The 284948-nt window shown below is 50.2% G+C and overlaps 4 protein-coding genes across 10 annotated transcripts; 1 reads left to right on the forward strand and 3 right to left on the reverse strand.

Annotated features, from left to right (window-relative positions):
* Positions 1–2616: 2616 nt before the first annotated feature.
* On the reverse strand, positions 2617–45955 carry TOM1 (target of myb1 membrane trafficking protein). 5 transcript variants are annotated; one of them, XM_086712385.1, is made up of 18 exons: positions 45737–45955; positions 39085–39321; positions 38062–38212; positions 25918–26002; positions 22556–22634; positions 21538–21687; positions 21081–21215; positions 20814–20960; positions 17860–17976; positions 15740–15873; positions 14147–14180; positions 13744–13837; positions 12751–12871; positions 8480–8555; positions 5801–5854; positions 4629–4688; positions 3594–3633; positions 2617–3512 (listed from the first exon to the last, which is right to left on the reverse strand). In XM_086712385.1, exons 3-18 carry the CDS (start codon positions 38105–38107, stop codon positions 3358–3360), a joined length of 1527 nt encoding a protein of 508 aa, XP_086568511.1. In that variant the 5' UTR covers positions 38108–38212; positions 39085–39321; positions 45737–45955; the 3' UTR covers positions 2617–3357. The 5 variants fall into 5 exon arrangements, with proteins under 5 accessions (XP_086568511.1, XP_086568513.1, XP_086568510.1 ...); XM_086712387.1 differs by lacking the exon at positions 38062–38212; XM_086712384.1 differs by lacking the exons at positions 38062–38212; positions 39085–39321 and having other exon boundaries at positions 45737–45954.
* Positions 45956–49544: 3589 nt separating this feature from the next.
* Positions 49545–80068, reverse strand: HMGXB4 (HMG-box containing 4). Of its 3 annotated transcripts, XM_086712388.1 has the most exons (11): positions 79959–80068; positions 75408–75506; positions 74611–74759; positions 74318–74396; positions 72592–73547; positions 60775–60856; positions 59720–59784; positions 57904–58009; positions 57287–57456; positions 52162–52284; positions 49545–51684 (listed from the first exon to the last, which is right to left on the reverse strand). In XM_086712388.1, exons 2-11 carry the CDS (start codon positions 75436–75438, stop codon positions 51640–51642), a joined length of 1806 nt encoding a protein of 601 aa, XP_086568514.1. In that variant the 5' UTR covers positions 75439–75506; positions 79959–80068; the 3' UTR covers positions 49545–51639. The 3 variants fall into 3 exon arrangements, with proteins under 3 accessions (XP_086568514.1, XP_025782735.2, XP_086568516.1); XM_025926950.2 differs by lacking the exon at positions 75408–75506 and having other exon boundaries at positions 79959–80051; XM_086712390.1 differs by lacking the exons at positions 75408–75506; positions 79959–80068 and adding an exon at positions 74097–74211 and having other exon boundaries at positions 74611–74669.
* LOC147578917 (uncharacterized) lies at positions 77749–203177 on the forward strand. Its single transcript, XM_086715099.1, has 4 exons — positions 77749–77753; positions 79224–80242; positions 200171–200269; positions 201738–203177. Exons 1-2 carry the CDS (start codon positions 77749–77751, stop codon positions 80140–80142), a joined length of 924 nt encoding a protein of 307 aa, XP_086571225.1. The 3' UTR covers positions 80143–80242; positions 200171–200269; positions 201738–203177.
* Positions 203178–221058: 17881 nt separating this feature from the next.
* On the reverse strand, positions 221059–241379 carry ISX (intestine specific homeobox). The gene is made up of 4 exons (XM_025926446.2): positions 241187–241379; positions 224450–224601; positions 222440–222553; positions 221059–221298 (listed from the first exon to the last, which is right to left on the reverse strand). The coding sequence occupies exons 1-4, from the start codon at positions 241377–241379 to the stop codon at positions 221059–221061; spliced, it is 699 nt and encodes a 232-aa protein (XP_025782231.2).
* Positions 241380–284948: the final 43569 nt, after the last annotated feature.

Genomic DNA, 284948 nt, shown 5'->3' on the forward strand with positions numbered 1-284948 from the left:
GGGGACGCCCAGAGCCCTTCCTGCCTGGCCCCCGCCGCTGCTCCACCCCACCGCTCTAGCCCTGGGCCCTGTCACAGCCCCACCGAGCCATAAGTTTCCTTCATTCCAGAGCAGGTGGCACTTCTTGCATTTCTGTCTTGGCTGCTCCCCTTCCCTGCTGAGCTGAGTGACCCCCTCCCCCTCCCCGGACTGGCACTTGGCCACCTTCAGCTCTGTACTCTCAGCACTTAGAGCCACGCCTGCTACACAGCTGGCGCTCAGGGGACGCCACACGCGGGAAGGAATAAACAACTTGGCCACTCTAGTTCACAGGGCCACGAGCCCCTGGAGACTTCCACAGAAGGTTCCCTGGGCTTGGGTCTTTGTAAGATCACCATTCCCCGCAGCAGACTGGGTCCCACTCTTCCGTTATGGTGTGCCTAGGCGAGTCTTTGCTTCTCTGGGCCTCAGTTTCCCTACCTGTAAGCAGGGATCAAAACCTTTGACCGCACAGGGCCCCTGTGACTGTGGAGAGGCCCAGGCCAGGGGCTCCTCCGAATGAGGTGGGGAGGGGCTGCAGGGGAAGGGGAGGGAGTTCGCCTCGGGCTCCCAGGTCGGGCCTGGGGACAGAAGCCTATAGCTTCACTGTGAGTAGGTGGTACACCTGTCAGCTCACCCGGACAGCGTGCCCCACCACGTGAGCCAGTATGCGCATGTGTGTGCGCGCGCGAGCGCGTCAGCAGTCCGGCCACGCCAGGAGTGGGGGGCGGACGTTCTCCTGTTGCCACGGTCGTCCTGTCTGACCATCGGATGCTGCCAACCTCAGCCAGGCAGGGACCAGCAGAAGGTTCACAGTATGAAAAAGATGGTCCCAAGCCCCAGGCACTTTACCCAACTTCATCCGTCATGTGGAACCGAGCACAAAATCCAGCCGCTCCGGACCCTGCAGGGCCGCTGTGTTGTTCCTGGCAGCAACAGCAAGAAATAGCCCAGGAAGGGACCCCTGGAAGCCGTGTGCTGGCAGGAGCGCTTGACCCAAGGAGGCAGCAGGCCCAGCAAGAGAAAGCAGTCTGGGGCCCCTCAGAGGGAGACCAAAGTCCTCAACACTTGGGCCACCTCCGTGTGATAAGGCCGGTAAGATGGAGGGGGTGCTAATGCCCGAGCGGAGGCAGGGAGCAGAAGCGGCCGAGTGACAGTGTGGTACCCGGACGCTGGCCTCTTCCCAGTTCTGAGGAGGAGCAGCCTGGGCAAGGTGGCAGGGCTCCACACCTTGGCCTGGGGGCCACCTGCCAAGGGACGAGAGCAGGCGCAGGCGACACCTCTCACTGGTTAAAACCCCGGCCTTGGCATCACCTGGGCTAATGCGCCGCTCACACGCGCAGGAGGCAGGCGGGGAGCTGGGGTTTGGACCACTGAGGCTGTATGAGCAGAGGGCGAGGGCCCAGGGAGCCTCTGTCTCACCAAAGCGACTCCACCGGAGAGCCGGGCCCGTGGGGTAGCCGCGCCCCTCTCCCCTGTGAGAAGAGGTTGTTAGGGTTGGAGAAATAGGCCAGAGGTGAGCTGCAGCCGCCACCTTCCTCCAGGCTTGGCTCATCTCCAAGTTCTGAAGCCTGGCCTGGGCCATGCGCTCCCCCCCCTCCCCTGCTTGGGGGGACGGGCAAGCCTAGAGCTGTCCCTGGAGTTCCTGGCCCCGAATCCACCCGGAGCGCTGGCGGGGTCTGGTCTCCTGCATGCCAAGATCACGGCACTGCGTGCCAACATCTCCTGCCTGTCACCGATGGGAGCCGGTGGCTGCTCCCAGACCCAGGCCACACTTCAGCAGTCCAGGCTCCCCTGGACCCACGCGTTCGGACTTCTTCCCTCCTCTGTAGGTAGACCTTTCAGGCAGGTCAATCGCTCCCGCCACAGAGCAGCCCCCTCCCTTCCACCGCTGAGGGCTGGGCTGCCCCTCGGGGAGCCTGGTGTTGAGATTCCAGGCTGGGAAATGTGGTTCCCCAAGACCTGGGGCTCTCGGGTTGCCACGGAGTAAGAACTTACTAAGACCCCGTGCCTACACCCTGTGGCTCAGCTCCCCGAGCTGTGTGCCAAGGCATCCAAACTGGGCCTCAGTGTTGTCATCTGAAAAATGGGGACAATGCACTGATGCATGAGGAAGCACCTGGCCCATGGTAAGCATCTATGCCACTTCTTCTGGGCTGGGGCAGCTCACGTGACCCACCGAGTCACAGGCTCAGCATCTGTGACAGGAGACAGTCACTTTACTTTGCCCGAGCCCGCGTGTAGCCCTAATGCGGTGCCTGGCACCCGGGCCTCAGATGGGACGCCCGTACCGTCTGCAGCCGCTCCTCTATGATCACTGTTGCAGGACAGGAGCTGGCCCGAGGGGGGGACAGCGAGTGTGGAGGTGCCCTCGGGATGGAGGGCGGTCGCTCAGGAGAGCGATGGGGCGAGTCGAGGCTGCAGCCCGTGTTGTGAGGCGTGAGGGGGCTGCACCTACCTGCACGCGGTGCTGCCCAGTGCCGCCACCCTGCTTGTAGAGGGCCCTCTCCTGGATGCCCCTAGCCCGGCCCGGCCCGGCCCAGAGCAGTCCTGGTCTCTGGTGATGCCAGAAAGACACTTCCCACCTGGAGACTCAACAGCGTTGCCAGCAGGGTGCTTTCCTACCTTTAATTGGGGCTACAAAAGGCACCTCTCCCAGTACAAGAAGGTCAATCAACAGGTGGGTGGGCCCAGTGCCCGGTGGAGCCCTGACCGGGAGGAACAGGAGGAGGATGATGGAGGAAAAGGCAGTGGAGGTCGTGGGGGGCCACAGGTGCTCCAGGAGCCTCTCCTTGCGGCCTGGGGCTGCTGGGGTCTCGCCCCCACCACACGCAGCTTCGTACGTGGACAGCGTGCGGCTGGGCAGAGGCCCCCACAGCTGGCCCTCGACAGCTAGCCAAAGCCTTTGGGGTCCACGAGGCAGGGGCCGGGGAATGGACCGGAGGCTGCAACAGAAGCTTCTGCTGCCTCTGGCCTCCAGCCAGGCCTCGACTGGCAGTGTGGAAAGGGTCCAGGGAGGGGATCCCCTAGGACAAGGGGTCACATCCGGGCAACCAAGCGGCCGGCCTGTCTCAGCAAAGTAGTGGTCGGTTGGGGTGGGGAAGGAGGCAGGAGTGGCCAAGATCCCAATGTAGAGCTGACTCGTTACCCCGGTTCATCCAGCTGTCTCTCCACGGCCCAGGCGGCGCGGCCACAGCAGGGTCAGCCTATCCTCGAGGCGAAGAGGAGGGGGTAACAAGCCATCCTCAAAGCAGCCTTAACACCGAAGGAGGGAAACAGGCCCCCGTCGGGGACTGTGGGAGCAGCGGGGGCTCAGGCTGCAGGTGCCAGGCCCCACGCTCATAAGGCAAACAGCATGTCCTCATCTTTCTCCTGGGTCTTCTTTCGAGGGGCAGCGCCACGAGGGGGACCCAGGGGCCCCTCGGCCGAGGGGCTGGAGAGGTTGGGCAACCGATCGGCTGCTTTGGCCCGTTCTTCCAGGAACTTGTCAAATTCTAGAGGAACGAGACAGAGGGGTTGGGGGGCGGGTTCCGAGGCCAGGGCGGGGGAAGGGGCGGGCGGGCAGGGCCTACTACCTTCGCTGGTGACGCCCTTGGGCTCCTCCGTGTCATTCCCCTGAGAAAGCAGAAGGAGGAGGAGGTTAGCCACAGTCGTCTGGGGGCAGGCGGAGTGGGCCCAGGACCTGAACCTTGTCCCCACTCTTCCCCGAGCTGCAGCCCTGGGTGTCACCTGACTGCTCTGAGCCTCAGTTTCCCGCTTGGTAGAACTGGTTGTCGGGAAGCTAAAATGGAATATCAGACTGCCAAGCCCAGGCTGTGGGGCCCAGCGGGTCCACAATAAACACCAGTTCCTTTTCTTCCGGTGTGTAGATGGTGAACCCACTTGCCCTTGTGGCGGGAAGGGCCCCAGAGATGGAGGCCACGTGTGCTAAAGTTGGGAGTGGGGGGGTGCCTCCTGCTACCACCAGGCACGGACCCCCGCGTGACCTCGGGCGGAAACACCGTCTTGGCCGCTGGCAGAAGGCAGCCTCTGGGCCTGGGAGCGTCCAGGCCCTTGGTCCTTGGTGCCCAAAGGTGAGGTGGCAGGTGCAGGGGGAGGGGCCCTGGACAGGAGAGCCGAGGCTGGCCGCCCTTGCCGCTCCCTGGGGGCCGCGGGGCTCTGCAGACGGTCTGGGCCCCTGCCTCCTCCTAGGCTCGGCACCCCTCAGGGCTGCTCATCAGCTTCCTGGTCTGGAAGATGGCGCCGCTGGTGGAGCTTCTCAGAGGCACCGGAGGGAGGGCCCCCCGAGCTGGTGCAGGCGCAGGGCTCACCACTGTGACGGCTTCCCTCAGCCCATCCTGCCTTTCCTGTCTCGGGTTGAGGCTCCTGGGGCCCGCGGTGACAGCACTCTCAGGAAAGGCTTGGCCCCAGCAGCTGTGAGGCGGAGGCCTCTGAGGAGAGTGCCTGGGAGAGGGCGGGCGGCTGGCAGGAGGTGTCCCACATTGGCGCTCCCCTCCTCACCAGCTGCTCACCTGCCCCTGTGACCAGTCACTTCCTCATGAGCCCGCTGTTGGTGGGTGGGGAGGAATGTGTCCCAGCCTCTGCTTCTGGGCGGGGCGAGGCCAACTTACCACGTCAGTGGACAGCCACTGCTCGATGTCCTCCATGAGGCAGGCCTGGGTGACGGGGATCTGGAAGGAAGGGCAGGGGTGGGGTGGTGAGGGCAGTGCATGGGGTGTGAAGGTGGAAGGCCCCATCAGCTGGGGGTCTGCTGGCTGGGCGGCCTGTGGCTGTCACCCTCACCCCTGAGTCTCTTCATTTACGAAGTGGGGCCAGTTGGACATGCCCCACCCCCTTCTGGGGGGTTGAGATCCTGGTATATCCCCTTCAAGATGGCTCCTGCCCGTCTGCTTAGGACCCACAATTCTGCCCACTGTGCCAGGCTGTGCGCAAGGGGATGCGGGGCCGGGCGCTAGGCAGGGGGTCAGGGAGGGGGCTCCTAACAGCTGGAACCTGAGGAAGAACGGATCTCCCCACTACTCACAGGGACTTTCGTTTTGGGCCACAAAGACATGGGCTCTGCCACAAGGGTCCTGCACTGGGGCTGGGGGCTTCCTTCTACAGTGTGAGGACCCAGTTGGAGGCTTTGGGGACAGAGTCCGAGACTGCCCTTTCATACAGCGTGGCTTGGGCAGGTCACTTGTCTGACCTCGCTTCTCTCACCTTTAGAGGAGGGAGCACACGGTCCCTACCGTCCAGGCTGCTGTGAGGGGACAGGAGGTGATGGGTAGGAGTCTGGCACAGAGCAGACGCTCAAGAAAGGCTAGTGACCGCTTTGTTACTTTGGGAAAGAGAGTGAGAGTGACAGTCCTTCTCCAACCCAGCCAGTTCGGTCCCCAAGCTCTGTCCCCAGCACCTGAGAACCCCGGTGGCGGCAGAAGCGCCCAGAGCAGAGAGAGCAGGTGCCTACTTCCCGGAAGCAACAGCAAGGGCTCTGGGCAGCGTGCACCTGTCCCTCTCTACCCAGCCCAGAACCAGCGAGCCCCGGTCACCTCCCAGCTGCCAGAGGGGCCACCCCTCTGTCAGACGTTTAACCCAATGAGCCACCCAGGCTCCCCGAGCAGCTTCCATTTTGTAAGGTAATTCTTGATTTCAGCTCAGGTCAGGATTGTCACAGTCACGGTCTGTCACAGTCTGGCAGCTGGGGCTCATTCGGTTAAACTGTCCTGTGACAGTCCCACCCCGGGCGGGACTCCTGCCAGTGGCAGCCTCCGCTCTCTGGGCCAGCCTGGCCTCTCCTCACCATGCCTTGTCTCATCATCCAGTCACTGAGGCTCTTCTCAAGGCTGCCTCCCATCTGGGTGAGAAAGGGTCAGGCTGAGGGTGGCGGGAAGGCCAGGGCCACTGGTATGCTGGCAGCTTTCTCCAATGTGGACGCCCCTTTCAGGTCGGGAGTCCCGTTACCACCTTAGGAGGCTGTGTGTGTGTGTGTGTGTGTGTGTGTGTGTGTGTGTGTGTGCGCGTGGCTGTGGAGGCTGGTGCTGTGGGGGCAGGTGAGGGGGGACAGGAAGCAGTGGAGGGTGTCTCACTGGGATGAACCACAACAGCCCTGGGACCCCAGGGTCCTGAATGCACCGGGCAAGTCTCCTCCTTTTCCACAACGAGCCTGGGAGCGGCCCGGGCAATCCCGGAAGGGCTGAGAAGGCAGCCATTAACCAGTGTGCTGGCCGCTAGGGGCTCTGATGGGTACCCCAGGATTAGAACGTTGGTTTGCCCAGTCCCCTCATGTTTACTGATGGGACAATCAGTGTTCCCTAGGGCCCCAGAGATGAGGAGACTAGAGTCCCGGCTCCCAGCTCGCCGGCCCCCAACTGCCTCCCCCACCCTGGACAGACCCGGCACAGGGCCCGGGGCACGCTGTCCGGCAGCCGCAGTCACGGGACTTGTGAACCCCGGGGGCAAACACCGGCTGCCAGGACAGCTGGCACTTCCCGTCCCGACAGCTTAACGGGAGGAAGCCTCCCCACCACCCGGCCAGACTCATGCACCTCGGGAGCAGGTGTTTACGGACAGTTGTAAGAACATCACACCCTGACGCGGGCAGAAGCTGCTTCAATCTCTCAAGTGATCAGAGAGGAATAAACAATGATTTACCAACTTCCTCTTTCCTGCAAGTAGAGGTGTGTGTGTATTTCCTCCCTGTGGCTGACTGAAGGTGGTGTAGGAGCCGGGAGACCTGGGTTCTAGTTCCTGTCATGCCCGGGGTTGCTCCGAGCCCCGGGGCGGGGACACCTGTCTCTGGGCTGCAGTCCTTCATCTGCAACCGGAAGGGGTGCCCGTGCAGTTCGCCTCTGCCCACGAGGGGTCAGGTGGCCTGAGAGGGAAGTGCTTCCGGACGGCTCCCAGAGCCTTCGGATGCATCTGGAATCTGGAAGCCAGATTTTCTGGAGTGTCCACCTCCGTTCCTTAGAGCTGTGCAGGCCATCTGGGGCTCCCGCTCCCGGCACTGGCTATGGAGCCAGGACTGAGGACTGTGAGGTGTCGAGCAAACTACCTCACAATGCTGAGCCTGGGCTTTCTCGTCCGTAAGTGGGGAAAGCCACACAGCAGCACCAGGGAGACTGAACGCTTCACTCTGTGCCAGGCATCACGCTAAGGATGTTAACCTCTGCTGCCTCACTTGCCCGGCCTCTCGATCTCAGTTTTCTCATCTGTAAATGGGGATAACAACATGACCTAAGGGTTTGTGTGATGGCTCAGAAAGGCGGGCTGTAGGGTGCCTGGCACAGGGCACGGCTGTGACAGATGGCCACTTACAAAGGAAAGTAGCCGGAGGCCCTGAGACGCAGGTGCAAATGTGCTGTGCTTGGTGCTGGGTCACATGGCACACACGGGAGACGTCTGACTCTCTAGCTGGTCTTGCCTCCACGGTGTTCCAGGTCTGGTTCCGCTCTGACTTGGGAATGACTCCTGAGACGCTGGGGATGCCTTTGGGGAGTCGCCAGGACCCCCCCACCCACTTGTATACTGGGCAACTTCCACTCCCTCCTAGCTGCTCTCCCAGCTTCCATGCTGGTTCCTTCTAAAATGGACAGAGAAACGTGCCCCTCTGCTCAAGCCTGGCCGTGGCCTCCACCTCACACGGTCCTCCTGGCTACCCGAGGCCCTCTGGTCCCTGCCGCCCCTCAGGCTTTGTCTCCTGTCGCCCAGTCCCACCTGGCCTCAGAAGCCTGTGCTGTCACCGGCCATCTCCCTTCATTGCCCCCTGCCTCTCCGACTCCTGGGCCCAGCCGTTTCTAATCACCTCCCGAGGAGCTACTCTGTCCATTTACTGAAACAGAAACTCCCCCCACCCCAAGGGCATCTAGAACAAATCCAAAGGGGTGAGAATTGTGCTTGGAGTTCCTGCCAAGGGGGAGGGGTCACCCACAGAGCGTGTGCAGTGCCGGACATGTGGCTATCACTCCATACGCCGTCAGCCAATTGGATGGAATGAAAATGGCACCCCTGGAGGCCTCCCTGAAGTTTCAGGGTATGTCCTCTTGTCCCCCCTGTCCCCACTCCTGCAAATAACAGGTCTCCAGGGAGGCGGGGAGGTACAATGCTGATGGAGCTCTAACTCTGCCGAGCCCCTTAACATGCCCTCTCGCACACCCCACTGTAAACCGTGCTACGGGTCAGCAGTCTGTCCGCGGACACGCAGCTGGGAAGCCAGGCTGCGGGACTCTGGGCTTTCTGAGTCCTTGCTCTAGCCCTTCCTTGCTGTGTGAACTTGGGCAGGTGACTTAACCTCTCGGACTGCTTCCTCAGCTGTGAAACGGGAGGTGTCACATTAGCTACAAGGGGCCAGTGACGGAACCAGATGAGGAGAGGGATGTGTCACGTTGGGGCCCAGCACATGGTGGGTGGGGGTGTGGGACCGGGGGGCAAGCATCCTCTGGCCCTCCTTCCGGACAAGGTAGCAGCAGGACCCTCTGCTTACCGCTCCAGTGTTCTGCTGCCGGGCATCCAGGGCTCCAGCCAGGCCGTCTGTTGCTTGGGGGGCTTCGTATTTCACCCTGAAATGTAGAGGCCACGACCATGAGTTCTGCCCTGTGGCACCAGGCGTGCTGACCGAGGGCGGGATGCACGGGTGGGCAGGGGCGAGCTGGACTCACATCCTGTGTGGCCCCGGGTGGTGCCTGGACAGGGGGCAGCGCAGGCCTCAGGACGGGCTCCAATTCTGCAGGCCCACCCGCCCGCCGGCCCGCCTGCCTGCAGACGGTAGACCCGGGCTTAGACGTGTGACCATGACAGGCAGCCAAGGCTGGAGAAGTGAGGGAAGGTGGCGCTGGCCAAAGGCCACGAGCAAGCTCACCAATGGCTCTCATCGGATCCGGCCAAACTCGAGGGATGAGAAACCATGCCAGTGCCCCATCCCCATGGAGAATTCCCACCTCCAGACCCTTCTTTGAACAGCTTCCTCTTTTTTTAAAATGTTCATTTTGAGAGACAGAGAGAGCGGGTGCAGGGGAGAGGCAGAGAGGGGAGGAGAGATTCCCAAGCAGGCTTCACGCTCAGCACGGAGCCCGACGTGGGGGTAGATCTCACGACTGTGACAATCCTGACCTGAGCTAAAATCAAGAATCAGACGTTTAACCGAATGAGCCACCCAGGCTCCCCGAGCAGCTTCCATTTTGTAAGGTAATAAATCGTGGTTCTGTACGAGGCTGCCTTTGGATGGAGAGTTCCATTCGCTGTCGTAGACACACGTGCAGATGGCTGGGCGGGGCGCCATCCCACATGGTGCCATCCTGCGTGGCGCCCCAGCAGGAAGCTCTCCCCTGCCCCGTCTTGGCTGTGCTGGGGGATGGGGCGCCTGGATGGCTGTTGGTTAAGCATCTGACTTTGGCTCGGGTCATGATCTCATGGCTCGTGAGTTCAAGCCCTTGCATGGGGCTCTCTGCTGTCAGTGCAGAACCCGCTTCAGATCCTCTGCCTCTCCTCTCTCTGTCCCTTTCTCTACTCTTGCACTCTCTCTCTCTCAAAAATAAAAAAAAGAAAGAAACACTAAATGTCCTGGGGGATGCCACCAGCTGGGCGGGGCAGAGAGGGCAGGGGCTGAGCACAGGGAAGGTGTTTGCTGTGTGTGAGGTGAGTCACGGGGAGTGAGAGAATAAGGCAGGAGTCAGGGGAAAGCTGTGTGGCAAAGGACTGGGGTGAGAGGGGGGTCTCTCCTGCCTGCTACAGGGGGACGTCAGAGGCGGCCTTGGGCACTCAGCCCTGATTCTTGGAAGGAGCCGCTCTTCTCAATCTGGAGCGTCAGCTGAAGGAGGTGGGGCCTCGGCACCAGCTCAGTCCAGTTCTGAGGGGAAGAAGTGAGCTGCAGAATCCCCATCACAAATGGAAAGCCCTGAAGGTCCGGTGTGGGGGGGCGGGGGGTGGTGTCGGGCAGCTCGAGGCTTCAGGAACCCGAACCCTATCGACCGAAACCCTTGCGATGCCAAATGGCCTTCCTGGGAATGGGGGAGACTGGCACTTCAAAGGGCCTCTGGGGAGAAGACCCCCAAATTCCCAGGCAGCCATTCTGAGGGCACTGGAGTCCACTCCCTCCTGTGGAGGCGGCCGCAAGAGTGCCATCATGAGCTCAACCCCCAGTTCCGCAGCTCCTGCCCATCCCTGGGCTAGGGATGATCTGCAGGGCTGGGCTGGAGCCAACCCGAAAGCCAGGGTGGCGGGCGGTGTGCTCACGCCCTCCTGGAGCTTGGTATCCCCGGCTGAGTCCGGGCCCTGAGAGCTGGTGAGGAGGAAGTGATGTCTAAGACTGAGCCATGCATCCTGCCCACTCCCGGTATGGAAGTAGCCCCCTTGCTGTCCCTCCTTCTAAGACATGGCAGGTGCATTGTGGAAAAAGGCAGAATAAGGCATGTTCAGACCTAGGAATATACAGAAATCAATGCTTTTCTTCACTCAGAAGAACAATACATTCTTTCCTAGTTACGCCCTCGCCCCCACCTCTGCTTTTCCGTCTCTCCTGCCCCCACAGCCCTCAGGCCGAAGCTTGGCCGTCCCCCCGGGGCCATGCCTGCAGCAGTGGAGGCGAAGACACCCGGGATGGAGGAAGCTCCCGCAAGGCCCACGCCCAGGCCCAGCCGCAGATGCTGGGCCGGGTGTCTCCGAAGGTTGTGGTGAAGCTGGTGGGCAGGGACTGGCCCGGGGGCCACTTGGATGACAGCGGCACTGGGGAGGAAGCGCAGTGTGTCCCCAGGATGACAATACACAAGAGCATCCTACTTCCAGCAAAGCCTGGCTAGGGTGCGTCTGGCTCAGAGAGATGCTCCCTGTCGCTGTCCTTGGCCTGGTCGGCTGGAGAGGCCACGACTGTGCCACCTGGGGCTGGGGTGTGGCTGGCAAGGAGCTGGTTTCCTGGTGAGCAGAGGCAGAGCTGGCGCAGGCTGGAGGGAAGCAGGAGCCGGGAAGGCAGAAGGAGGTGTGGGCCAGACTCCAGGTGGGCAGAAAAGGCCTCAGAGGATTCAAGAGGCTCCCCCCCCCCGGGGGGGGGGGGCAGGGCAGTCAGGCGGGCCCGGGGCGAGAAGACCCAGCAGAAGCCTAGGGGAGGGACCACCAAGCGGAACAAAGGAAAGAGGAACTTGACACCAGGGCATTCTGGTCCCTGCCACGTGCTTTCTGCTGAGGTGGAAACCAGTCCCCAGGGACCCAGGGAGGGCCTGCAGGGGACCCCATGACGTGAGAAGGCCCAAGATGTCCCCTCCCCTCCCTCCACCCCAGCATCTCACGCTCTCCCTGCCTCTGAGCCTTTGCACACGCTGCTCCTATGGCCGGAAACGGCCTTCCCGACTCCTTATCCCCGAGGTCCAGGCCTGAGCACCCTCTGCAGAGCCACCTGCCACCACGTGTGTGTCCACAGTGCCCGGCACCCCCATCCAGGGCGGCCATAAGCACCGCATGGCGGTGGTGTGTGCACCTTCCTCCCCATGAGACTGCGGGAGCCGGGGACGCCTTCCTCTGCCCCCCAGGGCCTGCTCCTCAAGGGAGTAACAGAGCAACAGCAAGCCGAGCCGGGCTGGTGAGCCGGGCCGACTGCCAGGGGCTCTCCGGCATGGCCAGCATGCTGCCTGCTGGGGCCTAGCGGGCGGGCGGGCGGGCGGCCCTCCCGGCTGCACATCCCAGTGGACCCATTAGCTTCCACCCGCACAGTGGCTTCTCCGTGCCCCAAACTCCATGGCAACTGTGAGCTGCTGGTCCGTGAGCACTGGGCCTCGTGAGCGCAGACTGCCCAGACTAAAAACGCTGCTCGCAGCCCAGGGTTTGGTCCGGGCGGCAGGCAGGGCCAGCTGCAGCCTATCAGATTTGACCTGGATGTGTGGTGTGGACAGGGCATGGCTGGGCCCTCAGAGGCCCACTGACAGTTCCCAAAGACAGGGCAAGGAGGGAAGGCCAAAGGCCATTCAAGTGACCAGAATGACCACCGGGGAGGCTGGGGCATCTGCTGAGGGAGCCCCTTAATCCAGAGCTTTCCTTGGCTGTAAATCCTGGCTGCCTGTGGCGCAGTCCAGGGTCCTGAGCAAAGGGCTGAGAGTACCAAGCAAACTGCTTCCCCTGCCAAGCCTGTGTGGGGCCAGTCCCGAGACGTCGAGGCAAAGGGCCTGCCGTGGCTGCCGAAAGCACCTCCCTGAAAACACCAGCTCAGCAAAGGACAGAACCCCAGCCCTGGGGCAGAGGGAGCAGACCCAGGTGGGGCAACAGGGACTTCTTGGGGCATTAAGGGTGGCTAGGCAGCAACAGAAATGACTAGACAAGTCCCTGAGGTTTTATCAGGGATCTTCTCTGCCTGCCCTGGGGGGTGTGGTGGGGAGAGGCCGGGCAGGACACTGTTTGGGGACAAGCAGCCCTGGGCTCCCATCCTAGTGCTGCCACATATCAATGGTCTGACTCGGAGCAAATGACTTGGCCTCTCAGTGCCTCAGTTTCCTCATCTGATCAGATTATGTGAGATTCTGGCACACAGTTGTTCATCAAACCACAGGCGTCCCTTCTTCCCCCCAGGCCTGCTCGTGGGGCACGAAGTCTGCCTCTGGGGCCACTAGGGACTGACCTAGGGGGTGGGAGCTCTGCCATCCCGAGGGGCTGCAGACAGCAGACTGTGTGTCCCTCCACACGGCGTGCCACGCAGCTGGGTTCAGGGGCCCGGAGAGGCTCTGCCCTGATGGGGAGCCCGCAATGCAGGGGACAGGGTGGGGCTGGGCCACTCACTCTTTTCGTTGGTCAGCCAGAGAGCTGCCGCGGGTCAGCGCAAACATGTCAAACTCGCCTTCCAGTTGGCCCGAGGCCTCCAGAGACTGCAGGCCAGCCCTCACGCTGCTGGAGCCCAGGTCTGCAGAGACAGAAGGGGACATGAAGGGCCCTGCACACTGGGCAGCGGCTGAGCTGCTAGGCCCAGGGACGGTTCTGGAGAAGCAGGGGGGCGGCGGGGGTGGGTGCGGGGCGGGACAGCGCAGGTATCCGGATGGGGCAGCCAGGTCCCTGCTGGCTGAGGGGCCGTGGGTACGTGACTTCCTCTCCCTGAGGTGGAGTCACAGTCCCCCTCCCCGGGGCAGCTGTGAGAATGAGTAAAACGCTGCCCACCGCATCTGGCACAGGACATGGCTGTGCGGTGGGCTGGCGATCACACGCGCAGCTGGGTTTTCCAGCAGCCTCACATTAGTGATTCAGAACGGGCTCTGACATACTTCCTGGGCTCAGCACAAGCAGGCAGCCAGCGGCGTGAAAACCAATCACAGTGACGATGATGGCACCTGCTAGCGTGTCCCGGGAGCGCACCCCGGGCCTTGTGCGACCTGGGGCCCTTTCATGTGTGAGCTTACTCAGTCCTCGCGACGGCCCACGAGGAAGGGCCCATTCCTGCCCTTTACACAGGAGAGGGGGCGGAGGGCGTTCAAGCGACTAGGCCAAGCTCGCCTCGATGGCTCAGGCCACGGAGAATTCAGTGTCGAGGGGCGACCACAGAACAGGGGGCCCCTGAGGCCCGGGGAGCTCAGGAGCTGTGGGCTGTGAGGGGAAGAGCCCCACGTGTTTGGTCCTGGGTGCCCGACCTCGCAGTGGGGTTCAGCCCAGCGAGGCGGGGTCTGGGCCAACGCTCTGCTGTTGGCGCTCTGGCCCCAAACTGGGAGGAGGGCACCCCCAAAAGTGAGGGGTGCCCGCAGCACCGTCATGTGCCCTCAGCCAGAACCCCCACCCTGAACTTACTCATTCCCGCCAGCTGGGATGAGAGGCTGCTGGTGGCCGCCTGGTCAGGGCCCATGTCAATCAAGTCTGCCGCTGCCTCGGCCTCCTGCGGGGCCTGGGGAGAAGGGAGTTGCCGCCGTTGCTGGGGGACATGCCACCAGGGCCCTGGCAGCTCTGTCTGGGAATGAGGGAGTCTTCCCTGCTCTGTCCCTAGCTCAGTTGCACCCCCTGAGGGGTTGGGAAGCCGGCATTAGCTGGTGGCGGGGCCTTAGTTACCTTAAAGGGACAGTGACATAAAAAGTTAGAAGGGGACTTCTCTAGGAGTCTGGACAAGAGGGCACATCCCGTGCAGGTTGTCTGGGGAGGGAGCCCTCCTCTCCCACATCAGCACGGGCATGATCTGGTCATAGAAAAGCGCCTTTACCTTGCCGGTCTGGCCCGTGCGGAACCGTTCAAACCTACGAAGACAGAAACGAGCCGAGTCAGAGAGACAGAGAGGCCCCTGAGCACAGCCCAGCCCGGGCAGGGTTCCTCACACTGCAGGCCTCCCAATCCCCCTGGCGGGTCACAATTAGGGTGACAGACCCAGTTTACGCCCGGGATGCGTATCCCTGCCGGTGTATCCCTGGGGGACGGGTAACAGTGCCCCTCGTTCACTGGCAAGAGTGTCCCAACTGGAATTTTTGACTGCCTGCCCACTCCGGTCGTGACCGGCACACACACAGGGACGGGCCAGGACAGACAGGAAAATGCGGACGCACGGCACACGGCAAAGATGAGTTCTGTTCCCTGAAACGTTCCCGACATGCCAAGGGGCTGCTGAGGTGGGCGGAGAAGGCCGTGGTCTGCTGAGTGCTGGCCCTGTCACTTACTGAGTGACGGTGGGTACATTAACGTCCCTTCTGGAGCTCGGCCTCGTCTTTTACAAGGGGACGACGGTGGAACCTGCCTCCCAGACGCGAAGCCCCGGCGAAGACTGAGTATGACCATGGACTAGGAGGCAGCAGGCATAGGATATCAGGCCGGGCCTGATGCCTGTGGGTGTCAGGGGGTCCCAGTCATCCCCAGATTGGGTCCTTGGGCCACCTCAGCCCACACCCCAAAATGGCAGAAAGGGACACTTCTATTCCACTGAGACAACGAGCAGGAGAGGCCGCGTAGACGTGGCCCACGGCAGCCCCGCCCCACTCTCAAGGGACTCAATCACCTGTGTGTTGATGGACAAAGATGTGAGATGAACAAGGGCTGGAGAAGGCTGGAATAACTGTGTTGTGACCCAGGGACCCCTGGTTGCTAAGTGCATCACCCCATAGGGCAGGTACCGCCGTGGACCTCGTTTTCAGATACAGAGAGCCTCACACCCCTTCTCTGTATTAGCACCTGAGTGCCCTCTGGGGAACTGCTCCTCCCCCATCTCCTTGTGACCCTTCAAGGGCCCCTTTTCCCTTCTCCACCCAGTGGGAATGACAAAGCTGAGCCAATCAGCTTCTCTTGAACAGAATGACACAAAGTGGGCAACTGTGCGGGGCCCATTTACTGATGGCAGCACCCTGGGGACGTGGCCTGGGAGTTTCTGCCCCCAGTCCCCAGGGCCGCCCTGGGATCTTTCTTTCCTACTCTGCTGGGAGGCCTCACTGTTTCGCTCTTTTCTGGATTCTGAAAGCTTCCCATTTCATAAAGGCTATTCTTTTAATAAATTATTTTCCTGCCTAAGTGAGCTGCTTGCAGTGTGAAGTCAAAGAGTCAAAGGGCCGTAATTAAGTCAAGTAACTGGTCCACAGCCCCAGAGCCAGGCAGTGGCAGAGTGAGCAAGGACAGACCAGGCCCACACGCAGGGACACGGCAGCAGGGTAGACCCTGGCAGGGAGAGGAGAGGTGGCTGGAAGGCTGGGCGGACTTCATGCCCCCCGGGGAAGGAGACAGCTGAGGACATGCCGGGGAAGGGGGGAGACCACAGGAGGTCAGACGGTGCGAACAGGGAGCCAGGGGAGGGAGAGGGCGGGGGCGGCCGGCCTACCGTTCGTGGCGCAGGAACACGTTGTTGAGGTTGTCGTTGACGATGAGCAGCTCCTCCGTGAGCTGCTCATTGGCGATTCGGGGAATGAGCTCCAGGACCCGCAGCTGCATGGCTCGGCACGTCCTATTGAGCTCCTGAGGAGGCAGGAAGGGAGATGGCCATAGTCCCTGGGCCCAGAGTGAGGCCATCGCCAGGGGCCGGGCCCCAGCCTTTGTGCCGCCTTGGAGGATGGAGGGGTTTCCAAACCGGACTCCAAGCTCCCAGGACAGCTTTCGGGGTTCCGCAAACAAGCCTCTGGCTCCCACGTCCAGTGTTCTACACCAATACTGAACATGCAGGAGACAAGTAACATGTGAGGCGGGGCTGCTGGCTTAACCTGGCTGCATGCAGACTTGGTATTATGGTTCCAGCCGCCACTTTTGCTCAGTTGAAAAACCAAGACCCCCAAGGGGCCGGTGAAACAAATCGCCATTTCTCTGGGTGACGGGGATCTTTCTGTCACCAAAACCTAAATAAATGAACTAGAGGACTCCAGCTGTTACCTGCGAACCCCGATTTTGAATTTCTGCCTCATTGTTTCCACTAATTTCTTTTTAAAGACTTCTTTACTTTGGAATAATTTCAGATCTGCAGAAATGTTGCCAAGGTAGTCGAGTTCCCGTAACCCCTTCACCCGGCTTCTCAGTTTGGCATTTGTCAAAGATGTGAACGCCAGCCCAGCCCTATGAGCTCAACTCCAGACTTTCTTCCAGTGTCGCTGTTTTCCCACTAATGTCCTCCTGTTCCAGGACCCCCCATGGCACTGAGTCGCCATGTCTGTGACCGATCTGTAATCAGCAAGTTACATGTTGAAACTCCTTTGGGAAAGAAAGAAAAAAAAAAAAAAGCCACAGCATTCGAAGTTCTTCCTTTGTAAGACTGACTTCTTCTTTCTTCAGGTACCTGTCACAAGGTGGACAGGCGCCTGGGTCGAGGTCTTGAGGTTCAAATGGTCGTCAGCACTGCTGACTGTGGCCACGTGCTGGCACATTCCTCCTAGAGGCCCCATGAAGACCAGACACTGCCCCGACATTGACCTGGGTTCTCTTTCAGACCCTGTTACCCACCCCCTCTGAGGATTTCCTCATCTGCCTTTACTGTGGGGCAGGGAGGGGCCGGAGCCACTTTCAACACCCTGTGGGCCTCCCCTCTCTTCCTCCTGTGACCAAGCACACTTGTGGCTTTGTTCCCACTTCCGTACCCACCCCTCTCAGCAGCCGAAAAGCAGCAGCTGGAGCCAGGCTCCTGGGCTCGAGTTCTGCTGCTTACCAGCCACATGACCCTGGGCACATTCCATGACCTCTCTTTGCCTCAGTTGACTGATCTAGAAAATGGGGATAATGAGAGAACCCGTCTGCTGCTGGGTGCGGTGAGGACGGAGTGAAGAATGAATGCGTATCAAGTGTTAACATCAGAGCCTGGTGTGCAGGAAGTGCTCATTGCTTGTGAGCTGTCCCCATGTCAACCCAGCACTCACACCTGGTGATTCCTGGGCCTTGGTCGCTGCACCCCCCCATCCCCCTCCCCCCCCCCCCCCCCACTGCCTGCTTTCTTGGCACCTCTGTGAACTGACCTCCACGGCTGGGGTGGTGCCTTCAGTGGCTCCCAGCTGGGGATGGGACTGCGGGAATACATGTGACATATGGAGAGAAAGCCGGTGGCTTGCACCTGCCCCAGGGCCCGAGACCACCTGCTCTTTACTCTCAACGCCGGCGCTGCTCCCATACCTGCCTGCAAGCTTCAAATTCTGGAAGGGGGGAAATCCCACCTCCAAGCTTCTCCTCAATACCATTGACTGGGGGCCTACTCGGAACCAGGCCCAGGGCTGGTGTTTTACATGCAAAGCCTTATTTAATTCTCATGTCACACTCAGACCTTAAAAGCTCTTATGAGAACAATCTTACAGATGAGGAAGCTGGGGCAGGAGGGGCCATTTTGTTCCCACTAGAAAATGGCAGTGCTGGGGTCCAGAGTCCCTGGTTTTAACCCCTCCCACTGTGACCAAGGAGTTCAGAGGAAGTCACGAAAGCTGCAGTGTGGGTGGGGGAGAAATGTACGTGGACCGCTGGGCGCTCGCTCACCTGTAGCAGCTCCACGTCTGCAGGCTCTGCCTGGGTGGGGACCAGCTCCGTCAGCATCTCTGACATCACCCTCACGTTCCCACTCACCATCTCGAGCTCGCTGCGTAGCTTCCCAATCTGAAACACACCGTTGGCCCTGGTGAGAGAGGCCAGGGGGCCAGGGCCGCTGCTCACGAGGAGAGGCTGGCGCCATTAGCCCAGGGGAGCTGACCCGCCAGGACCCTTTTGGCTCCTGGGCCACAGCGCGGCACGAAGAGGCCTGTGGTGGGACTGCCCCACCCCCCCAGAGACCCCCTCACAGAGGTCTACCGACCGTTACCATCTCCAAACTGGGGAGCCTGGTTCAGGGAAGGCCAAAAGGAAAGAAGCTGAAGGTAAATGCACCACAGAGTGCGGCTGCAGGGCTCCAGCATCTCCTGGGGCCAAGATGGCAGCTAACGAGGCCCTGGAGGGCAGTTCCCCGCCCAGGGGAGAGGAGGGAATCAGCAGGCCGGCTTCCTGCCTAGGATGACAGCTTACTCCCCTCTCCTCTCCTGTGAGGACAGGACTTGCTCCTGGTCTGCTCCTCCTGGTCTGTTCTGGTGTCCTGGGCTCTTTCAAGCATGAGTGCCACGCCCCACCTTGAGTGTGAAACTCAGATTTAGCACTTGTTAAAACCATGTTAGCAGGTTTTCAGTGATCAAAGGGTTCCAGGGTGTCAGCTTGGGGAATCAGCATAAATCAGGCTGCACAGTCTCCACATGGGTGAGGTGGCGAAGGGCCACTGGTCCAGTGTCTTATGCTGTGGGGCTCTGTGGGGTGCTTGGTCTCAGGAACTCTGCGGACACTGCGAATGTCTAGTAAGGCATCAATATGAAAATCCTTTTTTTTTTTTTTTAAACTTAAAAGATTTTTGAGAGAGCGAGCGAGCAAGCATGGGTGGGGGAGGGGCAGAGAGAGAGGGAGACAAGAGGACCTCAAGTGGGCTCCATGCTGCTGACACGGAGAGAACCCAATGCGGGCCTTTAACTCACAAGCTGTGATACCATGATCCGTGCTGAAGTTGGACGCTCAACTGACTAAGCCATCCAGGCGCCCTGGTATGGAGGTTCTAAAATTAATCTGGACGAAGAACCTTGGCCATGGAATACCTTATGGGTCCAGTTATTAAGTGGCTTACGTTCTGAGAACTGCATGTGACCTAGCTGATTTCAGATTACGAGAGTCAGTATATAAATTTACGATGCCTGTGACAGCAGCCACCATTTATTAACCACCTACCAAATGCCAAACATTTAACTTTTGTTGCTCATTAAACTTCACCACAATCTTACGAGGCACGTATCATTATCCCAGCCTTTACAGATGAAGAAATGCGGGTGCAGACACAGGTAGTAACTACGGGTCACAGACACCTTCCAAACCCCAGGACATGTTTGGTACATTTGGCCGATTTAATGAACACTCTTGGTATAAATGAGTGGAAAGACTACTGACCACAAGCCCAGTGTGTCCGGGTCCGATGGGACCTAATTACAACAGAGTCTGGGAGTGATACCACTGGATGCCTGGAAGCTTTAACATGCCCCAGGAGACAAGCGGGGAGCTGGAAACTAAACACCGCCTACTCAGTTTTGTTTAACGAGAACCTTCTTACCCTGGATGTCATCAGGCTTAATCCACGCCGACGTAAGACTTCAGGCAGAAAGGTTAAAAGCATAACTAGGCTGCGTGAAATTTGGATCACAGGGTGATTTTACAGGTTTTATACCACTTTAATTGTATGTCCAGTTAGGAAAACTTTTCTAGTAATATTTGTGACTCTGGGAGGTGATTTTATAACTTATTGTGAGATACCCAGTACAGAAGCTTCTCTTCAGATAGGTTGGGGTGTGAAGGGCTGCTGGCAGGTTTGTTCATAAGTCCAGATGAGACAGTACAGGAGATTAGTGGGTCCACTCTGGAAGGTCAAGTTTCACTTTGTTTCCATCACAGACCTGTGTCTCTCTTGCCAGTATCTTTAACAGCTAAGCTTTCACGTGTAGCTGGTACGATGGGTCTAAAGTTCATAACACACCTCAAAAGTGGGCATGCCGACAACACAAGGCCTCAGCTCACACCCCAACAGCCACGTCTAAAATGGGGGCACACTGGGGCGCCCGGCTGGCTCAGCCAGTAGAGCATGTAGCTCTTAATCCCAGGGTCGTAGGTTCAAGCCCCATGCTGAGTGCAGAGATTACTTAAATAAATAAACAAACTTAAAAATAAATAAATGAAATGAGCATGTATCCAGCTTATTTTGGTGACGGCTGCAGATATCCCTTGGGGGGCAGGCGGCTTTGCCAGGTGGCCTTGCCCCCCACTCCAGGAGGAAGAAACTGAGGGACAGAAGCTAAGTCAGTGTGTCGTGAGTCTGGTTACCCACCAACACTACTCACAGTGCTATTCAATCCTGCAGCGCTACTCAAGGAGCCCCGGCCCCTGGAATCTTAACACTGCACCCCAAACCTTCTTCTTGGAGCTCTGTGGGAAGCATCATGGGTGCAGAGCAAGGGTTTAAAACATTTTTTTGTGCAGATGTGTTAGAACTGTTTTTAGCCAGAACCTCTGTTCAGATGAAATCGTATTTGAGCACATAAACAAACCACCCAAAGACGACGAAGACGCTGTTGCCGAAGGGGCCACCTACTGGGCACTTACTCTCCCCGGTGCTGCCTGAGGGGCTCCGTGGGGCACACACTTTGGAGAACAGCCGAGGTGCAGGACCGAGTCTGCTGGGAGTCAGACAGACTTGAGCTTGAATCCCACCACCATCTCTGACGAGCTGTGCGGCTCTGGGCAAGTGAGTTTATCTAAGTCTCGTCTTTGAAACAGGAAGAATGATACATACCCAGTGGGGCCACTGTGAGGATAGAAATTTCCATAACGAGAGGGGCCCTCCCTGCCCCGCGTGGCTCTGACTCAGGCTTGTTTACCTGCTCAGGGGTTGGCGTGATGGGTGTGTCACTGGGGAGTGCGGCCGGGACGGGCAGGGGGGCGGTGTGCTGGGTGGAGTCTCCTCCGTGGCTGGCATCAGTGCCCACAGAATTCTGCCCTGATGGCGCCTCTGAGCTGAACACGGTCTAGAGGGCAAAAACCGGGATCAGCGAGGTGGGCAAGGGCGTCAGAGAGCAGCTGGGGAAACTGCTTGGTAATTCCCCCACCTGCCCTCCCCGCTGCTCCCGCGGGATGAGTCTCCTCACCCTCTGGGGTGTGTGGATGGGCGACAGCATGTCCAGGTCGGTCATCGGGAAGTCCAGGCCCTTCCTCCGCAGGTCCTCGTAGACGGCGACCACACCCGTCAAGTCGGGCGAGCTGCGGAACGCGTCAGCCCAGGACTGAGAGGGGACAGGGGGACACGGCCGGTAACTACTGCTCGCCATCTCCCCCGCGAGCCCACCTATCCGCCCCCAGAGAGCAGAGATGCCCTGACTCGCTGGTCCTCGGACCGCCACGCCCACGTAGCCCCCGCCAAGCCCCCTCCCCGCACTCAGAACCTCTAGTCAGCGGACACCAAGACGGCCCCACGTGAGAAGGAGCTGGAAGCAGATGGAAGAGCAGCGATGGTGGGGGCGCCTTGCTGCCCGGCCAGGCCCGAAGCTCTCTCCCCACCCCGGAAGGCGGCTGGCACGGAGCTTGGCCCGGCCTGCCTGCGCTCACCTGGATGAGGTTTAGCACCTTGTCGTGCACGATGGTGGGTGGGTTGTTCTTGGGCAGGATCGTCCTCACCAGCACGCCCTCCACAAAGTCCTGGCTGGCCACCAGCACGTGGAAGCGGTGCCCGCAGTTCTTGACGCAGGTTTCCAAGACCTGGAGGCCGTGAGGGGCCCGTGAGCAGGAGTGCCCAGGACCCTTGCACTCGGCCTCCATCCCGGAGGAGAGGCTGAGTACGGGAGGGGCCCCCTCAAGTGAGACCCTGGAACACGGAGAAGTGGGGACAGTGCCCCGGCTCGGGGGCTGGTGTGCCCACTAGTGGCCCCTCACCGAGTGGCCTCAGCACCCACAGAAGCCTGTCCTGAAGCTGCTTCTGAGCCGAATACAGTCTGGAGGGAGGGTGGCTCTCCAAATGGAAACCACAGTGAACTTCCATAATCCCATGGTGACCCTGCAGCCCCAGGACCAGGCGCTGAACTTCCCTCCTCGTTTCTTGTTCTGCCTTCCTGGCTGGAAGTGCCCTGCTCTTTAGCTGGATTCACCTGACATAAGTGCTGCTGGGGACCCCGGGACAGAGTGCTGTCTCCACTCGCAGCCAAACCCCTCCGACAGCCAGGATGCCCCCTCTCGCCTGGCCCGTCCTTGGCCACCGGCATTTGTTTTATGCACACTTTCCAGGGCATCCAAGTGCCCAATTTGCCCGGCCAGGCTTTCTGCCCTGCTGAGCTCTGGGTTCACCGAGCTTCTGTGTCACTTGGCAGGTCCTCTGGCACGAGCTGTCCGTGACTGGGTCTGGAGGGATGTGGGCCTCAGGGTGTCTGCTCCCCATGCCAGGAAGTTGGAGAGAACTTTGCCAAATGGCCACTCTGTGTCTGCCAACACTGTAGACAGGACAGCGCTTTGCCCACAGACCTTTCCTTCTCAACCCCTGGAAGAGGAGCCCCAGGGTGGCTGGGAGTCCTGCTAGGCCTGGGGGAGGTGTGGCTCTACCATGGAGGGACAGACGGATGGATGGGGCACTCACCGTGAGAGCCAGCATCACCTCGTGGAAGTTCTTATTCCCTACAATTCTTTTCTTCACTGCTCGGAAGGCATCTTTGGGACTGGGCACAAGAAGGACAAAAGGAAGGATGCGCTGAGGAATGGAACCTTCTTATTCAACACATGGGGCCACCTACCTAAGATCAGGAAGCCCTGGAAAATGGGGCTGGTTCTGTCTGTCCATCCGTCCGTCTGTCCATCCATCCATCCATCCATCCATCCCATCCATTCATCCCATCCCATCCCATCCCATCCAAGCCAGCCACTCATCCATCTTTCCTGTGTCCTGTTTCCTGCTGAACACACAGGTTCTAATCACAATACAAACTGCCTGCCCTGCCAAAGTCCTCAGTAGGGCATGAATACTTGGCAGAGATTCTCCAGATCCCTTGCACCAGAATCCTCTTGGGGGGAGGTATGAGGGTTTGTTAAAAACGCAAAACTGGGGCGCCTGGGTGGTGCAGTCGGTTAAGCGTCCGACTTCAGCCAGGTCACGATCTCGCGGTCCGTGAGTTCAAGCCCCGCGTCAGGCTCTGGGCTGATGGCTCGGAGCCTGGAGTCTGTTTCCGATTCTGTGTCTCCCTCTCTCTCTGCCCTTCCCCCATTCATGCTCTGTCTCTCTCTGTCCCCCCAAAAATAAATAAACGTTGGAAAAAAAAATTAAAAAAAAAAACCCGCAAAACCCAGGGCTCCCACCCTAGGTCCCTGAACCAAGCTCTCCCGGGATCTGTATACTCATCACACCCTCAAGGATTCCTGATACACACTGGGGTTTATAAACGAATAACGTGTGGGCAGAGTCCTGGGGCCTCATCCTGGCCACCTCCTCTCTCCACCCACACTTCCACTCAGGTCTTATTAAGTAGTCACACATGCTGGCACCATGCTGGGTGCTGGGGACACACTGGTGAACGTGCGGGTCTGCTCTCAAGGACCACATGACCAGGGAGACCCACATCACTGTGGGAAAGAAGGGGGGCCCGCAGTAAGAGTGAGTGGGTGTCAGGGGAGTCCTCTCTGGGGTGACATCACGGCTGGGCGTGAAGGATGAGATGGAACCAGCTGAGGGGAGGAGGGAAGTGGTTCAGGCAGAGGCGGGAGGGACTGGATGGAGGCCGTGCGGGGAGGCGGAGGGAGAGGCTGAAGAGGCCCAGGCCATCCCGGTAGGGAGGGTGGACATACCTTGTGCAGGGGGAGCCCTGAAGGCTCTGCTGGCAGCCTGCCCTCCCTGCCCCATCTGTCGCCCAGCCCACGCACGCCGGTGGCCTCACCCCTACGTCCTGTCCTTCAGCTCTGTGCAGGTGAAATCAATGTTGCCCCGATGCTCTGGCCTAAAAGCCTTTGTGGCCCCCAACTTCCACGTCTAAAATCTGCCTCGCCCACGACTCCCAGTCCCCCATCTCCCTGGTGCGCACTGTCACACGACACCCACCTGGGGCTCCCTGGCTGAGAAGATGCCCCCCAAAGAGGGGGCACCGTGTCCTCTCTTGACACTTGGCCTCCCAGAGCCCCGTACGCTACAGGAGCATGAGCAACATTTCCTAGGCTGGGGAGTGGCCCCTGGGCCTGTCCTGCTGTCTGCCAGACATCTGTCTGTTCAGTGATGAGCCCGTCAAGAGCGGGTCAGGAAAGTCAGGAACCCCGACACGGGTCCCGCCACACGAGCGAAGGCGGCAGGCAAGGTGGAGGAGAGAGGCCTGTCAAGGGTGTGATGGACACACAGGACACGTGGGGTGAGGGACCATGGTCCCTGACAGGGTGGGCCCCTGTCCCAGAAGGGTGGGGGTAGTTTTCAACCAATGCCCTGGGGCAGGCCGTCACCCTCGAAAGGGACTTGTTTCCACGTTTCAGAGCGGCCCAGAGAGAGGGCACAGCACTGGGAATCAGAAGTCCAGGCTTGTGTGCCATTGCTGTGGGCCTGTTGCGCTCAGTACCCGGCTAGGAGCCCAGACTGGACGGCAGGGAGGCCACAACCCACTGGGGGGTAGACCTAGACCAGAGATTCAAGGCCAAGGGTCACATCTGCTCTGCCCGCTGCTGGGTCCCTAAGGCCTCGTGCAGTGCCTGGAACACAGGAAGTGCTCAAGTCAACAGCATATGCGCTTGAACCCAAGTACGCACGAGCCCCAGTTCTGCCAACGCTTATAAGGGAGATGGGGACTTGCCTCTCCAGGGGGTTTGTGCAGCCCCAGGCCCTCTCAGGGGCTCCTTGAGCCTGTCCGCCCCCCATCTTTTATCTCGGTGGCCCTGCCGTTGCGGTCTGCCCCCTGCTGGGGATGCTGGAAGGTGCCGGTAGCCACTGTGTGCTGCCCTCGGTGCTCCCTGCCTGCTGCCCGCTTCCAGCTGCCTGGGCTCACTTTCCCCACAAAGGGACCATTTGGGTGAGAAGGACCCCGAAGACCAGCTGGATTATGCCAGTGAGAAATGGAGAGCGAAATGAGGTCCCCGCTCCAGCTGTTGATTCTGATTTCTCAGATCGTTCCGTACTTCCCGATGACTGTGGTCCCACCTCTTCCCACCCTTCCTGGGTTCTCCTGAGGACAGTGACCCTGCTTTCCCTCTCTGCTCCCCTCGGGACTTTGGGCTTACTGCTGGAAGAATCTAAAGAGATATTTGCCTCTGATGACAAAGACCTAGGGGGGTACAGTGACTTGCCCAAGGTCACACAGCTGGTCAGAGAGTGCTAGTCAGAGACCAAGAGCCCAGACCACGATGCCTCCTCCACAGCATGTGTCCTGGGGTGACCTGTGTACCAGAAATGCTTGGCAGAAGCTAATGCCGATGGGCTCTCAGTTCTGCTTCATTGTCACTGCCTTCTCCACGTCCCCTGACCCCCTCAGGCCCCCTCCCCTGCTGGTTCCAAATCTTAAGGAAATGAAAGTCTGTTCTCGCTCACAGAGAAAGCTGGGAGTCTCCCTGCCCCTTCTAGCCCATGTGGTGCGGAACAGTGCTTGGGGCCATGTCCCAGTGCTGGGAGCCACCAGCTGGCCGCGTCCCATGAGGATGTGGCCCAGGTGATGTCCTAAGAGGTCCAGTTGGCCAGGCTGTGACCTGAGAGAGGCCGTGTGGGCTGGTAGCCCCCCAAGGGCATCTCTGGGTCCCCTGTCCATCTCATGACAGCATTGGATGGAATCTTTGTTCCAAAATGTCTAAGATGTCACACTCCTGCCTGGGGTGGGACTCAGAGGACCTCTGCAGCCCTCGTGGCACGGAGGACCACAGGAGGGTCTCCCCTTGCACTCCAGGAGGGGTGGGAATGGGGAGGGGCTATGTGGCAAGAGGCAGGCTGCACTGCGGCTGGCTGGCCGACCGTCCCCCACCCCCCGCCTCGCCTGCGGGCCTCACCCTTCCTCAGTCTCGTTGATGATGTCACAGATCTCCATGTTGAGGGCCCAGTCCTCGCTCTGCAGGGAGCCATCTGTAGCCTTCTCTGCGGAGGAGAAACCACAAGTTACACGGTGTGGGGGGTCCTGGACAGGCAGACTCAGCCGTGTGCAGGTGTGTGGTGTGGGACGCGGCGGGAAGGGCCAGAGAGGAGAAGGACGATGGGTACTTTTTGGGGCCTCAAGAAGGACCAAGTGGCGTGCAAACTGTTACCTACCTTGTTCCGTTTTGTCATTTAATTGTTTTGGTTTTTGGCTGCATTTTATAGTCTTCTTTTTTTTTTTAAGTTTTATTTATTTATTTTGAGAGTGAGTCATGGCGGGGGGGAGGCAGAGAGAGAAAGAGAAAGAGAGAGAGAGAGAGAGAGAGAGAGAGAGAGAGAGAGAGAGAGAATCCCAAGCAGGCTCTGCGCTGTCAGTGCAGAGCCCAATGCGGGGCTTGAGCCCACAAACGATGAGATCATGACCTGAGCCGAAACCAAGAGTTGGCTGCTTAACCGATTGAGCCGCTCAGGCGCCCTGTATTATTTTTTCGTTTTAAAAATGTGTTAAAATACACATAACATTTGCCATCTTAACCGTTTTTAAGTGTATAGTTCAGCAGCATCAAATACACTCACGATGTGGTACAGCCGGCCCCACCACCCTTTCCATCCTGCAAATCTGAAACTCTAACTCCCCATTCCCCCCTCCAGCAGCCCCTGGCCGCCACTGCACTGTCCTTACGATTCTGATGCACTGTCCTTACGATTCAGCAGCCGCCACTGCACTGTCCTTACGATCCCGACGACCTAACACATCATTTAAGTGGTCTCATACAGTATTTATCCTTTTGTGATGTCACTTAATTCTTACAGCAGCCACGTGAGGCCAGGAGCGTCACCGTCCTATGATCACCGAGGAGGCCTCGCGGCTCAGTCTACCAACCGGATGAGTGGGGACAGCAATCCGGCGGGCTGGTTTCTGACATGAAACTACGGAGGCAGTGTTTTATTTTCGCAAATAAAATGCTCCTTCTTGACTTTCTATTATCTTTTGAGTTGGTATCTTTTGATCATTCACGTGGTTCAAAACTTAAAAGGTTCCCAAGCGGCACACAACACAGAGTAAATCTACCTGCCTCCCCGGCCCCAGCCCCACTTCCCAGTGGCCCTACTGGGAACCAGTTTCCTCTCAAACCTCCCAGAGAATTTTTTTTTTTAAAGCTTACTTATTTTGAGAGAGAGGGAGAGGGAGCCGGGGCGGGGCGGGGGGCGGCACAGAGAGGGAGACAAACAGAATCCCAAGCAGGCTCCATGCTGTTGGCACAGAGCCCGACGTGGGGCTCGAACCCACGAACCATGAGATCGTGACCCGAGAGGAAGTCGGATGCTTAACCGACTGAGCCACCGGGGCGCGCCTCCCGGAGACATTCTTAACCTATGAAGCAAAGGACCCAGGGTAGTTTAAATCTCGACTCCCATTACGAACAGGCGGTCTGGCCTTCCCCTCTGAGCCGGTTTCTGTCTGAAGGCTGGGTGGATGCCAGCCACCCCACAGAGCACAAAAGGAGTAGTGATAACTCAAACAGGGCATCTGTACGGTTCTTGCCACAGAACAGGTGCTCAGTAAGTGGTAGCAGTTCTGTTATTTTTTATTTTTATTTTTTTTTTAAGGTTTATTTTATTTTTAGAGAGAGAGAGAGAGAGAGAGAGGAGAGAGGAACAGAGAATCTTTTTTTTTTAATTTTCTTAAAAAATGTATGATTTTTTTAGTATAATTTCTTAAAACGTTTATTTTTGAGAGAGAGAGAGAGAGAGAGATGGAGAGTGAGCGGGGAGGGGCAGAGAGAGACGGAGACACAGAATCTGAAGCAGGTTCCAGGCTCTGAGCTGTCAGCACAGAGCCCGATGCGGGGCTTGAACCCACAAACTGCCAGGTCATGACCTGACCTGAAGTTGGATGCTTAACCGACTGAGCCACTCCAGGCACCCCTAATTTTCTTTCTTTTTTTTAGTTTTTATTTTTTAGAGAGAGAGCGAGCGAGCAGGGGAGGGGCAGAGAGAGAGGGGGACAGAGGATCCGAAGCCGGCTCTGTGCTGACAGCGGACAGGCGGATGTGGGGCTCGAACTCACGAACTGTGAGACCATGCCCTGAGCTGAAGTCAGATGCTTAACCAACTGAGCCACCCAAATGCCCTGAGAGCGAGAGAGAATCTGAAGTAGGCTCCATGCTTGATCCCACGACCCTGGGATCATGACCAAAGCTGCAATCAAGAGCTCAACCAACTAAGCCACCCAGGTACCCCCAGCTCTTTTATTTTTAAATCGAGGCGAAGACTGCATAACAAAAAATCAGCCGCTTTAACGTGTACAGTCCAGGGGCATTTCCTGTCTCCACAATGCTGTGCAACCATCACTTCTACCTAGCTGAGGTTGTGCGGACTCCGAGGGCTTACCAGAGCCAAGGTCACTCCCCTCTGTACCCTTCTAGGATCCATCCTTGCAGGCCAGGTCTTAAATCAGCTCCACCACAGTGCACAGAGACAGTCTGGTCCCCTGCTTTTTCGGGCCAGTGTTTGATCACACAAATCACCCCCTGTTTTGGCAAGTGTCGTACCCTAGGTAGGGCTGTGGGGCAAGACAGGACCGGTTGACGTTTTAAGGTTAGGGAGTAAGACCCTTGGTGTTCTGACCCTGGGCACTATCCCACGTCCCCCTCTGTCACAGCCCTTTCCTCTGGCTCCAGGCCTGGCCCCTGCCGGCACCGGGCACCTGAGAGCACAGGGTCATAGGGCACCTGTCAGACCAACAGCACCCAAGGGACTGGGTGCGTGCAGCTTGTGATCCCAGCGACTGTTCCGCAGTCCTGAACAGCAGGCTCAGTCTCTCTGTTCACACAGAGCTGAGGCCCAGGGGGGCCAAGTGACCCTTCACAGGCTGCACGGTCATGTGCCAGGCACTGGGGATGGACACAATGGTGGACGAGACAGATGTGGCCCCCGCCCCCCGGTGCCCAAAGGGGCTGAGGCGCACTCTGAGCCCCGGCCCTGTGACCGGGCAGGGCCCTCATCTGGCCAGGCAGGCGGGCCCACCCTGCAGGACAATGCCTGGGCTGGGCTGGCAGTCAGCTCCCTATAACTGTGGCTTTCATGACGTTGGTTTCGAAATTGGCCTGACCTCAGTTCCATCCCGGGTCCCGCCTTGAGTCCTGTGGCCAGATGGACGCTGGGGTAGCTGCTCGGGACACAAGCCAGGCAGCAGGGGCATCAGGGTAGGGACACGGCAGCAGGACGGGGTGTTTTTCTCCCCGGGCTATGGCTGTGGGGATGGGGCTGGGGGCGTGAGGACGGCTTCCTTTCAAAGTGTTGAAGGGTGGGCTCATTCGTCCCACAATGAAGTCCCGAGTGTGGCTTCTTTGCGGCACACTCCCTGCCCTCGGGGACTCATATGCTTGCTAAAGAGAGCTGAGCGGAGGAAGCCAGGCTCTACTCTGGAGGGTTCGGTGGGGGGGTGGGGCAGTGGCTAAACACACTAGTGTGCTACTCCTCCAGAAACCGCACCTCAGCGGTCCCCAGCCACACGGGCCAGAGGACGAGTCATCTCTGACTCTGGTCACGGTGTTCTGCCAACTCCAGCTCTGGATTCTCTGTCCTACCTGAGCCCCTGTCACCTTGCCCTCTGCCTCTGCCTGACAGGCCACTGCCCCGGCCCCTCCTGCCTGGCTCCCCCACCCACCCCTCCCCCAACCCTCCCCCACCCCATGCCCTTCCTGCCTCAGAGTGAGCTTTCTGAAACCTGGAAGGGACCGTGTCCATCCTGTGCCCCAAAGACTCCAAGGCTCCCCAGCCCTCAACCTGGCCCGCGTGCCCTTCCTCGGCAACAACCCTCTCCAGTTACAGCCCCTGACACACCAAGTGCCGTTAGCTGTTTACACAAAGCAGGCAGCTGAATCCTCCCAAGCCTGTGACGTGTGTGTCACTGCCCTCGTCTAACTGATGAGGACACTGAGGTGCCAGGAGGTCACACAGTGGTCACCAGGGGCCGGGGAGCTCAGCCTTCCCGGAAGCGCCCCCCTGCCCCCTCCTCCCCATCCCTCGCTCCACCAGCAGGCCTGTCAGCGCTGCCTCAACTAGGCCCCCCGGGGGACGCCTGAACATGAGGGGCGCCTCTCTTCTGGGGGAGGGGCAGCGCGGTTTTAGAAGGGATCAAGGTCATCTTGGACAGGCAAGTGGCCGTTAAGGGGTGGCGGGGCACTCAGAAGCCGGAGGAGGTGCCAGGCCAGGGAATCGGGGGGTGCGGGAGCCGGAGCACGGGTCTGAGGTCCCCCCGAGCACAGCTCTCTAGTCCCGACGCCAGCAGCGGGCAGAGCCAGGCGGACGCTGGAGTCTTCTGGGGGGCTGGGGTTTCAGTCAGCCTCAACAGGGGGAGGAAGAGGAGGAAGGAGGAAGAGGAGGGAGGGGAGGAGGTGCGAGGTCCACCCGGGCAAACTCAGGAGGAGACAGGTGTGTCCAGAGCAGGATGGGCCCAGCCTGGGGCCTCGCGGCCACCTCCCCGTAGGCCGGGGAGCAGATGGCCCGACCGGGGGGTTTTCACACATCCTCAGTGAGACTTTCCGGGGCGGTAGGCGTACTCCATCAAGGGCAGAAATGGAAACCCACAGGAACCTGGGGATATTTGTTTTGTTTTTGCTTTTTGACCACAGAAGTGGCTCAGCTTGCTATTTCAGGAAGGGGGAGTATGAACACTGACAGTGGTTACTGGTTCCAGGAGAATGCTCGCTGGCCTCTGGGCTGTGGGTGGCAGTCGTCAAAGGTCCCGGGAGCTGTTCTGCTCTTGTCCCAGCTCCCGAGGACGCCAGGCCCTGCCAGCCTCCCCGGCTGCCGTCGGGGGCCGGCAGTCCTGTGGCCGTGGGCCGCTGGGCCCGTGCGTGCCTGTCCCCTCTCCCCGCGTCATGCCTGCTGCAGACGCCACCTTCTGGGAAGGCTCCGGAGAGTCGGCCTGGTGGGATGGCAGGCAGAGTCAGGCTAGGCAGTGGCACAGGCCTTGGAGTGCGGCGAGTCTAGCTTCGTGTCCTAACTTGGGGACGGCAGGCCCTCTCCGGTCTGCTTTCTCCTCTGGGAAACCGAGATAAGGCTGCCTGCCTCACACTGAGACTTTGTAGCCAGACAATGCGTGCATGACATCAGGTAAGAGCAGTAATGAGTCATGACTCATTAAGTACCATGACTGTGACCTGGGCTGAGAGCGGGCAAGAGTGGCCACCGAGGACACGCCAGCTCCCCGCCCCTGCTCCCTGCCTGCTCTCTCTTGGGGGGACCCCAAACAGCTGGAAGACAGTCGCCTTCTTGGCTCCTTCCACTGCTTTTGGAGAAGTCCGCGTCTGCGGGTGCTCGGTGGAATCATGGCCAGGACCACCTGCTGCCAAAGTCAGCCCTGGGGGTGGGGGAGCAGCCTAGAGCCTTCTCCTCACCACCCTGCACATTCCAACGGCCGGCCACTACATCTGGGAATTCCCACTACTCAACACATCTGCGAGTTGCCCCCGGCTCCATTATCAGCTCTCATTCAGGCCCTGTCACCTATCCGAGGCCTAGACCATCACCTCCACCCTCTTCTCTTCAAACACAAATCCAACCAGTACCTTCTTCTGTCTGAAAATTATCCAGGATCCCCCCCCCCCCCGCCCCCACCTCCGCACTTCCAACCGCCCTCAGCTGCCTGAGGGTCAAAATCCTGAAATCTTCAGGGGCCGAGAGGGACATTTGGGACTGACCTCAGCCAAGACTGGCTGTGTTCTGCTCCTGCTGGGGCCTTGTTCTTGCATGCCCCTGGGCTTCTGCCTGGCACGCCTTTCTACCATTCGGTCACGCATCTGGGCCACAGAGGACGATGACAACCATCACCACCAGCACGCTCACTGGACGCTCAGTAAGCACCAATCATGGGACTCGGGCCTTCACACGAACCTCTCACCATAATCCTTAAGACAGAGGATGAATAAACTGAGGAGCACAGAGAGGTCAGTGTCTTGCCCATGGTCACACAGCTTCCACATTGCAGAGCAGAGGTTCAGACTCAGAGAGGTCTGGTTACTGCATCCTTACCCTTTAAATTTTTTTTTACACTTACTTATTTTTGAGAGACAGAGAGAGAGAAAGAGAGAGAGAGGGTGAGAGCTAGCACAAGTGGGGGAGGGGCAGAGATAGCTGGAGACACAGAATCGGAAGCAGGCTCCAGGCTCCGAGCTGTCAGCACAGAGCCCGATGCGGGGCTCGAACCCACAGACTGTGAGATCATGACCTGAGCCGAAGTCACCCGGGCGCCCCTACCACATCCATACTCTTAACCACGACCTTATGTGCCTCTTGAACGAACTCATTGCTTGTTGCCATCCGGGTGCTGGGAGAGATTCTGGTGAGCAAAACCAACCAGGTCCTGCCCACAGCAAGTTGACGGTCCAGTGGGAGGCCACAATGGCCCTCACAAAGGTGAGAGTGGCATGACAGAAAAGACTGGGCACTGAGATAGGACACGGTGTGAGATCCGGATGTGCTGGCACAGAGGAGGAAACGGACCGGCTGATCCCTGCTCGTCTTTTAAGGCCCTACCCTGGTGACAGCTCCTCAGTGTATTTGCCAACTGAGGGGACTGTGTCACTGTGACCTGTATGGTCATCCTGCGTTGTGACGGTAACATCATGAAGAACAGTGACAAAAATGACTGGCATTCACTGAGCCTGTGTAACCTGCTCAGTGTACCTCGTCTCGGGTCACCTCCCCACGGTCCCTACCATGCATGGGGGCAGCTGAGGTCCAACGCCCGGAAGTGGGGGAGCAGGGACGCAGAGCTGGGCCTGTGTGGGGTCTAAACCCACTGTGTATCTCACGCTGCTTGGCTATTCAAGGACGTCTCTACCAAACTAGGGTGGACCCAGAGCTCTTGGGGACCTATCCCTCTCCCTCTTTCTCTCTCTCTCTCTCTCTCTCTCGCCGGGGTCTACCCTCCGGTGGGACAAAGAGGAGAGGCTTGTTGAGTGTTTGTCCAAGGCCAACAGCCCCCAGACTGCCTCGCCGCTCCGGTACAAGGCTGAGTCCCCACCCTACCTGCCCCGATATCGCACACTGTGTTTCTCTGTGAGCTCCCCTCCCCCTTCCCACTTTGAACCCTTCTGATATTGGGGTGGCTCTTACAAATAATGACCTGCCAGCGCTCGGCTGGCATTTTTTTCTTTTCACACACCCCACAGTGTCTTCGATTCAACAAAGTGTGGCTTGTGAGCAGTGAGGATGGTCTTCAAGGCCGGTGACGACCCGCAGACCTGGTTCTGTCTCAGGCCATGGTCCAGGCCCAGGGGAGAAGGATCCAACGCAAGTCGGCGGACCGTGAGAAAGACAACGATGACACGGCCTGTCAGCTCCGAGTGGCCCCCACAGGCCTTCTTTTGAGGCCCTCACCCTAGCAAGGGCGTGCACAGCCACCTTCCTTTTAGATCACATTTACAGAACGCCAGCTCTCCGGCAGAAACACCACCCACTCACGTCACTCAAGGGAACCAGAGATCCTTTTGGGGACTTCCTTTCAGTGTTTACTGTCGCTCCGTTTGTATACTTTTTTTTCAAGTGTATAATGGTACTGGGGCTGCAGCTTGTTTGTCTGTTTTTAAGTAAGAATCCTATTCCTTACCTGTTAGAGATGTACTGAAATATTCATGAGAGAAGTGATACGATGTTTGAAATTTGCTGTTGGTAATACCCGCCCTCTGTCCGCCTCCTCGCTCCCTCCCTACCGGCCCTCTGCCTCCACCCCCTGCTAGTTGTCCTGCCCCACAACTGCTTTCTGTGCACCTGCTTCCCACCATCTCCCGCTCGTCCACCTCTCTGCCCTCCATGACATTTTCTGAGTGGCTATTATCTGTCCAGCCCTGCGGCAGGTGCTCCAGAGGCAAAGGAAAGGACAGAATCCCTGCCCTTCAGGAGGTCCCAAAGTGGTCAGGGATGACAGGTGGACAAACATTTTCAGAGCAGGGTGGCATGGCTGAGGCCAGTTCAGGGCTGCTGTGAGAGCCAGGAGACGGGGCGGGGGGCAGTGAGCACCCGCAGAGGGAACAGGGAAGGTGTCAGCGAGGAGGTGCCGTCTGAGCGGAGCCCAGAGCACAAGGTGCCGGGCTGGGCAGGTGGAAAGGGAGGTTCTTGGGAGAGGAACGGCATTGGCCTTGCCGAATGAACTCATCAACGATGAGTCATCGAGGATGTCGGGAAGAAGACAGAAGAGGGGCTGGAGGGTGACTCTCAGGCACTGGGGAGAAGTGGCCCGAGGGAGGGAGAAAGTCCCAGGGGCAGTGAGGCAACTGGAGGGGAGAGGCGAGGCTGCTGAGGCAGAGGGAGCTCTGCTATCCTCAAAGCTGGCACCGGCCTGCACCAGGACCCACCCAGCAGCCATTCCTCCCTTCCCTGCCCAGAGTGGCCACCCTGCTCCCCTCTGCAGCACCTGCTCCAGAAGTGGGCAAGCGGCCTTGTTTTGGTTTCGGGGAGAAGAGGGGTGTCTGCTGGGCAGTGGCGGGGGAGACGTCCTTTCTGGGACACAGAGACACAGCTCGGGGAGGAGAAAACCCTTCCTCCCTCTTCTTCCTTCCTTTCTCTCTCCTGGGAATGGGGTACCTGCAGCTTGGGCCCAGGAGGTGACAAGCTCAGGACAAAAAGCCTGGGTGTTTAAAGACATTTGTTGGGTCGCCTGGGTGGCTCCATTGCTTAAGTGTTTGAGCTTCGGCTCGGGTCACGATCTCGCGGTTCAGGGGTTTGAGCCCCGTGTCGGGCTCTGTGCTGACGGCTTGGAGCCTGGGGCCCGCTTCCGATTCTGTGTCTCCCTCTCTCTGCCCCTCCCCTGCTCGCACTCTCTCTCCATCTCTCAGAAATAGAATAAACATTAAAGAAAAAAAATTGTTGATCAAACCAACCCCGCAACTTCAGATCAAACAAGGCTGTGGGACTGGAACTCCCAGGCTTCCCGGGGCTTGGTGGGCAGGGCTCAGGGTGGAGACGGCCCTGGCCTTCTGCCTGTGCCCCGGCGGGGCCTGCTTGTCCTCCTGCCCTCCTGCCCACCCTAAATCTTGCTCCTACGCCCAGATCAAAGTCAGGTCACCACGCGGAGCCTGCCCTGACCCCCTAGAGGACCTGCTCCTTCCCTCACTGGGCCAGCAGCATTTCACACAGGCCACAGCTACAAGTTCTGCTCAGCAGGGCTGTTAAAATAACTCTACGGAATTGATTTCTTTGTTTCTGTCTGCCTCTCCCATTAGGCTGTGAGCGGCTGTCTGTCTCTCCCATTAGGTCGTGAGCTCCTGGGTGGAGATTACACAGCTCAGGAATTCATACATCAGATGGGACCTGGCCCCCCGATAAACCTGCGGGGTGCGTGTTTGCTGAGTAACTAACTGAATGAAGGATGAGGTCATACCTACCAGGACAATAAACCTCTGTAACACTTAAATTAAAAAAAAAATTTTTTTTTAAATCTTTTTTTTTTTTAATGTTTATTTTTGAGAGAGAGAGAGAGAGAGAGAGAGAGAGAGAGACAGAGCGCAAACAGGGGAGGCACAGAGAGAGAGGGAGACACAGATTCCCAAGCAGGCTCCAGGCCCTGAGCTGTCAGCACAGAGCCCGACGCGGGGCTGGAACCCACGAACTGTGAGATCATGACCTGAGCCGAAGTCAGATGCTTAACTGACTGAGCCACCCAGGCGCACCCCCCCAAAAAAATTTTTTTAATGTTTATTTATTTTTATTTTTATTTTTTTTAATTTTTTTTTTTTTCAACGTTTATTTATTTTTGGGACAGAGAGAGACAGAGCATGAACGGGGGAGGAGCAGAGAGAGAGGGAGACACAGAATCAGAAACAGGCTCCAGGCTCTGAGCCATCAGCCCAGAGCCTGATGCGGGGCTCGAACTCACGGACCGTGAGATCGTGACCTGGCTGAAGTCGGACGCTTAACCGACTGCGCCACCCAGGCGCCCCAAATGTTTATTTATTTTTGAGAGAGAGAGAGAGAGAGACAGAGACAGAGAGAGGCAGAGGGTGAGTGGGGGAGGGGCAGAGGAAGGGAGGGGGTTATACAGAATCTGAAGCAGGCTCCAGGCTCTGAGCTGTCAGCCCAGAGCCCAAGGCGGGTCTCGAACCCACGAACTGGGAGATCACGGCCTGAGCTGAAGTCAGATGCTTAACCGACTGAGCCGCCCAGGGGCCCCTGTAATACTTGAAATACTCCCATCCTTTGTCCTCTATTGATCCCTTGGTAGCTGTTGTGCAGGTAATCTTCCTCCCACTTGGCAGTCCTTTGAATATTTTTAGAAAGTACCATGTTCCCCCCCCTTAATCTGTCCTCCACACTAACCCTCAATTCCTGTGGCTGCTCTGGACGTGATCTCTAGAGCCTCTGCCATTCTGATTGATCCTCTTGGGGCGCGGGCCAGCTGGGCACTCCTTCTGGAAAGGCAGCGTGGGAACTCACCCACCTGGCCGCGCCGGAGCCTGTATGTGTGTTAATGCGCTCTGCGATGACGTCAGTAGACACTTATTAACTCCACCTCGTGAAGCCGACTGCTGCAGAATTTGTCCTTGTCAAAGGCGCTCACTCTCCACTGGCCACAGAACTTAGCTCTTCTGGTCTCCCCTGCCGCTAGAAGTGGCCATGTGACCCAGTTCTGGCTGGAGACACAGGTTGAATGTCGGGCGGCTCTGGAAGCTTCTCCCGTCCCCCCTCTCCCTGCCCCCTGTCCCCCACCAAGAGAGGCAGGGCAGTGGTGGCACCTCCACCTGCACTTCCTGCCACGTGGGGACACGCACAAGGATGAAACAATACGCTAACAGTGCGGGTGGGAAACTGTAGGAAGAACCATTACAAACAAAATCATTCCAGATGCATCTGGATATTTTTCACTCGAGAGGAAACCCAGCACACTCCTTTCAGTTCTAAGGGGGAGCAGTGAGGTGAAGAAGTTAGGAGCGTGGGATCTGGACATAGACAAATCCCACATCAAGTCCTGACTTGAGCACTCATTAGCTGTGTGACCCTGGATGAATTGGTTAAAAAAATTTTTTTTATTGTTTCCAGGAGCCTGGATGGCTCAGTGGGTTAAGTATCTGATTTCAGCTCAGGTCATGATCTCACGGTTCGTGAGTTCAAGCCCCGCGTCAGGCTCTGTGTTGACCTCACGAAGCCTGCTTGGGATTCTCTCTCTCCCACCCCCTCTCTGCCCCGCCCCACTCGCGTGCACGCTCCAGCTCTCTTTCTCTCTCTCAAAATAAATAAATAAAAATCCTCCTTCCTTCTTTCCTATGTATGTATGTATATAATGTGAGGCTTGAACTCACAACCCCAAGATCAAGAGTTGCATTGCTCCACCGACCGAGCCAGGCAGGTGCCCCCATCCTGAATGAATTTTCTTGAAACTCTCTGTGCCTTAGTTTCTCCCCTGCATAAAGAGGGATAAAGAGGACATTCAGCTTCCAGGGCTGTGTGAGGAGCCAATGAGAGAATGCATTTCCATTGCTTTTATCTTACTTAGCACACAGCAATCACAAAAACGAACATTTCCCACTACAAAAATATCAATCCCCAAATTAAATGTTTGAAAATTTCAAGCAGCCCACAAAATAGATTTTTAAATCCCACACATGCAGAAGCCATTTTCTCCCCCAGCCAGCAAACTGTCTTGAGGCCTGTGTTCCAGATGAGCAAGTCTCTGAGGACCCAGCGTGGAAAGTTCCACCAGTTTCCTAAGTTGCTGAGCCATCCTTACTCAAAACTCTGGCTGCCTCTCCCCCCGCCATTCTGTAACCACAGGCCATAGAGGAACTCAAAGATACCTTACAGTGGGGGCATGACTTCTGCAACCCACAATTTTAAAGTTGGTGTAACCAATTATAGTACCTAACTGAAGAAAATTTCAGCCTCATGAAGGAGGGTTTGGTAAAACTGTCCGGGTAAGAGGGAGCAAGGCTGTGAAAGCAGAGAGGTGACGTGGCTGGCCAAAGTGCCTGTGACATGCTCTTCCTTCCCCCTTGTGAGTACAGAAGATGCTACTGATCCCGCCCTCCCCCCTCCCTCGGTCCCTCTCCTTCTCTCACCTCTCTCCATCTGTTGAGAGAAATTTATTTTATTGGATTGGCTCATGTGAATGTGGGCAGGCCAGCAGGCAGGAGACCTAGGGAACAGATGCGGCTCGAGTCCAGAGTCTGTCTGCTGGCGAATTCCCTCGTCCAAGAGGCCAGTCTTCTACTGAAACCATAACTTAATTAGACGAGGCCCACCCACACTATGGAGAGTAACCTGCTTTACTCAAAGTCTACCCATCTCATTTAAAAAATACCTTCACAGAAACATCTAGAATAATTTTTTTTAGTAATGTTTTTTAAAGGTTTACTTATTTTTGGGGCGCCTGGGTGGCGCAGTTGGTTAAGCGTCCGACTTCAGCCAGGTCACGATCTCGCGGTCCGTGAGTTCGAGCCCCGCGTCGGGCTCTGGGCTGATGGTTCAGAGCCTGGAGCCTGTTTCCGATTCTGTGTCTCCCTCTCTCTCTGCCCCTCCCCCGTTCATGCTCTGTCTCTCTCTGTCCCAAAAATAAATAAATGTTGAAAAAAAATTAAAAAAAAAAAAAGGTTTACTTATTTTTGAGACAGAGAGAGAGAGAGAGAGAGAGAGAGAGAGAACATGCAGGGGAGGGGCAGAGAGAGAGGGGGGCAGAGAGAGAGGGGGACAGAGGATCCAAAGCAGGCTCCACACTGTCAGCACAGAGCCTGATGCGGGGCTCAAACTCATGAACCGCAAGATCATGAGCTGAGCTAAAGTCAGACGCTCAACTGACTGAGCCACCCAGGAGCCCCTAAAATAATGTTTGACCAAATATCTGGACACCATGGCCCAGTCAAGTTGATACATAAAGTTAACCATCCGGGGTTTTTACTGCCTCAATGCAAACAAGTTCCAGTCGAACAGGGGACACCTCTGTCTGTTCTTAAATGCTGCTGGGCTCAGCCTCACACAGTCTGGTGGGTTCTGTTCTCTCCTCCTCTCCCTCTCACCCCGGGCTCTCCCCTTCCCTCCTCTGCCTTCCCCATCAGGAACAAAGCCCAGTTCTCTATGAATCTTACACGGCAGTTTGGTTCTCCACAGCACTTTTCAGTGGCCTTTGCCATGTTCATGGAGGCAGGCGTCCCCCAGAGGCTCCGTCACTTGCCCGGGGGACACAGGAAGTGCCGGGAAGGGGCAGAGCTGGCACATGAACCCAGATCTTCTGATGCAAGATCCAAGCTCTGACCCCATACTGCTGTCATTGGAGTCACCGGAAGGTGCTACGCAGGGTCACATCAGGTGGGTTCACGGACAAACTTAAAGACATGTTGAGAGATGCACATTAACTTCAACGAAGGAGAGAAAAACAAACATGAATTACTTCATGATTTCATGAATGTAATCACACAGGATGAGGTCATACTAAAAATGGCGAGCCAATAAAAAGAAAATACTATGAAAGTAAAGGAGAGGTGGCACAGGGCGGATAGAAATCAAGAAGGTGGCGCATGAAGGACAGAAGTCTGCAGAATGCCAGCCTTGACAGAGACCTTCTTGGTAAGGAGGTAGAGAGTTAACTTGTCCTGATTCTCTGTTTCTCTATGGGGTGACAGCCCCAAGCTAATTAGAAGACACTGAGGGTTTTGTGTGTGTGTGTGTGTGTGTGTGTGTGTGTGTGTGTCTTTTTTTTTTTCTTCTAAAACCAGAAGAGCGGAAATCCGGCACTTTACTCTTATTTCTTTGAGCTCAGTGAGGGAACAAAACCTATTCACCGCTTCTATCCGTAGGGTCAGGCAAAGGCTTTAGCTCCCAAGGAAGAATCGGATCTACCCCACAGCCTGCAACCTGACCTATGAATGTGGCTGCCACCAGCCAGTGACTGCTCATTGCCCGGTGACACCAAGACCAACCAGAGGCTGCACTGGAGCCAGAGCTCCTTAGCTCTGTCACTCACTTAGACTATGCCCCAGCGACGATGATGACACCGGTAAAAAACCACCGAGGCTAACAGCTCTGGACGCTTCCTCTCTGGCAGGCACTGGGCTGAGGGCTTCCCAAAACAGCAACCCCAACTGATACACGTGCTATCACTGTTCTTATCTGACAGATGTGAAACTCAACAACAGAGAGGTTATGTAACTTGCCCCAGGTAACAAAGCCAGCGGAGGCTGACCAGGACTCAGACCATCTGGTGGGATTCGAGAGCTCAACCTGGATGCCTTATGGCATGTGCCACAGCCGTTTGGCACAAGGTCCTTTCTAGACATCATTCCCTGTTACCCTTAAGACAGAGACTTGGGTCCCAAGCTAGCATTTCCACATCAGGGAACCAGAGCTTCAAGACCTGAGGGCTCCCCAGGGCACACTGGGGGAAGTCATAGGGATTCTGCCCCGGGAGGCCCAGGGCTGGAGCATCCTTAGGCATCTGAGACGTGGGGTTCTCTGGGATTCCACCCTGAAGAACGCTGCCTTCCATCATTCTGCCTCTGGCCAGCTGGCCCGACCCAGAGGTCAGCAAACAATGAACCCACGTGCCTGTTCAGTCTGCTTTCGCGTGGCCCACAAGCTAAGAACGGTTTGCACATTTTTAAATGGTTGAAAACAAATCCAAAGAAGAATACTCTTTCATGACATGTGAAAAGTACATGAAATTTACGTTTTGGTGCCCATAAACGAAGTCTGATTGGAACACCGTTTGGTCCATTCACCTACACATGGTCTATGCTGCTTTTATGCTACAATGGCAGAGATGAGCTGCTGTGAAACGGGCCACAGGCCCACAAAAGTGGAAACATTAACTTTCTAGCCCCTTCCAGAAAGTCTGCAAATCCTGCCCTAATCTACCCTGGTGGCCAGTGTGGGGAATCCTCCTTATAGCCTCCCTCCCCTGCGGCCTCTGCCTTCACCCCTCCAGCGGTGGGGAGCAAGCGACACCTATGCAAGGTGTCAGGCCGCATGTGCTGACACTGAGCTCGGCTCGGCTGACGTCCTCGCTCTCTGCCCTCTGGGCCCACGGAGCTGATCCATCACTCTCTTGAGGCTGTCCGTCAGCTCCTTCCTTCCCTCTGGTGTCCAGCCTTCCCTGCCCTCACGCGTGACCTCCGCTGTTCCTCAGCAGTGCTCTGGGAAGCAGAGGGAGGACGGCAGTGCATCACAGACATGCCACGGGCAGCGGAGAGGGAATGTGACGTAGCGAGGAGCTGGGCCCAGGTCTCCTGCGTCCAGGCTTGCTGTTCCCTCGACAACATCGCTCGGGTGGCCAGTTCGGTTCCCAGTTCCTCACTCCCAAAATGGCACTCCGGGGGGCTTCAAGTGTCCTCTCTACTAACTAACACTTGGGGAGTCTCTCCTCTACGATTCCTTCCTGTGGCTCCCCTGGCTTGGCCTTTGTGGCTCCAAGGCAGCTCTGCCTGACTTCTCCCCCTCTCCCATCCACCGCAGGGATCGGCTGCAGGCTCTGAGCTCCCACGTCATATCCAGTTACCGGCACCTCCACCCCGACTACGGGGGGCTGGTCCTCAGGGACAGCCCACATTCACAGCGTCTGCTGTCTGCAGCTTGCTTTCTGAGCAGTTGGGTCTCCAACTCAGTGTGCCAGGGGTAAGATGACAGTCAGAAATGGACAATGGGCTTCTTGGGTTGCCTTCTGACGTTCCGTCTATAAGACAACCCCCAAGATCTGTCCACAGAGGATTCTGGAAAGGGTTTTGAAATCCTTGCTAGGAGAGGGCTGTGTCAACACCGCCCAGTGCTAAGTATCTGGGATCCTTTCAGCCACAGCTGCTGCCCTTGGGAAGCTCTCCCACTGAAAGATATAAGGCTGAGGGACCTGCAAATGTACACGTACATCATAACCAGCCAGGCTAATCTGTGGGTAGAGCAATGAACTATGGATCCTGGAGGGGTGGACAGTGTAAGTTCCAAATAAGCACTGGTCAGCCAGATACAGTGGGGTGAGGGCCAGGGGAGGACGTGGGCTCTCAGCCAGAGAAACCTGGGTCTGGATCCCCACCCTGATTAGCTGTGAAACCTTGGGAAATGATACGCTCCCTCACACTTACTTTTGGTAAAACTAGAAAAAATAGCAAAACCTTGTAGGGTCGCTGTGAATATTAATAACCAGGATACTAGCATGGTCCCTGACACATGGTATTTGCTCCTCACCAAATGTTACCTTCTTTTTTTCTTCCCTCCTACGATGGGCCAGGGACCATGCCAGGTGCCGAGGGTCCCGACAAGTGAGGTACAGTCCCCGCTCTCAGGAAGCCTAGTCTAGCTGGGGAGATGCACATGTACAGCTACTAACAGAATGGGACAGGGGTCGATTAGTGTGCAATGGTGGAAATAATAGAAACAATGATGAGGACAGCAAGGGCTGATGATTTCTGATGTTTCCCGCACACACGACTCCCGGGGAGTGTCTCGCTTCACTCTCGTGACCACCCAGACAGGTGGATGCTGTTGTAGCTACCGTCCTACCCAGGAGGAAGCGGAGGCTCAGAGCCCCAAGGCCGAGAGCGAAGAAGCCTGAGGAGCGAGGGTGATGCGAGAGCACAAGAGCAATGGCTGGATCTGCAGGGCTCAGAGAGGGCCTCAGGGAGGAGGTGACAATGGCTGAGCTTTGAAGGATGCAGGCTGGAGCGGGCATTCCAGGCAGAGGAGGCAGCCAGTACAAGGGTGTGCGGGTGGATGAGCTGATTGACCCTCACCCCTGACGAGCACCCCTGGAGCTCACTGCGCTCAGGGATGCCGGTGCCACGATTCTACAGGGCTTCTCTTGCCGCCAGGGGGCGGAGTCAGCAGCCTTGACACTATTTTACTCCTGCAGTTTCCAGAAATCCTAGGTCATCGATAATCCCAGCCAATCAGCAGTACCTTTCATCTCTTCACCTACAAGAAACCTCTGGAAGACTAAAGGCATCTACTCAAATGGCAGCTTAGCCTTCATTTCATTCCACTTTTAGAGCCTCCGCAGCTTTGGTTCAAGTTTCACTGGTTCTGGGGAGCTCATCATAGCTTCACTACCAACTCTCTGGGGGCCTGGGTGAGTCAGTCTCCACCTTCTCTCTGGCCTCTGTCTCCTTCTGTGGAAAATGAAGGAGATGGGCTAGAATGGAGATTTTCAATATGTGGTTTCCAATCCAGTGGCATCAGTGTCACCTGGGAATTTGTTAGAACTGCATAGCCTTTGGCTCACCCCAGACCTACAGAGTCAGAGACTCTGGGATGGAGCCCAGCCATCTGTCTTTTTTTTTTTTTTTTTTCTTCAATGTTTATTTATTTTTGAGGGTGGGGGAAGAGAGAGAGGGAGACACAGAATCCGAAGCAGGCTCCAGGCTCTGAGCTGTCACCACAGAGCCCGACGCGGGGCTCGAACTCACAAACAAAAACTCACAAAAAAAAAGGCGAGATCATGACCTGAGCCGAAGTCAGACGCTTAACCAACTGAGCCACCCAGGCGCCCCCAACCATCTGTCTTTAATAAGTCTTCCAGGGAATCCTGATGAGAACCTTGAGTTAGAAGGCGGCCAGGGTAAGGACCCTTCTTCCAGTAGCCAAATTTGGTTCTGGCTCCAAGATATTATGAGTTTGTAGTATTCTCTTTGGACAGAGTATTTCTTGCCACAGGCTTTCTTTGACCAGCTAAAGGCCAGAGCCCAGGTGAGCTTTTCTAGAAAGCTTCAGGAAAATGTGGCCAACTTTGAAGGTCAGACTTTTTTTGTTTTTATTTATTTATTTTTAAAAATTTTTATTTTTGGGGCGCCTGGGTGGCGCAGTCGGTTAAGTGCCCGACTTCAGCCAGGTCACGATCTCGCGGTCTGTGAGTTCGAGCCCCGCGTCAGGCTCTGGGCTGATGGCTCAGAGCCTGGAGCCTGTTTCCGATTCTGTGTCTCCCTCTCTCTCTGCCCCTCCCCCGTTCATGCTCTGTCTCTCTCTGTCCCAAAAATAAATAAACGTTGAAAAAAAAATTAAAAAAAAATTTTTTTATTTTTGACAGAGAAAGAGAGAGAGAGAGACAGACAGAGACAGAGCATGAACGGGGGAGGGGCAGAGAGAGAGGGGGACAGAGAGTCGGAAGCAGCCTCCAGTCTCCCGAGCTGTCAGCACAGAGCCCAAGGTGGGGCTCGAACTCACAAACCGCAAGATCATGACCTGAGCTGAAGTCGGACGCTCAACCGACTGAGCCACCCAGGCACCCCTCCGACTTTTTTTTAGGTAGGAAGTCTCAAACTTGGCATGTGACGAAAGTGGTGGTATCTGTTGCTGGAGAAATTAAGATGAGAGGAGAGCTTTTCAGCTCCAGAACAATGACTCATTGGGAGGTGTGGGTGGCAGGGAGCCGGGAGGGTGTTCCTGGGAGGACAGCTTCCTCTCTCTGGTCCAGGAGCTCTCTGGTGTATAAATAAATCCCGGACCGCCAGCCTCCTCTTGGGAGAAATTTGATTACAAAACCTCAGAAGAGCCACACACCGCCATGGCGCCTATTATACTGCTGAGCCGGGTTGACGGACTTACTGAGGTTTGGCTTCCAGGACAGCCAGAATGGAAAGCCTGTCTAAAAGATCCAATTTTCCCAGACTAGACTTCATGCTAAAGACCATCAAGAAGATGAAGACGTTCACAGTACTGGCCAGTTACCTGATGCAAGAAGGCACATCCAGACAGTCCCTGGAGAAGTGTTAGCTGTTTGGGCCACGGCCTGGGGTTCCTCCCAGTATTGGGAGCAAGAAGTACCTACAGAACCCGCCATTTCCAGGGATTCCCCACCCTCAGTTGGTGGTATCTCAGTAACAAGGATGATAAATATCACCACGTTCTTTTATATAGCAGTGGCCATATGCCAGGCACGGTTCTAAGTACTTTACAATTATTAACGAGTTTGGCCTTCACAACAACCCCACGGAAGCAGGGACCATTAATACACCCCTAATCACAGGCAAGGAAACGGGAGGCAACGTCACGGAGCTAGTAAGTCAGTCTCCCGTCAACAGGGCGCAGGAGAGTCAGGAGACCTGGGCCGAGTAAGCCTGTGCCTCCGGCCAGGGTGCCCGGCCCAGCCGAGTACTGAGAAATGAGGGAGGCGGAATCAGGTGGCTCCTGAGATCGCTTCCAGCTCGGGGAGTCTGCGACTGTGCGGTCGCCTTGCTGCTGGTCTCGCGGGTTCGCCAGCATCTGGCCGGGCCCCGGGCGCAGCAGGGCTGCCTGGCCGCGTCCCCGCAAGTTGCTCGCCCAGACGCCAAGCCCCAGTCTCCTGATCCTGGGAGAATGGACTTCTAACCCTTCTCCGGTATCCGTGTCCGGAGAGTCGGGCGAACCAGGAAAGAGACGGCAAGAGCCCAGGCGGCGCGACCCGGGGTAGGGGAGCGATGAGGGAGACAGGCGAGGGGCTCAAGGACTGCAAAACCACGCAGACCCTTCAACCCCCAAAACTTTCTCCCGGGATTCGGGACCCCATCAGCCTCACATTGGCTGAGCCGCGGCCGCCCGGACCCGCCCTCTCTCTCTAGCTATTGGCTGCCGTAGGCATCCATCACAAGCCGAGGCTTCCCGATAGACCACGGCTTTTGTCAATCAAGGTGGGCGGGAGACTGGGCGGGGACAGGTCCGGGAGAGACACGCCAGCCTCGTTCCCCTCCCAGCGTCCCTCCGGAGGGTGACTTGGGACCTGGAAGCGCCCGGGGGGGACCCAGGCCGTGCTGAGGGCCCTGCGGCGGGGCTCCGGGGACTCACCGATGCGCTGTCCCACCGGAGAGCTGAACGGGTTCCCCAGGAGAAAGTCCATCGCCGCGGCTGCCCCAGCCACCAACCGGGGGAATCAGCTGACAGCAACCGCCAGCGCCGCCGACTCGTCACGTGACGCGCCCGACGGTCCGTGAGGAGGCGCCCGTGGAGGCGGGGCGTAGGGAGTAGAGCTTGGGACACAGGCCCCGCCCCTGACGTGGAGGGTCGGGCTCCCCGAGGCGGAGGGCGACGACCACATTGCAGCTCTCCTGGCGCCTGTGGACGTCACGCACGACGTAGGGTTGGGGCAAATGAGGAGGCTTTGTGTGGCCTGTGCAGGCCACGCCCCCAATGCCTTTTAAAGGTGTGACCTAAAGCTCTACGCTTGTCAAGCAAGGTCTCGGAGCAGGGAAATGACTTGGGTAAGGTTACACTGCAAGCTCAGACCAGTTCTCACTCTAGTGTCTTCGCTGTTAGGACCTCACTATGACTACGCCCCCAACGCTGGGGTTGACAGCATCTCTGGCCTGTTGTCTCTCCGCCCTGGCAGAGCTCCTCCTATCTGATGTCAGGGCCTCCCTGTTGCAAGATGCACCTTGCTTGCAGTCCGCATTCGCTTACCTCACATTGGAGGCCAGCACCAGGGGATTGCGATCCCTTGACACAGAACCAACTCCATGAATTGTAGCGAGGAACGGGCTAGAGCCCAGAGTGGCAGAATGCACCCAGATGTACTCACAAGAGGAGCCTGGGACCCATTTCTGCCACTTATTTACTCTGTGATTCAAACAGCGAGCTTTCATTTTTGCTGGATGCTAGAATTAGATCAAGGACTGTATAAACTTTGTTGTAGGTCACAGGCTCTTTTGAGAATTTGGAGAAAACCACAAGCCTTTATGCAGCAAAAATACAGAGATACAATTTAACTTCAGGGAGTTTCTGGGGTCCCTGAAACACAGAAGTGGACCCCAAGTTAAAAATTTTAAGCATTTCAAAGGCCTTTCCTCGTTCTAAGATTCTCTTTTCAACCCTCCTGTGTACCATGTTTTAGATACTGCTCTTACACATTAGATCAGATCTGATCTATTGGTTTTTTCTTCTCATCACATGCACTCCAAAAGACACAATAACCACAGCTTTGGTAGTTTGGGCTACTGCAGGGTGCTTTAATATTTAATTGGTCACTGTGTTTGTGATTTTTAAATTGGGAAGGCTAGTAAATGGATTGTACCGATATGGGATGATGAAAGACCTAAATTAGGACTTAATCACTTCCTTACGTTAACCTGTTTGTGCAGACACAGTGGCTGAACATCTTTACTGTACAGTATAAAAACTTTATGGAAGTCATGTGCTGCTGTGCTTTGAAGTGTTTTAATAATGCCCAGGAGACCTATTCACAAATGCCCTTCCCCTCTACTCTGTGAGGGGCTGGGATACTATGTCACCACTTTGCTCACCATTGTTGTCTAGTACAGTGACTAAAACATTAAAATTTAAACCAATCTACCTTAGATCAAATACCTTTGGCATTTGGACCATAAAGGGCAGGATATACATTTAAGGTGACTTCCATGCCAGGCACCTTCCATGTTTTTCTTCATTTGAGCATATTGCTTGGTCGCATACATGGTATTTAGCATTTTTGGATTCTTCCATTGGCAGCCTTTCACATGCCCATGTTGGGTGGTGATTTATCTGAAGTTTTTGCCTCCTTGCCCCACTCTGGTTTAAAGTGGTTGTGGGCAGAAGATCTTGGGCTTTATTGACAAGAATGAAACAGCCATAAGTTGTATCCTTCACGGTAAAAAAGCTGAAACAGCCCCCATACTCCAAAACAGGGAGCGGAATCATATCAATTCCATGCAAACAGAATACTACATAGCTCTTAAATTAGAAGTATGTGGATTTGTCGACCCAACAGAGAGGAATACAAATGGCAAACATTAAACGTAGTACAAAACTGATTAAAACTATGTTTTAAAAGTGTTTGCTGGGGCGCCTGGGTGGCGCAGTCGGTTGGGCGTCCGACTTCAGCCAGGTCACGATCTCACGGTCCGTGAGTTCGAGCCCCGCATCAGGCTCTGGGCTGATGGCTCAGGGCCTGGAGCCTGTTTCCGATTCTGTGTCTCCCTCTCTCTCTGCCCCTCCCCCGTTCATGCTCTGTCTCTCTCTGTCCGAAAAATAAATAAAAAACGTTGAAAAAAAAAAAATAAAAGTGTTTGCTAAAAAAACCAAAAAGTGTTTGCTAAGGGGCGCCTGGCTGGCTCAGTCAGTAGAGCATGTGACTCTTGTTCTCCGGGTCCTGAATTCAAGCTCCGTGTTGGGCGTAGAGCTCATTAAAAAAAATAAATAAAATAAAAGCGTTTGCTAGCAAGGAGCAAATTCATTTAGTAAACAATACGTTTTAATTTTTTAAACGTTTTAGTAATATTGGTATCAAACGCCTGCTTGTGGGTAAAAATGGTTAAGTCCCCTAAGACTGACATACTGCATAAATGTAACGTAATCTATTACATCCTTCAAGTACTTTTGTTATTTTTATTTTTTAAATTGTTTATTTATTTTGAGAGAGAGCGAGTGTGCGGGGCAGAGAGAGAGAAACCCAAGCAGGCTCTGCACCGTTAGCAGAGAGCCTGAGGCAGGGCTCGAACTCATGAACCACGAGATCATGACCTGAGCAGAAATCAAAGAATTGGACGCTTAACCGACTGAGTCACCCAGGTGCCCCTCAAGTACTTTTAGATGAAAGTCAAGATCCTCTGCCTTCAAAGTGGTAAGACAGTAGTACGACAAGAAAGGTGAGGCCTGTGTAGTAAACGCCAGCCAGGACGAGAGAACATCTGAATAATGAAAGAGTTTCAGGTAGTTTTTGTACAATCCCATTTGCTCAGGACCGTAGGTAACAGAGAAGGATTCTGAGGCCTTCCATACACGATCCAACTTTTCAAGTGGCTTGGGGCCCAGTTCAGCTGTACCAGTGTGCTGCTATGGCCTTGCCCTTTACTAGCTGTACCACCTCAGGCGAAGTACTTTCCTCATTGGTCTCATTTGTAAAAGGGGAGAATACTCAGAAGGCTTGTGGGAGGACTGAATGTGAGAAAACATGCAAACCACTCCTTAAGGGTTATTCAGTGTCTTTCTTGCAGTCTCTTCGTAAGAGGTCAGTCTTCCCATTGACCGAATATTTCACTGTTTAGTAGGACTAGTCACACCTTGTCTTTACATTGAAATTTTTACCTAGAGAGGTCAAATCTCCACATATTAAAATGTTCACAGTATTTTTAATCATTCATGTCAGGCTGGCTGGCTGCAGGCCTGGAGGCAGGAGTGACCTTAACACTATTTTACTGGTGGGACTTTGGACACCCACAAAGACTAAGTGACCTATCCAACATCATTCATTAGGTCAAGACAGGACTGAAACGGCAATGAAATGTATCATGGTTAAGCAGAGGATTTAGATGTGACCCTTAATACACGACTGATATTTTCTTGAGTTAGACTAACACTGTAGTGTACACACAATTTCATTTACCAGTGAATAGAGCTTCTCTTACAGAGTCACTGGTCTTTAGTTTGCAAGGGAGAGAACACGAGAGACTGTACAATGTAAAAGTTAATAGAGACAGAGCAAGATGTAAGTTAGAAAAATGGCTAAGATCAGAAACTTGGCCTCTATTCCAGATAGAGATTTTTCTTAAAAAAAAAAAAAAAAAATCATGGTACAATATAGGTGAAAAATGACAGGTTTTAGAATTTCATAGCAACTTGCTCAGCAACAGGGAAAAGATAACCTGAGACCGGACTACAAATATTAAAAATGTGATTTTTAATAATATAAGTACAAAATTTTATTTCTTTATACAACTGTAATGGGATTTGGATCAAACCACTAGAATTTATTTAAAAAACAAAATAAAACAATGATATAAAAACTGCAAGAAGGTCTGAATCCAAAGTTTTTCCTCTAATAGTACCAAATACCACAAGGTACAGATTATCATACAAATGTGTACAAATTTAAATACAAATACAATAGGGTTGGGTTTTAAAGGAAAACAAACCAACAAAAAGCAGGTCCTCATCAGGATTTCATTCATGTGCACAAATGACAATGGTAGGACTGACTGACTTCTTTCCTACTAATCCTTGTCTTCAAGGCCCCTCCTTGATACCCTGTGTCAAACAGGAAGCTTCCACGGTACAGATGAGGCGTGGCACAGGGTCTGACACAAGAAATCAAACCCAGATCTGCTCTTCTTGATTTTGGTTCCCAAACACACCCATTTCCTTCCGTCTCCCCAATTAAACTTCCCCACGGCTCTGAGCTGAGGGCCAATCAGCAGCTAGAGCACCTTCAGGAAACAAAGCCCTGCGACCCCTCGGGTGGGGAGAAGGGAAGGGATTAATAAGTAGGATGCAGGCTGGCTGAAGGGTCCTCGAAGATCTACTTAGATGCTGTAGTGCTGTGCCTCGGCCAGGGGAAGAAAGCGCAGTTCCCCCGGAGCTTAGTTTTGGCAGGGAACCTCACACCCAGTTGGAAAACAACCCTCAAGCGTTCAGCTGTCTTCTTCGGAACTGGGAAGCAGAAGTCTGGTTCTTTGGAAAAGTGGGCAGCTGGGAATGGTAACATTCCTTTTAATTTTACTTTCTTGACATTATTGAATTATAAAGAATTAGAATCCTGACATAATGATTCCTTTTTGAGGCATGATACCTTAAAATGTAAATGACTTGGGAGTTTTCAGTGGAGATCAGAAGAAAGAAGGAGGGAAGAAATGACAAATCTGTGTCTTCCACGTGCTGTTGCTGGTGGAGGCTTTTGTTATTAAATTATATATACAGAAATTTACAGGATAAATTAAAATCTAAGAGATTTTAAAGAGTTAAATACACATAATTAAAACACACATTCACACGCGCACATAAATAAACCTACATGAGAATCGAGTACTTTTTTGCAATTCACTTATGTGTGGAATGCAGAACACTGGGTATCTGCCCACCAGGGGAGCCAATTGGATGAACCCAAGAATCACGCTGGGCCAAGTTCATCTTCCACAACCATCAAGCAACTAAGCAGCAAAACCTGTGAGGACTCGGCGGCTAAGCAAATGCTGCCAATGGAAGATACCAGCAATTAGTTCTGCAGATGGAATATTCTGGGTCAGCTCACAATGTATGTTCAACTTGTGCAGTCACAGCTTTACCCTCTCCAAGGTGTTTCACGCTGCTGGGGCTCACGTAACTCCTCGGCCCCTACTGAGGCTGCTAATGGTACCAATGATTACAATAAATTTTGAGACACAGACACCGGTAGAGCAGGAAACGGAATGAACCCCCTATGAAGTTCACCTAAGCCACTGCAGTGACTGGAAGATGGGAACGATTTTATCACCTCCTGCCTAGGTCACTTCAAGTTGAAAGGCTTTGTACGCTCTCAGTCAACTGGCATCTTCCCATAATCTTCCCTATTATACTTCAGACTGTGAGACAGGTAAGGCAAGTGGTCAGTGATGGGTCTGGAGGTACAGCTGAGTTTGGAAAAAAATCACATTTTTAGCTGTCCATAAAGAGATGCCCTTGGCACCCAGAACAAGCCCCCAGCCCCCAAGTTACATTGATTTTTAAGGCAGATTTATCCACCACAGGAGAAAAAAGAATCCCAAGTCCATATTCATGCCAAGGTTTCCTCTTGGCTAAACCTTTGCCATTTCATAAAATTATTAAAAGCAAAGTAGTTACAGTCCTATGTATATATTGTACATTATATATATATGTATATATATATATGTATATATATATAAAAATTTAAAACCTACACCCGGAGACCAGTGATCTGGCGCATCCACATATACACAAACCAGCAATGGGGTTGGATGAGGTCTCTGTCCCGGGACTCCTCGAGGTCACAGTCCAGGCATGATGTAAGCAATGTTGTCTAGTGTGTTTGACTGCAAAACAAGGGAAGAGGTTCAGCTGACAGTACTTTACCTTAGTTCCCTGAGACCTGTTTCTTTGTTCAGAGGAGAGAGAGGAGAAAGGAAACCGAGAGTTAGAGAGTGAAGCTGGCACCCTGCTGTCTGCTCCCCTGGGAGCTTTTCCGCTGACTCTTCCCATTAATCCTCGTGGAAAAGCGGCAGAAGCCTCCTCTTCCGTCTCTGTGTATAGAAATGCAAATAGGCAACACAGGAGGTGCGGCCCCTCAGGGGCTAGAATGCTTCTCTCCCAAGGACTGTTTTGGGAAACGGCACGTTTTCTAATTGCACGCAAAGCACAGCATGTATTCAGCAACCCGGTACCACGTTCATGGGCCAATATACGGAGGGAGCACCATCTGCCAGGAAGCCTGTGAGCTCGTTAAGGCAGGGCCTCCGTGGCTCCTGAGGGGTCTGGCTGAAAAAACGCCAAGGAAAACAGGGAAAACTCACCAAGACCTGCTTGGGACAGCCGTTCAGTTCAGGTAGTTGTGTGGTCAGACACGCCAAGGGGCCAAGCGCACAGATGATGGAATCCAGAAGCACTGACAGACTGCCTGACACAGCCACCATGCCCTGAAAGGAGAGCAGTAAGGGAGAGCAGGTTGTAATCGAGTCCCACTCCTGACTCTCCCTCCGCGTTCTGGTTGGTTTCCTCACATTGTTCTTTTAAGTCTTGCCCGTCCTATGCAACTTGCAGAAATGGAAGGTATCTGCTTTGAGAACTCTGTAAGTTGTTTAAAAAGAAAACTTTTACAATACATTCCCAAGTTCCCTTTCTATGTTCCTCCCCCATCTTACCCTCTGTGCACCCTAGGGTTAGTCACTTGGACTTCCCTACTCCAGAGAGCTCCTGGGAAGATTTGTGGAAGTCATGTGTGCAAAAGTACTTTTCTTATGAACTCCACAGAGCTCAAGTGTGAGAACTGAGAGGTCTACAGTCCTACGCATTAACATTTAACACAAACACACGCACACTTCTCCACGTACGTGGTTTTTTGATAGCTGATGATCCCACTTTTCTGGGTTGAGTTGTTCATCCTCAGAAAGAAGTGAATTGGGTTTATTTCAAATTTTAACATCTTGCCCAATGCATAATGTCTCTCTGTGATTCAAATAGGTAAGAAATAAGACTGCTTGCTGCAATGCACCTGCCTCGCTCTTGTATCATCTGCTTTAACTGAAGCCCTGTGAGGCTATGTCAGCCAGGGACACAGCACAGTCCTTCAGAGAAGGAGCTGTGGGCTCAGGACTGCCAGGTCCCCTACGCACTGCTTCTGTCCTGGGGCAAGATGCTTCCCATGCTGTGCCCATGAAATAGCCTAAGCAGAGGGGATTAAGGGAGATAACAGGTGCAAGGTACTCGGAACGGTGCCTGGTACGTGGTAAGTGTTCAAAAAGTATCAGTAATTATTACCATTATCACCAACATCTTCGTCTCCCAAACTGCATTCTGGTTGCCTGCTAGGTCTCTCAGTTTGGATGTTTCCAAATCTCAACGTGCCGTAAAGAGAAATCGCCTGCCCTCCTCCTAGCACCCCTTCTCTGCTAAGGTTACCACCACTCACACAACTGTCCAGTCTCAAGGCCTTGCCATCGCCAACTCTTCCCTCCCCTCTCCTCCTTGCAAGGGGGGCTGTGCAGCAAGGGGTTAAGAGCGTGGACCTTGAGTTGTGCCACCAAATTCAGGCCTCTGTTTTAGCACTTAGGGGCTCAACTCCAGAGCAAGTTACTTAGTCTCTCTACATACGTCTGTTTTTTTCTTCTGTAAAAGAGAGGGAACAAAAATTCTCCCCACAAAGCTGCAGTGTGAATTACATGAAAGAATCGATTTAAAGCCCTTTGAACTAAAGTTGGCTGAGTAAGCAATCAACCAGTTAGCAATTAATAATATTATTCCATTACTTTTGCCCTACAGGTAATTATAGCTAATGTTTTATGTCGGACTCTCCTAATGAATTATAAGCAACTTGAGGGCAGGAACCCTGTCATATTCCTTTTCATATCTTCTCAATAACTGCTGGTATTCTGCACAGAGGAAGCCCTCAATAAATATGTGTTGACTTAATTCAAGTCTTTGTCATGTCTGGACTGCATTACAGTTACACAACTTCTCCCCAAGTCAGGTGTCACTCCCAATCTAAAACAGAAGATACTTTCAGAGAAAACCAAATGAGAGCGCTGATCACATCCCTTCCTACTCAAAACAAACCAACAAAAATCCCTGCGGTTCCTCCATAGCGGAGAATAAAGATTTGAGAGCGTCCAAACCTTCTGTAATTTGGGCTACGGCCTTAATTTTCAGGCTTCCTCCATCTTACGTGTAGGATGGTCTAAATTGTCATCATTTTAGCAGTAAAACCCTTTTTTCAAATAAAACCTGACGTGGAAGAAACAAAGCAAACGAACAAAGGGGGAAAAGAAGAGTGAGAGCGAGGTAAACCAAGAAACAGACTCTTAACTATGGAGAGCACACCGCTGGTCACTGGAGGGGAGGTGGGCCGGGGGGGGGGGGGGGGGGGATGGGTGAACCAGGGGAAGGGGATTAAGGAGCTCACTTGCAATGAGCACCGGGTGACGTACGGAAGTGTTGCATCACTATAGTGTACACCTGAAGTTAATATTACACTGCATGTTAATTAACTGGGATTTAAACGAAAAACTTACAAAAACCCCAGATGTGGAGTCCGATATATAAACCAGCTAGAAGACCTGGTTAAAGTGGGAGTGGGGGGCTCCTTTCATCCGTCTCCGTAGAAGACCCCGATTCCAAGCAACGGAGATGCGCACTGTTTTCTGGCTTTGGAAGGTCTCTCTCCGACGTCTCCAGGAGACAAAACCCTCCAGATCCCTCCAGGCCCTGCTGGAAGAGCACCTCCCTTTCACAAAATCCCTCTTGAGTCTCCCTGACTCTCACTGGGCTCTAGCTTCTCTCACCGCATCAGCTGGCCTCAGGGAGACAAGGTCAGGAGTGAGGCACGCCGGGCTCTGCCAGAGTGTCAACTTGTAATCGCCACTTAACGTTATTAGGCCCCTGGTGTCCCATCTATAAATGAGTGACTTGTAGACACCAGTGTTCCTTGAAGTGTGGTATGTAGTTTCAGGTGGCACGTCATTTTGATGTATGCCCATTGTGATGTACTACGTTAGGAAAAAATTAGAATATCAGACTTGTGACTCCTTTCGGGAGTAACAAAGATGTTCTGGAATTAGATGGTAGTGATGGGGCCACAGTTCTGTGAATATACTGAACACCACTAAATTCTACAGTTTCAGAAGGTGAACTTTAAGGTATGTAAATTGTATCTCCATAAGACTGTTACATAAAGGGGGCTAGAGAACCTGCATGAGTCTTCCCCCCCCACTTTTAATGTTTTATTTTTGAGAGAGAGATAGAGAGAGACAGAACGTGAGTGGGGGAGAGGTAGAGAGAGAGTGAGACACAGAATCTGAAGCAGGCTCCATGTGCTGAGTTGTCAGCATAGGGGCCAACATGGGGCTTGAACTCACGGACCACAAGATCATGACCTGAGCTGAAGTCGAACACTTAACTGACTGAGCCACCCAGGCATACTGAGCCTTCCCCTTCTCTGGTCACCATGTATGTGTAACTTTTTCAAAGCAGCTGCTCACAGAAGCTGGCTTGTTTTTGTTTAAATGTTTATTTATTTATTTATTTATTTTTGAGAGAGAGAGAGAGAGAGAGAGAGAGAGAGAGAGATCGATCACGAGACGGGAGGGGCAGAGAGACAGAGGGAGCGAGAGAATCCCAAGCAGGTTCCGTGCTGTCAGCACAGAGCCAATGCAGGGCTCAAACACACGAACCATGAGATCACGACCTGAACTGAAATCAAGAGTCAGATGCTTAACTCAGTGAGCCACCCCCGTGCCCCTTAATTGCTAATTATATGTATGTTCTATCTTTCCAGTGAGACTGTAAGTTTCCTGATGATCGGAAACCATCAGGAAGCAAGTCAGATTTTCTACTCTCACAAGTTTTTTTTGTTTTTTTAAATAAATGTTTATTTATTTTTGAGAGAGAGAGAGACAGAGAGAGGGAGGGAGGGAGGGGATGGGCACAGAGAGGGAGTCAGAGGATCTGAAGTGGGCTCTGTGCTGACAGCAGAGAGCCCGACGTGGGACTTGAACTCACAAACCATGCGATTAAGGCCTGAGATGAAGTCAGATGCTCAACTGACTGAGCCACCCAGGTGCCCCTATCCCCACAAGTTTTTGAAATAATGCCTAGGTACTCAACAAGTAGTTTCTAAACTAAATGGAAATACCAGGGGAAGTCTGGAATACAGAAGGTGCAAAAAACAAATCATTTTTATTTTTAACTCTTTAGGAAATTGAGAATGATTAAATACGAAAAATAACTAAGGATCCCAGAGCATTTTACTCTTGAAGTATCTACATCCATTTAAATACCTGAGTCTATATGAAAATACCCCAGTTGTTTTGAAATCTGCTAAGTTATTAAAACTAGCCAAAAAACTTAGGTAACCTTCATCTTTTGTGGCCTTTGGCATTTTATTTGTTGCATAACAGTTCAACTTCCACAGAGAAGCAAGTGAATAGTTTTATGTTCCTACACTGATTTTTATGGCTTTAGTAGTGGAGACTGATTTCTTTGCTGAAATGTCCTATCAGGACCCAGTGGAAAAGTGAAATAGTACACGACTGGGTTAGCCAAGGGGGTAATATGATTAGAAATTGAATACGGTAATAGAAATGGAACATGACAGCTTTTCAGGTTAAGTGATTTTGAAATTGAAGCTTAAAAGGACAAAGATCTCCCTAGGGCACACAGCACTGTATAATTCAAGCACGCAGTAATAAAGAGCTTGAGAACCTCAATTTCCCTATTTGCTACTTATTTTCAACGAAGTAGAGGAAGCCTTAATCCCCTATACAATTTACTCTATTTAAGACCTTACTGGAATTGTGCAGAAAAATTGAAACTCTCTTAGAAGTACCAATGATCAAAACTTCCATGGGATTTGTATTCACTTTTTCCACTGCATTTTTTTTTTTTTTTAAATTTTTTTTTTTTTTTCAACGTTTATTTATTTTTGGGACAGAGAGAGACAGAGCATGAACGGGGGAGGGGCAGAGAGAGAGGGAGACACAGAATCGGAAACAGGCTCCAGGCTCCGAGCCATCAGCCCAGAGCCTGACGCGGGGCTCGAACTCACGGACCGCGAGATCGTGACCTGGCTGAAGTCGGACGCTTAACCGACTGCGCCACCCAGGCGCCCCTCCACTGCATTTTTAAAAAATCAAAATACAGGATGATAGATCAACTGTATCTCAATAAAAATTGGGAAAAAAAATCATAGAATACCTAACTTCTTTTTGTGCCATTGTTCAACAGGATGGGGTAAGGGTAGACTTTGACAGCCAGTAGATTCCTTATCTCTAGGGGTTTTCACGAGGACGTATCTTGTCACTCCGTCCTTAGCGCCTGGCATGATCTCGCACAAAGGAGTAGTAGTTGCTCACTGGGTGCACATGGAAGGAGCCAACAGATCCACACCGTATCAGAAACTGGAGCTATGCTTATGGTGCCACTCACCTCGGTTTCCTGCAGGCGGTGTCCAATGAGGCTTAGGGACTCTCCCAGCAGCTGTAGATGAGCAGCGACATCAATGGGCTCTGTCTCAGGGGCTTTGGCTGGCGAGGCTGGTAACAGCATGGTGGTGGGTGGGGATTTCTTCTGGGGAGACAGTACTCCTGCAGAGGAAGCTGAGAACAGAGACGAAATAGAGAGACAAAGCTTACCCATGGCCTGGGACACCACAAAAATCTTCTTCCTGATTTCCCCGTTACGACCTATACCAGGCCTTAGCAGAACTGTGGACTGTGGGCCAAGTCTGTACATGTTTTTGCATAGCCTGTGAGCTAAGAATGGCTTCACATTTTTAAATGGTTGTAGAAAAAACAAAGGAGAATATGTGACAGAGAGTGCCTTTGGCTCACAAGATCTAAAATATTTACTCTCTGCCCCTTTTTAGAAAAAGTTTGATGACTTCTGATTTATATTTTCTAATTTTGTTTTTTTTTTGCAATCGATAATATTCAGTGATAATATGCGGGTATCAAGATCTGCTTCTGATATAGGCTGCACCCCCAATTTCCTGGTTAGGAAGCCAAATTCACCATGCTCTCAGGAAAAGAGGTCGGAGCCCCTACCTTTTACTTTCACGGGAACTTCCGAGCAGGAGGCTTTTCTTTTCACAGTTGTAGCTTCTGCTTTGTTCTGTTTGTGTTGCAGATACTGAGCTTTTTGCTTCCAAATCTGCAATCAGATCAGGGCAAAGCAAGTTACCATAAATGAATCCGGACAAAACATACAAGGGAAAGCAGTCACGGAAGGGGAGAATGAAGAAAAGAAAGGGAAAGGAAATCCTGGAGGGGGGCAGACAGAGGGTTGATGCTAACTTTTTTTTTTTTTTTAAATGTTTATTTTTGAGAAAGAACATGAGTAGGGGAGGGGCTGAGGGGGATGGGTGGTAGAGAGGATCCGAAGCAGGTTCAATGCTGATAGCAGTGAGCCCGATGGGGGGCTTGAACTCACGAACTGTGAGATCGTGACCTGAGTGGAAGTTGGATGCTCAACTGACTGAGCCGCCCAGGCGCCTCTTAATGCTAACTTTTACGCTGAGGGTTACCAAACAGGCTTCAGATGGTGACTACAGTGATACCTAAGTACAGGACTGCAAACGTTCTTCCATGCTAATGGTTAGGTCTCAGAAGAGATTTGAGATCACTCGGAGGTCGAAATGGAAAATCATAGGGTAAACACCTGGCTCGGTATGATGTCCATGTGGTCCAAATAGTTCTTCTGACCTGCTGGTTGGCAATGCCAATAACAGGATGACAATGACACGGAAAACAGAAAGTAAAGATAACCTACCCAGGTGACAATAATTTCACTGCTTCACCCAGATGAGCTGTGCTGTAAAGAAAGACGGTAATTCTAGTTCCTAGACCAACCTTCACATCACCCAGTTGAAAAGTGACTGTGAATGATTCCAGTAGAACTAGTTATCATTGTGTTGCCGGCTTCCTGATAGGAGGGTATATTATTTGGTATTGGCTGATGAGGATGATGGCCTGCAAGCCACTCACCTAGTAAACACAGCCCATATTTTTCTCATTTGCAGTAACCATGATGCAGATGACCTTCCTCAGTTCTCGGACCTTTACTGACCAGTGGCTGTTTGCAGGAAAGGGGTCTGATCTTAGATTCTCTTTTGACCCTTCATCACTCCCCAACTCAGGTCATCTTTTGGCTCAAATGGAAGGCTGCTGGAAAAAAACTAGATGAGGCTAGAAAAGATAGCCTCCCTGCAGTTAAATCCACACTAGAGTAAACTGGCACCAGCCAGTGTTAATGCCCTCTGCCAAACCATTTTCTTTTTTAATTTTTATTTTATTTTATTATTTTTTTATTTTTTTAACGTTTATTTATTTTTGAGACAGAGACAGAGCATGAACGGGGGAGGGTCAGAGAGAGGGAGACACAGAATCTGAAGCAGGCTCCAGGCTCTGAGCTGTCAGCACAGAGGCTGACGCGGGGCTCGAACTCACAGACCGCGAGATCATGACCTGAGCCGAAGTTGGCCGCCCAACCGACTGAGCCACCCAGGCGCCCCTATTTTATTTTTTTTAATGTTTGTTATTTATTTTTGAGACAGAGAGAGACAGAGCATGGGCAGGGGAGGGGCAGAGAGGGAGACACAGAATCTGAAACAGGCTCCAAGCCCTGAGCTGTCAGCACAGAGCCCGATGCGGGGCTCGAACCCACAAACCGTGAAATCATGACCTGAGCCAAAGTCAGACGTTTAACTGACTGAGCCACCCAGGCGCCCCTGCCAAACCATTTTCTATTGATCTATAATTTGTTTTCACCATTTTCACTGTTGGCTTGATGGCCTACAGAAGAATTACATATTCTGCAAGGCACAAAGCAATGAAAACTGCGTTCGTAAGAAAGCGTACTTACCAGTTTGTCTTTTTCTGGCAACTGCTTCCACACCTCAGCCAGTTTTTTACTAAGTTCCCCGAAGTCTGGCATGAAAGGGTAAAAAAACGCGACACAGTAAAGGTCGGACTATAAATCAAACAGAAGATTGATAAGAGCAAAAACTAGAAGGATTTCCCAGCTCAGATTTAAATAGCACAAGGTTCTTGCAGAAAACCACACTACAACCCCAACACTTGTCTTGATTCTTTTCTCTGGGGAAGGAAGGGGCTACCGGGTGGTCATGAGATAGGCTCAAATTCTCACACACCTATGCTCCAGAGATTTATCCCTTCAGCCTCTTTCGGGGGTCTTTCAATTTGACCTCATTATACAGAGCTTATCAACTTAGGTTAAAGAAGATGTGTTGTGTAGAATTTGATAGAAAACATTAGATTTTTACCAAGTTTTGAGAGCGGAGAACCAAAGAGGAATTTCCCTCGAGCAGCCCAGAAGCAACCCTTGAGAAGTGTAACACTGCCCTTCCATCGGCACAGCAAGGTCATGCTTTATAAAGCGCTCCTATCTGCTACGGTGCTTCACGTGGGCCTCACAACCACCTCGATGAGAAGGTTGTGAAGCCACTGTACCCATCAGGCAAATGAGATCTGTGGAGGTTACGTGACTTGTCAAGGTCTGTGGCAGAGTGTTTCTCTCACCTCCCTAACTTGTGACACAGAGACAGACAGAAGCAATGCTGTAACTCACACCCAGGGGCCAGAGGGAAAGGTCAGCCGGGGAATCACGGCAGCGAACAACTGCAGGTTTATGTGCAGGGCTCCCTAACATTTAATCTTATTCAGTGTCCCGTTTTCTCATTTTAAGGGATATAAACAGAAAGCTTATCTCTTTTAGGGACGGGTGGACTAAGACAGAACCTAAAGTGACTTCAGAACCGGGAAAGAGGGGGGAAAAACATGAGCTTTGTGGTATTTTAGTACCATAGGAAGAAGCTGCCTGCTGACTGGCTGAATTCACTGCACTGTTTCTGAGATAAAGACGGACAGAACAAAGCTGAGGATGAGAAATGTCCTTACCTATACCTGGATGGTCAGCCACGATGGTTACACGATACTCTTTACAGAACACCTGGTAGGCAGACATGTTCTTCTTTTTTGGCTGGTGCCACGTGGAAACAGAACAGGGGAAGACTTCATTAGAACACAGGTTGAGCAACCCTGAAGCCATGGTTACAAAACAGAAAAGAGACCTATACTTTTTCATCTAGGGAACAGTTCGGAACCACTAACCAGCTTCCTAAACAGGATAACTTTTAATTATATTTCATTTTGAATGATACTTAGTATTTAATACATATCAGCTTTACTTTTATTTTAAAAGATTTTAGTTTTTAGTAATCTTTATACCCAAAGTGGGGCTGGAACTCACGACTCCGAGATCGAGTCACGTGCTCTACTGACTGAGCTAGCCAGGCCCCCCCAGTTTTACTTTAGAAGGTAAAAACCACGTGCTAAATCATTTCTGGATCTTTCAGGTTGTTGCAGCTACTTGATAATTACTTGTAAAGCCCTTCATTCACCTATATACAATCCCACGTTATATGTTTGAGAACTCCGTGCTAAGAAAATCTTTGCCTCCCCTGGAGTGTCTATTTTTCTCATCTTTGAAAAGAAGAATCACATTATTTCCCTTTACTTTGGGACCAGAAAGCCAAGAGCCAAATCTGTTTGTTTTGTTCCTCTGGTTTTGATTTCTAGTGTTATAATTTCCCCGATCCTGCTTTTCCTGTTAGTTGTAGTTTATCGTTATTTTATTATTCACATTCTTGTGGTCCAATGTGGGAAGCAGGTAAACAACTGAAAACAATTCTTTGGTAGTCAATGTAAGATGAACCTCTCTCACTTCAACAAATTGCTTTGTGTTACTTGGAGCATGTTTATTCTTTACTGCATTGTGATACCTCCACAAGCAGGGAGGAAGGAGTGACAGGATTTAGCAAGATAATGTGACAAAATAACCAGAGCCTGGGCTTTGGAGGCTAACTGATGTAGTTCAGAATCCTGACCACACTATTTGTTAGCAACACAAACTTCATTTCCCTGAGCTATAGTTTCCCTGTGAGTAAAACTTGGATAATACCATTTGAACTCAAAGGCGGGAATTAATCAAACAGTATGTGGCACTTCAGTAGGTACGCAGTAACGTTATGACAGCATCACTTCTGTGGCAGGCAGAATTCCAAGACGGCTCCCAAGATTTCTGCCCCCTGGTGCGCATGCCCCGTATAGTGCCATCCCTGTGAGCGTGAGTAGGACTGGTGAATGTGACGGGCTATCATTCCCGTGACTGTTACGTTGTATGGCAAAAGGGACTTTGCACACTAGTTTAGGTCCCGTTGAATCTTAATCAAAAGGGAGACCATCCTGACTCAGCCTGACTTATCACGGTCAGTCAGGTGAGCCCTTGAAAGGGATGAGACACAACATCAGACACTCTCCTACTGACCTTGAACTTTAGGAAAAGAGGTTGCCATGAGTTCTACAACTATAAAGAATGGAATACTGCCGACAACATGAACAAACTGCCAACAACCTGAAGAGGAAGGAGCCCTCGCTCGCCTCAGGGAAGGACCCAGTTCTGGCTCAAACCCTGATTCAGTGTTGGGAGAGACTGAGAGCCCAGCTGAGCCCTATCTGGACTTCCAAGGTACAGAACAGGGAGATAACAGTGGATGTCGTTGCACACTGCTAAATCTGCGGTAATTTGTTATGCTCCTATGGAAAACTACTATAAGTTCTTTTCTATTCCCTCTGTATCTTTCAAAATAGAAGTTGTAGCATCCAAAAGGCCAATACAAGCTTTTTTTAAAAATAGGGAATTTTGGAGAAGGATGATAAAGTGAAATCATCTGGCCTAAATCAGGTAAAGAAAATAGCAGCAAGGCCTTTACTTTAACAGTTTCATTTAAATAGTGAAGGTCCTATTTTTAGTATTCTACTGGTGAAGCCAGTCCTGTTTAGAGACGCGACATAAGTGAGTTCTGGGTGCTGCGTTTGGTTAGTAATTTAGGAGCAGCTTCATATCCCCAAATGTTCCAAGGTTTTTAACTAACGCTCCCTTCTTTCAAATCCCCCTTTATTGGGCCCCAGATACAATGGAGGGGCACTACAAAGACAGGAGTTCATGTAAGTTCTATATTTGGCCATTTATGAGAGAGAGAGAGAGAGAGAGAGATTTTGACTGATTAGTTGGGGTGATTCTATGCTACGAACCTATTCCTTGGAGCGAGTGTGACAAAGAACATACACCTGCTTGTCCTGGAGAACTCCTGTATGTCTCTTTCAGTGTGCACAACTCACTACCCAAGTGTGATTCTGACACGTGTAGCTAACGTAATTGACAAAATAATAATTATGGCTTCTGAGCCTACGCCAATGACTTCACCTGGTGCCGAGAAGAACCCAGCTGCACTGGGCTGACGTTCTGTTGGACCCGCAGTCTGTCAGCTTTTGGTTGTGAAGCCAGCCTTCCTGAGGGGTTTTCAGGGAACCTGAACTACTTACAATTCCCACCTTAGGTGCTGACCTTAGAACCTAACCACTGTGCAAAATGCAACTCCTGTCTGTAGACCTAAAGTTCGGAATTCAAACTTAACAGTTAAACTTTTTCCAGGGCACAAAGATTTTTCTAAATGTAGTTTAGTAGTTAGAAATATACAAATAATGGATGATCTCTATGCACACAAAATATTTCCATGTGACTCCAGATACAAGGCCAGTAATTCCACTCTAGACTTCCTAATGCAAGAAAACATACACTATTGCAAGTGGATCTCAGTGGTTACATCGGGAACTATGTTGACTCCCCCTAATACAATGTTAGTATTTCAAAAACTTGGATACTTTATTATTCCTAGCAGATGACTGCCAACATATCCACTAAGTGTGACTCACAATGTTGTAATTTTGCAGCCATAACCTTCTTTTAAGTGTTTGATGACATGCATCGCTGTATCAAGACCTTTCAAAGAGTAACTTTTTTTTCCTTTTAGAAAGAGAGAGTGCGAGTGGGGGAGGGGGCAAAGGGAGAGAGAGAATCTCAAGCAGGCTCCACGCTCAGTACCGAGCCCAATGCAGGGCTCAACCTCATGACCCTGGGATCTTGACCTAAGCCAAAATCAAGAGTCAGACACTTAACCGACAGATCCATCCAGGAATCCCTCAAAGAGTAAACTTCTTTTTTTTTTTTTTTTTAAATTTTTTTCAACGTTTATTTATTTTTGGGACAGAGAAAGACAGAGCATGAACAGGGGAGGGTCAGAGAGAGAGGGAGACACAGAATCGGAAACAGGCTCCAGGCTCTGAGCCATCAGCCCAGAGACTGACGCGGGGCTCGAACTCACGGACCGCGAGATCGTGACCTGGCTGAAGTCGGACGCTTAACCGACTGCGCCACCCAGGCACCCCTCAAAGAGTAAACTTCTTAATGCTTTTTATAAAGTAGTCATGTTTAACTCCTTTGGGAAATAGAACTCTTTGACAATCTGATGAAAATCCCTCTTCAAGCCCACCCAAAACTCTGGTTTAAGAACTTCTAAAGGCTAAAACACTTGGGGATTAAGGCAAAACATAACTTGTGAATCTTAAAAATAAAACTTGGCTTTCTTCTGCTGATGACAAGAACACAAGTGCTTCATTAATACTAATACCGTATAGGAGGTGCTGTAGGACAGCGTTACCTCTAGAAACTCACTTAAACCTTGCAACAACCCTGTGAGGTAAATTCCATTATTACTGCCATTTTATTTAAAATTTTTTTTAACTTTTAAAAGTAATCTCTCTACCTAACATGGGGGTCCAACTCATGACCCCAAGATGAGAGTTGCATGCTCTTCTGACTGAGCCAGCTGGGTGCCCCATTCCTGCCATTAAAAAAAATTTTTTTAATGTTTATTTATTTTTGAGAGAGAGAGAGAGAGAGAGAGAGCGAGAGAGCGAGCGGGCAGGTCAGGGGAAGAGACAGAGGGAGACCCAGAATCCGAAGCAGGCTCCAGGCTCCGAGCTGTCAGCACAGAGCCCGATGCGGGGCTTGAACTCACGAACCGTGAGATCACGGACCTGAGCCGAAGTCGGACGCTCAACTGACTGAAGTAGCTGGGCGCCCCATTCCTGCCATTTTAAAGATGAGGAAACTGAGATGCAGGGTCAGACATGCAGGAGTGGCGGGGCGAGCGTCCAAACGCAGCCGGTCTGGCTTTGGAGCCCGCGCCTGTAACCACGATACCACCTGATGTTCTCCTGAACTAATTTGACCGAGATCCCTAAATCTGATCTGGCTAAAGGAGAGGGTGCCAGAGAAGTAAGGTTTCACAGCAAAGCTTCTACCTGAACCGTTCTGAATGGAAATCTTCCTAAAACGCACTCTGCACTTGCACCATCTCTCACGGCGCACCACTGGGTGGAAGGCAGACATCCTCTCTGTGTAACGGAAGGAGCATGGGCCCCACAATCACAAAGATCGTGGGTTCAGAGTCCCGCTCTGCCCCTGAACAGGACTGTGCCCTGGGCAGGTTACTTCACTCCCTTGAGCTTGCTTCTGGGAGACGGAGAGGAGAACGTCTACGCCTCACCGGGTTCTTGTGGAGACTCACCGAAATACCACCGACAAACGCCTAGTGCAGCGCTCGGGACGCATTTGAAACCACAGCTAGACTCTTGCGGTCGTGGCTTACGATCGCTCCCCCAGCTCCACCGCCCCGTCCTCGGAGGCAGGTGCAGCAATGCTTCCTCCTTCCACACGGTTACTCCCGATCTTCTGCTGCCTCCACCTCATCACACACGCGCACACACGCGTGCGCACTTCTGTGCTTCTCTGAACATCCTCTGCCTCCTGGCATCTCAGTCCCTTCACACGCATCTTTCACTCCTTGTCTGAAAGCCCACTCCTCACTTCCACCTGATAATTCCTAGCTGGCCCTGAGATCTGGTTCAGATGATACGTGCCGCTGGAGGGAACCTTCTCTGGCACCCCAGGCTTCCCCCCGTGCTCCCTCGGCACTCGGCACGTGCCTGTGGGGGGGCTCGACGCACTGAATACTTTCCGACCCCTCTTCCTACACCCAAAGCTCGGAGTTGGCAGGACGCTGGCACTGCACTTACTCATCTTTAATCCATAGCACCTGGCGCGTGCCCGGCACAACTTACATAGTGCAGAATACGTACAAGATGGATAACAAAGTCTCAGGACTGTGTGCCAAAGGGGAGGAGTGTGAATCCCCTCCACCCCCTCATCTGATTTTCAGGGCACCCCCACACATGAGGTGGGCCAAGTATGTTCGCTTTTCTGCAAAGAACGGAACAGGGTCAGGGAGGTCCGGCGACGCCTCTCTGGCTAGCGTTCCTTCCCCCGCCCAGGAAGCGCTCCAGTGAGCTGTAGGGTGCTGGCTTTTGCTCCTTGGAAACGCTGTTTTCTTTCTAGACCTTAACTGTTGCCCAGACAGGTGGGATAACTGCAGAGTCTGCTTCCTATCAGGTGGGTGTTATATTATGAAGCAAAGCCAAAGAAAACCATAAAAGCATCGTCTCCTTGCTTCGTCGAGGTCATGTGAAATGACCGGTTGAGAAGAAAAGCTTAAGAAAGATGTTTTCAAGCTTACTTTCTGCTTTTGAAGAACTTAGGACAGAAGCAACGGTAAGTGCAACCGCAGCTGTTTCCGGAGCCGGGCCTGTGCGGAGCGTGTTACATGTATACACAACTGCGTTTTACAAGCGAGCAGGGAGGAAGCATCGCCAGAGAACACAGCTGGTTAAGCAGCAGACTAGAACAAGGACCCAGGACGGCCGCGTGTGAGCCCAAGCTGTCTGCGCTTCATCACATTCGACTTACAAACAAGGTCTGTACATCTCAGTGGGACGAATCTCAGACACTAGTTGAGACGCTAGCCGCCGCATCGGTTTCCTTTACCCCAGAACCTACCGTTGGCTGCGATGAAGGCACATGGCACCGGACAACCATCTCTTGAGGCTTCAGAAGGGCACGTGGTAAGAGTTGAGAAAGTACAGGCCTGGGGTTAAGGAGACCTATGCTAAAATCCTCGTCTTGTCTTCTCGGCTTCTCCTATCAGTCAAGACAGTCCGAGAGGTCAGATGCTGAAGAGACACTGGCGCACGGCAGGCACTCAGTAGAGGGCAGCGGCTGACTTTTACCATATCGATGCTGTTCCTCAGCTTCGGTGTCAGCAGCGAGAGGACACACGCAATGCCACGAGTCTAGCCACGGCTCAGACTTCAGTGTGCTACTCCATCAGCAACAACGCCTGAGTGAGCCAGACACAAGGCCACCTGGCTGGCCTCGGCTTGCTTACAGGAAGTATGAACATTCTGGAAACATACAGATAACCGAAGGCGTGCCTCTGGAGCGGTAACATCACAGATATTATTCTGAATGGCAGCGAATGGGCTTTTAGTGATTTAGCAAAACCCAAAGTAAGGTGTCTTTGAAACGTTACCGGCATAAACAAGAGCTTCCCCTCCACGGGATGATCCCAGGGGGAAATCATCAAGACGTTACCAGATGACTTCGCTACCCCTTCTCAGAAAGCGGGATTCAACAATGAGCCAACGCACAAGCACGCAAACACGACAACAAAAAGCCACTCCCCAAACACAGCTCAACACTGAGAGTGTGACCTTCCACCAGAGACAGAGTTCAATCCCCTGGTCTGTATCAAGACTACCCGGTGAGAGTGCCACCCCTGCTGCCCTCGCTTCTCACTCCTGCATGGACTCCCACTCTCCCTGCCGCACTTGAACTCCTCCTCCCTCTAGTGGGAGTCCAGTCTACTCCCCAACGGTCTGCTCTTCACTTCTGCCACGCTGACCCCTCTCTGGTTTCTCCTCCCACACAGCGGCCCCCTCTGCCTTCTCCAGAGCCCCGTTGTGCGCACCGTACCAGATTCTGCTCTGGGCTCTCTGCTCAGGGACCTCATTTCTTGTGCAGGAGCGCCCCACCCTCACCCGAGCCCCACCTGCTCTGCTGAGCCCCAGCTCTTGCGTTTCTATCGCTCTCTGGAACTTCTCCGGAGAGGACATTGAAAACAGCTCCTATTGAACGCTCACTAATGTGCAGAGCCACAGTTCCCAGACTTAGCTGGGTGCCCACATGGCTTTTCACATGGTACTTGCTTTTTATCACAGCCATCACAGAAGACCAGCTTCGAAAAGACGGGGCATTATTGAAAGGAATGTCGTGTGAGAAGACGTAGCAACCATGAATTACCTTGAGCTAGTAGTTCCCAAGGTGTTTGACAGATGTCCCACACTGCTGTTTCTTTTGAAGTAAATGTAATAAATGTAAAATATCCAGGGGCACCTGGCTGGCTTAGTCAGCAGAGGATGTGACTCTTGATCTGGGGGTTGTAAGTTCAAGCCCCATATTGGGTGTAGAGGTTACTTAAAACTCTTAAAAAAAAACAAAAAAACAACCCAATGGTGCCCCTGTGGGTTGGCTGCCTTTTACATGTATTATTATTACCTCATTTAACCCTTAACGACCCTATCAGGTAGGTCTGTCATCATTCACACCTTCTTTTTAAAAAAAAAAAAAAAATTTTTTTTTTAATGTTTTTATTAATTTATTTTTGAGACAGAGAGAGACAGAGCATGAGCAAGGGAGGGACAGAGAGAGAGAGGGAGACACAGAATCTGAAGCAGGCTCCAGGCTCTGAGCTGTCAGCACAGAGCCTGATGTGGGGCTCGAACTCACGGAGTGTGAGATCATGACCTGAGCTGAAGTCGGACGCTCAACCGACTGAGCCACCCAGGCGCCCCACCATCCACACTTTGTACGCGGAGAAGTTATGTCACTTGCCCAATAGCACACAGCTTGTAAGTGGCAGAGCCAGGCTTTGAACCCAAGTGGTGTGGCTCCCCAGCCCACACTCTTAGCCTTGAATCGCTTCACGCTTATATCTTAAAAAAATCTAAACCTGACTTATCTTCTCCCAAAACAGCCATCCTTCTTGCTTCTCTACTTTTGTGCCAGTGCTGGTCATAGCATCCAAGCAGAAAGTGCACAGAGGCTTTCCGTGTTTCTACCACTGGGAGAGCCAACCTCTGCTCGCTGTAGTCTGGGGGGGACACTATTCCTGAAGCTTTCCTTTTGATCTCTAGGTGGACTTTTAGTTCTTTTCTATACTGAAATAAAACCCGGGAAAGGAATTTTTTTTTTTTTTAAACCCCACGAGAAATTTTTATGCAGAGGTCAGGTTTAAAACAACATGGTACGTGTTCCATAAGTATTTGCTGGATAAATAAATGATTACATTCAGAGTATGACTACTTCAGGTTTGGATAGTCATGATCAAATACTGATTCCTAATATAATTTTTGCTGTAACTACCGTTCATTTTTTACTAGCAACTGCTAGCCCTGTGGGGGAATTATAAAGAAGTGCTACACTTGAAGAGATTATAATTTTATTTTCCAAGGCACCCAGGTTCAAAATCTTAAGGGACATCTTTACCCTCATTTATGTTTCCGCCTTCTCAGATCCAAGCCCTGCTGCCAGACCTTATCGGTTTTCCCTTCAGAGAGTCTCTTCTGAATCTCTACCAGGCTTTTCCAGTACCCCAAACCTTGGACTATAATAACCTCCTGCATGGTCTGTCACAATCTCTCCTTGGTCTCACCCACCTGCCGCCACGCTATCATTTTCTTCTTACACGATCATGTGGAGCATATCTAAGTCCTGCTCATAAGCCCGAAGTGCCCGTTGCCAAGTCCTTAACTAATTCAAGATTCTTACAATTTGCTCCTGACCCACCTTTTCAGTACTAGGTCTGCACCCATTTCATTCACTTTACATGCATCACAAAATGCCTACCAAGGGCATTGAGGAGATGAAGGGGACGGTAAGGTGACCACAACAGCCCCTAAGGAGCTACGGCACCCTCAAGGAGCTTACCGTCTTTAACAGGGGAAATGGAATACATGCATAGAAAACCCGAATGTTAGGGAAAGTTAAGTGCAGTGACTTCCCACAGCCAGCTGGCAGGGGAAGTCACAATTGTGGCCGGAGGGGCAGCATGTCTTGGAGAAAGCGGCACTTGATTAGGTCTTGAAGGGAAGGCAGAGCTTCAGTATAGGAAGGAGAATACGGAAGAAGATCACTACAAAAAATGAGCAGAGGAGTAGAGGGAAGAATGTAGGGGCCAAGAATGGTTTCCCCACAGTGCATGTAAAGCCGACTAAGGGGGACAGCTGAGAAGGAAGGCTGAAGGCTAAATCACAGACAATTATGATGCTTGGCCTCGGGTCTGGACCTTGATTATCTACTCATTCGACAAGCATCTATGGACTAAATACAGCGGGCCAGACTGCGGGTTCAGTGCTAGGGATGAAGTGGAGAGCGTGACAGACAGGACCCTGGTCCTCTCGGAGCTTAGGGTCGAACGTGAAGGCGGGAAGGATCCACTGAAGATGCTGAACCAGAGGACTGTTGGCATCAAAGTGGTACTTAAGAACATTCTGGCATCAGGGTGTAGTAATTGCATGGGAGAAGAAACAGAAAGGAGGCCATTTACTGCATTACGTACAGGGAGGGATGAGGTCCAGGATGGAACAGTGGTAACGGAGGACAGAAAGGCACGGGGATGATTAAGGAGGAAGGATATCGGGCACAGTCCTTGAGTGGAGCTACAGGAGAGGGGAAGCAGGGAGGCGGAGATGCAAAAATCACCCTAAGACTGGGAAGCAACCAGAACAGTGGGTGGCTCTGGGGCGGGGACCGACAGGCAAGGGGTACGCGAAAGCTGTTTGGGACGATGGCAATGTCTGTCTTGACAGGTGCGGTCACACAGGCGTACGCATTTGTCAAAACTCACCCAGTGGTAGACTGACCCCATGCACATCTGCACGTAAGTCTACCATGAAAAAAAAAAAAGTCCTGAAAACAAATACTGAACTTAAGTTAATGACACGCAGGCTGAAGCGTTCAGCGATGCGATGTGAGAGATCTATAATTTACTTCAAAATACTTTGTAAAAGATGGATGGACAGATGTCTCATGAGGGAGACAGCAAGATAATAACTACAGAATCTCACTGGGTGGCATATTGTGCTCACTGTACCATTTCAAAGCTTTTGGTTTGGAAAATTTCGTAATAAAGCGTCAAGAGAAATGACGCAGCATATAGTTTTGAGTCTGGGCTGACTGGAAGGGCCCAGAACACAGAAGCAGATGGAGGAGGAGATGCAGGTCTGGGCGACAGGATGATGAGCTTAGTCAGTGACACGTGGGTCTGAGGGACCCAAGGCATCCAGGTGGCAATATTTATCAGGCAGTTAGAAACACAGGACTAGAGTTCGGTGGTTTTGCTGTGCTACTTCCTAAACGTCTTTCTGCCACCTTGGATGCCTTTGTACTGAAATCCTTTTTCTTCCGTAAGCTCTGACCACCCTGACCTCCTACGTTCAGCACTGTACGATTAGTTTATGGCACTGTCATACATCACTAGCGAATGGAAATTCTCAGGATAAAGGGCATCTTACACAGAATACATACGATTTCACGAAGCCATTTGCAAATAAATGAATAAAACCTGACCCAGTGGCTGACTATGCAGCTCTTGACGCGCACACTGATTCGTGGCTCGGAAGGTACACTTTTGGTTTTCACTTCTGAGATATACACGCTTCAAAGCCACTCTTTGCAGTGGGAAACATGACCCGTACCCGTCACAGGCTGAACCGAAGCTCCCATTAACAAATTCTTAAATACTTGACTTTCTCCTTCTTAGCAGCTTCTCTTTCAGACTTTATCTGACATTTCATCTTGCAGAACTCTAAACAAAGGAAGCCAATGGTTGTCCTTGGGTGGCGAAACTAACCTTTCTGAGCTTCTTCTTTCTACGATTCTTGATTTCTAAATTTCTGCAATAGCAATTACTTTGATAACAGGGGGGAAAGGTTTATTTTTCAAAGAAAACCTGTAATGACATAGTCACCAGCCCCTACTGTACAACTGCTAGGAAGTTTTTCAAGTTGCGGGAAAGAAGTTAAACCAAGCTGGCTGATTTCTCATTCCTATCTCCTCAGCAATCTGTGGGCTCCCTGAGGTCGGGAGCTAGGTCCCGCTCAGCTCTGCTCCTCTTAACATGAACCACAGCACTGGGCCTGGTAGACAGCAGGCGCTCACATGGTGAAAGAACACACATTTGACACCAGAAAGTGGAAAGCACAGTTAGTGGAAAGCCATTCCCTTATTCTGTTAACCTGGTCATTATTCTTCTCATTTTGAAAATGTTTCTCAAAGTAAGCTCACAGAATACCTCTGGTACCTTGAGTCTCTCTCAACTGCCCCAGGCAGCCAGTGCTGCTGAGTAAAAGAAAGTGGGTTTGGCTCCTTCCGTGAATTCCAATTTCAAGGGTGTCCCTAACCCTATGCCTGGCACAATGGGAGAACAGCTCCGTTAAGAAAACCCATGAATCTGGGGCACCTGGATGGCTCAGTTGGTTAAGCATCTGACTTCCGCTCAGGTCACGATCTCACCGTTTGTGAGTTCAAGCCCCACATCAGGCTCTGTGATGACAGCTCAGAGCCTGAAGCCTGCTTCAGATTCTGTGCATCCCTCTCTCTCTCTCTGCCCAACTAGTGCTCTGTCTCTGTCTCTCAAAAATAAATGAACATTAAAAAAAATTAAAGAAACAAAACCCATGAATAATCAAGACTGCTCTTATTTTCGCATCAGCCACACTTGGCCACTGGTAATATTTTACATTTCATGCCATCCCACCGGACGGGGCCACACTCCCCACGGCTCACCTCAGCTGCCGAATTCCAAGTCCACTTACTACCATTGTCACTTACCCACCGCACTTTAAAGAATGGTTTACCTTTTCTCCTCTCTCTCTCTCTCTGTCTTTCTCCTCTTTTTTCTTCTTTTTCTCACCATGCCCGTCTGTGTGGAGGCTGGGCAGTGGGGGGGGAGGGGCAGCCGCCCCAGCGTGCGGGGCGCTGGGAGGAGGGCCGGGAGCCACTGGGGCCTCTCCCGTTGCTGTGGCCGAAAGTCCTGAACTTCTCTTGGACTTGGAGTGTCGCTTCTCTTTATGCTTCTCCTTGTCCTTCTTCTTTTTGCTCTTCTTTGACTTCTTCTTCTTCTTGACTTCCCGGTAGGAATCATCTATCACTAGCTCCCCAGCCTCTAGCTCCCCACCAGAGGACGAGTCTGATTCTACCAGAATAGGTTCAAGTCCTGAAAGATCAAGGTTAGCGCTGTGGGAGTCTGGGAATTGGGAGGCATCCGACCCACCGCCTTCGGGGCCAGGAGAGGAATGTGGGTCCGAGGCAGACTTGTGCTTCTTCCGGGCTGTTCTCAGAAAGCTCTGTAACTCGTGTCCTAGGAGTAAAGCACCTTGCTCATCCCGAGCTGATTTCTTAGAGGATTTTTTCACCGTCGCTTGTTGAGAGGGGTACTGAAAAGACTCCTCATCAACCGAGCTGCTTCCCTTCTCCTTTGGCGAGAGAATGAGCTTCATCTTTAAGCCATCGGGCTCCCGAAGAGTCAGTGTCTCTGTGTTCACATAGAGCGGTTTCATTTTTTTTGATTTGTGGGAACCGCCATCCTCCAGGGACAGCTCCCCACCGCTTCCACTTACTTTCTTCCTGTGGTGTTCCTTTTTACTCTCTGAATGACTTGAAGAACTGGAGGATTTCTCCCCTGTCTTTTTGGAGGGCTTGGAGCCTGTTGCCAGCGGGGAAGTGATAGCTTTCAACAGATCCATGGCTGTATCGGCAGACTGCGGGCTGGACTTCTTCTTTTTCTTCTGTGACGATTCCAAAGACGAAATATCTAGAAATAATCAAGAGAAGTCATGTCCACACGACAAACCAACTTCCAACAAGTTTCCTCTCTCACCCAAAACACTCAACTAACACGAGCAAGAGGCTAAGAGAAATGATTTGAGGGGGGACCCTTCAACTGATTCCTGATGACGCCCGTGTGCTTCTTGGCTTGGTAGATTCTGCCTGACCCCGGACACAGTTCTCGCCACTAAAGTCGTTTCTCTTCACTGAGACTTCACGAGCAACCAGAGAGAGCGGACCCAGAAGAATGGACTAAGCTGTGGGATTATGAGTAGTCACAATTTGGGTTGCACTGCAGACAGAGTGTCATCTGTTTCTGTGTTCAGGACAAGCCCGTTCTAGTAAAGGGTTAGTCTCATCAGCTATGCGCGTAAGAGAGCTAAGAGAGGCTGGTCTTGTGAGTGGATATGCACTGCACTGAGAAGTAACCCACAGGTGCAGGCCCGAGGGCCTGGGACTACATATGGCAAAAGGGATGCTAGGTAACAATGGGCAGAAGAGAAGTGGATGATTGGGGGGAGAAGGAACCTGGTACCTGGTGTATCACAAATGAAGACTGTTCTTCTATGCTGAATCCTCCAAAATACCAGCCCTCCACCTCTCTCCTCCTTCACACTGGTTTATCGGCACTCAGAACAAGAACCACTGTCCTGTTAAATAGGCCACTGAGTCAGCAACATCTGGATCCCTCTCCCCTACCCCGACTCCAAGAACCAGTGATGTGTTCATCCCACCTGCTGCCCCTTCCCTCCTCACCTCCATGGTAGTAATCATCGGAGGAGTGCTTCCTCTTCTTCTTGTGCGTGTCCGTCCCCAAGAAATAAAGTTCGCTATCCTGGAATTGAAGAGGAAGAAGAATTGACCAACGAGTAAGACGGGGCCCGATTTTGTTCTTTGATTTCTGACTTTGGAAAACAAAGTAAAATACGGGAAGTACTACGAATGGGTGCCAACAATGTTTATTTTAAGATAAACTTCTTTCTTCAAGTATGAGGAAATAGGATGTGAGACAGTTAAAAGCTTTCCTAATTCAAATGTGTAGAATTTACCTTTAACTTCTTCTTGGAAGAATTTCTGACCTGAGCAGCGATTTCTTCCTCTTCCCTTAAAAAGTCTTTGTAAGAACGTTTCTTTTCTCGTTGGCTTCGGCCAGCAGCTAGTCCTGTGTCCTCAGAGCTGTGATCACCATCAAAGCAATCTAAGAGCCGGGTTCATTTGGGAAAGGAAATGAGAAAGATTAAGTAAGTGGCAACCAAGTCACCACATATGTAAGGCAACAGGCCCTCCATTTCCAAGTTAAAATGTTTCAAGAAGCCCACTGGAATACGGGGCTAGGATCCAAGGGGACAAGTGTATTTCTTGATGACCTGGCTGCAAATACAAGAACCAAACCTGAAGAAACAATGCTTCCACGCTATGCAAAGCCCAATGTGCATCCTCAGACATGGTTTCTTAGTGGTGATTTGGCAGGTGGACACAGACTTGCAGAGGTAAGGCTGAAAAGAATAAGGATTCATGCGCTGTGCTGCTCTGTGGGAGTCCAAAACGTGACTCCTATCCCCAGACTCCTGCACATGGAGCTGGCAAGGACCACGAGTGCTGCAGGGGATCACCCCAATAGACTAGAGACTTCTATCTCAGACTCTCATGTTGGAACCCTGTCCTGGTTTTCGCATCCATGGGCCCAGTTGGGGGATGTTGTGGAGGCTGAGTGTCATTAATACTGCTCTGGGCCAGCACTTGGGAGTCCAGGCTGTGATGGCCAGTCCTGGTCTCTATGTCCACAGGCTGCAAGGATTGAAGAGGAAACCCCCTTTGGAATGCTTCTCAGATTAAGGGGTCATACCTTCTTTCTTCACGGAGTCATCATAAGCCATGGTGGTCCTGCAGGGCCTTTGTGAATGTGTCACTGTGTCCAGGCTCCTTCCCGTCTACAGGACCAGGTCTGAGAAACAAAGAAGGAAAACCCTCCTGTAATGCGAAATCACTGTGGAGAAGCAACCTTCCAGATGGAAATGCGTAGTGATCCAAGGGCAGACTGGAAGGGCAGCAAGAAATAAAGGAGTGTCTCGTCACCTCCTCATTCTGCTTGTAAATGTATCGGGGTTGAGACTGCAGGAAGTGTACTGGGCTTAATTTGATTTGACTTATGAGTTAGAGTTGTGGTTTGGTGAAGTATATAAAATACCTCCCACAGAATAAAAAATACCTCAAAATTAATGAGAATTTCTGAAATGCCAACAGGACTGACAACACCGAGATGGTAAATACTGACATTAAGTCAGAGGGACAGGTTCAGTCACAGTTATGAAATGCACAGATAAAGCAGGATGCAGAGGAAGACAGATTACAGCAAACATTCCAGACCATAAAGTCCTACCATGCGGATTAGCAACAGGCTAAAATCTATCGTGTTGCAGTTTAAACAGAAATCATAACTTTACAGTGTAATTTTTTGGTCTGCATTTTGTTGGGCTATATGAATTTGCTCAAAACTGCAGAGGTATAAAAATAAGTATACTTCTTATACTGGTTGGCCACATGACAGCTTTCAAGGCTATCAAGCCTCTGTTAAAGGCTAGGTGGAAATAAGGAAGAATTCATTTGTCCACTGGCGGTGAAGGTTTTGTGATTAAGATTTTTACTGATTTGAAAGTTACTGTAACGTAAATGTTCTAAGTATTATCCTGAAGACGTTAAACTTTTTCTGGCATTCACGTTTATACGTCTACTATGACTTTGACAATGACAAGCTGTAGACTGCACTCTAGGATAAAGTTCTTCAAATACTTTAAGGACAGGTAATGTCGCAAGTCCTGCAGGAAGTCTTTGCAGGAAACTTAAAAATGACAGACTAAGTATATCAAAAAGTGTTCTCATCCAGTTAGTGAAATGCTTACAAGGTGATTGGATTGGCTGTTTACTTAAATTTCATTTTATTTTCATTACTATAAGGGGATTGAGAAATGCTGACGGGCTCTCTGGTGAGACACTGCCAATCCCTTAGGCGGGCATGGGCAATGCTGAAGTGTGTAACTTTCGTGACAGAGAATCTGATTAACAAGGGGAACTTTCCTAAGTTACATCGAAGATAAACGAGAAGACTTAATTGCACAAGTCAGATAAAATACAGTGCGTAGACAAGCCTAAGTTGAGCGTACAAAGAGAAAAAGCATTACCAAGAATGATTTACAAGGAACATTCAGAAAAGTAACACAAAAAAGTACTTCTCCACTTCCCTGAGGAGAATGAAGAATGGAGTTGGTCAAGGTCAAGAGAATCTAGAGTGAAGTAAAGAAACCAAATCAGCTGGATTATTTGAGTGATAAACTGGAGAACTGCTTGCTCTGAGGGCTTGTCATAGGAAATTAAGGGGCTATAAGGTCAGATCTCATGTAGAAATATGAGGCAACTTGCACCACTGTAGCTAGATTTCCATGTTCCAGTATTCAACTTTCTCAGGTAGAAATTACCGCCCTCCCACCTGTTGGGATGAGCACTGGGTGTTGTACGGAAACCAATTCGACAATAGATTTCATTAAAAAAAAAAAAAAAAAGAAAAAAAGAAATTACTGCCCTCCCCTCTCCACACAAGTGGTGCAGACTGCAAGCGGTAAGGCAAGGGGGAACGTCCGAGGGAATTACGTCCATTCATTTGAAAACAGTATACCCTCTCACTGGCACTAAAATATACTGAATTTATCAGAAAAAAAGATAAAGGTCCCGTTAGTTTCCACAGGCTGGTAATGCCAAGAAATACAGCAACTTGAGACCTGGAGTTTTAAATGTTTTTCATGCCAAATGAATTTTGGCTAAGAATGTTTGAGAAATAATAAGGAAAAAAATCTTAAACATTCGGGATCATAAATATGGCCATCAATTTGTTGTCAAGGCACTTCTGCAGGCCCTGAGACGTACGGGCAGGCCTTCTTTTTAGTAACATCAAAACTAACATAAACCAGAGTGGAACGGTCTAACAGTCAAAATGGGAGTAAGTACCTCTGAAGACAGTATGAGAGAGAACACCACGATGTGACTTCAGAGCTGTGAAAAAAGTGTTCGTGGTCTCTTAACTGACTGCTTTGGAAAACAACCAGTGGATTTAAAAAGTTGTGAAAGGGAACAGAAAATTAGGAGCTGATCCTCAGAGGCACGGGCAAATACAGAAAACCCATGCTGGTATTGGCATGACGTACTGCAATTAGGCCTGCTCCTGTTTAAACTTTCAGAGAAACGCTGAAGAGCATTTTATACATTACAGAATTAAATAACCCGTAGAGAGAGAGAAAAAAAAATGAATGGGACCTGAAGGCAAGGCTGATTCACTAAAGAACTGGAATAGCCAAGAGCTTAAAAAACTTAAAACACAGTGAACTCTGTTGCTCACAGCTTGGGCAGATTGATGGACCTTGCGTTTCGAGATTCTTTAAAATCAAGGTATTATTGCAGCTCAGGGGTTAGTTTGGGTTGCTGACTCACAAAGGAAAGATGAAACCAGATAAAGAAGTCTCAGGCAATAGTGTGGAAGAAAGGCAGAGTTAGGACAACATTTATATAGGATCAGATGACCCCTCGATATTCCTTCCAGGTAATCATTATCCACGATAAATTCAGAGTTCAGGGTTAAGCAGAAGATTGTGGGACTAACGGAAGTGAAAAATATTATTAGCCTTGATTTCCACGTTAGAAGACAGAGGCCATAATTAACATGAAATGTTGGCACAACGAAAACAGGTGTTAAAACCCATTCTCCTGAATCCCATCATTTTGGAGTTTACGGAATTCAGTGTTGTCAAGTTCAAGAGGCAGGGGTAGTTTTATAATTATGTTCTTCTCAGTGTGCTAAGAAATGATACCGTAAGTGAAAGTTCGTTACTTAATGTTGCTTATTCTTATTTTGCAGGTCCAAATGAGAAGTATTGAAACAAAAAGTTTCAGAAGGTGATTTTTTTTTTTTTTTTTTTTTTTTTTGCGGTAATCTGAGCCCCAGCGATCGTTGTGAACAAATTTCTTCATCCCAGAACGTGAGTACTGAAAAAGAGGGAACAGAGTAAGGCCCTCGATCCGAGCAGTGAGCGAAACGCTGAAATCCGGGTCTAGTCCGCGACGACAGCCATGTTCAAGGGTCCCTGTTTTCTTCCAGCCTTCCTCCAGGAACCCAAGTGGCCGGTCAGTGCAGGAAAAGGAAGGTGCTTTGCCAGCTGTTGCCAGTTGCTGAATTGCTACAGTTGTTTACTTCTAGGATAGAGCAGGTGCTGTCTTGTCATTTTTGTGGAGATCGCCTCCAAACTCGGAACGCAGAGACTCCGAATTCCTGCCACTCCCTTCTCCAGGAACCTACCTATGCAGCACTCACAGCCCCTGCCAGCTCTGGAAACTGCAGAGATCCCGACAGCCTGGGATGGGGATTGAATCCTCTCATTGCAAGGGAGCTGAGCGGAACCACGACCACCGCACAGATCGGCTGACAACACACATTTCCAAAAAACCACCAGGACGAATTTTGACAAGCTTTGTCCAATCAACAGGCTTTCCTTTGACTGAGGGTTTTTTTTTTTTTTTTTTTTTTTTTTTGGTTCTGCTATAAGGGGACATAACCGGCCACCAGCTTAACCGGCAGAGGGAGGGGGGAGAGGTCGCTCCTCCAATGCATGATATAAAGTGAACATATACAAGTAACAGCTGCGGGGGGACACGGGCCTTGTACGGAGAAGATCGCACCCCGAAGGCACGTTCCAACTGGGTCGCCCGCAAAGAGGACCCATAACACCGGGTTATTTATACAGAGAGCCCCCAGGACCACCCTTTTTGCGGTCCCCACGCAAACCAATGGGATTCTCCCGGCAGTTTTGCAGCAACAGCTAGTTCAACAAAGCTCTGTGAAGAGGAAAAGAAGAAAGCTCCTCGCATCCTCTCCGCCGGCTGAGGGCCCAGCCCTCCCGCCGCCCCGGCCCCGGGGCTCTCTCGCCTTGACAGCCCGGGGCCCCTGCACCCCGGGTCCCGAGCCGCGCCGCGGCCCCGACCCGCTCCCCGCGGTCCCGGCGGCCTCCGGGCGCCCCCGAGGGCGGAGACGGCCCGGGCAGGGGGAGGGGCGGCCCCGGCCCGCAGGCCCCTGGGGCGGCCGCACGCCCCCTCCCGGCCCCGCAGCTTTCCCGCCTTCCCCATTTGAACAGCTCCCGCCCGCCTTCCTTCCGCGGCCCGCTCCAGCCCCTTCCCGGGGGCGGACTGCGGCCGCTACTCCAGTCCCCGGCTCGGCCCCTGGGCTAGGCCGCGCCGGGCCTGCGGCGCCCCCGCGGCGGTGTCGCGGGCCCAAGCGGCGGGTGGCGGCGGGGCGGGGCCGCCGCCGCCTCGGGGAGGGGGCCCAGCCCGGCCTCGTGGGGGCTCCGCTCGCCGCTACCTTCACTCGGCTCGCCCGGATCCCGCCTCAGCGCCGCCGACCGCCGCCATCTTGGAGAAGGAGAGAAAAGCGCGAGCGGCCAGGGAGCCTCAGTCGAGCCCAGAGCGCAGGCTCCGGCTCGGGAAGGGGACTCACGCTCCTGACGGAGCGCCGAGCGCATCGAAAGAAACGCGCCACTGGCTGAGCCCGGGAGCTGGGATTGATTGAGAAGTTGCCGTGAGCCAGGCGTGGGCTCGGAGCTTTACGAACGTTATGTCACTTAATCCTCGCTGCATCCCTGTGAGGTAGGTTTGCTCACATTTTGCGGATGAGAAACAGGCTCAGAGAGGTTAAGTGGCTTGCCCAACCGTGCACAGGTAGTTGGGGGAGGAGGCAGGTACTACTGCAACTCTTGTGAATCGGAATGAGGTGAACTTTCTGCAAGACTATGCCATTTCCTTCGAGATATTTTTGTGCATCAGTGCTGTCTCTGCAAACCCTTGACCGTGCAGATTAATAGTGCTTATTGGGAATTTGGCACTTACGTTTGGGTGCTTGGCATATTTTGGAAGAATGTATTTTTCTAACAATGAACTGTAAAATAATTTACATGGTGAGCCGTCATCTGCATTTCTTCTCACATATTATTTGCATTTAAAAGTTGGAAACAGTCTTCAAACAAATGAAGAGATGCCGCACACAGGGAGAGAGACAGGGAGAGAGGGTTTTTCTGATTTGCTCTGGAGAATTTGGACCAATAGGTAGAAACTGCTGTGTGAAGATCTTGGTTCAATATGAAGACAAACTAATGTTTCTAGAGCAGTTCAGTCGCGTTTGGCTACCTTGTCAGATAGTGAGTTCCCCATTACCAGAGGAATGCAAGAAGAGCTAGTGTCCTAGTTATTGTAGAATGGAGAGAGGTTAGCGATCTAGTTTGGGTCGTAGAGTCGTGAACCCCATGACACTCTGCAGAATTACGTGTTTGTGCACATGCGTGTTTTTCTGGGTTTAGATCCTATCAAAGATTAGGAACCCTTGTCTTCCTGGGCTTTTGAGTCCAGAATTAGAAGGGCTGCTCGCAGGGGTTTTAATCATGCTGCTCGCTTTGCGGACTTAGACGTTGAGATGAAGAGAAGCAGATGAGTTGGCTCACAACGCACCGCCAGTTAGTGATCAGAGAAGGATGAGAAGCCAGATGATTCGGCTCTTGGTTCGGTGCTCTTTTCACCGTATGATGCTCTCTCTCCCTCTGCACTGAGTTGAATGTCGGATTCTGTTTAATCATGGCCCTTCACAGTCGTGAGATGCGAGATGTTCAAACACCTGAGACAAAGCGGTTGAATTTATTCCCCAAACGTAACTGCGAATAGTTAATAAAACTGCCATCATGGCCCCATCCTGCCCATCAAAAAGATAGTCAGTGAGTTTCACCAAGAGTTATGGGATTGCTCTTCTGGGACACCTGGCCTGACATTAGGCCTCCCTGTGAGGTATTTAAGCACCATGAGAATGTACTTTCACTCCTGTTCTTCAGGGTTGCTCAGGATGTTTTCGGCTGGAAGGGACGTTATCCCAATTCAAAACAGTTCACCAGAAAAGGAGACTTTATTGGCTGACGGCACTGAAAGGTATGGTACCTTTGGGCATGGCTGGATCCAGGGAGGAACTCAAGTTTCTGGAGAGGGGTTCTTTCCTCTGGGTTGGCTTTATTCTCAGGCTGCAGGTGATGAGTCCACCTCCAGGCTGTATCATCCTTGCTACGGGCAGTGTCCCTGGGTGGGGACTTTCTTTTACCCATTTGTTTTGGGAGACTCTCATTGCCTGAATTAGATCATGTATCCAAAACAGAAAGCAATCACTATGGGCAAAGGCGTGGGGTATGCTGATTGGCTAAATCAGGTCACATGCTCACGCTTTAAAGCAGCATAAACTCGAGGAGAATCAGGGATTCTTGTCAGAAGGGTAAAGGAGCGCTAGGCAAAGCCGATAGCTGTCCACCCAGCTGTACCACTCGCTTGGACCCGCCTGCTTCATGGGTCCCGTTTGTCCTGTGTCTTCTTTCATCCCTCATGAGATTGGGCATATCAAATAATTGCCCGTGTTAACCTTCTGCAGACCGGAAGTCTATCACCCCTCGGTCTGCCCTCTCTGTTCGCTGATCCCAGTCTGGTATCACTGCCTGTTCATTCATTCATTCATTCATTCATTCATTCATTCAACAGATATTTATTGGAAACACGGCCTGTGTGAGGCACTGTCCTGGGTGTTCAGAATAGAACAATGAACAAAACTGGGAGTATCTGGACCCCCCCCCCCCCCCCCGGAGTTTACGTTCTAATTGGGTTGGGAACAGAAAATAGATACCGTGTTAGGTGGTGATCAAAGGTGGAGAAAAAAATGCCCAGTAGGGTAAGATACCAGGAGGGAGTGGAAGTAGGGATTGTTATTTAAAGTAGCGATCAGAGAGGCTCCTCTGACTGACATGTGCACTGGAGGCGGAAGCAGAGGCCGGCCCAGCCAGAAGTGGGCTGGTGGCGGAGGCTCAGAGGCCATAGCTCCGGGAATGGATGCTAGGCGTTCCTCTGAGCCTCGATGGAAAAATATTCTCCACCTAGTACCCTGCCATGGTTCTTTTGTTTTTGCAACTTGGAAGGAGAGAAAGGTGGACCACTTGGTAGCCCGAAGTGGAGAAGGGCCTGGTCACGCAGACTTTGTGAGTGAGAACGCCGTCCTGTGAAAATAAGGAGGATGGCATCTGGGATGTGTGAAGGGTGGGTGCTCTCTGGGCCTGGGGCTGGCCTCTGACTCATGTGACCCGAGGAAACTGCCCCGTGCATGGTAGTAGCAGGTGGCCCATCAAGTCCTACTTGATTTGGATGTGTTCTTCCCTGCACTGTTTTTCCGTGCTTTGGCCTCATCAGCTGTGTTGTGAGCAGCTTCGTTGCATCAGTCCGGATAGATATGCTGAGAACAGGGCCCTTTGGGCTGGGAGTGCACAGACCTAATTAAAACTACCGTAAGTGGCAAGAAGAAGTTTATGGCTCGAGGTGAAGAAATGCTAGGAGCCAGAGAAAAGCTAGCCGTCTAGGCCTCTGGGTCCAGGGATTCAGATCCCTCCCTCTTACCTCTGTTCTCTCAGGTGGGCCGTCCTCGCGGGCCTGGAGTCACGGCCACATGTAGCCCAGGCTTCTAGGCTTACGGTCGTGAGGGAAGAGAGCTTCCCCACGCCAGCTCCATGGGAAGGAATCCCAGGCAAGAATGATTAGTTGGCTTGGGGTCAGGTGGTCGTTCCGTGCTGTGATGGATCATTTCTGGCAGAACCATGAAGTTGGAGTCATTTCCCAAAAGAACAGGGGAATCTATTCTGGGATGACAAATAGTAAATCCTCTGTAATGAGGCTGTGATGCCCTGTCCTTGCTTTTGAGGGGCTCCTGCCTCGTGTGCAGTCTTGATTCTTCACATCCCTTGACCCTGCCCCAGCCACACCGACGGACTTCCGGTTCCCTAGACTTCCAGTTCCCTAAGCGCGGAGTGCCCCACCATGCATCCACGCCATTGTGCACACATTTCCTTGTCTGCGGTGTGCTCCCTCCGTGCCACCACCGCTCGACCACTTTTGCCGGCTCCGTACCCAGAAAACTATTTGTTCTACAAGACGTAGCTTGAATGCCGCCTGTCCGAATCATGCTCCGTGTTCCCGCACGCTCGATTTCATGTCTCTACCACTGTGCTTCCCACATGGATGTCAGCAATCCCCTGACATCCCTCCTCTCCCTACTCCTCAAGGGCAGGATCTAAGTCATCTTTGTCCCTCCAGCCACATGGCGGGTATTCAGCAAATCCTTTTGATTGGATGTTGTTGAATGAACAGTAGGACAGACCATTTTTTCTGGGGACTCAAGGCGACAGGGGTGCAAGCTTCTTGGGAAAGTTACATAGATGGTGTGGCGGCCCTGGGTTTACCTGCTTCACCGCTCGTCTGCAGCAGACGTCATAGCTCAGACTTCAGGGGTGGCCATGGAACGCCAGCCTGGTGATCGTAATACCCAGCTTGAGCTTCCCTGGGGCTGGGTCAAAACTGCAAAGGCAGGAGCCTGTCTGAGAAAGTGAGAAGACACCGAAAGAGCTTGAAGATGCTCGGTGCCCGGATCAAGCTGTCCTCTGCCCCTTCCATGCCTTACTGCGTGAGTCAGGGATCTCCCCTACCTGTTGGTATAAACTGGCTGGGGAATCCTCTGTCCTTTGGAGCCCAGAGGAGCTCTCGAGTCCCTAGGCTTCAAGAAAGAGGAAGCCCTCTAGCTGGTCCTTGCCTGTAGGGCAAGGTCCTTGCCTGTAGAATAGGGTGGAGGGCATTCCTGGTGGAAGAGATTGGGTAAAGGGAGGCAGGGAGGCTCAGGGCTGCACCACATGCTCAGAATGACAAGCAGTGGGGTCAGGCGTGTTAGTGCTGGGGGAAGTCTGGGCCACGTGGAGAGTTATGTACTTAGTCTGGAAGGGCTGGGCCAGCACCTGCCCTCTCCTCCCAACCTGGCTGTCTCTGTCCTCCACTGTGCATTTCTAGCTGATGGTGGTGACCCTCAATTTCTTCTTTCCTTCTCCCCCAGCCTTATGGGAAAATATTTTAAACTTAAAAGTTCAAAGTACAAATATTCATGTACCCACCTCCCAGATTAAACAAATGTTGGGGCGCCTGGGTGGCGCAGTCGGTTAAGCGTCCGACTTCAGCCAGGTCACGATCTCGCGGTCCGTGAGTTCGAGCCCCGCGTCAGGCTCTGGGCTGATGGCTCAGAGCCTGGAGCCTGTTTCCGACTCTGTGTCTCCCTCTCTCTCTGCCCCTCCCCCGTTCATGCTCTGTCTCTCTCTGTCCCAAAAATAAAATAAACGTTTGAAAAAAAAAAATAAAAAAAAAAAACAAATGTTAACATTAGTCTCCTTATATTGGCTTGTTTTAAAGTTTTATTTAATTAAAAAAAATCTTTTTTAGGAAAGAAAGCGTGGATGAGCCCCATCTCTATCCCCAGCATCAATAATAGCTCATTGCCTTGTCTTTTCTCAGAGGAATTGAAATTGGTGTGTGTCCTTCCTGTCCATGTTTTGATCACATATAGGCACAAGAGGCAGAGTAGCCTAATTAATGATTAAGAGTATTAACTCAGGAGCCAGACTTACTGGGTGAAAGTCTAACACTCTCTCTTTCTTTCTTTCTTTCTTTCTTTCTTTCTTTCTTTCTTTCTTTCTTTCTTGAGAGTGCACACACATAAGTGGGGGAGGGGCAGAGAGAGAGAGAGAGAGAGAGAGAGAGAGAGAGAGAGGGAGAGAATCCCAAGCAGGCTCTGCATTGTCAGCGCAGAGCACGGTGTGGGGCTCGAACTCACAAACTGAGATTATGACCTGAGGTGAAGTCAAGAGTTGGATGCCCAACTGAGTTGGAGCTCAACTCTATTACTTTTTGCTGTGTAACCTTGAGCAAATTCCAGACATCTCAGGGTCCCAATGTCTCTGTTCTCACAATGGATAGAAGGAAAGCAAAGCTCTTACACAGCAGTGTCTGATACCTGGCAGGTACTGTATGTGTTCGTTACCATTACGCAGGAATAATATACGGTGTTGTGTTGTGTTGCACCATACCAGCACTGTTTTGCAAAGCTATGTAAGTGGTATAGGACCATTTGGTAGCAATTTGTGTTTTTCTTTCTGTTTTTTGTTTTTATTTTTAATATAAGTTATTGTCAAGTTAGCTAACATGCAGTGTATACAGCGTGCTCTTGGTTTTAGGGGTAGATTCCCATGATTCATTGCTTACATACAACACCCAGTGCTCATCCCTAACAAGTGCCCCCCTCAATGCCCATCACCCATTTTCCTCTCTCCCCTGCCCCCCACCCATCAACCCTCAGTTTGTTCTCTGTATTTAAGAGTCCATTATGATTTGCCTCCCTCCCTCTCTGTTTGAAACTATCTTTTCCCCTCTCCCTCCCCCTCCCCCATGGTCTTCTGTTAAGTTTCTCAAGTTCCACATAGGAGTGAGAACATACGATATCTGTCCTTCTCTTACTGACTGATTTCACTCAGCATAATACCCTCCAGTTCCATCCACATTGCTGCAAATGGCAGGATTTCAGTCTTTCTCATTGCCAAGTAGTATTCCACTGTATATATAAACCACATCTTCTTTATCCATTCATCAGTTGATGGACATTAGGCTCTTTCCATACTTCGGCTATTGTTGAAAGAGCCGCCATAAACATTGGGGTACATGTGCCCCTGTGAGTCAGCACTCCTGTATCCTTTGGATAAATTCCCAGTACACAATTTGTGTTTTTCAATCAGCATACCATGTTTGGGAGACTTTGCTTCTAGCCAAATTGGAATACCAGGGACCAGATTTCTCTTGCTGCCTGAAGCAATCAACAAAAAGATCCAGACAAAATATAGGAGATGAGGGTTTTCAGACCTTGAATATCAGGCAGCACAGGACAGCAATCCCCAAGATGATGGGAGACAAACAGTGTGAGCCCTATGATTGCCTTGGTTTACTGCCTGAAGTTTCCAGACTACGGTGTAGGGAAGGGTACCTCAGGTGGAGCCTGGTGATCTCCCTGAGTTGAGGAGAGGGAGCTGGGAGTTTGGAGAGATCAAGGTGGCCGGGATTCTCAGGCAGAGTGTGAATGAGGAGGGCTCCAGATCTCCACAGGGAGCTTGACTAGTCAGTGCCTGTGTGCGAAGAAGCTACCTAAGACCAGGGAAAGAACTGCTCAAAAGGATTAGAGAGAGCAATCCCTATAGTTCACAGAGGGTGGGGGGATAGTTCAGGTTCTCATCAGCCAGAATGGAAAAATCTGGTAATTCATGAACTATCTGCTAGAGTGCTCAGTTGTGGGAGGAAAGTTAACCCAGAATAGAGGCTGCTCTGATCCCACCTAACAAAATTTAAAAACAAACCTTGAGAGGATCAAACTGTTTCCAAGTAACTTAATTGTATCACAGAACAAACCCCAGGACTATCTATATGAATACAAAATATCCAGTGCACTACCAAGCCAAAATTCAGTCTCTTGCAGTCAATAAAAATTGGGAGGCATGCAAAGAAGCAATTAACTATGACCCATAATGAGGAGAAAAATCCATCAATATAAACAGACCCATAAAAGACACAAACGATAGACTTAGTAGACAAGGATATTAAAACAATAATTATAACCACATTCCATATGTTCAAAAGGAGAGAACAAAGATTAAACATGCTGAGCAGAGACATGAAAGGTATAAAAGGGATTCAGGAGGTCACATGGTTCTGGGAAGCTGGAACAGATCTACTTTTTTCCTGTTACTCCTACTAAGTACAACTACAATCTCTGGACATTATATAAAAACAAAAAACACAAAATCAAAAAACAAATATAAGACGACACTGAAAGTTGGGGAGAGTAAGGTAGATTTCAGGACCCAAACCATATGCCCTTCTTACACCATACACAAAAATCAACTCAAATACATTAAAGACATAACTGGAAGACTCAAAACTATAAAACTGCCAGAGGAAAACACAGGGGGGAGGGTCTATGACATTGGTCTTGGCAAGGATTTCTTTGGGGGAGGCAGAGTAGGGGGAGGATATGATGCTAAAAGCAAAGGCAATAAACAAGTGGGACTCCATCAAACTAAAAAGTTTCTGCATGACAGAGGAAACAGTCAACAAAATGAAAAGGAACCCTATGGAATAGGAGAAAGTGTTTGCAAATCATCTATTGGATAAGGGTATAATGTCAAAAATATGTAAAGAACTCATACAAGTCAGTACCATAAGAACAAATAACCCAATTAAAAAAATGGGCGGGGTGCTTGGGTCGCTCAGTCAGTTAAGTGTCTGACTTGGGCTCAGGTCATGATCTCACAGTTGGTAAGTTGGAGCCCCGCGTTGGCTCTGTGCTGACAGTGCGGAGCCTGGAGACTGCTTCGGATTTTGTGTCTCCTTCTCTGTCTACCCCTCCCACTCCCCTGCACATGCTCTGTCTCTCTCAAAGATAAATAAACATTAAAAAAAAAATAATGGGCCGTGGACCTCAATAGACATTTTTCCAAAGAAGAAGCACAGGTAGCCAACAGGAGCATGAAAATGTGCTTGGTGTCATGAATCACCAGGGAAATGCAAATCGAAACCACAATGAGACATCACCTCACACCTGTTAGGATGGCTATTATCAAAAAGTCAAAAGATTAAACAAGTGTTGGTGAGGATGTGGAGAAAAGGGGGCCCTAGTGCACTGTTGGTATGAATATAAATTGGTGCAGCCCCTATGGAAACAGTATGGGGGTTCCTCAAAAAATTAAAAATAGAAGTACCATGTGATCCAGAAACCCCACTTCTGGGTAAATATCCAAAAGAAATCACATCACAATCACTATCTCAAAGAGATACCTGCACTTTCTTGTCCATTGCAGAATTACTCACTATAGCCAAGATACGGAAACAATCTAAGTGTCTGTTGACAGATACATAGATAAAGAAAATGTGAGGGGTTTGTGTGTGTAATGGAATATTACTAAGACTTTAAAAAGAGGGGAATCCTGCTCCTTTTGGCAGCATGGATGGACCCAAGAACATTATGTGAAGTGAAATAAGCCAGAAAGACTTATATGTGGAATCAAAACAAAACAAAACAAAACCCTCACTAAACTAAACTAAAACAAAACAAAACAAAACCAAAAACCAAAAACCAAAAACCAAAAACCAAAAACCAAAAACCCACCCCCCTCAAGCTTATAGTAGAATGGTGGTTACCAGAGGCTGGAGGTGGGGGTGAGGAAAAAGGAGGGATATTGATCCAAGGGTACAAACTTGTAGTTAAAAGCAACCAAGTTCTGGGACATGCAGGTGGCTCAGTGGGTTGAGCATCTGACTTTGGCTCAGGTCATGAGCTCGCAGTTCCTGAGTTTGAGCCCTGTATTGGGCTCTCTGCTGTCAGCACAGAGCCCACTTCAGATCCTCTGTCCTCTTCTCTCTGCCTCTACCCCACTTGCACGTGCATGCATTTCTCTCTCTCTCTCTCTCTCTCTCTCTCTCTCTGTCTCTCTCTGCCCCTCCCCTGCTCATTGTCTCTCCCTCCCTCCCCCTCAAAAATAAACTAACATTAATAAAAAAGATGACTAAATTCTGGAGACCTAGTGAATGGCATGGTGACCATAGTTAGTAACAGTGTATCGTGTACTTGAGATTTTCCAAGAGAGTAGAGCTCAAGTATTCTTTTTTTTTTTTATTTTTTCTTTTTTTTTATTTAAAAAAAATTTTTTTTCCACGTTTTTATTTATTTTTGGGACAGAGAGAGACAGAGCATGAACGGGGGAGGGGCAGAGAGAGAGGGAGACACAGAATCAGAAACAGGCTCCAGGCTCTGAGCCATCAGCCCAGAGCCTGACGCGGGGCTCGAACTCACGGACCGCGAGATCGTGACCTGGCTGAAGTCGGACGCTTAACCGACTGCGCCACCCAGGCGCCCCAGAGCTCAAGTATTCTTAACACACACACACACACACACACACACACACACACACACACACACACAATGACTGGGAGGTGATGGATGTGTTAATTAGTTTGGTTGTGTTCATCACAATGTGTATGTATATTAAAACATGTCATATACCTTAAATAATATAGTTTTTTATTTCAAAAAGAGAGTCATAAACCTACAAACGTATATAGAGTTGTTCCTAACATTTCCTTATTATTTTGGTGTCTGTGGGGTTTGTAGTGATGCCACATTTTATTCCTGATATTGGCAATTTGTGTTTTTTCTCTCTCTGTGCCAGTTTTATTGATCTTTGTTTCACTGATTTTCTCCATTGTTTTTCTGTTTTCAATTCCATTGATTTCTGCTCTTTATTATTTCCATCTTTCTGCTTGCTTTTAGTTTTTATCTTCTTTCTCTAGGTTCTAGAGGTGGAAGCTTCAGTTACTGATTTTAGACACTTCCTTTTTTTGGATGTATACATTTGGCGCTATAAATGTCCTTCTTAGCCCTGCTCTAGCTGTTGTCCTATGACTTTTGATGCATTGTATTTTCTTTTTTTGTGTTTATTTATTTTGGGGGGGGAGTAGAGAGAGAGAGAGAGAGAGAGAGAGGGAGATAGAATTTGAAGCAGGCTCCAGGCTCTGAGCTGTCAGCACAGAGTCTGATGTGGGGTTCAAACTCTCAAACCGTGACCCAAGCCAAAGTCGGAGCTTAACCGACTGAGTCACCCAGGTGCCCCGATGCATTGTATTTTCATCCAGTTCAGCACTGTGGTGTATTTCTCTGAGACTTTCTCTTTGGCTTATTTAGAAGTGTGTTGCTTAGTTTTCAAGTATGTGGAGACTTTTCTGTTATTATCTTTCTGTTCTTGATTTCTAGTTTGATTCCACTGGTCCATGAACACACTAGGTCATATTATCTTGATTGCAGTGACAGTTTCACTGGCATTTACCTATGTCAAAACTCCAAGAAATATCAACCCTTTAAATATGTGCAGCTTAATATGTGTCAGTTATACTTCAATAAAGGTGTCAAAAATGTGGGAAAAAAAAGACTCAGAATTTCTGGAAGTGAAATCTACAATGTCTGAGATGAAAAATGTGTGAGACAGGACTGATGGCCAATTAGACACTGAAGAAGGGAAGGTGAATGAACTTTTAAGATCTAGTGAGATGAACAATCCAAAATGAAACACAGAGAAGAAAAAAGACCCTCTCCCCCCACCCCCAAAATAAAGAGTAGCAGTAAGCTGTGGGAAACTGTAAACTTAATAGAAGTGTACTTTGAGTCCCTGAAAGAGGAGAGTGGATTAAAACTTATATAGTAGAAGAAATATTCATAGAAAAATTTTCAAATTTCCAAACTCACAAAAGTAAAGAAAAAGACACCAGTGCACATCATAACCTATTTGCTTGAAGCTAAGGATAGAGAAAAAAACCTTAAAAGCATCCAGAGAAAAAGAAGACATGTGCACGAAAGGCTTACCTCCATGAGCCTAAGGCTACTTCCCTTAGAAAAGTCTGCAAGTGGGGGCACCTGGGTGGCTCAGTCGGTTGAGTGTCCGCCTTTGTCTCAGGTCATGATCTCACGGTTTGTGGGTTCCCACATCTGGCTTGCTGCTGTGCAGAGCCTACTTCAGAACCTCTGTCTCCTACTCTCCCTGCCTGTCCCCACCACGCACTCTCTCCTCTCTCAAAAATAAACATTAAAAAAAAAGAGAGAAAAGTCTGCAAGTGAGTTTGACCTTTGTCTGGTGTCTGGGAACTTGGCTTTCGAGAGGCTTCCCGAATATGAGCTGAGAAGGACGCTTTTCCTTTGTGACGTTCTTTCCCCAAACCCAATAATCCTGCCCTCATCATGAGAAAATTCACAGGCGCACCCTAAATTGAGGGACATGCTACAAAATACCTGGCCAGTACTCCTTGAGATCATCAAGGGCATGAAAACCAGGAAATACTGAAAAACTGTCAGACCGCAGGAGACTAGCACAGCTCAGTGCAAAGTAGCCATCTGGACTGGACCTTGAAACACACAAAGGTCAGTGATAGAAAACTGGTAAAACACAAAGTCTACAGTTTAGTTCATAGTAATCTACCAATGTGGGTTTCTTAGACTTGGCAGGTTTATAACAGTAATCAGAGATAGTAATAGTAGGGAAAACTGAAACAATATGAGGGGTGTATGAGAACTTTCTCCTGTCTGTGCAAGTTTTCTGTACATGTAAGATTATTCCAAATAAAAGGTTTATTTTAAAAAAGGTCATCCTTTGAGAAGTTTGATACAATCAATGAATCTCTAGTTGGAATGATCGGGGAAAAAAAAAAGAAAGCATAAAATACCAACATCAGAAGTCAAGCTATAAAATGCGCACACACACACACACACACACACACACACACACACACACACACGATTATCTTGGCTCTCAGTCTATGTTGACACATGTACATCCAGGTAATTAATTTTTACAGCTATATAGTACTCTGTTCTCGCAGTGTGCCAGATTTTATTTATTCATTGTCGTCACTGTGGGCATTTAAATTATATCCATTTAAGTGATTATTATAAGCAGTAGCACAGTAATCTTGTTCAAGTCTCTTGTGCAGTTATCTGAGAATTTCCTTGAGGAGACTCCCAGGGAAGGAAATGCTGTATCCTAGGGCATATATTTACCTTTAACAGAAGATTGCCAGGTTGCTTTCCAAAGTGGTTGAATGGACTTCTGTATTTTATTTTTTTTACCCTTGGCCTCCTGAGGTCTGTTCTGCCTGATTTGCCGACTCCCATCTCTCTCCCGCCTCTCCATCCCTCCCATCTGTGAGATGGCTGATTAAGGTTGATCCTAGGTGATGGAAACAATGTGGCCCCTTTCACCCAGACCTGGAGTAACCTTAATTACCTCTTGAATTTCACTCTTCCCAAACGTTCTCAAAGCTACAATTTCCTAGTCGAGTCTAGCATAAGAGGAATCAGCATGGCATACATACTTGGCCATTCCCCACGCTACCCAGGAAACCGAAGATCATGTTCACAGATACCAGTTCATCTGCTTGCAAGTTTGAGATACACATCTTATTCCCATATGAACTCCTTTTTGGTAGCTGCCGGTCTCATCCTGTTGGTTTCTCAGATGACGAGAGTGACATTCAGAAAGGTTAAGTGATACACTCCAAGGTCACACAGTATATTGATGGCATTATAAATTTTCGGTGTTCTTACCAAAGATGCATAACCTGAATCTGATTGTGAGAAGACATCAGGCAAACTCCAAACGAAGGACGTTCTACAATATGACTGGCTTGTACTCTTAAAAAAAAAAAAATCAGTGCTGGGGATATGTGGGAAATCTATACCTCCTCTCGGTGTTGTTGTAAACCTAAATCTGCTCTAAAAATAGCCTTAAAAAAATGTCATGGGGGCGCCTGGGTGGCTCAGTCGGTTGAGCAGCCGACTCTTGATTTCAGCTCAGGTCACAATCCCAGGGTTGTGGGATTGAGCCCCGCATTGTGCTCTGTGCTGAGCATGAAGTCTGCTTGAGATTCTCTCCCTCTCAGAGGCAAACCATAAGAGACTCTTAAATATAGAGCACAAGCCGAGGGTGATGGGGATGGGGGGTTGGGGGGGCAGGGAAAATGGGAGATGGGCATCGAGGAGGTCACTTGTTGGGATGAGCACTGGGTATTTATGTAAGTGATGAATCACGGGAATCTGCCTCCAAAGCCAAGAGCACACTGTATGTACTGTATGTTAGCTAACGTGACAAGTTATTAATAAAATGAAATATAAAAATAAATGAAAAATGATCTCCCTCTCTCTCTCTCTCTTCCCTGCTTGCACTGTCTCTCTAAAAACAAACAAAAATGTCATGAAGCATGCATGTATGGATATGTGCACACACACCCACACCCACACACAACTGGAGAACTATTGTACATTAACAGAGACTAACCGGACTTCAAAGCTGTAATCATCAAGGCAGTACGGTACTGGCACAAGAACAGACACTCAGATCAATGGGACAGAATAGAGAACCCAGAAACGGACCCACAAACGTGTGGCCAACTAATCTTTGACAAAGCAGGAAAGAATATGCAATGGAATAAAGACAGTCTCTTCAGCAAGTGGTGCTGGGAAAACTGGACAGCGACATGCAGAAGAATGAACCTGGACCACTTTCTTACACCAGACACAAAAATAAACTCAAAATGGATGAAAGACCTCAATGTAAGGCAGGAAACCATCAGAATTCTTGAGGAGAAAGCAGGCAGAAACTTCTTTGATCTTGGCCGCAGCAACTTCTTACTCAACACGTCTCCAGAGGCAAGGGAAACAAAAGTAAAAATGAACTACTGGGACCTCATCAAAAAAAAAGTTTCTGCACAGCGAGGGAAACAATACGCAAATGTAAAAGGCAACCAACAGAATGGGAGAAGATATTTGCAAATGACATATCATATGAAGCATTAGTATGCAAAATCTATAAAGAACTTGTCAAACTCAATACCCCCCAAAAAATAATCCAGTAAAGAAATAGGCAAAAGACATGAATAGACACTTCTCCAAAGAAGACACCCAGATGGCCAATTGACACATGAAAAAATGTTCAACATCACTCATCATCAGGGAAATACAAATCAAAACCACAATGAGATACCACCTCACACCTGTCAGAATGGCTAACATCAACAACTCAGGCAACAACAGATGTTGGGGAGGATGCGGAGAAAGAGGAACACTTGTGCACTGCTGATGGGAATGCAAACTGGTGTAGTCACTCTGGAAAACGGTATGGAGGTTCCTCAAAAAATTGAAAATAGGACTACCCTATGACCCAGCAATTGCACTACTAGGCATTTATCCACAGGATACAGGTGTGCTGTTTCAAAGGGACACATGCACCCCCATGTTTATAGCAGCACTATCAACAATAGCCAAAGTATGGAAAGAGCCCAAATGTCCATCGATGGATGAATGGATAAAGAAGATGTGGTGTATATAGACAATGGGGTATTACTTGGCAATCAAAAAGAATGAAATCTTGCCATTTGCAACTACGTAGATGGAACTGGAGGGTATTACGCTAAGTGAAATTAGTCAGAGAAAGACAAACATCATATGACTTAACTCATGAGGACTTTAAGATACAAAACAGATGAACTTAAGGAAAGGGAAGCAAAAATAATATAAAAATAGGGAGGAGACAAAACATAAGAGTCTCATAAATATGGAGAACAAACTGAGGGTTCCTGGAGGGATTGCGAGAGGGGGGATGGGCTAAATGGGTAAGCGGCATTAAGGAATCGACTCCTGAAATCATTGTTGCACTAGATGCTAACTAACTTGGATGTAAATTAAAAAACAAAAACAAAAACAAAACAGAGACTAAAAAGACATAAGGATTGAGTGCAATATCACGATCCTGGATTTTCTTTTGCACAGGTGACATTATCGGGACCACTGGTGACATCTAAATAAGGTGCCTGCAACTGATGATAGTATTTTATTGCATTTATGTTAATTGCCGGATTGTGATAATTGGGCTGGGGTTATATAAGAGAATGTCCTTGTTGGGAAGCACACACTGAAGGTTTGGGGGCGAAGGAACATCATGCCTGCCACCTTCTCCAGATGGTTTGGAGATAACACAGACACCCATCTACCAAGGGAGAGGGACAGAGAGGGATAAAAGCCTGTATGCTACAAGTGCACATGTCAGGAATTTGAGGGAAGGGCACATGAGAGTTCCTTGTGCTGCTCTTGCAACTTTTTTCTCAGTCTGAAATTATGTCAAAATACAGGTGGAGGGGGGTGGAGAAAGAAAATGCTCTCTTAGCCCCATTTATCTCACATTATGTAGGGGCCCTCCAGGCGTCCGTCCGTTCATGTAGTTGTTTTTGTCTAAAACCTGTTGATGGCCTGTGAGACAGGGAAGTGCTGGATGGGGGAACCCTGGAGATGAATAAACTCCCCCTCACTCTTTTGGGGTCCGCAGAGGGGTGTGTGAGGTGGACACACCCCTCTCTACCCTGCACAGTGTAAATGGGCCTTGGGTGGGTTTTCTTGAGTGCGTACAGGCGATTTCTTTAGAGGAGTTGATTCAGAGGCAGAAAAATATACCAATGTCAGTGCATTTTCCTTAAAAATTACATATAAAAAATGCCCTTTGTGTGAAAAGGCACTTACATGTGAGTCATCTTTTTTTTAAAAAAGTTTGTAATGTTTGTTTATTTTTGAGAGAGAGAGAGAGAGAGAGAGAGGACAGAGCATGAGTGGGGGAGGGGCAGAGAGAGAGAGGGAGAAACAGAATCTGAAGCAGGCTCCAGGCTCTGAGCTGTCAGCACAGAGCCCGAGGCAGGGCTCGAACTCACAAACGGTGAGATCATGACCTGAGCCCAAGTCGGCCGCTTAACCGACGGAACTACCCAGGCGCCCCATAGATACATCTTGTTTAGGAGAGAAGAAACAGAAGCTCAGAAGGGTAGTTATTTGCTACAAATGAAGGTGCAAGTAACTGAACGTCTAGATGCTGATCTCTGAGTCTCTGAGGATGATTATGCAGCTCTGGGGTGGGGGGCGGGGCTACAGGCTGGTGAGGAACTGTAGGAAGCTGATGGCCAAACTGACCTGCCTGACTTTGTGCAGTGCCCGTGCGCGCGTCGGACAGGTTCTGGGCTCCTGGAGACTTTCCTCCATGCGTCCACTAGAGGGTGCTGCTGGCCCAGTTTAGAAGTGCTTTCCCCCGGACCTTTGCTGTGCTGGGGAGGAGTTGCTATATAAGCTAATAGAGCCGAAGCTTCAGGCGCCTCTCACCTGCAAAGGCCCCCTCTACTTTTGCACCCAATACTGCGGTCACAATATATTATTTTTTCCTTAAGAGGGCTCCCTCTATAAGCTTCTGGTCCCCTAAATCTGTATTCCGGTTCATGCAACTGCTTTAGTAGCTCAGGTTTGGGAGCCTGGACCTCTTGACCCTCCTGAGCTGCACAGACAGCTTTCCACAGTTCCAGTTGCTCAGTTTTACAGGTAAGGGGTGGGGGGTGTTGGGCTAGAAGTCATCGCAAAGGCTCCTTCCAGCCTATTCTAGATTCTCTCCACGTCCTCTCTTCTTTTTCTGCTCTGCCACCTCATTTGATTTCCCCCCTCTATTTCTGTCCTCCCTTCCAGCCCGTGTCTTTGCATGGCCAGAGCCCCCTTGCTCCTGCTAACTCCTTTGGGGGAGGTCTTGAGTCCTCATGGGGTGTGCTTTCCGGGCTTCTGTGTCTGAGGAATCGGGGATAACACTGGGTGAACACAGCGGGCAGGGGGAGGGGGAGGGGGTCAGCCAACCTTTCCTCTTCTATCCGCGAAGCACCAGGAGGACTCTGCTCCCTTCCCGCCTGATCCTCCTCGCTGCCCCCATTGGCTTTTTTTTCCTTCCAGTCTGCAGCCCTGGCCGCGAGGGCCGCAGCAGCCGAGGAGAAGTCGAGGACGTACATAATGGCCCTCTGGTCGCTTCTTGGACACCATTTATGATTTCCCTCCCACTGCCCTGATGGTTCTTTTGTGGTGTCCTTCCTGAGCTTGTCCCTATATCTTGAGGTTCTGCCCTTCTTGCGCTCCACACTCTCCCTAGGTAACCTCATCCACTCCCTGGGTGTCTATCACGGGCATGCCGATGACTCACAGATCTCTCTGTGGACCATGTGCTTTCTCTGAGCTCCAGACCCACCCCCGACCTCATATTCCACTGCTTTCAACCCAAGGCCGTCAAACATTTTATCAGCTTTATTGAGGCATAATTCGTATGCAACACGATTGGCTATTTCAAGCGGGCAATTTCAAGTTTGGACAACTGCATACAGTAGTGATACAGAACATTTCTATCACCTCCCCCCCCCCCATTTCCTCGTGCCCCCTTCCCTCCCTCATCTCTGGGGTCCTGGCAACTGCTGACCTGCTTTCTGTCACTGTGTTTTGCCTTTTACAGAATTTATAGAACTGGAATCCTACACAATGTAATCTTTTGTGTGCGGCTCATTTTCACTTAGCATGTTGTTAATTAAAAACATTGTTTTAATCTTTATTTATTTTTGAGAGAGACAGAGTGCGAGCGGGGGAGGAACAGAGAGAGAGAGGGAGACACAGAATCCAAAGTAGGCTCCAGGTTCTGAGCAGTCAGCACAGAGCCCGACGCGGGGCTCGAACTCATGAGCCGTGAAATCATGACCTGAACTGAAGTCGGCCGCTTAACTGACTGAGCCACCCAGGCACCCCGCATGTTTTTAATTTTTTTAATGTTTATTCATTTTTGAGAGACAGAGTGTGAGTGAGGGAGGAACAGAGAGAGAGGGAGACACAGAATCCAAAGCAGGCCCCAGGCTCTGAGCTGTCAGCACAGAGCCTGATGTAGGGCTTGAATTCACTGACTGCGAGATCATGACCTGAGCCGAAGTCAGACGCTCAACTGACTGAGTCACCCAGGTGCCCCTCACTTAGCATGTTTTTGAGCTTCTGATACAGGAGTAGTTTGCTCTTTTTTGTTACTGGGGAGTATTCTATTGCATGGGTGGACCATAATTTGTGAACAAGCCATCTGAAATTCATCTCGAAGGTGGACAGACTCGCCTGGTTTGTGTTTAGACTCTGCCACATGTTACCTGCATGATCCCGAGCAAACTGTTACTTCTCTAGGCCATGACCCTCAGCTGTGCCACGGGGACAGTGATACCTTCCTCGGAAGGTTGTCGGGAGGAGGAAATGAGCTCACCTGGTTCTGGGTCTCAGTCACTGGCTGTCATATGGATGTATCGGACCTTGTCAACCAGGATGTGGTGCATGCCACCCCATCCCTCCAACAACACTGCGGGCAGGTCCTATAGCTCCTTGGTTATTCGTGGCTGACAAGTCAGTTCTGTCTTCCACTTAGTGCTCTCCTCCCTCTCCAGTTCAGTTGGATCTGTGGTCCCAGGGACCTGCACTGGGAGCAGATTGGGGAAGGTTGAGAGCAAAGGGGCTCGATTGTAGGTTCCTCAGACGGCCCCCTGGAGATGTGCCACTGTCTTGCCCTCTGACCACCCTCACCCCCATTGCTGGCAGTGGGGCTCCCAGCTTCCTGTACCTCCGCGTTCTTTCTCCAATTCTGCTTCTCCCTCCTCGGTTAGACCTAGAGGGGAAGTCGGAAAGTCTGTGGCATGGGCATAGACTCCGATTCCTTCCTTTTAGGCGGCCGAGAGCAGAGGCTGGGGTGCCCCGCCCTCCCTGGCTCTACTAAAGTGCTCACTAGCTGCCTTTTGGGGCAGCCCCTGCCTCTCTTTGCCCCAGAGCTAGCTTGCTTTCCCTTCCTTCCTTTTCTTTCTTTCTTTCTTTCTTTCTTTCTTTCTTTCTTTCTTTCTTCCCTTCCTTCCCCTCCCTCCCTCCCTCCCTCCCTCCCTCCCTTCCTTCCTTCCTTCCTTCTAAGTTTATTTATTTTGAGAGAGAGAGACAACGCACATGAGCAGGGGAGGCGGGGGGGGGAGAGAGAGAGAGAGAGAGAGAGAAGGCAAGAGAGCCCCAAGCAGGCTCCACACTGTCTGTGTAGAACCTCATATGGGGCTCAAACCCACAACCCTTAAGATCATGACCTGAGACGAAGTCAAGGGCCAGATGCTTAACCCACTGAGCCACCCAGGTCCCCCTGCTCCAGAGCTTTCTATGGGCCCCCATAGAAAGAGAATCAGCCCCCAGCAGCAGCCCCCCGACAGATGACTGATGAGTGTTGGGGGTTCCCTTCCCTTTCTGGGGGAGGCTTTGGGACTCCCGTTCCTCCCTGGCTCCCAGCATCATCCCGCTGCTCGTGGGGCCACTTGCCTAATAACCACACCCTTTTCACTGCCTCCTTCCTCTCCCTCTTCACTCCCATCCTGGTGTTTCTGGGGGTCATCCCTCAAATAAACTTCTCATCTGTGAATCCTTGCCTCAAGGTCTCCCTCTGGGGGAACCCAAACTGAGACAGAGACCTAATCTTCAAAAGAGACTTTCCTGCAGTTGGCTGGGGTGGGAGGTGTCACTGGAAAGGACCCATTGCAGCCCTGTCCCCTAGTTCAGAGGTCCTCCTGATCTAAAGAGTTCCCTTTAATTCCTTGATCTCTTCTGCTCACAGAGGCTGGGGGCTCGAGGAGGGGTGATGACCAGGGAGCCGAGGTGCTTCTGTCCTCTCTCGGCACACCCTCTGTGGCTGTGTCACAGTGCTCTTTCGACATGGGCGTGTTTGGTGCTCATTGTCCTCCTTTTGTGGGTGTGTGCACAATTTGGGGACAATAGGAGACAAAGCCCATTGGTTAGCACAATACACAGAGCTCAGGTGTTGGGATGCTTGGGCTGTGAGAACAAAATTCCGAGGACCGGGTGGCTTAAAGAACAAATATTTATCTCAGTCTGCTCGGTGTCCTCAGACTGCGGGTCCAAGGTCAAGGCGCTGGCTGATTTGATTCCTGGTGAGACCTCTCTTCCTGGTCTGCAGACCTCCACCTTCTCTCTGCTCACATGGCAGCCAGAGAGACTGGTGTCCTTCCTCCTCATATACGGTCACCAACCCCATCATGGGGGTTCCATCCTTGTGACATCATCTAAACCTAATCACCCCCAAAGGTCCCATCTCCAAATGCCGTTACATAGGGGTTCAACCTACGAATTTGGGGGGGGATCACAATTCAGTCCATAGCAACTTACTAAAATGATAGTTATTGACCTTTCTTTGCTAAAATCTGTTCCGACTGCTCTATTACTTGTCTTGGGAAAGACACTTGTCATCCCTGACTCCCTGCTTCTCTCATGTCCAGACACCAAATCTTGTCAGTTCTATCTCCTAGTGTCCCCACGTTCTTCCCTGTCCCCCCCCCCCATCCATGCCTCTCTAGGTCAGGCCCTCCTCATCTGTACCAGCTGGGACCAAGGACCAGAAAACTCTGCTGCAGTCGCTTCAAAAGGCAACAAGTGCGGGGCGCCTGGGTGGTTCAGTTCATTAAGCGTCAGACTCTCGATTACAGCTCAGGTCCTGATCTCGCGGTTTGTGAGTTCCAGCCCTGCGTTGGACTCTGCGCTGACAGAGCAGAGCCTGCTTGGGACTTTCTCTCTCCCTCTCTTTCTGCCCCTCCCCTGCATATGTTGTCTCTCTCAAAATAAATAAATAAACTTCAAAAAAAAAGTCAATGAGTGTATTTTTCACGTGCAAGAAGAAGTGTGAGGCAAACAGTCCAGAAGCGGGACAGAAGCCCAACGATGTCAGCAGGGACTCTGGCTCCGCCGTCCTCAGACCTCACGGTCACAAGATAGCTGCTGCTTCTCTGAGCATCATTTCCACCTTCTGGGCCATAGCTCCTAATTGCGAACCTTTGTCTTTTTATTGGGGCCTCCTGTCTGCATCTCATTGGCCAGAACTGTGTCACATGACTTCCCTTCATGGCAAGGGAGTCTGGGTGGGCGAGTGTTCCACTTTCCAGCCTCAAAGTAGAGGGCAGCAAGGGGAGAGCAGATACAGACGGCTTCGGGCCGCCAGTCCCGGTGTCTGCTATGTCATCTCTTATGGCAGCAGCCTCCTAACTCAGCTGTTTCCGTTCTCACCGGGGCACTCCTGCTGATGACCCACCTGTCCCTAGCGGCTTAGAAAAACCCTTCTATCTAGCAAACCAACAGCAACACGAATGGTAAGTAATACTAACGGCAGACGTTTATTAGACTGTAACTTGCATGTTGAACATTCAGGACTTGTGAGGTACAGTCCTCAAAGCCACTGTATTATTGTCCCCTCCTGTGCCTCTCATGCTCGCTTGAGAGCTGCCTCCTCCCTGGCCCTGGATGGAAGGAATCTCAGGTGGTCCCGCTCTACTGGTCAGCCGAGGGAAAAGAAAATTCTATGGTCGCTTTAAGCTGCAAAACAACCTTGGTTCAGACATCGGAATATACAGTCCAGTCCGTTAGTCGATACTGCACAGTCTCTCCAAGGTAATTCACCTCCCTCCCCTCTCCGGCTGGGGCCAGTTGCAGACAGGGCGCTGGCTTCGGGAACAGAGATAGTCCCCTCTTGTCCACTGAGAGCTGCTATTTCTGACTCCTCCGGGGCTGTGGAGCCCTGGGTAGGGGGATGTGAGGGGAAAGAGGAAGTAGGGTCAAGAAAGTTCTTATTTGCCGGGTAAGGGCATCATATGGCTTCCTGGACCCGTGCCTGGCAGATGGGAGCTGATTTTCTCTGCCAGGCACTGCTAGGATCTTCCCCCGAGACCCTCCTCCTGTCCTCAGCTCCCATCCTATTTCCCTGGATGCTATTGTTCCCATCGGCTCCTGGACTTCCCACAACCCACTCCCACGTCCCGTCTCTGTGGGTAGAAGCCTCCTGACTGCAAACCCTGTGTCCTTCCTGGAGGCAGACCCTGAGACGAACATTCGTGTCCAAATGCTTCGTTAGGTCGGTGCTCCCAGGAAAAACCTGTAAGTGAATTGGACGAGGAAGACAGGGAAGGACAAGAAGCCAGGCAAAACTCTTGACTTTAGGTGAGGCCCCGGCATCAGCCCGACTTTGTGGGATGCCCTGGAGTGTGTGTTAGACGTCAGAGCCTGTCCCAACTCCCAGCCAGGTCGCTGGGCTTTCTAGTCTCACGCCAGATGGTCACTGGCTAAGAGTTGCCCCCAGGGGGCCACAAAACCCCAAAGCCTCTCCAGTAGCCCAAGCACAGGCTTCCAAAGAGAGTTTGCAGGAGGAGCCTTTAGAAGCAAAGCACCAGACAAGTTGGGAGGTAGGCATTGGACAGGAAAGAGCCCCTGGAGGAATATGGGTGGGGCAATAATAGTGTCCCCAATACCATCCTTTCTGGCTGGTTTTATTGCATTTCCCAAGCCGGTTGTTCTTGTGATTAGCCGTCTTGTTTATTCTTGCAGCTTTAATCTTCCTCGAGTTTTACTTCTAAAGCTGCCTTTGGGAAGGCTACCCCAGTTCCCCGGGGAGGGAGGGAAAGCAGCGAGGAGGGTCTGTGCCTGAGGCCACCCGGTTGCCCCGCCACCCTCCCCCCATCCATCACAGCTCGTCACCATTCACATAAACTTGGACACACTCTTTGTGTATTTCCATAGTGTTGTCAGTTGCCCATAGAGCATCGAGAATATATTTCCCCATTTTAGAGTGCTGGTAACTCAATTTATAGCAATTTATTCCACAAAAGCAGACAGTAACTCAACTGGCAAGAGGGAAAAAAAAATCCTGCCAGCCCACCACTGTCTCTCTGTGCTGGAAATCAAAATGGTAATGCATGGAATAGATTTCTGCAAGTAATAGGCTTGGTCGGCAGACGTGTGAGCTGAGTTAAATGCCTTTTAAGTAAATCTCAGCATGAGTTATCTGTTCACTCAGACGTGCATGCACGGAGACAGGGAGGCTGTGTGGACAGACGGCACATGCTGTAACTTTCATTATCCCACACTGAGATTCCTTGTGAATAACCACAGTCCAGGGGACTGCAGATTTTCTGATCATTGACAGGTGGCTACCAGTGTGAAGTTGAATCATTCATTCATTCATTCATTCTCCAAGCTTTTGTGAGACCCAAGGTGCACCAGGCCCATGTGCCAGGGCTTGGAGATGCAGAGATGCAGAGACGGATCGAACCAGGTCCCAGCCCAAAGAGCCCACAGTCTTCTGGGGGAGACAGGGACAGACAGGTCAGGCAATCAAGTGTTAGCTGCTATGAGAGGGGGCAAGGTCGAGGGCTCGGGGGCCAGACTGCCAAGATTTGAATCTGGGTCCTGCCAGTTATGTGGGCAAGGTGCCCAACCTCAGTTTGTTCAACTGTGAGATGGGGATAGAAATTGTGCCTCCCTAAGAGTGGATGGGAGGATTAAGTGACAAATGCATAGCACAGTGCCTGACTGTAGTAAGTGCTTAATAAATGGTTGGTGCTATCATGGTTATTGACATCTGCACAGGGCCCAACATAAGGAGGGTCCGGAAGGTTTGGATGGACAAAGTCATGTGTCTCCAGAGGTTTGATATTGCTGGGGAGGGGCCGAGTGAGGGGACGGCACTGGGGTTTGTATTAGTCTGCTCAGGCTTCCAGAACAAAGTACCACAGGCTGGTGGCTTCAACAACAGACATTTATTTTCTCAGTTCTGGAAGCTAGAAGTCCATGATCAAGGTTCCAGCTGATTTGGTTTCTGGTGAGAACCAGAGTCTTCCTGGCTTGTAGATGACCACTTCCTCTCTTGTGTCCTTGTTTGGCCTTTTCTTTGTGTGAGTGCAGAGGGAGAGAGAGACAGAGAGAGATCTCTCGCGTCTCTTCCTCTTATAAGGACACGGTCCTATTGGATGAGGGCCCCACCCTTATGACCTCATTTAACCTTAATTACCCCCCCAAAGGCCCCATCTCCACATTGGGGAGTTAAGGCTTCAACATATGAGTTTTGGACACAAACATTCGGTCCGTAACAGAATTGTTGGAATACGATCGAAATCTCTTGTTTTCTTACTTACTAGCTGTGTGACGTTGGGATCGATAATATTTGGTCAATAATATTTACCTAACTCTGGGAACTTTTATATGCATTAATTCAGGTAATACTTCATGTTAGAGAGACAGGAAGTGTTGAAGGCTGTAGTTATTTAGTGTAATGATGGAGCAGGATATGGCTCGTGACAGCAGGGAGAGGCAATGAGAAGGCAAGGGCGTTTGGGTGCCCACCAGTGGAGAGGTCGCCCAACACGGTGGCTCACTGACCCACGGAAGAAGTCAGTGTCCAGGTGTGTGCAGCAGTTGTAACTCTGGTTGCACATCTGTCTGAGACTTCCACTCTTGCCACATTGCAAGAGCGATTGGCCCTTTGGCATTACAAGATGCCGTACGCGTCACCGACCAATCAAAACTGCACAACAGACCTTCTCGTTGGTCCTTTCCTGTCAGTGCGTCTTGCCTCCTTCCTCAGCAGTGGCCTGAATGAAGCCCAAAAAGGAAAGCTGGACAAGCTAACAGGACTGGACAACAAGCTGACTGTAGATCAGTGAACCTCAGGAATGCCTTTTTAGCAGCCCAGGTTTGCGATATGGCAAGTGAATTCTATGAAATAATCATCTTCAAAAATTTTTTAAAAATTTATTTATTTTGAGAGAGAGAGAGACAGAGAGAGAGATAGAACAGAGGAGGGGCAGAGATGGAGAGAGAGAATACCAAGCACGAACCATGAGATCATGACCTGAATTGAAACCAAGAATGGGACGCCCAACTGACCGAGACACCCACGCGTCCCTGAAGTAATCATCTTGATAAGACTGGTGTGTCTTGAAAATACCATTGCCAATAGACTAATGTCAGGGTTTCCTACAACGTTAGAAAAATCATAATGTGTATAAACTGTAGGCCACCTTGTGTTTAGTCCAATACGAATCTCATGCAAAGAATGATCAGTCCAGAATCCAAAAGTAACTGAAAAGGTGATTAATTTTTTATTGCAATCCTCTTGTGAAAATGACAATGAGAATGGCCATTAAAAGGGACAGAAAGACTTTTCAAAACTCCTTTGCCCTTAATTTTGTACTCCTCGTGGCCCTCGCATACACAGTGGCCCTCTTCCCCATCCTCCCAGTGGTAATGTCCCTCTCGTTTTTGTCCCCTACTATCCACTTCAATGACTCATTTATTCAAATTTGTATTGAGTCTCTCTTATGTGCCAAGCTCTCTGAATACGACAGCCATGGATACATGGATATAATACACCCATGGATCTTGCTTCCTCAAGTTTATATTCCTTTCGTCATCAGCTTTGTTGAGATATGATTAAGTTTACATTCTTTGATAATGGACATCTCATATCATCTGTACAGAAGCTACTTGTCCTATGTGAAGTCGATACCTTGGAAAGGATCATCAGGACAAGAAAAACAGATCTTATATTTGGAAGGAATTTTAGAGGTCATCTGGTCCAATGTCTAGGGGTCTAGGTTGAGGGGACCACACCCCCATAGTACTTTTGAAATCACCTCGCTTTACCTTGGCTTATCCAGCATATTGTCTCAAAGAGATGCTTACTTTTCTATGTTGTTCACTGTAGTGACCCAACACCTTGAACAGTGGGTGCCTGATATTTATTTAATAATTGTTAACTTTTGGATGAATGGGGAACTCCTGATTCTATGAGGTGGCCTTTCCTACTACTAGAAACTCTTTTTTTTTTTTTTTTCAGAGAGAGAGAGAGTGTGCAAGTGAGCGAGGGATAGAGAGACAGAGAGAGAGAGAGAGAGAGAGAGAGAGAGGAGCAGGGCTCACCCAAAGTGGGGCTCTTGCTCACCTGATGCAAGACTCGAACTCACGAACCATCAGATCATGACCTTAGCCCAAGTCAGATGCTTAACAGACTGAGCCACTCAGGCACCCTGGACAACTCTAACTTTTAAATTTCTTTTTAATGTTTATTTATTTATTGAGAGAGAGACAGACAGACAGAGACAGAGCATGAGCAGGGGAGGGGCAGAGAGAGAGGGAGACACGGAATCCAAAGCAGGCTCCAGGCTGTCAGCATAGAGCCTGATGTGGGACTCGAACCCATGACCTGTGAGATCATGACCTGAGCCAAAGTTGAATGCTCAACCAACCGAGCCACCCAGGCGCCCATGGGCAACTTTAACTTTTAAAGAACATCTTTGATATTGAGCCCAAATCTGCCTTCCTATCCCATAGTTTTGTTCTGAGTGCTGCCTTCATGGAACAGCAGCACTCAGCAAAGCTACCCTAAGACCAATTCTAAGACAATTTCTGCAGCATCTCTTTAGGAACTGTTTCTTGGTGTTTAGTACTGAGTCACACAAGGGAATTGTGCTTGGTGCTTTGTCTTAACATCAGTGTCCTAGACTCTTTTCTGTATTGGGATTTGCAGTGCTCCCATATTTAGAGCAGACAAGACTCAGATGTCTGGGGAGGGCTTGTCTGGACTGTGGAAATCATTGAGTAAGCTGAACATTTTACAGGACTCATTGCTATCTGATCAATACATTGAAATTGGGTGTATAGATATTATTGCTCTGTGCTAGATATTTTCACTTATTTATTCATTCAGCCATTCATTTATTTCTTCAACATTTATTTAGCGCTTACTACATGCCAGGCGCTGTGTTAATCACTGTGGATACTGGGAAGAATGAGAATTTCCTTCCCTCTCTCTCTCTCTCTTTGTTTTTTTTTTTTTTTTTTTAATTTTTTTTTCAACGTTTTTATTTATTTATGGGACAGACAGAGACAGAGCATGAACGGGGGAGGGGCAGAGAGAGAGGGAGACACAGAATCGGAAACAGGCTCCAGGCTCCGAGCCATCAGCCCAGAGCCTGACGCGGGGCTCGAACTCACGGACCGTGAGATCGTGACCTGGCTGAAGTCGGACGCTTAACCGACTGCGCCACCCAGGCGCCCCATCTTTGTTTTTTTTTTTAGAAACTTCCTGCTCAAGAAGTTTAGCCTGGCAGGGGAATCAGACCTGAAGGTAAATAACTGCAATATATTGTGATACATACTATAATAATCATCTGCATAAGGCACAAAGGGGCCTCCAGAGAGGGAGGGTCCATTCTACTTAGGAGATGGGGTCAGGGAACTCCTACTTGAGAAACTGACACTTGAGTTGAGTTTTGGAGGTGGACCAGATAGATAGAATTGAGGATGGTGTTGGAAGAAATCCCTGGATAAAGGTGCAGACAATGCAAACATTTGGAGTGGGCTCAAAGAAGCACCATCTGTTTGGGGAGTTAGGCATGGTTTTGGATGGCAGGGCTAGGGCATATGCGTAGGAGAGCAGCACACTGGAGAAGGAGGCAGGGACAGACCTTCAAGGACAACCCTGTCATCATCTCAGAGACACTTGTGTCTCAACACACTTTCACTCAATCCTGTGTGTTTCATGTGGAGTTCTTGGCTTTAAGGAAGTCAGAAAAGGGTTGCCAGATTAAAAAAAAATTGTTGAAAAATTTGAACATGCTCGCAAGTTGAGAGGTACTCCAATGAATTTTCATATATTCATCAGTTAGATTCAACAATTACCAGGTTTTTGCCCATTTGCTCTATTCTTTTTTTCATTTCTTCTGGCTGAAATATTTGAAAGCAGACTTCACACATCATGGCATTTCATCCCAATGTATTTCATCCCAACATACTGTATTGTGTATTTCTATATAGTCACATGGTCTTTTTCTTATATAATCACAATGCCATTAGTACACTTAATAAAATCAACACCGTTTTCATCGTATCATCTAATGTATAGTTTATATTAAAAAGTTTCCAAATAAGTATTTTTTAGGACGTAGGTTGTTTGACTCAGGGTCCAGACAAGGTGGGTGGGAGGATTTTAATCTGAAGGATTGCTTGATAGAGGTTATCAATAAGGGTGTGATGGTGGGCAGGCTGCAGGGCGGCTCCAATAACCTACACCTCCTGGCACACATGCCCATGTGTAATCCCGTCCGTGTGAGTGGGTGGGACCTGTACCTGTGTCTAACCAATGGAGTATGGTAAAGGTGAAGGGATGTCACCTCTGTGAATACATCATGGAAGATTCTGACTTCCACTGTGCTGAAGGACTCCCTCTTATTGGCTTTGATGTTGTGTTCTGAGCTGTCCTGTGGAGCAGTCCTGTTGGCAGGAAACTGAGGGCAGCTTCCAGCTAATAGCCAGCAAGGACCCAAAATGTGTCACAACCAGAGTCATTTTGCACAAGACCCCAGGCGTACCAGACACCTTGAATGCAGCCTCTTGAGAGATCCTGAAGCATTAGACCCAGATATGTTTAGGTTTCTGGCCTCCAGAAAATGAGATGATAAATGTGTGTTGTTTTAAGTAGTTAAGTTTGTGGTAATTTTATGCAGCAATAGATAACTCAGACAGATGCATGTGGCTGCTAATAATAGAAAGCCAAACTACCAGTGGCTTAAAGTATAAGGAGATTAATTGTTTGCATAACAGGAAATTAGGTGGTTAGAGGGCTATTTCGACAACTCAGTGATGTGGTCATGGACCCAGACCTTTCTGTCTTACTGCTCTGTCATTCCCAGTGTGTTGGGCGATGTCTTCTATCATGACTGAAGTATGGTTGCACCAGCTTTGAGCATCACGTCCTCTCCCCAGTGACCAGGCAGTAAGGGAGAGGGTGTCCCTCTCTTATTAGGGAGACATAGCTTTCCCAGAAGCACGTTAGACCTTCCTCAGCATCTTAATTTCCAGAACCAGGTTGGATGCCCATACCTGGACCTAGTACCTGGCAAAGGGAGATAAGATGGCACGGCGCATTTGGACCAATTAATTATGGTTCATCTCTTGAGCTGGGTACTTTGTCACCTGAAGAAAACTGATGTTTTACCCATAAGGGAGAAGGGAGGAATGGTACCTAGACAGGCCAGAGCAATACTGCATGCCAACAGGGGTACATATGACCTTTTCCACACATTGAACCTACGCATCAGGCCTCTTTCCTCAGCCTGGCAGGAGCTGGATGGAACTTTCTCTCCCTCTGGCTGACAGCTACAGCCACCACTGAGCTCCTGTCCCTTGTATCATAATGGATCTGATGCTAATGGAAATGCAACAATCAGGGCTGGGACCCTTTGGAACATGTGACTGGTTGTTTTCCTAACTCAAGTGAAAAAAAAGGTTGTGAGTATCAGAACCTACTGAGTCAGTACATGTCCATCTCTGGTTCTGTCATTACCTGTACTGTTGAATTGAGAAAATAGGTTCTGTGAGCTTCCACTCCCTAGTCTATAAACAGGGGATAATCGTATCTAGCTCATTGAGTTGTTATGAGGATTAAGCAAGAGGACACATGCTAAGCACTTCGCACTGCTACAGTTAAGTACTACCTACATCAGTCACATCATCTGCCAGTCAGATGTCTGTCGAAATGATGCCGGGTAACAAACAGCTCCAGACTCACTGGCATGCAGCACCAAGCATTTGGTCCTGTGTGTCAGCTGTGGTTCTGCTGGGCTTGGCCGGGCTTGGCCAGGCTTGGCTCTGGGTTCAGGTCTGCTTCTGAACAATATTCTGCTTCTGACAATATTCTGGAACAGCATCTACCGAGAGCACAGTCTTCTCAGGGCAGTGATGGAGCACGAGAAGCCACTCCAGACCGTGCAAGCACACTTGGGCTCTGCCCACTTCACCTCTCCTCATGTCCCTCTGGCTAAGGCAAGTCATGTGATCAAATCCCACAGCAACAGAGTGGAGAAAATCTACTCTCATGGGAGGTGCTGGAGAATCACACGGCAAAGGGCATGCATTTCTATTACAGAGAGAGAGTGAAGAGTTGAGAATAATCCATTCCACCTCAGTAGAATGATACCATTAGGCCCGAAGTACAAAAAAATAAGTGCTTGTTTTTAAGATTCTGAGTTTTGGAGTTAATTATGCAGCTTTATTGCCGTAGAAACATAGCCAACATGTGTCCTTTCCTCCTTCCTATAATATCAAGAAAACTGTGCACCCCTTATTTTCTTTGCTCGGAGCTCCACCCAAGAGGTGCTGCACCTTGGGTCCAGCCGAGGGACCCTGGTTCATCGCAGCCCCTCACCAACATGCTTTGCCTGGCAGTGTTTCCCTACAGTAGCCAGTTGCATGCAACAGAAGCCAAATTAAAACTACTCTAAGCAAAAAGGGGATGTTTTGGCTCAAATGATCATGAGACGGGGCACAGTTGTGTGTCAGGGACAATAGGAGTTGGGGGGGGGGTCTTGAATGCCACAAGGACTCTCTCCCCATCCCATCTTTATTTGGATGTTGGCTTCATTCTTTCAGGCTGGCTTTGTCCCCATACTGGGAAATGTGCTGACACTCCTTTCCTCACATAGCTCAGCTTGCCCACAAGAGGGGGACTGAGGCTCATTTTCTCTGCCCTGATGTCCCAGGGAACCGGTGTGACTGGCCTAGTGTGAGTCAGAAGCCCAGCTCTAGGCCAACCCCATGGGGCTAGGGTGGTGGGACCCTGACTGGCCCAAACTGAATCAGGGCTTCTTCCCGAGCTGGTCAGCTGCGGCGAGGCACACAGAAGCTGAGGAAGATAGCAGCGCCTGTGGTTGGTAGAGTTGAAACACCTTCCTGAAGGCAGTTATGACTCCAGAGTAAGGGGAATGTGGTTCTTGAGTTAAAATAATATATGTCTGCTCAATACTTCTTGAAGCCCCCAAGCTCCAGAGTATGTTGAGAAGTAGTGGGACTATTTACTTATGAGAGTAGTTTTTTTTTTAATGTTCATTTATATTTGAGAGATACACAGAGCATGAGTGGGGGAGGGGCAGAGAGCGAGGAAGACACAGAATCCGAAGCAGGCTCCAGGCTCCAAGCTGTCCGCACAGAGCCTGATGTGGGACTCGAACTTCTGAACTGAACTGCAAGATCATGACCTGAGCTGAAGTTGGATGCTTAACCCACTGAGCCACCTGGGCAACCCCATTATGAGAGTAGTTTTAAGGGAAGGCACAGAGATTTCCTGCATAGCCCCTGCCCCCACACACGTGCAGTGCCCTCACCATCAGCATCCCCCTACGGTGGTACATTTGTCACAACTGATGAACCTACAGGCACACCATGATTGCCTGAAGTCCACAGTTGACATTAGGGTTCACTCCTGGTATTGTCCATTCTATGGTTTTGGACAAATGTATAATGACATGACAGAAGTGTTTTTAATTTTGACTTGCCGGCAGTGCCCATATGACTTTTTAAATCACAATTCTTCTGAAGCCAGGGTCTGAGGTTACCTAAAGGACTCTGCAAGTGGCCCCATGGGACTCCTGGGGGCTTTAATTGGAGCCTGTTGCCAAGGGCCTGTGCACTGCATTTGGAAATGGAAGCTTGAAAACCCACTTCCCGTTGCCAGGAATTCTTTTCTCTCTTTCCAGGAAGGACAATTCACATTTTTTTCAGGAGCACATCTGGTATGTGGCTTCATGCCATGGTTCAGAGACAATGGTGACTCTCTCAGTGGGATGGGAGGCCAGATGGACTTTGTAGCACATTCAGTCTAGATGAGGTTTAGCTGGGGAGGGATGGGAATGCCTGTTTGTTTATTGTGAATGAGTGTGCCAAACCTTACATATCCAAATGAGGGGAAACACCTCCAGAATGCTCCCCTGGGGAGGGCCCCACCTCTGGCCCTTCCTGGACTGTTGTTTAGTTAGAGCAGCTGATAAACCAGAAGGCTGGAGGCAGAGCCCTGCTAAGTAAAGGGTATACTGGATGGAAGGTCTGGTGCAGCTACAGGGGCTGGGAGGGTGTCCAGGAGATCAGCGATTCTCAAATGCACAGTAGAATCATCTCGGAAGTTGATAGAAATCTCGATGCCCAGGCTGAACCCCATACCAGTAACATTAGAATCTCTACAAGTGGCGTTGGTAGCTTTGAAGACTCTAGGTGATTCCAGCGTACAAATTTGAAACTCAGTGATCATTCTAGACCAGGGTCTGTAGCCTTTTTTGGTAAAGGACCAGACAGTGAATATTTTTGGCTTTGCAGGCCATGTGGTCTCTATTGCAACCACTCAACTCTGATGCTGCAAAAGCAGCCACAGACAGTGTGTAAATCAATGAGTGCGGTGGTGTTCTAATAAAACTTTATTTACAAAAAACAGGCAGTGACCTGGATTTGGCCCGTGGATCCTAGTTTGCTAAACTCTGCTCTAGACCCTGTCATGTACTTTGGGCTGTGAGCATCACCTGGGATCTTGTTGCAATGGCAACTCCTGGGCCCCGTTTCAGACCTAGTGGACCTGTATCTACATTTTAATAAGATTCTTCAAGTAAGTCATATGCACATTGAACCACAGACTAGTGGTTCTTCAGCTGTGGTCCCTGGATCAGTACCATCAGGATCCCCTGGGAACTTCTTAGAAATTAGAAATGCAAACCCTGAGGCCCCACCCCAGACCTCTTGAATCAGAAACACTGGAGACAGTTCTGACGTACCTTAAAAGTTGAGAGCTGCTGCTATAGACAAGTGGTTCTCAAACATCAGCTCATCTATGGGGTGCCCGGGTGGCTCAGTCACTTTAAGCATCCAGTTCTTGATTTCAACTCAGGTCATGATCCTAGGGTCATGGGATTGAGCTCCACGTTGGGCTCCACGCTGAGCCGGAAGCCTGCTTGGGATTCTCTCTCTCCGTCTCTCCCCAAAATAAATAAATTTTTAAAAAGTAGCTCATCTTAGGAGACTTAAATAATCCTCAAGCTCAGAATCTCTGGGATGGAGAGCCAGGCATCAGTATTAAAAAAAAAAAATTTACCAAGCGATTCCAAGGTGCATGTGAATTTGAGAACCAGTGCTACGGGCAGAATGGGGACATTGAGAATGTGGCCATCGGCTTGGGTGGCACTTTAGTGCAGCAGGTAGTGGTGGGAAGGCCTACCCTGGGAAGCAGATGTTTGGTAGACACCATTGATTGATCAGCCAAAAGGTTGCTCTACCTTGTTTCCTTGCCCGGTGAAACTATGTGCTTCATTAGATGCTGGGCCCTTTCTTAGCCCCAGGGAGGAGATCATGATTGACCTGACCAGTGAACAGTTCAGTTATGGGTGTATGGTGCAATCTTGGCTCAGGGGACAGACAGGGAATCTGTTGTTTCTTGTTCTGGAAAACTAAAAAAAAAAAAAAAAAAAAAAAAAAAAGATGCATGGTAGGAAACTCCTTTTTCTTTGAAAGTGTTGTGTGATGCCCGGAAGTCTGCAGCCTTCATGGGCCTTTAAGGCGTGTTAAAGATAGCAGAATAGGAAGGAGACAGGCACCTGGGTCCTTGAAGGTGGTACTGAACCGATGAATTTACTACTCCTAGACTTTGGGTTACTTGTTACATGAGATAATAAATTCCTTATCGTCTAAGCCACGTCAGTCAGGGCTTTTATTACCTGTAGCCTGGAGCATCCTAACAAATTTAGGGGAGTGGTCACTGATTCACGGTATCAGGATCATGGATGTTTGTCTGCAGGTTTGACACAGCATCTATGGGAGGGGCGTGGAAGTGGAACTTTTACTGAACACCTACCTGGGGCCAATGGCTTCTAATTCTGTGATCTGCGAAATACTCAGAAAAATCCCGCACTGCTTTCATTCATTGCTTTCATTTCACAGGCAGGACTTGGAGAGTTTGCAGTTTACTTCGAGTCTGATACTAGATTCAGGATTCAAACCCGTGTCTTTCTAATTGCAAAGTCTATCTGGGATGTATAGACATACAGGATCATACTTTCTCGTCTGACAAGACTGCAAGATTTTAGACTGAGGTTTCTAATCCCAAAGAGCCTGGGGCTGGGAGGCAGGGGTCCCCTCAAAACATTTAGTCACAGGGAACGATGCTAATAACAAGGGATACAGTTGTCGTAAGTAGAGTGTAGGTAGGAATCTCTCTCAGAGGCAAGGCAAACCCTAATTACAGAAGTGAAACAGATGGGAATAGTCAGGCTAGGAGCATGGGGGACCAAAAACTGTATCCTAAAAGAAGGCTGAAGCTTCTATCGCTCCTGTTGAGTCTCCTGGGCATCTTGTTAAAATACAGATTTGGATTCAGTCAGTCTAGGGTGGGGCCCAGGATTCTGCATTTCTAACAAGCTCCCAGCTGATGGTGATGCTGATGCTGTGGGTCCGGGGACCCCACTCTGAGCGTTAAGAGCTGAAATCCATCCTGCTGAGCGAGGCTCAGTCCTCACTCTGTGTCTGACCATTAGCAGGGACAGGGGTGCTAAGTGGCATTGGTTGTGGGGAGAGGAGGGCTCTAGGGATTGAGCTCCAGGTGGGACCTGACTATAGGGCTTCAAGGTGAATCTAGTGCCACTGTCAAAATAGTTTCTGGGATTTCATCAGGGAATCACCTTTAATCCAGTTCTGCCATCTTCACAAGGGGAGCAATGATGTGAGGAGGAAATTCAGAGAAGAGATCTTTGGGGAAGTTCTTAGAAGTAGCATTTGTCTTGGGGACGATGTGATGTGGTGAAACATTGGGAGTCATTCTTTTATCCGCCCACCCATCCATCCATGGGTGCATCCATTTATGCAAAAGCTAATGTGCCAGAATTGTTCTAGGTCTCCTTCTAGTTCTGGCCTTTGACAAACCACTCTACTTCTCTGATTCTTAATTTTCTCATCCATAAAATAGGATAAGCATAATGGTCACCTCACAGGCTTGTTGTAAGGATTAGATGAGACAATCTAAGGAGAAACTGCTTCTTAAGTCATGAAAAGGCACCATGGATGTGGGGGAAAGCTTGTGTGTGTGTGGTTTTTATTTTTCACCAGGTACTCCTAGACGCAGCACTGGTGTGAGAAGCTCTCTAAACTTCTGCCTTGTGCCTGGGACAGGAAAATCTCTTACCAGGTAACAGGCTACCTCCCTGCCCCCACCCCCCACCCCTCCCCAGCTGCCCAGGGCGCTCTGTCTTTGTCCGGTCGATCCTTTGGCCCTTGTGCAGGGCTGAGATAATGAGTCAGGCCAGAAACAGTCACTCAGGCTGGCTGGCTTGATTAATGCTGGGAAGTGAAGGAAGTGCAGAGATACAGCTGGGAGCCAGAAGAGTCCATCTGGAAGGTGCGAGAAGATGGAAGAGAGACGAGGCAGCCGGACTGAGATGGGGGAAGAGTTAGGGGAGTCTGGAGGAGGCGAGAAGAGACTCTTGGGGGCGGTTCATGGGACACCCTGAGGGCGTCGGGTTGGAGGAGCATGAGAGGTTGCTGTGTGTTACAATCACATGTTCCTTCTTCGGAGGTTTTGGGAGGGACTTCGTGGAGGATTTACGTTGCCTTTCGAAAGAAAAAAAATCACAGTGGGGAGACTACTTGGAAAATACACTGCTGGGTCGCATGCGATACTGTGTCTAGGCGGGACCCCGGCAGCTGGGTTTTACAGGGGTTACGTTTATAGTGGGAATGAAAGTAATGATATGGCAAAGAATAAGGTACATATGGGGGGCGGGGAGAGGGAGGGAGCGATGTCAGGCTCTCCCCAGGAAAGGGGTCCTGTACGTGAGGCTCCCTCCTGGGGGAGATGCCGTGACTTGGGTGTCCAGCACCCGTACCTGGTGACATTAGCGCCCTCTCGGTTATCCTCCTTCACGAGGGCCTTGTGAGGGGCAAGGAGAATCAGAGGCAGCAACGCACCGGGAACACAGAGGGGGAGATAGCACTTACCTCGCCGGCTCCCGGTGGTCCTCCCCTGCCTGCTTCCCTTCTTCTTACTGTGCGGGTTCAGCTTCCGGGCCTCTCCCCAGCGTAGGGGGCGGCGCTGAACGCTGATTGGTGTAACAGAACATCTCCTCCGTGCTGCTGGCCAATGGCGGGTTGCCGCATAGGCACGTGATGCAAATTGCCCAATGAGGCTCCTGGGAGCTTCTGGGAAAATTTTCCTTGTCCTTAAAAGGGATTGGAGGGGGCGACGGAGACTTGCACCTGCCTGCCTTTGGACGGAGTCGGGTGTTCAAGTGATGCTTTGAGCTGGGGCAGCTGTGTTGCAAGCATGATGGGAAAGTCAGGAGAACCACCCAGAAACTGTCTGGCTCCCTCATGTCATGGAGCTGCCAATTTATCCAACCCGGGAGCAATTTGCTTCTGCACTTTTTGTGATGTAAAATCAGAGAAGTCTCACGATTCTGTAGGCTGCTTTCAGTTAGGCATCCATTACTGCGCTCATTGACCATTCATTCATTCATTGGTTCATTTGTTTGACGACTGTGTGTTGACGTTCCACTGTGTAATGGGACCCTTCAAGATACTGAGGATAAGGCAGTGATATTCCTGCCCCCATGGAACTTCCTTTCATGATGTGGGAGGCAGAGAGTGGACAAATCAATAAGTAAAACAGAGTTTCGTAGGGGGATGAAGGCTGTGGAGAAAAGGTAGGGAAGGGGGGCCCCTCGATCTGTAGACCCTCAGTTTGTTCTCCATATTTATGAGTCTCTTCTGTTTTGTCCCCCTCCCTGTTTTTATATTATTTTTGCTTCCCTTCCCTTGTGTTCACCTGTTCTGTGTCTTAAAGCCCTCATATGAGTGAAGTCACACGATGTTTGTCTTTCTCTGACTAATTTCACTCAGCACAATACCCTCTAGTTCCAACCACGTAGTTGCAAATGGCAAGATTTCAGTCTTTTTGATTGCCGAGTAATACTCCAGTGTATATATATACCACATCTTCTTTATCCATTCATCCTTCGATGGACTTTTGGGCTCTTTCCATACTTTGGCTATTGTTGATAGTGCTGCTATAAACATGGGGGTGCATGTGCCCCTTCGAAACAGCACACCTGTATCCCGTGGATAAATGCCTAGTAGTGCAATTGCTGGGATGTAGGGTAGTTCTATTTTTAACTTTTTGAGGGACCTCCATACCGTTTTCCAGAGTGGCTGCACCAGCTTGCATTGCCACCAACAATGCAAAAGAGATCCTCTTTCTCCACATCCTTGCCAACATCTGTTGTTGCCTGAGTTGTTAATGTTAGCCATTCTAGGGGCGCCTGGGTGGCTCAGTCGGTTGAGCCTCTGACTCCGGCTCAGGTCATGATCTCACTGTGAGTTTGAGCCCCGCGTCGGGCTCTGTGCCGACAGCTCGGAGCTTGGAGCCTGTTTCGGATTCTGTGTCTCCCTCTCTCTCTGACCCTCCCCCGTTCATACTCTGTCTCTCTCTGTCTCAAAAAAATAAATAAACGTTAAAAAAAAATTTAGGGGTGCCTGGGTGGCTTGGTCGGTTGGGCGTCCAACTACGGCTCAGGTCATGATCTCACGGTCCGTGAGTTTGAGCCCCGCGTTGAGCTCTGGGCTGACAGCTCAGAGCCTGGAGCCTGTTTCAGATTCTGTGTCTCCCTCTCTCTCTGCCCCTCCCCTGTTCATGCTCTGTCTCTCTCTGTCTCAAAAATAAATAAACATTTAAAAAAAATTTTAAAAATGTTAGCCATTCTGACAGGTGTGAGGTGGTATCTCATTGAGGTTTTGATTTGTATTTTCCTGATGATGAGTGACGTTGAGCATTTTTTCATGTGTCGGTTGGCCATCTGGATGTCTTCCTTGGAGAAGTGTCTATTCATGTCTTTTGCCCATTTCTTCACTGGATTATTTGTTTTTTGGGTGTTGAGTTTAATAAGTTCCCTATAGATTTTGGATACTAACCCTTTATCTTATATCTTGTTTGCAACTATCTTCTCCCATTCTGTCGGTTGCCTTTGGTTTTGCTGATTGTTTCCTTTGTTGTGCAGAAGTTTTTATTTTGATGAGTTCCCAATAATTCATTTTTGCTTTTGTTTCCCTTGCCTCCGGAGATGTGTTGAGTAAGAAGTTGCTGTGGCCAAGATCAAAGGGGTTTTTCCCTGCTTCCTCCTTGAGGATTTTGATGGCTTCCTGTCTTACGTTTAGGCCTTTCATCCATTTTGAGTTTCTTTTTGTGAATGGTGTAAGAAAGTGGTCCAGGTTCATTTTTCTGCATGTCGCTGTCCAGTTTTCCCAACACCACTTGCTGAAGAGACTGTCTTTATTCCATTGGATATTCTTTCCTCCTTTGTCAAAGATTAGTTGGCCACACGTTTGTGGGTCCATTTCTGGGTTCTCTATTCTATTCCATTGATCTGAGTGTCTGTTCTTGTGTCAGTACCATACTGTCTTGATGATTACAGCTTTGTAGTATAGCTTGAAGTCTGGGATCGTGATGCCTCCTGTTTTGGTTTTCTTTTTCAAGATTGCTTTGGCTATTTGTGGTCTTTTCTGGTTCCATACAAAGTTTAGGATTATTTGTTCTAGCTCTGTGAAGAATGCTGGTGTTATTTTGATGGGGATTGCATTGAATATGTAGATTGCTTTGGGTAGTATCAACATTTTAGCAATATTTATTCTTCCTATCCAGGAGCATGGAATCTTTTTCCATTTTTTTGTGTCTTCTTCAATTTCTTTCATAAACTTTCTATAGTTTGGGGTTGAGGTTTTTGAGAAAACTTTTGCTCTTCTGGTAAAAGGGATAGGTAGTGTTGTCCTTACTTTCCTCTGCTTTTCGTCCTGCATGGAATGCAGGCATGATGCCTGGAGCTGTTGCAGCCATTTTATAAGTATGAGGGAAAGGACAAGAAAATCGCGTGAATACTGCCCTCACATTGCTGAGCCGCTGAATCAATTCTGGCAGCCCCTTGTTTGTTTGTGTTATTCAGGTGTTCTGTTACCAGTAGCAGAGCATCCCTAACTGATAGAGCTCCTTACCCTTGTTGAGCTGATCTCATAAGTGAGGGCACTGAGACCTTCAGACAGAGGGGGAGGGCCTGTGGGCCAACCCTTTGATCTAGCCATTTTATTTTTTATTTTTATTTTTTTTTAATTTTTTTTTTTCAACGTTTATTTATTTTTGGGACAGAGAGAGACAGAGCATGAACGGGGGAGGGGCAGAGAGAGAGGGAGACACAGAATCGGAAACAGGCTCCAGGCTCTGAGCCATCAGCCCAGAGCCTGACGCGGGGCTCCAACTCACAGACCGCGAGATCGTGACCTGGCTGAAGTCGGACGCTTAACCGACTGCGCCACCCAGGCGCCCCTGATCTAGCCATTTAAAAAAAATTTTTTTTCAATGTTTTTTTATTTATTTTTGGGACACAGAGAAACAGAGCATGAACGGGGGAGGGGCAGAGAGAGAGGGAGACACAGCATCGGAAACAGGCTCCAGGCTCCGAGCCATCAGCCCAGAGCCTGACGCGGGGCTCGAACTCACGGACCGCGAGATCGTGACCTGGCTGAAGTCGGACGCTTAACCGACTGCGCCACCCAGGTGCCCCATGATCTAGCCATTTTAGATGCCACTAACCTCAGGGGCCTCACTCCAGCCTGTGACTTAGGACTGAAAGCTCAGTTACTGGTTAGTAATACAGGCTGCAGCAAGATAATGTTTGCAGGGGCTCCTTGCTGAACAGTGGTCTATGAATACATAGTGTTATTATTATTAACCCTCCTCTGGTCCCCTGGGCCTCCAGGAACCAATGAGAGTGAACTGTTTCACTTGTGTGAGAGACAGCAAGAGAAATGTAATTTTGATTTAATTCTTGGTCCCTCTGGAAGGTGCCTGTGCACTGCTCAGAGGTGAGCAGAGAGAGAGAGGGCGCAGCGAGGACACTTCTCAAGCACGGGGAGAAGAGAAAAGGTAGCACAAAGGAGCATCGGCTGCCATTTAAAGGCCCATTTTCCATGTGACACTTTATAAATGAGTTCACATATAATCTTGAATGTAACCAGTAGTCTGCCTTCTGCCCCTCTCTCTGCACTCTCACCTCCTCACCTACCAGCCCTTGAAGGAAAAGATCTTGGGTAAGGCTGGCCCTTCCACTGGAGCGTCTGGAGTTTCAGGAAGCTAAAATTATGGCTTATGTGACCTTTTAGCTTAAATGAGGGTAAAACCATGCCCACCATGGAGAGGAGACTGTAAGTTTGGCTTTTGTGCCCCAGAGTGGCTCCCGTCCCCCCGGATGCAATGAATAGGCAATTGATTGCGTATTATGTGTGGGCACTGATTCAGTTTCATGTCTCTGGTCCACTCTCTGGACACAGAGACTCGGCCTTGCTTCTCTCCACAAGGCACCATCTGTTTAACGTGAAGGATGCTGGCGCCACACATTGTCGGTTCCATCCCCGGCTCTGCCGCTTAGCTGTGTGATCATGGGCAAGTTAATTTACCCCTCTGTGCCTCCCTTTCTTATGCGTAAAGCAGAGGTAATAATAATATCTACCTCTGGATGTCGTGAAGCTTAAGAAAGAATACACGTAGAGCTCTTAGCTTTCGTTCTGGACGGGTTAGCTGGGTCACTCACTGTGCCTGGCACAGAGCCGGCGTGGTTAGCACTCAGGGGTCATTCCAGTGGAAATGGTGGTAGAAAGAGCAGCTGATAATGATCGAGCCCTTAACCTTACCTGGGCGCTTTGTTAAGCCGGTTGCATCCGTTATCCCTTCTAATTCCTATGCCAACAAGGTACTCTTGCTCTCTTGCTCACCATGGTTACTGGATTCTGCACCCTGCGGTGCAGAACCCCAGAAACAAGGTCCCTGCTCCACGTGAGTTACATTAGTTTACATTCTCATGGGAGACAGCCGGGAAGCTGACAAGAATGTAATCTACAGGAAATGTTATCAATCGACAGGAGAGGTGCTCTGCAGAGAAGCCACGTGGCCTGAGAAGCAGAGCATTATGGGAGGGGCTGTTTTAGACAGGGTGGTCGGGGGCGGGGGGGCAACTCTCCATGCAGTCACCTGTGTGGAGACCCCAGTGATGAGAGGGAGGGAGCCATGCTCCCCAGTGGTTTGGGAGGGTGTAGACAGATATCCTGCTCTCGCGGGACTTCTGTTTTGGGGAGAAGAGTCAGATATGACACCTGTGCCTACAAGCTAGGGTGCTAGAGTTGTCACGGGGAAATTGCAAGGTGCTCTGAGGACACCAAACAGGGGGGCCAGATTGGTCAGCTGTCTCTCCTCTGCAAGTGGCAGAAAACCTACCCAGCTGGATTAATGAAATGGGGGACTTGCTGGCTCAGGTCAGTGACAGGTTGGGGTTAGGCTCAATCCTGCAGGGCATGGCTCAATCCTGGTGTTCTACTGGTGGCTTCAGGATGACGTCTCTGCTGCATTTCTCAGCTCAGCCTCTGCGTGGGCTTCGTTCTCCAGCACTGGCACCCTCAGTCCCCACACTGATTGCCGTGGTCAGCATGGTCAGAATTCTCCGCTTGGCCAGGCTGAGTCATGCGCCTACCCTGCTCACCCTCTAAGAACCCACGGTAGGTTTCCAGGAAGAAACTCAGGCTGGTGGTGCAGGAGAAGATCTGCCAGGCAGATGGAAGTAACCAGCCTCCACTTAGTCTGGGGGTACAGGGCAGGGTTCCTAGCGGAAGTGCCGTCCAAAAGAGTCCTGCAGCAGAAGTGGGTGGAGAGAAGCTACAGGGTAGGAAAGAGAATCACAGACTCCTGTGGTTGGAAGGGGTCTTAAAGGTAGGGGTCCATATGGGGAAGGGCTAAAGGGGAGAGGGGCATTAAGGAGGACACTTGTTGGGATGACCGCTGGGTGTTACTGTGAGTGATGAATCACTGAATTCTGTTCCTGAAATCGTTACACTATATGTTAACTAACTTGGATTTAAATTAAAGAAAAAGTTAGGGGTCCATATGATTTGTCCTTCACTCTGGGACACTTCTGGGAAGGAAAAGAGCACTGTTAATGTCCTAACAGGGCAAACTGCAATGTGGGGCTACCTTACGTAAAGTGATCCTTTTGGACCTCTCCTGATCCTTAGCTCCCCTCCACAACCCTGCTAAGTGCTCAGCTTGCCTTGGCTTACATGCCTTCAGGGCTGGGACTCTCACTACTTATTGGATCAGCCAGTTTTCTTTCGGTTCTGCTTTTCTTGTTTGTTTCTCTGCCCATTGCACCTAAATTGGTTCCTCTGCGGCTTGCATCCGTCGGTCCAGGTCCTTGAGTCAAGACTTGGGAATGCCACAGATTTTCCTCCTCTTGTATGAGCAGCCAGTCAAATGTTCGAAGATGAAGACCAGGATTATGTGTGCCCTGGGAAATGTCTCTTCTTCACTCTAAACTTATAAAGGTTCTTCACCAATAAACCCTGGAGGGTGACAGTTAGTGTTCTGGTGGATTCGTTGGCTCAGCCACATCCAACCTAGAGAATCAGAGGCCATGTTCCTGGTAGGGTCCTCTCTCCCTTTGCTTGCTCCAAACCCCACCCATCCTTCGTAGTCTGGGCAAAAACTTGCTTCCCCCAGGAAGTGTTCTCTGACTTGCTTCATGTAAGCAGAGACCTTATCTCACACTGCTCCCTCCCCTTACCCTGCTGCAGTCACACTGACCTTGTCTCTGACCTTGGACACACTAAACTCATTCCATCCTCGAGGTCTTTGCACTTGTCTATCCCTCTGCCTGAAATGCTCTTCCCCCAGAACTGTGCTTGGCCCCTCCTTCTTAACATACAGGGCACAGGCCTACGGCCTTCTCTGCCATCCTGTCTATGACCTAATCTACTCACCACCCTCCCCCCCCCCCCCCAACTCCTCCTTACATGGCCCTAATTTGTTTGCTACATTGGAGTCATCACTCTCTGAGAGTTATCTGGTTAATTTATCTCGTTGCTGTGGCTCTCATCCCCACCAGAACGTAAACACTGGGAGGGCCGGGCCTGGTTTTCCTTGCTCACTTCCGATTCCTCATTGTCTAGCTCACTGCATCCCACCTAGTATTTGCTCAATAAATGTTGGCTGGAGGAGTGATTGATGAGGTCCCATCCTTGCACAGTCTGGATTGTATGATACTGGCTGTGTGTTTTGGGCTCCCTCCTCCTGCACTTCCCTTCTCTCCAGCATGAATAGCTGTCGAACACCGAGTAATACACATGAGCATCACCTGTGGATGCAGATGATGTGGGCCCAAGTCCCGTCTTGGCCTCTGACTCTAGGAGCCGTGGGGAATTCGGTCACTCTCTGGGTTTCGGTTTCCTCATGTGCAACATGACAACACAAGTGCTCTGAAGCACAGAGAGAGTGTGAGGATTGCATGAGATCACGGGTGGGAAATCATTCTGCAGACTGGAAATGCTGTGGACAAATCTGCACTGTTGATCATTATGTGGCCCCATGAGGAATTACTGGCATTCAGCCATTTTGACGTGCGGAAATGGTAGTTTCATGTGGTTCAACCTAACATAATTTTCCTTCTGGCTGAAAAGTAATTCTTTCCCCATAACTAGGGTATTCTGGTTAAGTTCTTTGAGGGAAGCTCCGATAGCCTCCCCAAAGCTTAGTAGAGCTCTCTGCATTTAGTCGGTGCGTGCACCTGTGTGTTTAGAAAACTGTACCCTCCCATAGAGCACTGAGGGGTTAATTCAAGAGGGAGTGCTTACCTCTGGTCAGAGGGCTCAAGGAAGTTTTCCCAGAATGGGTCACAGTGAGCTCGGTCTTGAAGGCTGAGCAGGAGCTCAGCAGGAAGACAAGAGGGCCAGGGCGCCCCACATGGAAGAGTGGCCACTTGCAAAAGTGTGGAGGTGAGAAAGCATGGTGCTTTCTGGGAACTCCAGGTCACCGTCTCTGGGCAGCCTAAAACCTTTCCAGATAAAACCAAGTGGTTAGTGTCCCTCCCTCCCCAGCACCCCAGTCCCACTCACTGTCCACTCCTTGTGTCTGCTATTTGTTAGCCCTGTGCTCCTTCCTCTGTTGTGGTTACTGCTACTTTTGGCCTTCGTCCGTGTTCTCTCTCCTGGGCGTGGGTGAGCAGCTGGAGACCGGAAGACTATGTCATGCCCTCTGTAGTTGCCCCAGAGTATATTTACCTGTTGCACCATGCTTATGGTCGCCGGAGAAACAGTGGTTGATTGGAGCACTGTTCTTGTCCCTGGGAGATTTCCAATCTTAGATTAGGTTGGCTCACTTAGGAAGGTCAGAGCCTTCTCCAGCTTGACCTCAGTCAGGCAAACGGGGAGGGAAGGGGACTTGCTTTCACTGAGTGTCCATGAGGGCCCAGGCAGTATACTGGGCAATTCATTCATTCATTCATTCATTCATTCATTCATTCTTTAAGCAAATTTTGATAATACAATACAGTATTATCAACTGTAGTCACCACGTTATACATCACATCCTCAGACCTTATCCATCATATACCTGAAAGTTTGTACCGTTTTACCAACCTCTCCCTTTCTCCCCCACTCTCTAGCCCCCAGCGACCACTTTTCTACTGTTTTTAGGAGTCTGGCTTTCTTTAAAGTTTCCATGTATGCGTGACATCGATCAGTATTTGTTTTTCCCTGTGGCTTATTTCACTTAGCATTATGCCTTCAAGGTCCATCCATGCTGTGGTGAACAACAGAATTTCCTCTTTTTTCACGGCTGACTCATATTCCATATCTATATATCACATCTTGTTTATCGTTTTCCGTTGACACACTTAGGCTGTTTCCATGCTTTCGCTGGTGTGAATAATGCTGCAGGGGACGTGGGAGTGCAGCTGTCTCTTCGATACCTTGTTTTCATTTCTTTTGAATATGCACCCAGAAGAGGGACTGCTGGATCATAGGGCCATTCTATTTCCAATTTTTTTTATTAAAAATTTTTTAATGTTTATTTATTTTAGAGACAGATAGACTGAGCACGAGAGGGGGAGGGGCAGAGAGAGAGGGAGACACAGAATCCGGAGCAGGCTCCAGGCTCCGAGCTGTCAGTACAGAGCCCGATGCGGGGCTCGAACCCACAAACCACGAGATCATGACCTGAGCTGAAGTCGGACGCTCAACCGACTGAGCCACCCAGGCGCCCCCTAGTTTCAATTTCTTGAGGAACTTGTGTACTGTTTTCCATAGCGGCTGTACCAATTTGCATTCCCACCACCAGCATACAGGTGGTTCTTTTTCTCCACACCATTGACATTTATCTCTTGCCCTCTTTCTTCCTTCCTTCCTTTCTTTCTTTCTTTCTTTCTTTCTTTCTTTCTTTCTTTCTTTCTTTCTTTCTTTCCCCTCTCCTCCTCCTTCTCTTCCTCTTCCTCCTCCTTCTCCTCCTCCTCCTTCTTCTCCCTCTCCCCCTCCCCCTTCTCCTCCCTCCCCCTCTCCTTCGCCCCTCCCTCTCTCTCTCCCTCTCCCTCTCCTTCTTTGATGAGAGCCATTCTAACAGGTGTGAGGTGATATTCATTTCATTCATTCTTGGAGCACCTAATATGTGCCAGGCACTGTTAGTCACGGGGCATATAATAGCAACCAAACAAAACACCTGCCCACATGGGGTTATACTCAAGTGAGGAAGAAGAGTGATGAATGATGAAAAAGATACATAATATGATACAATGTAATATAAGTATAATGTAATATGTAAGAATTTATTTAATGCTCATGACACCCTGTAATATGAGTATGATTTTTTTTTTTCATTTTAAAGATGAGGAAACCAGGGATGAGAGAACTTAGTGCCTTGCCTAAAACAGCGTGCCTACTGAGCGACAAGGCCGGTGTTTGAAATCGCTCTCTGACCCCACTATACGGCGCGGCCGCCTAGGCTTTGACTCAGAAAATGTGCATTTGCATCCCAGCCCCGCGTGGCCACTGTGCACTTGGGCGCATTGTTTCACCTCTGTAAGCCTCAGTGTTCCCGCCTGTAAAATGGTTAATGGACACAGTCTCCAGGAGGGTTGCTGGGAGGATAGTGAGTGAAGAAGGCTGTTTGCAAAATTCTATAAATGTCTTATGATGTGCCTCAAACGGCTGGGACCGTGAGAGATTTGCCCCCGTGCCAAGCCTCAGTGTCCTCGCATTGGCCCGTGGGCACACTTGCTTGGTCTGTCCCTGTTGCTCTGAGAGAAACCAGCTCCAGAGAGGATGGGCCCAGGTGCGGGTCTGGGTGTGTGTTAGAAGGGGGTGTTTCCCCGAAGTTCTCTGCTAACAACCTGCACACAGACTAGCCGTTTGTCCCGCTGTAAATAAAGGTGGCCCCACTGGCTCTGTGGTTGGAAGGAAATATCAATAACACGACTAATTATGGAAATTGCATAATGCATCATTAGTTAGTAATTATGACTTTGTCAAGTGCCTGTTAATTTTTATGTAAGAATCACTCAATGTGTGACATGGAAATATTAGCTTGTCATCTGGCTTTCCTTTCTGGTGGGGGAGAGTGATCTTGAAAGTTTAGGTTAATGATGTGTCAGGGTGAAGAAAGAAGAGGAGAGGGGGGAGGGGGAGAAGGCGTAGGAAGAGGCGAAGGAGGCAGGGAGAAGGAGCAGGGGCCGGAGAAGAGGAGGAGGAGGAGGGAGAGGAGGAGGGGGAGCCGAGGAGTGTGTAGTGGGACAGATGTCACGCATGGAGAGAGGCAGGTGGGAGGACTTCAGAGCTGGCCCAATAAGGTGAATCGTGTCAAATGGGCCTCCTGCTTCTTATCCCAGAACCAAAGGGATGCATGGGGTGTTGACACATTTCCCTAATAAGACGGCATTATCATTTTACAGCCTCCCCGGAGATTCTTGGCATGTCTCATTTTGCTTGAATAAATTATTAATTTGGTCTAATTAGGCTCATCCAGCAGCTGGGAGGCAGGCTGAGCTAATTCGGGATTCCTGTGTGGGTCTGCAGGTCTGCGTGCCTTGGAGGGGGTTGGGGGCAAGAGGGAGGGGGCAGTGGAGGGGAGAGGTAAGGTTTATGCAATTTCACCCAGTTGGGACTATTTCTTCTTGGGCACCTGTCAACCGAGTGGAGAGTGCTAAGTACCTCCATGTTTCTTCGGACACCTAGATCCTAATTCCAGCTGCAAAGCTCCTTCCATTAGGAGAGGACATGGTTCAAAACAGTGGATGTCAGGTTTTCCCTCAGTCCAGTGTTTGGGGTGCTTCACAATCAGGCGTGCCCCGCCCACGTTTATTTCCTGGGGGCTTCAGTGGCACAGGCTTTAAAGCAAGAGGGCTGTGGGTTCAGAACGTGGCTTCACCCCACACAGGCTTTTGAACTTAGAAAGTTATGTCAGCCCTCTGTGGGCTCAGTCACAGTGAAATAATGACCGGCCCTTGGGTCGTCATTGTGAAGATGAATCAAGGTGATAAACGCTCGTAAATTTCCTGGTGGGTTGTCTGGTACATTGCAGGTGTTCCATAAACAGTGACCCTGAAGTTCAGGAGAGAAGCAGTGTGCAGAAGTGGTTACTATTTTATTTTTGTTACACACGGGGAAATTAACATCCACAGAAATGTTATGACTTACTTAGGACAGATGAGGCAAAGTCCCTATCCCTTGCTCTTCCTGTGCCACCAGGCCACCTCTCAAAGTTGACTTTGGCATTTAGCTAATTCTTTTCTTTTTCAACAAAAGTTAGTGTTCTCCTAGGCCATGAAAAAAACCCAATGTGCTTAAGAGCACTGATTATATCTTAATGACATTCAAATCCCTCTGACATTTTCTCCCCATGTAATAAGGTTTCAAGGTTTAACTTGTTTTTGAGAGCCCAGTATCATCGTCGTGGGTTTTCCTGTCTTCCAGTGATCCACAAGTTGTTTCCAGGAGGCAGCACCGAAATCCATTGAGCGCCCCCTGATCCCCCAGAGATAGTGTATGAGCCCAGGCAGCGTGCTCCTGTGGGTTGTCACTGATGCCCCCTACGTTTGTCCCCCGGGCTGGGCAGGTCAGGGGCTGCAGGCTGGGTGCTCCTGCAGGCTCAGAGCCGTTTCTCTCATCTCCGTTTCTCTCATCTCCTCCGCTCAGCAGGTGGCCCTTGGTAGCCTTTCTAAAGCTTCCTGATGGATGAATAGAAGACACTCAACAATAAAGCTGTCTTCCCTCAGTGCCCAGGAGGCGCCGTAGCACCTTGAGGCCATCAGTTTAAATTAATCCACACACATAATAAACATCACCCGCTGTTGCACTGCTGCTGTGCCCACGTGCCAGCCCACGCGCTCAGAGGATCAGGGACCACCCGGCTCCCTTCTCTTACAAACGGGGGAACTGAGGACAGAAGAGGGAAGGAACCTGTGCAAGGTCGCCTACGTTGAACTTTTCCCTCTCCATGTCCCCTGTCATCAACTGGGCTCACATGTTGACTCTGATTTACATATAACTATATATTTATATGAATATAATAATATATACTCTATATAATTGTAAATAGTGTATAATATACATACTTTATATCGCTATATATTATATATATTATTTGTATATATAATATAATATATATAATATAATAATATAATATATAATAATATATAATATAATAATATATACTCTACATAATTGTAAATAGTATATAATATACATACTTTATATCGTTATATATTATATATATTATTTGTATATAGAAATTTAAAAAATTAATTCCAGTTAACATACAGTGTATATTAGTGTAATATTAGTGTCAGGTGTACAATATGTAGTGATTCAACACTTCCATACATCACTCAGTGCCCATCACGGCAAGGGCTCTCCTTAGTCCCCATCATCTATTTCTCCCATCCCCCCACCTGCCTCTCTGCTAACCATCAGTGTGTTCTCTGTAGTTGGGAGTCTGTTTCTTGGCTTGTCTCTCTTTCTCTCTTTTTCCTTTCCTTTGCTCATTTGTTTTGTTTCTTAAATTCCACATATATATGAAATTGTATGGTATCTGTCTTACTCTGACTTATTTTGCTTAGCACTATACTCTCTAGCTCCATCCATGTCATTGCAGATGGCAAGATTCCATTCCTTTTTATGGCTGAATAATATTCCATTGCATATCTATATGTATATATATATAATGGAATATCATTTATATCATATTAAATATTATTAAATATTAAATATTATTTATATATTATATATGTTATATATTATATATCACATATGTATTTATTATATATAATCATATATACTATTTATTTATATATAATATAATATATATTTATTACTATATACTTTATAATATTAAATAATAAATATTAAATATATTAAGTATTTTATACACACACACACACACACACACACACACACGCACCAACTCTTCTTTATCCATTCATGTATCAATGGACATTTGGTCCATGTTGGTTCCATATCTTGGCTAATGTAAATCATGCTGCTATAAATATAGGGGTGCATGTATCCCTTTGAATTAGCGTTTTTGTATTTTGGGGGGGTAAATACCCTCCTGGGCAATTATCGGATCTATTTTTAACTTATTGAGGAACCTCTATACTGTTTTCCACAATGGCTACACCAGTTTGCATTCCCACCAACAGTGCAAGAAGGTTCCCCTTTCCCCACATCCTCACCAACACTTGTTGTTTCTCTCTGTATATTTAATCCCCTCTCCACCACTTTATGCCAGGATTGCTGAGACCCCTCCCCACTGGTCTTCCTGTTTCTGGTCTGTTCCATCTCGGGTTATTCAACTTCACAAACATTAGTGACAGATTCTTCTGAAACAAGACGTCTTTGTCTGATTGTACTTCTTAAAAGAACCTACCGTAGCTGTTTAATGCCTTCTCCTCATCTAAGGAAAGAAAATCTGTACAAGCTTGCTCAAGCAATGTGTGCGTGTGCTTGGGGGCTTACAGAATTTGTCCAACTGTTTAAAAAAAAATGGATACATGGTACGATATGAGCATTTGTTGCTGCTGTTGTTATTATTATTGTCTACTATTCCTACCATTGCTATCGTTGTTAGTATTATTCAGTTGTAACAAACTGATGCATCAGGACCTCATGGGAACTGGAACTGAGACTCAGGAAATGTAGCTGACACAGCCTGTGCTTTAACTGGATTCTCAGAGTGACCCACAACCCCCCAACAGTCGAGAACCATTATCCCAGTTCTTATAAACTTTGTCCTTGAATTGAGCCAGACATCAGAGAGCTGTGTACCTGGACTTCACCGTCTTGGTCCTTGTAGAATTGCTTCCACGTTAGCCTTCATTGAAGGACACTGCAGGAAACTAGGGCAAAAAAAAAAATTGGTCCTTGGATTTGCTGAGGGATATATCAGAAGTGGTGTCTATTTGCTTGTGTACATTCCCCTTAATGGGATCTGAGTTCTCTGAGGTCTCTGCACCACGGAAAGCTGTCATTCTCCTGACTGGTTTGGATTTGATGCTTAGGACGTTAGAAATGTTAAAATAATGCCCATGGTTTCCTCTTTGCCTTTGCTGCTGGAAGTCTTGGGGTCAACGCTCCACCATTCCAGCAAGGCTTTCTGGATGCATTTTTATGCTAATCCAACTTTATCATGTATTTCCACCCTATTTCCCTTTTGCTTTGACTTCATCACAACAAAATTGTGTTTTACTACATGCACTTCTAGAAGTCACACTGAGTCCTTTTAGATCTTAGGTAGGATATCGGTGAACAAATATTCATCACCCACACAGTACGGTACCATGTAAAAAAAAATCTGGGTATGCGTGGACCCATGCAGTTCAAACCCGTGTTGTTGAAGGGTCAACTATGTGTTCACATTTTCACTTCATTCTTTATAACTCTTCACTTTTTTTTTTCTGCCTCCATTTCTATCTCGTGGGCCTTTTGGATACTTTTTCAAATTTATCTTCTGTTTTGGCAAGGGCCTCTTTAGCTGATTCTAATTCAATCTATTCACTGTGTTTTAAATTTTAATTATATTTTTATTTCTATAACTCTATTTAAAAATATGCCTGGTAATCCTGGTTTTCTTACTTTCCTGTCTTTTGAAGCCCTGTATCCTTCCTTGTCTCACACTGGTGTCTTGATGTCTTCCTGTAGCATTATGGGTAAAACCTTGGAATCACGTCATGAAAATCCTTTGACTTTGTTCTTTTTAAAGACTTTTCTGGCCATCTGGGGTCTTTTACTTGGCCATATATATCAGAATTGGCTTATTAAAAAAGACTGCCGGGGTTTTAATTAATATTGCATTGAATTAGAAATAAATTTCAAGAGAATGGACATGGGATCTCCCTATTTACTTAGATCTTGAATTTTGAATAGAGAGGTCTTGCACAGCTTTGGTTAGATTCATTCTTTGGTGATTAATTTTTGATGCTATTTTTAATTAGGTTGTTTTAAAACAATTATCTTTCAATGGTTCCTTTCTAGTACATGGAAATACATTTAATTTTTATGTACCAGTTTTGCATCCTGTGAACCTGCTAAATTCATCTATTAGTTTTATTAGTGTTTTTGTAGATTCCTTGGAGTTTTCTCTATAAACAATCCTTTCATTTGTGAACATTGTGTGCTCCTCTCCATTCTGTGTGGTTTTTATTTCACTTTGTTACTTTATTGTTCTGGATAGGATGTGGTGGGAGCACATACTCTTGTCTAGTTCCTGGTCTTAGGGAGAAAGCATTCAGTGTTTCATGCTAAGTAGGATGTTAGCTGTAGGTTTTTCTTAGATGCTTTTTATCAGATTGAGGGAGCTCTTTTCTATGTTTTGTTTTCTGCGAATTAAAAAGATCACGAATGGGAATTGAGTTTTGTCACATGCCTCTTTTGCATCTTTTGAGATGATCATGTGATTTTTACCCTTCATTCTTTCAGTGTGGTGACTTACTTTCTTTTGCATATTAAACCAATCTCAAATTCCCGGAATAAACACCCGTTGGTCATGATGTATTATCCTTCTACTATATTACAGATTCAATTTGCTAATATTTTATTAAGGAATTGTGCATCTGTGTTCAAGAGGAGTATTGGCCTATAATTTTCGTGTCATTATCTTTTTTGGTTTTTGCTATTGGATTTTTGCTGGCTTCATAAACTGAGTTGCAAAGTGTTTTCTCCTATTCTGTTCTCTGAACGAGTTTGTAATAGATCCTATGTTGTCCTCATCCATTCCAGACACCCCTTTCAGGAATGAAGGACTCATTTTTTTTCTAGCTTCTGGGAATGGTGCCTGCTGATGACTCCTCCCCTCAAGTTGATCTTGGATCAGTGGCTCTGTCATTCCTAGTCTGCACCCAATGATGAGGTTGACATAGGACTATAAAGATCTGGACTGTTCCTCTGTTTGGGACAACTTTAAAGAGGCTGAAACCTCTGTTGCAATTCTGTTTTTGTTCAACTTCTTCTGCTCAATCTTTTTCCATTTGCTTCATAGTAGGTGCTGTTCCCAAGAGCATCCACCCAATAAACCACTTCACTAAAACTCTCTATCTTAAAGTCCATTTCTCGGGGAACTTAACCTATAACAGAGTCTACGTAAAGTTGGTTTTCTTTATTTCTTAAATGTCACAATTCATTAGTTAAACCATCTTGACCTGGAATTTTCCTTGTGGGAAGGTTTTTGATTAATAATTCAATTTCTTCAGTAGATATAGGACTATGCAGACTTTCTGTGTCTTCTTGTGTTGGTTTTGTGACTTGTGTTTCTCAAGGAATTTGTCCACTCTGCCCAATAGTAATACAGGCATATCAGCTTTTCCATGCTTGGTGTTTACGTGCTATGATTGTTTTTGCACTTTTAGCTTTCATCTGTCAGTTTTCATAAAGTGTTTTTGTTACAGATAGCATGTAGTTAGGTCTTTTAAAAATTTTTACTCTGGGGCGCCTGGGTGGCTCAGTCAGTTAAGCGTCTGACTTCAGCTCAGGTCATGATCTCGCGGTTTGTGAGTTCGAGCCCCACGTCGGGCTCTTTGCTGACAGCTCAGAGCCTGGAGCCTGCTTCGGATTCTCTGTCTCCCTCTCTCTCTGCCCCTCCCCTGCTCACGCTCTGTATCTCTCTCAAAAATAAATACACATTAAAAAAATGAAAAAATCTTTACTCTGACAGTCTCTGGTTTTGAGTTGGAATAATTAGTCCATTTACATTTAACGGAAATATCGATCTTCCGTCTTGGTACATGTTTTCTATTTGTCCCATAGAGTCTTTACTCCTCTCCTCTTCCTTTCTTGACTTTTTTTTTTGGGCGAACTGAGTAACTTTTAGTATTCAGTGTAATCTCTTTTATTAATTTTAGCTGTAGCTGTGTGTGTATGTTTTAGTGATTGTTCTAGAGATTACAGCATGTATCTCCAACTTGTCCCTGTACCTTCAAATGATGTTGTTCCATTTCACAATGTAAGAACCTTCAAGCAGTGTTTTTCCTTTTTTCATCTCCTTGCCTTTTGTACTCTTGCTGTTACATATTTTTCTTCCACATATTCTTTTTTTTTTTTTACCCCTCCCCTCCTATATGTTTTCTAAGCCCCACCATAAACTGTTACTACTTTTGCTTTAAACAGTTTTTAAAAACACATAATATAGGGGCGCCTGGGTGGCTCAGTCGGTTGAGTGTCCGACTTCGGCTCAGGTCATGATCTCACAGTCTGTGGGTTCGAGCCCCGTGTCAGGCTCTGTGCTGACAGCTCAGAGCCTGGAGCCTGTTTCCAATCCTGTGTCTCCCTCTCTCTCTGCCCCTCCCCCAGTCTCACTTTGTCTCACTCTTTCTCTCAAAAATAAATAAATATTTAAAAAAATTTTAAAAATAAAAAAAACACATAATATAGAAAACAAAGATATTTAATCTCTTATTTTATTTTCTTATGTTTAATCTTTGAGACAGAGAGAAAGCGCATGAGCGGTTGAGGGACAGAGAGAGGGGGGACAAAGGATCTGAAGCGGGCTCTGCGCTCTGACCGCAGAGAGCCTGATGTGGGGCCTTAACTCACAAACTGTCAGATCCTGACTTGAACTGAAGTTGGACACTTAACCAACTGGGCACCCAGGTACCCCTAATCTTTTTAAAAATCTTTTATTTTATTTTTGAGAGAGAGCTTGTGCTATACGAGTTGGGGAGGGGCAGAGAGAGAGAGAGAGACAGAGACAGAGAGACAGAGGGAGAGAGAGAGAGAGAGAGAGGGAGAGAGAAGATCCAAAGTGGGCTCTGTGCTGACAGCAGAAAACCCAATGTGAGGCTCGAACTCATCTACTGTGAGATCAAGACCTAAGTCAAAGTCAGATGCTTAACTGACTGAGCCATCCAGGCGCCCCCAAACAAAGATATTTAAAATGACATATAAACAATCACCTTTATATATTTAACATTCTAAGCTCTCTGTTTCTTCCCACACATCCAGACTTCCATCTTATTTCATTCTCCTTCAGCTTGAAGAACTTGTTTTTTTTAATGTTTATTTATTTATTTTGAGAGAGAGTGTGCATGAGCTGGGGAAGGGCAGAGATAGGGAGAGAGAGAGAATCTCAATCTGTGCTGTCAATGCAGAGCCCTACACAGGGCTTGATCTCGCAAACCGTGAGATCATGACCTGAGGCAAAATCAAGAGTTGGACTCTTAACCAACTAAGCCACCCAAGGGCTCCTTGAATAATTTGTTTCAGTACTTCTTATAGTGAATGTCTGCCGGGGACAAATTCTCTTAGTTTTTATGTCTATCTGAAAATGGTTTTCTTTCATTTTAATTTTTGGATATAGACATCTTGGTTGATAGATTTCTTTTCTTCCAGCACTTGAAAGATGGCTGCCTTCTGACCACCTTTGATTCCATGGAAGCGTCAGCTATGGTTCTTATTATTGTCCTTCCCATATATGATGTGGTATTTTTCTCTTGATACTTTTCAGATATTCTGTTTATCTTTCTAGCACCTTGACTATGATGTGCTTAAGTACGGGTTTATTTGTGTTTATTCTTCTTAGTGTTCACTCTTATTGAATCTATGGGGCTAAAATAAAAATTTGAATTTCTTATTGAGATGAAGTTTAAAACAAAGTTAAAAAAAAAATCAAAGCTTTGATTAATTTACCACATAAAGGGCACCTGGGTGGCTCGGTCGGTTAAGCATCCAACTCCAGCTCGAGTCCTGATCTCATGGTTTGTGGGTTTGAGCCCTGCTTTGGGCTCTGTGCTGATGGCTCTGAGCCTGGAGCCTGCTTTGGATTTTGTGTTTCCCCCTCTTTCTGCCCCTCCTCCACTCATGCTCTGTCTCTCAAAAATAATAAATAAAAGTTTAAAAAAGTTATTTTAATTTACCACATAAAGTCTCCAGTCTTTCCAATATATTGGCAAGAATGCATTATGATTTTTAAATTTGCCCAACACAGGGGAGCTACAAATCTTCTGGGATTGAGGAAGAGAGAGTAGTTAGTGAAGATTGGAACCTGGATGTTTGGTCCCTAGGAAGAGCTCTGCCTATCCTTTCTTTCCAGGGCAAAAGAAAAGAAAGGGGAAATGACAGAATTTCCCAATTAGTTTTGGTACCCGACAGCAGAGGGAACATGTGCCTCTTTTCCTACATAAATGCTGGGAAGATGGCAAGACTCCCTGCTTCTCCCATGCCCCATTTGGCCTGATGATTGAGTAGAAATGGTTCTAGGTGTCTGTCCAGGAAGAAATTACTGGGTGAGTGCCTTAAGTTTTCTGGGAGCTAAAAAATGACTTTTCTGGACATCGACTCTATCGCGGAAGTCAAGGAAAGCCTTCATATCCCCCAGAGAGTTTTCTGCAGATTGAGTGAAATTCAGCTGTGAGAGAGCCTGGGGGCTTGGCTGTTGGGACGAGGACACACAATGGTGCAGACTCTCTGAAGATGCCACGTGCTTACATGATGATGTCTGAGGATCAGATTCTGCTCTTGATACCTGTGGACTTGGGCTTTAGTTAAACTCTTGGGAATATGGGGGCTACCATAGGAAAGCAGACTGGAAACTGAGTAAGGCTTAGCTTCTACCACCAAACAAAGTGAAGCTTAAGAGAGAAATTAAATTCAATGATGGCAAAATAAATTCATGTCTTGTGTCCCCGAGCTTTTGGGCGGTGACTCCATCTGTGATCATGACTCTTATTATTATTATTGGGATGTTATGTACTTCATCCAGGGCCTCCCCACCCTCCTTGCCTGTCTGATTATTAAGCAAGTCTCACAGGTTTATTTACTGTAGCATATTATGTGGTACCCATTACTTAGTAGACATCTTGTATTGATTGAGCCACATGGTTGAATTCTTGGATGTATTAAGCCAACTGTAGCTGGATTTGCTTTCTGGATGCCTCGTCCACTTTCTGTTTCAGTGCTTGGTGGGTGTTTTTAGCCCCCTGTTTAGGCAGGAGACAGTTGGGAAGACTCAAGGGGGAAGGGGAAGCTCAGTGGGGGAATATTCTAGGTCTTTACCTAGTGACACTTTTATACCCACTTTTTTAATCAAACATCAGCGCATTCTGTGCTCTTTTTCAGCACCTGGGACACTTCCATAGAATATGTATAATGATGCATATGCAGTGATGTGAGAGATAAGTCCAGAACAGTAATTTGGAACCAGATCCTGAAGACCTCAGTGCCAAGCGAATGTGTTTGGACAGACTCCTGCAGGCATGTGCGGTGGGGAGGCGTTGAATTTTAAACCTAGGAGATACTTGATAAAAATGGTGTTTTAAGAAGACTAGCCTGGTTTTTTTGGCATTGAAAACTAGGAAGGAAACTTAGATGACTTTTTCTTCTCTTTTTAGGAAAAAAGAGACCAGTTTTCCATATAAAGTGATGTGGGTCAGCTGTGCATAGTGGGGTTAACAGTAATAAAACGCCAACTTCCAGACATGGCATAGAGTATTTCCAGTTTCCACAACCTTCTACATCCTCCTAGTTGCCGGTTTTCCAGGGTTGGTGCTGAGACTCTATAAGAAAGGAAATATCCAAAGCCAGTGCATCGTAGGATCTCAGCTCTAGTGCGCCTCCCCTAGGAAGCCTTCCAGGACCTCCCAGTCCCCAAGCTCCCCTTGCAATATTTATCCATTCTGATGTGAAGGCTTCTATCACTTTTCCACCTTGCTTGAGAGTTAATGGCCCTGCCTTATCTGCCCTTCTGGACTGTGAACTTTTTGAGGTTGGGAAACCCTTTTTCTCCAACACAATGGATACTCAAAATATGTTAGTTAGATGCTGTAATACATGTGGACTCCTGGCACTTAGGAATCCTCAAAGAAAAGAAGAAAAGATTAGTACCTGTTCATGGGAATTTTAGTTGGGAGGGCATCTAATTGCATGCGTTCTTTGAAGACAGGTAACTCAGGTAAGCTAAGGGGTGGGGAGCTAATAATTCTAGTGATGGTCTGGGATCCTCAGGGAGAAGATATTTCATCAAGGGTCACCTATAAAAGAAACTGGAGGCTTGGAAGGGAATTGTAGAATAAAGTGTAGAATGTCCATCTCCTTACATCCCAAATTAGGAGCAGGGACCGTAGGCACCATCCTCTGATAGGAGGCAAGAACCGGGATCAGACGTTCCTGAGCTTGCATCCTGGCCCTGCAAACTCTCGGCTGTGGGACTTTAGACAAGTACTCACTCAACCTCTTTGGGTCCCGATGGCCCAGGCTTTGGATCCAGACTGCTTGAATTTCAGTTCTGATTCTGCAAAGTGCAAAAGGGCGTGGCTTTGGGTAAGTTGCTTGTGCCTTGAGTTTTTCTCATCTATAAAGTAGGGGTAATTCTAGTACCTGGCCTTCAGGGTTATTGTAAGGCTTTTAAAATATATTTTATTCATTTAATTTTAATTAATTAGTTTATTTAAAAACTTTACTTTTTTAAAAGTATAGGTTACTGTCAAGTTGGCTAACATGCAGTGTATACAGCGTGCTCTTGGTTTCGGGGGTAGATTCCCGTGATTCATCGCTTACCTACAACACCCAGTGCTCATCCCAACAAGTGCCCCCCTCAATGCCCATCACCCGTTTTCCTCTCTCCCCTGCCCCACCCCATCAACCCTCACTTTGTTCTCTGTGTTTAAGAGGCTCTTATCGTTTGCCTCCCTCCCTCACTATTGCTGCAGAGATTTACTGCTTTTTAATTTTTTTTTAATGTTTATTTATTTTTGAGACAGAGAGAGACAGAGCACGAGCAGGGGAGGGGCAGAGAGAGAGGGAGACACAGAATCCAAAGCAGGCTCCAGGCTCTGAGCTGTCAGCACAGAGCCTGACGCGGGGCTTGAACTCACAGAGTGTGAGATCATGACCTGAGCCAAAGTTGGACGTTCAACCGACTGAGCCACCCAGGTGCCCCGAGATTAACTGCTTTTTAAATGTTTACTTATTTTTGAGAGAGAGAGAGAGGGAGAGAGGGAGAGGGAGGGGCAGGGAGACACAGAATCTGAAGCAGGCTCCAGGCTCTGAGATGTCAGCACAAGGCCCTACATGGGGCTCGAACTCGTGAACTGCGACATCATGACCTAAGGCGACATCGGACGCTTAACCAACTGAGCCATCCAGGTGCCCCTTTATTTATTTATTCTAAGCATTATTTTTTAACCAGTTAAAGGTGTTTTAATATTTGTGAAAGTGCTTTGAAAAGCACAGGGGCGCCTGGGTGGCTCAGTCGGTTGAGCATCTGACTTTAGCTTGGGTCTTGATCTTGTGGTTCATGAGTTCGATCCCCACATCGGGCTCACTGCTGTCAGCGTGCAGCCTGCTTTGGATCCTCTGTTTCCCTGTGTCTCAGTCCCTCCCCCACTTGTGCACTCTCTCTCTCTCAAAAATAAATAAAACATTAAAAAAAAGAGAGAAAAAAGCCTCTGACAACAGTAAGTATATAGCTGCTAATTATTACTACCATTAGGAGTAGTATTTTAATTTTATTTTTTACTCTGGGGATGTAGTGTGGATCATATATAAACATATCTAGAGTAGTATCTAATGATTTTAGTTCACTTGATATGAACAGTCACGGAATAGAGGCTGGTTAGCAAAATATTTAATATACACACCTTCTCCCCTGACCATTTTAGAAGAGGGGTGAGGGAGAGAGCATAGCAGTGAAGAAAGAAAAATAGGAAAAGAAGCAGGATTGATGAGGCAGAAAAGAGGCTGACGGGAGGAGAGAACAAGAAAGGAGAATGCAGGGAGAGAGCAGAAGAGGAGAGAGACATAAGACAAACAGATCCATTAATGTTTCAGTGAGGAGTTAGGACTCACGCTCTTTCTGACTCATCCAAGGCGGGCGTGTCACACTATCTCCTGCTACTTTGAAACATTTATTAACCCACGAACCCCCGATTCCTGGCTCGCTGCGGTAACTGTTGGTCTCCAGCCAGGAGATGGTCCTTTGCACAGTGACAGTGTCAGTCCCTGGTGGTCTGGGGCTCTCCCTTGGTCCGGGCTCCCCAGCCAGCTGAGCTTGACTTGTGACAACTTCCTATTAAGAAGACCAAGAAGGGGCACCTGGGTGGCTCCGTCGGTTAGGCGTCTGACTTCGGCTCAGGTCATGATATGATCTCACAGTTGACGAGTTCAAGCCCCACATCGGGCTGTGTGCTGACAGCTCAGAGCCTGGAGCCTGTTTCGAATTCTGTGTCTCCCTCTCTCTCCTCCCCTCCCCCTCCCATGCTCTGTCTGTCTCTCTCTTAAAAATAAAAAATAAATAAAAATAAAATTAAAAAAATATATATATATAAGACCGAGAAGCATATATATATATATATATATATATATATATATATATATATATATACACATAAGACCGAGAAGCTAATCCCAATCCCCAATCCTTTGGAATCGACTGGAGCATCCCCTACTGTGCCTGACCCATTGCACAGTGCCGTGCACTTGGACATACTTGGATGGGTGCCCAGCCCAGGGAGCCCAGAGAGAACATTAACTGCGTCTCCCTGGCATTCCTTGATACTTGAGCGACATTCAGTGCTCTTCAGTTTCCCTTCTCAATCAAGGCTGCCCCTGGCCCTGGCAGACTGCCCAGCAGCCTTGCTCTTCTAATTTCTGGGAGACGTGGCCATGGAAGGGGCTTGCCTCAGAGAAGAGAGGGAGCAGAGAACAGGGACTCACCAGCATTTTAATTTTCCATTCAGACACTTCATTAACATTTGGCAAGGGGTCCCTGACTTTGCGCAGCTGTGCAGACGGTCCAGTGACTGGGACTGCCAGTTTCTTGACGCTTCCTGGTGGCCGCTGAGGGCACGGCCACGTTCCCGCGCCCACCCGTGCCTGAGCGGGGCACTGCTTGTTGGCACCTTGATGGCGGTCTCGGGGACGGGAGCGCTGAGAATGCAGGCTGGTTGTGGAAAGGCTGGGCGAGGGGACCTGGGGGAAGGCAGGGGAATCACAGCAGCAGCCACAGGTATGTGGGGAATAAGCAGAGAGCAGACGGTGGGTCCCATGAGAAGCAGGGGGCCTCTCTAGGTTCGGTGGGCGGGACAGTATACTTTTCACATGTGCGAGGCTTGTGTCTCTGTCCCTATCTGTTTCCTTCCTGGAACGATTGATGAGCTGTCCTATCCAAGGCCACCCCTGCACCTGTGCACCACGATGTCCTCTGTCTTCTTGAGGACATCACTGTATCAACTCTCTCCTGCAGCCTCACTTTTCCTTCTCAACTCTGGGGCATCCCCACCAGCATACAGACATGCTGCAGTATTTGACATCGTAAACAAAACCCTTCTTTGGCTCCAGACTCCCCTCCTGCTCGCTCCTTCTCCCTTTTTATTCCCCTTAGCAGCAAAATGCTTTGAAAGAGTTGATCATCTCCTGCCACCAATGCCTCTCCTCTCATTCACTCCTGGATCCAGTGAGGCATTTGCTCCTGCCTCCTGCAGACATCTAGTGGCTGTTGGTGTTTTCGCTGTAACTGACCTCCTGCAGCTTCCCTTCCTGCTGGCCATTCCTTCTTTCTAGAAACACTCCTCTTTCTCGGACTCATGAAACCATCCCTTCTCCGGTTTTCTTCCAATTGCCCTGCTCCCTCTCCCCCACCCTCCTTGTCTGGCTCTTCCTCCTCTCTTTTATTTTTTTATTAAAATTTTTTAAAGTTTATTTGTTGAGAGACAGAGAGAGAGAGAGAGAGAGAGAGAGAGAGAGAGAGAACAGGCATGAGCAGGGGAGGAGCAGAGAGAGAGGGGGGAAGAGAGAATCCCAAGCAGGCTCTGTAGCCCAATGTGGGGCTCGAACTCACGAACCCGGGAGATCATGACCTGAGCTGAAATCAAGCGTCAGACACTTAACTGACTGAGCCACCCAGGTGCCCCACTTGCTTCTCTCTTTAGCATCTGAGAGCTAACCTGCCTGGACCTCTTCTGTCCCTTGACTTCCCTCTGATTTATATCTTCAGCCCCTGCATATTTGAACTTTGGGTGTGTATATCGCCCTGTCCACTTGAAGGCTGTCTATTTCTGCTTGTATATTTCACAAGCATTTCAAACATGAAAATCCAAAACGGAACTCCTCATTCTACCTCCTCACAAGCCCAGCCTGCTTCTTTTCCTGTCTTCCCTACCTCAGGGAATGTTTTCATCATCCATCCACTTTTTTTTTTCAAATCAGAGACTCAAAAATCATCCTAAATTCCTCCTTCTCCCTTACCATTCTCTATCCAACCTGTCAGCAAGTATATCTCAATTATGTCCTCTCTCTGTGAACACTGCTGTCATTATTGTCTCTCAGTTGGATGACACCAGTAGCCTCGATTTCTGTCCTTCTCCTGCCCTTATCCTGTGGGTCTGCTGCCCAGACTGTCTGGCTTCTTATCCCCGAGGCTCCTTCTGTTCTTCCTCATCTTTTTAAGTTATTATTTATTTTGAGAGAGAGAGAGAGAGAGAGAGAGAGAGAGAGAGAGAGAGAGAGAGAGAGAGAGTTTCAAGCAGGATCCACACTGTCGGTGCAGAGCTTGACATGGGACTCGATCCCACAAACTGTGAGATCATGACCCGAGCCAAAGTCGGATGCTTAGGCAACTGAGCCACTCAGGCGCCCCATTCCTTCCCCATCTTGCTCCTTCCTTCCTCCCCACTCGTTCTCTGCCATCGCCTCCCACTGATGCTGCTGCATAGTGGCTTTAGGGGAGGCAGAGGTGATGGCTTTGTGGCTCCTACCTTTCAATGGCTGGTATCCTCTTTGCTTTCTCTATGTACTAACTTCTAACTCACTGATTACTTTTCTGCTTTGGGATCTGTCCTCTTGTTCAGAGGATGACCCACGCTAGAAACACCAGCCGGGTGCTCGAATCAGATCTGCCTTCCAGAGTCAGGAGCTGGATCTGTAGCATAGGATATAATCCAGACAGCCAAGAGCCAGAGGGAACAGGTGATGAGGCATGTGAACTTAGGCCCTAGGAAGCACAGAAGGTCAAACTTGGAAAGTCTGGCTGGATCATCAAGTCCAGAAATGAGGTGAGCCCGGGATACGGGACACTCGTATGCTATGTGCAGTTATGCAGGTTGTGAACTGTACAAGGGGACACCTACCATGGGGGACAGGTAGAGACTGAAATCAGCCTGTGTTCTTCTCACCACGAGTGCTTGCTTAGGGCAGTGTCTGCCTGGAGAGAGGGCATTTTTACCCCCTGATTCATACAAAGGTGCCACATGGCCTAGCTGGAATCCTGGCTACCAGCCCTGCCTTTCTGCCCTTGAGCTTGAATGCCAGTTCCTTGGAGAGGCTCCCACAACCCCATCTGGAGTAGGTCTCCCTGCTATTCTGGTGTTTGCATCCCTCTCTGGTCTTCACAGCTCTTGTCAGACTTGTAAACATGCATTTAGGTGCTGACTCATTTATTACTGGACTCCCACCAGGCTGCAAGCCCCCCAGTGTCACTGTGAAACAAGGCTCTAGAGCAGAGAGAAGCAGGCACAGACCCAACGGGACCAGTGCAAAATGGGGCAGGGGAACAATATGTTTTGGGAGAATCAGAGAGGCTTCCAAGAAGGGCGGGGGCACTTAGGCTGGGACTCGGGGGTGGGGAGGGAGGAGATCTCATGGGAGGCGGGATGGGGAGGGGGGCGTTCTCGTGCCCACTGCAGCATGAGGTTCATCTCGGGTACTGTGCTAAGCCATTTAATGCCTCCAGCCACTCTGCAGTGTAATTCTTCTTCTTCCCACTTTACCGATGAGGAAACGGAAGCTCAGACAGGCAGACTGGTGTGGCCGAGGTCACAAGTGACAAAGTAGTGAAGACTGTGGAGGTCTTGGGAAAGGACGCAAACGTGAAAGGGGAATCCTTGTGTTAGTTCGAGGCGGGCTCCCACATAGACTGTGGGGGCTTCAACAGAAGAAATTAATTTCCTCATCGTTCTGGAGGCTAGAAATCTGAGATCAACATGTTGGGGGGTGGGGATTGGTACCTTCTGAGGTCTCTCTCGTGGCTTGTAGGTGGGTATCTTTCCCCTGTGTCTTTTCATGTGTTCCCTCTGTGCATCTGTGTCCCAATCTCTTCTTAAAAATTTTTTTTAAGTTTATTTATTTATTTTGAGAGGGAGAGAGAATGCACAAGCAGGGGAGGGGCAGAGAGAAGGAGAGACAGAATCCCAAGGAGACTTCACGCCTGATGTGGGGCTTGAACTCACGAGATCATGACCTGAGCCAAGATCAAGAGTCGGATGCTTCACCAACTGTGCCATCTACGTGCGCCACCCCCCCCCCCCCCCCACAATCTCTTCTTAGAAGGACACCAGTCCCGCTGGGTTAGTGCCCACCCATATGACCTTGTTTAACCTTAATTATCTCTTTGAAGAGCCCATCTCCACATAGAGTCCCACTCTGACATACTGTGGGGTAGATTAGAATTTAACATGAATTCTGGGTGGGGCGGCATCTCCACCCATAACAATCCCTCTAGAGGAGGTGTGGGGATGCTGGATCAGAGTGGGTAGGGAGGGAGTAAGGTGACCTTACTTACAAGGAGCCGTGGCAGAGCCTGGTGAGGGATGGGAGGGGACTCTGGGGTGGGAGGGTCCCGTCTCCTGTCTTGCCTCCCAGTGCCTACAGCCTCTCATCTTAGAGATGAATTAGGACACAGCTCTCAGGGAGAAAGGCCTTGATCTCTAGGTGGCCAGGCACCGATGCTCTGAAGAGGCATCCCCTCTTCCTACCTTGTGCCCCTATGAGTCTGGGACATCCTTGCCTCAAAGGAGACTAATTGATAATCCAGGGTGATAAAATGCTATCACCGTCATCCCATTGAAATGCAACAGCGATGCCGGGTCCTATAAATCACCCGGAGCTTAAAGAGGAGAGTGAAGTGAGCATTGCCTTATAAACCACAAAGCCCATTAATCACATGACTACAAACCGTAAATATGACAAGTACATCCATCAATCCCGCACCTTTCTTTCTGGTCTGCGAATGCACGCATTAGCAACTTAATGGATTTAGAAGGCATTTTCTCCTATAGACTCGGAAGCAGGGAGTATTTTATGATTAGCCTCGTGGGCCCAAAGGAAGGAAAAAGGAGTCACCTTTCTCCAATGTGCTCTGGCATTCCGGGGCGGGGGTGGTGTCCAGGTGGTGCCCAGAGCTACTGATGCTGCCCGCCCTTCTGGAGACGCAGGAACGCGGATGCAGGAATGCGAGACCGGCCTCTGGTGGGAAGGAGTGGCCGTGACCTGCCTGCCCCCTGCCCCCAACCCTCTTCCTCCACAGGTGCAGCTCTTCCTCCGGAGGTTTTGGGTCTGCCCTAGGCTTCTGGGCCAGTCTTCCCTGGGATTGGAGAACTTTAAGTAACATGAGTTTCGAACACTGGAGCCCCATCCCTGTTGCATGCCTGCTTTTCGAGCTGTTCTCATTTTGTATCTCCACGATGGGCTTCTGCGTCTTCTCTGAGACTGTGTTTCCACCTTATACCCGGGCTCTGTTCATTAATTCATTTGTCATTCATTCATTTATTGTGTGAACACTTGCCAGCACTCCTGTGCATGAGGCTCACTATCTGCCTGGCTCTGGGGGAAACCAAGGCAGATAGACACAGCTCCTGCGCATCAGGGCTCGTGATCGAGGGGGAGATACACCCGGAGTGTGGAAACGCAGAGACAGAGAAGTCCCGAGAGGGCAAGAGCCCCGGTCCTCTGCCTGGTCATGGGAGTGCTTACTTCTTGTCACACCCACCCTGACCTCCAGATGTGGTCTTGGAGGATTTATGAATTTCAGCCCTTGGTGGGCCAGCTGCCTGCAGACCTTTCTGGAGTTTGGGATGAGGTGGCCTCTCCCCAGTGCCCGATGACAAGAGGCAGGGTCTTGGGTAAACAGGACCAGAGGTTTTGGAGTTAAATGGGTCTGAGTTTGGACCCCAGCTGTGTGATCCCAGCATGCCGCTTCACTGTAATTTCTTTTGCCACACCTGGGGGAGTCTCTGTCCCTCGAGGATGTTCGTGCTGGTCTGTCTGATGTGTGTTTCTTTTGCCACACCTGGGGGAGTCTCTGTCCCTCGAGGATGTTCGTGCTGGTCTGTCTGACGTGTGTTAAGTGCTGCTGCTCAGCCCCTCACCCGGTTAAGTTCACGTTATTCTCCCAAGTGCTGTGAGGGGCTCGGCTAGGATAGAGGCGGGACCTGTGGAGGCCCAGACCTCTGGGGTAGTAGTTCTCAATCAGGGGTGATTTTGCTGCCGAGGGGACACTCGGCGATGTCTGGAGGCGATTTTGATTGTCGCGAATGGGGCCATCTAGGGGGTAAAAGCCAGGGATGCTGCTGGACATCCTACAATGTACAGGGACAACCCTCCCATCCTGATAAAGAATTATTTGACCTAAAATGTCAGTGGTGCTGCCACTGAAAAATCCTGCTCTGGGAGAAGTGGGGCTGGCGGTGGAATCGGGGTCTCAGCCGCCATCTGAGCTGCAGGGTGGACTGCTGGTCTGACCAGAGTGTGAGCATAGATGTCTGCGGTACAGGATGAGTTCCAGTGACCCCCGTGTTCCTTCCTCGGGGTGGGCATCATCCCCTGTGGTTCCACTCCACCCCCCTTGACCCCATCCCTCTCCAAACCGAGCACCTGCCTCATCAGAAGGGTAAGGCCTGGTCCCTGACTTCGAGGAGCGCAGGGTCTGGAGAGGGAGAGTGGCACAGGAGCAGATATAATGAGGTGAGCAGAGAAGCACTAGCAGTTGGCACGGGGCCTCCTCTACAGGAGGTGGGGGGTGTCCTTATTTGGGAAAGTGCCCTGGTAGGCCAGGGAGCAGGCTGGGGGGCTGACTCCTCTTCTCGCCACTCCGCCACAGGACCCAGGAGCACAGGGTCCAGCCCCACAGGCTGATTTGGAAGCGCGGCTGGGAGTTCTCATGCTGGGCTGCATGCTGTAATCATCTGATGAGCTGGACACTGCCCACGCCAATTACCCAGCACCTCGGGGACATCTGCATTTGTCGAAAGCTCCTTGGGGGGTTCTAATGGGCAGCCTGTTGAGAAGCACAAGGCCTTGCCTGGCCAGCTCCTGCGACAGCCCCCCGTTGTCCTTTGTGCCCCCCAGGAGAGGGTCACTCAGTAGGTCGACGGGTCCCCTCTGTTCAAGGTGAGCCTGAGTGTTAGCAGGTGCACGATATCAGATGAGGGGCGGGGCCGCCCCGGCTGAAATGAGAGGGGCGATACTGATTTTCCTGCTCTCAGAGCTTGAGGAGAATGGAAGATGGAGATCAGGGGCTAGAAAAATGGACAGAAGCTGGTGAAGACAAGAGTCAGGGGATTCCCCTGGGGTGGGACCTGCTGCCCCATGGGGCCTGTGTTTGCCTTGCTGCAGTGCGAGTCCTGTCCATCTTCAGTAATGTGTCTGCAAGTGGGGTTTCACGTGTGTGTGTGTGTGTGTGTGTGTGTGTGTAAAAATTGAAGCAGGGGGAAAATCTCACATCCTGGTCAGTGCAGGGCAGAGCAGGGCACTTACAAAGAAACAGGAAGTAAGTAGACAGAGGAAGCCATGAGACCCTTAGCTCGGAAACAAGGTATCTTAGCTGGGGTCCAGAAACAAGGTATCTTAGCTGGGGCCCCTGGACTTCCCTGTGGCTGTCTTGCCTAGATTTCAGTTGCTCTAAAGCTCTGCTCTCAGGAATTAACAGGATAAGAAAGCAACATCTCTTTCAGGTGCAGTGCCCTGTAGTAGCTCCTACTCAGGCAGTTCTCGTCCGATTTGGGTTCTGGTTCCTTCCATAGGGAGCCTCACACACAGCCTCCGAGGAGGAGAGGGGCAGAGGGAGAGCCAGAGGAGGAGACACTCCTTCCTACCTTTGCCCTGGAAGGGGCGCCTCATTTCTGCTTACACTCCCTTGGCGACAAGAAGGCACGTGGTCCCACCTAGGTGGGAGCTGGGCTATGAACCCAGGAACTGACAGCCTGACTGTCTGACTAACCTCTGACACAGACCCCAGTCTGTGTTTTCCACAGACAGGTGTCATGCAGTAGGAGAGGTGTGCATAGGCACAGTGGGGGCACATGGGAGATAAGCTTAGTTCTGTCTGGGCAGGTCTGGGAAGGCTTCCCAGAGGAGGTGCTATTGAAGCTAGTCTGCAGAAAAAGAAGGAGATGAAGACAAGAGGACTAAGTACCATGATTGATGTGCTCTAGCCTTCCTTGCCTTCAGATGATGCCCTTCCTGTATCTCTCCCAACCTGTATTTGCCAAGGGAGAGGATGGAGTATGCAGCAGTGACCTGGAGATGGACAGGGAAGGCCCAGTAAGGGGGAGTTGACAGTGTGCATGGGGAGGCATGGAGATAAACTTGGTTCTCCTGATGGTGCTGAGGCTGGCCTGGAGGCAAGGGCAGAAGGAGGCTGACTTGGCTTGATGGGCTTCAGTCTCTGCCCACTGCTTTTCAGGAAGGTCCCATGGAAGGGGAGTGCTTCCTGCAGACAGACCAGGAGGCAGATGTGAGCTGGTAGGCCAGACAGTCTCAAGCCGGGCTCCGCAGTGGCCCAGCCTCCTAGCCTCCTGGCTCAGTGTGGTCTGAGTGGCTTCCACTTCCCCAGACCTGGAAGTCCTCTTATCTCCAGATAATACCAGTGCATCAGGGATTTAGAAGAGAAACATGCTCCTTCTCGGCCAAGACTCAGATGCCCCATCCTGTTCCCTATAGGATGAGTTCAAACTCCTTAACCCAACATTCCTTAGCCAGCTTGAGCTCCCAACACTTCAGCTTTGCCCAAGCTCTGGTCACCCAGAACAACTTGCCCTTCCTTAAATACACTAAGATATTTTCAGTGTGTTTGCTCATGCTGTTCCTCAACCTGAAGGCCCTTCTCTCAGGACAGACACAACCCAAAGAGCTCCTCTCCATGGAGCCACTACCAGTCCCCGGGTATACTGGTCTTGCCCTCTCTTGAGCCTCCCAGAAGGTCCATCACTTTTTTTTTTTTATTACTAGTCTGTGTCTTCTGCTGGTCTGTGAGCTCCAAGAGGGCGAACACTGGGTCTTGCACCAAGAAGAAGGGAGGAACTGATGTTTGGCAGGTGAGCAATAAATATTACCTAGTGCTCCGCTGATTTTCAGCCTTGCTGCCTCCATGCCTTTGCCCAGTATTCCCTTTCTACTTCTACTGCACCGAATGATCACAAACCTGGTGATTTGAAACAACATAAATTTATGTTACCTTTCTGTAGTAAGTCTGAAACATGTTCCAATGAGCTGAAATCCTGGCGTTCGTGCGGCTCGGCTGTTTTCCTTTCCGGAGGCTCTGGGGAGGAATCCATTTCTTTACCTCGGTCAGCTGTCACGGTCCTTGGCTTCCTCGCTCCATCTTTAAAGCCGGCAATGTGCACCTCTCTGACCATTCTGGCATAGTTACCTCTTCCCCTGGGCTCAGTCAGGAAAGATTCGCTGATTTTAAGGATCCAGATTGGGCTCAATTGGATAATCTAGGCAACTCTTTCCATCTCAAGGTCCTTAACCTTTATCACATCTTCAAAGTTCCTTATGCCATGTAAGGGAACATATTCACAGGTTCTGGGGATGGACATCTTTGGCGGGGGGCATTATTTTACCCACCATACACATGTACTTCCCTCTGCCTAGAATTAATTTCCTATCTTCTCTTTGTCTACCTGGCCACCTTCTACAGATCCTTCAAGACTCATTGGAATATTCTTCCCTCCTCTCCTAGAAACTTTCCTGGCTCTCCTTGGGTGCTGGGAGTTAGTCACTCCTTGCTCGTTTTTTATTGGGCCATCTGTATTCTACTGTAATTATTAGTGTATATTTCCCCTGCCCCCACTTGACCATGAACCAGGTCTTTGAGATTGGGGCCCCTGACTTTGTTATCTCTGTATCCTTAAAACCTTAAGGCATCAAAGTGTTCTGTAAGTGTTTGTGGAATAAATGACGAGTAGTGTTTTAAATGCAGTTTTGTTCAGACAGAGTGGAATTCAAGGCTTATATCATATAATTAAAAATTTTTTAATGTTTTTATTTATTTTTGAGACAGAGAGAGACAGAGCATGAGCAGGGGAGGGGCAGAGAGAGGGAGACACAGAATCCGAAGCAGGCTCCAGGCTCTGTGCTGATGCAGGGCTCGAACTCACGGACTGTGAGATCATGACCTGAGCTGAAGTCGGATGCTTAACCTACTGAGCCACCCAGGTGCCCCTATCATATAATTTAAAAGGAAATCTGATTTCAGCCTGATCTTTCCTGTAGCATCTCACATTTTATCCAAAGGCCTTTTATAGCTTTACCATTTTTTTCTTGATTAAACGCTAACTGTTCTGTCATATGCCCACGTTTATGTATTCCAAAATTATATATTCGTCCCCGTGGGTATTATTATATATTCAGTTTTGTGTCTTGTATTTTCATTTAACGTTATATTGTAAGCAATTCTTCATGTCGTTAAATATTTTTGGAAAATATGACTTCTCTTGTGTACTTGTATTTCATTATATGAATGTACCATTATATGTTCATTGTATGTACATTAAATGAGTATACTTAATCACTTCCTTGTTTTTCAATATCTGGGTAGTTTCCAGTTCCTCTTTATTATAATTAATCCTAATATGAATCTTTGTTCATTTCTTTAATTATTTTCTTGGGCTAAATTTCTAGTGATAGAATTATTCGGCCAAAGGATATGGACTTTTAATGGCTATTGTTATGTGTTTCAAAGAATTTTGGACAGATTTACACCTGTCAGGGAATAGATGCTCTCAACTTTTGACGTGTTCTAATGAACATTTTTTAAAAATGTTTATTTTTGAGAAAGAGAGAGAGAGAGAGAGAGAGAGAGAGAGAGAGAGAGAGAGGAAGTGCACACATTAGTGGCGGAGGGGCAGAGAGCGAGGGAGACAGAATCCCAGTTGCCATGCTGTCAATACAGAGCCTGACATGGGGCTCATGAGATCATGACCTGAGCCGAAATCAAGAGTTGGATGCTTAGCTGATGGAGCCACCCAGGTGCCCCTAATGAACGTTTCTTAATATGAAACACCATGGCTTATTTCTTTTTTTTAAATTACTTTTTTAAAGTTTATTTACCTAGAGAGTGACAGACAGAGAGAGTGCAAGCAGGGGAGGGGCAGAGAGGGAGAGGGAGACAAAGGATCCGAAGTGGTCTGTGCACTGACAGCTGAGAGTCGGATGTGGGGCTCGAACTCACAAACTGCGAGATTGTTACCTGAGTGGAAGTCAGACGCTTAACGGACTGAGCCACCCAGGCGCCCCACCGCTGATTATTTCATGGGTAAAAATTTGTCTAATTGTTAGCTTAATGTATGTTAGTGAGGGTTTGTAGTTTTGTTTTTGAACCATTTTTTATTTCTTTTTATGAACTGTCTGCTCTTTGTTCAGCCTTCCCCCTCACCCCAGTCCCTTCGGGAATGACATTGACCTACATCCTTCTACAGTGAAGGGAGCCCCTGCCTCCAGCCCCTGGCTTCTGAATCTTTCAAATCTTTTTGCCTTCAAAGGGAGCTGAACTTTAAGCGTCTTTCTTAGGTCCTCTGGGAGCAAAACCACTTTGTAGGCTTGAAATCGTTCATTTCCCCTATCTCTTTTCTCTCTGCCATTCCTCACAAATAATCCCTGGCAATTATTAAGTATTTCTTGTGTCGCTTTATACTTTTGAGTGCTTAATGATCCTTTACTGGTTCATCAGAGAAAGCAGAATCTTTTCCTTCTTCTCCTGCCTCCTTTGGAAATTCTGCGCTGTAAGAATCTTTCTACCAGAATGTCAACTTTTAGAAGGGGAAAGGATCCTGGACAGTGTCCATCACTGGTCCCAGACCCAGTCATTTCAAGATAGGGGGAGTACACTTTGAATGTGGGAGGGATGAAAATACATGGTGACCAGAAGGGACTGTGCTCTTTTTTTTTTTTTTTTTATTTAATTTTTTAAGTTTGTTTGTTTGTTTATTTATTTTTGAGAGAGAGAGAGAGAGAGAGAGAGAGAGCTAGAAGGGGAGGGGCAGAGAGAGATCAGAGAATCCCAAGCAGGCTCTGCACCCCCAGCACAGAGCCTGATGCAGGGCTCGAACTCACAAACTGTGAGATCATGACCTGAGCTGAAATCAAGAGTTGGACACTTCACCGACTGAGCCACCCAGGTGCCCCTGATGTCTTTAAAATATGTATGCTCACAAGTCTTTGGTATTCTTCCCCTCGAAATGTGGAGTGCAGTTCTCCTTTAGTGTGGGCTGTGTTTGTGACTTGCTTTTAATGGATAGACTGTAGCATGTTGATGTGTGACTTCTGAATCCGGGCCATAAGAGGCACTGCGGCTGCCACCTTGCTCTCTAGGAAGCTGGCCGTCATGTTGTGAGGACGCTCAAGCAGCCCTGTGGAGAGGTCCACATGGTGAGCAACTGGGGTCTCCCGCCAACAGCCGTGTGAGGGAGCCATTGTGGAAACAGACCCTCCAGCCCCAGTTGAGCCTTCAAACGAGCAGAGCTTTGGACGACCTCTTAGCTGTGGTGTTATGGGAGACTCTGAGCCGGCACCAACCCAACCAAACTCCTTCCACACCATTGCAACCGTGAGATAATATATGTACGTTGTTTGAAGCTACTAGGATTGGGAGCAATTTGTTACGCAGCAATAGGTAACTGATACATGGGGGTATCGGAGGACTGAATGCAAAAGTGTGGGTAAAAGGGCTTCACAGATGTCAGGAAGAGTTTCTTGCCTCAGGCCTCTGGCATTTGCTGGCTTTCCTTGCTTCTACCAACCTGAGCTAGACTGTTTGCAAAGAAATGGCAGGAATTATCCTCCTCCCTGTATCTGTAGCTCTTAGCAATGTGACTCTGAAGACCCTCTCATCAAAATAAGGAGTCGGTTCGTCCCACCCTTAAGTCCCGGGTGGCTTTGTGAATGCAGCAGGACCAACTCTGTGTTGGTGCCAGACCTGGACACCTGGCCTGTGTCTGCTTGTTCTCTTGCCACTGTGATGTGAACTGGCCTGGGCCTGCCTGCTGAAGGATAAGCAGGTGATGGTAAGGGAATGCTGAAGCCAGAGGTCTCTGAGTTCGAATCCCGGTCCTTCCTGGTTTTCCTGTTGTTCCAGCCGACATTCAGCTAACCCTCAGTACCTGAGCCTCCTCACTGACCTGCGGCTGACAGCAGAGAACATGACGAAGCCCAGCTGGGATCAGAACCACCACCTAGCTGGGCTCAGCCTGAATGGTCAACCCATAGAATCATGAGCTAAATAAATGTTTCAAGTCACTAAGTTTTGGAGTGGATTGTTCCGCAGCAATAGCTAACTGATACACACTGCTATGCCCCAAGGCAAGCATGTGTATTTTATTTATGCTAATATATAAAGAGTGCAAGTCTCCCCCTCGAACCTTGCTCCCCAACCCAAACCCACTCCCCATAGCTTTGTGTGTCTACCTATCCATTTATCCCTCCCTCCATCCATCTTTCTCTCTTTCTGTGTAACATTGGTTGCTTCACTGAATAGGACATTAGTACTGGTTCTGTTCAGTTTGACTCACGTTAGCGAGTACAAGGACCGCATCCCACCCAAGCAGTCCAAGCCATCCAGGCCCTGGGCTCATGAATGAAGCCAGTCAGTACATGAGCAGCTCTTCTGCTCCACAGTCCTGAGGCGGAGGTCCTCCCCTGCTCTATCTGGAGGACTCCTCCTTCCTCTCCTGTCTGAGCTGCTCTCCCCACTCTCTGCCCCCCCATGCTCTCCCCTGTCACCCCTCCTTCTCTCAGGCTTGTCTCATGCTTGGCAGTCATGCCAACAGGCACTTAAGTCTTTAGAGATTTTTGTCCTTGTCAGGCAGGAAGTGGGGTGGGGGGAAGGATACAGATTAATATTTTGAGAGGAATATTTTTTTAATATGAAATTTATTGTCAAATCGGTTTCCATACAATACCCAGTGCTCATCCCAACAGGTGCCCTCCTCAATGCCCATCACCCACTTTCCCCTCCCTCCCACCCCCCATCAACCCTCAGTCTATTCTCAGTTCCCAAGAGTCTCTTATGGTTTGCCTCCCTCCCTCTCTTTTTTCCCCTTTCTCTCCCCCATAGTCTTCTGTTAAGCTTCTCAGGATCCACATAAGAGTGTAAACATATAGTATCTGCCTTTCTCTGCCTGACTCACTTCACTTAGCATAACACTCTCCAGTTCCATCCACGTTGCTACCAAAGGCCATATTTCATTCTTTCTCACTGCCAAGTAGTATTCCATTGTGTATATAAACCACAACTTCTTTATCCATTCATCAGTTGATGGGCATTTAGGTTCTTTCCATAATTTGGCTATTGTTGAAAGCGCTGCTATAAACATTCGGGTACAAGTGCCCCTATGCATCAGTACTCCTGTATCCCTTGGGTCAATTCCTAGCAGTGCTATTGCTGGGTCATAGAGTAGGTCTATTTTTAATTTTTTGAGGAACCTCCACACTGTTTTCCAGAGTGGCTGCACCAGTTTGCATTCCCACCAACAGTGCACGAGGGTTCCCATTTCTCCACATTTGAGAGGAATATTTTGAGATCTAACTGGGCCACATAATGTGTATATATCCACAAATGTTTCTCTCTTTCTCTGCCTGGTGAACTCCTATTCACCCACCAAGACCCAACTTAAATATCACCTCCTCTGGGAAGCCATGAGCAAGGATAGCGTACATTCTTCAGAATGAGCCCTGTAGGCTGGGAATATGTCCTTTAGACCCTTTTCTATGAACATAAAGGCACATACACAAACACAAAACAAATGACAAAAATAATTTTATGATACGTCACATGCCGGCCCGTGCCCTTACGGCACGCACTGATCGAAGGACTGCATGACCCAACGATATTATGTACTTAGCAGCAGTCTACAGTTATTTCATAGCTTATCAATCGTAATCGTAGCAGCAGTAGCAGCCGCTGGCAGAACAGTTTGTTCATACATCGTGGGGCATTTTGCTTATCGAGCCTTCAGAAGGTGTGATAGAAGATGTGCATTCGAAGCCGGGGGTCCTTGCACTCACTCCACACCTCCGAGGATCCAACACTCCCAGGCTGGCAACTGCTGCTGTAGCGGAAGGAGGAGGGGCCAACTATTCTGGCTCGTTGCTTTCCCGAGGAGGTGATATTTAAGTTGGGTCTTGAAGGATGAATAGGAGTTTACCAGGCAAAGAAAGAGAGAAAGATCATTTCGAATGGAGGGAACGGCATGTGCAAAGATACAGAAGCATAAAAGGGTCTGTGGGCAGGGGATCATGCTTACAGTAGTCACAGCTGATGTTTACTGAGGGCTTTAACGCATGCTGGAGGCTTCCAGGTAGTGTCTTATGTTGTCTCCACAGGAAGCCAATGAGTAAGGCACGATTATTATTTTATATGCATTTTATAGATGAGGGATCGAGTCTGCCCTTTAGAGAAATTAACCTACCCAACAGGCCAAAGGCTGAGCCAGGGTTCAAACTCAGATTCAAACCCTGGGCTTCAGAGTCCCCTGACTCTTGCCGGCTTTGCTGCTGACCCCCCAGGTTTACCTGAGGCACATGACTCAAACACAGGGGTCAGAGTCCATTTCAGCATGCGCTAAAAGCCAGCTGGGTTTGTCAAGGGGACCCCTATTCTGGGGGCTCCTTCTGTGTGTTGGGAGCCTCCTCTGACTCCAGAGCTCTGCCTTGGATTTCCTCTCTGGGGAGGGAGTGATGGAGGGGAGGCTTCAGGAACCCAAGCCCACCCTGAAAACCAGTCAGAGATGTGGTTAGTGCTGGTGAGTGGGGGAGCATTCCCGCCCCGTGGGGAAGGCCGGGCCCAGCCAGCCTTGCCTGAGGAAAACTCTGGGCTTTCCCCAAGGCCCTAGGTCCACCTTCCTGCCTTTGGCCTGGAAGCTGTGTGGTTAACTGTCAAAGACCAAAGGGAAGTCGGAGGGCACAAGGAAGTGACATCCCAGGGCAGGGGACGCGTTTTACGTGTCCACATGAGCCTACCCTCGGAGTGCAGAGGGAGCTCAGAAGCTCAGCCCAACCCTTCCCTGCAGGAAGCCCAGCAGGAGATGGTGGCTCACCGACATGGGGTCACCCATCTGGGACGGTTTACCGAAGGGACTATTTACAAGCTGGAGGCGGAGCCAAGGAAACCTTCGAGGGCTGGCGAAGCTTCCTGAGCCTGGAAACATCTAGAGGCACCATCAGTCCTTGCCTGATGTTGCAGGGGTGGGAGCGTGTAGGGAGCATTGGTTTCCACAAGCACAGAGTTGGAGGGGGGCAGAGGTGGGGGCTTGTCACCCTCAAGGGCTAGCATGGGGGCAGCTCTAACTGGTTTCTCTGAAACTGAGCTGGTTTTACTGAGAAATCAGTGTAACCCAGTGGAGGCGGAGCCCCGAGGGTAATTCCTGGCTCTGCTGCTTGCTACCCTGTGACCCCCAGCAGCTAACTGGAGGGGAGCCTCAGGGTCCTCAATGCCACAATGGGGACCATGACCACTACAAACACATTCGTGTGAAGATTAAATGCGAGACTGGTTTGCCCATTTCTACCTCCTGTTCCTAATGGGTTTCTAAATGTATTCTCATTGAACTCTCCCTCATCTGTATGTAGCATCCTTATTAAGATGCTCAGGGAGATTACATGACCCATCGTCCCATCCCCAGCCAACAAGTGGCCGGGCCACAGCCTTAACCACCGCCCAGGCCATTCACTGTGACAACAGTCACCAACTTCCTAAAGAGCCTGAGACAGTCCATGGCCGTTGATACTCTTGTGCTCTGCAGATGGGCGTGAGGTAAGGACTGTTGGGTGCTCCCTTCACTCTAGCATAGGTGAGTGACTTTAGTGACTTTAGTGCTTGGGATTATCATTCTCACGGGTGGGGAAACTGAGGGCCCAGAGAGGTTAAGTGCCTTGTCTCAACACTGCTTTTGCAGTGACATGAATTTTAGGAGATGGCTTTGCTAATTTTGGGAAAAATAAACCCTGCATGGTCACTCCATCTGTTCATGGGATTATTAGGTATGGCATATTTGGAGGTGGGGAAAAAAATTTTTTTTCGGAAAATAAAACAAAACAAAAAAAACCCCAAAGAACTACATATTTCCTCCAAGGAGAAAAAAATACTTGGAGAAAGAAAAGAAAAGAAAAGAAAGAAAAGAAAAGAGAAAAGAAAAGAAAAGAAAAGAAAAGAAAAGAAAAGAAAAGGAAAGGAAAGGAAAGGAAAGGAAAAGAAAAGAAAAGAAAAGAAAAGAAAAAAAAGAAAAGAAAAGAAAAAAACTTACCTCTCAATTTCTCACCTTCCCCCTCCCCCCCTCCCCCCCCCCCCCCCCCCCCCCCCCCCAGGCAACGTTCTATCTTTGGTGAGGAGTTAAAGCTTTAGGGCCTGCTGGCAACAGAGGGAGGCCGGTGAAGCCAGACACGGGCCAGATGGAATGGGCAAAGTGTCCTATCTGTCCCCTTAATAACTCCTAGGCCAGGGTGACCTGTCACTGTGAGCAAGGTGGAGGGGGGGGGGGTAGAAAAATGAGCCAATTCGTTTCTAAATGGCTCTGTAACTCCAGGGTGTTATCGAGCAGAGACAAAGGACACCCCATAATTCTTGGGAAGGGAATCAGGATCCCCGGGAAGCAGGCACGGACTGTCCAGTCTGCTGAAGTCTCCCGCCACCCTGGGATCCGTGCTCCATAAATACACAGAGATGGATCTCCTGGCGCCATTGATTTCCCCCTTGCCATTATCGATCGCATTCTTAGATGAGTGGAGACTTTTCGACCAGAACTAAGCTCTGTGTATCTTTTTTGCAAGTCTCTGCGCTGCCAGGAGTCGAGCTGAGAGGGGAAGCAGGGTCTTGGTTTCCTTCTCGGAATGCTGCCTGGTGGCTGTGTCTTGGGCCTGGGAAGTAAGAGGGCGTCTGTCCCTGGGCTCCTCAGTCTTCCAGAGGGTACCAAGTGGGAGTTTTCCCAGGGGGAGAACTGTCAGCTGACAGTGCCTTTGTATGTATTCCGTGTGTGTAAAATGAACCCAATAATGTTTCCTGGAAGCCTGAGCGCAGGAGGGGCAAGGCAGCCCCTTTGAAGAACTTCTCTAACTTGAAAATGCACGAGTCACCTGCGCATTGTGTTCAAATGCAGACTCTGATTCGGTGGCCGGTGGGTCGGGGCAGTACCCGAGGTCGTGCACTGCTTACAAGCTCCCAGGGGATGCCGGTTCTGCGAGAGCAGAGGGCAGACCCCGCACTCTCTTGGGCTGTGCTTTTATTTTATTTTATTTTTTTTTTTAATTTTTTTTTCAATGTTTTTTATTTATTTTTGGGACAGAGAGAGACAGAGCATGAATGGGGGAGGGGCAGAGAGAGAGGGAGACACAGAATCGGAAACAGGCTCCAGGCTCCGAGCCATCAGCCCAGAGCCTGACGCTGGGCTTGAACTCACGGACCGCGAGATCGTGACCTGGCTGAAGTCGGACGCTTAACCGACTGCGCCACCCAGGCGCCCCTGGGCTGTGCTTTTAAGCCTTTTCTGTCCTTCAAGGCTTGCCTCGAATTCCCTTATCAACCCATTCATCAAACATTTCCTAGCTTCTGCTACGTGCCAGGCCCTGCTCGAGCTCTGGGGAGGGAAGGTGAACTGGGACACCGTGCCTGCTCTCAAATGACTTCCTGCTGGGTGGGAGAAACGGCTGTTTCCTGAGCTCTGCTAATGCAGTGTGACTGGTGCCCTCAGAGAGGACTGGAAGCCCTGCCGTGGGACCCCTCCTAGCTGAGGGGTGATGAATGGTGCTGGGAGGTGACGCTGAAGCTGCATTTTGAAGCAAGAGGAGGAGCCTTGCAGATATAGAAGGTAGAGGTGTGTGTTGGGGGAGGGGGGCTGCGTATACGAGGGCCTGGAGGTTTGAAAGTGTTTGCATGGCCAAGAAATCAGGGGTGCTGACTGCAAATGCCCCCCGACTCAGAGATGTTCTTCCGGCGAACGTGCAGTGCTGATTTGGCCATTCCCACCAGGCTGGGAGCTCTTGGAGGTCAAGGACCTCATCTGGCTTATGTCTATACTTCTAGCCCTGGTAAACAGTGCTCAGCAAATACCTGATTCAACTCAAGTAAAGCTGATTTATTCACTTTTGGCAGACGTGCCTGTACTTTGGTGTGCATCCGAATCTCCTGGAGGGCTTGTTACATCAGATTCACGGCCCCACCCCAGAGTTTCTGATCCAGGAGGTTCTGGGTACAGGCCTAGAATTTGCATTTCTAACTTGTTCCTCCGGAACCACCCTTACAGAATCACCATTCTACATTCGACGTCAACCGTTTTCTGCTGAGGAATGAATTCCTCCAGGGGGAGGAGGGTGGCGGGCTCAGAGAAGGCAATGTGGATTAATGTAGCTAGCAAGGCCTTCAGAGCTGGATAGGGCTGGTTTAGTCAGGTTCTGCCACCCGTGTGGCCTTGATGTGATACCGCCTTCGCTGGCCCCGTCTGTAGAATGGCACACTCATACCCATGGTGCCTGGTGGTGACGGGCATTCCTCCTTTCTCCGCTTTTATTTTGAGAGAGAGCAAGCACGAGCCAGGCAGGGGCAGGGAGAGGGAGAGGGAATCCCAAGCAGACAGCGCGGAGCCCAAATGCGGGGCTTGAACTCATGATCCCTGAGATCGTGACCTGAGCCGAGGTCAAGAGTCCGATGCTCAGCCGACTGAGCCACCCAGGCGCCCCAAGAAAGACACTTTAGATCAGGGCATCACAGCACAGAGGACAGACGTGCTGTAATGCCTGCCAGGGGACTCCTAGGTAAAGTTTCAGGTGAAGTGCAACTGAATCCAGCTTAAGAAACTATTGGCCCATAGAACTCAGAAGTTTGGGCGTCTGGAGTCGGGGGTGCTTGGGTCAGGAATTCAGAGGGTGCCCCCAGAGCTCTCTTTCCGTCCTTTGGCCCAGGTTTCTGCTGTACTGGCCCCTTCTGAGGCGGGCTCGCTCTCTGTAGCAGCTAAAATGACCAACGTAGTACCGTCTGGTTTCATTTCTTCCCAGGCATTGATTCCAGGGAAAAGAGGGTGTCTCTTTCCCCGGTCCCTCCGGCAACAGCCCCAGGGATTCCGTGCATTGGCCCGCCCCGGGTCATGTGCCCATTCCTGAGCCAATCACCGAGCCCAGGGGAAGGAGTGCTCCGATTGTCCACAAGTTTGGCCATCTGGAGACCCCTGAAAAGTTGGGGGGGAGTTGTTGAGTCCGGTTGGGGATGGGGGTAACCCTGGAAAACTGCTCCGTGGCCAGAAAAAAAGGGGGTGGGGAAAGTATGCCTGGCACTTTAAAACTGCCTGGCGTTTGAAGGCGTCCTCATTTAGAATCTTCACCATTTAAAAATTCTTCTCAGTCGGCCTGACTTAATGAGGTTTTCCAAGGACTGATAAGGACTTAACAGCACCGCACGTTATAATAGTAGCGAATACTCATGTGGCAATTACAAAGAGCCAGGTGGCATTTTACCTATCGGTTCACTTATTCCTTCCAAGAACCTTAGGTGGCAGGTACTATCCTCGTTTCTTTTCTTTACAGGTAAGGAAACTGAGGAACAGAGAGGTTAAGTAACTTGCCCAATGTCACAGAGCTCGTGCGCGGCAGAGACACATTGCACACCCAGGCAGTCCGGTTGTCTGGCGGCCTAACCTCCGCGCACACAGTTTCTTACGAATCTTCCAATCTGCTTACTGGACAATTTTGTAGAGCTGATCTCAACCAGCGTCCCCCACTGCTGCTGCTCCGCCCTGCTCAGGAATGTCATTTTTCTTGTCTTTCCAAGTGGGGTCTGAGGACCACCAGTACCAGCGTCTCCTGGGCGCCCCCCCCCCCCAACCGGTGAGTCAGAATCTGCATTTTACCCAGAGGCCCGGGGTGATTGGCGCTCGAAGCTTCCTTGTCCGCCCTGACTCTTCCCCGATCCTGGAGAGGGGAGAGAGCAGCCGCTAGGTGGGGGTATTGCCTGGGCGGAGGCTTTTCGAAATGGGGCCGTGGGCTCCCCCAGTGGAGCCGGGGAGCAGCAGAGCGGTCAGGCTTTGAGCAAGACGGAACAAGGTTCTGGGCTTGCGGGGCCCTGCCGTCGGCACATACATATTCCCCAAGTCCCAGCAGCTCTGCCACGTTTCCAAAAGATCCAAAGTAACCCTAAGAACAAAGATTTCCCCCATGGAGACTCAAAGGCCCCAGGCCCCGAAGCCATCTTCGAAGCCGGGATAATTCTACTTGCGGCCCAGGAGACTGATGGAGGGTCCGGGTGGCCCAGGCGGGAAAAGGCTGACTTGGAATCCCATCTGAAGACCTTTGGCCCCAAAGCCTGTGTCCATCTGTCCTTCCACCCCGCCTCCAGAAACGTCCTGCTCCAAGCGCCTGTTAGAATGAGTGTCCGGTCACACTGGGGATTTCTTTGAAGGATGAGGTTAGGCTCACTAGGCTTGTAACAGTTCTGGCTTTTCGTCAAAAAAACTTGTCACTGGGCATTGTGGGTCTAGACATCGCTGTCTCTCTGACTCTGTTTGTCCCCTCCCCCCCCCCCCCCGGCCGCCGCCCCAAACTATCTCTCTCATCAGGGTGTGATATTCTTCCTGACTCTGCCACTAACTAGCTGTGTGTCCTTGGACAGGTCACCCAACCTCTCTGAGCCCTAGTCTCTTCATCTGTGAGGAAGGGATGGCAGTACTGGTCTCTGGAATTTGTTACTAGGGTCAAAATCACATGTCATTATAAAGCGAAAGTACCTTCTAAGCTGCAGAGGGCTGTACAAAATGAGATATGACTGGGGATTTGGGGCATTGAGAGATTAAGAGTAATTTTTTGCAGCAGGAGAGACAGATACGGATACCAACATCATCTTGGCTACCGAGGTCCTCGTATTCTTCCACCTCCCATTCTTGTCCTACAGCCCATTCTCTACACAGCAGCCAGGGGGATTTTTTTACGATAAAAAAGATCGGTTTATGACCCCCACCCCACCCACCCCTTAAATCCTTCAATGGTGTCCCTTGGCCCTTGAAATCGAGTTCAGTTCCTCACGTGCATCTACAAGGCTCATCTGCTGTGTTGCTATCTCTACGAATCCTGCTCTCCCTCCCCCTTCGGATCCTTTTTGATGTCACCCTCCCCCGCCCCATTCTTGCCTCAGGATCTTTGCACTTGATGTTCCCTAAGTCTGCTCCTTGTGTGGCTGCTTCTTTCTTTTCATGTAGACCTCTATTTAGATGTTACCTCCTCAGAGAGCCTGTCTGCCTAGGTGGGCCACCAGGTCTAAAGTATCCGGAGCCCCCTCTCTAGGCACAGCCCCTGACTTAAATTCTCTGCACAGCCCTTCTCACCATCTGGTATTCTCCTTGTCTGTTAGACTGGTCGCCCTGGTTAGAACACTGGTCAGTGTTCCAGGAGGGACCTCGCCTGCCTTGCCCGCCTGGTCTCCCCAAGGTCCAGGACGATCGATGCCTGGCACACAGTGGGCACTTCATTTCTGTTGAGTGAGGCGACGCTGAATGAATAAATCTGACTGCTGGGGGTCCCCGAAACCCAGGAGGACCAGCCAGACTGCTTCCATGGGCACGACGGGCATGTACGGCTGTGCCCCCACGTACACACAATCCCGTAATGGGGGACAAGCCGCCAACTCGGCCCTCCACGTACCGCCTCCGAGGGATTGGAAGAAGCAAGAGGGAGACACCTGCTTTGCCAAATGCACATGTTAGAGCATGTGTTTTCTCCTGTTTATTCCTGTGAGTTGGGAGGATAATTAAATCTCATTTTATAACGATTCAGTGTTATCGCGCACTTTGGGTTCTGTCATAATTATTAAGCAGGATGGAAAATAAAACATCCAAATACTGTAATTAACTTTCAGATCGGAGCAGATGTCGGCTTGGGAGGGCTAACACCTCTGGGACAAGTTTCTTTTCTTTTTCTTCTTTCTGTTACTGTCCCCTGTCCCTGTCCCCCCTTCCCTCCATCCATAGAGACCGGCTTCCTTTAGCTTTTCATTGCTCGTATGGTCAGCGAATGTCCAGTGAGCTCTGCTTAGTGATGGATACCTTTCTGGAGAGTGAGAGGGAGAGAGACTTCCTCCTTATTCTTCCAGGCTTAACACAAACACCACCTCTCCCTCCTAGCTTCCTGGGCCCTCTCCTTTTCGCTCTCATGGGACTTTGTGATTTCCTTCTCTGAACAGCCAGGTGCCCCGTGCAGACTCCATCCAGAATTTGCACCTGGAACTTGGTGGAAGCCAATTCTGTGCCAGTCTCCCTGACCACACTGTCTGCACCTTGAATGCAGGATTGCTTCTGTCCTGTGTATCATCGTAATCCAGCGCCTGGAACAGAGCCTGGCACTTAATAGGTGCTCAATGAATATTTGCTGAATGAATAAGAGTTTTAAAAAATGTTTATTTATTTTGAGAGAGAGAGAGTGTGTGAGCAGGGGAGGGGCAGAGAGAGAGAGAGAGAGAATCCCACACAGACTCCATGCTGTCAGCGCAGAGCCCGTTGCGGGGCTCAAACTCATGAACCACGAGATCACGACCTGAGCCGAATCAAGAGTCAGACGCTTAACCAACTGAACCACCCAGGTGCCCCGAATGAATGAATTTTTATTCATTTCTCTGTCACATTGGCATGCTCGCTAAACATTTGTAGAATGAGTGACCAAGGGGTTATCTTTGATGGACAAAGAAAAAGAGTAGAATGGCAGGGGGAGGGAGGAGAGAAGCAGAAATGGAGGCCAGAAGGAGAAGGGAGGATGGGAGGGGGTTGTCTGTATTAGGTTGCTAGGACTGGTGTCACAAACTATCACAGACTGTGTGGCTTAAACAACAGACATGTATTTCCTCATAGTTCTGGAGGCTGGAAGTGAGATCAAGGTGCTGGGGGCTTATTTTCCCAGAACCTCCCCGCCTCCACCCCTGGGCTTGTAGGTAGGCATCATCTCCCTGTGTCCTCACATGGTCTTTTCCCTCTGTGTGCGTCTCTGTCCTGATTTCCTCTTCTGATGAGGACACCAGTCATATCAGATTAGGACCCACCCGAATGACTTCGTTTTAACTTAATCACCTCTTTAAAGACCCTTTCTCCAAATACATTCACATTGTGAATTACTGGGGGTTAGGACTCCCACGCATGAATTTTGGTAGAGTTACAATTCAGCCCTTATGGGGTGCTAGGTCCCTTCTGGGACTACGATGCAGTAAAAACTGGACCAAGCAAGAGACTCTAAAAGAGGAAAGGGGCGGTGACTTAGATTGCATGTTTGGGCGGGGGTGGAGGGGCGGTGGGCGTCTCCTCCCTCTTCTTGGCCTCTTGGCCTTGTGGGCTCCATCTGGGATATCCAGATGTCCCACAGCATCATTCTGGCTGCATCTCTGGTCTGGCCACGAGGGGGAGACAGAGCTCTGAGCGCCAGCTCTGCTGCAGGAAGCCAGACCAGCCCGGCCAAACAGGGTGGCACCATCACCCGGTCCTTCGAGCCACGCTGTGGCCCTATTTGGAAGGCAGTGGACTGCGGCAGGAAAAGCCTTATCCCGCTTGTCCTGGGTCGGATGGGGGGGGGGGCGCTCTGTGGGTGTCCTTGGCCTTGTCCGCTTTGGGACTGCTGCTGCGCTGTATTCCCCAGTCCCTAACCACCTGCCAGTTCCTGGCAGTTCCGTGAGGGGCCGCCGGGCTGCCGCATCTGGCTGCAGGCTCAACCGTCATGGAGGTTAAAAATAGCAGCACGTCGGTGACGACGCGTTTGGGTGTTCTCCCCACTATTTTTTGCCGGCGAAGTTCTTTTCTCTCAAGTCAGGGAAAAGCTCCTTGATGCAATCAGGGTTAGGGCTTATGGTTTAGAGTTTAGGGATTAGGATTTAGGGTTAGGGTTAGGATTTAGGGTTTAGAGTTTAGGGTTTAGGGATTAGGGTTTAGGGTTAGGGTTAGGATTAGGGTTAGGCTGTTCATGATGCTTGATGAGGACCTCTGGTGCAAACCCATTTCTCCTCCCTGCAGGGCTGACAGTAGAAGGGCCCGTGTCCCAGTGGCTGGCAGAGTGAGCAGGTCTCTGCTGTTGGCCTCATTGGGCAAGACAGGTGTTCAACAGGAAAGGGGGCCGAGTGGGTACTGTGTGCCTGACAGTGGCGGTTCTCTGGTCAAATGCCCCTAGTCGGGCACTGTTGGTAGGACCACTGCAGTGGGGGTGCCCTCCTGGCTGTCACCCCACTTCTGACTGGAACTGCCGTGAGCTGCCCCTTAAACAAGGCCTGCTCTGGAATTTGAGCAGTAGAGGTTCTATCTTGCGTGCAGATCCGTGATTGATTGGTAGTGGCTGCCTGAAGGTCCTGTTAAGTAGCTGGTGGAGGCTTCACTGGCTCTTCAAGGGAACAAGGCTGTGATTGATTAGTGATGTCTGCCATGGTCTGGGGATGGAGAACTATGTATCAAGGCCACTCATCTGACATCTCTGGACTAAATGAACTCGAAGACTCATTCCAACTCTGATAGCTTATTAAATTCTAGGGATGTTCGTCCTGTGATCAAGCATCCATAGTATTCTTCTGACTGTGGTGTTTTGCCAAGTCCTTCAGACGTCATTGTCTATCAGAGGTCAGTGGGGGAGGGGGAATGTGTGTGGTAGATGAGCTGTCTCATTCAGGCTCAAGGAACTCATCTCTCTCCCCTGGCTGCTGGCATTGAAGCCTGCTGGTGGCTCTCACCCTTCTTGGGCCCTTCACTCAACTAAAGGGAATGACCTTATCCTAGATCAGGCCCCTTTTCCTGGGGTCACCTGTATCCACTGACCAGTCCACTTAGCAACATAGTTTGGAGACCGTTTTGAATGATCGTCCTAGGTCTGTAGCAATGAGTAGGAGCAGCTGAGTTCAACTTTTCTCTCTGACCAGCCCTGTGACCCACTCTTTCTTCTTTTTTTTTTTAATAATTTTTTAAAAGTTTATTTATTTATTTATTTATTTATTTATTTATTTTTATTTTATTATTTTTTTCAACGTTTATTTATTTTTGGGACAGAGAGAGACAGAGCATGAACGGGGGAGGGGCAGAGAGAGAGGGAGACACAGAATCGGAAACAGGCTCCAGGCTCTGAGCCATCAGCCCAGAGCCCGACGCGGGGCTCGAACTCACGGACCGCGAGATCGTGACCTGGCTGAAGTCGGACGCTTAACCGACTGTGCCACCCAGGCGCCCCAAAAGTTTATTTATTTTGAGAGAGACAGAGACAGCATGAGTGGAGGAGGGGCAAAGAGAAAGGAAGAGAGAATCCCAAGCAGGCTCCACACGGTCAGCACGGAGCCTGATGTGGGGCTCAAATGCATGAAAGTGTGAGACCCTGACCTGAGCCCAAACCGAGACACTTAGCCGACTGGGCCACCCAGGTGCCCCGCCCCACACTTTCTAAGTGGCGCCATTCCAGAAAGGCCCAGAAGCAGCCTCCCGGCCCATCTCCATCTGAGAGGTGGTTTCAGGGAGCCCAGCTCAGGAAGTGTGTGAGTCTAGGGTGCCATGTGCATGTCAATGCCTTCCTCAGTTTCTACTCCTTGTGCTCACATTCCTTTGAGAGCAACAGCTTAGCTGGGTGCACCGCCTGTCAGAGGGGAGACCTTGCTCACGGGGAAGGGGCTGTGGCAGCCGATCACTAGATGCCTCAGTTCCTTCTCACCCAGGTTATGACCTTCCAATCATCAAATTGAATAGCCTAACCCCTTACAGGGCCTCGCTGCCGTGGAGTGGTGCAGTGTGGCGTTGAGTGCCATTGTGGAAAGCCCAGAGACCCCCGTTCTCGTCACAGCTCAGTTACTGTCTTGTGTGACTGGTGACAAGTCACTTCCTCTGTTTGAGGAAGCTGGAAACTGAAGAGACCAGATCAGAGGCGTGGCTTGAGAACATTTCCCCCTGTCCCCCTCCCCCGCAACTCTGACTCTTGCCTAGGTGCTCAATGGGTAGGACAGATTGTGAGGAGTTGCTCTGGTGCCCCTGGGACAGCAGGCCTGGAACCTGGCCTACTTGCTGCATCCCACTCCCACCTGGGGCTGCCCCAGACTCTCTCTGGGGAGCAGAGTCTGAAGGACACTGGTGGAGGCTCCCTGAGGGTCTTGGGTACGTGCTACTGTATTAGTTTCCTAAGGCAGCTGTGACAAATGGCCAAAACCTTGGCAGCTTAAAACAACAGAAACGTATTCTCCTATAGTTCTAGAGGCTGGAAGTCTGACTTCAAAGTGTGAGCAGGGCCATGCTCCTTCCGGAGGCTCTGGGGAAGAATCGATTCCATGCCACCCTCCTAGGGTCCGGTGGCTGCTGGAAATTCTCGGCATTCCTCTGTCTCTGCGGGGCCTTGTCTTCTTTGTCTCTGTCTCGCATCTCCCTCTGCTTCTCCCATAAGGATGCTTGTCATTAGAACCCACCAGGATAATCCAGGATTTTCTTCGTCGTAGATCAAAGAAGGCCCTCTTCTTAAGATTCTGGACTTACTATCATTTGTAAAGACCCCTTTTCCAAATAAGGCGATACTCATGTTCCATGCTCCAGGAATTTGATGTATCTTTTTGGGAGCCATTTATTAGGCATGCCATGCCTACTGGGATGGAAGCAGTGGTTCTTGGGAGATCGGGCTGTTTGTAGGAGACACTGCCTGTTCTCTGGGCCTCCCCAGGCAAAACCAACGTCAGAGCCAGGCGGAGGGTGGCTGTCTGGTTGGTGCAAGTCTGGTTTTCCCTCCTGTCTTCATCTTGCCTTTCCCTTCTTCTGCCTTCTCTGAAGAGGGGTTGTGTTATGCTTCCCTGTATTTCCACAAAATGGGATCCCAAACACAAAACGGGGCAACTGGGTGGCTCAGTCGGTTAAGCATCCGACTCTTCATTTCAGCTCAGGTCATGATCTCACACCCATGAGATCGAGCCCCGTGTCGGGTTCTGTGCTGAGGCTGGAACCTGCTTGGGATTCTCTCTCTCCCTCTCTCTCCGCCCCTTTCCCTCTCATGTGCGCACACGTGCACACGCTTTCTCTCTAAAAATTAAAAAAAAAATGTTAAAAAAACACCCACAAAATGATCTAGAGATGGGCCTTGTTGGAGAAAGCACAGTCAAGGGCCTACCAGCCAGGGTTACTTGCAAGTCTGGCTCCAGAGCCTAGCATCCTTTTTGACAACACACTAGAAATTCACTCATTTCTGGATCATGGCGCTTCTGGGAAATTAATGGCACATAAAGAAATCTTTCTAAAATCTTAGCACTTTTCATAAATCAACAGCCTGATCAAAAGTCGATGTTCTCTTTGGACGTTAGCTTTATATTGGTCAGTCTGGTGAGGAAAACAGAAGCACCTTCTGTGTGTTCCAGGCAGGAGGGTTAACCATAGGAGTAGCGACTTAACATCCTGCCGGAAGAGCTGGGGTGTCAGAGTTCAGAGAAGTTGCTGACAAAATCCAGGGATGTCGACGTGGCCAGGAACCCCTGCCTGAAACACCGAACAAGAGGTGGTTCTCCAAAACCTGCCGAGAAACTGTGCATTGTTGGAATATCTCTAGAAGCCCCTCTCAACCGCCTTAGCTGGGCACAGCACAGCCAGTGGTTCTCAGGAATTGCTGCTCCCTTCCCCGTCGCTTCTGCATATCAAGTTTCATGCCAGTTCCTCACTGGCAGACTCCGACCCAGAACCACACAGGCTAGGAGGGTCTAGAAAATGTGGTCCCCACGTTCTCCTTTGCAGACGGAGAACCTTGGGAGGAAGAGTGAAGGTGATGAGCTGGAAACAGACAATCCAGCATCGTTTTCAAATGACTTGCTCCTTTGGAAACCTGCCTCCTCTTTTCTTTCTTTGAAAAGAAGACCCCAGTAGCCAGGGGTTGGGTGCAAAGGCCCACAGCTTCTTTGGGACAAAGGTCCATTCACACTTTCGCAAGGGAGGAGGGGAGTGTCCACTGGAAATTCAAGGATGCTTAGAGGGGTCACCACTGGTGGGGCAGAGGAAACAGCCTGGAATGGGGGACAAAGCATGGCCTCTGCAGGCCGACTGACTTGAGGCCAAATCCTGGCTCTGCCCTTTGGCCATGCTAGCCTCAATCTCCCCCCTTCAAAAGCCCATAAACAGCAATTGATCTCCTGGGTTGTTAAGAGTATTTAATGGGATAATGATACGGCTCCTATCAGGATGTCCACGGCAGCACCGTTTCTAAAAGTTAAAATTTGAACATAATCTAAGTGTTCATTGAAAAGGGAATGGCTGGGGCGCCTGGGTGGCGCAGTCGGTTAGGCGTCCGACTTCAGCCAGGTCACGATCTCGCGGTCCGGGAGTTCGAGCCCCGCGTCGGGCTCTGGGCTGATGGCTCAGAGCCTGGAGCCTGTTTCCAATTCTGTGTCTCCCTCTCTCTCTGCCCCTCCCCCGTTCATGCTCTGTCTCTCTCTGTCCCAAAAATAAATAAAACGTTGAAAAAAAAAAATTAAAAAAAAAAGAAAGGGGAATGGTTAAATAAACGATGGAAGCCCGAGCCAGGTTCACGGTCTTTCTTCTCTGAATCTAACTGACTGGGCTGTGAGTCTCTCTTTTCTGAATCTAAATGACTGGGCTGTGAGTGCCCTCCCAGCCTTCTCCCCAGCCAGCTGCGTGGAGAAGGCGTTGGGACCAAGAGCCTGCATTGGCCTCAGGATGGTACGGGGCATGTCACGTGGGCCACCACTTGAACTCTCGCCCTCCGCCCCCCGCCCGGCACATGTTAAGAATGGACCTGATCCTGCCCGCTGCACCCGTGGCCCGACCGTGGCTCAGCACTGAACGACCCGTGAGTGGCACATGCCCTGCGTGGTGACACTCTCTGCCCACACACCCTCTCATGAGGAGTGAGACTCCCCTTTCCTGTGAGCCAACCCAGAAACCGGAAGTGTCCTTTCCCAAAGAAGAGCTTTCCTCAGAAGCCTCGGATGGCTTTCTTCCCGGCCTCAGCTTAACGTCAAGCCCTTGGCTTGGTGTTCCAGAACCTTCCTGAGCTGACCCCAGCCTACCTTTCCGGGCCTTCCTCCTGCTACTCTGTGCCAGGCGGTTTACACTCTCACAACCCAGGAAGGCTTCCTGATTCCAATTCAATTCAAGTTCAGCGAGCAGTTACCTGGAGCTCCGTGCGGGGCAGGTGCACCGTTAACCTTCCTGAGCAGCGCCTCCTGACCTTAAGGTCCTCCTCTCCTCTCTTTTTAGGATGGCCTTCCCAGCAGCCCTCCTCCCCCAATCCAAGTGTCCTTCCCTATAGTTTTCTTCTTCACATTGGCATTTGCTGTGCTGCTTCCTCTTTCTGTCATGGCACTAACCCAGTCTGACCCAACCCGGTTCACATTCATCACACATCAAAGCAAGACGCTCACTGGCGAAGACCCAGGCTTTGGGGGCAGACAGTTGGAGTCTGGCCCTGACATGCACCTGCAGGTCAGCCACAACCTCTCTTGGAGCCTCAGTTCCTTCATCTGTAAAATGGGGATGACAGTAGCACTATCTCCTAGGGTTCTGTGCGGATGCAGTGGGCTGGTGAGGGCGATGATGGCCTGGCCCAAAGGGTAACGGCTGCCACTAGCAAATGCCCACAAACTGTTAGGACTATTATTAGTTGCACAGCTTCTGGGTTCTACACACTGCGCTGTGCTGGACACACACAGGAAGCGCAGCCCCTGCCCTCAGGGAGCCTCACGGTTGGGTGAAGAAGCAGACAAGTGGTTCTAATGCACTGAGTTCCATAATAGAGGTCTGAGCATGTTTACTGGAGGAGGCAGGGAGGGCTTCGTGGAAGAGGTGTTTCTTGGGCTCACCTGGAAGGAAGGGCAGGGTGATTGGCAGGTGGAGGGAGCACACGTCTCCAACACGAGGGGGTTGGGCTGGGCGATGCCCGAGGTCTGGTGTAAAGTGTCCGAAGCCGGCCGGACAGTGCATCTCACCATTGGGCTGTTCTCCCAGGTGAGGGGCCTTGGGTTGGCTCTGGCCTGGCCGTCCTGTGATGCCACTGGCTGTAAGGCTGTCTTGTGGGAGAACCAAGGGAGGCTCGTTTTCTCTCCTAGCCTCCCTCTCCCAGACCTGATTCGAGCACCGTCTCCTGCTCGAATGTCCCTTCCCCACAGAGGCGCCCCTACTCACCCCTCAATACCTGGCCCAGGGGGCCCCTCCTCTGTGTCCCAGGATGCTCCCAAGGCACCTCCATAGACCCTGGAGGTCCTGCTCTTGTGACACCTTTTCCTGCGGGCTGTTGCTTTCCATTTACCTGCTTGCCTTATTCCCCACTAGAGCGAAGGCCTCCCTGGACTCTGGAGGCAGGTTTTTGACTCACTTTTCGTGGAGTGTTTGCTGATGGCTGAATGTTGATTCCCAGAATTCCTGGGCTCTCGGGGGAGACATGTCCCCGGCTGCAGATGCGCGCATTTTAATTAGCCTGCCTCCTAAGCCATCCCGGTCTCAGTTCTCTGCCTTTGGAATGTGCCGCACCCAGCCTCGCCACCTGTTGGGAGATGGGGAGAAAAGAGCGGATGGCTTAGCACGGCAGCAGTGATTCATTATGGGGTGCCCTAGCGCTGCTGACCCCCGCAGCTCACGGATGGGACTTGGGGTCCCTGGACTGAGAAGTTTGACAACCGAAGCGTGCCCAGTGTGGTGCCTTCCGCCATGTGCTGCCCTGGACCGTAACCTCCCCATCAAACCCTTCCCGTAAACTCTGGGTCAGTAATACCCACTTCGCAGATGAGGAAACCGAGGCTTACAGAGGCGAGGTGCAGGTGACAGCAAAGGCGGGGGGGGGATTGACTGAGATCCCCCTGTGCTTTCCTTTCTCAGCTGCTGGGAGCCAGGACCCGCCAACTCTTCAGTTATGGGGTCAGGAGAGACCTGAACACTCAGTTGACCAAACCTTTCACCGACTTTCACCTTTTCACAGACACTTTCTCCACAGTCACTAGCAGTTAGATCGGGGGAGTACCAACGATGTGAAGGACGTTCTGTTCTCCCTGTTTTGCACTTGTCCATTCCCAAGACACCAATATGCTGCCACCCTCTGAACCTTTATTTCCTGCTCAGTCTTGTCTCCCAAGCACCAGACGCCTGAACATTCCTGCTTGGGGCCCTGCTCGTTATTGTCCTTCTCAAAGCCCCCCAGCGCACTCAGAGGACAAATGAGATGCTGCCCCTGCCCTCAGGGAGCTGAAATCTGGTAGATGAACAACGGATGAGAAAGAGAAAACTCAGAGAGGTTAAGTATCTTGCTCAAGGCCACACAGCAGAGGACCAAGATTCACACTCAGGTTGCCAGCCACCTCTCGTCGTATCCTGGTGTTCTTTTCACAGTGCTAAGCTATGGATGTGCTCTAGAAAGAAGGGAACTGAAAAACTAAGAACCATACGAAAGGAACACTGGAATATAGAGCAAAGAGAACGCAAATGCAGACTCGGGAGTCCCGGATTCTAGTCCTGGCTCTGCCTCAACTTCCCTACGCAGCCTTGGAGAACTCACTTCCCTCTCTGACTCTCGTGTAGATCTGTACAATGACAGTTTGGAATAAATACCTCCCATAGTCAAAGGCCTGTGAGTCCCCATGAAGGCGTCATGGCTGTCCTCTCCCTGTCGCCTTGCAGCATTTACTGTGGCTGGTGTTTTCACTCATTTTTTTTTTTTAATTTCTAAAAATGTTTATGTATTTTTGACAGAGAAAGAGAGAGAGAGAGAGAGAGCAGGGGAAGGGCAGAGAGAGAGGGAGACACAGAATCTGAAGCAGGCGCACAGCCTGATGTGGGGTTCGGACTCATGAACCGTGAGGTCACAACCTGTGCCAATGTCAGACACTTAACTGACTGAGTCACCCAGGCACCCAGTTTCACTCATTTCTGATGTACTTATTGGTCCTTTGCACCCACCTGCACTGCTTCCAAGCAGACTGTGAGCTCCTTAAGGGGGTAAACTGTGCATCATTTCACGTCTTCGTCCACAGAGCATAGAGCTGAGGGTCAGTTAAATGAATTGGATTACTCCTATAGGAAATAGAGAAGCCCCTGAAGGTTTGGGAGCACGGCCCAATGCATACAAAGTGACGTTTCAGAGTTGTCTAGGTGTATTCATGTTCTCCAAATTCTAGGAGACAAACGTCTTATGACAGTGAAGTCTCGAAGGTAAGACTTGATCAGAACACATTGGGTGATCGCAGGCAAATACAGGGCTGTGAAGAACTTCTCAGTTGGCCTTGGTGCCTCTCCAGCTCCAAAGTGGGGTGATTATGCACCCCCCCCCAAGAAAGCTGTTAGCGACTGGTTCTCAGCACTGTTGGGAAAAGCAGCAAGGGAGTTCAAGAGAGTAAGGTAACTAGATAATGCCTAGTGTTGCCTGACCTGCATCCTTGATGAGTAAATGGAATGAGATGACCTCTCTGGGGCCTTCCAGCTTGAATGTTTGGGAACCACCCCCACTCTCTGTCTTTTTGTTTCTGAAATGGGAAACAGAAGAGCCAAGAGGAGGCGGGGTGATACAGAAACCATTAGGGAGAGGGTGCTCCCTGCTGAATGCTTGGGTTCACATGCAAAAATGAAACCCACTCGTACGATTATCGTGTAATGTCTTCACTCAGACTTCCATCTGGTCTTAGCTTCCCTAGTATGGAGGCTGAACATCCTACCTCGGCTGAGCATTCTGGATGACAATGCCATGTCAGGACAATACCATTGGCTGACGGCCTCTAAGGGCAGAATTACCAGTAAAGGGCAGTCATTTCCAACCCCAGAACACTAGCGAACATTTCCCCAAGGAAGACTCAGGATGGAAGAGGCGGGAAGGAAACTCAGCTGGCCACCTGCTATGCATCAGATGCTGTGCTGGGTACTGGAGACACAGTCTTCATTCATTCTCACATCATTTCTGCCAGGACACAGTGACAATCCCAATTTCTGTTATGACAGCACAGAAGTTAAGCTTCTCTAGTTGCCTGAGGTCATAGAGCTAGAAAGTATCAAAACAGAGATCAAAATTCTCAAGTTCAAGGCTGCCGCTAGTTCATATGGCACATTAGAAAAAGGTGCGTCCTCCAGGTAGGTGAAGCCCTGTACCAGGGTGCAGAGCTTAGTGAGCTGAACCTAGGCAGTATTTAGCAACCCCCCTCACCTCCTCAACTGAGCACCTTTGTGCAGTGTGTAACCTGAACAAACATACATGGCAGCCCTGCCCAAGTCTGTCTCCTAAACCTGTGCCCTTTAAGTCAAGATGTGCCACCTTTTAACTGGATGGAATTCTTCCTCCACGGATATCCCTTCCTTCCAGTAGATAAGCGGCTGGATGAGAATCATAGAATCAGATAAGGAGTAGAGGGGTCATCAAATCCAAGCCCCTCGCTTTACAGATGAAGTGATTGATAACCAGGGGGCGGAAGTAATGGCTGAGGACACATCTCAATTCTCGAAAAGAAACTGTTAGCTCACTGGCCTCCTGCCCAGTTCATCTCTCACCTCCAAAGGGTGTGGCCTCAGACCACCTCAATTCCTCAGTTCCTGGGAATTTTATCCCGAACGGCAAGAACATCCAGGCCACTGCCAGGCGCTGACAACGGGCACTGCTTGTTTCCTTTCCTTCTGAAGTTCGGGCTGGCACTGTCTACCCTCAGCAGTTTGCCCAAGTGTCTCTCTGGAAGTCACACTGGAGGAAATTTGGTGAAGGACCTTTTCCGTCTTGTTACCCTGGGGTTAGGATGAAATGAAATGAAGCATTCGAGGAAAGGCACAGCAGATTCCAGGGGTGCACTGAGGGGATGCTCCCTTTCTTGCATCTGCTCCCTGCCCCCCCCCCCCCCCCACCGGCTTCCAAATTCTCCTCTGAGATACTTCTGCTTAGAAACAGGGCCGCGGGCAGGGAGACAGTCAGTGTTTAAGCACTGGCGGGACCCAGCACTGTCTACTCAGACCCGATCCAGGCCGCCGCTTAGACGGGGCTCTGGAGGCACCTGCAGCTCCCTGAGGCTGCGTGGTGGGGTGGTCCCGGAGGCAGGGGCAGGAACAGAGTTGTGGGCCCAGGATAGAAATGATTCAATATCTGATCGATAGTCTGCCTGTATCTGTGTTTCCAGGCTTCACGTCAACCCCAGTTGTTGGTGAAACACGGTTAACCAACCACGGGCCACCTTTCCCCAAGTCTGGGCCAAGCTCCATGGTGGAACCAGAGAAGGTACCCCACCGACCAACCTGCCTGCAGCCCCTCTTCCCCACCCCAGGTCAGAATTCCAACCAGAGACTTTCTCCAGGGCAGGGCAGGGTGGGGTCCCTTTGCCTTTTCACCCCCGTGCCCTGCTGGTGACCCAGGTTTATGGAGCTGCTTATCTTCTCCCACAGCTGCAAGGGGGACCCTTATCTCGGCCCTGATTGCACTTGACAGATCACAACCCCCCGCCCTCCTGCTCCTGCTCCGGCAGGACGGCCGCATGGGGCTGTGTTTTCTGGGCTTTTCACACTCAGAGCAGAAGGGAGAAATGCCAGACACATGGATCTGCCTTCTAGGGCTTCTACTCCACAGCTGCTGCCGTGTCAGCCCCCCCAAGCCCCAAAAAGGCCTGGGATGGGGGCCAGGCATGGGGAGGGCATCAGGGGGCTGTCAGAGCTTCAGACTGGTGGAGAGAAAACATTCCCGAACCGCCTTTGCCATTTGGTGAGAGGAGGCAGCTACCCCTTGCCCGGAGCCAGACAGGGCTCCCCCATCTTGCTGGTCCCCCTGCTGGGCCCCAACGACAGACAGGCACCAGGACTCACCTGCGCCCAGCCAGGCTGTCACCACCCCCGTTACAGCACCCTCCGTCAGTCTGCCACACTCCCCAGGTTGACCTTCATTATCTCCCAGCACCCGCAGCGGCCCAAGATGTGGGTGGGAAGCCAGGATGGGGAAACCGAGGCAGGGGATGTTAAGGAAACGGCCCAGGAAGGCACAGCTGGACTGCAGAGTGGAGACCCAAAGTCCCCAAAACAAAAGTCCCTCCACAGCCCAGAGGGAGTCCTGTCCTGCCTGCATTTCATTCTCCTGTCCCTGCCCCCTCCCCTGGCGTCCCCTCCCCTTCCCTCCTGTGTTTGTGTGTTTCTGCTTATCTCTGTCTCTGTCTCTCTCTGTGTCTCTCTCTCTCTCTCTCTCTCTCTCTCTCTCTCTCACACACACACACACACCCCGTTCTCCGGTCTTTCTCCTGATCTCCCTACTCTTCCTGCCTCAGTCTCCTCCTGCTCTCTTCCCCTCCCCTTGCTCCCCCTAGTCTCCCACTCTGTCCATCTCTTCTTCCTGCCTCCTCAGCTGTGGCTGGGATTTGTATCCTTCTCTTCCGCCCTCCTTGGAGAGTTGCTGTGCAAGCTCGGCAAATTGCTTTCCCGTGAGGGTCCAGGGACGTCACTGCTGGGCTGCCCTGCTCTGTCCCCTCTGCGAGCATCAGACCCCTCTGCTTAGCGCAAGGGCCCTGCTGCCCGAGCCTCCGCAGCCTGGCCGACGCAGGAAGCACATAGTGTCCCCTGGGTAGATCCAGGCCTCGCCTTGGTGCCTCCCCTCAATGTCCTTAACCAACGTATTCGTTCCCTGAGCTTGACAGTGGCCCCGTGTGCCTAGAAAACACTTTAATGCCCATTATCCTATTTCATCTCCAGAACCGCACCGTGAGGCAGGTCCCACAGGGCTGTGGGCTCTCATATTATAGAAGGGCTGGGAAGCTAGCAGTTTTCAAGGGCCTCCTCTGTGCCAATCATGCCATCCCTTGGAAGGCTCACACCAGTACTCCTGCTGGCCCACAGGGCACTTCTGTTTGATTTTGGAAACAGCGCCCCTTCTTTTTTTTCTTTTCTTTTCGTTTTTTTTTTTAATTTTTTTAATTTTTATTTAAAAAAAATTTTTTTTTCAACGTTTATTTATTTTTGGGACAGAGAGAGACAGAGCATGAACAGGGGAGGGGCAGAGAGAGAGGGAGACACAGAATCGGAAACAGGCTCCAGGCTCTGAGCCATCAGCCCAGAGCCCGACGCGGGGCTCGAACTCACGGACCGCGAGATCGTGACCTGGCTGAAGTTGGACGCCCAACCGACTGCGCCACCCAGGCGCCCCTCTTTTCTTTTCGTTTTAAAGTTTATTTATTTTTGAGAGAGAGAGAGAGAGAGGGAGCACAAGTGGGGGAGGGACGGAGAGAAGGAGAGACAGAATCACCAGCAGGCTCCGCTCCATCGGCGCAGAGCCCGATGTGGGGCTTGAACTCACGAACCGTGAGATCGTGACCTGAGCCGAAAGCAAAAGTTGGACACTGAACGGACTGCACCACCCAGGCGCCCCCGAATGGCGCCCATTCTTTTATACACTTTTCTGCTACCCGCTGGAAAGCTAATAAATACACAAATTGAAAATAATGAATATACAAATCTGTGATGATACTGTGAATGGTGCCCTCTAGAGTTATGCAGTGCGCGACCTGTACAAACGGACTTGGTGGCTCTAAACAAACCCGCAAGGGAGGGATTAATTGCCTGAATTTTGCATCTGAGGACACTAGTTCTGCCGCCATGATCTTGAAACAGCAGACTGCCCTTTCGGCTCCTACAAGTCCGTGGGTCCCCGGTCTGGTCCTCCTGGTTCATGAATGTCTGCCTGGTTTGGAACCCACTAGAAGTTTCTGATTCTCAGCCTGGATGTGTTCACCTTACCTGATTGCCATAGTGTGACACAAAGGACACCAGACTGGGGGGGGTGGGCAGGAGATCTGGCTGGAATCGAAACTCTGCCACCGGCTCGCTTTGCCAACCTTGGTGTTTACTTCAACTTCTGAAAGCCTCAGCCTTCACATCTGTAGAATGGGAAGGTCATGTCTACTTTCCCCACAACGTTGTCTGAGCATTGAGTACGATCACGGAAATGAAAGTGACTGGCATATGAGAGGCATTAAATAAATCTTTGATGAATAAAGTAATTAATGGATAAGTAGTCCACAGTGGGAGAAAGTGGATTTAGGAGATCAAATCAAGACCCAAGTCTTCTGGGTGAATTGCTGGGCTCAGAGCACAGCGGGCTGAAGGTTTAGAGCCAGCAAGGTGCTCCTGTCACACACCCACCCGGTCTCTCAGCCCCCCAGGGACAACCGTCCTGAGCTGCATTTTCTATTCTTTTTTAAAAAATTTATTTTTAATTAATTAATTCATTTTTAAAAGTTTTTGTTCGAGTATAGTCGACGCGCAATGTTATATCAGTTTCAGGTGCAGCACAGAGTGACGTGACAAGTTTGCGCGTTACGTTACGCTCACCGCAACACCTGCACTTTCTGTTCTTGTGCAGGTGGCCCCCCCACTCATATTTTAAGGGCCCAGAATATTCTGGGAGAGAGGACTTAGGAGGCACTAAATTTTTGGTAACACCTAGCTTCCGGTGGGGCTGGGTGGGTGCCGGGCACTATAAGGGGTGAGCGCCTCCTCGAAGTTTATGCTCAGGCACCTGGCTTGCCTCACCTTAGTCCCAGGTCTGGCTTTAGTTGCTTGCTTTTTCTCCTGCATTTTTATCTCATGGTTTGTTTGTTTGTTTGTTTGTTTGTTTGTTTATTAGTATTATTTTTTAAGTAGGCTTCACGGATCCTGAGATCAAGACCTGAGATGAGATCAAGAGTCAGACACTCACCAACAGAGCCACCCAGGTGCCCCCATGGGTCCCAGGTGGATCTTTTAAATATGTTCAAATCCCGTATGTGTTTGGAAAAACCGTCACCCCCACAGCGACCTTGACCCCACACTCCCCTCTAGCTGCTACCCTGTCCTTCCCTTCGGTGCCACGCCTCTCCACGTGGTTGCCCATGTGCTCTGTTCCTGTTCCCTCCTCAGTCTGTGCTGTTGGGGCGATTTTTCAGCACTCTCTCCTTCAGAAGCACCCCCTCCATTGGCTTATTTGATATGATATAGTGGTGTCCTGGCTCTCCTCCTGGTTCTCTAGACACTTGTCCCCTGACCTTGATGTCCTTTAGCCAGTAGTTACGTGCACGAAACACCCACATTCTTCCCAGCCCCATCCCACTCCTCTGTGTTTCCCCGTTCCCATCCACGGTCATGCCTTCAATTACCAGGCGTATCTCATGTCTTCAAAGTCTGTGTCTGTGACCCAGCCCCCTCTGCTGGGTTCCAGACCAATATAGAACTGGTCACTTGTCACCCCCATTTGGATGTCTCCAGCATACCACAAAATCCACATGTTCAAAACTGAATTCTGCCATCTCCCTGGCCCACTGTCCACAGCACCCCGGAAATATCGGATCCCTAGTGCCCTGGAAATACCAGATGTTCTTTATTCTGTCTTCTAAATGTTCTTCTTCTTTCTTAAAAATTGTGTATATATATATATATATATATATACACAATATATATATTGGGGGATATTGGGGGGAGGGGGCAGAGGGAGAGGGAGAGAGAATCTTAAACAGGAGCCATGCTGAGTGTGGAGCCTGAAGCAGGGCTCGATCCCATGACCCTAGGATCATGACCTAAGCCGAGATCAAGAGTCAAATACTGGGGCACCTGGGTGGCTCAGTCGGTTAAGTGCCTGACTTCGGCTCAGGTCAATATCTCCTGGTTTGTGAGTTCGAGCCCCGCATCAGGCACTGTGCTGACAGCTCAGATCCTGGAGCCTGCTTGAGATTCTGTGCCTCCCTCTCTCTCTGCCCTTTCCCTGCTCGCGCTCTGTCTCTCTCTCAAAAATAAATAAACATAAAAAAAAAAAAAGAGTTGGATGCTCAATCGAGTGAGCCATCCAAGTGCCCCTAAATATTTTTCTAATCAAGAGCTAGATTATGTGGATGGATGTGGGTATGACTTCAGGGAGGGGGCTGTGGAAGGCTTCACGACCTTTAATCCTACTGAGGGTGAGGGAATGATTTGATTGTCAAAAATGACAGGACTGTCGGGGCGCCTGGGTGGCTCAGTCGGTTGAGCGTCTGACTTCAGCTCAGGTCACGATCTCGCAGTCCGTGAGTTCGAGCCCCGCGTCGGGCTCTGGGCTGATGGCTCAGAGCCTGGAGCCTGCTTCCGATTCTGTGTCTCCCTCTCTCTCTGCCCCTCCCCCGTTCATGCTCTGTCTCTCTCTGTCTTAAAAATAAATAAACATTAAAAAAAAATTAAAAAAAAATAACAGGACTGTCAAAAATAAATAAATGAGGAACAGGAGGCAGGATTCTAGTCATGCTGAGATGCTGTGTTCACAGCAAATTTTCCATCAAAAAAGTGGTAAATGCCGTGGTGAAGTCTTGGGATGGTGACACTTAGTGACATGTGCCACCCCCCCCACTCCCAGCCCACCAATGGGGGTCCTGCTCCCCAGAGGTGACAACGAAAGCAAAGCCCTATTTTGCACATGCTGTTCCTACTGCCTGGAAATCTTTTCCCTACTCCTCTCCCCTCCTCAGCCCCTCACTGTTCATGTGACCAAGTCTTTCTCATCCTCTGGTTCTCAAGTTAAGTGTTGACTTCCTCCAGGAAGCCTTCCTGGAATCCCTAAAGTCCCTCGGGTCCCCCCTAACACGTCCCCCCCCTGAGCTTTTGTGCTCTTTATGGCCCTATTCAAATGGTTAACTTACTAATGATGCTGGTTGTCTGTGTCCAGCTCAGCATCACTCTTTCCTTTCACTGCAGAGCAGAGGCGGGGAGCTGCCATCTCCCAGAATCCCCTTCGCAGGACAGTTCTGGGGTAGATCTGATGCACAGACGAGAAAAAGAACATGTGTTCTCCAGAGGCATGGCAGCCAGACAAGTAACAGATGTGAGGCTGAAAGCAGCTTCCAAATGAGCTTCTTGAAAGGCACCCACATCTGGGCTGCAGGCTGAGGTAGCTCGTGGGAGCTTTGGGCGAGTCTTAAAATCCAGCTCTACAGAGGTGGCTCCCTTGCCCCTCACTCCAGCTGCCTTCCAACAACGGGCAAGGCCACGTGTGTGCCTAGGGCACACACACCTATCTTCCCCCAAGTCAGAGGTCCCCTGTGGCCAGGGTCACCACTCTGTGCTGCGTGGCTAGATCCCAAAATATCAGTCTAAACTGACAGAGATCCACATGGTCCCATTTAACAGACTGGAAGGCTGAGTTCCAGGAGGGAGTCACAAAACGGCAGAGCCACCGTCAAGGACGCATTCTTTCTTTGCCACGAAGACAACAGAAATGGCACAAAGAAATGGCTTAAATTCAAAACAGTGTTTGAGTCCCCGCTTCGGTTGTCACCTCCCAAATCAAGATGCTAGTCACACTGAAGCCAGACCACACGCTTCTCACCGATACCGCTGAGTTACTATCGCCACTTTCCAGTCGACAAAATTATTTCTTATCTTTGTGTTTTACAGGTACAGCAATAAAAATTATTGTCAGGGGTATTATTACAATTTTTAACCACTAATGGGATTATGATACCTGATGCAGTTATCGGCAACAAAATGTACTTCCCGCAACACGCGGGAACTTTTTATTTATTGTCTCTGGGCTTTGCAGTTACCATAGCGATAAAATTCATACTTACCAGGATTATTACCATTTTCAACTAATGGAATTATTATTTTTGTGGTGTTAAGCCTTTAAAATAAACTGTAATCCCATCAACAGGACTGAAACGTTTAATGTCCTTAAATGTTACCACGGAGGATCCATATAGTACCAGAATTCCTCTAAACTTACCGTCACTCCCCCTGTGGCCGTGGGGTCTTTCTGTTTCTTTCCTGTGGGAGCCACATTTGTTCAGGGAGCATCTGGGGCCCCTATTCATTATGCCAGTGCTTAGTAAGTACCCTACGATAGAGTCTTCAGGGACGAATAAGACAGACAGTTTAGCGTGGTGGTTTGGAGAGGTTGGCTTAGGGGCCACCTGAATATGAGTCTGAGTCCCAGTGGTGGTGGGTGGCCCCAGGACACTTTTCCTGACCGCCTGAAGTTTCTGCTTCCATCTATGTATAAAGGGAAACCATTCCCACCGCTCGGTGTTGGGTAAGGCTCAAACTCTCAGCAGAGTGCTTCGGAAAATGCTTGGCTCCCAGCGGATGCCGTTGCTGTGTGTGTGGTTGTCGATGCTGTTCTAACCCAGCCCTCTCTCTCAAAGGATTTGCATTCGAATCGGGGGGACGCTCCCTAAGTGTGAGGCCCGCTAGGCAGGAGAGCCATCTAATCCAGCCGGGAGAACACCGGTCACCCGCCCGGAGGTGGCCGCTGAGCTGAGTCCAGAAGGATGGGTGGCATCACTACGCAGGGAGAAAAGGAGAGGGGGCTTTCTGGGAGGTGAGAATAGCAAGTGCAAAGGCCAGACTGGGCTGTGAGAGCACAGGGCCCGCAGTGGGGGAAGGAGGGGCCCCAGGGTTAGCAGGTAAAGAAAGGGCGGTGGGCTTGCCCACAGGCTCAGTGACCCCCATCAGGCAACTCTGACTTTGAGTGGCTCCCCAAACTTCTTCCTTCCCAGCATGTGAAAATCTATTAATAATAATACACGGAGCTCGGAGAGCCTGCAGGCTGTCTCTGGATGAAAGAAAGTGTTATCATATTAACTAATTACATGAATTAGAATAAATTAATTAAATAAATGGCTTAATGAGATTAGTGCATTTGTTGTTTAATTATCCATTGCTGTGATTGATAATAATAATGGATTCTGCACTCGTGACAGGTGATGAGTCTGTCAGTGAGCAGTGGCATGTGAAACCACAAAGGAGTCGCCTTGGTAGGGGAGAACAGAGGGTGCCCAGCTTCCCTGGCCTTGTCCTATAAAACCCGGGCGTGGGAAAGGTCAGAACGTGGCCGGAGGGCTTCTGGTCAGCCTGCCCTCAGAGTCTGGCTTCCTCACCTGTATAAGGGGCCGGGGCTGTCTTACATCCGTGGGCATCAGTGACACCAGAGTTAAGGCAGTGTCCCCACCTTGGTCTGGGATGTCCCCAGAGTGGAGCCGGAGGCAGAGGCTAATGAGTGAGGCCCCTGCTCGGCACCCGGGCCACTGTCTGGGCGGATGAGGGCCTACCGTGTCGTCACAACCACCGTCTCTGGGGACACCCGGTACCGGGGTTCTGATGTAGCTTCTCTCACCCTTACCCTCGGTCCTTGCATTGACTTCCCTCACGTCCTCTCTTCCTCTCGGTCCTCACTCCTTCCTGGAATATTCCCGACTAAACTACCCACACACGAACCTTTGGGGGAACCCCAGGCGAAGACACTGGGGACTGAAAGTGGCCCCAGAAAGCAAGCCTCAGGATGACATTTTGGAACTGTCGCTCGCAGAGGACAGCTGCCTCCGTGTTGCCCAAAGATGCTGGTCTACCCTCTCTCAGTCCTGCCTGACTCCTGCCTGAGTCCTGCCTGACTCCTGCCTGACTCCTGGTTCCCTGTGGCCTCACGGAAGGGTGGGTCTGCCCATCTCCCACATAAATCCAGTTAGCCTTCCTGCCCCCTATGCCCTCTGGCCCCGCGTTCGGTGCCATGCCAAAGCGGGTCCAGCAAGCCCACCTCTAGTGCACAGCATCACTGTTCACACTGCCAGGGTCTATTCCTGCCCAGTGTGGCAGTGGCTCCAAGGATCCTTGGGAGAGCAGAGAATGCCAGGTTCCAGGGGGACGAGTCCCGGGTCAACCAGTCCCTCCCTATCCGTCTTTATATTTCGTTGCTGAAGCCCCACGAGGGTCCACTTTTTAGCTAAGACTTGCAGCGCCTTCAATGTGAAAACCGCCTCCGCCCAGAGCAGCAGCCACACCCCTCTGCTCGAGCCGTGCTGAGACCCGGCGCTGCTTATGGCCCAGCGGGCAGTGCAGGAGGAGCTGTGGGGGCATCATCAGCTCGCCAGGCACCAGCTGCAGGGAAGGGTTTGGCAGGGTCTCCAGGCAAGGGGGAGCCCCTCTCCTCTAAAAGAAGGGCCAGGAGGTTCCTACCAGCCTGGTGGGTTAGAGGAGTTTGGTTGGATGTTCTTAGGCTGGTTCTCCCTTCTGCCCCCATTTGGGTCTCGGGGCCTCGCTCAGCCTCCTGATTATCATAAGAGACCTGTTGTTATGCACCCAGTTTCCTCTGTCATCGTTACACCCTCGAATTTGATCCCAGGCCCGGTTTTCCACGCACTCTGCCTGGCAGAGGCAGGAGATGAGGGTATCCCTAACGCGGCCAGCAGAATTCTGCCTGGAGTTGATATTTGGCTGGTCTGGGCTTGTCATTGGCCTTCAAGGTTTCTTGAGCCGTTAAGAAAAGCTGGCCGACTCCACAGCCTTCCTACTTCCTGTCTCCCTCAGGCTGGACAAGGGCCACAGCCACCGTACAGCTCAGTGTCTTTTCACTGTCCATCTGTGTCTTGTCCTCGTCTGCCACAGGTGAGGGTCTGAGGAACCATGATGCCAAATGTCCGAAATGTCGTCTGAGGATTGCCTTCTAGGGTCACGTGCAGACCCGCATGACTTTGCTAGCGTTCATGTGTGGGTAGTTTCTTTGGGAGGGTGATCCAGGAGGGAGGAGTGAGGATTTGAGGGAATAAACACAGGAAAGAAGGAAAGCCAATACAAGGACCTGTTATCCTTTAGGTAAGAGTTTGGCCTCCGAAGGACTAGTTGATCAGACCCAAAGTACCTTCTAGAGCCTTCTGGGTTAGATTCCGAGCCATCAGCCCAAGGAAACAAAGAGGGAAGGGGCTAGCCACCAGCTCCCGTCTCCCATTGGTCAAGAATCATCCAATGGGCGTTAGCTGCCCTGCATGTTCGGTGTGTATCGTGGCGCATGCCCAGTGGGTGTTGTCCACCCCCCACCCCCACCCCCCCCACCCCCGCACCAGGGGACAGGAAGTGGGAAATGCACTGTCAGGTGGTACTTTAGAAAACTTGGTCAAGGCTGCAAGGTCCTGCTTCCCACAGTGGCGACTGGAATGAGAGATGAGACCAAGAAGGTTGGAAATGGCACCCAAGCAGTGGCCGATACGGAAAGTGCTTTGCAAAGTGCCTGGTACAAAGTTACAGCACCATTTAAAAGGCAGTCATGATTTTGTATCCTCGGTAACTTGCATTCACTAAACAATGGATAAATGAACGGAAAGAACAAGTATCTGGCCTTTAGTAAATGGGCCTCATGCATATTTAAATGGCTCAGCTCACAGGCTAACAGAACGTGAGCAGGGGACCTCTGACTGGTCTCCGTCTACATTCTGCAGACATCAGTGCTGGGGCAACAGGACTTATTAAAAATTTTTTTTAATGTTTATTTATTTTTGAGAGAGGGAGAGAGCATGAGCAGGGGAGGGGGCAGAGAGAGAGAGGAAGACACAGAATCCGAAGCAGGTTCCCAGGCTCCAAGCTGTCAGCACAGAGCTCGATGCGGGGCTCCAACCCACGAAACGCAGGACTGTGACCTGAGCTGAAGTTGCAGGCTTAACTGACCGAGACTCCAGGCGTCCCAGACCATCAGGACTTTAAACATCTTTTTGAGAAGGGGTTTTGGCCCATGGCCTCTGAAGACTTCATAGTGATGGGGATTTCAAGGCAGGAGGGCAGTCCCGGAGGAACACAGTTGAATAAACTCAGGTGGCGAGGGTAGCAAGGCTGGAGATCACGTCCACGGGACCTGAGCTTCTGCCGCTTGGCTTTGAACTAGATTCTATCATGTGTTAAAACATGTGTGTGAGACGCCTACTTCTCAGAAGATCAAACAGACACACTTTTTCCTATTCCTCCTGCTAAGCACAATTGACGACCCTGGACATTAAATAGAAAACAAACAGGGTGCCTGGGTGGCTCAGTAGTTAAGCATCTGACTTCAGCTCAGGTCATGATCTTACTGTTCCTGGGTTCAAACCCCACATCGGGTTCTGTGCTAACAGCTCAGAGCCTGGAGCCTGCTTTGGATTCTGGTCTCCCTCTCTCTCCACCCCTCCCCTGCTTTCGCTCTGCCTCTCTCTCTCTCTCTCTCTCTCTCTCTCTCTCAAAAATAAGCAAACATTAAAAAATTTTTTTTAAATAGAAAACAAACATAAGAAGACTCTGGAAGGTAGAGAGAAGAAGGCAGACTGGCTGGGACTTTGGGAACGATATGCTGGGGAGATCCCTGGGAAGTGTCGACCTGGATTCCAGGACCCAGTGACAATATCTTTCAGAAAGGAAGGGAACTCAAATCATTCTCAGGTGAGGGAAAACGAGGAGAATTTGTCACCAACAGACGTACCCTAAAGGAGGGACAAAGGAACTTCTCTATATGGTGTTAGGGTGGGATTATGGATGGAAGGAAGTGGGGGTGGCACAAAGAAGGGCAGCAGGAGGGACCTTTGCAGTGATGGAAAGTTCTGGGTTCTTGGCTGTGATATTATTTTGCGAGAGGATACCACTGGGGGGGACAGGACAAAGGGTATACAGGAGGTCTCTGTGTTATTTCTTAGAGCCGCGTGGGAAGCACATTCCTCAACACAAAAAGTTCAGTTTAAGCATGCGTGACCTTGGGCAGGTTCCTTCTCTCAGCCTGTCTCCCCCATCTGTGGCATGGAGACAACGGGAGGATCCCCAAGTGTAACACGGATTTTCCAGCATGTTCTTGGGGGGTAAGTAAATGACATGAAACAAGACAATTACCCAGAACAGCACCTGAAGCTGGGCAATTGCTTGTTGTGTGTTAGCAATAATTAGTACGCACAAGAAAAAGAACCACTTCGCACAGGTTAGCGTGTTAAGCCCTTAGCATAGCTTTTCCTCGCTTAATCCTGGTGACAGTCCCGTGAAGCAGATGGCACCTGCATGGCCATTTCACAGTCAAGGAAACTGGAGCCTCCACAGCGCCCAGGGTCACACAGCTAGTGAGAAGCACGTGCATGCTTTGAACAAAGGCCACCCTGCTCCTTCTGTCCGGGCTCTGACCCACTTTGCCACGTGGCCCAGATAGTGCTTCTTCCTCCAAGAAGGAGTTATTTTTGTAATTGGTGTCCCTCTTCCCTGGAGTAGTGGTCATGGAGGTCTATGGAGTGGGGCTTTGACCAGGGGGAGCCCACGCTCTGTGCCCCGGTCCTGCCCCTGCACCCCACCCGGTACCCCCCGCCAGCCAGAACTCAAAGGTCCGACTAGGTGGGGGCAGTTTGAAAGTGGGCAAGACAGGCAGGCAGGCTGGGGGCCTGGAGCCTCCGACAAAGATGTAAAAAGAGTCAGAAAAGTCGGCCAAGGCCAGAAAAGGTGCCCCGGGGTTTACCAGAGTGTGAGCCCCCCAAAAACAGCAGTATTTAGATCCTCATTTCCCTACCTGCTGACGCTGTGACCTTGAGCAAGTCCCTAACCTCCCTGAGCCCCAGTTAACTTCACTGGGAAAACAGAGCCCGTGTTGGCCCCTGGGGGAGCTCTGAAGACCGGCTGAGGTCCCAGCAACAAGCACACCACCCCACTGCTGGTACACAGTTGAGGCTTAATAAATGTTCTCTCCCTCTGTTCTCTACAGCTGGCTGATTTAAGGAGGGTGAACCTCACCGCCAGGGTCAGGAGCCCAGGTGACTCTGTGGCTTGAGAAACCAGAGACCCAGTGGGGTGGTGGTTTTCTGGTACCGGGGGAAGCCTCTTTCCGTTGTGTTGAGGGTATGTATGGAGTGGCCGAGGAGAGAGAGATGAGTTGACTTGTCCAGAAGGGTGCCTCTCCCCAGGTTTCTGGGAAGGAGGCTCAAGCCCAAGGTCTTTTTTTTTTTTTTTTGGTATGAAAGCCAGCTATGTGGCTCAGGGAATGAGGATTTCATAACAACAGCAATAATAATAAAAATAGCAACCATAAGGCAGGCACTTAGCATTAATAGCAGGTTAGTTTATCAGCAGAGCACCCAGCAGGCATTAACTAATTAAAACTCCTCCAAGGTAAGCAGTTATTGATTTGTGAGGAGAGATGAAAAGCAACCCGTGTGGAGGTGCTCACATCAGCCAGGCTGAACGATGAGCCAATCTAGGCCACGAGTTGTATGACTGCCTCGTTCCCAGGGGCTGGGGGTTCAGGAGGCTGAGCCCCTTTGAAGGCCTTGGGTCCTCTCCTCCAAAAGTTGTCTTCAGCTGCAGAGAAGAGGTGACCATCCTTGCCCTCCGGAGGAGGGGAAGAGAGAAAAAGATGCCACGGGACAAACCGGTGACGGTGTTACGACCTACTGTGACCTGAGCACTTACTATGTGCCAGGCAGTGGCCTAGTTTTTACTGACATAATTTCATTCAGTGTTAACAACACCCCTGTGAGGTACATATCATTATGCCCATTTTACAGATGGAGAAACTGGGGTTGTAAGAGACAGTCCTTTCCCCGGGGTCCCAGAGCTGGTAAGGGAAGGGCTTTGTCTCAAGATTTCTGGAAGGTTTTGCGAATTCATGCCAAACATCTCAATCCTTATGATGGACCTCTGCACTAGGGACCTGTTCTCATTTTACAGATGGGGAAACTGAGGCCCACAAGGGGTAGGGCATCACTTATAGGCAGTGGGGCCTTATAGACAGACGCAGTACAGGTCTGTCTGATTTCAAGGCCACCCCTCGTTCTCCTCCTGGACCCCGAGACAGGTGCAAGGAGGAGCTCTCTCTGGAAGAGGAAGTTTGGATGTTGAGTCTGGTGTGGAGAGCTTGTAACCTTTGCTCAGTGTGCTTGTGGTGGGGTCCAAGCCACGATGCAATTCCCCCAGGGGGCCCGGGAGCCCTGGTTTCTCCCCTTGCCTTGGTCTATGCCCCAGAAAAGTAATTCCAAGTCTATAAAGTGCTTTCACACCCCTTTGTTCAACTCTGCATGGTAGGCAGGGCAAGAAAACCAGTGCCTCTCCCAGGGGCAGGTCCACCCCTGAACTTGGCACCTGATACGCCTCCATGGCCTGGATCCACACGGTGGGCGCCCTGGCTCCTGCCAAAGAAAAGTGGATGTACTACTTGATTGATTGATTGATTCATTCATTCATTCGTTAAGATCTCAAATAAAATTTTTTTAAATGTTTACTTATTTTTAGGAGAGAGAATCCGAAGCAGGCTCCAGTCTCCAAGCTGTCAGCACAGAGCCCGACGCGGGGCTCAAACTCACGAACCGCGAGATCGAGACCTGAGCCGAAGTCGGACGCTCGACCGACTGAGCCACCCAGGCACCCCTAATATATTTTTTTAATTAAGTAAATTCTATCCCCAACGTGGGGCTCGAACCCACAACCCTAAGATCAAGAGTTGCATGCTCCGCCCACTGAGCCAGCCAGGCGCCATGTGTTTACTACTTAATTCGACCCCCACAACACTGCCAGGACAACGTTACCCTCAGTTTCCCTAGTATAAGGGAGGGAGCCCCCCAAGGACACACAGCCAGCAGGCGAGGGCAGGAGGCTTTGGTCTCAGGCACACCCAACCCCCTCCATCCCCCCAGCCCACACGTGTAACTGCCACGCTTACCCGTCTGCCCTGGAAATGGGGTGTGCACAGCTTATCGCTGATAATAAAAGCTGACATTTCTGAATGCTTATTATATGGCACGCAGGGCCTTTTTTTTTTTTTTATATGAAATTTATTGTCAAATTGGTTTCCATACAACACCCAGTGCTCATCCCAAAAGGTGCCCTCCTCAATACCCATCACCCACCCTCTCCTCCCTCCCACCCCCCATCAACCCTTAGTTTGTTCTCAGTTCTCAACAGTCTCTTATGCTTTGGCTCTCTCCCACTCTAACCTCTTTTTTTTTTTTTTCCTTCCCCTCCCCCATGGGTTCCTGTTAAGTTTCTCAGGATCCACATAAGAGTGAAACCATATGGTATCTGTCTTTCTCTGTATGGCTTATTTCACTTAGCATCACACTCTCCAGTTCCATCCACGTTGCTACAAAAGGCCATATTTCATTTTTTCTCATTGCCACGTAGTATTCCATTGTGTATATAAACCACAATTTCTTTATCCATTCATCAGTTGATGGACATTTAGGCTCTTTCCATAATTTGGCTATTGTTGAGAGTGCTGCTATGAACATTGGGGTACAAGTGCCCCTATGCATCAGTACTCCTGTATCCCTTGGGTAAATTCCTAGCAGTGCTATTGCTGGGTCATAGGGTAGGTCTATTTTTAATTTTCTGAGGAACCTCCACACTGCTTTCCAGAGCGGCTGCACCAATTTGCATTCCCACCAACAGTGCAGGAGGGTTCCCGTTTCTCCACATCCTCTCCAGCATCTATAGTCTCCTGATTTGTTCATTTTGGCCACTCTGACTGGCGTGAGGTGATACCTGAGTGTGGTTTTGATTTGTATTTCCCTGATAAGGAGCGACGCTGAACATCTTTTCATGTGCCTGTTGGCCATCCGGATGTCTTCTTTAGAGAAGTGTCTATTCATGTTTTCTGCCCATTTCTTCACTGGGTTATTTGCTTTTCGGGTGTGGAGTTTGGTGAGCTCTTTATAGATTTTGGATACTAGCCCTTTGTCCGATATGTCATTTGCAAATATCTTTTCCCATTCCGTTGGTTGCCTTTTAGTTTTGTTGGTTGTTTCCTTTGCTGTGCAGAAGCTTTTTATCTTCATAAGGTCCCAGTAATTCACTTTTGCTTTTAATTCCCTTGCCTTTGGGGATGTGTCGAGTAAGAGATTGCTCCGGCTGAGGTCAGAGAGGTCTTTTCCTGCTTTCTCCTCTAAGGTTTTGATGGTTTCCTGTCTCACATTCAGGTCCTTTATCCATTTTGAGTTTATTTTTGTGAATGGTGTGAGAAAGTGGTCTAGTTTCAACCTTCTGCATGTTGCTGTCCAGTTCTCCCAGCACCATTTGTTAAAGAGACTGTCTTTTTTCCATTGGATGTTCTTTCCTGCTTTGTCAAAGATGAGTTGGCCATACGTTTGTGGGTCTAGTTCTGGGGTTTCTATTCTATTCCATTGGTCTATGTGTCTGTTTTTGTGCCAACGCAGGGCCTTTTTAATGTAATCTCTGCAACAGTCCTGTGCAGGAGGTGTGACTGTGGCCATTTCACAGATGAAGTGTTCAAGAGAAGCAAGGGAATAGTTTTCCTGGTGAGCGAGGAGAGCAGGACTTGGGACTCAGGTCTGTCTGAGTCCAAAACCCAGCTGGACTCATCCTGCTGACACCTTATCTTTGCTCCTCACGCTCCGACGCCTCCTGGCGATACCTCGCCATGGCCTTCCCGCTTCTGTCCTGCTGCTCTGGCTTCAAAGTCAAGTTTCCTAGTTTGAAGCGGGGCATCATCACAGCACAGCAGTCGTGTGACCTGGGCATCAAGCTCTTTAAGAGCCTTCCCAGGAGGTTCTAAGGGGCAGTCTGGGCTGAGAACCGCGGACTGAAGAAAAAGGCACGGAATCTAGATCTCAGCGTGGAATGATCTCGCGAAATCCTCGGGTTTGGTGCCCTGTCTTCATTCTCTTCACAGATGAGTGAGGAACCCGAGGCCCAGAAAGCCGAAGCGTTAGGCCAAGAGGGCCAGCAAATCAGGCTGGGAGTGGAGGCTGGAGCCCGAGCTCCCGAACCCGGCCCAGGGCTGGTTCCTTGCTGCGGCGCCTAGATGGCTGCAGCCTTGAATGTGGGCCATCTCCGGGTGCTCATCGGTTCCCACTCCTAGGACCTTGTCCTCCATTGCCTGGGCTACTCTCTTCTGCTCGGGCACAAGTCAGGGCCTCCAAAGACTGTAACCAAGGAGTTGTGGAAATGACAGCAAAAACAGGCACAGGGAAGGACAGTCGTCATGGTAAGGGGAGGAGCCCCACTGTCCCCCAAACATACTAGCATTTGCCACCTCCCAGACTTTGCCTGTGCCTTGGGGTAAGATGCAGGAGGAAGGCAGATGGGCCGGAATAGTGTCTTTATTACCGATTGAGCTGAGCTTGGGGAATGTGGCCTAATTCCAGAGGCCAGAGTCTGACAGCCCACCCCGCGTGCTCTGTCCTTCCCTAGGTCCTTCCACAGACGGGGCTCCCCTGGGAGTAGAGAGAGGGCTCATGCCCCCCATGAGCGTGTGGCTCCCCAGAGCCTGGGAGGAAGAATGGGCAGGGCTGGGTGGGCCTGGCCTCCCCTTCCACACTTCCCAGTGCACCGGGGTGAGGGCGAGGGGCCGGTAGTGCGGTGCTGACCCACAGAAGGCAGGGGGTGGTGAGGCCCATGCATCCCTTCATTTTCAGAGGGTCTGGGGGTGCTTCATGGGCATCTGTGTGATACGAGAGTCTGTCTGCAGATTGGTGGGTGATCGCTGCCCCAGGACGGCTGAGGGAGCCACAAAGCCGAACCAATTCTGCTGAAACGTGCTGTCCCATAGACGTGACTTTGTTAGAAGGATGTGTGGGGTCAGAGCTCTGGACCTGAGTTCTGGTCCTGGCTGGGCTGTGTGCATGGTCTTGGACAAGCCACCCCTCTGGGCCTCTGTAGAACAAAGATCGTCCCGCAACCTGGTTTATTTCTCAGCGCCGTTCGGGGTCACGGTGAACACACGGCAGGGATGCGCCAACGGATGCTGCGATCCTCGGTCAGGATTTGGGACCGCTGCTTAGCCGTCAGGGCTCTGCAGTGCCTCGCTGGGTGGCTGCCTGGTCCGGTGGCTTGTCCTCCCCGGGACCCCAGAGGGCTTCCACCCAAGCGATCCTGGGATGCCCCCTGGCTGGTGATAGCACTGCCACTTTAAAAAGCCGGCGGGTGCTTTCTCCACCAAAGCTCTACCCCGGGCACGTGTTTTCATCCTGCAGTCGTAAAGTGGGATCAAGCCTGTAAAGTAGTAACAGCAAAGAGGCTCTTTCGTCGGGTTCAGGTGGAGGTGAACAAGGTCAGAAGTCCGAGACCTCCAGGCATTTCCTGGCAGCTGATAACCCTCCCTGGGCCTGAACCAGCTGCGTCCCCGCTGCAGAGGCTCCTCTCCCTGTGAACGAGGGGGCGCACTGTAGATGGTTCTCGGCTTGGACTCATGAACACCTGTGCGCCTGGGTGATGCCCTCAAAACACGGCTGGGGGCGGGGTGCCACCTGTCTGGGCTCTCACCTGTATGCTATCTGCTGAGTGTGTCTTCTCTGGCTCCTTCCCCTCTCGGAGCACAAAAACGGAGAAGAGTGTGGCCAAAGAAGTCAACCCAGCACTGCCATGTGGGGTCCCACAGGCCTGGGTTCATGTCCCGGCTCCCACTTACTGGCTGTGTGACCTTGGGCAAGGCTCTGTACCTCTCTGGACCTAATTCCTCATCTATTCACGGTGAAGACAACACCTCCTATAACTCAGATCAAGCCTGGCACGTAGCTGTGTCATGAAAGAAACTCCCTGGTCTCCCCTTTGCCATCCTTCTCCTCTCTCTTGCAGGGCCCTCCCCGCTCCCAGGACTCAGAGAAGTGGATTCGAAGGGGCCTTTGAATTATCCCAGGAGAGATGTGTGGGGTGGAGACAGGAGCTCTGGCCTCTGGTGCCAAACAACTGGGTTCTGGTTCCGGTCTGGAAACTTCTAGCTCTGTGGCTTCAGGCAAGTTGCTTAATCTCTCTGAGTCCCCGTCTTTACCTTCGTCGGGGCAGATTTTGGCACCAGTGTTCTGGGGCTGCTCATCTGGACACCCCACCGGCCTCTGCACCTGTCTAGAGGAGGCCTTGGAAAAGTACCCAGGTGGGAGAATGAGGCCTGGAAAGATGGAGTCACCTGCCCAACCCCACCTAGCTAGGAGTTCGGCCTGAAGAAGGAAGGTGCTTGTTGTGTGTCCTAATTGGGGTTACCCTAGCAAAAAAAAATTTTTGTTAATGTTTATTTATTTTTCAGAGAAAGAGAGACCGAGCGTGAGTGGGGGAGGGGCAGAGAGAGAGGGAGACACGGAATCCGAAGCAGGCTCCAGGCTCCGAGATGTCAGCACAGAGCCCAATGTGGGCCTCAAACCCACACACTGCGAGATCGTGACCTAGCTGACGTCAGATGCTTAACCAACAGAGCCACCCGACGCGGGGCTCGAACTCACAAATCGTGAGATCATGACCTGAGCTAAAGTCGGACGCTCAACTGACTGAGCCACCCAGGCACCTCATTTTTTTTTTAATTTTCTTTTTTTTTCACATTGGCTACTTTTGAGCTACAACAGCAGAGTTAAGTGCCCCCTACAGCGACTCTAAGTCCTGTAAAGCCTAGAATATCTGCTGCCCCTTTACAGAGAATGTTTGCAACCCCTGCCCTGGCAGCTGGGGTGTCTGTGCCGGAATCCACTGCCCCCCTTCATTTCACAGGTGAGGGAGCTGAGGGTGAGTGATTTGCCCACCGCCACATGCCCCTGGTGGCTTCTTAGGGTCAGCGTACAGGTGGTTAGCTCAGGGCTGTTCCCCCCCGGGGGTCACAGCAGAGAGGGGGAAATGAGGGTGGTGTGGAAATGTCCTGGCAGCTGTACCCGCCAGCCGTGAGATGCTCTGCCAATGGGGAGGCATGTTCCGATCCCCCATTTGTTCCCTTGAGCCTCACCGCAACCCTCTGGACAAGTATTTGTGTCCATAAATGCTGAATGAATGTAAGGGAATCCCCATGGCTTATTCTGGTGGCTGACGTTCCCACGGCCGCTGGCAGGTTTGGAACTCAGAGCCCCGCCTGCTGCCTGCTGGCTTCTCCGTGGGGCTCAGAGCCCTCAAGGTCCCTCTGTGCTGGAGATGCAGGTCAGAGCTGGCCAGCACATCTGGGGAGTGCCCTGGACCCCAGCGTGCACTCTAACCCCGCACCCCAAGCTCTGGAGCTCACAGAACTCTTTAAAGACACGTCCTCCCGTGAGTCATTTGAGAGCATTTTCCTGTCTTAGGAGAAGTTGTGTTGGGGGTGTCTCAGCACTGGCTGCCTGAGCCTGGGGCTTCTGTCCTTCCTCTCACTCCCACCAAACCCAGGAGGCTGCTTGTTCCGGGGCCCCGGTGCAGAGCGCCCAGACAGCTTTTGCAGAGAGCCCGGCTCAGATCAGCAAAGGGGGCCGGGATGCAGCGGTGTTGAGGACCGGTTCCTTTGCTCTCCCCAACCGATCTGATCAGGGGGTGGCAGCCTGGGATGGGAGAGGGCAAATGTGCAGCCAGACGGCCCTGGGTTTGAATCCTGACCTTGTCACTGGCTGTGTGGTCTAGAGCCTGTTCTAAGACCCTCTTGGCATTCCTTCCTTCACCTGTAACAAGGACAACGAGGATTACCCATGCATGCGACTCACGCGTGCTGGGGTTTCTTCCGGATGCCAGCAGCATGTGAATTAAATACCATGATTCCCCCAGGGGTCTGGGCCCGGCCAGCCCCCAGTGGGTAGCTATCTGTGTTCTTGTTCTTGTTCTTGTCCTCTGTCCTGGCTTCTTGACCTTCCTCTCCCCTGGGGCCATAAGCAGGGGCCGGCTCTTTGCACAGGGTCCTGAGATGGGCCCGCGGGAGAATGGCATTCAGCAGTGTGGGGTGGAGGTCGGCTCCCTCTAGGATTTCTGCCCTGGTCTTGCCAGAACAAGGACTTCTGCCCTGCCCCATCCGAGTGCCCTGAGCCCCGGGGCGGATCATTGCCCCAGCATGCATTCATCTTCGTGCACGTGCTACGGTGATAGTGAAAGACTTTAGGGGACCCTCCTGGAACGTGAGCTTGGAGAACACAGTGGCCTCCGTCTTGTCTGCTGCTGATCCCCTAGCACCTGCGAGGCTCTGGGTACACAGTAGGTGTCGAATGCATGGGGAAGGCCAGGAAGGATTCTTCTCTCCCCTCAAGGTCTTCCAGTGGTTTGGAGAAATAAATTGACATAAATGGACAGGAAAAAAGCAGGGGTTTTTTTTTTTTTACAAGCACAGGGAGGCCCAGTAATGAAACGGAGACCCAAGTAAATGACCGGGGCAGGCAGTTTGTATACCTTTTTAGACAAAGAGACAATTAATCTGTGAGGAATTCACAGGTCAAAGAAAAGGTAACTTTGGGAGCCTCAATCAGTAAGGAATTCTCAACAGAATTTGGGTGGGGGGAAGTATGTTAGTGAAGTAACAAGGGTTGTTTATAGAGCCTTCTCGGCTCTAAATTTCCCATCCCTGGGGATGGAGATGTCTCTTTACCCCCAGATACGGGGAGGGTAACTTTCACGTGGGGGATTCATTTTCTGCTTCCAGGGGGATGGGAGGGTCCTTCCTGTTCAGGCTGTCTGTTAAGTAACTTTATTTAAAATGATCTATATAAGGGCACCTGGGTGGTTCAGTGTTGGTTAAGCGTCCGACTCTTGATCTCAGCTCAGGGCATGATTTTGCGGGTTGTGGGATCAAGCCCCACACTGGGCTCTGTGCTGGCAGTGAGGAACCTGCTTAGGATTCTCTCTCTCTCTCTCTCTCTCTCTCTGCCCATCTCCTTTGCTCTCTCTCTTTCTTTCAAAATAAATAAATATACATTAAAAAAATAAACTGATCAATATGCCAAAGTAGCACATTTTGGGGCCGCCTGCCCTTGGCCCCTGCAACCAAGAAACCTCTCATCCCTGAGGGTCATCTGAAAGTCGAAACTGAACTTTGCTTTAGAGCCGTCAATGAGACTTCAGAGATCACTTGCTGGATAAGAAAATGACTTTGTCCCGGCCTTGAGTGCATCGTTGTAAAATTTTCAGGGAAGGACTCAAGCCCAGAGAGTCAGGGGCCCTGGGATTTCACAGCCAAGTGCTTCTCGACAATCTGTTCCAAGCAGGGTCAGGTGCTGCCTTAGGACAAGCCTTCTCCTCCTGCTTCCGGGGTTGTGTTCATGCTGTTCCCCCCACTGGAAAGCCGATCCTCCACTTTTCTCTGTGTCTGTCTCTGTCTCTCTCGGCAGCCCGGAGTCTGTTCCACCTTCATGAAACCTTTCTAGGCCCCTCAAAACATTCGTTCACCTCATGGCTTTTGCTGAACTCCTCTGACAGGATTACTTTGAGACCCTCACCTTGGGATTTAACTGTTTCCTCAACCAGATGCTACATGTCCCGAGGGCCATGTGTCACACCTCTAACCTCGTGTGTGGCCCAGGACGGGGAACACCTGAGCTCAGCACGAGGAAGGGGCAGTAAAGCCAGACAGGAGCTCAGTATTTCCAGGGTCTGGGCACTGAAATCATCACCCTCGATGGGTTCGAACCCACAGGACCAATGGGATGAGGCCTGTCCCCTACTTTCTTTTTTTTTAAATTGATTGATTGAGAGAGAGAGAGAGAGAGAGAGAGAGAGAAGGAGTGAGTAAGGGAGGGGCAGAGAGAGAGAATGGGAGAGAGAGAATCCCAAGCAGGCTCTGCACTGTCAGTGTGGAGCCCGATATGGAGCTCAAACTCACAAACTGCGAGATCACAACCCGGATGCTTAACCGACGGAGCCACCCAGGCGCCCCAAAGGTCCCCTGCCCCCAGCTTTATTGAGATAAAAACTGACATACAACGTGGTGTTCAACGTGATGATTTGATACATGTCTCTATTGCCAAATGATTCTACACTAAAGCTAGTTAATACCTCCATCCCCTGCATAATCATTTTTTTTTATTGATGGGAACATTGAAGAACTACTCTTCTAGCAACTTCCAAGTATATAATACAGTACTGTTTTTTTTTTTTAATTTTTAACGTTTATTTATTTTTGAGAGAGAGAAAGCACGAGCGAGACGGAGAAGGGCAGGGAGAGGGAGACAGAGGATCAGAAGCAGGCTCTGCTCTGACAGCACAAAGCCTGATGTGGGGCTTGAACCCACAAACTGTGAGATCACGACCTGAGCCGAAGTCCAGACGCTTAACCGACTGAGCCACCCAGGTGTCCCATATAATACAATACTGTTAACCATAGCCACCCCGCTGTACGTTAGATCCCCAGAAGTTATTTCTCTTCCAGCTGAAAGTTTGTACCATTTGACCATCTCCCCATTTCCCCCACCCCCCAGCCCTAACCACTATTCTACTCTGTTTCTTCAAGTTTGGCTTTTTTACAATCCACATGTTAAATGATATCTTCTACTATTTGTCCTCTGATTTATTTCACTTAGAGCTCATTGAGTTATTTTAAGAATTGAATGAGAACATGAAGGTAAAGCAATCTGCCCAGTGTCTTACTAAGTGCTTACCAAGTGCTAAGAATCATTAGTTTTGATAATAAAATTGTTCCTATTTCATGCCAGTTATATAAAGAATTCTCAAAACCCAATAGTAAAAAAAAAAAAAAACTCAAGCAATTCAATTAGAACATGACTGAACTCATCATCAGAGAAATACAAATCAAAACCACAATGAGATAGCACTTCACAGCTGTCAGAATGGCTAACGTTAACAAGTCAGAAAACAATAGATATTGGTGAGGATGCGGAATAAAGGGAACGCTTTTGCAGTGTTGGTGGGAATGCAGACTGGGGCAGCCACTCTGGCAAATCGTATGGAGTTTTGTCAAAAAATTAAAAAATAGAGCTACCCTATGACCCAGAAATTGCACTACTAGGGATTTATCCAGAGGATACAAAAATGCTGATTCTAAGGGCCACGCGCACCCCAATGTTCATAAAAGTGCTATCAACAATAGCCCAATTACGGAAAGAGCCCAAATGCCCATCGATCGATGAATGGACAAAGAAGATGTGGTGTGTATGTATATACAAGGGAATATTACTCAGCGATGGAAAAGAATGAAATCTTACCATTAGCAACAACATGGATGGAACTAGAGTGTACTATGCTGAATGAAATAAGTCAGTCGGAGAAAGATACCACATGATTTCACTCATATGTGCAATTTAAGAAACAAGACGAACATAGGAGAAGGGAAGGAAAAATAAGTTACTAACAGAGAGGGAGGCAAACCATAAGAGACTCTTAAATACAGAGAACAAACTGAGGGTTGGTGGAGGAGGTGGGTGGGGGATGGGCTAAACGGGTGATGGGCATTAAGGAGGGCACCTGTTGGGATGAGCCCTGGGTGTCATATTAAGTGATGAATCACTGGGTTCTAACCTGAAACCAATACTACACTGTATGTTAACTAACTTGCATTTAAATACATAAAATTAAAAAAAGAAAGAACACAACTGGAATAGGTGAAGAGGTTTCCCCAGAGAAGATACACGGACGATGGCAAGCACAGGGAAAGATATTCCATGTCGTTAGCCATCTGGGAAATGCAAACAAAGACCACAGGAGATTTCACACTACCTATCAGAAGGGCTAAAATGAAAAATAGTGACAACACTAAAGTTTGGTGAGGTTGTGGAGAAGCTGGATTGCTCGTATGCTGCAGGTAGAAACATAAGATGGCCCAGCTGTTCTGGAAAACAGCTTGGTAGTTTCCTGCAAAGCTGACCATGCAACCCAGCCATTGCATTGCCGAGCATTCCCCAGGCCTGCAGAGAAATAAAGACTTGGGTTCATGCCAGATCTGTGCTCCGGTATTTACAGCATCATTATTCACGATAGCCACAACATGGAAACGACCCAAATGTTGTTTTGCAGTGGGCGAGTCAGCAAGCGAACCATGGTGCCAGGGAACAGAACCCAGCAAGCGACAAAAGGAGCAGACCCCCGGCACACGCCCCAGCTTTAGATGGATCTCAGGAGAACCGCTGTGAGTGAACACGGCCAACCCCAACAGGCAAAGGCTGTGGGATCCCACTCACATAAATTACTGAGAGGACAGAATTATAGAAGGGAGAGCAGATGAGTGCTTGCCAGGGGTTAGGGATGGAGAGAGGGTGGGAGGGACGGGTGTGGCTATGAAAGGGCCACCTGAGAGATTCCCTTTTGGGAATGTTCTGTATCTTGGCTGTGTCCACGTCAGTATCCTGGTGGTGATTTTGTAACTTTTCCAGATTCCATCGGAAAAGCCAGGTAAAGGGAACCTGAGCTGGCTCTCTGTGATTCCTTACAGCTACACGTGAACATCCAAGTCTCCCCAAACAGAAAGTTCGGTTAAAAAAATGCATAATCGGGGCGCCTGGGTGGCGCAGTCGGTTGAGCGTCCGACTTCAGCTCAGGTCACGATCTCGCGGTCCGTGAGTTCGAGCCCCGCGTCGGGCTCTGGGCTGATGGCTCAGAGCCTGGAGCCTGTTTCCGATTCTGTGTCTCCCTCTCTCTCTGCCCCTCCCCCGTTCATGCTCTGTCTCTCTCTGTCCCAAAAATAAATAAAAACGTTGAAAAAAAAATTAAAAAAAAAATGCATAATCTCTTCCAAGAACTACAAGTAATTGCAAGGGGATGGAAGGAAATAGTGAGTGGGAAGTTTCTTGAGGTGAGGCTGGTGAGGTCTTCTGGGGGCAGATCACAAAGGGTTGGTGGGGGGGGGTGGGTTCTGGACCTTCTGCCTGGATATCTTGGCAAACACTGGGGTCGCAGAGGCACCGGAAGGTTTTCAGCAGTCGTGGATTTGGAGGCTCACTCCAGTAGTGCTGTAGAAAGGTACTGAGTGGATGGTTCTGGAAGCTGGGAGACCAACCACAAGGCTGGAGGTGATGACGTTGGAAGCTGGGTGAAGGCAGGTGGCCAGGAAGGATGGCCTTTCCTGGGGCATACAAAGGCCTTTATTTTATTTTATTTTATTTTATTTTATTTTATTTTATTTTATTTTATTTTTGGAATTTATAAAAGTTTTTATTTACTCACAATTTTAGTTTAGTAATGTGATTAGCAGAGATTGAAAGTCATTACAATAAAATTATATAGCAAAAAGTCATTATCTTTAAGCCAGTACCAAAAATGGTACAAACCCAAATAATTGACTTGTATCATACATATATTGTTACTAGGCTAGGCTCAATCCATTTTGCTGTATCAGAAACAAAACTCATCCTCAAGTGATGCGAGCATTGGAAGAGAGTATATACTGGCATTTATTACAAAGCATCTCAAAGAGGAGATAATATCCAACAAGAGGGAGAAGTGGTCGTATTATGCACGCAAAATAATCTTGTTGGCAGTGTTTCACGGTGTGAGATAGATGAGCTATAGACTCTGGGGGTGTCTCTTCATCCTTTCAATCATCAACATCTTATTTTATTTTAATTAATTAATTAACTTTAATATAATTTATTGTCAAATTGGCTTCCATACAACACCCAGTGCTCCTCCCAACAAGTGCTAAGGGCTTTTAAAAAAATGTTTATTTATTTTTGAGAGAGGGAGAAAGAGAGAGAGAACAAGCAGGGGAGAGGCAGAGAGAGAGGGGGACACAGAATCCAAAGCAGGCTCCAGGCTCTGAGCTGTCAGCACAGAGCCCGATGTGGGGCTCGAACTCACAAACCGTGAGATCACGACCTGAGCTGAAGTCGGACTCTTAACCGACTGAGCCACCCAGGCGCCCCTTAAGGGTCTTGTTTTTTAAGACCCCTTTCCAGAAATCTGCACTGGCATCCACCTTGGGGAAGAAAGGTTGACAGCCCCTTTCTCTTCCAGGTCAGTGGGGCCAAGGAGAGACGCCTTCTGAATACAGCCAGGAGGCGGCCCCCATCAGCTCCGGAGTGCCAGCTCCCCTCCTGTGCCTTTTGGGACCAGGTGAGCAGGTGCAGGTGGCTTTGCCCTCGCCCCTGGGGGTCCCGTGGAGGAGCACAGGCTCACCACGCGTAGGGTGCGGGTTGAGGGGCGAGAGCGAGAGGAGATGATTGTCTTCATACATCACCTCTGTGTTGCCTGCGTCATGCAGCAAACGTGTCGTCCTTTTGTCATGAAAAAAACCAACAATGAAATAAGTAAAAATGGGGAGAGAGACCACATCCTAGCTCTCTTGACACTACTGTGTGCCCCTGAGCGAGGACCTTCGCCTCTCTGCCCCCTTAACCCCCTGCTGCGAACCAAGGGTTGGCCCGAGAGACTTTTCGGGGCAAAGAGTCCCCACCCTGTTTTCTGCACGCCCACTCGGGATCCCCCCGGGGGAGGCAGGGATGGCATGCACTGTGGCCCACGCGCCACTCCCAGAGGGCCCCAGGGCCAGCCTTCCTCACCCGGTCAGCACGGCCGTGACCCCGTGGGACCCGGAAAGAAGTATGTATGTAAGGAAGGTTAAGACCCAGCGATGGGCAGCCCTGTCCCCGAGCATAGCCCTGGGTCCCCTGCACTTCCTGGACTGTTGGCTGAACACCCCTGGACCTCCTGCCTCCAGGAAGGGGGTCCTTCTCATGGCAGGGGCTCTGGCTGTGGACAGCACTACCATCCCCCCCCCCCCCCTTGAAGGGACTCTGGTTTTGATGTCCGTACCCTAAGCCTCAAAGAGAGGAAATACCCCATCTTCCTTTCTTGTTCTACACATGGGAACTGTGAGGCCCAGGGATGTGGGGAGCCGCTGTCCAGATGCATCCAGCAGGCAAGGGAAATTTGGGCTTGAATCCAGAATCTTCCCATGGCTAGCCCGGGATCTTCTGTCCCCAGCCCTGGGCTTCACCTTTGCAGAAGGCTTTGCAAACACCCTGGTGAATGAACAGCAGATGGCCGGCCACCTGGAGAGCAGAATGGCTCCGTGGTGCCCCCACATGCAACCCGAAATGTGGGACCCTCCAGCCCTCATTGAGCACCCAGGTGGCAAAGCATCACCCCACGTTTCCCCCGGAGGGCGGTGTGCTTGAAGATCCGGGTCAGGTCATTCAAGGAGGGGAGGTTTCACTAAAGGTGATGGAACGTCCTTCAGTCCCGGCTTTAGACTCGTTGGAAAATATTTGGGGCGGCATTTTCGGCTTCCTTGGAAGGGAACCTGAGCCCGTTAGCAGAATGCAGTTGGCATCAGAGGGAGTTTGCGAGCTGTGTTCATTGCTTCTGAGGGACTCTGCAGACACAGCCTGATCCTGGCTCTGGGTGTAACTTTTCAGTTTATCAGCACTCTAGCTACAGACAGCTTCCCTCTGAAGGCCAGAGAGGTGGGGGGCTTTCCCTGCGCCCGGGGCAGAGCAGGTGTGATTGGGGAAAGCTCTGGGTGGCAGACGTTAATGCTGTGGGCAGCAGGCAAGCACACTGAGGCTGCGATTTCCTGCAGCATGAATGAGAGGCGAGGCGGGACGGATGTTGGGGAGACGCTGGAGCTCTGAGTGAGCTGCAGAGTGAAGAAAGGCTTCCGTGGTCTCCAGCGATGGACGCTCCTGCCGGAAGACAAGGCGGCCCGTAGGGGAGGTCCTTGCCTTTCTGGAGCCACTGGTCTGGTGACGCTGTGGGTCCCTTCGCCGAACAATGCTTTCAGAATGGATGAACTGAAATACAGGGGATTCGAAAGGAAACTGATTATATTGAAGTTCAGCTATCAAAATAGTAAAATGTGTGTGATGCTATAGTACCTACGTGCGCTTCTTACCAGCACGCTAAATATTTTGAAATATTTGCAACAACCGTAGGGAGAGAGAGGGAAACCGTCTGTGGGGACAACTGTGGGGACAACGTCATGCGTAGTGTGAATACAGCGCTGTGTGATTTGTTGTCTGCAGGCCTAATGGAGGGAAATGCTACATTGGGGGTAGAGTTTAACTGAAAATATAGACGCCCATGCCCACAGGGTGTCGTGGGTGTACAATAAGGAAATAGTCTGAGTCAGAAGTTCACAAAAGGTTAGAGTTCTGAATAAATTGCAGTTAAAGTTAAATGGAAATGTATTAAATAATATCCTTGTTTGCTTTACAAGATCTTTTCGGAATCCTTTAGGCACTTTGTAACATGATAGGGGGGCCTGGGTGGCTCTTTTGTTTGAGTGTTTGACTCTTGATTTCAGCTCAGGTAGTGATTTCATGGTTCGTGAGTTTGAGCCCTGCACCGGGCTTTGCGCTGAGAGCAATGGAACCTGCTTGGGATTCTCTCTCTCTCTTTCTCTCTCTGTCTCCCTGCCTCCCTCCCTCTCTCTCTCTCTGCCCCTTCCCTGTTTATGCTTTCTCTCTCTCTCTCTCAAAATAAATAAACTTTTTAACATGGTAAAATGTGTGAAACATACATTCTGTAGTAAAGATAACTTTTTTTCAACATAGGAGGGAACCCGGACTTGTCTTTCTGTCGGGCCACAGTTTATACTGCTTGGTTTTCATGACCAGAAAGTAGTCTATCCCAGGTCCAAGAACCCCTCATAAGGAAATCTCTTGAAGGTTAGACGTCCATCCCCTCAAGCCCCTGCAGCGTCAGTGTGGTGTGGGGTCACAGGAAAGCCCTTTGGAGTGTCAAGTTCTTCTACTTCCTGTGGGTGACCATCGACTTTTACTTGAGCCTCATTTCCCCCAGTTTATACAGTTGTGGATTTTAATCTGACCCTCTAAGGGTGTGATGAGAATGAATGACCTGAGGGCTAAACAAATACAAGTCCCCTTGGAGTCCTCTAGCTTGTGAACAGCCTGTGTAACTCTACACAGTGATACCTTCTCCCTTGACTGCAAGATGTTTTCCCTTGGTTTTATTCAGGTATAATCGACAAATAAAAATTGTATGTGTTGGGTGTGTGCAACATGGTGGTGTGATATACATCGTGTAGCGATTACCAGAGTCAAACTAATTAATACATCTATCACCGCACACAGTTACTTTTGGGGGGTGTGTGTGGTGAGAACACTTAGAATTTACTCTCTTTGCAAATTTCGAGACTAAAAGTGTCATCAACTATAGTCACCACGCTGTACATAAGATCCACAGTACTTATTCATCTTTTTTTCTTTTAAAGTTTACTTGTTTAGGGGCGCCTGGGTGGCTCAGTTGGTTAAGCCTCACGAACTGTGAGATCATGACCTGAGCCGCTCAACCAACTAAACCACCCAGGCTCCCCTGTTACCACCTTATTGACTGTATTCCCGATGCTTTACTTTTTGTCTCTGTGACTTGTCTATTTTATAACTGAAAGTTTGTTGCTTCTTAATCCCCTTCACCTATTTTGTCCATCCCCCATCCTTCCCCTCTGGTGACCACCCGTTTGTTCTCTATTTCTGCGTCTGTTTCTGTTTTTTGTTGGTTTGTTTGTTTTGATTTTTAGATTCCACATATGGTATTTGTCTTTCTGTGACTGACATTCACTTAGCATTCTGCTCTCCAGGTCCATCCATGCTGTTCTCTATTTGTAATTTTTTGAGGAACCTTCGTACTGTTTTCCACACTGGTTGCATCGATTTGCATTTCCACCGACAGTGTGCAAGGATTCCCTTTCCTCCACACTCTCGCCAATATTTGCTACCTGTTGTCATTTTGATGACAGCCGTGCTAGCAGATGAGAGGTGGTGTCTCATCGTGGTTTTGCTTTGCATCTCCCTGACAATGTTAAGCACCTTTTCATGTGCTGGGCCGTCTACTCTGGTCTGTCTTCTTTGGAAAAGTGTCTATTGTCCCTTGCCCATTTTTTAACTGGCCCATTTGTTAATTTTTAAATTTTTAATAAATTGGCTTTTGTTTTTGGTTTCGTTTTTTGGTTTTTTGGGTTTTTTTGCTATTGAGTTGTAAGAGTTCCTTATATTTTCATCAGACACACGGTTTGCAAATATTTTCTCCCATTGTTTTAATTTTGTTGATGGGTTGACTTTTCATTTTGCCGTGTGGAACCTTTGTCGTTTGATGTAATCATTTGTTTAGTTTTGCTCTTGTTGTCTGTGCTTTTGGTGTTATATACAAGTAATTATTGCCAGGACCAATGTCATGGAGGTTTTCCCTTTGTTTTCTTCCAGGAGTTTTATGGTTTCAGGTCTTACATTTAAACCTTTAATCCATTTTGAGTTCATGTTTGTGAGTGGTGTAAGATAAGGGCTGGATGAAAATTCTTTTGCATGTAGATATCAAATTTTCCCAACACTATTTATTGAAGAGACTATCCTTTCTCCATTGTGTATTCTTGGCAGCCTTGTAAGAGTTGAGCACATATGTGAGGGTTTTTATTTCTGTTCCACTGGTCTATGTGTCTGTTTTTACACCAGTCCACACTATTTTGATTACTATAGCTTTGTGATACAGTTAAAAATCAGGTCACATGATGTTTCCAGCTTTGTTCTTCTTTGTCAGGATTGCTTTAGCTAGTTGGTTTTTTGTGTGTGTGTGTGTGGTTCTGTAGAAATTTTGGGATCATTTTCTATTTCTGTGAAATATGCCATTGGAATTTTAATAGGGATGATTGCCAGACTCCTGATTACCCTCATGCTTTAGAGGTGGGTTGTATATATCAGTCCCGTGTGATTCACTTGGGTAATTTCCTACTGAGAATTTGCAAAGATGTGTAGATGCTTCCTTTTGAGAGCTTTGAAAATGGGGCAAGGGAACACAGAGATCATAGAGGATGTTTTATTTGCATCCCCTGAAACTTTTAATCTATGCATATGGTAGCTAAGGTGTACTTAACATCTACTATGCATCAGAGGTGCTGGTGGTCTCTCTGTGCCTCAGTTTCCCATCGACAAAGTGAGAATACTAACAGGGTCTACCTCCTAAAGGCTGTTAGGAGGGATCGATGAGTAATGTTTATAAAGTGTTTATGATGGCACATAGTACTGTATCTGTGTTTAATAGATAAATATGTAGTCACTGATCCAAGTAGCATCTTTGCAAAGTAGGTCTGGCTTTCAATTATCCAATAAGGGAACTAAGGCCGAGCCTGAGATTGTTGACATTTGTCAAGGGAGAGAGGTCCTGTGATCTCTTTCTACTCAGTCAGGGGGGTTGTCATGGATTCCCAGAACCACAAGGGTGCACGGGCTTGTAGGTCACTGGATGCTAGAATATGCAGTCCCTTTCTGCTCTCGTCCACAGTGTTCTCCTGCACCACCCACCATGGGCCACCACTCTGGCCTTCCTTGTGTCCTAAGAACATGTCCAGACTATTCTCACTGCAGAGCCTTTGAACTTGCTGAGCTGTATGCACAGGGCAGTGCCCCTGATCTTCTCAGAGCTGCCTTTGTCCCATTGCTTAGGCCTCAGTTCAAGTGTCTTGATCCCATAGAGGCCTCACACGGTCATCCTAACTCCATTTGCCCCTGTCCTGTTACTATCGTATCACGCACTTAAAATCTTTGTAGTTCTCTGAAATTAGTATGTTTATTTTTGCTTATTCAGTTCTTATCTGTCTTTCCTCCTCCTCAGAATATAAACTTCAGTACAGAAGGAAGTTTAACTTGCTCGCTATTGTTTTTCTACCTTCAGATAGTACTTTGAACGATATAAGTTTGCAAATATTTACTAATTGAATGAATACTACGCTCTGATGAGTTTTGGCTCAGACACATGTGCTGTCAGGGAGCTCATTCCTTCTTGAGGCCATCTGCTCTGCTTTCTGTGACTTTGACTGTTAGAAAGTTCCTTCTTTAACTGGATTAGTTCTGCCCCTTTGGAACCCACAGAACAAATCTCTTCCTATCACCTTTGGAGATGAGCTTTAGTTGGTGGCCCCGTTTTTGGTTTGTCAAAAGGTTCCCTTTGCCTTCCTTTCCCCCCTTCATGTGGCCTTTCAGGTAAGGCATAAAAATGGACGTTGTACCCTCCCCCCCCTTTATCTTCCAAAGGTATTCACTGATGGCAGACTGCCAACTGCGGTGTGCAATTACCTGTCCTAACTGGGGTCCTCTAGTGTCATGGATCAGACACCCACTCAGTCTTTCCACCCAAGAACGAGAAGGAAACTTGGGCAAATAGGTTCCTGTTTCTAGAGGTTTATGGTGCTATTAATAGATTTCCTGTGAGAGTGAAAACGTTCACTGGTCAAAGTCTGAGACGCACGAGGTTTTACTGAGTTCAGCCTTCCTGTAAATCTTGGTCTCTTTTCTGTAGATCTTCCAGAAGCTTTGAGACGCAACGGGCTCTCCCATTCTCTCTGAGGGACCCAGGTTACAGATTTCCTGGGTGGATTCACCCTTGGACCTTGGAATGCTTTTCACCCCACACCTACAAGCATCTAATGAACCACAGATATACAGCGTTTCTAATTTTGGAGATACTTGACTGGATGTTTCTGTAGGCTTTCTGGCTCTGAGATTTCACAATTCTGGAGAGGAAGCTTCTAGGGATAGAATGTTTTCCTCCTACTAAATCCATAAGGATAGGCCTGCCTTGTCCCCAGCTGATGAAGGGAGCAGGGACACTGATGGGGTGCCTACAGTTTTCTCCTTTCCTATCACCGAGGGCAGCCATTTCCTTGTCTCCTCTTGTCTCTCCCCATCCCCCAACCAGGTTCTTAATTTATGACCCCCTTCAAATAACATCTCAGGATTCTTGGAGAGATAAGAATCACCAGGTAATTGTTTGGGAGCTATAAAATGACTTAAATTGGTTAGGATTCTAATTACCACAAAATGACTTTATTACCTCCTGGCAATAAGAGGCCTGTAACCTTCCTTCCTGGGAGCACAGGTCCCCACCCCCAGGGGTCACACAGCGGTCAGGGCCCTGGCAGCTGGGGAAGAGGACAGAGGCCTTCTTCTCCCAAAACCCCCCACACTCCTGACAGTGCCAGGGAGCGGTCCAGGTGGGTGGAGGTGACCCCACTGGGACCTCATTGGCTCCTTCTCTCTTTCGGTCACTCCATTGACATCCTGGGGACCATGGCGGGTGGCCAATGGCAGGAACCACTCTCTGAGTCTTGACTCTTACTTTAAGGACTGGCAGGAACCACTCTCTGAGTCTTGACTCTTACTTTAAGGACTGCTCTTAAGCAGTCAGCCTCTTGGTTTCAGCTCAGGTTTTGTCCTCGAGGTTTGTGAGTTTTAGACCCTCGTGGGGCTCTGTGCCGCCAGTGCGGGGCCTGCTTGGGATTCTCTCCCTCTCTCCTTCTCTTTCTGCCCCTCCCCCTGCTGCACGCGTGCTTTCTCTCTCTCTCTCTCTCAAAATAAAGAAACTTAAAAAAAAAATAAATAAGGGTACATAATGTTGTGGAAGTGAAAAGAAAGATCCATTATAAAAGATAATGTATCTTTGTTATCTGTCTATAAAGATGACATAAGCTCTTCCTGAACCTCCAAGTCCCATGCATGTAACAGGCACCAGCAGCTTCCAAGAACTTGGAGGACTTTATTATTTCCAAGGGGAGGTGGAGGGAGTGTGGGGAGGGCAGCGTTGAGTCGGGCCCTGGAGCTTGAGCCGAATTCTAACAGCCGGGTTGAGGGGAGTACTGCCTGGCCAAGGAATGCTCAGAGCAAAGGGCGTGAGATAGAAATGTCCCTGGTGTCTTCTGGGAGCCTCACATGATTTAGCGTGACTGACACGCGGGGCTCATGAAGGGCTGTGCATGAAGAAGAGGTTGGAGAAGGGGGGAGGGAAGGGACCTCTGGAAAACCTTGCCTGTTAGTTCTTCGCGTTGACCTTAAACTTGGCTTCCTGTGATTTCCGCACAGGTCCCACTGTGGCCCACTGGGACTGCACAGAGCAAGCCTTCCTTCTTAGTCCAGATGAGCCCTTCAAACACTTGAGCGCAGGCTTTGATCCCCCAGAATCCCTCACCTGCCTCCCAAGCCTCCCTTGGCTCCTTTCACGCCACTCTTGGGAGATCTGGTTTTGAGAAACTGTGCCTTCTAGATCTTTTTTTTTTTTTGCTTCTCTGTTCTGTTCTTCCCTTTTAGTTTTTAATAAATGAACGGCTTCTGGATTGAAGTATTTTTATTATGGAAATCTAGCGTATCCTAAAGCAGAGAGGAGAGCTCATGAAGCCCCACATGCCTATCAACAACTGTCAACAGCTGTTGACATTTCTCCGGCCACGTTTCCTCTGTTCCCTCCTCCCTTCTTTCTCTGTGTGTTTGCTGGGGTATTTTCAAGAAAATCCCAAACATTTTCAAGCAAATCCCGAGATGTTAGTATACATCTCTAACAAAAAGGGATGTTAAAAAGCTGGACCACGTGGTTTTGACAATTTAGACAATTTACAGAAAGTTTCAGTATCTTCTATTACTCGGTCCATATTCAGAGTTCTTGATGGCATCTAAGATTTTTTTTTTTTTTATGGTTGTATCTCCTAAGCATCTTTTATCCTGTAATAGTTCTGCCCCCATTTTTTTCCTACATCACAGATTTGTTGGAGAAACACAGTCTTTTGTCCTGCGACTAGCCCATATTCTGAATGCGGCTGATTGCTTATTCGTGGTATTTAATCTGTTCTTCTATCCTCTACACTTCCTGTAAATAGGTAGTTAAATCTGGAGCGTGATTGGAGTCCAGCACAATCTTTAAGGCAAGAACAATTCACACAGATGGTGCTGGGGGCTCCCCACTGCCTCCCATGAGGATTCACACAATAGCGGCTTGATCCACTCACAGTGAGGCCAAGGCTGATGGGGGTTCAGGTGGTGTCAGTCTCATCTCTCTCCATAGGACATCGCTGCTAAACAGAGTCCAGCTGGTCCACACTTCTCTCTCTCTCTCTTTTAAAAAAATATTTATTTATTTTTGAAAGCAAGAGAGACAGAGTACGAGTGGGGGAGGTGCAGAGAGAGAGGGAGCCACAGAATCCAAAGCAGCTCCAGGATCTGAGCTGACAGCACAGAGCTCGATGAGGAGCTTGAACTCAACGAACGCGAGATCATGACCTGAGCCGAAGTCGGATGCTTAACCAACTGAACCACCCAGGCGCCCCTACTCTTAAGAAGAAGCACCAGGAAGGGAATGCATCACTGCACTTGGGTTGGATTATCGAGAAGAGAATCACCTCCTTCAGTCTGCACTTAATGCTTCTACTCATGCAGCCTAAGGCTCCATTAACTCATTTGGGAGGCTGCAGAACACTGCTAACTTCTACCGAACTTACCTTTGAATAAATCACCTACACCTTTTTCTCATGGACCATTGTTAAGCCACCTCTCTTCCTGGTTGTTTTTCTGGTTCCAGGAAAACCTTCTATTTATTTTAATTTTTAAAATGTTTATTTATTTTTGAGAGAGAGAGAGAGCATGAGTGGAGGAGGGGCAGAGAGAGAAGACACAGAATCTGAAGCAGGCTCCAGGCTCTGAGCTGTCAGCACAGAGCCCAACGTGGGACTCGAACCTACAGACTGTGAGTTCATGACCTGAGCCCAAGTTGGATGCTTAACTGACTGAGCCAACCAGGCGCCCCAAGGTCCTTCTATTTATTATCTATCTATTATCAATCTATCTATCAACTTGATGTCTATATTATATATATGATATTTACATGTATTATATCTGCCGTGAACCGCAGTTCTGGATCTCCACCCAATTGTGTGGTCCCCTCCCACATGGGTGCTGGGTCTGACTTTCCTGGCCAGTGAGACATTAGCCAGCAATGTCTGCATGGGCTCCATGAGCACTTGGATCCAGGTGCTTGTCTCCCTGGAGCACTGGCTCTGGGAAGGCCGATGGGGAGGGACCTCATGTGGCTGACAGCACCCATGTGGGCACAGAGCACTGCCCGGGTAAGTGTCCACATCCCGCTGCTCATGAACAAAGACAGCAGAGGGCTGAACTTTGGAGCTCTCCTAGCAGAGTCTTCTGCTGAAATTCTTCCATATAGAGGGAGGGCTTCAAACTTCACTCCAAGCAAATGAACCAACAACGACCAAGACGTGCTCTTGGGGGCCTAGAAGTAAGGAGTGGTGACCCCACGTGCAACAGCATGGTTTGAACGTGGCATGGGACATGCAGTGTACTTGAGACCAGACTGTATGCATCCCTTGGTCATGCTGCTTTGAGGATCCTCACCGGGGCTTAGTACAGATAGCCTGGTATTACTATCAGGAATGCAGGCTGCCCTAGACAGTTTGCTGCGTTGAAGTCTGCAGGGAAAGCTCCATTGAGTTCTCCTTCCAGGCTGTGTGTGGGTTCTGCCATCGGCAGCCAGTCCTTTTGTTGTCTGGGATTACTGAACCCATTCAGGTATTGTCTGAATAGGTACCTGGGTTGGCTAGGTGGCCCCCATCTGATTACCCCAAGGGAGATTTTGGGATAGAAGACAAACTCAACCCCAGACATCCTTATTCCTGTGTTCCTGTGCCAAATCCTGTAGATTTGGTGGCAGACACAGGTTTTGTGGAGCCTGAAATTTAAGCAATTTGGGGGGCCCAGTGCAAAATTAGATCTCGGAAAGGGCCCGTGCAAGCAAGGGCCCTGAAGCTTGAGATTCATAGCTTTTCAATCCACGTCTTTCCATTTATATAATCATTCCTTCAGCCAGAGTGCTTTTACCCCTACTTTTTTTTTTTTTTACCTTCCAAAGTCCTACTCATCCTTCAAGGCCCAAGCCAAATGCCCCCTCTTCTAGGAAGTCTTCTCCAGCTTCCCTAAGCAGATCAAATCAGCTCAGTACAGTGCTCCCACGGGGTTCCATTACGACTCCTATCCCTCCAGGTCCTAAGTTCTCCTGAAGTGTCTGTCCTTTCCTGCTAGACTGTCCACTCATGTGGCCAGCAACCATGTCTTGTTGTCTTTGTTTCTCTGGGGCCCAGAAGACAGGAGAGGACTCTGTAAGTGTTTCTGGGCTGCATGAGCCCTTGTTGGATTCTGGGGATTACTCATTCCTTTGTCAGACTCCAGGTCAACTAGTGACTTCTTAAAAGCAAGAACATATCTGGCATGGAGGAGAAGCAGTAAAGATAAATTGTGGTCAGAGAGCTTTCTCCACTACACACACGCATGCACACACACACCCACATGTGCACACCCGCAGACTCACAGCTTCCCAAGATGATACCAATGGGTAGGACTCTGTTGTAAAGAGTGGAAAAGCCCTATTGTGTGACGGTACAGGCTCCTTCTGTTCTTCTACTCCAGAAGCATGTCACTCCAGATGGGGGAACCAAGCAATTGGCTGGAGGGGATCATTTTGTTAGCGGTGACCCCAGAGAAACATTAGGAATAGCTTCCATTTGGAAGCTTTCTTGGCAGAGCCCAAGGTACATGGCAAACCACAGTGATTAATCTTGATCTCTGCCTTCCCAGAGAGAAGGCATGCTTATTTGAGCCAGTTTCTGACCAGGACGCTGGGGACCATAAAGGAAGTCAGTCAATGTTTCCTGAGAGAGAAGGCATGCTTATTTGAGCCAGTTTCTGACCAGGATGCTGGGGACCATAAAGGAAGTCAGTCAATGTTTCCTGAGAATCCAGGCAACAGGTCTGGGCTCAGACCCTGGCTTTATGAGGAACAAAGAATATCAGAACTGGAAGAGACCTCAGGGACCATCTTGACCAGTGTCATTTTATAGATGTGGACACACAGTTGCAGAAAGGGGGAGCAAATTGACCCGCAGACACATGTGATAGGGATGGGACCCAACTCAGGCTTCCTGAATTCCCAGGCGGAAGTTTATTTTATACCATGGAAGTCTGAATAAAGAGCACCTAGGAACCATTGTGGAAGAGGTCACAGAGCCTCTGGAAGGGGAGAAGGAGGGAGAAGCGGACGACTCCCGCTCATCTCTCCATCTTCTTGATGCTTTTAATATTCTTTTTTTTTTTAAGTTTTTTAACTTTATTCATTTTTGAGAGACAGAGAGAGACAGAGCATGAGTGGGGAAGGGACAGAGAGAGAGGGAGACACAGAATCCGAAGCAGGCTCCAGGCTCTGAGCTGTCAGCACAGAACCCAACGCAGGGGTTGAACTCACGAACTGTGCAATCATGGGACCTGAGCCAAAGTCGGACACTCAACCGACTGAGCCACCCAGGCACCCCAGGGACTTTTTATCTTCTAATGAAGTGATTCTCCTCTTTTGTGTAAAAGAAAAATAATTTGGTTGCTCTTGGCTCCCAGACTGGGTTTCAGAGAAATCGTGGCAAAGGAGAGAGAGCTGTGGTTCTGGATCCAAAACGTTCAAGGTCTAGCTCTGTGCTTTCTTCTGAACTTGTCACCCCAGCAAGTCACTACCACAATGCCTGTGTGGCAGTGGAGTCATTTTTGATGACCAGATACCCGTTCCCACCTCCTCCCCCATGGCCAGCCTCTACCATAGAGGCTGGGGAAACCTAAATACTTGCTTTTGCAGCTTCCCTTGCATCTGGGTGTGGCATTGTGACAAAGTCTTGAATAAAAAGTCTTTTTTTTTTTTTAATTTTTAAGAGAGAGGAGAGAGCATGCATGAGTTGGGGGAAGGGCAGAGGGAGAGGGAGAGAGAAAATCTCAAGCAGGCTCCATACCCAGCATGGAGTCCGACACAGGGCTTGATCTTACAACTGTGAGGTCACAACCTGAGCAGAAATCAAGAGTCAGACACTTAATGTACTGAGCCACCCAGGCACCCCAGTTGGATACAGACTCTTTAAGAGTGGAAGTCTGCTGGGAGATTTGTAGGAGAGCTTTGTTTTTCCTAACAGAAGAGTCAGATGCCCCTGACACTTCTTCGTTTGCTTCTTCCTGACTTGAAAGCAGATGTAATGGCTGGAGCTAAGGCAGCCACTACGTGGCCACAAGGGAAAGGTCAAGAGAATTATAGACATGCTGGTCCTACCTCCAGGTTTCTTATGTGAAAAATTTAAGTCCATGTTTGTGTAAGCCACTGTTAGTTTGGGTTTCTACTTTCTGCAGCTGAAAGCATTCTTATGTGGCATAAATAGGTATCATTTTGGGTTTATAGTGAATACCTATTGTTTGTCAATCCAGAATCCATTTCTCTTTCATCTGGTACCAGCATCCCAATTTTCCTGGGGGAATCCCCTCTTTGTCCACTCTCAACCCGTGTGGTTCTGGTGGAACTGACTTTACTCCTGTCTGCACCCTAGGCTCAGTCAGAACACTGTGCTCCCACCTCAGCCTTATGGATAGATAGACTGAGGGATGGTCTGTGCCTCAGACACGGCCAGCGGCGCTCAATCCCAGGACCTTTGTGATGACCCCTGGAAAGAGCATCTCTCTTGGCATGACTTCGGGAAGATGTGAACTTGAGAGTCTGGCTGATGCAGAGGGAAGCGGGGTGGAGAGATGGGATCACGACTGAGTTTTAGATCCAGCCCCACTTGGACTTTTCAGGTGCTTCAGTGGGCTCATATTCATTGCAGGAGTCTCAACTCGCTGGTTGGGTGAGGCCAGATAGCCCTAAATAAAGGTTCTGAGCACAGGGTAGGGGCTCAAAATCTTGTCAAAGGTGAATCCATCTTTAGCCGAATCCTAGAGAGGCTTCGTTTATGGCAGGACACCAGAAGCCAGTCCTTAGGTACCTCGTCCTTGGGTCTCAGTAATGTTTTGTTCAGACCTTTATTAGAGGATCTAGTTCAAGGTGTTGCCTCTGTTCCATGTGGATCTGCCCTTTTGCTAGATCGGGAGGCAGCAAACAAGCTCCCTGGCCTGGTTGCCATGAGGCACGTTTCCCACCTGACTGTCTTCTGCATTTATCTCCTTGAGATTACTCTAAAATCCATCCTACGTCTAAGGGTCTTGGCCTGGTACCTTCTCTTCCTGGATTCTGGGCCTTCCTGCCGTGTGTTGTTTTCTGTGAAGGGGCTCGGCGTCCCAGATCCCTCCGTCCACTTCTCATCATCCCATCTCTGCCCTCCCTGCCCTGGAGAAGGCTTTCCAGCCTGTGATCTTCAGCAGGGTCTCATTGGGTGACCTCCTGTCCCCTTAGGAGATCCCTCCAGCACCAGAAGAGGCAGAAAAACATCTTCTTTGATAACAGAATGGAAATCATAAAGTGCAAGAAAAGTAAGAAAAAGCATTTATTCTGTTTTTTTCATTAACATTTTGCTGTATAAAATTCTATACTTACGACAAATAGTTCAAACATCCAAACACTGCAGGGCAGGGGGGAAAACAAACATTTCTCTCAGCATCATGTGATGCCACCAGCCCATTTTCTGGAAGGTAATTGCTGTCACCTTTTTTTTTGTGTCTGTCCAGGAACTTTCTAGGCAAATACAGGTGTGTGTGTGTGTGTGTGTGTGTGTGTGTGTGTGTGGAGTGTGCATATTCATGCATGTGTAACAAGTACTGAGTGCCTACGGTGTGACAAGCCCTGTTTTGATTCCTGGGAAGATGGTAATGTACAAATAAGTGTTGATCCCTGACCCGATGGGGCTTTCACTGTCTGTCAGGAGATAGACAATAAATAAATGAATGTATAATATTTCAGGTGTTGATAAGTGCTATGATACTAATAAAATGGGGCAAGGGGCCACACAGTGACAAGACGTGTATGCTATTGTAGACTCATGGTCGGGGGGGGGTGGAGTGTGGGTGCCTTGTCAGTGGAGACTGGGAGGCAGATAGTTGGAGAAGGATGTTTCAGGCAGAGTGACAGTAAGTGCAAAAGCCCGGGGGCAGGTTGTAGTTGGCTCCTTGGAGCAGCAGCTGGTGGGAGGCCAAGGTGGCTAGAACAGAGAGCTCTGGGAAAAGAAGCAGGGGACAGGACCTTTCATGTTGGCCAGGGGGACTTTGACCATTTTCCCAGCGGGACAGAAAAGACCTGAAGGGTTTTGAGAGTTGTGAGCTGACTCACGTTCTCCCGGGATCTCTGGGTGCCGAGTGGGGAATGGAGCTCGGGTGTGGGTCGGTGAACACAGTGGGGCAGTGGGGGGATGCCTGTGGCTGACATCAAGGAGGGGGAGCCCAACGCTGGAGTTTCTGCCCCATCAGAAAAGGTAGTCGCCGAAATCACTCTCAGGACCCTATCCTGAGTGACTAGTGGGAAGCTGTCGCCATTGCTGAGACAAGGAGGGCTAAGAAAAAAGCAGGTTTGGTGTGGGTAGAAATAGAATTTGGTTTAATTTTTTATTTTATTTATTTAAAACATTTCTTAATGGTTTTTTTTTTGAGAGAGAGAGACCGAATGTGAGTGGGGGAGGGCACAGAGAGAGGGAGACACAGAATCCGAAGCAGGCTCCAGGCTCTGAGCTGTCAGCACAGAGCCCGACGTAGGGCTCGAACTCACAGACCGTGAGGTCATGACCTGAACTGAAGTCAGAAGCTTAAGTGACTGAGCCACCCAGGCGCCCCTAGAGTTTGGTTTTAGACAAGTTAAGCTCAAGATCTCTATTACACGTTCAGGTGGAGGTGCCCAGAGAGTTCAGGGCAGAGGTCTGATGAGCTCTCCATTTGGGGGTTATGATAGAGTGCAGACACACTTTGAAGCTCTTCCCCGTCAAGAGGAGTCTGTTTTCCACCCCTCGAATCTGGGCTGGTCTTATGATCTGCTTTGACTGATAGAAGGCAGCAGAAGTGACCTGTGAATTCTGAGCCCAAACCTCAAGAGCCTTTGGATCCTGTGACTGCTATACACGGAAGCCCAGTGAGGGACACATGGCCCGGTCACCCAGCTGACAGCCCCAGACCTGTGTGGGAATGAGGTCATCCCACTGGCCAGCTGACCCCAGGCGCGTGTTGCAAGCCTGGCTGAGATGGCCTGGTCAGCCCAGATCAGATGACAAACCTGGTTGAACCAGAGTCAGGAGTCAAAAAAATTGTTGTTTCAAGCAACCAAGTTTTGGAGTGATTTGTTATGGAGCGAAAGCTAACTGATCAGTATCTAGGTGATGTTTTTATATATAAGGCCATCATTATCCTTTTCTTACTCAAATGAGATCATGATGCCCTTCAGCAGCTTGCTTTTTCCACTTAATGACGTGACTAATGGCAATTTCCCATGAGGTGCATTTCAATCTCCCTCATTATTTTTAATAGCTGGATGAATGTATTGCAAATGGCTCAGCCAGTATCCTACGTGGGTGGCTTCTGGTTTTTGCGATCTCAAAGCCGTGGTGAACATTCCTATATACGGTATTTATACATATGTGTATTTATCAGATAAGTTCTCGCAAATACGATTATGGGTCAAAGGGATTTGCATTTAGAATATTAATATTTGTCAAGCTATCTTCCCAAATGATTTACTAATTCATACTTCCTTACGTGTGGGAGCGAGTGTATATATCAACCCCTTACCAACACTAGATATTTGCCGATCTGAAAGGAAAAGAAAATGTATTTCATTACTGTTTTATTTGCATTTTTAAATTATGGATGAGGTGGAGCATATTCTTATGTGTTTAGTATCCATTTGTATGTTTTTTCCCTATGAATCTCTTATTTCTGCTCTTTGCTCATTTTCCATGGCTTGTTTAACCTTCTTAAAAACTGAACTATAAAAAGGTCAATGGATATTAAAGAAATGTTACCATGTTTCGAAACAGTTTCTAGAAACAGACTTTTACACTTGAGTTCCAGAGAAGTTTGCAAAGCAGTGAAAAATAAGTTCCTACATTCATAAAGTGTTTGACAATCACAAAACACTTTACAAGCACCCTCTAATATACCCTCTGCTATCTTCTGAGGCAGGTCTTCTTATCCCATTGATTTAATGGATGAGGAAGGTGAGATTCAGAGATTTCAGTACCGTTAGGTGGGGGAAAAAATCTCGCGATACTTTGAAACGGGCATGAAACAATTACTGTCTTCAGTCCAGCACACTCTCCGGGGTATCTGCAAACTTTCCTCGTGTTTGAGTTTCTTTTCCAACTCTTTCAATTGTAGACACTTGATGTTAAGGCAAATGCTCCTTGTCAGTAGAAAGACACACGGATTGGCGGAGATGGAATTGATTATGTCCTGATGGCGATGGTCGCTTTCTGTCTTGATGTGTCATTCATTTCAGCCTTCCTGATTGCCCCTGCAATGTTCTCTTAGTCTGTTCTTTTAGTTCTCCTTGGAGACGCTATGACGTCCTCCTGGCTGCCTCATCAGCGAGTTAAATGAAACTTTGACACTTGTTCATTTTCTATTTGCATGATTTTACCTTAAAAAAGTTATCGTGCAGGGCGCCTGGGTGGCTCAGTCGGTTGAGCGTCCGACTTCGGCTCAGGTCATGATCTCCCGGTTGGTGAGTTCGAGCCCCGTGTTGGGCTCTGTGCTGACAGCTCAGAGCCTGGAGTGTGTTTCAGATTCTCTCTCTCTCTCTCTCTCTCTCTCTGCCCCTCCCCCACTCACGCTTTGTCTCTCAAAAATGAATAAACATTAGGAAAAAAAAAAAAGTTACCACCCAACTTTTCTCAAGTTTCCAGTCCACACAGTTCGACGAGGAGCCTGTCAGGGTCTGACTCAGGGATGTCTAACAGGGATTCTTTATTATTACTATTATTATTTTCAGTAGCAGAGAGCTCTTTGAAAGCTGATGAAAACAATGGACCCTGTGCCTGGGAAAAATAAACACACAGGCAGACACACACCATCTTGCACGCTCTCTTGAGAGTTCCTTGGCCTCTGGGACACTGGTTTAAGAACTCCTAGGACAGAGTCTGGGGTCAGGATAGCTGCTTCAGATCACAAGTAGAAAGAGGTAGAAGGGAGAGGTGGGAAAACGGCTTTTTTCCCGACGCTTGCTGAGTGCTTGCCGTGTGCCAAACTGTACTAACTCATTTAATTGTCACAGAAACCCTGAGAGACCACAAATTGTTGCTGCAAAGGGCACACGTCACTTGCCCAAGGACACACAGCTGGTAGGGATTCTAAAGTGACTTCTTTGCACCGCAGATATAAGGTAAGGAAATAAAATAGTTCTTGGGGGGAACACATAAATCCCTAGGGAGGAAAGGTTGCTGCCCCCCCCATCCCACCCACATTCAACTTTACATCTGTGCTGAACCTGAGACGTTCTGGTCACCTGAGGCTCTTCTGGTTGGCCAAACCCTGTTTCTAGAGGCTTCTGGGGGAAGGGAGTTATGTGATGGGAAAGGGGATAGGGATTGTGGTGGTTAATTTTATGTTAACTTGACTGGTGCCACGGAGGGCCAGGTATTTGGCTGAGCATTATTACGGGTGCTTCTGAGAGGTGTTACTGGAGGAGTTCAACCTTTGAACGGTAGACTGAGCAAAGCAGATTGCTCTACCCACTGTGGGTGAATGTGAGGCCTGCGTGGAACAGAAAGGTGGGGGAACAGAGAACTGGCTCTCTGCCTGTCTCTGAGCTGGGACTTTGGTCTCGTCTTGTCTTCAGACTCAGATCGGAGCCCAGGCCGTCTGTTTTCCTGGGTCTTTGGCTTGACCCCTCCGGTCACGGGGCTTCTCAGCCTCCATAACCATGAGGGCCAATGCCTTGTAATAAGGAAAAGAAATGTACACACAGTTCTGTTTCTTTGGGGAAGCTGGGCTTACACAAGGAGCCCAGAGCAGAGTGGACGTGTGCCTTTTCTATTCCACCTGGAAGCCTGGGCATCTGCTGTGACCCTCATGTTGCCGGGCCATGAGAAATGGCTGCAAGAGGTCTAGAAGGAGAGCCCTCTGCCTAGCCTAGGGCTTCCATGACCCCGGAGGGGTGGGGGAGAGGAGCAGTCAACCCTTCCTCTGGCTCATGAGAGGTGGCCTGGAGGCTAGAGCGAGGCAGCGGGGACATTCACAACTTGAGGGGGTCTGCAACAGAGGATGTGGAATGGACCCCAGGAGGGGATGGAATAAGGTGGGGTATGGCCAGGGAGGGGAGGTCACACCTGAGGCCAGACCAGCCGAGGCTGTACCCAGTGGATGCCCTCAGGGGAATCAGAGAGACAGCTGGGAAGCTGCTGTCCCCTCCCTCCAGCTACCGAGGTGGTGTTTATATAAACACGCGCCCAGCCCCACAGTCTGTTAACGGACTCTTTTGCTCCCCCAGCCCTTTGCCTTCTTCCATCTAGAGCTTGCTGGAGACTAGGCGTCCGTGATGACATTCATGGGCTCCAGCCACGTCTAAGTGTACAAAGCATGCTCACTTTTGGGGGGCAGAGTCTGACTCTGGCGTATTGTATGCCTGAGGGCAGAGCGAGGTCGCTGCCCCCAATTTGCAGGTGAGAAAGCCGAGGCCCAGAGGGACTGGATGGATGGCAAGGTTCTGCAGCAAATCAGAGAGAATGCAGGACTAAGACCCAGGCTTCCTGACTCTACTCTCCATCTGACTCCTGGGTGCATCAGGGACCCGGGCAGAGTGCAGAGGTTCTGTCATTTGAGGCACATTATCCAAACTTCTGATCTGTGCACAAAGGTCAGTCCAGTCTGCCCAGCTAGGAGGAGCAGGCCCTGTGCCCCCACAGCAAGGCATGTCTCAGCAGTATTTGGGCCCAAGGGAAGCTCGGGGACGGGGGGTGGCCTCTCTGTGAGTCGGAATGGCAAACTCCAGGTCTGAGACCCAAGCAGCCCCTTTCCTGATGGGATCGGGGGACAACACCATCACCCATAGGAGGCCCAGCCCTCACACTTGGCAAAGCACTTCCACTCTATTTCAGAGCCTCCCGATTGCTCTTTGAGGTAGGCCAGGTGGGGCTTACTGTCTCCGTTTTAGAGATGTGAAAACTGAGGCTCTGACAGGGCACGTCATTTGCCCAAGGTCTCCCTGCAAGGAAACAGGAGAGTCCGCAGGCTCATCACAACGGAGCGAGGCTGGCCTTCCAGCTGGGTCCCTTAAGCTAGTCCTGGGACATAGACTCTGCAAAGAGCTTACTGCCGTATTCTTTTTTTTTTTTTAATTTTTTTTTCAACGTTTTTTATTTATTTTTGGGACAGAGAGAGACAGAGCATGAACGGGGGAGGGGCAGAGAGAGAGGGAGACACAGAATCGGAAACAGGCTCCAGGCTCCGAGCCATCAGCCCAGGGCCTGACGCGGGGCTCGAACTCACGGACCGCGAGATCGTGACCTGGCTGAAGTCGGACGCTTAACCGACTGCGCCACCCAGGCGCCCCAACTGCCGTATTCTTTATTCAGACCGGAAGTACAACATTCCTCCCCAGTCCAGCAGAATAACCAAAGACACTCAATTCTATTTTAAATTAACAACAACAACAACAACAACAACAACAACCTTCCCCTGCATTTCTCTCCCACTTCGTACATTCACATCAAAGCCGTACAGAATTTGCTGGGCATGGGCCAACTGCAAGGTCACTGAGTGCATGCCCTGCTTTGCCGGGGAAGCTCCGCACAATCTCTTTGGCCAACCTGGACTGAGCTCCCGGGGGCAGAGCCTCAGTTGTTCGCGTCTAGATATATCCAGTTCTGTTTGTGGAGAACTCAGTAGGTGCTCAATAAATGTGTCATGAATGAATGAACAAACACCTCCCCCTTGGCCTGCTGTATGCCTCTATTCTCAGGACGGCTCAACCTCACCACAGGAAGAGCCAGAAGGACCCTCGAAAGTCTTCTTGTCCAACTGCCTCATGTTATAGATGAGGTCCAGAGGGGGTGAGTAACCAGCTGGAGGTCACAGAGCGAGTTAGAGGAGACACAAGCACAAGCAGACGCTCTCCTTGTTCCAGAGCTCATCTCGGACTCTCCCACGGCCTCTGTCTTCTGATCCAGGAGGGCAACCTTGGGAGCAGAGGCGAGAGCTCCCGTATTGGTCATCTTGCCGTGGAGTCCGACGCAACCTTCCGTGGGGCGTGCTCAGGGAAGGCCCCCCAGGGGCCTGGGCCCCCTCCTGCCAGATGTCTTCACCTGGGGAGGAGAGCGGCACCACTGGAGAGAGGTTTCTTGGTCCCTACGTCGACGTGGCACAGGGGCTGCCCCATTTGGGGTTGGCAGGTGGAAGGAAGCACAGTGCAGGGAAGCAGGTGTGCTGGATGAGAGGGCCTGGGAGAGGCTGTGTCTCCCACAGGTGGCACGGGAGGAGGGTGGTCTGGCCGGGGAACCACGCAGACGCCGGCTGGCCTGGAGCCGGTGGATAACAGCCCATGGGAGGAGCCAGCCTGGGCAGAGCAGAGGGCGACCTCATGGGGCCCTGTCGAAAGGGGAAGGTCAGGAGAGAGAAGTGAGTCCTAAGCTTCACCAGAGGCTTCACCCTCCGCTTCCCGACCTTTTCCCCAGGACTTGGGCAGCTCAGGGCAGGCAGGGGACCATCTTGGGGAGAAATGTGTGCCCTGGGGGCCAGGGGATCTGGTTCCTAATCCTGGCGTTTACAGGAATTACTTGATGTGAAAAAGTCACTTTGCTTCTCAGTGCCCAGTTTCTGCATTAGCAGAAAGTGGATAAATAAAGAAATCCTTCCTTGCAGTGTCACTGTGGGCACGCACAGACCTCTAACCACGGGACTGTCTATTTTGTGTCCTGCTGGCTCCCCGCTGTTCGGCATCTGGTACACACTCCAAGGTGTGCGGGCTCCACGGACAGCTCATACTCGGGGCACATGGCCCAGGTGCCGAGGCTTTTCACGTCTCAGTAATTTCACCCTCATTGAACTACTACTTTCTCCGAGGGGCAAAGTGACTCTTCTAGGCCATGCTGTTGCTAAGTGCAGAGGCTGAGATTTGAACCCGTGCAGTCTGACTCCACAGCCTTCCTGCTCGATGTCCGTGCACTGCCCCCTCACTCCCTGCCTGTTTCTTGAACTGTGAAGTTCTGCACAATAATACAAGCCAGTCCCCGGAGGAAGAAGCACTGGGATTGTCACTCAGTGGTTGAGGACATGGGGGCAGAGAGGGGCAGTGACTTGTCCCAGGTCACACAGACCTGTGGGGCATTCTTGGCCACGCTGTCTCTGGAAGAGTTCCCCTTCTTGTACTCTTTAAAATTTTTTTAAAAAAATATTTATTTATTCTTGAGAGGCAGAGCGTGAGCAGAGGAGGGGCAGAGAGAGAGAGAGAGGGAGACACAGAATCCAAAGCAGGCTCCAGGCCCTGAGCTGTCAGCACAGCCCCTCATGCGGGATTTGAACCCACCACCTGCAAGATCACGACCTGAGCTGAAGTCAGTTGCTTAACCGACTGAGCCACCCAGGCGCTGGTCCCCCTTTGCACTCTTTACTGTAGAAAGAGCCACCCCCCTCCACCCCTTGGGGTTCTCACTTCTGGGTCTGGGTGGGATGTTTGCAGACAATGCCCCCCCTCCTTCCCCAGTGCCCCCTCGGTGCCTTAGCCACTCACCGCCACGTCCAGGTACGTGGTCAGGGCCAAGCCGGCCTCATTTAGCTGCTTCAGGGCCCCAGGGCTGCCAGGCTTCTGCTTCCTCCACTTAGCGCGCTGGTTCTGGAACCAGATCTGGGATAGGAGAGACAGAGAGGACAGAGATAAGCAGCAAGTACCTTCCCTAAAAACCGTAACTGGCACTTCACAGTCTAGAAAGCTCCATGGCTTCAGGATTTCCTTGGCCCTGGAGGTCTGCCCTCTAAGAGGGGCCCGGGGATCACACCCTTCAGTTCCTGCGGGGCGGGGGTCTCGTGCACCCGGAAAGCAGCTGGATGCCATGTGGCTGGGAGCGGTGGGGTCTGTGGCCAATGGGGCCTAAAGGGCGTGGCTCCTCAGCTTTAGCCCGTGGTCACCCTGTAGAAATGTGAGGCTGGGCATTACAGGCCCAGCCAATATCTAAGGCAGAAATCTCGGTTTTTATGTGAAAGCGTTGAGATGTAAAACACTGTGCAGATCAAATAAAACTCATCTGTGGGCTGTTTCCTGCTGGAAGACCACCAGCTTGCCACCCCTGTGGGCCCCTCGGCATCTGTAGATTGACTATCGGCAGCTCCCCGTATTCACAAGGACACTGACTGCCCCTGACACGTGGGCATTTGTACTTGGCCATTCTGCTGAGACAACCCCTGAATTCCGGGCTTTATGGCAGTTGTGGGGAGGGGCTAAATCCACTTAGCTGGTGACTGATTCTAAATGGGAGGAAAAAGAGAGAAGTTTAGAATGGGGGTGGTCCTTAGCCAGGAGAAAAGTCTGTTGGGATAAAATTGAGAGTAAACTGTTGATCTGGGCCCTGACTCAGATTTTGAATTTGGAACGAATCCATTAAAAATTAAAAAAAAGTGATGCAGAGTAGAGCGAGCCAACAGCGTAACAACTGGATTTGGATTTGCTAGGGTGGCGCTTGCAAAACTGGGGGTGTCCAAAGAGGGTGGACACACCCCTGCTGAGTGACAAGGGGCCACTGTATCTCCAACCACAGAAGGAGCCACGGACACTCCGAGGTGAAGAAATGACATATTCTAGATTAGGCAGTTGGCATTTATTTTTAAAAAATTTTTAATAAGTTTATTTATTTATTTTGAGAGAGAGAGAGAGAGTACAAGCAGGGGAGGGCCAGAGACAGAGAGAGAGAGAGAGAGAGAGAGCATGCCAAGCAGGCTCTGCACTGACAGTGCTGAGTCCTAGGCAGGGCTTGAACTCACAAACCATGAGATTATGACCTGAGTCTGAGCGGAGACCAAGACTCAGATGCTTAACCGACTGAGGTGCCCCTCCCTCATCGACTCCCAGGTGCCCCTAGGCAGTTGGACTTAAACCAGGTCTTGGACCACTTCTCTCTGTGCTGCCTTCACAATGATACCCATGTGGTCTAGTCAAGGGTTAGCAAACTAAGGCCTGAAGGATCAATCTGGCCTTCCTACCTGCTTTGGCATGGCCCGTGAGCTAAGAATGGCTTTCACGTTCTTAAGTTGTCGGGAAAAAAGATAAAAAGAAGAAACATGTTTGTGACACATGCGGATTATACGAAATTCAGATTGTAGAGTTCGTCAACGAAGTTTTAGACAGTGACTCTATGGCCCCACAAAGCCCAACATAATTACCATCTGGCCTTTTACAGGAAAAGTTTGATGACCACTGGTCTAGATTGTCTATTTTGGGAATGAGGCCTCCTGGTGAGTGATGTTCTGGAACTACAGCCAAAAGGAGAGGGAAGACGTGGAAGCAGATATCGGTGGCCACCACTGATGCCACCTCGCTCCATTTCCACCCCTCAAAGAGAGAAACCATCTTGTAACTGCGGTGACCTCATTTCCTGGAAATACTATTTGGCAAATGTGACTGTATTCAAGGGATAAAGGCAATGGAGAATTTCAGATGGGCCAGCCCCGGAGTGTCCATGATACATGGGGTCTCACCCATGGCCCCCAAGGCATTGAGGCTGGAGGCTGAGGATGGGGACAGCTGTACCTGCACCCGAGCTTCTGGGAGTTTGATCCTGGCTGCCAGCTGGTTGCGGATGTGGACGTCTGGGTAGTGGGTGAAGTGAAAGATCTTCTCCAGCTCGTGCAGCTGCTCGGTGGTGAAGGTGGTTCGGACTCTCCGCTTGCTCTTTCTTTCCTCTGGATGGAAGAGGGTTCAAGCTGGGTTAGCGATCTTATGGTTAGCACCCTGGTGAGGCTTTTGTGTTGCCTGGTGTCACTCTTTCAGCCCCTGCTGTCCATTGCAGAGTCTTGGCCACTGGCTCCTCTGCTTGGAGTTTCACAGTGTTCTCTCTCTCTCTTTTTTAATGTTTATTTATTTTTGAGAGAGAGAGAGAGAGAGAGAGCGAGCATGAGCAGGGGAGGGGCAGAGAGAGAGAGAGAGAGAGAGAGACACACACAGAATCAGAAGCAGGCTCCAGGCCCCGAGCTGTCAGCACGGAGCCTGACACGGGGCTTGAACTCACAAACTGCGAGATCATGACCTGAGCTGAAGTCAGACACTTAACCCACTGAACCAACCAGGCGCCCCTACAGTGTTCTCTTTCCTAGAGATCCTGCCCCTAAGTTGACCTCTCCAAATCCATCCTGAGCAGTGAGGTCAAGATAACTTTCTAGAAAGTCCTCTGATCATCCTTTTTGTTGCTCAGATGCCTTCAATGATGTGTCCTTGTCTACAACAGGGCATGGAAAACTATAGTTTGAGTGTCAAATCTGCCCCACTGTTTGTTTTTGTAAATAAAGTTTTATTGGAACACAGACCTCCCATTGCTTTATGCATCGTCTATGGCTGCTTTTGCAAGCAGCCTTGAGTAGTTGCAACAGAGACCATATGGTCTGCAAAGTCTAAAATAGTTACTGTCTGGCCCTTTACAGGAAAACCTTGCCAGCCTTGGTCTAGAAAATAAAGACTGAACTCCACAGCCGTTAGTCCCTTATAACCTGTTTCCCAATCCAATTGTCCAAACGGTCTGGCCTCAAGTCCACTCAGGGCTGGCTACAGCATTTGTGGGGCCTAATGAAAAATGAAAATGTGGGTTCTCTTTTTCAAAAAGCAGGAAAAAAGCTATTTCCTTTCTTCTGCGGTCTCTCTCTTGATCTGTCATGTGGTGGTGGTTGTTGTTTGCTTGTTTTTTTCCCCCTAATTTGCTGTTTTATTTATTTATTTATTTATTTATTTATTTATTTATTTATTTTTATTAAAAAAGTTTTTTTAACCATTTATTCATTATTGAGAGACAGAGAGAGACAGAGCATGAGCAGGGGAGGGGCAGAGAGAGAGGGAGACACAGAATCCCAAGCAGGCTCCAGGCTCCGAGCTGTCAGCACAGAGCCCGATGCGGGGCTCGAATTCACGAACAGTGAGATTGTGACCTGAGCTGAAGTTGGACGCCCAACCGACTGAGCCAGCCAGGCATCCCTCTAATTGGCTGTTTAAGGTCAGGCTCTCTTGAACACAAGGATACTAATAGGGTGAGTGTGGATCCTCACAGGAACCCAGGGCCCTTTGACTTGGAACCTGGGTGCATGCACCTGACCTTGACCCTTCTGCCATCCATACTCTGACAGCCCTCACATCCCTGGAACTGCATAGGATAGAGGAGGCAGTTGTCATTGGCTAAGGATGAAGAAACAAGTGGTCTGTAAGAGGGACATCGAGGGCTGAGTCAAGGCTCCAGGGCCTTAGTGCATGCTCCGTGGTCCCACTGAACTTCACTTACAAAACAGATTCACACGTAAAATGATGAAGAATTTCAAGATGACCATAAGCATTAAGCCCCATGTGCCAGGCCTCTGTATGTGTGCAGTACCCTGGACAACTGTACTGGTCTCACCCACGTCCGTGGAGCCAGGCCTGAGTATGTGTGTGTGATGGGAATCAGGCATTCTACTGGGACCTGTTACCTTTGAGATGTCTATTGGCTATTCAAAAAATCTGTCCAGGGGCACCTGGGTGGCTTATTTGGTTAAGCGTCTGATTTTGGTTCAGGTCATGATCTCATGGTCTGTGGGTTCAAGCCCTGAATCAGGCTCTGTGCTAACAGCTCAGAGCCTGGAGTCTGCTTCGGATTCCGTGTCTCCGTCTCTCTCTGCCCTCCCCTGCTTACACTCTGTCTGTCTCTTTCTCAGAAATAAATATACATTAAAAAAATTAAAAACAAAACAACCCCCCCAAACCCCCAAAATAAAAAGGACACGATAACATCATGAGAAGCCCCCAGTAAACGTTCTCCAGCAAATCTCTATGTCAGCCTGCTTTTTGGGGAACGTGACCTGAGCCAGAGGAAGCTCAGACACAAGCAGTGCCCAAGAAAACATGGTAGAAGGAGGCTTAGAAAGAAAGGAGTGGTCATTGAAATTAAAAAATTAAAAACCAGAGAGGATGAAGAGGAAGAAAAGCCAGAAAATATCAGTGTGTTTATTGAACACCTATTGTGTGCCAGGTGTGGTGCTGGACCCTGCCCTTGGCCTGCGTGCATGCATGTATTTTAGCCTCCCTTGTTCCGAGATGGATTTGTGGCATGTGGTTCTGAGTCTGGTGTTTGGGAGGACGTCGAGGACCACAGGAAGACCACCTGGGTGGAATTACTACGGCAGAAGCCAAGGAAAGAGGAGCCATGTTGGCATTGCCCCCAAACACACCCAGTGTGGTGCCTGAGGCTTCGTGGAGACTCTGACAAATATATGTTGAATTAAAGTGGATGGAGATGTGAGTGGTTGGGAAAAAGAGGAGACAGTGAGTAGAAGAATTTATGGCTCGAGAAGGTGCTAGAAGGGGAGAAGGGAGGCTGGGGAGAAGTTTCAGAGAGCAGCCTGGAGCATGTCTGAAGTCCGAGAAGGAGAAATGGAGGCGGAGCGAGAGAGGGCTCTGAAGGGGTGGCGGATGGGGCAGCTGCGGGACAGACTGGTCCGAGACGCTCACTACACAGGCGAGGGCGATCGGGTGCTGGAGCGAGAGGTCCAGGGGCGGATGGCAGGAAGTCAGGTGGCCAGCAGAGAATGAGGGAGTGAGGGGCTAGGCCGGGAGGGATGGCCAAGGGCTTTGGGACAGCTGTTCTGGAGAAGGGCGGGGGAAGCGAGAAGAGTAAGGAAGATCGTCCACCGGAAGCCTTCCCTGTACCTCCAGTCTGGGGCGAGGGTCACAGATGGTGGAGGCAGGGCCGAACCAGGTGGCAGAAGCTTTGTCTTCCTGACCACGCACGTCTGAGACTAGGGCTGCGATTCTGGCTTTACTTGGGACAAAGTCCACATGATATAATTTTAGGAATTGTAGGAAAGATACAAACCGCCTCTCCAAATCCCCTCCGCTTTTGGGGGCTGATGGCTGATGTCGCAGGTCAGATGGGACGATGCAAAAGGAGGGTGGGGATCTGAAAGCCTGCAGAGGCCTCCTTGCTCCCACCCAGTTCACTTTCTTTTTCTGTCTAAATAAGAGGTAGAGCTGCCACGGATGAGGAATTGGAGCAGACCCTGGGTGAGGAGTGGATTTTCACTTGTGATGGTTTAACAACTGAAGTGTGTGTGTGTGTGTGTGTGTGTATGTGTGTGTGTGTGTGTTATTCGTCCTGCTATCATTTGCTAGAAGGAAACCCACTGAACTGGATGTCGGGAGACCTGAGCTCTGTTCCTGAACTCTATAACTTGGGCCACATTTTATTTCCTCTCTGGGCCTCAGTCTCCCCATCTGTGGAATGGAGGAGGAGGGCAGGCCAAATCCACCCTGACAATCTGTAATTCTCTTTCCCTTCATGTGGAGGCCGGGTGGCTTATAACACCTTGCCTCGGGCTGGCCTGGGGGACCAATTTGCTTGGTGGGAGGCGAGGGCCCGAGAGGAGAGATTTCTGCGGATGCCAACTCTATTGGCTGAAGCTGTTCCTACATCTCCGGGATTAACAAGGCCCAGGTGCTTCTGTTGTAGAAATGGCATCTCATAGTCTGCCTTTGGTCTCACCCCTCTCTCTTATCCCTTCAGCTTGTTAATAATCATCCTCAAAGGACTTTAACTCATTTTACTGACTTGGGAGCTTCTTGGGAATCGCAGACAACGAGGTCTCAAACACTATCACCCGCTAGAGCAAGCTCTAGCTACTAACTACCAACCACCTGATCGGACCTGATCTCTCCTTCTCTAGCCCCGTTCCTTCCCCAAGCCTACTTTCTTTCAAAAATTTTTAAAGAGAGATTAATTCTACCTTTAGGGCCAGTAGTGTTTAAGGGATAGAGCCGCATCCAATCAGAATTGATGCAGAGAGATGGCCAGTGGCAATCATTGCTGAATCTTACTGAATATCCCCTCTGTGCCCAGCATTGTGGAGGCACCGGGGGCCTGTCTGCAGGAGTGCAAAAGTGGACAAGCCATGCTCACAGTATCATATTCATTCCTTCATGAGGTCAGCGTCTTAGGTGATAGTGATGCTGTGCAGCTCTAAAGGGCATTGCAAAAAACAATTCACAGGATGGAAGATTCCAGGTTGCCTGCGCAAACTTTGGCGTCCAGGACAGTATGGAGTTGGATCCTTCTGGGAGTCTAGAAGGGAGGATTCTAGACAGAGGGTGCAGAACCAGAACTTGGGGAAACAGGTGCCACAGAGAACAGAGGGTTAGGAACAGATGCAGACAATGACAAGAAGCCACCTCCTCCTTTCTCCCCAGAAGGAAACTCAGGCAAACAGGGGCTCATGACTAAGAACAGACTCCTTAATAGAATAATATTTTCAGCGCTTCCATTTGTGGAACTAAGGGAGCAACTGTTAAGATACATATGGTTTTTCCCTATTTTGGGCAGGACTGCAGGGCATAATTTGGAGGTGGAGTGAAGAAGGAAAGGATCTACCTCTTCTCTGCATGATAAATGACCTCTGACTTGGTGGAGAGGGGGCTGCCTGGCAAATTACCAGCCAGTTAGAAAAATTTGTTTTTGTATCCAGAGCTAATTTTTTTCAATTGAATTGAATTTTTTGAATTAGCTCAGGATAGATGTTTGTCTCTGAGAGATAATGATAATGATGTTAATAATGATGATGGTGATGATGGTGGTGATGATGGTGGTGATGATGATGGTGATGATGATGATGGTGATGGTGATGGTGATGATGGTGATGATGATGATGGTGGTGATGATGGTAATGGTGATGGTGATGATGATGAATGCGTGTGTATGTCCAATGGCTGTAATTACTTCTCCAGGAAATAAACAGACATGCCACAAATCCACACTGGTGGGGAGATGGAGGCTGAGCCCCGAATCCACCAGCCTTCAGGACTGAGAGTGCCAAAGCCTTCCCTCCAAGACTGACTGTGGGTTCTTGGGGTGCAAATAGTCAACACTGATATTCCCCCAGACCTTCTTGGGATGTTATTCAAGACTGAATGGCCTCAAATTGGAGGGATAGTCAACACTGATATTCCCTCAGACCTTCTTGGGACATTATTCAAGACTGAATGGCCTCAAATTGGAGGGCTGTAAAAAGGAATGGTAAGGTCAGAGGGGTCCTGGAGCTCAGATCACTCCCAGTGAATGGGGCTCCCTGATATCTAACTCGTGAGACCCGACCAGAAGAGTAGGTTGGGGAGAGAAAGACAAACTTGGACCTGGCATCAGGGAAATAAGATTTGGATCAGAGGCGAGACTTTGTTAAAAGTTTAGCTGCTTAGATCTGGACCGTTCAATATGGTAGCTACTATCTCCATGTGGCTATTTTATTTTTATTTATTTATTTAAAAAAATTTTAGTCTTTACTTAGTTTCGAGAGAGAGAGAGAGAGAGAGAGAGAGAGAAAGAGACAGCCTGGTTTAGTTGGTTAAGCGTCCAACTTCAGCCCAGGTTATGATCTCACGGTTCGTGACTTCAAGTCCCACATCTGGCTCAGCGCTGACAGTGCACAGCCTGCTTGGGATTCTGTCTCCCTCTCTCTCTGTCCCTATCCCACTCGCACTGCCTCTGTCTCTCTCAAAATAAGTAAATAAACTTAAAAAAATTTTTTTTAAAAAGAAGGAACTTCATTAAACAGGAAGCTGGAAATAGGAGCTCAGTGTGGATGTGGCTCATGTACTGGATAAACCTCTCGATCATCAGGAAGGGCTGGGATGTCCTGGGCAACCCCTCAGTGAGGATGATGGGGGTGCTGGGTCCTCTTTCCCAGGAGCACTGGATTGGGAGTAAGAAAATCCTTGAGCCCCTGGCAGCATCTTGGCAGAGATGCCTCGGAGTCTGGTGCCACTGTGTAGCCCACCCACTGCGGCTGGCCAAGGGCACCAGGGCAGGGCAGGGGGTGGGTGGGGAGAGGGTGGAGGAAGGTGGAGGGGACTGCCTCCTCCTTTTGAGTTGCTCCTCTCCCTGTTATTAATTGTGTGCGCTGTGAATCACACTTCAGTGGGTCTTCAAAGAGAACGAGTCAGCAGAACTTAATTAAACCTGAGCCGTTTAGCACATCGATCATACGAAATACACAATTTACACAGGTGATTAGGCCACCTAATTATAAACCGATGTTCCTCTGCGCTCGGCTCCCTCCCCTGATTGCTCCTTCTCTGCGGTCTGCTAATTGGCCCTGGCTGCTCAGCTAAAGACCCTGGGGGGCTTTGCCACTGCCGGAAGTCTCCGGAAATGGGCCCTGTCCTTGTCTTCCTAAGACGATGGATGCAGCGGCATAGAGGAGATCCGGGGCACCCTTTGGAGCTCTCTTGCGAGCTGGAGACCACTCGTGGACATGACGGGAGGGGTGCAGGGCAGACCTGGGCTGGTCTTTTCTGTCCAGTCTGGTCGTGGACTTCCTACAGTTCCCTTGTGCCCACAGCATATAAGGCAAACTCCTTGGCACGGCATTCAAGGCTCTTCACGTTCTCCCTTTCCAGAATCATCTGCTTTCTCCCCAATCCCTATTTCCATGATTTCACTCCCACCTGATCATTTCTAGACTCCACACACTGGCCGTGCCCTTTTAGTCTCCAGGTGCTTCGTCTCGCTGCTCCCTCTGCCTGGAATGCCGGTCTTCTTCGTTTGCCTAGTGAACTCCTACTCATCCGTCAAATCGCGAATCAATCAAATATTTCCTTTCCTCCAAGGTCTGTTGTGAATCTCTGTAGAAACACAACAGCTCTTTTTCAAAAATAAAATGTAAGAGCACTTTCGGCTTGCACCATCCGCTTCCGTATTTGTAAGAACAAAAAATCTCTCTTAGTTTTTCTGTCATTGCATATCTATCAAAATGTTAATGGTGGTTAATACTAGATGATGAGAGGGTAGAATTATAATTACATTTTTTCACCTTCTTTTTTTTCCTATAATATACATGGATTACTTGTGTAAATAAACAACAGCGCAGAAAATAAAGCTAGCGTGGGAAGAGATGAGAATAAAAAAACCACTAAGGGAGGGGCGCCTGGGTGGCGCAGTCAGTTAAGCGTCCGACTTCAGCCAGGTCACGATCTCGCGGTCCGTGAGTTCGAGCCCCGCGTCGGGCTCTGGGCTGATGGCTCGGAGCCTGGAGCCTGTTTCCGATTCTGTGTCTCCCTCTCTCTCTGCCCCTCCCCCGTTCATGCTCTGTCTCTCTCTGTCCCAAAAATAAATAAACATTGAAAAAAAAATTAAAAAAAAAAAAAAAAAAAACCACTAAGGGAAACAATTTCGAGAAGACCACTGAAAAGCCCACCGGCAGAGGGTTTGCTGACCTGCCCCCAGGGATGACGGGGTTCATGCTCTCTCCCAGCAGAATGAGGATTGTTATTTTCCATGTGCACGGCCTCATTTTCATAATGTATCCTATGTACACACACACACACTCACTCCCCCCACTTTTTGTTTGTATATCTTTTTTCTTTTTTAATAGCAGGTGTACCCTTTGTTTAAAGGGAATTGTATGTGGAGCCCCACAAAAGAAATAATGGTGGAACTCTCTTACTGACGTGTAGGGGGCCCTGGAGTGAAGCTTGCTCAGTCTCCCCTTCGTCCCCCGCAGCTCCGGCCGTGCATCCTTGTGGAAGCCTGCAATTCCCCCAAACGCGGGTTTTAAAAATGCTGATGTGCATAAATAAAGGCCAAAGATCTTGGCTTAGTGCACTTGACCTTCAGTCTCCTCATTTCACTTCATCCCTTCCACTGCTCCGGGAGTTTTAGATGCCCACCCACACTGGATTTCTTTGTTGCTCGAAAGGAATATGCCTTTTTATCCCTCAGGGCTCCTGCACATGCTTCTGTGTGCCTGGTCCTCTCCCCTTCTCTGCCTGGCTCCACCTCAGAGGACACCTCCTCTCTGAAGCCTTCCTGGAGGGTCTCAAACACAGTTCATTATTCCCCTCCTCTGTGTTCTTGGAACACTTTGTCATGTTCCCATGCTCTATGTTGTGACAACGTGAGTCTCGTAACCGCATGTGTAGGTCTGGTGAGGCCAAAACATGGGGCGTTGGGGTGGGGTGGGCACAGAGAACTGGGACAGGGGCTGATTTCACTTATTTATTTTTAAAGTTTATTTATTTGTTTTGAGAGAGAGAGAGAGCAGGGGAGAGGCAGAGAGCGAATCCCCGGCAGGGTCTGAACTGTCGGTGCACGGAGCCCGATGTGGGCTTGATGCAAGGCTCTGTCCCACCAACTGTGAGGTTACGACCTGAGCAGAGCCCAAGAGTCAGATGCTCAACCCACTGAGCCACCCAGGCTTTCCTGATTTCACGGGCTTTTAGAGTGTATGCGTGTGTGTTCTCCTGTCCTGCCCCTCTTCCTCTCCAGTCTACACTTGTGGGAACAGACACCACAGGGTATGAATCTGGAGGATGTTTCATGGTGTGACACAGGAAGTGTCACAGAACTGGTTCCCTGGCGATGGGGGAATCCATATTTAGTTTCCTTCCTGCCTGGAATTGAGGAGGAAGTTACCCGTTCTCTTTGTGGCCAACCCAAGCGCAGGCATGCAGAGTGATTAGATTAGAGGTATCCAAAGCCCTGTAAACAGGGGGAGGAGCTGTTTCTGGCCCCCAAATGGCTTAACAACTGCCAGGTTAACAGCTGGTTATGCAGAACACCTGGGGAAATGAGCCTCATTAGGGACATACCTTTGATGAAACAACGGAAAACAAACAAAGCAAACGCTTTGACATTTCCCTATCTGGAGACTGAAGATACCAAAGAAGACTTAGAAGGACCCTGAAATCAGAAGCCATCATCCCAGCATGGAACAGTATGAGAGAAGAAGAGGACCAGCACGAAGAAGACTCCTGGCGGGGCCCCCACACATCCCCCTCTGGCTGTGGTTGACGGGTTTGGGAGTGGGCATCTCACTCAGGCTTGGCCAACAGTTCCCTCCTCTGGGGCTCTTGGACTTGGGACTTTAGAGAGCTTGAGAGAAGTTCCTGGAGGGTGATGGAAACCTTGGTGTTATTGGGAGTCATCTGGAGGGAGGAAAGTTGAGCCGCATGCAGACAGAGGCAGCTGGAGAGACCTAATGGTGTTGATTCTGGCTCCCATTATGGCGGATGCCTGCTTATGATCCTGCCCTTCCCGTAGCTTGGTTTGAGAAGACTGCTTCATGTTCTCCAAGGCAACTCATTTCCTTTTCTGTTTCAGCTAACCTGAGATGGTCTTTGTCTGTTGGAACCCAAGAGTTCTCATGAATATTGGTCATTGCACCTTTTCCTAAGACCCTAGAATGCCTCTTCATTCTTTTTCGGATTCAAAGCAAAAATAAGAATCCCCACCATGCCCTGTATGGCCCAGTGTGGCTTGGCTCCTTTCTTGCTTTCAGACCTCATCTTGCCTCCCTTGAACAAGTCCCTGTCTTTGGGATTTTCTCTGCATGGAGTGGGGGGATCCACATTTCCCCCCACTCAGCCTTCGGACTGCAGCTCAACCATGATGTCCTCTGGAAGCCCTCGCTGGCAGACCAAACCTCTCTTGACATAGGCCCTCTACCATGTCACCTTCTCCCCGGCACTTGACCACAGTTGTCATTGAGCTTTCACTTGTGATTATCGGATGGCTGTTTGTCGTCCCTGCTACACTAGATGCTACGTGAGGGCAGAGGCCAAGCTTAACGTTTTGTTCCCACATTGTCCCCACTCCCAGCTAAGGTAGGTGTGCAAATTCTTGGATGCTTCTCGCTTGGAATTCTTTCCTCCTTGAGTGTGGCCCAACTCAACGACTCACAGAGCCAATGGGATGCTGTGGGAATGCGGCTAGGAGGTTTCTCATGGTGGGTCATAAAAGGATGCAGCTTCCACCTGACTCTCTCCCTTTTGGATTGCCCGCTCTGAGAGAAGCCACCGCCATCTTGTGAGGACACTCTAGTGGCACGCAGAGAGCCCTGTGTGGGGAGAAGCTGAGGTCTCCTCCTCAGCCAGCTGAACTGTCACCAACTCACCAGCCACAGAGTGACTACCTTGGAAGCCAATCTTTTATTCTGATCCAGCCCTCAGGTGACTGCCCCACACAACATCTTAACTGCAGTCCCACGAAGGACCTGGAGCCAGAGTTACTCAGTGAAGTCACTCCCAAATTCCCGATCCACAGAATCTGAGTCAGACAATTCATGTTAATTGTTATTTGAAGCCACCGAGTTTTGGGATAATTCGTTTTGCCGCCATAGATATGCCTGCCACTCAGTCGATTTCGGTGGCTCTTTGTTGCGTCCCCGGATGAGGAATACAATGGATAAATCAAATTTAAATGATGACCAATGTTTTCTGTGTCCTCTGTCTCCTCTGATTTCTCCTGGCTCTGATAGTCTGGGCCCTATTATTATAGTAATGTTGTCAATGCCCTGCTTGTATCCCTCAGACCTTTCTGTGCTCCAGATCAATGCCCTACTGCTAGGATATGTATTTCTGAGCTAAAAAGCCCAGATAACTCTGAGGAGTATATTTGCTTCATTTCCTAAAGGATTTAAACTTCAGTTTCCCACAGTGGTCACTGGCTTAATCACACACCCTTTGATCACCACCCTCCCTTCCTTGTTTTATTTCACTACCTCCGTGCTGGTGTCTGTGCATGTCCCAAATAAACCACTTGTGCTCAAATCCTTTCCTTCTGGTCTGCTTTTGGTGGTGGTGGTGGAGGGGGGGAGGCTCCAGAGAGACAATGCTTTTCTGTAAGCTGTGACCAAGCCTTGTTCTTCCTTGAACTCCCACAGGGTTTAAGATTCAGCCAGGTTCTTGATTCTAGAATCAGCCTTCAGGTGCCCTATGGGAATGTCTCCAGGGTCTTGTTAGGCTGTGGCTCTGGAGGCAGGGACTGAGAGGGGGGTTCCGGCAGAGAGAGACCAAAACCACACTTATCCTGGGGACATCCAAGCTTTTAGCTCTGGGCTCCTGCCCCGCTGCTGTCTGCTCTGATGGGAGTCTCTAGGCCTACCTGTCTGGGAGCAGCTCATGATGAGCTGCGATGAGGCGATGAGACACCCGCAGGGCTGACCACAGTCCCAGCCAGGATTCCTAATTCCCAGGACCAGGGGCGGAGCACTGCCAGTTGCCTTGGGTTCCAGGCATTGGTGGGGGGAGATGCAGGGAGGGGTGGGGAGAGGGGGAGGAGGAGAGGGAGGAGGGAGACAGGGAAGAGAGAAGAGAGAGAGGAAAACCAGGGCTCCTTCAGACTTTTGACCTCCAGCACTGTAAGAATCAGTTTCTGTTGTTTTAAGCCACTCATTTTATGGCAATTTGTTACAACAGACCTGGCGAGGAAGAGGGCAGGGAGGGGAACAGAAAGAAGAGGAAAAGGAGGTAGATGCGGAGGAGGAGCTGTGGCTTCTGAAGGGCAAAGGTTTGGAGACATTTACATTTTTTTTTTTACATTTATTTATTTTTGTGGGAGGGGGCAGACTGCAAGTGGGGAGGGGCAGAGAGAGAAGGAGACACAGAATCAGGAGCAGGTTCCAGGCTCCGAGCTGTCAGCACAGAGCCCGACACGGGGCTCGAACCCATGAACCGTGAGATCGTCACCTGAGCCGAAGTCGGAAGTCGGGAGTTGGGAGTTTAAGCCACCCAGGGTCCCCAAGGTTTGGAGACATTTAAAGGGCAGGAAAGGGGCGCCTGGGTGGCGCAGTCGGTTAAGCGTCCGACTTCAGCCAGGTCACGATCTCGCGGTCCGTGAGTTCGAGCCCCGCGTCGGGCTCTGGGCTGATGGCTCAGAGCCTGGAGCCTGTTTCCGATTCTGTGTCTCCCTCTCTCTCTGCCCCTCCCCCGTTCATGCTCTGTCTCTCTCTGTCCCAAAAATAAATAAACGTTGAAAAAAAAAATAAAAAAATAAAGGGCAGGAAAGATTGTGTGCCTGGAGGGTAGAGAGCAGGGACGGGGGTGGGGCTGAGCGGGTGGGGGAAGGGCAGGAGAGGCTGAGCTTAGGCACCAGAGTCTGCAAGGGACTTTGAATGTCACAGACTGGGTCTGACAAACTACAGCCAATCTGGCCCTCTGCCTGGCTTTATAAATAAAGTTGTGTGGGAACACCAACATACCCACTCATTCACACATTGCTATTTAGCTGTGAGGGCGGAGCCCAAGTGGCCCTTTGTTGGCCACTGCTCTAGGGTTCCCTTGCATCCCAAGGATTCCACCTGCCCCCGGCCAGATCCACCACAGAAGCGCTGCCCCGAGGGGGTGTCGCCAGGACTCTCCAGCTGCCGATCCCACCCCCGCTGCAGGGGCATGGTCACCAGAGCTGGCCTTGTTCACTCTCCAGTCCCCAGCCTGGCCCAGAGTAAGCACTCAGCAGTCGGCCACCGAGCGACTGGATGGGGAGAGAGCTGAGTCCCCCTTCTCCCCGACCCCAGGCCGGAAGCCTGGCACTGGTTACCCACTAGGGTGGCCTCTTCCTTACCTTCCTTTTCCCTTTGCTCTGGGGCATCACAGTCTCCCTACAAAGGGTCATCAGTGGCATAGATGACCTCTCTCTTCCCTGAGTCTGAGCTTCTAGTACAAAGTGGTTTCCTGCTGACTGGGCCCCTCTTGACTTTGGAGGGTCCTGGGCTTCAAGGGGCCTGTCTCTCTCCGGAGTGAGCGGGCAGCTGGGCTCAGCATTCTTTCAAGTAGGGAGACCCTCTGGGATTTTTCCGTTGGCTTGAGACCGGGGAGGGTCTGAGCCCGAGTTTATGAGGGTCGCTGCCATGAGAGGAGCGGGAGGCAGAGCACTGGCCCCGGCCTGGATGTCTGAGCCGGCCCCGTGCTTGCACATTTGGCTTTGTAGCTTGAACAAGCCATTTTGCGTCCCTGGGCCTCAGCCTCCTCGAAGAGTGGTCCTTGGACCACCTACATCAGAGTCATTTGGGAGAGCTTGCTAGAATGAGGATTCCCGGGGCACCTGGGTGGCTCGGTCAGTTGAGTGTCCTACTCTTGATTTCAGCTCAGGTCACCATCTCACAGTTCGTGGGTTCGGGCCCTGCGTCAGATTCTGCGCTGACAGCACAGAGCCTGCTTGGGATTCTCTCTCTCCTTTTTTCTCCGCCCCTCCCCCACTGGCATGTGCACACACTGTCTCTCAAAAAAGTAAATAAACTTTAGAATGTAGATTCCTGTTCTGCCCCTCGCCCCGCTCCTCTGCCCTGTCTCTCAAAAAATAAATAAACATTAAAAAAAGGACGGGGGTGGGGGGCGCCTGGGTGGCTCAGTCAGTTGAGCCTCCAACTTTGGCTCAGGTCACGACCTCATGGCTCACGAGTTCGAGCCTCATGTCGGGCTCTGCCCGGAGCCTGTTTCAGATTTAGTGTCTCTGTCTCTCTCTGCCCCTCCCCTGCTCAGGCTCTGTCTCTCTCTCTCTCTCTCTCTCTCTCAAAAATAAAAAAGCATTAAAAAAAAATAATAATGCAGATTCCCGGGCACCACGCTAGACCCAGAGGCAGAGTCTGGGGATGTTGGGACTGTAGTGCTGCACATTTCCAAGCTGTCTGGTTATTTGGGACAGAGAGGTCATGCTTGCCAGGCCACGTCCGTGAGTCACTCTGTGAACCCCTTTAAGTGTTAAGCGTATTTCTGTGTTTTTATTACTGGGGTGGGGGGCCGTGGATGCACCATCTCCGGTGCCTTCCATTATCTGAGGGCTCCCGCGTGCTGGAGGGAAAGCAGGACAGAGAGGCGGAGGGGCATTAGCAGCAGCGACAAGCACCCGGTGGGGACGGGGCCCTGTGAAGGCGGGAGAGGCGGAGGCTGCCGAGGCCATTTGCCCTCTTGCCCGCCCGGTTACCCTGCTCCCGCCTGGCACGGACACCCCCCACCCCTGCCACTCCCCTCTGCAGGGAGGAAGCTTCTGCCACAGAAAATGACCCCAGGTGACACCACCGAGGCTTTCTAGTGACCAGTTTGTGGAGGCATCGGTCATCACACACGTTGGAGCTGGGAGGGATCTTAAGAACATTCTAATCCTGCTCTTCCACGTTACAGATGGGGAAATGGAGACTCAGGAAGGGGAAGAGCTTGCCTGAGGTCCTCCTGCGAATTAGCACCAGCCAGGGGCTCGGAGGCCAGACTCCTGGAGTCCCAGCTCCCCATCCTCCTGGCCTAACCTCTCACAGACTCCAGCTCGTTTGCAATTTCTCCAAGTTACTTTTGTAGTTTCTGACATGTTGGCATCCTGTCTGTATTATTATTTGTCAAGCATTTTCCCAAATAGGCTTTTTGTTTTACCTACACAAATAAATCCATTTTAACAGGAAACCTCACAGCATGACCATAAATGGATGACCGGTATCCTGTGTTGTGAGTAGAAGGTACGCGTAGGAATCCTTACAGAACTCTTGACGTAAATAATCTCGGTCTGTGTAGTCCTCAAACTCACTTCCAAAACCACCAGCGGGACCTTCTCTAGTCTTTTGGAGATGCTCGATGCCAGTGTAGTGGGAGATGTATAGATTTAAGCCACGTTCAGGAATGATCTAGACTGGATGGTCTCAGGCCACCAGGGTTCAATTCTGTTGCTAACTAATCAGGTCACTTGTGCAGGTGACTTCTCTTCATCGTTCTATCATCTGTAAGGTGGGCCTCACAACTGTGGCAATTCCATGGGGGACAGGGAGGGGAGTGCCGTGGGGGCCATAGGGCACTACCCTTGTGACGGCTGCTATCTTGGCAAACCCTTACTAGAGGGTCTGCTCTGGGTCCAACAGGATAGCTGACATGGGACATGCCGGCATCTTCAAGGGGAGGTTTAGAAGGAGTGGGTCCCTTTTTGCCATCAGCCATTATCAGGCCAGGGGAGGGAAGCTGCTCTGGGAGGGGGGATCTGGCCTCTCCTCCCTCTCTCCCCTCCCCCACCCGTCTTTTCCTCTCATTAGGACAGAGAGGGCAGTGGTGGATTTTATGTGGCTGCAGCAAGCCAGACTCAGGTTAGAGTCCCAGAACTGTTTCTTTTTAAATCTATTTTTTTTAACGTTTATTTATTTTTGAGACAGAGAGAGAGCATGAATGGGGGAGGGTCAGAGAGAGAGGGAGACATAGAATCAGAAACAGGCTCCAGGCTCTGAGCAGTCAGCACAGAGCCCGACGCGGGGCTTGAACTTACACACCTCATGACCTGAGCTGAAGTCGGACGCTTAACCGACTGAGCCACCGAGGCACCCCCTCCCAGAACTGTTTCTAATGCTCATTCAGTTCACTGGAAGATTTTAGTGAGCTTCCGGAAAGGAAGCTGGGGACTCTCTCCTATTGATTGACTCAGCTCCGGGGAAACCCGCCAGCTTCCCCAGGGATGGGCAGCCCTCCAGGGTCTTCTCCTTGCCTGAGGTTGAGCACAAGCCCCTTTTGGGAGGCTGAACTTGGGTGAGACCCCAGGGCTCGGTGATGGTAAGAAAAGGCACTGTGGGCTCCTCTGAGCTGCCTTTTGGGCCTTTCCTTGGATTAAGAAGGTAGAAAGAGGAAAGCACTGGGAAGCTCGTGAGTGAGATACTCCAGTGTCACCAACTACCAGGCTCCAGCAGACCCTTGTGACATCCCTGGCTCCTTCTCTCTTCCCTCACTCAACCGGTTTCTGGAGGGTAAGGCTGAGGCCAGAGCGGAAGGGACTTTCCTGAGGTCACGAAGCAGGGTAGGCTGGAGAGTGACCCGGAGCATTCCTGACCCTCAGCAGGTGCATGTGTCCACCTCAATGCCCTTCCTCAAACCAGCTCTCAAGAAGGGCTTTGAGATCTGCCCTGTCATTGTGGTTTGGGGGACATGCCCTGGGGTGGGCCGCTGGCCTGGGACGGTGATCAGGATGGGCAGATCCCAGGCTAAGCTTCAGCCACGGAAAGACACATAGGCTGAACTCTGCTTACAAAGAACAACGTGTCAGACTGAGCAGGTGTTGGGGACAGCCACGACCGACCGACCGGTTCCTGCTCTCAGATCTTCCGCTCACTGGCTGCGTAGCCTGGGGACAGATACCATCCACCTCTTCCCTTTCACAGGTGAGTTTCCTCACCTGTCAAGTGATGACAATCGTGCATTTCTACTGAAACAAAAGAGGGGACTCTAGGGCAGCAGCCGCTGCAGCGGAAATGCTGTAGAAATAAATGGGACCTGGCATTCTTAGCTGTGGCCTGCTTGCAGGAACAAGCCCCGCGTCCCTGCATCCTGCAACGAATGGAGCCTTCCTTGACGTCTGCATCTGGAAAACCTCAGTCCTGGCGAGGCTGAAGGGTATTTAAGGCCCAGCATCTGACCTCTCTTGGAATTTTGGGGTCCTCTCTTCTATTGATACGGAGCGGCTTTTGCTCTGCCTGAGCCCTGCTGGCTCTTGGGGACCTGGGAATGGAAAAGAAATGACCAGAAGACACTTACCCTGGGGCTGGGCCTTCAGGGGCCCCTCTGGCCCGGAGCTTGGAGCTGCTGCTTGTCTGGTGCCCTGTCCACCTGCCCCTTCCGGCCTGACCACGTGGCTTTTCTCTGTGGGCCTCTTTAAGATCTCCTCGATGGAGAAGGACAGCCCCAGCTTCTTTGGGGTCCCACAGCGCCCTGAGTTCTTCCTCTCCATACCCCGCAGAGGACAGGGCTAGCCTTGGAGCACTCTGTGAGAGGCAGAGGGACAGAAGGGGACCTTGTGTGCGTCCAGGGCGACAATGGTGGAGGGTGGCGTACTTCCTCCCCTGAAACTCCTGTAATAATCAAAAGGGCAAGCAGAGGTGGAGGACGGGGCGCCTCAGGTCAGATGATCCAAGCACGATTCTGTCTCCATGGGGACTTCCACGGGCTCCTTTCAAATACCCCTGGGATCAAGGAGGCAGGTCACATCGGGAGAGCTGGAACAGGCTGTACCCCATGCCCGTGGGCCCAGAGCTCCCGCAGGCTTGATGTCAAAGGAGTCACCATTGCCAGGCTGGGTTCAGTCGTACTGCAAAAGGTCTTCTCTGGGGTGGTCGCTTTCAAAATCCCCAGGCTGGGTCAGGGTCCCTGAGGTCCCTGTCACTGGGGAGTAAGGCAAAAAGCTGGAAGGAAGGTGGAGCCAGCTCCCAGAGATCCAGAGGCAATGTGTCCACCTTTGCCTTTTCTCTGGCTTCTAACCCTTTCCTGCCGGCTCTGGGCAGCCTCTGGCAGGCTGGAGTGCCACCGTTGGGCCCCAGGTGGCCAACTCAGATCCAGGCCACCCTACAGCTTGAGAGGTATTCCCAGGAACCCTCTTGGACTTCTAGTTCTGCTGCTTCTGGACTCCAGAATAGGCTTTCTGGCACATCTGTGCTTCTGTCCGGCAGGTGGAGGCTTAGGAAGGGGATGTCTGGACCACCGCAGGCTGGATCTCTGGGACGGATCTGGACTGAGTGCAGGGGTGTCTGGCCTTCCTTCCACTCCCTCCCTGGCCTCACTTTGCAAGCCTCTCCAGAGGCTCCTGGCCCAGGGTGCCTCTCCCTTCCTTTCGATGTCCTTTCTGCTTCTTCCTGACTTACATGCCCCTTCCCTGTCGCCGGAGACAGCACAGTGGGAACACTTTCTGTCTGTCCCGTAACCTGTTGGCTGGGAGCTGACAAGGCACCCACATGTCCTTCCTGGGAATTCTACTCCCAATTTCTGTGTAACCAGGGAGGAGGGGGCAGTAAAACAGCTGATAAGAGAAGAAACTCTCCACCCTCCTCAAGCCTGGCGATGCAGGTGTTGGGGGAGGGGACCCTGAGGCAGTGATGCAGGTGTTGGCGGGGGGGGGGGGGGGGGGGGGGGGGGGGGGGGCGGCCCTGAGGCAGCTTGTTGTGTTGCTGAAGGATGGGAAGCAGGGCCCTGGGGAGGTGCCATGCTGGGGAGCAGGACAAGGGAGGATGGGAATGGGCCACCAGGAAGTGTCCCCCGGGTCCCATAAAATGTGTTTGCTCAGTTAGGAGAGTTTATGGGTCACATGGAGGCTGGAGGCCCGGCCAGGGTGCTGTCAGCCGTGGGCCAGTCAGAAGTGTTTCCCTGGGCTTGCAAATGTCAGAGGAGGAGAGGCTTCTGAGTTCTTATGGTGTATGTGGGGAGACTGAGGCCCAGACCACGGAGGTGTGGTGGATATCCGGGCACAGTCTGATCTAAGTACTCCACTGGGGAGCTCCAGAAGGCCATGCTGGGCGCAAGGAGCCAGTCTGCACGAGAGGGACAGATGCCCCAGGAGAGACTGTGAATGTGCCTGAGAACACTAGAAGCCAACATTCTTGTAGGGGGTGGGAGGAGGGGAGACTGACCCCCCCCCCAACTTCCTACAGAGGAGGAGTCTGGAGAGTGAGGGACTGGCCCTGAGATGGGGAAGGATAAAGATCATGCATCCTGGTTTAGAAGCGGCGCCCCTTGTGAGTGTCAGGCTATCCGATGGAGTCGGGGGGTCCAGGCTCCCATGCTGTAGTGAGCGAACCCTACAATCTTGGGAGCGTCGCTGCTCAGCCATGCCAAAGCCTGATGTAGTTGGTCACTGGGGCTCCTTCCAGGCAGCCATGCTACCACCCTCCAAGTTTTCCCTGGAAGGGGAGGGAATGTCAGTGAGTCAGAAGTGGGAGTGGCTAATGTAACTCCTGCTCATGCTCTGGGGCCAGAATGAGTCACATGACCCTGCTTAGATGCAAGGGACGGGGCGGGGGTGGTGGTGGTATGGGGAAATGGATTTCTCCCTGCACCAGGAGGAAAATGAACCAGCCTGGTGAATGCACTGTAAAATGCCTGCTGTCTACCTTTATGGTCAGGAGGCCAGGGTCCCACAGCGGTCAGGCCAGCGCTGGCGGGCTGAAGGAGTCATTGATTGGGAGGGCGTCTTCCCCTCCACTTGGGGCAGAGAAATGTGTGGGGGCACTTGCGGTAACTGGTCAAGGGTGAGGACGGGCACATCAGGGGCCGAAGCAGCAGAGGCAGCAAGGAGAGGAGGAGAGGCCAGGAGCTGGAAGCTGTGCACTCACTGCCTTGTTTAATCCACCCAATAGCCCCATCGAGCGGGTTTCATTCACGCCATTTTGGAGCTGAGGAGATGCTTCCAGAGAGGTGGAGCGGTGGGGGTGTGAGGCTACGCGGCAAGGCGGCAGAAGCAGTATTGAAACCCAGGTCGGTCCTGCTCTGAGACCCTGCTCCCCTTGCCATAATCCCTGGAGACCATTTGATCCAAGCCTGTTATAGTACTGATGAGCCGAGTCCCAGAGAGAGAAGTTGCCTGAGTTACACCTGTCATTTTTAGTACCTCGTCTGATTCCCTTATATTTTGCCTCTCTCTGGGGTGAGCCTCACTCCCCAGCAGGTTAAGGAAGCCCCCCCGTGGTCTCCTTCCAACCCACTGCCCCCAAGGCTAGCCACAGCCCTGGCATTCACACTGTGCTCATCCCACAAACCCGTGTGCCACCCACGAGGGACACGTAGATGCCCGAGACCAAGACTCTGTCTGCCCTGAGGGACTCACATTTGGGGGTGGGGGAGGAAAGAACATGGCTGGACATGCGCCAGTGAGACAAACTTCAAAGTGGTGGGGGGTCGGGGGTGGGAGATCTAGTAGGACTTCAGAGGAGTCAGAGATTGGGTGGCCGTTTGGATCAAAGGATGCTGTAACGTGGAGGAAGGAAGGAGACAGGCAGGGGAGTCATCGCACACGAGCTCCCCCATTTATTCTATTCTAAAACACGCAGACAAATCAAGGGACCCTGCATGGTGTGCCATGACTAGTTTCACTGATGGGAGAAGGATTTCATCTTCTGAAGAGGTATTTAGGAAGAACGTGCTGGAAAAGTGGGCTGGAGCCATCTGTTCATTTATGCATCCATCAAACATTTTTCAAGCACCTGCTCTGACGTGCCAGACCGTGACTGCGGTGCCGGAATGAGAGTCGGGATCCAAATCGACAGCCTCCCTCTTCCCCTGGAGCTTACTTTGAGAACAGAGATGGTAACTAAATGCCTGACGTCATTTCCATCCATGCTCATGTTGTAAATAAGACAAAACAGGATGGCGAGCTAGCGAGTGGCCAGGTGAGGGAAGGTACTTTAGTTTCCTTGGATTTGAATTTCAGCGCCCCCTCCCCCCCCCCCAAGACAACACGGAACCATAGGTGTTCTCGTGAGCAATGGCTCAGGAATCGGAGAGCTGGTGAAGGCAAACACCAGGGATAAAGTGGAGACGCGTTATAAGCGGAGTGTGTCGGCGTCTGGGAGGGAGTATCAGGATGAGTTCAGCTGTAAGTAACCAAATTCCTAACACGAGAGGCTTAAACAATAGGGGGTTTGTTAGTTGGCTTGGTGGTGTGCACAGGTTGGAGGACTGATCCAGGACCGGCTAATTCAGGTATGATAACAATGTCAAGGGCTGGGAACTTTCCAGTTTCTCCTCTGCCTTCCCCAAAGAGCTGGTTTTTGTCTCCATGCTTGTCCCCACATGACTGGTAGATGGATGGTTCCAGAAGCTCCAGGCTTGTGGCCCACACAAGTGGGCCTGCCTTCCCCCACTCTTTTTATCATGGAAGAAAGCCTTTCCCAGAAGTCTCCGAGGAGAGGAGACTTTATTTCCCCTTGGCCGGGACTGTGTCACATGCCCACACGTAAACCAATCACTGCCAGAAAGAATGAAATGACCACGACAGATGAAATTATTCAGGGTTCATTTCCTGGGACTGTGCCGGGGCTGCCTTTCCTGGTCAGTCAGGAAACAGCTCAGTTCCTGGACAAAACTGGGGTCTGATTGATAGGAGGAAGACAGGTGACTGCTACTGGGGAGAGGCTGGCAGGGTCTGCTTCCGGTAGTGGGGGGTGGGTCAAATGGGAGGTTGTGCAAGGAGGGGTGTGCAACTGACAAGGCCCCCGCTGTGATTCGGGGAAAGGAGGAAGAGAGGAAGGACGGAAGGAAGGAAGCACCGTCTCCGAGTGTCCCCCATCTTTGGACGGCTCTGACACGTCTCATGGGGGGACAGTGGGACCCTTTCCAAAGTCATCACTGCATTACCGCCTCTGTTGCTCACAGCCTCCGTGGGGAGGAGAGTCATGATTCGAAGGGATTAAAGCCTGATGAGGGAAGTGACTCACTCAAAGTCTCTCTGTTAGTTGCTAGCAAGCGGCAGAGTCATGGCTTGGACCTAACCTTTCTGTCACTCAAACCCAACCTCTTTCTGCCACTCTCCACTACCTCCTGGAGTTATTTTAAAATTTTGAGTTTTTATTTTTTATTTTATTATTATTTTTTGAAAAGTTTATTTGTCTTGAGAGGGGAGGGAGAGGCAGAGAGAGGGAGACAGAATCCTAAGCGGGCTCCGCACTGTCGGCGCAGAGCCTGATGCACTAGTTGATTCCATGCACTGTGTGATGGTGACCTGAGCTGACATCAAGGGTCAGAGGCTTAACCTACTGAGCCACCCAGGTGCCTCTAAAATTCTGAGTTTTTAGAAGGAACTCTGAAAGAAGCATCTCTATGGAGACCTCAGTGGGTTGGCACTTGAGAGATTTGAGGTCCTAGAGGCTTCCGCCCTAACTTCCCTCCAGAGCAATTTTTCTGGGTCTAGCCCTCTGTGTATTTGGGATTCTGTGGTGCTAGCCTCCTGAGCAGAAGAGGGCCCTTGTTCTGTGGGCTAGGTTTATAAGGGCTGAGTGATCGGGGACAATGACATGAAGGTCGTCTGTCATACGGATGCTCTGGTGAGAGGATTGGGAGTACTCTGCGGACGCCCTGCCCCACCCCCATCCTTGCACTATTTTCCCTTGAAAATTGCTTTTGCCATGGACTCCTGGGAGGACTGAGATGCCTCCATCTGCCATTCTGAGCTCATGTTTGATTCTTCTTCACCCTGGATTCTGTTGAGGGCACTCAAAGCCCACCCATGGTACTTAGACCCCCTTGTTTGGGAATGAGAACTTGTCCTTCAGGCAGCCTGGGCAGATCCTAGAGGAACCTACAATTGGGAAGGTAACACCTAGCACTCAGGACAAACCACAGAACCCTCTCCCTTGGGGATTTGGCAACCAGTGAAGCTGGACCTGGCATAAAGTCAAGTCACATGTCCACTGTCAAGTCACGTGTCCAATGTCAGGTATATGGAGTCTGCTTGGATGGACCTTGGGTCAAATCCTTCATTTAAATCACATATTTAAAGTCAGTCATCATAAACTCTGAAAACCAGAATAACCAGGGTTGGTATAGGGCTTGCAGGGTCCTGCTCAAACTGCTCTAGAATCGGTGTGCTCTATATGTGACGACTTCCTATATTTAGAGCATATGTCCTTATGGATGGCTGTATCAGCAAGAGAGCAATCCATCCATGGATGTAGAGTCTAGTATTTCTGGGTGTTAGTGCATGGCATGGATCTGGGGAATTTTTTCAATCAATCCTTCATTCAGCAAGAATTCATTTGGTGCCTACTGTGCATCAGATACGAGGTTAAGTAGGAGAAATATATTAAGACGAACCCCTACTTGATAGGGTTATAGATCAGAGAGGAGATGCCATTAGCAAGCAGACAAGTAGATAAAATAATTACTGTAAATTGTATTACAGTTAGCTTGTCTTGTTTATTACTATGTTTAGGAAGGTGATTTTCAGGCAGGGACAAAGTGATAATATTCCTCCCACATCAACCTTGGGCATTGCTGTGCCCAAGGCTATTAGAGCTCATGGTTGTACCTCAAAGGATGGGGGGTATTGCCTAGAGCGGAGTGGGACTTTCTCATTCGTGGAAATTGCTTTTTTGAGAATCTCTTAAAACGCCAAGAGATGCCTTGGGTGTACCTTCTCATCCCTTGTCAACGGGTTGTTGGCAAATTAAAATTGGCTTTGTTGGCTCATTTTGACTTGGGTAAATGTGGATTTTGTTGTTGTAGTTCTTGGTTTGATCAAGACTGTAAGTAAGCAACAAGAAAGCAAATGGGCTAAGAAATAATACGATTCTTAAACTGTGGCCAGGGGAGTGAGCTGATGTGTGGAGAGGGGCTCTGGGGACAACCACAATCACTATTATGAAGTTTGGATCTCGCTGTACAGAAGTGAGGCATCGCGTGGGGATAGTTCTCATGGATGTGATGCGGGTGAGCACGGCTGATCATTGCGCAGCACTCTTGGAACTCCCTCCCCTGGGAAAGCAGGGGGCTGAGATATACGCATGGGTTCCAGGTAAGACCCACATGGCAAGTTCTCTCTCTAAGGTTGGAAAAAATTGCTGTGTCTGCAGGTAAGTTCTAGACTGGGCAGCTGGCTTGCATGTGCTTCGTGTTGAATGGAAACAATACATTGAAACTCCTGACTCCCATTGGCATGGTGACAGTACAGAGGATGGGAAGAGCCCGGGAAAGACAGATCGAGAGGCAGCTAAGGGCACCTCCTGTGTCACCACCCTCGGGCAGTGCCTCTCAACCTCGGCCATAGCTTAGGATCCCGTGGGGAGGACCTTTCACAAAACTCTCCCTGGCTGAGCCCTGCCCACACCAGTTATGTCTGAATCCCTTAGTGAGGGAGTGTAGGTACAACTTCAGGGTGAGTAAAAGCTTATGGGAGGTCAGGTTCACACTGCTGACTCCTGTGAGGTTTCTGAACACCAGTTCTGAACCAATGTCCTATATCAGAGTTTCTCAAACTGCAGTGTGTATCCAGTTCCCTGGGGGGCTTGTTGAAATGCAGACTCTGATTCAGGACACCTGGGTTGGGGCCTGGGACTTGGCATTTCTAACAGCTCTCAGGGACTCTGATGGGAGTGGCCGAGGCCTGGGTGAGATGCAGAATTAAGCACCATGACTTTGGAGAAACATTTCCTCAGAGCGGTGGTCTCAACACTGGCTGCACTCTAACATCACCTGGGCAACTTTTAGGAAATACCAGGGCCTAGGCTCTAACCCTAGAGGCCCTGATTCAGTTGTTTTGGGGTGAGCCTGGGGCATTGGGAAGGTTAACAAGTTCTCCAGGTGATCCTAACGTGCAGCCAGGTTAGGCACCTCTGCTCTACAGACTTACTGTTATTTTTGTTGTTATTGCTTTGTTTTGTTTGAGATCAGTGCTGTTCCATAGAGATATAATGCATGTGTTAGCTATCTATTGCTGTATAATAAATTACATGAGACTTAATATTTATTATGCCACACAGTTTCTGAGGATCAGGAACCCAGGGATGGCTTAGCTGGGTGATTCTGGCTTAGGGTCTGTCACATGGCTGTAGGCAAGATGTGGGTTGGGCTGCGGTCCATCTGAAGGTTGGACTATGGCCGGAGGACCTGCTTCCAAGGTGGTTCACCTCCATGGATGTTGGCTGCAGGCCTTAGTTACTCACTAGATGAGGCTGCTTGCAACATAGAAGGTAAATTCCTCTGGAATTAGTGGAGAGAGACAGAGAGAAAGAGAGTGAGAGAGAGAGAAGAGAGAGATTGGCATCAAGGAAGAGACCAAAGCAAAAATTGCAGGGTCTTTTGTAACCTAACTTTGGAATGACATGCCATTACTCCTGACCTATTCTGTTGGGCACACAGATCAATCCTCATACAATATGGGAGGGGACCACACAAGGGTGTGAACACCAGAAGGAAGGGCATATTGGGGGCCACCCTGGAGATGTCTACCACAGTGTGCATGCAAGTGATTTAAAATTCTCTAGTAGTCACATATAATAGCATTACTTTTCATAGCATATTTTACTCACCCAACATATTCACGTATTATTTCAACATGTAATCAGATACCATTATTTCTGAGATATTTTACATTTTTTTTTTGGTGCTAAGTTTGTGTATTTGATACTTGTGGCTCATCTCAGTTTGGGACTCACCACATTTCAAGCATTCGATAGCCGGGTTGCTGCTTTCCTTAATTTTATGCATGTGGCTTGTCTGGATGGACCCAAATGGTAGATTATTCTACTTTGTAAAGGTCCATCCTGTGTTTCCCTCAAATGATTGACTGATTGGTTTACCTGATATTCCAACTTAACCATCTGTCGATTTCTTCTTTTATAAATTGCAAGTCTGGGTTTCTCGGGCTGATATTTTGTAGGAGGAAGCCCTTGGGTTTTCAGCACATTTATTCCACACTCTTGACCTTTTTATGCTACTTGTGCAAAAATTTGTCAGGAACAATATAAAAATTGCAACAGCAATGACTGATTTTGGCCTTTGACTCAGTGGAGGGAAACTAATTATGTGGCGGGAAACCAATTATGGGCTAGACTCCAGACACTCAATATTAATCCCCATCCTGCCACCAGCACTTCTACAGAACCCGCACCTTAGAGCAGGGTGAGGGATGGCCTAGGGGGAACTGTGTCCCCATGAACCAGACCTCAATTTCCAGAACAGCATGAGAGTCACACACTCTGATCCCTTGTCTTTAGGGTAGGATCGGTTACAATCTCACCCTTTAACAGGTAGTTTATGGCTTGAAAGAATTTTTGGATGAGCTGAATGAATTGCCCTTTGCTATGAGGAACAGAAAGTTAAAAGTCTTTTCTATGCAGATGACTCGGTTTTATTGTCACGAATCAGGAATGGCCTCATTACTGTCAGGAAAAAATGGCTCAGAATGAACTGCTCCAACCCCCAATTGTCATTTTTGGCAGATGTCCTCCAACATTGAGTTGGCTTTTATTCAACAACCTGTGAATTGCATTTACTCATTCAGTCACTCAGGGCTACATTTTCCTACTGAGCCATTTGGGGGACTCACCAGGAGGTGGTATTTGCTTAACATTAGGTGTCTGGGGTTCAGAATTGGGGTTTTTTTCTAAGGCCTTCCTGGGAGATTTGTAAAATGTACTTTGAAAAACTTTTAAACTAAAATAATTATGGCTTAGCTTGATGGACTACGACATTATTCCCACAGGCATTCCCTCAGCTGTTCCCACAGGTATGCTCACAGGTATCCTCACAGGTATTCCCACAGATATTCCCACAGGTATTCTCACAGGTATCCTCACAGGTATGCTCACAGATATTCCCACAGGTATTCCCACAGGTCTCCTCATAGGTATTCCTACAGGTATTCTCACAGGTATCCTCACAGATATGCTCACAGGCATTCCAACCGATATTCCCACAGGTATTCTCACAGGTATCCTCACAGGTATTCCCACAGGCATTCTCACAGATATTCCAACCGATATTCCCACAGGTATTCTCACAGGTATTCCCACAGGTATTCTCACAGATATTCCAACAGATATTCCCACAGGTATCCCCACGGGTATCCTCACAGGTATGCTCACAGACATTCAAACAGATATTCCCACAGGTGTCCCCACAGGTATTCCCACAGGTATTCTCACAGGTATGCTCACAAATATTCCAACAGATATTCTCACAGGTATCCTCACAGGTATTCTCACAGGTATGCTCACAGATATTCCAATAGATATTCCAACAGGTATTCTCACAGGTCTCCTCATATGTATTCCCACAGGTATCCCCACAGGTATTCCCACAAGAATGCTCACAGATATTCCCACAGGTATCCTCATAGGTATTCTCACAGGTATTCCCACAGGTATTCCCACAGGTATCCTCATAGGTATCCTCACAGGTATTCCCACAGGTATCCTCACAGGTATGCTCACAGATATTCAAACAGATATTCCCACAGGTATGCTCACAGGTGTCCCCACAGGTATTCCCACAGGTATTCTCACAGGTATGCTCACAGATATTCCAATAGATATTCCAACAGGTATTCTCACAGGTCTCCTCATACGTATTCCCACAGGTATCCCCACAGGTATTCCCACAAGAATGCTCACAGATATTCCCACAGGTATCCTCATAGGTATTCTCACAGGTATTCCCACAGGTATCCTCACAGGTATTCCCACAGGTATGCTCACAGGTATGCTCACAGATATTCCAACAGATATTCCCACAGGTATTCTCACAGGTCTCCTCATAGGTATGCTCACAGGTCTCCTCACAGGTATTCCCACAGGTGTCCCCACAGGTGTTCTTACAGGTGTTCCTGTAGGTACTCCCTCAGGTATTCCCACATACTTTCCACAAGTATTCCCACCGATGTTTCCTCAGGTGTTCGTTTAGCTTCTCTTCACGAAGAGGCTGGTTCACTGGATTATTAACGCACTTAGGTCTTCCTTCAGCAGGTAGCAAATGTCTATGCCACAGACTGGTTCTTATGCAGCCTGTGACTTCAAACTGTCTGCTGTCAATGTCACATCCCGAAAGAGATGGACAGTTTTCCCCAGAACTCCCCTGAGGAACCGGCTCTTGCTGAGGCTCACGTGATGTTTTCTTACGAGAACCCACCGTGAAATTCTTCTCAGACCACCAAGCCCGAACAACTCCCCTTGAGGAAACTGGGTAGTTTTCGTTTCTCTTTTTTTTATTTTTTTATTTAAAAAAAAATTTTTTTTTAACGTTTATTTATTTTTGAGACAGAGAGAGACAGAGCATGAAGGGGGGAGGGGCAGAGAGAGAAGGAGACAGAATCGGAAGCAGGCTCCAGGCTCTGAGCCATCAGCCCAGAGCCTGACGCGGGACTCGAACCCACCCACCGCGAGATCTTGACCTGGCTGAAGTCGGATGCTTAACCGACTGCGCCACCCAGGCGTCCCTTTTCTCTTTTAAAAAAAAAAAAAAAACATTTATTTGGTTTCGAGAGACAGAGCACAAGTGGGGGAGGGGCAGAGAGAGAGGGAGGCACAGAACCAGAAGCGGGCTCCAGGCTCCGAGCCGTCAGCACAGAGCCCGACGCGGGGCTCGAACCCACACACCGCGAGATCGTGACCTGAGCCGAAGTCGGACGCTCAACCGACTGAGCCCCCCAGGCGCCCGGCAACTAGGTAGTGTTCTCCCCGGTTTCCACTCAGTGCCGTCCTGACCACGTGCAGGTGGTTGTGTTTCTGACTTCTCTGCGGCTCCAGGGCCGGAGGTGAAGAAACTCACTTGGCTTCTTGGATGTCCGAGAGCGCCGGGCCTCCTCTCCCCTGCCCTGGCTTCTTGATCCCTCTCCTCCTTGGAAGTTCGTGCCGGGTTGCCTGTCTTCAGAGAAGTCTCTTCCAACCGTTTCCAGGATGGGGCCGGGATGCGAACGAACACCAGTATGAGGAGCGGGACAACCTGTCTGTCCCCCTCAAACGACCGATAGGTATCGCGACGGACCGGCGCCTGGTCTCCTGACGGCCTGGCTGGTGTTTTCCAAGCCGACCGCGAACTAGGCCCTTGACCTGAACAAGAAGAGGTTACCGTTGTGGAGGCAACGCGTTCCTGCTCCGACAAGCACAGATCCTGCATAAAACGTAGCCACAGGGTTTTTGCTACATCGGTGAACTTCAAACCCAAGGTGTTGAACCCTGAGGGACCTCAGCGGAGGCAAAGAAAAAACTGCCCGTGGCGGCAGCACGAAAACCAGGGGAAGGCGTGAAGTCTTGGCGAAGATCGTGAGGAGACATGTTGTGACAGACGGTGGCAGCCCAGCCCGAGAGGATGGGGCGCCTCCAGTCCCGCTTCCCGGCGTGGGGGTGGGGGCGTTCCCAAAGGGAGGGGACGGTCCGAGCAAACGGCCAGGGGGCAGGCGGGAGCCTGGGTGGCAGGGCGAACCGCCAGAGGCTCAGGACGGCTGCAGTCTGTGGGCGCACATGCGTGCGTGCGTGCGTGCGTGCCTGCGTCTGCGTGCATGCGCACACGCGCGTGCGTTCATGCGTGTCCACGTGCGCGTGCATGTGTGTGCCGTGCACGCACGCGTGTGTTCCTGTGTGCGTGTGTGCGCGCCCGCATTTGTGTGTGCGTCCCTGTGTGCATGTGTGCTTGCGTTCATGTGTGTGCCGTGCACGTGTAAGTGAATGCCTGGGTGTGGGTGGGGGAGAGGATCCAAACCTTTCAGCCTGGCAAACACACTCTCCATCGTCTGCCTCAAACCTCCCCCAGTGACTCCTTGTTCTTGGGCGTGCAGCGCGCTATTTGGGTGCCCTTCTCGGCCCTCCTGGGCTAGGGCGTGTCCCGCCTTTTGTACACTGTGTCCCTCAGCTCTCCAAACCTCCCGCTGCTAGACTAAAATGCAGACCAGGCTTAAAAAGCTCTCAAGTGGACAAAAACGTCGATGCCACGTTAGCCAGGCGGACACTCGCTCATTTCACGAACGCGAGCAAAATTAACATGGGTTATTTCTTGTAAACGTCTCTGACGGTCCTAAAAGAAATGTCAGTCATCCTCCTAAAATGGTGTAAGATCATTACTTTTAAACACACCCCTGCCTTCCGGAAACCCCACTGTCGTAACCCATCACTGTAAGGGTTGAACCCCTTCCTCACTTCCGCTTTGGAAGCCATCCCTGTAACTTGATGCTTTTGAGTTTCAGGCCAGTTTTGGGTTTGAAGTGTCCCTGCTCACAGTTTGTTTCTCGCTCAATCAAGTGTTTGTACCAAGGACAGCTCTCTGGGTTTTTCCTTTGACACCGCTCTCCTCTCAGGGTTTACTCGTGGGAGCCCTTGAGCTGGGAGGCCGTCGAAGGCGAGGGCTGTGGCTCGCTCTTTTCCTACTACACAGCGGATACAGTGCACACAGCAGGTGCCCAGTGAATGCAAATGAGTGTGTTAGTGCTTCAGTGTGCAGCATGTTAGGCCGTGTGTCACAGAATATAGAAATACGTGTCTTTTAAAAAATATTTTTTTATTTATTTAGCACAAGTATGAGGGGAGGGGCAGAGGGAGAGAGGATCTCAAGCAGGCTCTATGCGCAGTGTGGAGCTCGACGCCAAAGCGGGGCTCGATCCCAGGACCCTGGGATCATGGTCTGAGCCACAATCAAAAGTCAGACGCTCGGCTGACTGAGCCACCCAGGAGTACAGAAGTCCCAGGAGTCCCAGAAATACGTGTCTGAAAAAAATACAAGTTTATTTTTTTCTGGCGTGTTAATGGAGCTCTGGGGTTGTCAGGCCAGTGCTGTGTTGGCAGACTCACTGTCATCAGGGTCCACTACCTTAGTATGGTCTTCCATTGTCAAGGTTGCCTCACAGTCCAAGCTGGCTGCTGGGGTTCCAGACATCAGGTTCAAATTCCAGGCAGAAGGGAAAAAGGACCAGTCTTCAAGCTGTGTCAGCCCTCCTCAGGAGCTTTTCTGGAAGGAACCTCATACAATGACTTTCTCTTTCATCTCATTAACACTACCCCCGCTCCTCCACACCCCCACACCTTAGCTACAAGCAGGACTAGGAAATGCAGTCTTTAAAAACCTGGGAACATTGCCACCATGAGTAAAATCAGGATTCTGTTGGTAAGAAGAAGGGAAGCATGAATATGGGGTACACAACCAGTAGCCTGCACTATAGCTCATAGTTGGGAGCTACACCCCTAAAAACCCAGAGAAAGGAACTGAGACGGACTTTTTGGTGACAGACTTAATTATGAACACATAATACGCTGAAGCAGAGATGCACAGGGTCAAGGTGAGACCCAAAGCCTGTAACCCATCAGGAATACGTCCGCGTGAGAGCGGCTGGTCAGCTTCTGGGACAGGGAAAGGCTGTGCAGGTGCAAACGTAGGTGATACCCCCTCCTTCTGACCAGTGGAATCGGGGAGTGTGGCTGGGGGAGAGTTTTAGTAAGCGGACTTTGGTTTTTCTGGTACCACTGGGAAGACCATGCCATTGAAGTATGGGTAGAGCCCGTGGCCTACAAGTCCAAGTTCACATCTTCATCAGGTTGCTATAAAATTGAACAGTTCAAACTCTCAGCTCATGAATGCGAGCACGCTGGGATTCAGACAAATAAATGCTAGCACGGCAGGTGACACATGCATTGAAGGGGGCGGAAAGAGCCAAGATTAGAACAGAGGGAAAGTGCTGGAGAGTCAGGGAAACATTTCACCGAGCATGAGCGAACAGACACGGAGATGCTAGAGTTTTCCTTCATCCCAGCTCTGTTGTTGACGGGCTTGCACGTGGCTGCATCCCTGGGGCTCAGTCTCCTCCTCTGTGGAACGGAGCCATTGGACCCGGTGGCCAGAAGAGTGCAACGATTAAGAGTGTGGACCGTTGAGTGGGTACCGCCTGCCTCTGAGTCCCAGCTTAATTGTTAACTGAGCGAGTGACTTCTTCTGAGCCTTGCCTGCCTTGTCTGTAAAACGGGGATGAGGACAGCAGCCACATATGCATGTTTCGGGATGGCTCAGTGAGGCCGTGCAAATACAGTGCCTGTGCACAGTAGGTGCACAATGATTAGCAATTCCTTTCCCCACCCGCCCCGGCTGGGCTAGGAAATGCTGTCCTTTCTTGATAATCTGCTTCCAGCTGTCACTGCCGCCAACTCCAGACTCCCTTTGGCAGCCCGTCTCCCTGGTGACAGTTGCTATGATTGTCTCAAAAGTTCAGCAGCTACCACCCATCGTGCGGCAGGCCCCATGCACTGGTGTCTGGAGTCCTTTTAACCCACGATTTATTAGGTTTGTCATCCCTGATGACTCCTCAAATGAGCCCATAAATTAGAAATATTAATAACACCTCCCTGGGGTCTGAAAGCGATAGCTTGTGTTATGGGGTCCATTTATGGACCAATTATGATCAATTGACATTTCCATCGGCATCACCATCCATCAGGGCACAAATGGCTCTAAGACTCGTGCTCTGGGGGTTGAGTGGAGACATCAGCCGAGGGGTGGAGGGTTATATGGCTACGGTGATGTGGGTCTTCTGTTTCTTCTGCACCCACAGGCTCCATCTATTCTCAGGTGGATCATTTAAATACACTTCACACCCTCTTGTCCCCTTCTGCATTCCATAGCTTTCTCTGGGTGGGTGATACTGATTCATTCATTCATTCATTCATTCATTCACGTACTCCTTCCTTCTTGCCTACCTTTCCTCCCTCCTTTGTTTTTTTTAAAGTGTTTTATTTATTTTTTAGAGAGAGAGAGAGAGAGAGAGAGAGAGAGACAGAGCATGAGTGGGGAAGAGGCAGAGGGAGAGGGAGACATAGAATCCGAAGCAAACTCCAGGCTCTGAGCTGTCAGCACAGCACAGTTCACAGACTCATGAACTGTGAGATTATGACCTGAGCTGAAGTTGGACACTTAACCGACTGAGCCCCCCCCCCCCCCCCGCCCAGGCGCCCCTCCTCCCTCCTTTGTTGAACGTTGACTGAGCACCTCTTATCTCTTTGGGCAAGGCTGTACTTGTAATGAGTAGTGATGAGGAAGGTGATAATGAATTAAAAACTCCCCTATCTGCTTTTGAGTATTTCTACACACCAGATTTTCCAGAAGGAAACCAGGGCACACAAGCAGTCACATAACTTGTCCAAGACCAGAGTGGTTCAGTGACTTGTCCAGAGCCACCCAGCAAAGGAGAGGAGGCAGGAAACTTCGTGCATGTTGTTCTGACACCATGCCTCAGTCTCTTCTCCTGCCAAACGGGTTTCCTGGTAGAACTCCGGTCCCAGGGCTGCCACCAGGACGGAACACGTAGGGGCAGTGCCCAGCTGGTAGAAAGTACTCCGGTCTCAGTAGCTGCCACAACCTGCACTATCCTTAAAACTGATCAGTTACTTGAAGTCCCCCGAAGCCTCAAGAAGAAAAGGACACCCAGACCCAGACCCAGACCCAGGCTGGGTCTGACCCAGGCTGCCAGCAAAGAGACGCAGGGGTGGGATGTGAACTCAGGCCCACGTTGTCACAGAACACACTTTGCCTCTGGCTCATATCCTAAAAATCAAAGCTGAAAGCGTCCATCAGCAGACATAGAAAGAAGACACTGGTGCGTGGGATCCGGAGACGCACAGAACACAGAAGCAGAGAGTGGAGTGGTGGTTACCAGGGCCGGCCGGTGGGGGAAGGGGGATGTTGGTCAAGGGGTAAAGGGCAGGTGTGGAGTGTTTTCTGTGTAGAGGGTAGTGTGAGCCATTACACATTCTGAAAGAGTCCATGGTTCCCCCCTGGAACTTTCTGGAAATGGTGGTAGATAATTCTAGAGGTCTGATGTACAGTATGATGATTACAGTAGTAACACCATCACGAATCCCAGAAATACTTAGGAGAGTAGATGCCATGCCAGGTGGTCCACACACACACACACACACACACACACACACACACAGGGTGAGGAGACACGTTCATTCACTTAACTGTAGTGATCATTTCACTGTGCACGCATATATCAAATCATGTCGTACACCCTAAATATATACCATTTTTATTAAAAAAAAGACGTGACATTGTTCTGTGGTTTCAAGTGGAAAGTTAGACTCTCTCTCTCTCTCTCCCCCACCCTGGGGCAATCAGGGAGGACTTCCTGGAGGAGGTGGCACTTGAGCAGTGTCTGAGGGGATAGGGAGAAGGAGGTGTGGTAGAGCTGGGGAAGGTAACCCAGAGGGTGGGGTGTGGCTGGAGAAAAGATGTGGGTGAGTTTGCCCAGAGCTGGGTATTGGGTGGAGGGAGGTGGAACGTTATTGCCAAGGGCCCTGGGGCTCTGGGCCTGGCTGCAGGGTTACCTTCCCCAGCTCCTTCCCAAAGCCCTGACTTTGGACCCTCTGCTACACCTGTCTGTGCAGTGGCCTCACCTCACTAGCACTGGTGGGGATAAAATGACTCTCTCTCCCCAGTTGTTGAGAGGGCCGGCTGAGATGAGGCGTGTGACTGTCATAGGTGCGTCGTGGATGGTGCCCCAGTAGCTTGCATTTGCAGACTTCATGGTGGTTGGAAGGAAGCCCTGACTTTGGAGTGGTTTCTGATCGTCTGATTAAGGGAAAACGGGAGAGAGGAAGGGAGGGCAGGTAGGGGCTCAGCAGGCACGGTGTGAGGCGAGTTTGAGAGTGCCACCAAGCCTCTGTCTCTCTGTCACTTCTACAGCCAGCTGGTCTGCAGGGCGACCGGCAGGGGACAGGCCTGAGTGTTTTCTGTGTACGGGGTGGTGTGATCCATTGCTCATTGTGAAAGGATCCATGGTGCCCCCTCTGGAACTTTCTGGAAAAAGCTGTAGTCATACAGAAAGAGGGATCTTGAGCAGAAAAGGCCTGGAGAGACCATCTAGTCCAGGTGAGAAACGGAGCCCTATGAGGGAAGCAATGTTCCCAAGGTCCCCAGGGTCAGTTGGCAGAAAATCCATGACCACCAGCATCCGAGTCCCTTGACTCCTGATGTCATAGCATAGAAAATGCTACAGCTGGACCCCTCGGGGTCCTCTCTTTAATATGACAGCCGTCAGAGAGGAGAAATGACCTGCCTGCGGTGGGGAGGGGCTGCACCACACAGCAGCTCAGGACACAGACTATAAGTCAGGCCACATCCATACATGTCCGAATTCTGCCATTTACCAGCTGGGTGAGCTTTGTCTAGTGACGTCTCTAGGCTTTGGGTGGCGGGGTGGGGAGGGTCCTTCCTCTCTTAAACAGGACTGATCATGCCTATGTCACAGGCTTGTTGCGAGCGTTAACGAAACCGTTCGAGCATAGCACAGGCTCGCCCACCCCCACCGAAAGCCCCCACTCAATGTGTGCTGTTATCAGTGTTTCCAGGCTGCACATGGTGGGTGGCCATATCATGGTACACACTGACCCCCATCACTCACTGCACCCTTGACCCAGCTGGGTGGTGGCACTTCAGTTTGGGGAACTCACCTAGGCTCCAGGCCTGAGCCCAAACTGGCCCAAACCAAGAACCTAGGAATTATCCCACTCCTTCCTGTCACAGCCCTCATATAATCCACCAGCAAAGCCTACTGGTTAGACCTTTCAGATATTTCTGGAAACCTGGTACTTCCTACTACTACCTCGGCTGCCCTCTAGGGGGAGCCAGCTGTGGCCTCACCTTGGACAGCTGCATTAAGTTCCCTGCTTTTCTATTTCCCTCTCCAGTCTGTAAGCGCCATACAGATGCCTTAGCAGGTGTCCCTGCTCAAGCACCTGCCCCCCCCCCCCCCCATGGATCCAGAGGAGAACCAATAGCCTAAGAGCCTCTGTGAAATCCGACCCCGTGGCCTCTTTTCTGCAGCTACACAGACCTCCAGGCAGTTCCTTTGAACACACAAAACATACTGGCATCTCTGAATTGCTGTTCCCTCTGTCTGCAATGCTTCTCCCCATACAGTCTCATGGCTCGCTTTTTTATTCCTTCTGGTCTTCTTAAACACCATTTTTTCAACCAGGCCTTCCCTGCTTACGTCTGCTCAGGCACACCCCGACCCCCCCCCCCCCCCCGTTTTCTTTTTCTAGAGCACTTAGCTCCTTCTTACGTGTTACATCATTTACTTATTTAGCATGTCTGTGGTTTCCAGCTTCCCCCTTCTCCCTCTCACCAGTTAGACTGCAAGTCCATGAAGGCTGGGATTTTTTTTTTGTCTATTTGTTCATGACTGTTTCCTAAGCATCTAGACCAGTACTTGGCACAATATTTATTGATCGAAAGAGAGAAGGAAGGTCTCCTGCTTCCAGTTTTCCCCTGGCCTGGACCCCTGTCTCCAGCCACACGGGTATTTGTGCCGCACAGGTTTTCAGCCACCCGTCTGGACCTCTGTTCCATGTCTGATCAACGTCAACCCCATGTGTCATCCTCTTGGATGAGAGACCAGCCTGTCACTGAAACATGAAGCCAAATGTAATGGAAGCAAGTAAATTGCATCTTACGTTAACACTGTTTTATTGTAATTAAAATAGTGCACTAATTTTTAGAACGAAGAACGCACCCCATTTCCTCTTTGTGGTGGAATTTTTCTGACAAGATGATATAACGGTCCGTTAGGGCAACCTTCGCTTCTTAGATTCCGGTGGGGCAGCTATAAAGAGGGTCATTTTTGCAAAAATGCTTGAGGGCTTCGTAAGCTTTCCTAAGGGCCTCTCTCAGTACTTTGATATTTAAATTATTCTCTTTTGAGGTACTTATTCATTATCCCCATTGATTTCCTCTTTGTTAATTATTAACAGGTCAAACCCTTCCACATGGTACTAATAACTAGCATTTTTCGAGCGCTTACCATGTGCTGGGCTCTTCGTTTGTATTAATGGATTTATTTTTGCCACAACTCTGCGTGGTGGGACACGTGATTCTATGTGTGTTATGGGGAAACTGAGGCATGGAGAAGTAAAGTAACTGCTCAAGCGTTGTGAGACGAGTCAATGGAGCAGTGGGGACTCAAGCTGTAGAACCTGTTTCTTTAACTGCTCATAAATAAACGTTAAAGAATATAAGTGGCCAGTTCATTGATGATTTTTGCATTTAGCCATGGAAGGAGCCACCTGCGGAAATGCTCTAGGGATAACTGAATTCACAGCTGTGTGTTTAACAGTGAAGAGCCCAGGTCTCCCCCAGGCCATTTCCTGGATTCATTCTTTAACAATGAAAAGCCAGTTGTGACCTTCTGAGGGGGCGGGGCCAGGGCTGGAGGCGGGAGATGTAGCTATGGTGGGTCGTAGATCTTACATTTGTTGGACACCAACTCTATGCTCAACCTCTTGGGAGATTTCATTAGTCTTTTTTTTTTTTTATGTTTATTTTTGAGAGACAAAGAGAGACAGAGCATGAGCTGGGGAGGAGTAGAGAGAGAGAGGGAGACTCAGAATCCGAAGCAGGTTCCAGGCTCTGAGCTGTCAACACAGAACCCACGAGCCGCGAGATCATGACCTGAGTTGAAGTCAGACGCTTAACTGACTGAGCCACCCAAGCACCCCCAGATTTCATTAGTCTTGACCACAAGCCAGGGAGATAGGTATGACAGGCCCACTTTACAGAGGAAGAAAGTGAGGCATGGAGAGGTGAAGTCACCTGGATTAGGTACTCAGAACTAGATTTAAATTGGGGGGTTTGTGAGTCTCCCAAACCCAGAATTTCCCATTGCACTGCCTCCTTGCTAGAACAGAAACATTAGCGGAGGGAGACCTTGGGGACCACTGGCAGATTGGGGCTGGGAGACGGCCAGGGTGGTGGTGTTGCAGGCAGTGAAACAGCCCTGGATAAACACAGTGGGGCCAGCTTTCCAGCACCTGTTCCCATCGGCTGCTGCCCGGCTTCTCCCATTCCTTGTATTTGGAAACAGACTTATTTTCTAGGAATAAAAAGGGAGGCTGGCCCCTCCAATGATCTGACGATGATCTGATTGCTGCCATTTACTGAAGCCTGAAAATATGTCACTCCCCAATTTAGGGGCTGCAACAAAGTATCTCGTCTGCCAACCCCAGAAATGTCAGGTTGTCCAGCTGGAGAAGTGCCAGAGAGAGAGGCAGAGGGACACAGGGAGGTTTCCACAGAACCCTGCGGAGCATAAAGGGAGTGTGTCTCTTGATTCATGTACCAATTACACACAGTGTATTACATTACAGAGCTAATGGGAAATAAACCAGAGGAGCATCTGTCCGTGCCCAAGCCCACGCAGGCCTCTGGATTGCTCGGCCCTGGCTGGCCACCTCCTGGCCTGGCCCCTGGAGGCTCATGAAGTGGAGGATACTTTTGGCACATCCACGAATCACTGGAGATGGGGCCGCCCATGTGTCATAGTCACTCTGCATAGGCTGGGAGACCTCTTCCCCCTCCCTTAGTTTCTCTAGATGGTTATGGAGGTCAACAGCATCCCCAGGTCCTCCGAGCAGGGTCTCCAGCTAAAGAAGTGAAAGATGGGTCTCCTGCGCCCTCTCTCCTCTGTGGTGAGCGGCTCCCGCCCAGGCAGAGCCTGTGGCCCATCAGGAAGAGGCGCTCCTCGGGGCAGTTGGAGGAGGGGGCAGACCGTGGTAAGCCACAGAGCTGGGTTTACCCGGCCCTCTCGGCTGGACACAACCTGTCCAATCACGGGACGTCGCGGGGCCCAGCGCAGACAGAGGGAGTTCATCCTTCAGGAAGGCAAGTGGTTGGACTTCAGAGGCTGGCATTGGATTTGGGACTTCCCTCCTCCTCCCCCTTCCTCTTTCCTCGACCCCCCTGGATGACTTCCTCCTGTTTCCTTCTCAGCCCCTCCCATCTGTCCACCCTATTCTGACATGACCCCACTGGGACTTCTGGAAATGGTCTTGGGATTCCGACAGACTCTGGAGGGAAAGCAGAAACGATTATTGACCTCAGGAGAAAGTGCTCTGTCTCATCAGGACCCCAGGGAGCGGGGATTTTAAGGACAACAGGATCCCTGGAAATTGCTTTATACAAGAGAGGGATGTGGTCAGAATGCTTTACTATAGCAGGTCCCCTTGTTCATTTGGAATTTCTTGTTCAGCATATAATTCTCGGGGTATGTCTCAAAATGTAAATGGCTCAAGTTTTGTATTTTTCAGCATTCTGGAATACTGTCACCCTGAAAATGAGCCTTCCAAGCCCCCGCGGGGAGCCAGAAAGACATTCTTTCACACAGTCTGGAGTCACCGGGCCAGGTAATGCACTTCACCTCCCCGGGACTCAGTTTTATCATCTGTGAAATGAGGGTCTTCGCAGACTGTGGGAGCGCTGAACCCAGAAGAGAGTCGAAGACTCTTTCAAAAGTGTGATCGCTGCTCAAAAGTGAGGCATTTATCTCAAAACATGTGAACGATGTGAGCTTGTATAGCTGAGGGACTTAGGAATCCAAAGTGGCTGGGAGGAACCCATCCCTGGCTCTGCCTTCAGGTCATTGTGTGACCTTTTCCTCAGGGCATGTAACATCTTGGCGTTCCTTGACTTGCAGACACATCACTTTAATCTCTGCCTCCCTCGGCATATGGCTTTTTCCTCTCCTCCTTTGTCTCTGTCTCTTCTCTTAGAAGGTCACCAGTCATCGTGGATTAGGACCTGCCTTAATGACCTCATCTTGACGATATCTTCGAAGACCCTATTTCCAAGTAAGGCCATAGTCACCAGTCTTGGGGGTTAAGACTTCAATATCTTTTTGGGAGAGGACACAATTCAACCCATACCAGTAAGTGAAACACTCAGCTTGGTACTGGTGTCTTGTGAGGATTCAATACATATCAGCCATCGTCATGGCTCCTGAGACTCCAAGGAGACTACCGAAAGTCCCCTCGCAAACAACAAAACACCAGGCAGAGCTATATGGTTGGCTATTGGTATTTTGTTTCTTTACCTTAACGGGAAGTGCCTTCAGACAGAGGCAGAAGCTGTGAGAATTCTGGGAATTCTCAGGGAAGAGGAGAATGGGGCTCACGAATAACCCTGGGTGCAGGTGGTTTGCTGTGGAAGGCGGGGGGGGAGAAAAATCCTAGCAGGCTGCACTCATCCACCCACGACTGCTGGTCGGCTGTGGAATGAACGGCAGACACACCCGGAGCAGGGCTCAGGTGGGCAGCTCAGGCAGAATCAACAGAAGACAAAACCGGGAAGGAAATAGCCACTTCTCGGACTAGAGTCCTCACAGCCGGGAGCTCTTGATTATCCTGGACGCTCACAGAGTCCTGCGGTCTCCACTACCAAAATCCACCCCAAACCACACTCCCTCCACCTCCACCATTCTGTTCATGCCTCCATTGCTTCTTACCTGGACACCCAAGCCTCCCTGCTTCTCCCCGCATCACCCCACGGTCATTTGTTAAACTCAGTAGCCAGAAGACTCCTTTTAAAAGCAAGAGTCAGACCATGCCTAAAACCTGTCTGCAACCTCTAAAGCCCTCTCATTGCACTTGGATTACCTTGGCCGACGCGTTCCTTCTCGACTGGCTTCCCCACCATCCTGTCCCCTTGTTTCCTGAGCACACCTTCCTGTTTCTTTCAGTTCTCCAATACACCAAACACAACCCTGGCCCTGCCTCAGGACCCTTGCACTTGCTGTCTGCTCCATCTGCGTGGAAAGTCTTGGCCTGGCTTCCTCCCTCTCATCACTCATTTCTGTCTCTGTTCAAATGTGTCTCCTGAACACCCTATTTAAAGGAATTACCTGCCCCAGACCCTCTCTGCATGCTTTCGTTTTCTTCTGAATACTTACCTTGATCTGAAATTATCTTGTATTTTATGTATTTCCTTGTGTGTTTGTGCTGCCAGAACATAACAGGCACAAGGACATGAGGAATTATGACTCCCTTGTTTACTTCTGTATCTTTAGTCAAGAACAGGGTATGAGATATGATAGGAGCTCAGTCAAATTGGCTGCATGAATGAGGGGAGCCTGGGAGGCTCAGTTAGTTAAGTTGTCGACTCTTTTTTTTATTTAAAATTTTTTTAACGTTTATTTATTTTTGAGACAGAGAGAGACAGAGCATGAACGGGGAAGGGGCAGAGAGAGAGGGAGACACAGAATCGGAAGCAGGCTCCAGGCTCTGAGCCACCAGCCCAGAGTCCGATGCGGGGCTCGAACTCATGGACCGCGAGATCGTGACCTGAGCTGAAGTCAGATGCTCAACCGACTGAGCCACCCAGGCGCCCCAAGTTGTCGACTCTTGATTTCAGCCCAGGTCATGGTCTCGTGGTTTGTGAGATCGAGCCCAGTGTCAGTCCCTGAGCTGACAGTGTGGGGCCTGCTTGGAGTTCTCTCTCTCTCTCTGCCCCTCCCCCAGTCACTTGTGCTCTTTCTCAAATAGATAAATAAACTTGAAAGAAAAAAAGAAAAACAATTTGCTGCATGAATTAAAAATGGGTGTGGGACCAGTAGGACCTGAATGTGGGCAGGAGAAGGCACCAGAACATTCAGCACGAGCCCTTCTCACCACTCTCTTGGGCTCCAGTTTTGATAAACATATCTCTGCCATGTTTCTGAAACCCAGGCCCTACGTCCTCAGCTTGTTTGTTCACTCCCCTCATTCATTCAACAATTACTGAGCACCTACAATGTGTCCCATGCTACCATAAGTGCTGAAGAGGCAGATTACAAAAGCTTGATAGGGAGAAGCCTAGAGAAGACAGGTACCGAGATCTGGAGTGGGAGGAAAGCAGGGAGGGCTTCCTGGAGGAGATGATGCCTTAGCTCACCACTTCAAGGATGAGCACAAGTTGGACAGGCAGGAAAGGAGGGGAATGGAGTGTAAGAGGGTGTGGCTGCCAGGCCAAGCCTAGGGGAACAGAGGAAACTGAAAAATATTCATAGCTGCCACTTTTTCAACATCAGGCATGCTAAGCACCTGGCAAGAATGATCACGTGTCTATGGGGCAACCCTTGAGTCAGGTGCTTTACCAACCCCGTGTGGCAGAGAAGGGAACTGACACAGAGTGAGGACACCACTAGTAGGGGGTGATCAGGCTCCAGTACAGGCAGTGCAGCTCTCGGGCAGGTGTGCCTATCTCTTCCATCACGTGGCCTGGAAGGAAATGGCCTTATGGTATATCCCGAGTCCTGGCTCTATGTCCACTTCTCCCCTATGGGGGCCTGCCCTACTTTATGGGGCCCGCATTCATTCAGGGATTACGAAAGTCTCCCCAGGGGTTACAGCCTGGCGGCCAGACCTCTGTGATGCTCGGCCCTCTAAGTCTTGCCTTTCTTCACATTCTGGGTTGTTCTGCCCCGGACCCTGTGCTCAGCAGACCCTCCTTGAAATTCAACTGGGACACTTTTGGATGCAAGTGATGGTCCCCCCAACTGGCTCTCTGCTTAAGGACATAGCCATTGGAGTGATTAAGGAAGGCGTCAGGGTACAGCAGCCCCCCAAAGAAGCCAGGACCCCTGATTATCACAATGGAGCCCAGTGGGAGGCAGGGCCACACAGGAGCCTCTCCCACTTGGAAGCTGTGGACGCTCAGGCGTGTCACTTACTCCGCGCCTCAGTTTCCTCTTGTGCAATATGGAGCTAATTACACAGCCCAGCTTGTAGGGTGGTTTTGAGGGTCCAGGGAGCCTGGTGTGTGTAAGCCCGGTGGCAGGGGCTGCTTCACAGGGGCCTAACCACTCCACCCCCCACCCCCACCCCTGCACAATCTCATCCCTACTGCTTTCCGCACCCCTGATCTGCCTCAATCTCACACATCTCCGAACTGCCCAAACCAGGGTCACAACCAAGGGAGCCGGAGGCAGCTGTTAGCCTGGTTCAGGCAAGAGAGGCTGAAGAGAATTCAAAAATAAGAAAAAACCCAATAAAAGTCATCCTGCTTCTTATTATCACCATGCACCTATAAAGACTAAACAGTGTCAGTGATCAAATATTCCTCCCTTCCAGGGCAGACCGTCCTACCTCCCCACGCCCCAAAGACCCCGCAGCCCACACCCCTTGGCTGTGCCCACTAAGACTCAGCACTGTTGTCAGCAAGATTCCCTGGGACCTCAGCCTCCCTCCTGTGCATTCCCAGAGTCCCCCTGCTCTGGGAAACACCTGGACCTCCCCCGAGTGCCCAGGGTCCCTGGCAGCTTTTCAAGTAGGCTTTTCCCCTCTCCCACACTCTGTGTACCTCGGGGACTCCGTGCCCATCCTTCTCATCCAGGGTGAATCACAGATGATGAGTTTCAAGCCTCCTGCCACCGCTTCTTCCTTGAAGCCATCCTGAGTCCCTGATTTTGTGTCTCAGGGACTGAAGTTTTTATTTTAGCCCCTGGCTACCTGCTATGTCTCCAACACGGACTTCCCGGGGGCCTCATCTGGGGGGACTTAGTCTGCAGAGAGGTTCCCTCCAATTACCCAGCCTCTTGGTTCCTTAGAGTTCTCTCTTCCAGTGAACTTGTTCTCACCCCCACCTCAGCCAGTCACCCCCATAGTTACACCCAGACCCTGTTTTCCCCAATACTGGCAACTGCCCCTCCCCCCAATTCCATGCTTTAACCAACACCTCCTGTTTTCCCTGTCACTCCCTGTGGTTCCCTGTCTTCATGATTCTTAACCTCACCCTGACCTCCATTCTGCCCTCACTGGCACCCTTTGACTGCCTCTCACCCCTTGTCCCTAACTCCCTCCTTAGATCCCGTGACCCAAAGTAAGATCTCTCTTTAGCATCCGCCCCATTCTGCCTTCCCTCCTGTCGCTGAGTGGTGACTGCTCGAGAAAACCCTGGTCTTGGTGAAATCCAACTTTCTTTCTACTCCACACCTGTACTCAGGTATTCCTTTCCGTCAACGGCCACTAACTCAAGCAAGCCCCCAAGGGTGTGTCCAAACCAACCGTGCCTCCCCAGCCAGTGGTTTCTGTGCTTCAGGTCGAGATTCATTTGTGGGTCAGGAAACCAGCTAAGCGGGTCCACCCAGCATGAAGGAAAGGGGATAAAATAGAATAGAAGGGGCCCGCGCCCACTGAACGTAGCACTGTTAGATGATGTCTTGTGGGATGTGTATATTCTGGGTCTTGCTTCCAAACATATTTTTTACTGCAGAGAGGGGTTCAAAGAAATTTGGGGTACAGAACGGGGCTCCCTCCCGCACATTCTCCTGGTTGGCAGTTTCCTACCGTTTGCCCCCCACCTCAGGGGTGCCCTTGCACCATTTCACGGGGACAGTGGTTGTGATGAGGACTGTTTCCACACGGCCCCGCCCACTCACTGGCCGGCCAACTCTCCCAGAAGGTCAAGGCCTCGCACCCCCCTAGCTGCTCAACGACCCTCCCCCTTCTTCTCCGGCCTCCTTAACTTCTTCTCTACAGACTCTACAGAGTCATCCCATCAGCCTATAAGCAGGTGCTAGTCATAATAAAAACATACCTGCCTTCATTCCACAGTGGCTTCTGGAGAGACGGCTCCACATTTCTGCTCGTCTTTATAGCAAAGCTCTGCCAAAGTTGTCTCTACCTGCCAACCCTGATTCCTCTCTCTCTTTCTGCTTGCACCCACCCAGTCAGGCTTTGGTCGTGACCCCACCCCTGGAGCTGCTTGTATCAAAGCCACCCGCTACCTCCACCTTGCCACCACCCACCGGTTGGTCCTCTGTCCTCACTTACTTGACCCCCTTCTGTTCTCCCTGGAATGCGTTTTATCTCCTGGCTTCCGGGACATTCCTGTGGTGTCCCGGCTCCCCGCAGGGCTGGCTTCATGTGCCTGTGACAGCCACTAACGCTCCCAGGGCTCTGTGCCTCATTCACCTGCGCCTGCCATATTGCTGCTCTTAATCATTTCGAGCAAGGGTTCCTGCATTTTCATTTTGCGCCAGGACCTGTGAGTGACGATGGCCATCCTATTCACCGGTGACTCGTTCTGTCCTGTTGCTGGTCAATTCTCGTCTTTCTGAGCTCTTCATGCAGGGCTCGGCCCTTGGAGGAGCCCCTTCTCCCCTGATACCCACTCTCTGCGTGACCCCGTGCAGGCTCTTGGTCGCTGTCTCTAGTCTGGGCCTTTCCTTTGGAACCCAGAGCTGTCCGCTTGCCTGCCTCCTTGGGGTCTCTGCATGGCCATCTAATGGACATGTGCAACTGAGCAAGTCCCGCCCAGCCCATCCCTCTGAAGGCATCCCCATCTTAGAAGAAGGTGACTCTACCTCCCCAGTCCCTCTGACCAAACCCTTGGGGCCATCCTTGGTATCACTCTCCATCTCACACCTACTTCCTGGTCATCAGCAATCATGTCGGCTCTACTTTCAAAATTGTTTCAAATTCTGGCCACTTCTTACCATTTCTGCCACAACCACCCTTTGTGTCTCAATTCCAAAGCAGTCTCCCTGCTTCTGCTGTTGCCCAGGCTCTACGGTCCACACCAGAGAAGGCAGAGCCAACCAAAAACTTCATGTGAGGGACACCGAGTGAGCTTCTGACTGTTGATTTCAGCTCAGGTCATGATCCCAGGGTCACGTGATTGAGCCCCGCGTTGAACTTCACATGGATTGTGAAACTTGTTTGGGATTCTCTCTCTTCCTCTCCATCTGCCCTGTTTGCCTGCTTGTGTGTCTTCTCTTTGTCTCTAAAATAAAAACAAGAACATGTCAGATCATGCCACTCTTCCCAGCCCAAGTTGCTTTCTATCAAATTTGAAATAAAATCCAGAATTCTTTTATGCTTCATCTGGCTCCAGACCACCTCTCTGACCTCATCTTCCACCTCCCTTCCCCCACCTGCTGTCCCTCCACCTGGAACGTTCTTCTCCATGTCTCTTGGGGGCTCAGCCCCTTGTGCCATGAGGTCTCTGCTCAATGATCACCTCTTCCAGGATGCCTTCCCTGATATAACCTCACTCATTGCACCTTCCTCTCTTCCTTCTCTTCTCATTCTATTTTAGTTCAGATCACCCCCACCCCCGGCCCACCACTGATACAAACCATATATATATATTTTGTCTATTGTCTTCTTAACCCACTAGGCTGAAGCTCCTTGAGGACAGACCTTGGAATTGTTTTGTCTCCTGTCGTATCCCAGCCACTCGAACAATGGTTACAACTTCGAAAAAGTTTACGATTCATGTCACTCCCGCGCCGCCCCCCTCCCCGGCACATTCTAACTTTTCTGAAATTGGGTTGCTTCTTAAAATCACCACTGGCCAGGCAACAGTCACGACATACTTGTCACAGCCTGTATACTGGACTTCCCTTCTAGGTCAGGTGTCAGCAGCTGGGGAGAAAATCCCCAGACAACAACAGCAAAGCCTTCTTTTAAGAAATGCTGCATCACACAGAGACACTGAAGACAATATTGTGCACAAAACTAGGACAAGGTGATTCTGAGTCAAAAAGTGATTCGGGGGCCGCCTGGGTGGCTCAGTTGATTAAGATCCGACTATGGCTCAGGTCATGATCTCATGGCTCCTGAGTTTGAGCCCCTCGTCGGGCTCTGTGCTGACAGCTCGGAGCCTGGAGCCCGCTTCGGATTCTGTGTCTCCCTCTCTGCCCCTCCCCCACTCATTCTCTCTCTCCCTCTCTCTCTCTCTCTCTCTCTCTCTCTCTGTGTCTCAAAAATAAATAAAAACAGTTAAAAAAAGTGATTCGGAAGCATTGTCTCTGGATGTGAAGATGTTGAGGAGAACCTCAATCAACTTCTTTTGTGCATGTGTTCCTTGTAACGTATCACAAGTGGATGCAAAATCCATGTGTAAGTAGTCTAAAATAACTTAATAAATACAGCATAAAAAATCTAAGTACTAGAAACGTATTGTGGTACAGTTTGATTTGATAGCATCTTCCCTCCGTGGTACATCAGAATTGTGCATCTTACAAATGATGATGTGTTAAACCAGGAGTTGGCAAACTTTTTATGTAAATGGTCAGATAGTCAATATCCTAGGCCTCTGGGGCCATACGGTCTCTGTTGTAACTACTTAACTGCTACTGTGTTTTCTCAACAGCCGGAGACAATCCTGGACATGAGGGAGTGGGTCGGAGTTACAATAGGACTTTATTTATGGAATTTAGATTTCATATACTTTTCACATGTCATGAAATATTATTTTGATTTTGTGACATTATTTTGATATGTCACACACACACACACACACACACACACACACACACACTCTGAGCACATGGGCTGTAGGAAAACAGGCTTGCAGGCTGCAGTGTGCTGAATCCTGTATTAAATTCAGTGAAAGGTGCTGAACCAGTTTTACAGATGGGAAAGCCGGGCCCAGAGCGTCATGGAAACATCTTGCTCCAGAGAAAAGACTCCTAGATCTGGGAGCTCTTAGTCATTGTCTTCCGCAACTGGGCAGGCCCCGCACGCAGGCTGGGGCAGGATGCCTGGTGTTACACCCTGTGTGTTTCAGACGCAATAATGGGGGTAAAGTGCTGAGCACTGCGTACCTCACTCCCGCTGGCTCTCCCCTCTAGCCAGGCACCCATCCTTTCCCAAGGGGAACAACGCCCCACCCCGCCTCTCGCGTCTCGCTAGGGGCTGGGGCCTGGACGGGGCATTGAGGCCAGAGGGGAGGAGGGGAGTGGCTCCAAGAGCTGCGCCCCTCGCCCCAGGTGTTCGTGCTTCTCTAAGCCAACACCGAGGGCTGCCTTCCCTCACCTCTTTCTCGCTCACTCTGCGCTCTCTCTCCACTTAGTGGTTCATTTACTGCTCAATCTGTGATTAATTAAAACAATTTAAATAACTGTGCTGATGCTAAATTCATTTACAGCCACCTTCGCTGCGCATGGCTGCGTGAGCGCAGGGGAGCCCGGCGCGGGCTCGCGCTGACCGCCAGGGGGAGCTGTGGCCCCAGGTTTGACCCGGTCGGCTGGCCTCGGCTTTGGGCTGATGCCCGCTCAAGGGAAGGGTTAAACCGGGCACATTTCCCCTCCACCCACCTTGCCTTCTTCCACGTGGGCTCCCACCGTGCTCTCACAGTCCCCAGAGACCCTCTGGGCTAACCCAGGATAGGAAATGTCAGGGGACCAAACTCCTTTCTGCCTAGGTCAGCCCTGGAATATCACCCGGACACCTTGGGCCCAGACACCAGGAAGGTCTTGTTTGCAGGAGGGGAAACTCACTTTGGCTCGCCTTGTCAGCCAAAGACCTGCAGGGAATGGACAGAGGTATAGAGCAAAGGCCCTGGCCTGTGTTCCTCTACCATGAGATATGTAGTAGGTTGAATAGCATCCCCCCCCCCCCCCAAATTCATGTGCCCTCAAAACCTCAGAATACGGTCTTATTTGGGGATAGGGTATCTGCAGATGCAATTAGTCAAGGATTTCAGGTTGCAATTTTTCTGAACTTTGGGTAGGCCCTAAATCCGAGGACTGGCCTCCTTCTAAGAGGTGAGGAAACAGACCCACATGCATATATGGGAAAGAGGGCCATGCGGGGCAGGGGGGGGGGCAGAGACTAGAGTGGTGTGGCCCCCCAGCCATGGAGCCCAAGCACCACCAGAAACTGGAGAAGGCAAGGAAGGATTCTCCCGAGAGCCTGCAGAGGAAGTGTGGCCCTGCCAGTGCCTTGATTTCAGACTTGTGGCTTTCGACACCGCCCAGGTTTGTGGTCATTTGTTACCGCAGAGCCACAGAAAATTAACACGAGGTGTTAAGACGGAAACCAGCATGGACGAGCCTGCTCTGTCGTCAGCCCCCTTTGCTGGGTGCGTTCACGAATGTTTTCTCATTTAAGCCTCGCGTGGTCGGACGACGCAGGTTGGTATCAGCATCCTCATTTTGCAGGGTCACGCAGCTGGGAAGTGGCAGAACCCCGTCCGCACTGGCCATCCACCAGTTTACCTGCTTCTGTGCTCCACAGCCCTGGAGCTTCCGGGATCTTGCCTTGAGAACAGTGAGGCCAAGGACCTAGAAGTTTGCTGGGTAGGCGAGTGACGCGCGTTCAGATCACTGTCGGGAGGAGCAGGCCCAGCAGTGGGACCAGGGACGACAGCACGGAGACGCTTGGTGCCTGAGTGTGCTCAGGTCAAGCACACAGAACTTCAGGACCAGCTGCCTGCTTACAGGTTCACATGGGATGAGATGTGTATGAGGCAGAGGGAGCGATTTCAGTCCTCAGTGCCTCCCTTCTAACCAGGGGGGATTTGACAACATTTGGCAATGACTGGAGACATATTTGGTTGTCCCAGGTGGTGGGTGGGTGGGTGAGGGGTGCTCCTGGCATCTGGTGAGTAGAGGTCAAGGATGTTGCTGAACACCCTACCATGCGCCATTCAGCGCCCCCAGCCTCCCCACCTCAACACCAGAGAATGATCTGGCCCCAAATGCCAACAGTGCAGAAGATGCCTGTGTCTATTCCTCTTTTATTCTCCGACATTCCAGGTTACACCCCTTGGCTGTGTGGTCCTGCAGATATCTGCCTGGCCAACTCATCACATCTTTCATAGTTTTTGGTTCAAAGCTGCCTCCTCAGTGAGATCTGTTCTGACCATCTTATTTAAAATTACAAACCTGCCCTCCCACCTGCTCCTCCCCATCCCTCTTATCTTGCTTAAAAAAAACAACAACCCAGATCCACAGTGTGTCATAGCATATAGCACCTTGTAGCATCCTATATCTGTTGCTTATTTCCTGCGTTTCTTTTTTTTAAATGTTTTTTTAAAATTATTTATTTATTTTGAAAGAGAAAGAGAGCAAAAGCAGTGGAGGGGCAGAGAGAGAGAGAGAGAGAGAGAGAGAGAATCCCAGGCAGGCTCTGTGACGTCAGTGCAGAGCCTGATGTGGGGCTTGAACCCATAAGCCATGAGATCGTGACCTGAGCCGAAATCATGGCTGAGCCGCCCAGGCGCCCCTCCTGTGTTTCTTACTTATTGTCTGTCTCCAACAAAGACTTTTTTTTTTTTTTGGTTTATCTTATTGGCTGATGTGTTCCTCATGTCTAAATAATGCTTGGCACACGGTAGAAGCTCAAGAAATATTGATTGAATCAAATGATGCCCTTAAGTAGATTTCTAATGTACTTGAGCACATGCAAAAATCCTGAGAAATCTGACAGCGAAAAAACCGGCGTGGCTTTGTCTTATCCAGGACTTCTCAATCTTACTTGACCATGGCCCCATGCTCGCTTTCTCACTTCAGCCCCCATCAACTGTCCCCGTCCTGCAGAACTCACTCTGACAGTCACCACTCTGTTCCAGACCCCTCTTGGGGATATCTGAAGGCCAAGATTCTGAAGAGAAGGGTCAGGGAGCCCTGGGCAGAGCTGTGGGGCAGAGCTGTCACCACGTCCGGAGCCTGGACACCTGCCAGCAGCTGGACAGCACTTCCTTTGCACCTGTGCAAACATTGCATTGTCTGAAGCTTGGAGAAAGAGCGAGATAGCAAATGCCCAGGGGTATCCTTTGGAGGAGCTGGGAAAATAGAGCCTACTGGAAAGCAGACAGTAGTTCTGCGAAAAATCAGGGTGCGCATTGAGAAGACGCCGACCAGCCCGGGTGTCTCTTTTGCATGCTTGAAAGTGGTATCTGGGGAACCAGGGCCAGCTGCATTGGGAGACACGCTGGCTTCCCCAGAGGATGGGGAAGAAACGATGAGGGGTCTGGGTGCATGCCGAGGTCAGCCGGGAGTGCTGGAAATGGAGAGGAGGGCAATCCTCACGCATGGGTGGACTTGACCCCTGGGCCATGAAGGCCAGAGCCGGCACCAATGAGGGGAACTGACAAGGAGAGGCGGGCCTCAGCCCGAGGTAAGCCAGAAGCTTCTAAGTACTAACACACTTCCTGAAGGACTGGGCTACCTAATGAAGCAGCACAATGCTATCCCCGGACATGTTTGACAAGAGTCCTGGAGGCCAGCTGGCTCTGTGAGCACGTAGCTTTGCACCCACGACATCTCTGATGCCTGCAGTGTAGCAGTGAAGAGTGGGGCCTGACCTGAGTTCAAATCCTGGTTGTCACTGACTTGCTGTGTGACCTTGGGCAAGTTGGTTAACCTCTCTGTCTTCGTTTCCTCATTACTACAGTGGAACAATGATATCCCCACCTCACAGGGTTTCGTGGGGATTAAATGAGTTAGTACGCAGTGAGAGTCTGGACCGCCTGGCCCACAGAAAGCTCTACCTAAATGCCACGGCTGCTATTTGGTTATCCATTTGGAGCCCTCTCCTTCTAGCCCTCAGTTCCGTGGCCCTGTCACTGGCCCTGCTCTGGCCTTTGGTTTAAATTTTTAGAACTTGTTCCCTGGCTCCACATATTTTCGCTCCCCAGGCCTGGTCTTCAACCCTCATTTTTTTGGCTTCTTTTGGTTTCTCCCTCAGGATCTATAGGGGGCACGGCTAGTCGCTTGCTATCATGTAATATTAGCACGTTACCAATAAGAGCATGAAGTCTGGAGTCAGAGAGATCTGGGCTCAAATCCCAGCCATGTGATTTGGGATCAATATCTTAACCATGCTGGGCCTCAGTTCCCTCATTTAAAAAATGGGTATGCATAATAGTTATGTCACAGGGTTATTATGGAAGTTATGTGGGAAAATTCATGAAAGTGCTTATGATAGTGCCTGGCACACAGTAAGGGTACAGGAAGGGTAACCTGTTGTTACTGTTATCATCATCATTGCTGCTCCCACTGGGCCAAGAAAGGCAAATCCTGAGTTCGAATCCTGCCGCTGGCATTTACTAGCTGTGGGACCTGAGGTAAGTCCTGCCCCTCTCTGGGCTTCAGAATCATCATCTGCTTCCCAGAGAAGCCCTTTTGTGGCTGCGTTTCTGTTTGCCAAGCTCTGATGTTTTGGCCTACCAGCTTCCTCCTGAGCCAGGTCTCCGGAGAGACGCAACCTGGCTTGCGTGTCTGAGTTCGGAGGCCCTGGGTCCCTGAGGGTGCACTACCGATCCGCATGCACCCTGGGGTCCACCCTGCCAAAGCCCGGGGCCCCATTCCCACTTCCCTGAGGGATTCTGTGGGGAGGACAGGAGGACTCCTTCCTTGGAAGGACCCCTGGAATAGTGGGTCTCTGTGCTGCCTCTGGCTCAGCTCAGCCACACCCAAGGCCGCTATCTACTCTGCCACCATCTCTCCAGCTCCTGTGGCCGGATCTGTGGATGTGTCAGGTACCAGTGAGCCTGTCTCGGCTGGGACAGCCCCATCTTCGGCGCACACGGCCTTCGATTTAGGTCAAGCTGTCATCCAACCTTGGGATCCACCCCTCTTTCCATTCAACAAATATTAAGTACTTAATCAAGCTAGGTACTGTTTTAGGCACGAGGGATAAAGACACCAACGAAACCAAGTTCCTGACTCTGGCCGACTGGTTACTGTTCACCAAACTCACCAAACTAACTAACTAACTTCCTTCCTTCCTTCCTTCCTTCCTTCCTTCCTTCCTTCCTTCCCCTTTCCTTCCCTTCCCTTCCCTTTCCTTTCCTTCCCTTTCCTTTTTCCTTCCTTCCTTTTCCTTCCTTCCTTCCCTCCCCTTCCTTTCCTTTCCTTTCCTTTCCTTTCCTTCCTTCCTTCTCCTTCCTTCCTTTCTTCCTTCTCCTTCCTTCCTTCCTTCCTTCCTTCCTTCCTTCCTTCCTTCTCCTTCCTTTCCTTTCTTTAACTTTTCTTTCTTCTTTCTTTCTTTCTTTCTTTCTTTCTTTCTTTCTTTCTTTCCTTCCCAAGAGGAGAGACAGAAAATCCCAAGCTCACTCCTTGCCATCAGCACAGAGTCCAATGTGGGGCTGGAATTCACAAACCGAGAGATCATGGCCTGAGCTGAAATCAAGAGTCAGACACTTAACTGGCCGAGCCGCCCAGGCGTCCCTTTGCTTCTCTTTCTGGAGAAGGATTATACTTCCCCATCCCATGGAATTCAGATTTGGTCAATGACATCTGAATGGAGTTATGTGCACCAGCTACTTCATGTTGTGCTGCATTCTCTGGTGCATTTGGCAAGCACCTATAATATTCCAGATGGTGCTTCTCCTTTGGCCTAGCTCCTAGAGGGAGGACAGTGGTGACACAGCAATGGAATCCACAGCTGACACGTGTTGGACAAGGGTGAGAAATTAAGCCTTGTGCTTCTGAGGCACTGAGCCTTGGGAGTTGTTTGTTAACACAGCAGAACCTAGCTTATCCTGACTGGCACTCTGTCCTTGCAAAGATTCTATTCCAGTGGAGAAGAGAGACAATAAATGACAAATGAATCAGTATGTAACGTCATATGGGGCACCAGGTGGAAATACTGAGGAAGGAACAGGGATAGAAGGTGATGGGGTGATACTCTAGATGGGTGGACAGAGAAAACCTTGTGCAGGAGATGACATCTGGACTAAAGGAAGCCAGCGGGTGAGCTACGTGGATATTAGAGGGAAGACTTTTCCAGGCAGAGGCGCCTGTAGATGTTTAGAGCTTGAGGTCAGTACGTGGCCTGTGTGTTTAAGAAACAGTAGGGGCCATTGTGCCTGGAGCACAGAGGGAGCAGAGAGGGAACCTTTTGTTGGTTAGCAGGTAGAGGCAGGTCACGTCCTATGTAGGGATGTGGGATTTGATTCCAATTGTGCTGGGAAGCCTTGGAGGGTAGACAGCAGGGAAGGATGTGATGTCACTAATTTTACTCTCTCTGTGAAAAGGAGACTGCAGGGGTGAGGGACAAAGCAGGGAGACCCGTCAGAAGGCTACTGCCTTTCCTGCAGGCAGGGGCTCGTGGTAGCTCCCTCAAGGGTGCTAGAGAATCAACGGGGGAGAGAAGACTCCACACCCTTGTTAGAAGCGGTGGGTAGTGAGGGCAGTTCTGGCTTTGGAGGGAATTCCCATCCCTGTATTCCTATTTATCTTTGGGTGTTATTTTCCGAGCTTCTCAGACTCGCCTGGGAACCTGTCAAAGTGCAGATGGTCGACACCATCCCCGATCCTTATTTCTGTAGGTTTTGAGGGCAGTTCAAGCATTTCCAATAAGAACCCCAGGAGGTCCTGTGACAGCTGACCCGGGGACCATCCACTGAGGAGCACTGCCCTAGGGCATATGCAGAAACCACATTATTCAGAGATCACCTGATCTATTGGGGTTGGACCCCGAGGGGCCACCAAAGCCATCTCTTCTGTGTCACAAAGTTGAATGATTGTTCAATCACCTAGAAACCCTTCAGAGCTCGCAGTGACACCATAATGGGCTGAGAAGTCTCCCAAAGAACAAGAACCCTGAAAGGATGCCTTCGGGTGAAGGTCATGCTTACCTGAGGCACCCTTCATCATGGATGGGGTTGGCTTGGTCCTGGGAAAGGAGGCAGCGGAGAGGCTAGAGCTGTGTGAGGGCTCTGAAATGTTTGCAATCAAAGGAGGTTTTTAAAAGGCTTTATTCTGAATGACATATAAACTGTGGTCCACCCTGGTTCACTGAGAAACATGAACAGCCTTGCTCCCATCCTGCCAATAGTCATTAACATGTTAGAAAATCTCCTAAGAGATTTCCCCATGAGCCAGGACATCTCTCTCATTCCCGTTTATTCCAGGCCCCCTCCCCGCAATGAAGGGCCACTGCTCCCCAGGGGCAGCCCCAGTACTGGAGCAGAAGCCTCCATTCCACGTGCATTGGGCTGTTCTCAGCCAAAGTCTATTTGGGTCTGAAACAGAAGTTGCAATCCATATGGAAAGCCCCCCAACTCCTTGGGCAGGAGCAAAACTTGAACTGCAGGAAGGAGGGAATCCAAGGGGGAATCAGCACCAGACAGTGTATCAGACAAGCACTTCCTGGGCGATTTAATATGGAGTGTCATCGTCCTCATGCCAATCTCGGGTGACTCCAGGTTGGTCCACCAGGTAGCCTCCATTGTTTGCAGCCCTCCAAAGTTATTCCCTCTCCATTTGCCTGGGGTTAATCTTGCTCTTGCTTTTGGAAGCCATGAAGGTCAGGATTGTGGTGTGTGAGCAGAGGCAGGGGTGGGAGGGCGGCAGGGGAGGGTGGAGGAAGCGGCTGGCTGGTGAGCGATGAGATTGCGCTACACATGTCAGAGGTAGCTGATACTGTGATGCCATGGTAATAGGGGACCACATGCTGAGCTGGGCTACTGGGAAGTTGTTGGTCTTTTCCTCCCCATCTGCCTTTCCCTCCTCAGCGTCCACATCCAGGCCCACTGGGCTCCCTCTCACTCTCACTGCCACACCCCACAGCCTTGCTTCCCAGGCAAAGCCACGTTGGAGGCAGAAAGCACTTAAGCAACCTCAGTGGCCCCTCTGGGCCAACCAGTGCACCCTCCCAGCCTTTAGCCAGGCCCTGGAGTCACCTCTGGCTCTGAGCTGCCATTGAAAGCACCCCAAGCTGGTCCCAGAAAGGGAGCCGGTTGGAGCATGATTTCAAGCTTTCCACCCTTGCTCATTCCTGTGCTCTGCTGTGTTACAACCACACGTGGGCTCCCCACCGCTCCTCACTCCCATGCACCAGGTACCAGGTACACTCTCAGGTACCAGACCCAGGTGGTCCCCAGTTTATGTAACTGGAATTTTCTCTTTGAACTCTATGCTTTGTTCTCTCTTAGCAGGAGACTGGGCATTCGGGAAGGGGAGCGCATGGGAAGATAGAAGCGATGGGGGACCACCCGGTTCTGTTCAATTCATTCACTGAGAACTTTGCTTGTGTGGGTCCTGGGTTAGTTGCTGGAAGACAGCAATAAAGAAGACATCACTAGAACAACCGCATCCTTGACAAGTCCTTGCCTGCAAGAAACTTGAACTAGTTCGGGAGGAAAGCTAGAAGAGACAGAATTCCAGCACAGAGTGATAACAGCCATAATAGAAATATGGATGTGTTGGGAGCCTGGGGGAACCCCCAAACTGGGGTGGGAGAGGGGAGGAAGAAGAGGAAGACAACCGTCTTGAACATGCTTGAGCAGAGCCTCTGTGAGGTCTTGGAGCGAGCCAGGTGGACAGGCTTGGAGATAAGACTATTTTGAGGATAGCAAAGAGCAGGTGGAGAGTCCCGAGGCCCTAGAGGCTGGGCAGGTGGAGAGTCCATGAGGCCATCACTGGTTGGGACTATTAAGGGACGGTGGGCAGTTTTATGTGGCCAGAACACTGAAGGAGTGGAGAGACGTGTGCTGGACAGGGTCCTAAGGCCAGTCTAAAAAGTTTGAGCTTTGTCTTATATACCAGGGTCAGCAAATCTTTTTTATAAAGGACCAGATACTAAGTATTTTTGGCTTTATGGGTCATACCATGTCTGTCTCAATTACTCATTGCTGCTATTGTAGTATGAAAGCACTCACTTACTATATATTAAGAGAAATGAATGTGGTTGTGTTCCAATAAAGCTTTATTTACAAAAACAGGTGGTGGGCCAGATTTGGCCCATGAGCTATAGTTTGCTAGCCCTGATGTGGACAATGGGCGTGGAGGTACCTGAGGGTTTTAAGTCAGAGAGAAATAGTCTGGTGCATAGTATTGATTGATTCATTGATTTGGTCATTCTTTCAGCAAGCAGGTATTATGCTCCTAATATGTGCCAGGGGTTGAAGTAAGCACTGGAGATCAGAGATGAAAAAGACATAGGTCCCTACTTTCAGAAACCCACAATTCATTGGAGCGGGTGCATGTAGAGACTCACATATAAGCAACTAGACTGCTGTGTCTATGAGAGCAGGGTTCTTGTCTGTGTTGGACACTATTACATCTTTAGAACATAGCACATAGTATGTGCTCAAGAAATATTTGTTGAGTGAATGATTGAATGAGTCAGTTCCCCAATCCAGATCGACTCTGATATGTGCTGTGATTGAAGTACAGGGGCAGTTGTTCGACAGGAGCTTAGAGCAGAGAGAGATTCATTGTCACTGGGAACGTGTGTGTGTGTGTGTGTGTGTGTGTGTGTGTGTGTGTGAGAGAGAGAGAGAGAGAGAGAGAGAGAGAGAGAGAGAGAGGGAGAGAGAGGTGTGGTAGAATCTGATTTGGACTGGGAAGGATGGATGGGAGTTTCATGTTTGAACTTGGCAGACCTAGAGGAGGAACAGGTGGATGGGAAGGGATAGCCAATTTCACTTTTCCACCCCATCTCCTCCATTTATTTTGGGTTCTTCTCCCATCCAGGTACTAACCAGGCCCGACCCTGCTTAGCTTCCGAGATCAGACAAGATTGGGCACGTTCAGGGTGGTATGGCCGTAGACTCTTTTGGGTTCTTCTATTAGAATTATTGCCACCCAGGCAGGTGGGTCCTAAACACTGGATCAATGGAAACCTTCAGGAAGCATTTACAATCTGTAAAAAGAGTGGCCCCATCCCCCACCATTAAGTGGGAACCTCCCCCATGCCATGCTGAATCATTTTATCCAGCTTGTCCCCTTCTGTGGCTTTTGCTGTTCCTTCCTTAGGGGAGGCCAGATCACAGCCGGGTGGGTGGCCTGAGTAAGTCCATCAGATGAAATAATTTCCTACAGCCACCTTGAGCCCAGGCAGACTGCTCTATAATAATGATGCCATAAATGCAAAAGCAAATATTATTAAATTTTAGAATTAAGATTTATGGTGCTGATTTCAGGGGCATGGAGAGGCTCTAGTGCCTTGCTTTTAAGTTTTCCAAGCACTAACCAGGATATTGAGTGGCTGGAGCCTGGAACAGGCACAGAGAGATGTCTGGCCCCCCTCCACCCCCTTAGCTCTGACATGGCCCTAACCCCAAACCAGGTAAGTGGTAGAGTCTAAGGGGCTTGGACCTTGGAATCAAATAAACTCAGGTGCAGGGACTTGGCCTCTATAAGCTTTGGCTTTTCTTTTTTTTAAATTTTTTTTTTCAACGTTTTTTATTTATTTTTGGGACAGAGAGAAACAGAGCATGAACGGGGGAGGGGCAGAGAGAGAGGGAGACACAGCATCGGAAACAGGCTCCAGGCTCCGAGCCATCAGCCCAGAGCCTGACGCGGGGCCTGAACTCACGGACCGCGAGATCGTGACCTGGCTGAAGTCGGAGGCTTAACCGACTGCGCCACCCAGGCGCTCCAGCTTTGGCTTTTCTATGTGCAGAGAGGATTAAGTCATTCAGTCAATGGATATTTACTGAGAAATTACTATGTGCCAAGCACTGTGTGATGATACACACCTCACAGCCTTATTGTAGGGATGTAAAAAGATGCATGAAGGGCAGCTGTAGGTACAAAGTTACTTACGTGACTCTAATGAGAGGTAAGTATTATACTTGTCTGTGGACCTAGATTTCTTAGGTGCTTATCATTCATTCACTAGACTCCTAAAAAATAACCTTTTTGTTTTGGAATAATTTTTAGACAGAAACGTTGCAGAGGTAGCACAGAGAGTTTCTGTGTACCTTCACTCAGTTTCTCCCACCATTAACATCTTACGTTGTCATGGAATCTTTGTCAAATGTACATTACTGACCTTAGTAGATCACTATGAGCCAAGATCCCCGCTATTGGGAGTTCATCCATTTTCCATTGATGCCCTCTTTCTGTAACAGGAGCTGACCCAGGCTACCACATTGCATTTCATTGTCATGTGTCCCCAAGCCCATCTGGTCTATGGTAGCTTCTTAGAATACGCTTTTATTGAGTCGTTACTATATCCTGATGTGCACTGGGAGCTTCTGCTTCTGCGGTCTTAAAGCCTCTTAACATCTTATTTCCTTGGCTTCCCACACAGCTGTGTCTCGGGTGTGGCTTGGGCTGACCGGTCTGTGACTTCAGCTCACGCGACACTTTTCACAATAACATCTCGGTGTGGGGACTAGTGACAAGCACCAGACTCACAGATCTGTCAACAGATTTTAACTCTTCCACTTGTTGGTTGCACACTTGAGGGAAAATGACTCACAGTGGCTGGGATTCAGAGCACAGAAGATTCAAAAGGCTCAAGCAATAAGGAAAATGTGATGCATTACCTGATAGGAAGTCTTGAGGTTGGGCCGCCCAAGGTTGGTTCATTCAGTGGCTCAGCAAGGTCATTGGGGACTCAGGTTCTTTCTGTCCTGTCACTCTCCTGCCTTAGCTGGACTCAGCCCCACCAGGGTCACAAGATGACCCGTTGCCCACTTAGATTTCCTTCCCCTGCCCCTGGGAATCCAGCTCTTGGGGTCACCTTGAGTAGGCTTGAGGCCGGCTCTCTACCCTTGGCCCACATCTGGCCCAGCTTTGCCCACGCTTGGTGCTGCGTAGCTGGTTCCTGATGGAGCACATCGTCTTCCTGCCTCACTGCCATGGGCGTCTTGCCCTTAGATTCTTCAGGCTCGTGTCACACAGCAGGCCATGGTGTGCAGACCATCCAAATCTAGCAGATGCTGTTCTACCAGCCTCTTTGAAGCCTATCCTGGGGATCTCACTCCCCATTCACTGACGACTGTCTAAATAAAAGCCCCTCAATATCCAAATCCTACCAAGGCTGCTCCAATGCTTACTATGTCTGAGGTGGTGGGCAGTGAAGAGTTGGAAACCAAGAGAGTTGGTTACCTTTTTCAGACATCCTGGATGGGAGGTCCAGCACTCACCTTGAAATGTGGAATGTCTTGGGGCTGAAATTGAACTCGGGCCAGAAATAGCCCCATTTTAGCATCTGTCACATTATTATTATTATTGATTTTGTTGCTACTACTCTAGTGTAAAGGGCAGAGTGTGGACCAAAACGTCCCAGTTTCCTGACTCCCAGACAGGTAACCCTCCAGCTGACATTGTCTCCTGGAGGTTGGATTCATGGTCAGATGCTCAGGGGACAGGTCCACATTCTGGAATCAGCTCCTTTTCTGTGCAGGCAAGCAAGCGAGCAAGCCCTTGGCGGGGAACATGCACACACACATATACAGTTGCTTGCACGCAGGGAAGGCAATTAAAAGAACCAGCGCGGTGACACAGAGGCAGTCTGTCAACTGCACCAAGTTGACAAATTTTGCATTGTAGAAACAAAAACAGGAGCTTAACCCCCTCCCTCCTCCTGCTAAGAGTGTAATGGAAACAGCGAGACTCTCCTATGGCAGAGCGGAGGCGAGGTCTGGCAGATGGATGTGGGGCCCTGCTGGTGCGGGCAGCCGCTGCCTGGTCAGGAGCACAGGGGAGACACGGGTGGGACAGGGCTCAGCAGAGCGCCGGGAGGACAGAGACGTGTTTGCTGAGCGCTTGCGCGGTTTCGCTACCTGTGGGCGGGGAAGTTCCCCTTCTGCAGGGAGCAAGCAGGTTCCTGGGGCCGAAGCCCGGCGCTCTGGCCCACGGCTGGATGAGAGCCCCGTGAGGGTTCCCATCCAGTTCTGTCTGACCCGGAGCCTGGACTTTTTGGGTCATGGATCTCTGCACTTCACATTTTGGCGATCTGTCTGCATCGCTTCCTTGTAGGGACCTCAGCTCCTCCACCTCCCAGATCTGTCTACGTCTATTCTGGCAGTGTTTGTGTTGAACGAATATTCTACAGATTGACCTCTGATCAGTGCTAGGAGCTATTCTAAGCGCCAAGGGTGTAGTGATGAGCAAAACAAAATCCCTGCCCTGGGCGGGGGGGGGGGGGGGAGGTTTCATGCTGGTGGGGACAAGGGAAAGTAGCAAATCGGAATCTAAGGAGGAGCAGGTCTCGCCACCCATCAGACCCCTTTCCCAGTGATCGCATATTTTAACTCCTGCAATCCTCACGACGGCCCTGGGGGGCGGGCGCTGCGGTGTTGTGCACGAGAGACATGAGCGTGCGGGGGCACAGGCAGGGGATGGTCCACAGCCACCTGATCTGTAGGGAACATCTGGCATTGGGACATGGGTCCTCTGGTCCGAGCAGCGCTGCCCGTGGCCCCTACGTCACACCCCTAGAGCAGGTAGGCACCTGGCAGCAAGGAGCTGCTAGTATGGGCTGGTAGGAGTGGGGGCCGGTCAGGAAAGCCTTCTCCTCTTTGCCTTTTCCATCTCTGGCAAAGTGATGGAGGGAGTGTCCACTCATCTGAGACTGGAGCCATGGGGCATAAACAATGACCCATGACCTCAGATGCCCAAAGACCCCTCTCCTTTCCCACCTAGCGAACACAAAGCACCAAGGGTTTTCTTCAACGACTAGATCCTTTAAAAGAAATTCATCTTTTTAAATGTAAATTCTTCTTTAAAAAAATTTTTTTTAATGTTTATTTTTGAGAGAGAGAGAGAGAGAGACAGACAGAGCATGGCTGGGAGAGGGGCAGAGAGAGAGGGAGACACAGAATCTGAAGCAGGCTC

Source organism: Puma concolor, chromosome B4, assembly GCF_028749965.1.
Source record: "Puma concolor isolate L17-30 chromosome B4, mPumCon1.1.hap2, whole genome shotgun sequence".
NCBI classification, from domain to species: Eukaryota; Metazoa; Chordata; class Mammalia; order Carnivora; family Felidae; genus Puma; species Puma concolor.

Coding starts and splice junctions, on each gene's coding strand:
- ISX (XM_025926446.2), bottom strand. CDS start 241,379: ATGGAGAGGAAGAACTCAGGGCGCTGTGGGACCCCAAAGAAGCTGGGG. Junction 222,554..224,449: donor TCCCAGAAGCTCGGGTGCAG/GTACAGCTGTCC, acceptor CTCCTATCCCAG/ATCTGGTTCCAGAACCAGCG. Junction 221,299..222,439: donor CCACGTACCTGGACGTGGCG/GTGAGTGGCTAA, acceptor CCCTTTCGACAG/GGCCCCATGAGGTCGCCCTC.
- HMGXB4 (XM_086712388.1), bottom strand. CDS start 75,438: ATGGCTTATGATGACTCCGTGAAGAAAGAAG. Junction 74,760..75,407: donor TGACTCCGTGAAGAAAGAAG/GTATGACCCCTT, acceptor CCCGGCTCTTAG/ATTGCTTTGATGGTGATCAC. Junction 51,685..52,161: donor GCTGTCCCAAGCAGGTCTTG/GTGAGTTTTCCC, acceptor CTTGTTTTGCAG/TCAAACACACTAGACAACAT.
- TOM1 (XM_086712384.1), bottom strand. CDS start 45,788: ATGGACTTTCTCCTGGGGAACCCGTTCAGCTCTCCGGTGGGACAGCGC. Junction 17,977..20,813: donor TCACGCCAACCCCTGAGCAG/GTAAACAAGCCT, acceptor GGTGTGTTTCAG/ATTGGGAAGCTACGCAGCGA. Junction 8,556..12,750: donor CTGGCTGACCAACGAAAAGA/GTGAGTGGCCCA, acceptor TCTACATTTCAG/GGTGAAATACGAAGCCCCCC.